Source organism: Trematomus bernacchii, unplaced genomic scaffold, assembly GCF_902827165.1.
Source record: "Trematomus bernacchii unplaced genomic scaffold, fTreBer1.1, whole genome shotgun sequence".
Lineage (NCBI taxonomy): Eukaryota > Metazoa > Chordata > Actinopteri > Perciformes > Nototheniidae > Trematomus > Trematomus bernacchii.
Window position 1 is genome coordinate 12,380,647 of NW_022987828.1, and position 288,358 is coordinate 12,669,004.

Here is a 288,358-nt window from a genome sequence, read left to right on the forward strand (position 1 = left end):
GCTACTTTTTATTAAAAAGGAGAGATTCCTGTAGAGACACCTAGGAGAACGGATTTTCTATTTTCCCATGGTACACTGATGGCCTAATAAAGATCTCATTAATAGGCCTAATTTAGCTGGACGTGAGCTCAGCTACATTAATCTACTTAGCAAAAAATACAGTGAAGCTTGGCTGCTTGGTATTCCAATGTAATGTCACTATCTTAATTGTTATAGCTGAACAGAGTTTGGGTCCGGTAGTGGAGACAATGCGGCTATGTTGATGCAGGTAACTTTTCAATACAATTAAACATTACATCTCATCTTTATAGCATTTCCCGTCGGTCCAGTGTTTTTGTCTCAGTGTAAACAAAGAGTGGCTCAAACGTATTTCTGAAGAAAGATGCAGGAGTAAAAAAAGGTTTTCTAAGAGAGACCTCATACAAATCGTGCCAATTAGAAATAAGCAGCCTGTTGGGACATAAACTATATGAAGATTAATTCCACACTCCTCCACAAAATGTGTGTGTGTGTGTGTGTGTGTGTGTGTGTGTGTGTGGCTATGCACAATCATGCATACCATAATCAACCCAAACTGCTTATTCAAAAAATAAAGAAATTAAGGAGTGTTCAGAGCTAGGTGCTCACAGATGTACTCGTTCTAAGCACTTAATAATGAATTAATGATGGTGTTTCCCACCTGTGCTGCTGTACCTTAATGGAAACCTATCATGCTATATTTAAATGATATATTGTAGGGCCATACCTATATAAGGTATATTTATACGTTTCTGTTTTCAAAATACCAAACAGATCATGCATTTTAGCCATGCCTCATTTCGCTCTATGTGCTGTTTGCTGTCTACGGGTCTGATTCTGCTGACCACGCCCCCCTGCAGGAGAGGGGAGACGTGCTCTGATCAGCTGCTGGGCTGTCAAGAGGGGGAGAAAAAGAGATCTCCGTGTTTTATTATATAGAGTCGTTATTCATTTGTTTTAAAGCTCAATAAATAACAAAGAAGACCTTTGACCGGCACTTTTCTAATTTTGTCCGGAAGATTTAAACTTTAACGGACATCTTGACCGGCGAAACAAACTGAAACTGAAACTCTGCCGCACGGTCCCCTCGTTCCTTGGAAGAGGCGGAGAGGTGGGTGTTTGTCATCTGCTGGTGGACTAACCGGAGAGAATTACAGTGCTTGCCTCGACGGGGAGGGATTGCATTGAATTAAAGCAGCGGGAGCAAACGCTTGCCTCGGGGAGGGAGAAAGAAAGCCACAGCGGAGAATAAACAGAAGGGTAACCATGGTAACCAAGTCTTACAGCGCCACTTACAGGTCTGGCATATGTACTACAGCGTCTCCAGCACTTTCGAACGGCAATGGCCGTGGCTGTCTCCTCCTGATTGGTGGAGTTGGCCCAATAGCCGTAGCGCCACCGTCCTGACGTCAGGACAGTGTTCAAATCTGGATCAGTTTTTATCAGATCCGTTGCAGCCCCTTTTTTAGAGATTTGGGTATGGTGGAAAATAGAGAGGGTTGTGTTTTCTGACACTTGGTGAGTTCCCTGGAACACCGGGGACACATATTCATGTATAAAAGACGTACAAAAGTGCATTTTGCATGATAGGTCCCCTTTAATGCAGCTAAATGGCCCATTTCAGGTTCCACCATACATATACAGCAGCTAGAATCCATCCCACTTTCCCTGAAACCATCAGCTCTGTGTGAATGCTTATCAGACACCAGCACACTGCATAGCGGTTTGCAAATACTATCTGATAGGATTTTAGAGGATTTTACAAATCTGAAAAGATATAACAGCGGTTATCATTGTATCCCTTATCTAGTGGATTGCCATGTGAATACAATGATTCATATTAGAAAACTTGGCAAAATAGCTAGAATATAGCTTTTTTTAAATAAAGTAGAAGGCTTTGTTTTTTAAATGTTGTGTCAGTATTAACATGGCCTACAATTCTTCCTATTAACCGGTACAGTGCAAAGCTATATCTATGTGCATACATATAACAATATTCATTATTTTGTAATAATTAATAACATCACGTACATGGTAAGGAACAACACCACAGTGTACGATAAAAAAATGAAGAAGGAAAAGATCAGTTTGTTAAGGGAAATAAGTGCTCTTGTATTCAAATGGACAGTACAGGAAGGTACAGTATATTGCTCATAGGCACAGTATAACTCATGCGGCCAATATTATAAACAGATGCGTGTGAGATGCAAACACGTTGGCTTAGCAGTAGACTGGGCACATGTTTCGCCTTGGAAACACATTTTCTATTTGTCCTGAAGACTTACAAATGCATATTTTCCTTTCCAGCGGTGTATCTAAAATGCTGAAAATCAGTGACCTTTTCACTGCTCTGAATATCCCCAGAGCAAGCCGCTCAGTGCTGTTACCCGTGACTGAGATTAATTCCTCAAAGTCCAATTAAAACTAAAAGGTATAGCGACCTGCTCTCCATCACAATGAAGAGGATGTGTGCGAGAAATAAATAGTTTAGGGGATATATTTTCCTGTTGATTGTGCCTTTTGGGTGCTCACCAAAAAAATGATTATTTTAAAGATTGTGTGTTTGTTCCCAGTGTGAAAAGATCAAGACATGCACGGATGATTCAGTGGCCTTTTACTAATTCATTAACTATTTTTTCTTTAAAATCAGCAAAAGCAATCTTTAGGAAAACAAATAATCTTCAATGCATCAAAAAGTAATTATATTCTAATAATGTTTGTGTGATGAGGAAATGGTTGTACAGTATATGGGGTTGAAATCCTTCAGCATGCCAGTGTTGCCATTGTATTGTAAAATTAGTGTAGAGCAGTTCCATAGAACAATTTATACCGTTTTTAAGTACCACTTTTGCAAAAATGCAGCTCCGTTTCTGGCATTATTATTATTATACATTCATCAGCACACTAAATGGAGTAATCTTTAAATTAAATGAATAGGGCTTACTTCAACCTCTGGTGTTTCATGTCAGTGCTGCTGATGCTTTTTATTTTTAGGTGCATGTATTATCAATATTAGTTCAGCTTGTCCTGACCACAGTCTATGGAGCAATGTTTATTTTAAGAAAATGTACTGTAGATATCAGACTTATTTCTAAAGAGCTCTACATTATAAAAAAAAGGAACTCGCCTCAAAGCGAAACTTTTCTTAAAATATGTTGTGAAGTGTGTACTTTAGTAATGTGTCTCTTGTTGCAGGAAGGCCTGAGTGTGATTCAGACTCTTTTCAACCTCAGCATAACAGAATACTTTAAGGGAAACTCAATTTTACATATCAAAGTCTGTTTCCAGGTCTTGGGGAGTACTACTCTATGTGAACAAAAAAGCTTTAAACATTTTGTGGCTCTGGAGAGAGCAGTGCAAAATCAGTTTAAAAAGTTTAAAACATGAAAAGTCTGGAGTTAGGAAAGAGTGAGCTTACAAGAGTGAACCTCTGCTTTATGGATTAGACACTGCTAGACTAAAACTAACTTTGTGCAGTTGAGTTGAATTGTTGGTATTTTAGGCACCAGGTTACATCGAGGAATGGCACTAACAAAATTAGTAAATGAACAATATATCTGTTCATCTGCATACATTTGTATCCTCTTTTTAAAATGTCCATTGAAGGCGGACATGTGTATGGGAAGGCAAAGCTTAATACTCTTTTTGTAGATGGTTCACCTGCAAAATGTCACTGCAATTGATGCAAAAGAAGATTTTTCTAAAAGTAGTTTTGTAACTTACTGACACACACACTTTAAAGCCATCTGAATGTCTCCTTTTGAGGTCCCTCCAGCTGTTGGCACCATTGATATATGAACACAATAACACAACCATCTCCTTTAAAGAGCGTTAGCTTTTAGAAAGCTCTTTAGGCTGTTTTGCAGAATGATATAGACTGCCACAGATCCATGCCTCAGACACAGATGAGGTTCGCCTCCCTTGGAGACACCCTTTGACAGTGTACGACAAGTTAGATTTACTTGGCCGATTGGTTAAAGGAAAGGACGATTGGAGCTGCCACCGCTTCGTTGATTGAGAAGAAATCGGTGTTGAGCTTTGATCGGACACTGAAGATAAACATCTCACACGGATCAGAGTCACTTAGAAATCTGCAGAGAGGGAATGTTGTTAGCTTATTTCTTTTTGAGCCCACAAAGTCTCCCACCAGAATCAGAAAGAAACCGGGTTTGCATTTAAAGTGTTGTGGTTAACAAAATTGTAAAAGACTGAAACTTCTTTTTAACTTATTCACAAAAATAAAAAACCTTAATCCAGCATGACTGTATGGCTGCAGCTATTGATTATCTAAGTAATCACGCTTTGATTCAATAAAGAATTAGTTTGCTTCATTAGGAGGCAATAGAAAATACACAAAAGAGAAAATAATCAAATGATCGAACAATTAATTTGCTTTCTTTTATGAAAAATAAAAAATGTTCTTGCTTTTAAAGGCAGATCAATATTATTTTCTGTCAAAAATGTACTTATTTAGTGCACTTAAGAGCCTTTAAAGTAACAAGGCTCCTTAAAAAAACATATTTCAATTGTCCTGAAGTCAGTTTAAACCGTATAATGAAGGTTAAAATGTATTTCCTATTACCTTTTTACATAAAATCACACCATTCAATTTAATCGGAAAATAAATGCTTGTTCTTTTATTTAAATCTTGGCACTCGTAGTTTCAGTTACATATTACAAGCTGCTCTGAGCTATTGTTTATGAAGTTAAATGGGTCATAATGAACTGCTTTTCCTTCCGGGAAAAGATTGTCCCACTCTTGACCTAACAATCAACATCGGCACCTCTATTGTTTCCCCGACTCAGACTGCAAGGAATCTGGGTGTGACCCTAGATAACAAACTGTCCTTCACTGCAAACATCGCTGCTAAGGAGGCGTGTGGCGCAGTGGATAGAGCGTTGGTGTTCTGATCAAGGGAGCACAGGTTCAAACCCCACTGCAGTCAGCATGTCGTTGTGTCCCTGGGCAAGACACTTCACCCCAAATTGCTCCTGTGGGGATTGTCCACAGTACTGAGTATGTAAGTCGCTTTGGATAAAAGCGTCTAACAAGTAACATGTAATGTAATAATGTAATGCTACAACCCGCTGCTGCAGATACACTCTTTACAACATCAGAAGGATACGTCCCCTCCTGACCCAGAAAACTACGCAACTTCTGGCCCAGGCTCTCGCCATCTCACGCCTAGACTACTGCAACTCCCTCCTGGCTGGTCTACCTGCATGTGCCATCCGACCTCTGCAGCTCATCCAGAATGCAGCGGCTCGTCTGGTCTTCAACCTTCCAACATTTTCCCACACCACGCCGCTCCTCCGCTCCCTTCACTGGCTTCCAGTAACTGCTAGAATCCACTTCAAGACAATGGTACTTGCGTACCATGCTGTGAATGGATCTGGCCCTTCCTACATCCAGGACATGGTTAAACCATACACCCCACCACGTGCACTCCGCTCTGCATCGGCCAAACGGCTCTCTGCACCAGCACTGCGAGGGGGACCCAAGTTCCCATCAGCAAAAACACGTCGGTTTGCTATCCTGGCTCCAAAATGGTGGAATGAGCTTCCCATTGAAATCAGGACAGCAGAAAGCTTACACATCTTCCGGCGCAGACTGAAAACTCATCTCTTTCGACTCCACTTCGAGCAATACAATGACTAACAAAGCACTTATATACTAACAAAGGACTGGCTTATCTAAACCCAGTTGAGTAGCACTTGAAATGTTTTGGCTCTATGAAACCTGATGTACTTATATGATTCTGTTTTCTTCAAGTTTGTATCTTCCTGGTCGAATGCACTTATTGTAAGTCGCTTTGGATAAAAGCGTCAGCTAAATGCAATGTAATGTAATGTAATGTAATAATTCCCTCTCTTACATCAATGATAGAAAAAAACGAACAATAAAAACAGTATTTATTCAAGTTTCTCAAGGAATCATTCGGCCATACATGAGTGTCCACGCCCCCGTCACTTATTCCGAGTACTTCCTTTTTCATTTTATCTGCAGTTAGCCATTTAATAATTGTCGATGACTTGACTCGGGGACACTGAAAAACGACATGTTGAGAGCCGTTTCCATGGAAACAATTTCCATGTCTCCGGGGAACCTGTCCAATTGTTTCATGAGTAGAAAGATGACCTGTGCAAAAGCAATTTAATGGAAATCTGAAAGAGAAACTAATCACATTTAAATCCTATTTTGTGTACCCATACCTCACCTCTTGTGCATGTTAAATGTCTGACCTTAAATAAATAAATAATGAACTGTAGGCAACCAAAAGGTTTTGCTTTGTGTCCTTGATGAATGTTTTGTATGCAACTATGAAAACATCACACAGAGATTTAAATGGCTGATGACATGTACAGAGAGAGCTGTTAATTACTGTCTGAATTGGCAAACTGTTTACTCGTCAGTATGAAAGTGTAATTTCATGTGAGTTCATGCACAAAGCTTTGTGCTTTAGACCTTTGTTATTATCATAGATGCTTCTGAGAAGAGCTTAATTTCGTCAGGGAACTGAACTTCTTCACTTAATGCGCTGCCTCGAGTGTCCTGTTTGCTGATTCTCTGCCACTACATTAGCACAAACACTAGTTCAAGCTTATATATTTGGTATTTTAAGCTTGTTTTCATGTTTTTTCTGACAGTGAGTTAATGTGTGCCAAGGTTTAAAGGCTTTTCTTATGAATTGTGTCTTTTGCAGGCTTTTCTTCTCATTATCTCACTAACTGCATTGGGGTAATGGTGTGAAGAATTGATCCTCAAAGTGAAATGTCAGTCTAATCCATTTTAATAATTAAAATAAGTATGGTGGAATACATTAATGACATAAGTATTTTGGTATCCTCTAAATAATGTAAGCAGAAAATGAAATGTCTTTTTATGTTTATCTTTCAACAAAACAATAATAAACAAGCTTTGTCATTTATGGATAATGGAGTGTTGTGCAGGTGCTGAGAAATACAGAGTACATTTATCTTTCACGGTCACATGGATGTTAAAAACAACAATATCTGTTCTGAGCCTATGCTCTACAGATTGTTCACTTCAGCACACGATCAAGGATAAATATAAGAGGCATGAAACTTCTGCTATGTTTCCGCTTTGTAAGACGTAGAGCCAAACGCTGCATGGAGTCAGTTTTACAGAAATGCAAAGAGAGAGCAGCGTGCACATAAGGTAGAAAAAATAAAGACACCTGTCATAATAGGAGAGAGATTTTCCATACAAGCAGAAAGGTCCTGTCGCTTTGATTCAGATTTATGTTGTGTTTTTGTACCTCTTTTTTTCCTACGAAGCGTTAGGACAAAGGTTCCTGAATGAGGGTGAAAGCTGTTGATGGGGAGTGGGAGGAAGAGCCCCAGGCTGCTCCGTGGTGTGGATGCTGATCAACTGATGTAGTCATTTGCTAATGAGATTTTAGCCGTCTCGTCTCTCTGGCTTTGTCCATATGAAGGGACATCTGCCCTGCCGTGGGCAGCGTGACAGGAGCCTCACAGTGAACAAACTGGTCAGTAGGTGTGTGTGTGTTTGTGTGTGTGTGTGGGAGAGAGAATATGAGGAGGATGGCACGGACCTAAACCGTTCTCACCTGACATCTTGTGTTTCTCTGCTTGAGAAGGAGGAAACAGAACTTTAGTGGGAGGTCCAAACTCTCAAAGATGCTGAGGCATTGAAAACTGTTTCAACACATTTATAAATAGCACAGTTTGGCAGGTCGCCCTCTTCAGTGTGCTGTGACAGAACTCTCTGCAGGCTTTTTATGAACTCTGTGCAATTACTTAATTATCGGATTCATTGGATGGAGCACAATGCCAGGCCAAATCAAAAATGTTTGAGCCAAGCAGAAGATCATTTTAAGCGACAGGTTTAAGCTGTTTGGAGTCAACTATCATATTTACTTATCTTGAGCTCAAACCAGGCGTGTGACTTTGTAATTGTGAATATCTAAAATAACCAGAAATAGTTCAGACATCTGCTGGTCCAGAATATTTTAGACGGCAGAGAAAGATGTCCTAGCTGTGAACATTGAACCAAACAAGCTCGGTTTTAGATATGCTACAATGTTTTATGCATAAGAAAATCCATTCAAATATGTCCTATTCACATTCATGATGTGTGTTGTGCTTGGAAACACTGAATGTAAACATAGCCGTGTTTGTTTACATTAAACACCGGTTTGACTTCAAGAATTCAAATGATTTTATAAAGATATTTTTCAGACAAGCACACCTGAAACATTTCTGATAGATCAAATGCAAATTATGTTTTTGTCTTTGAGTGATCACACTAGGTCTAGGAGGTAAGGTAAAAGGCAGTTTCTCTTTGGAAATATGAATTCATAACAGAAATCCTGTTAACATTTGGTTCTCTTTTATGCTAATTTCTAAATGTCATTAAGTAATATGTTTCACCAATAAGCAATTGTAACATTGCTATGTAAAAGGATGCTTTTCAATGAGGAGTATACAGATAATAAAAAATAGAAAGAACAATATTAAATTCACATAACCGGCATTTTATTAAACATTAAACAACACTTTCAGCAAATGAAATCCTTCCTTGGTAGAGTCTGTTAGTTCCTGTTTTGTAGCATCAAAACATCACAAACAATTCCAAAAAGACTTCCCCAACTCTCACACACACAGATACAGGGCAGCTGCCACTTGTTTTTTTTTCATATTTGAGTGGGTTACACAATTAACAAAGAGAATATCATTTCAAATGTTTTTCGACCTTTATTCATTCACGTCTCTGGTGCTTTGAATGAAAAGGGAAACGTGTCAGTGCAGGCAATGGGGTTTCTTTTGTGAATGCAGAACGTTAACAGCAGATCTGAGCTTTAATTATTGATAAGGCATTTATATAAGCAACCTGACTTTGTGCTGGTAATCCCAGTTTGACACTCATAATTCACCTTAAACCCACTTTGAATTCATTTGGCACAGCAGCTACTGAAGCCTGCACACAGTTTAGTTCTGCCCTGCTGGCACAACTTCCGTGCCGCTATGGAACTGAAGCCACTTGGGATTGAAGCACACCCTCTACCCCCTGTCCTCTATATACACACACGCACACGCACATGCACACGCACACGCACACGCACACGCACACGCATACACATCACATACACACGCACACCCAACTCTTCAACTCTTCTCTGCTCTGTAGAGGACAGGCTGAATCACAATGTCAGCACAAACTTGAAATGCAGACAACTTGAACTTGAGACAGTAACAATGAGAGACGTCATTTGAAACTTGTGATGTCTTTCTCATGTGTGAGAGTTTTACAGAGGAAGGGTGTGTCCCTATTTATGTGTTTTGTCATTTGACTCACTCTGGAAATATATTTCTGTTCCGTCCTTCGAACAGAGTGACCACTACTGCCACACTTTTTGAGATTAATATTCAAACGGCGTGGCCGTCTGCCTAACTCATGCTGCATTTTGCACTACAAGGCGAAACAATGTACCAATTATTTATAGAACTTCTGTCTTCTTAACACAAATCGTCAGCTGGGATACACTCTCTAACATACAAACATTTCCTCTGACTTCATGAAATAAATATTTTGATTTGTATCAGGTTTTGAGAAGTCCAAGGTTGGCTGTATTCTCTAGACCCCGGAGCATGGTTGCCATGGTTGCCCTTCTGTTTATTCTCCGCGGTGGACGGCGTGTGCTCCTGCAGATGAAAAATACCCACCTCTCCGCCTCTTCCAAGGGACGAGGGAACCATGCGGCAGAGCTTCCGTTAACATTTTTTTTCGCCGGTAGAAAAGTGCCGGTCAGAGGTCTTCTTTGTTATTTATTGAGCTTTAAAACAAATTGATAACGACTCTATATAAGAATAATAAATGGAGCCTCTCTTTTCCTCCCCCTCTTCTGACAGCCCAGCAGCTGATCTCTGAGCAGGAGACGTGGGGAGAGGGAGACGTGCGGAGAGGGAGGCGGGGCTATTTCATCGTTATCAGAAAATGATCGTATAGGGCAGGGGTATTCAACTAAAATTCAACGAGGTCCAGTTAGAGAAAATCTCCCCATGCAAAGGTCCGGAACATCAAAATGTCTAAGTTGCTTTATGAATTAGTGTGATATATATTGAAGTAACTGTAGCTTTATCAACGTCTGCATGTAATCAACAACTGACTGCCAATCAAATAAAGAAAGTACAATTAAAAAAACAACAATATTTATTGTCAATTAACATTGAACTATACAGATATACAGTAAATACTGTGGATATGTGTAATGTTCCTCTCGGGGCTGCATTTAAAAATAAAATAGAGAAAATAAATAAAATAGCTTTTGAAAAATGTGTGCATCTTAAAAGTGCTTAATTTTAGATAAATAAAAAAAAGTGTAGCAGCAGCTTGCGTTTCCCTTTTTCTTTGTTAACCGTTTCACATCATGACTTAACAGTTTCAGCCGATTATAGAACATATCAGTCTTTACACATCATAACAATTGAACAGTTTTAAAGTTTATCTTTCTTTCCCTCTTATATTGCAGTCCCTCACTCACTTTTTATTAATTCAGTGCGAGAATTGAGCTTGAGCTTGTCCTGCCAGGAGTTTAAATCTGGGCTGAAATGGTGTCAGGGCCATTCTCATACACACATGCAGGTGCTCATTGGTTAGCCTCGGTTAGCCTGCCCTGGAACGATATTTAGTTTGAATTTTTATCCTGGTGGACTGATCATATTGGGCTCTGAGACTGCTTATTTTTTGTGACCTCAGTCCTGACTTGAGAGGGAATGTTTGGTCAAACACTTTGTGTTTTGTCTCATAGTGGCGTTTTGGCACTTTTAATGAGCGCCACGGTCTCTGAACAAATGAGACACACTGGCTCTGTGCTCCCAGTGGGCAGGATGAACATGAATGAGTCCACTCAGGGTTAAAAGCTCTGTTCTCACTTTCCTCTTCTTGGAGAGCGCCATGTGTAATTATTTGTCTCTCCCTGTCTGCCGCTAACACGCCTGTTCACTCTCCTCTCCGTCTTCTCTCCCTGTATCGCTAATTATTCTCTTCACTCACTTTCCTCTCCGCTTCTCTCTGCCGCGCTCTCATCTCTTCTTCTGTGTTTCTCTCCCTGTATCGCTCACTCGTCTCTTTCGCCCCCTGTCGGCGGCGGTTAAAATAGAATTGCCCCGTCAAAATTGAAATCCCCTATTAATGTATTGATTATAGGTCCGGGTCCGTATAGGTCGGCGTCTGGGTCCGGATCCGGACCGCGGTCCGCCTGTTGCCGACCCCTGGTATAGGGCATACACACGGAGCCGTTTGCCCCCCCCCAGAGCGTTCCGTTTGCAGATCTATCCACCTTGGGACCCGTTTTTAACGAAAATAAATCTAACTGAAACTCTCCCGCACGGTCCCCTCGTCCCTTGGAAGAGGCGGAGAGGTGCGTGTTTTTCATCTGCTGGTGGACTACCGGAGAGATTTACAGCAGGAGCAAACGCTTGCCTCAGGGAGGGAGAAAAAGAGCCAGAGCGTCCACAGCAGAGAATAAACAGAAGGGCAACCATGGCAACCATGCGCGGGAAGTCTTCTTCGCTGCTTTTGTGGCAGGAGTACAGCGCCACTTACAGGCCCGGCATATGTACTACAGCGTCTCCAGCGCTTTCGAGCGGTCTCGTGTGAACGGACACGTTTCTGGTACCTATTGCGTGTGGACGGAATACTTTTTTGATATCGATTTCGGTCCGTTTGCGTTATCGTCCTTGTGTGGCTCCAACCTAAGTTCCCCCATGGAACTAAAGAGCAGATCGCGTTCACACCGGAATAAGTCCCTGAGTGAAGATTACGCAAATGAAGCCGCTGACGTCACTTCTTCTTCTTCTGCTTTGGGTTTACTGGCAGGTTGCAAACAACTTCACGGCGTATGCTGCCACCCGAAGTCCCCGGCCGGAAGTCCCCGGAGTTGGGGAAAAGGGGGGAAAAGTTCTCATGAACTAAGTTCTCTTTTTGGTGTGAACGCAAAATCCCAGGAACTATCGGAACTAAAAGGAAAAAGTACGGGGAAAAGTACTCCGGTGTGAAAGAGCCTAATATGTGTGCTGGTGTACTGTGTATAGGTTTTTCTTTTATTTCCATTTTTTTTGTGTATTGTGTTGTGATAATACCTAATGCTGTATATTTTTTAAATGTAAAAACAAAACCATAGACAAGATAATTACAACTACCTATAAACTAAAAAAATGTAATTAAATCCTCGACAGCTGAAGTTGCATTTCCATTAGATGATCACATTGGGCAGCTGTTTTTGCATTGATACGGTGTCTTACATTGTTGAATACTTGACTGATTTATGAGGGGCATAAGTGGTCACTATATCAGGTTCAAAATGTAAGTCTTTAAATGTGTGGTTGAGTTGAGGATCTGTCTTAGGGTTTTTTTCAGGTAAAGGTGATTATGATAATAATACGATAATTATGATTCAGAATAGCCATTTTGAATATCCAACAGCTTGAATTCTTAATAGAAACCAAAGCACCAAAAAACAGGTTCAACAAAAAATCTGTGGGCGCCATGTAACCGTGGTTACATTACGACGTTGTCAGCCTCACTTTAATTGTTTCACTTTTTGTCCAGCTTTTTATTTGATAATTTTGAATACAAGGACACATCAGTATGTGTAATAATTAGGGCTGTCAAGTTAACGCGTTAATAACGCGTTAACGCAAAAAAAAATTAACGCCACTAATTATTTTAACGCGATTAACGCATGTGTATTTTTTGTCCTCGGCCGCCGTAGTTTCAGAGCGCATCGAGTGTAAAATACCATCTACAAGCTGATGCTGACAGCCCCGCTCCTGTCGCCCGCTTGTGGCAGACCACACTTCCACGCTCACCGGCAGGCCCGGACTGGCCATCGGGAGAACCGGGAGGGAGTGTGTATGTGTGGCGCGACTCGCGCGAGCGAGGCACACCTTACGTGTTGTTGTTGTTGTTAGCATCTGGTGCTAGCTAGCTGCGCTAACGGATATAAGGAGCTGTTTCAATGACATTTCGCCGACAACTGCGCCGAGCACTTGACTTTATGCAGGTAGCCAGACAGTGGGACATTGTACGAAAAGTCAGCACACTCAGCACGGATAGTGCGCGCAACATGAATGCAGCGTCCAGGCAGCTCCCATTCGAGCATATATGCCTTGAGCTGCACATAGCTCCAATGATCCATCACAGTGTCTCCACACACACACACACACACACACACACACACACACACACACACACACACACACACACACACACACACACACACACACACACACACACACACACACACACACACACACACACACTGTATTGGATTATTGTATGAGAGAGGTTCCAGGTTGAATTGAGGCGAATATTTGTAATGTTCACAGGTTGTTGTGTTTAATATTCATGAGAATATTTGTCATTGTTCAAATGATAATAAACAAACATATAAAGCATATTTGTCCACTCATATGTTGATAAGAGTATTAAAAACTTGAAAGATATCCCTCTAAGGTACATTTAGAACAGATAAAAAATGTGCGATTAATCGCGATTAACTATGGACAATCATGCGATTAATCGCGATTAAATATTTTAATCGACTGACAGCCCTAGTAATAATACTTCTTTCATCTCGTTGCACAGCTTCCACAGCAATCCTTTCCCAGTGTTTGTCATGCAAAATGTCACTACAAGAAAAATGATTTCTATAGCTGAAAACTAGCTGTTAACCACAATGTACAGTGTTGAAATGTTCTCATTTACATGACACTTAATTAGATGTTTACTGAAGAGAGCTGACAATAACCCGAGAACTGACATGTAAATGTGTGTAAATTCCCTGACTGATGAATATTCATAACACGTAAAAATATATTACTGTCTTGTTAAAGCAGGCAAATGCACAAGATTCATACATTGTGAATATGGGATATCTTTGACAGAAACATTAGTTCATATTATATGACTCCCAGTGTGACAAATGTCTTCTCATACATTTAATTTCACCTCTGAAAAGACAGGGAGACCATCAATCACTTCTCCCTTTGTGTGAATTACTGAGCAAGTTAAAACTCAACATTAGGCTATTCCATTACTTTTATTGTATGGAAATATTTCAGAATCCAGGGCCATTTGTTTGATACAAGTGCAGTTATTTTAATTATTTCCTCACTCAAAAGTCCGATTCCTGTTTTACCACAAGGGAAATGTCTAGTGGAAACCAAATCTGACTGGAGACATGACTCTGACAAGTGCAACATGTTCTCTGGTGCTCTGGAGTTTAGTCGGTGGTTGTATCTCTGTCTCCTTTGAACGGTGGATGTCTGAGGCTGTTTACTCTGTGCCCAGTGTTTTGGCTGCCTCTCAGTAAACAACTTGTTTGTATACCTTTGCAGATGTGGGATTGTTGACCAGGCTCAGAGGTTCTGTCAGAGATGGAGAGCTGAAGGAAAACACACTTATAGCAACGTTTTTATATATCCATGTATGACTTAAGTTTACACATCAGTTTACAGTTGTAATGTTGTTATTAGAGGGGCCCTTTTATGCTCTCTGGGGTTCTCCCCCATCCTGTAGTGTGTTTTAGGTTTTTCTGTATGGTTTACAAAGTGCCTGAGTTTCAGTCCCATTTTTTATTATAATGGTTGCTTGAGCTTGTGAACATTTTTCATTTTGTATTGAGTATCCGTGGCAGTTCAGCATGACGTAACTCTACCTGTCAGAAGTGTGTATACTGGAAAAAGGAAAATTACGGCCTTCTCTTTTTCACACATTTTCAGAGATAAAATCAAGTTTCATAACAAGCATCCTCCGTTTCACTTTGTTGCAATGTGGAAACACCAACTCTGTTCTGAAGAAAAATAATTGGTCCAGAAAGAATCACCATAGGTTGCCAGAATCTCGCTAATTTGCATGGGAATATATTTTTTCTGAAGAGCAAGAGGCGAGACTTTGTGTGGGAAGAACTGTGATCATTATCCTTTTTTGGATTAAACAAGCAAGTGGAACAAATTGGTATCAACAGCATGATACTTTTGGCGATGCATTATTCCTTGAGCAGAGCACCAAATGATACATTGTTATACTTTAGGGGACATGAATGTCTATGAACTGAAACAGTCTCACGGTTTGCAGAATAACTAAATCAACATTTGTATATTCAATTCATGAATTTCTAAAGATAGTCATTTCACAAAGAGGAAACAGAGAGAGCAGAGAAACAGAGAGAGAGAATAAGGGGAGGACAGTAAAACTGATTCTTTTGTCCCTTATTTCTCTTTCTCACTCAGTATGTCATTTTCTCCAGATAGGGGTCTCTTTATCAAATCAATGACACAAGATAAAGTTTAGTGGCATCAAAAAGTAACATGGGGTCATGGGAGTTGTTTTCTTCAGGTCAGAGAAAAAACAACACTGCTTTTTTCTCGTTAGCACAACATTGTTGTGCCTTGGTACATCATTTAGTGTGAGGACAGAGCATATGTTGCTAGAACTACACATCGTAACAAGCTGAAATGGCATTACAACATTTCTGTGTGGACCGTGGTAGTTATTAAAATGACCTTTCGGAATAAGAAAAAAGAGTGCAGAGGATCAGCTATCGTTTTTAGAACTACGTTAAAGTTGAAGATAGAAAAGTTAAGGGAATTTAAGTTATTACAAGTCTTCTCAAGGGGTACATGAATACCTGTACTAAATGTCATGATGAAACATTAATGAGACATCTTCCTCCAAACATGTGCATGTGAATCTCATGGTGGCTTTGGAAGAAAAGGTCAGGACATCACCAACGTCGTTAGGATTACACTTCTGGAGAGCAGGAATAATTGTATGTCTGCTTCCAATAGGTTATTGCCATATTTCAGTCTGGCTCAAGTATTATACAAATGTTTGTCTATAAAACTATAGACAGACAAACATTTCCATCCCAAAGCCGTGCCTCTGTGTGACTTAAAGCAACCCCTCAATAGTCAAGTGATTACAACTCACTCCCTCCGAAAGCTCCAAATCAAAGGAAGCACGGCCGCACAGTATATCCATTGCAATCATCAAAACACATAGATAGACTGCAGTAGAATGCATTTCTGACTTTCAACAATGATAATCTGTAGTAAAATAATCATGGCTATAATTGGCTAAACATGAGGGCTAAATTAGGGCTGCATGATTTGGAAAAATGACTAATTGCAATTAATTTGACACAAACTGCAAAAATGATATATTTCATGATATTGGAGGGATTGATAATTTTTCATCATTATCTTAATATATTTTTTAATGACTTTACTGTGTTTCCTTAAGAGTATCTCTACCAACCAATGATATGTTATTCTGTAGAGTATGATTTGGATGTCTCAATATTGGAATTTTGATATAAATCAGATTAATTATGCAGATAAACTAACGAGATAATAAGATTTAGAGATTGTTACAGTCCAGTATGTTTGTGGAAGGATGTAATGAATTAAATTAAGACAGCAAAGTGATGGATCTCTGAGGTCTGTTTCTTTTATTTTAACCAGATGGTCACACAAATTACTAAACGCACAATAAAATACCCAAATAAAAAACAATTTGTTAACTAGATATCCCCTTAAAAATAGTGTTTTTTTTTTCTTCAGTTTGGACATTTCTCTTCTGCTTCCTGTGCACTTGAGACACACACTCTGAAAATAGCATCTTCATTAACTGGCAGGCTGCAGGGGAAGAATATCGAGACTCTAAGTGTGGGTGCACAACAACCGGTTGGCAATCAGAAAATATTTCTGAAGCATGCAGAGAGAAAAATATGTTTTTAAAATAAACAAACGCAACTAGCAAGAGTGAGACCTAGTGAAGGAAAACAGATTGAAAGAAATCGAGACATATTGGGATTCTGCATGCTTCCCGAGTTATGTCTGGTATTCAGCAGGAGAAAGAGCCTCTACGGCACAGGGCATAAAAGTTTCATAGCTCTGTCTGTGTTTCTCTTGGATTATTTATCAAATAGTTAGGAGTTGTTTATCACACAGCTAATACTGCTTTGCTCAGGTATGGGAGTCCAGCAACTTCACATATATAAATATTAATCTGTTTTCCAGCATCAGGAAGAGAAATGGATGTGCCACGTTCATTTGACCTAAGTGTGGAATGAGGTGGATGTTACACTATAAAGCTCTTCCTGTGATGTTGTCTGGAAAAAAACACGTGACACAAACGATTTAATCAGCATATCAAAAGGGATGGATATAATGCAGAGTGGTGATTCACCCCACGTTAAAAAGACAACAGAGTCTGTAGAAAAATAATAAAATGCCAAGTGAAACAGATCACGCCTGCCAACACAACAGACAGTCCCAGGGAAACAAGAGGCCTCATGTTATCAAAAGCAGTGTCCGTGAGGTAATCATAGGTCATTGCTAATTGACCCTATTGAGATCTGAGGGCATTGTTTTGGCTTCACAACAAAGTCATTATCTCGTCCTGATTAATCCTATTACAAACCATGCACAGGTCACTGATGTCTGTATGTTGTAGGGAGGGTGAGGCATCAGACACTGACCTGCCACGGCTGCTTTGTTTGGCACGCCATTCTGTACGCCACAAAAATGATAAGATATGATCAGGAGGAATGTTGTTGAAAATCTCACAGTTTGAACAAGCTCTTGGCTATTTTCTAATAATAAATCGAGTGAAGGCTGTGGATTCATCCTCCACCATAATGCCAGGCAGAAAATGTGAATGCTATTTTCACTTAAAGATGCTGGAGGAGTTTTCTTTAAACAAACATCCGTGTTATGTTTGCATTCAGAGTTACTCAATAAAACACACTGTGGGCTTCGTAAAAATTGTTTGAGGGTGGATTTGACATTTTCCATTTAAATCATCACTTGCAATATCACAATATAAGACATTTAAGATAATATGTCTAATTTCACAATATCAATATATTATCAACATGTTGTCCAGCTAGACTTCTGTAAAAACAAACATTCAGAAATTCACACTCGGGTGACATTTTGAAGTCATGACCAAATGAGCAGTGGAGTAAGAATGTTGAAGAGGTTGCAATTGAGTTTTAACTGTTGGCTCAGTTAAACTGCAGTTCACTAGATTATAGTTTTGATGAGTTATGATCACAGGCCCAGGCTACTCAACAAGAGTTCTCCAAAGTGTGACAAACCAAAGTGTTGTCAGCATGTCATCTATACAAACAATCTCCATTTTCTTAAAAAACGACTCAAATATCCACTAGTTGAATGTCTGTTCTTCACTTATTTGTTCTCTGTAGTGGGTTTTCTTTATGTCTAATACATGTTGTAAATGCATCTCCCTGCTTGCAAATCATTTGTAAACTTGTAGATCTTGCACAAATTGTTCATATGTATTTTTCCGTCATTAACACAAGTTAATTAAAAAGCAGATGGAATGTGTGAAGAACCTGAACTTGTATAACTGTTAACGAGAACTGGGTATTAATTTAACTACTGCATAAGGAAGGCCTATTATAATGTTATAATGTTATAATTGTCCTATCAGTCTACCTGAGGGTGCATCTTAACAGATGCTATTTTTGGACATGTGAACACCTGCACAGGGAGCTCAAGGTGTCACACTTGTGCTTTCTCTTGCTTTACCACTCCATCTGTCTCCTACTATGAGACAGGTTGTCAGAGGGTGGATACCGTCCCTGTATAACTGATTAAACGATGAGTGGTACTTCAGTTTGTCTATTAGCCAACTCGAACCCTGACACCCATACACCTGAACATAAATTTAATAAAATATACGATATTCTTAAAGGTCTATAAGGTAAAACGTACTAAAATCTGCCATTTACTTCCTCTTCTTTTATGGATATCTATAAATACTTTAAATTGCAGATACAACTGTATTACTGAGACTGCTGCGCTTTGACACTAAACAGAACAGAGCGTACTGACTGCACCATCCAGCAGATTCATATTATTCATGCTTCCTTCTTTGTTTATATTTGATTTGCACAAAGTTACCCATGCCTTTCTAACTTTCTGTTAGTATGGTTATGAACACAGCCATATTGTTGGAATAAACGTTATTGGAATAGTCAATGGAAAGTGGACCGTTGTCACGGGTGTACAAGGACTGGACCCAAAAGCACGAAGGCAGACACAGGATTCAAGTACAAAAAGGGTCTTTACTTGAAAAGCAGTTTCAGTACAAAAATATGACGAATACCAAAATCACATACAATAAATAATCTACACTAATGCTTACCTAACAAAATACTAGACAAATATCGTACTTTACTATAACTATAGATGCGGACAATGACTGTAACGATAACTAGATGCAAATAGGAAAACGCTGGAGAGCTCGGCATAAGACAATCTGGCAACAGACAAGGGGAGACAGGACAATACAAGAGGTAAGTGGGCACAGGTGGAAACAATCAGGGGCGAGGCAGACACTGTGGCCGTTTCTCAATCGCGAGGATGCTGGCTTGGTAGCACATGTCTGCCGAGCATCTTGCTTCAGAAGCGAGTCAAGAATACTTCCTGACATTTGGAAAACAAAGAGTGGAACAGGCTAGCAAGTGTGCAGGTGTGCGTCATATGATAGGCCCCGCCTTACATTTTCCGCCACAGATTTTGGAATTTGGTCCGTGCGCAAAGCATTGTGGGGATTTTAAGGACGCGAAGTCTACCCATGTGCAGCCTCGAAATTTCCCCCAAACCAAGGACGCGGCCTCGGTGGAATTCCAAGTATGCTGGAGATTGGAACAGTCCTTCGGCGGCACTCGATGACGTAGCATCCTTGAAATATTGGCTTGGAAGCCAATATCCTCGCGATTGAGAAACGGCCTGACGATGGCGGTAAAACAACCAAGGCAGGAAGTAAAGGAACCTGGAACGAGACAAGGTGAACACAAAATAAAACAGGAAGTGGAACATGAATAACTAAACTAACAAAAAACATTTAACACAGTTGCAGACGCACAACAACTCTGGGCTCTGCGCCTGTGTTCATTTGAATCAAAATGTGGCCACAGTCTCTGGACTGCTTGTTTATGTTGTCAGCACTGTCAGTCAAATCTGATCCAACCGAACCACACAGTCCTGAGGATGCATTAGCTGAGTGTTAACTGTGATGTTGCATATTAAGTCATTCATATCTGATTAATATCGTTGTTTGTTCTGGTCACTTGAACTGATTTGTTTATAGTAATACAACATTTATAAAAAAAGAAAAATGGAAAATACACTCTGTTATATACAGTACATCACAGACCAACCTTTAACAATGTGCCGTTTGATTTAAGTGTATTCATGGCGACTAGTTAACCTTGTCAGTGTGTACAGTTTACAGCAGTTATTTTTACTCCTCCCATTTGGGGAATATTTTTCTTACTATACTGTGAGATGACTTTTTAACTGGACCTGGAGGCCTTTTTAAAATTCAAACATTATGCAGAAGTCTATGTACTGCATTTGAGGAAAAACTGTTCTCACATTCTTCCCACATCTCCAATGCAAAGAGCTATTTTGCAGTATGTTTGAATATTTTTATGCAGGTAGGCAGTTTAAAAAACGTCTACTGTAGGTGGACCACCAAATAGTTTAAAAAGAAGTGAGAAATACATAATTTAACAGTTTAGCACTTATGCAGGTTTACCAATATGAAATAACACGGTGTATTACCTGTACTCTCACAGCCGAGGCCCTCTGCTTCATGAAAAATTCATTTCTTTTAGCAACATCGTTTGTTATAATGCCGGGAATAAAATGCTGTTTTCTTTTGCCATTGTTTAAGGCAGTAGGTTTAGGCTTTTTAAGTCCCAAAGGTTTAAAGTATAAAGGTGAACAATGGAATTGTATTCTAATTTATTCCATTATTGCCTTGTGGTTTGTTGTTGCCTTATTCAGGAAACAGTTGACTGATGTATTCTACTCCTGAGGGAAGACTGAAATATTTATACAACTATTTAAGGGACTGCCATGACATTTTCTTTAGGTGTTCATGGTCCCCAGAGGAAGAACCCTAAACGGCTTTCATCCCGTCATCTCATTCAGCTCCACCAACAGGTCAACATTTGAAGTTGCCTAACACTTTGGTTTATGACTAAATACCTGCAAAGTATTGACATTCACAACAGACACACTTTTATAATGTTTATTGCTGATGAGCTGACTTCAGCATGCTATTTGGCTAAACTTAGTAAATCTGATTTAAACTGTTCTCTGTTTGTGTTACTGTTTCATAAGATTGGATGACAGTGTGGAAGCCAACCAAACCAACAAGTCCTCCAACTCATACGACCAAATGGGTCGATTGTTCAAGGCAAGGCAAGGCAAGGCAAGGCAAGGCAAGGCAAGTTTATTTATATAGCACCTTTCAACACAAGGTAATTCAAAGTGCTTTACAAAAATGGAAGACATTTTAAAAATGGCATTTAAAATCAGTCATTAAAAAGAAAAGATAATAAAATAAACATTAAAAGAAAAAATACATGGATAAAAGTTAAAAGTTACAGTGCAGTTTAAGATGTGAATAGTTCAATTAAAAGCAGCGGCAAAAAGAAAAGTCTTCAGCCTGGATTTAAAAGTAGTTCAAGCCCTTATTACGACCAAATATGTTGTTTGTTCAAGCGCTTAATACGACCTATAATTACGTTTTAAAGTTTTCGACCTCTAGTGCTCCCGTTGAATGCAAACGTTACAGAGGGTCGTTTATTCACAAATAACCCTCTCTGTAAAATCCTAAATTGTAGGATAGTTTTGCCATTAAAATGCTTTTTGATTAGATTTCTAGCGAGAAGTGTATATTGTACTTTTAGAGTCCACGTCCAGTCGATATGTAGGATCTATAGTTTGATAGATATTACGAAGATGATTTGAGGTATGTGGTATACTTCCATGTAAAGTTACGGGTTGAAAACAGTATTTCCGGTCTCAACGTTTTCATAATAAAACCAATGATCAAATGATTTAACAGTGATATCTGCAGTACTCATCCACTAAAAAACATCAGTTTATCCTTGTTAATTATACGACATTAATTGGTTTAAATTGTGTACAATGCTTTTGTGTTTTTCCCATAGGGTTTTCTCTTTCGATTCTGAGACACATTTCTTTTTTCAGAGGTTTTGATAGGCTAAAACATTGAACTACACCCATAATCCTGGATGTTTTAGCCGCAATGCACGTTGGGATATGGTGTTTATGTGATATGAAATAGGAAAACATTTAAAAAAATAAAATAATACTTTATTCCGAGTGTGCTTGCTTTTCTCATTGGAAGTCATCACATAACGGCATTGTAATACACGGTTCGGCTGCATTAAATATTACACATCTGCTGTAGTTATTTATTTATAGAGCCCTGATGAGAAGACTTCTGGACAAACAGGAAGAAATGCCGCCAAAACTGAATACGTGACGTGGATCATAAATATATCAGCAATTAAACAACATCTTATATTTCTTTTCACACAATACGTCTCTTTGCAGTATCAACACTAATTCGGCTGACTTTTATATTTGATCCAATTGGTAGATAGGCTGTATTTACACCATAACGGTGCACAGCTGAAAGAAAGGGACTTGTAGTTTTTAAAGATATTACTGATTTACTGAACTACCTTTCCAACTCCTCATGCAGTTGACTGTTACAGGTCTATACAGGTTCATGGTACAATGCATAAGCTTCAAATCGAGAGACTGAAACTGTATTTTCCTTTACTGTTCTGTTTTAATTTCACGATAAAGTTAATAGTAATATTATGTTTGATATTATTATGTTTTATTAACTAGACCACTGGTTTTTTAACCCGCACCGCCTAGTGGTTAAAGCACGTTATTGAATTTAGTTGTTGAATAAGTTATATTTGATGAAAACATTTAAATATTAAGAGTAGTCTGCATACAAAATAGGGGTCAATGATAGAAATATAGAATAGAAAATATCAAGAAGATACTGTAGTGATCTCTACAATAAAACAGTTTAGTGCAGGACGTCCAAAGATATTAACAGGAGGATGTGCAAAACAGACAAACTAATAAGGCTGAATTTTACTCAGGTGTAACTAAAGTCTGATTTAAGGGTTGTTTATATTTCACATCATTAATCAGAATCTGCAAAGTAACAAAAATAAATGTAGTGGAGTAAAAATACCAGGTTCACCTCTGAATTATAGTGGAGTAGAACAAAGTAGTACATGCTGCTTTAACAAAAACATTTCCCAACTTGGGATCAATAAAGTATCTTATCTTAAGATGATCGATGGCTACTGCCATATTTGCACAATTTGCCTCTGAACCTATACAAGTGCATGTTTCAGGCTTATCAATTAACAGGAGGGGTCACAGACTTAAGACCAGCTGTTAAATAAAGCTATTCTGACCTTAGCTATCATGTGGGTATATTAATGCTGCCCATTATGAACACAAGCAATTTTCACCCATTTATTAATTATATGTTTTAAATGTGATAACACCACTGTGTTTCGTATCCCCTAAACCTCCAGGGGTGTAAACAGTTTAATACTGGCAACTTCTAATTGTGGGAAATACGAAAAAGTATTTTAAAACTACAATTCCCAGTAGACACGTGCCATAGAACATGTTGCGAAACACACAATAGCCAGCATGTGTAGTTCTGGGGGGGGGAGGGCTGGGCTGGACCCGTCCAAGTCCAGTTTTGGATAGTCTGCCGTGGTTCCATTCCATTTCAAAGAGCTGTTTGACGCTCGGCGTAACCTTGTCGCACTGCCACTCCAACATCCAATCACAGAGCTTGAAGATTAATCACGGGGTTTGTAAAGCAAGGCGGATGTTGTAGTCCCAAACGATAGCTGGGGATTCTGGGTAGTGTAGTGTCTTCGGAAACTCTGTAGTGTCTAAACTCAGAAAAAACAATTTGTTTCTCCGAATTGAAGGTTAAAAACACAAAAGCATTGTACACAATTTAAACCAATCAATATTGTGTGATTAACAAGGATAAACTGATGTTTTTTAGTGGATGAGTAATGCAGATATCACTGTGTAATCATTTGACAGTGAGGGGAATACTTCCGGTTTTATTATGAAAACTTCGAGACCAGAAATACTGTTTTCACCCACGCTAACTTCACATGGAAGCTGCCCCATATACACGTTCTCCTGGCGAGACCTCAAATCATCTTCGTAATATCTATCAAACTAGATCCTACACATCCACTGGACATAGATTATAATTAAGCAATAGCTCACGACAGGCCGTGGTATATGCTCATTATATCACAGCTAAGGGGCTTCGCGTCGGGCCGAACCACGCCCCTTAGCTGTGATATAATGAGCATATATCACGGCCTGAAGTGAGCTATTGCTTTTATAAAACGGTTACCAAGTGTGGCAATATGAAAGAAAAATACACACTCTAATTTAAATAGTTTGTATTAGTAAATAATGATGTTCAAAATAAAATAGTCCCTCCGTTGCCTTCTACACGAAACATAGTGCGAGGTGGTTGCTATGCAACAACACTAACAGCTAGCGAACATATTAGACAGAGAGCGTTGATCCATTATTTGGCTATTTATTTACATTAATGTGTATGTTGCCGTTTATTGTGCACCCACTGAAAAACTGTCCAGCATCAGTAGCATGGCTTACGTGGTTACTTGTAGGTTGAGGTTGTTCTAGGCTGTTGCTTGGCGGCGAGAATATTGCTCCACTTTCTCCGGTCCCCCGGCTTCCAGTAGCTCTGGAGAGAGCTTTCGCACCTGTGGCCACTAACGGTCATAATTTATCTGCTTTGTTTCAAGACCCGCATCAGAAAGCTTTTGAATGGTGGTACCTTTCCAGTTGGTCTACCTGCTCTTCACGTAGCTCTACATGTCGTCGTTTTTAGGTGCTTTTCTTTCTAGTAGGCACTCCTCAATCCACTCCTCCATAGTAAAACCCCCCCGGAGGTCGAAGTTAATCTTAAATGTTTCCATCTTATGCTTTGTAAGTTTGTTTCGTAACAGAAGAAATGTAAATATATTTATAAAACGGACAAGTCAAATCAAGCAATCTGATTGGTCGATAGCGTTTTTGCGGACCTTTTTGATTACAGATTTGAAAACATCGTTGCTTGCTTTAAAAGTAGCACAATTCATTATGTCAAACCTTGGAAAGTATCTAAATATCCCTGCCCTAATGCCAAAGGAACTGCACACTGAATATGTTGTTGCCGTTTGATGTCTATGTCTGGACCGTTGCGTAAAAAGGAGGGTTTCTGCCCCGTTACTTCTCCGCTGCTTTCTTGTTCCAGTTTGAAAAGCAAACTGCAGGCAGTTTGCGTGGTATACGCTCAGTATATCACGGCTAAGAACCAATCAGATTGCTTGATTTGATTTGTCCGTTTTATAAAAGTACAATATACACTTAGAACGCTAGAAATCTAATAAAAAAGCATTTGAATGGCCAAACTATTCCACAATTTAGGATTTTCCAGAGAGGGTTATTTGTGAATAAACGACCCTCCGGAGCGTTTGCAATCAACGGGAGCATGTTGTTTCTTACACGACCACTGCTACACTTTAAAATGTGACTCTGGGTCGTATTTAGCTGCTGAACAATCGACCTATATGGTCGTTTTTTGTAGGAGGACAGGCTGAACCAAACATGTATCAAGGGCAGCAGGATGAAATGGGTCTGAGCAGCAGAGCTTCAGTCTGTGTAAATATACCCACTGTCAGTGTATTTACCAAGTTTGTTTACCCTCTCAACCTCCCCCTGAAACAGCCAGTGTGCTTATTATACGTAATGCATGTTAGCTGAGTGTTAACTGTGATGTTGCATATTAAGTCATTAATATCTGATTAATATCATTGTTTGTTCTGGTCACTTGAACTGATTTGTTTATAGTAATACAACATTTATAAAAAAAAAAAGAAGGAAAATACACTCTGTTATATACAGTACATCACAGACCATGTGCCGTTTGATTTAAGTTTATTCATGGCGACTAGTTAACCTTATCAGTGTGTACAGTTTACAGCAGTTATTTTTACTCTCCTCCCATTTGGGGAATATTTTTCTTACTATACTGTGAGATGACTTTTTAACTGGACCTGGAGGCCTTTTTAAAATTCAAACATTATGCAGAAGTCTATGTACTGCATTTGAGGAAAAACTGTTCTCACGTTCTTCCCACATCTCCAATGCAAAGAGCTATTTTGCAGTATGTTTGAATATTTTTATGCAGGTAGGCAGTTTAAAAAACGTCTACTGTAGGTGGACCACCAAATAGTTTAAAAAGAAGTGAGAAATACATAATTTAACAGTTTAGCACTTATGCAGGTTTACCAATATGAAATAACACGGTGTAACACCTGTACTCTCACAGCCGAGGCCCTCTGCTTCATGAAAAATTCATTTCTTTTAGCAACATCGTTTGTTATAATGCCGGGAATAAAATGCTGTTTTCTTTTGCCATTGTTTAAGGCAGTAGGTTTAGGCTTTTTAAGTCCCAAAGGTTTAAAGTATAAAGGTGAACAATGGAATTGTATTCTAATTTATTCCATTATTGCGTTGTGGTTTGTTGTTGCCTTATTCAGGAAAAAGTTGACAGATGTATTCTACTCCTGAGGGAAGACTGAAATATTTATACAACTATTTAAGGGACTGCCATGACATTTTCTTTAGGTGTTCATGGTCCCCAGAGGAAGAACCCTAAACGGTTTTCATCCCGTCATCTCATTCAGCTCCACCAACAGGTCAACATTTAAAGTTGCCTAACACTTTGGTTTATGACTAAATACCTGCAAACTATTGACATTCACAACAGACACACTTTTATAATGTTTATTGCTGATGAGCTGACTTTAGCATGCTATTTGGCTAAACTTAGTAAATCTGATTTAAACTGTTCCATAAGATTGGATGACAGTGTGGAAGCCAACCAAAAATGTATCAAGGCAGCAGGATGAAATGGGTCTCAGCAGCAGAGCTGTGTAAATATACCCACTGTCAGTGTATTTACCAAGTTTGTTTACCCTCTCAACCTCTCTCTGAAACAGCCAGTGTGCTTATTATAAGTAATGCATGTTAAATTATTGCAGTCTGAGCAGCATGGAGTCTGAACCTCTGACTCTCACACTAACTGTCTCTTTTGCTTTGTGTTTGTTATTTAACTCAATAAACTAATTACATCTGCTGTAATTGAATATTATTTAGAATTTCATTGAATTGTTTACCTTTAGGGCAAACTACTTGCAAACAGAACTTTGCCCAGTGCTACTTTTTTTTGCCAGCCAACGCAATTGAAGGGTTTTTATAATTATATTCTAAATTTCAGTGGCTCAGAGGAGTTAGAACAAGTTAAAGAACACTAAAGTATAACGTTGTATTTACTGCTGTTATTGGCTAGTATGATCTCTCTATTGTATTTTGTTCAAGGATAAATGGCCAAGTATAGTTTTTAGTTTTACATTCCGAAATGTTGTTTTGACACTTTCTGTACGGTAGGCTATTCAGATATGGACATAGTCTCCTTGACATCACCCTGGAGGTTGCTGCATGGAAACAACATGTTCCCAGCCAAACTATATTTCTTTGTTCAAATTCTCAATGCTAAACTAGCCGGCTACTGACTGTAGTTTACAGATGATATTAATCCTCTAATCCACCTCTAGGCTAACGCAGTGACTAAAGCTATCTTCCAAATTGACAAACTGTTCATTTGAAAAGACATGTAGGCTAGTGAGGTCAATTTATGCTTCCTAATTAAAGCTCTCCATCTGCTATTCTTGGACTCTAAATAGTAAACTATGACGTAGTCTATAGATGGCTCTGTAGTTAACAGATGGGCCTTAAAATGTCTTCACATCCAAAAAAGATGGTCTGCCTTTAAGAAATGGTCAGAGGCCACATTCAAAATGGTTCCAATGATATAAAACCTTGACCTGTGTATATTATTTGTTATATCGTCCCATGTTGTCCATTATAGTATAAAGTGAAGCTGAGAGGCTATTCTTATTCCTAGTTCTAAATTTGGAAACTAAATGAATGTCATTCAGATTTAAAGTTTTAGGGGCAAAAAAAGGCAAAGAGGTTCCCTCAGGACAATAAAACAAAAGCCCTGCATGCAGTTTAAGTTATGATGGCCCAATGAATGGATAATAAAGCTGCTAATAAAGCTGCAGCGGCAGTCTGGACAGACGGTCAGTGATCTCCCCGCAGGGAGAATAGAAGTTATTTTACAGCAGATTGCCTCACACTGCCCACACGAGCTAATTATACAGACTATTCATGCGAGTCATGTATGGCAGAATTGTATAATTACAAAGACCCTGTTACTGTGATAATGTGCTATGTGAAAAACTGATGGAGATTTGGGTTTTACAAGTAATAAGAGTTCATCCATGCACAGTACATTTTCTCTAGTTAAGGATTAATATACACTTATATTAATTGTATTTTCACAATGTTTAAAAAGTAAAATTGTCTCATTTTTAAATTACCTCATCAATAATTTGTTTGGATGAAAGTAATCTCAGTAGCTCCTCTGGGGAATTGGATTGGTTCTAAGTGAGGCAGAGTATCTGTGTGAGTAGTTGATGTAGAGGTGAAAAGGCCATGTCAGAAGATGAGGCACAAAGTGGTGGCAGTGGACTCTTTGTGTTAGGCATTAAACAGGAAGTACGTCCCTGACAGGACTCAGCTCAGCTCTCAGATCAAGGTCAGTGAGTGCTGCCATGGAGACCTAACAGCGTCGCTAAGGACCACGTCTAAGACTGGCACACAAGAGGGGTGACGAGGCCAAATCAACACACATAAACGCAGACAGATCTCCTTACTCGAGTATGTTGAAATGCATGCACACAAATACTTGAAGGAAGCAAAAGTACTTCAAAGTTTTCATCTAGAGGCAGAGTGCATTCAAGTTGAAGCACCTTGGTAATTACTTGAAAAAAAAACCTCACCGTTGCGTGAACCCGGCCTTAGCAGTGAACACAGTTGGCAAGGTTTCCCTGTTGCTTCAGTAGTGACTCCTATAGGAACTTTCATTGTTTTTACCAGGAAAAACTTTTGCCTTCAGGTGGAAATGAGCAGATGGTGACTCCAAGTGTGTGAGAGGAGGCAGATGTTGGTCTCCCTCCGAGCCAGCAGATTGGGTCAGTGGCTGCAATGACCGTGTTACACAGAGAATAAATGGACAACAGCAATAGCCCCTAACACAGCGCTCACTAGTTTAAATGCTGCTGACTCATGACAAGCAGTCCTTGTACCGTTGAGGATGATGATGATGATGATGGCAACACCGGTTTTCCTTGCATCAGTAGTGACGATAGCTAATGACGCTTTCGCCAGCCAAAGTTAACTTGGCTAGTCTGAATCAGAAGGGAAATGGATACTCTAGGTTTCTTTTGTTTTTGGTCTGGTTTGGTTTAACAATGCAGAAATGAACAAAATTGCGTTTGTGAAGGAACAGGGCGGGAGATTAACCTATAGAAGTCGTTATCATTATAGTAAGGTTGCGGTGTAAAATGGAAATGGATATATACCAGCAGAGAAAAATCACTAACCAAGCAGCATTGAGCAGATCGCAAGTCCCTTCTTCTCCAGTTTATCTTAAATTAGATTTTCAATTTCAATATTTTCGAGAACTGTATTTTGTATTTTGAAAACAGCATTAGAGATTGAATAAACAAACAACTCAACGTTGCCTTGTCGTAGCGCCCTGTACTTGTTGAAGCCATAATAATCTCTTCTCACCACATCATGCAGCAACATCATTTGTTTAGCAGTCGAATACTTAATTACTTATTACTCACATCTTCTTCATATGAACCAAATCAGTTGTTTTTGTCTTTGAAGTGTAGAATGTGTTTTTAGCATGCATTTTCACATTACAAGAAAACATCTTTCTTAATGGCATGCTGTGCAGCTCTTTGCACAACACCCTATTGTATTCCTCTAAGTGATTATTTGTTGCTGATCTTATCACTCCAGTAGCATTTACAGCTACTTAGTTGTGTTGCTCTTTCTCTAATGGTTGAATAAAATATAGAACTGGACAAAATGTTCCCTCAGGGGGCTTCAGCAGTCACTGTTTCGATCTACTTGCAACTTTTCTCAAACAAGTGTCATCACATGCACACAAGGTAGACTTGAGCCAGGAAAAAGTGGAACTCCTGCACACTGTCAGCACTGAGGTTATTACAGACATGTTTTGGTCAGCAGCTGTGTGTATTCCATGCTGACAGTTGAAGAGAAACCAATTCACTGTGTACATTAACCTAAAAGATAGCCCACAATGCCATTTTCAGATAACTATCCCTTGACATTTTTCCGATTTTCCGTCTGCTTTTCTTGGTCGGGGCTTGAATTTGAACTTGCCAGAAGTTTACTTCATTAGTAACCATTGGTGGCAGCCTGTAGGATTTGAACTGGAGATTTTGTAGTTTATAAACAAACATCAGTAAGCTCTTTGTGCACAACAGGCAGCAGGCCAGGGGAGTCAACAGAGAGTGGAGAGAAATGTTTCGATTACGGTTTGTAAAATCTCACTGGTTAGAGTGACTTCTTGAGCGATATGATGTTCAATTAATCACCATACTGTATACGATCAAATGCTATATACTAACAACAATTAATGCTGGATTATTTTGTTTGTCTCTACAGTATGAATGACATGCTTCCCAGTCTGAGATTGATCAATGGACTGGATTTAAAGCTAAATGGTTGGTTGAATAGCCTGTTGGATGTCATTGGCTGTCATTGCTTAGTTGAATTATATTTGATTTATTTAAGACTAAGATGGGAGCTTGGGATGAGATTCCCCAGCCCAAAGGCCACACATACAGATCAACTAGAGTTAAAGTATCAGTCTAAATCCCAACTAACGACTATTATTGACCAAGTAAATGCCCACACAAACTGTTACACTGATCAGCTACGTGTGGCGAACACGGCTGCATCTGCTTGGCTAACGTTTGCTTTCACAATTGCCATGTGCATGTGGGAACCTCCTGCTACGACTGGCACTGCTGTCCAGTCTGCTCATATATAGACCCCATGTGTTTCTGTGGGTGGTGGTGTGAAGGGGGCTCCAATGTGAACAATTATCTTCAAACCCCCCATGGACCGCTTTTTGTTTCTTTTTACAAAATGTGGGCTGATAGTTGTGCTCGAGTGGGGTGAGGCTTATCAGTTCATTAAACATGGGTTAAACGGACAATGGTAATATTTTAGGGCATTATTCTGCTTTTCCAATCCCAGTTTGTACGTGCTAAACGCATGGCTACTTAGATATATGGACCAAAAAATGAAATCGGAAGAGTTATAAGAATCATAATCTTTGGTATAACAAAAACGACATGCAGTTTTAAACTCATACCCAGAAGGTATTGTTTCCTCTTACAGGAACATTCCTTAATTGACACTAAACCATGTCCTATTAAGCACAGTTCAGAAAGTCTTCCAGCTATATATACGTTTAAAAGGGAAATGGAAAAAATGCAATGAGCTGCAAATCCATTTCTAACCTGGTTTGTTTCCCTTATTTGTACACATTGTGGTGCTGCAAAATGTGTGATATCAAATGCAGACTTTGACTTCCCTTCTATTTTACTAGAGTCACAGAAACACACTGACAGCATGGCACTGCTAGTCTAAACACTGAAGGTTTTCAAGCACACGTCTCAGTGTTTTGTGTTATACTTTTTATTTTTGTCATATGAAACAAATCAGTTCTTTCAATGTCTTTGAAGTGTGAAATGTCTTTTTAGCAGGAATTCTCACAGTACATTCAGTTAATGTTGATCTGAAAGAAAACATCTTTGAACTTGGCACTTAGAAAACAACAACAAAGAATTGTCACCTTTATTGATTTAGAACAAAATTTACAAAGCCATTCAAACAGTCATTTTTTTTAATACTTTCACATTTTTTAAACTCAACTGTTGAGAATATTCAAAATACTCTTTTTAATGTTGCTTCTCTTTCTGTTTGTACTTACAAATATGTACATTAAAGTCTCAGTGTCTTGGCACGTATCGTCCCACTGACTCTCCATAACTGGTAATAAAAACCTTTTTTTTAGTGTTTTATTTATATCTCTCCACAATGTTGGCACTCTGTTTAGCGCTCCTATCTGTGAGAGCTGGAGTGTCTGTCTGTGAATGCTCGCTGTGCTCAGATGGATGTCCCGTGGCTGGGCTCATTGGCTTTTGGGATGGGTCGTCCTGGCACTGGTTGGTAGGACATTGGCATGGGTGTCTTGACTGGGCTCAGCCGGAAGAGCCCCCCATTGGGCGCCCTGTGTTTGCAGCGGATAGAGGGCATGGTGGCACTGCTGAGGGGCAGGGGCAAGGTCCTGCCAGCGGATGCGCCCAGTGTCCTTCCCATCCCACGACCCTCCTGGAGGAAGGTGGTCACAGAGAGACGTGGCGGGCCCCGATGGGCTGGGTAGTCCCGGGCAGACAAGGCCTCCAGGGACTGGCTGGGATGCATGCTGCCAATGTCCAGGGCAGAGATCTCGATAGACTGGCCTGGCAGCTGCTTGTGGGCCAAGTCTTCGTCCAGGAGGCTGCTCAAACGATGGTGGACCTGCTCCAGGTTCACCTCTTTGTCCTATAGATAGATGGAAAGAAAGGCAGAGCCACAGAGTGTGTGTGGAATAAAAGAGATTGTAATGGAAGGGTGGGCATGAATGTAATTAAAGGGAAGTGTGATAAAGAATACAAATGAATGTGCAGTGAAAGGGTGGAGGAGGTTATGAGAAAGAATGGGACGGGGATTGAAAGTGAACAAAGAGAAGGGTACAGATTAAAATGGTTGTTTCATTATCGGCATCATGATCAGTTTACATGCAATGCAGTCTACTGTTCAGTTGTTACTGAAATAACACACTGGCTAATTTCCTCTTTATTCAAGAACACCCAAATATAGCCTATAGATTAATTTATTAGATTAAAGCAGCCAACATCAAGAGAGACATTACCTTTAAAGACTAAATCTTGAATATAGGGTCGTAAAAGGTAATGTCTCTACTTCTGGGATGAACTTAAATGAAGATGTCTCTTCATGCAGAAGTGTTTACATTTTCTCCACAATTAAGTGACCACACATCTGCATGAAGAGCATCTGCTGTTAACAAGACAGGCTCCAATGAGTCAGACTTTGTGAGACACTAACATTTTAATGAAGACAGAGTAGTTAATGTCCCTTGACCGTAGTAATCTAGATCGTATCGAAGAATCTTTTAAATTATTCTTCTCTTTCAAAAACATACATCAATGAAGTAACACAAATATGGGAGAGGGAAGGGAGAAGCCAAATAAAAAAAACTGTTATCAGACATATTTTGGCTGCACCCTGCCCTCCACACTGTATCGATCCTCATGCAAACATTGAAGTCGAGCCACACAGAAGACAGATAAACAGGAGAGACCATGGGGTGGGATGACAGATGAAGCAACTACAATCTACCCCTGCCCGGCCACATGCCCCGCCCCTTTGCCCTGACACAGCCAATGACCATCCAGCACAGTACGTCAGGCCTCTCCTGACCTGTGTCAAGAGCCTCCTCCCAGTCTCTCTCTCTGTCTGTCCATATGTGCCGCCTCCCTTCTGGTGAAGCGCTTGTTATTTCATTATATGTCAATGGACCAGAAACTCTTTCCAGACCGTAATCCTTAGTCACCTGCTGAAGATCATAGACAACGAAACATTACCAAATGGTCCTTTGAATCCGGACATTGACATATAATTGCACTTTATTACTACTAAATAGGAATAAAAGCAATAGTTTGACATTTTGGTAAAAGCTCGTATTTGCTTTTTTTCCTGAAACTTAGATGAGGAGATTCAAACCAATCACACGACTGATTGTTGAGTAGAGCGCTGAAAGGAAAGGAGCGATTTAAGGCACCTCAGATTCTAGTCCCATTATTTCTTTTCAACAGTGCTAGCCAAGAAACTGCTTTCTATTGCCTTAACATCTCCAGCCTCTTATTTAAGGGACAGACATGAGTGGTATCAATCTCCTTATCTAACTCCCAGCAAGAAGCGAAAAATATTTCCCTAGACTGTCAAACTATTTCTTTAAATGGCTGATGTGTACAGGTTAGCAGAAGGTTTGTGTTTGAAATGGCTGTCATAATGTCCACATACTGTATGTTTGTGCTGTCATGGTGCTAGCATGGCTTGGTACAATTACTGTCACACTACTGAAACTTAAATAAATATTTAACACTCATTCCACACAGGTTTGAAATGCAAAAAAGTTTGTAGTTTGAGAAAAACAGCTGCTGTGGTCAGCTTTAATTAAGCACAGATGCCATCCACACTTTACTTGTCTCAGTCCAACCAAACTGTCAAAATGTGTAAGCTATTTAATTAAATACTGAAATAAAACGGAGAAAAGCAACAAAGTATAACATTTTCAGAGTTTTAATCTATATTTTAAGCTATAAATGACATGTATAATTATTGGGTTGTAATGAAAACATTTATTTTGGGTCTACATAATGTAAAAAACTGATTTTCTTTAGTGGAATGCTCAGTTACTTGTAATCTATTTTTTAACATTCTTTGGATTCAACAACAAATGATGACTAATAATGTTGGCATTACTGAGAATGCAGATGGACAGTGAGTGGGGTATTCGGAGGTTTTGGACAAATGTCTTTGTACTTATTTCTGCTATAAAAAAAAAAAAAAAATGTATAAAAACTTTTTATCGTCACATTTCAAGCCGAGAGGATGAGTGTTTGTTCGCTTCAAGACATGTCTACAAACACGTGATTAACATGATTAAACTCTAACAACACATTTAACACTTCCTATGTTCTATAGATAATTACAGTGATGTTTTGAATCTAACATGACAGCAGTATGTGGTAATTATGAGAGCAGCTGCGCACAAAGACTGAAATAGAAATCAACAGAAGTAAGTCTAACTCTCGTATGCATAAAAAAAAAGCATGGGTAGAGTTTGAGTTACTGTGTGTATTTTCAGGACAGGACTGGGTCTTTAACAGGTGTCCTCAGCCAGCGTTTCTTATTGTTGGACTGTCAAGTCAAACAGGCAGGTCAAGGCTCAGATTCTATACTATCTGCGATTGCTCACACTTTAGTTTAGGGATCCATGTCAAGCCTTAGTTGTCTGGACGCCTCATGCAGAGGGGCTGCCCAGTCGACAGCAGTGAGGTGAAGTCAGAGCTCTAAAGCATTAAGACTTGAATGGATTGGCTAAAGAGAGCTATTGTACAACTGAAGCACTTCTTGACTCAGAGGTACAATTTCAGTATGTGGTTTTGAATTTGCAATTCAACATTTAAATTGACTGTAATCACTTCAGCTGCGGTTTTCTCACATGAGCACCAGAGACTGTGATGGTTTCATGTGTCAGTATGAGAGAATCACAGTGAGTGTGTTTGAGAGAGAAGTCCCTAACAAAGCACCCCAACCTCTCTCCCAACATGAGAAGGAATGAGTAGATTGATCACATGATGTCTGGACTATCATCAGGGGCACACCTATTATAACTGGGTATACTGCAGCTCTACTAAATCGGGGCTGGCGTCAGCGCCTGCTGGATCCATAAAGTAGAGTGTGGCAGTGGCATCTCTGGGCAGGACCGGGGGGCCCGGGGGTCTGGGTCTCGACCGGGGCCTTGGTGGGGCAGGGGGACCCGTGGTGGCCACCATGGCCCGGTTCTGGGTTAGCAGGCTTGGGCCTGGGCCCTGGCCCGACGAGGTGTCGGTGGTCACCTCTTTGGGCGTCTCTCTCCGGCAGGGGTTGCTGTTCCACCAGGTCTCCAGCGCCGCCACCAGCAGGGCCAGCAGCAGCCCGGCAGCCAGGATGCAGAAGACGCCGGCAAAGCTTTGGAGACGCAGCGCCCGTCCCTCCGGCTGGGTGTCTGCGTGGCTCATCAGGTCACAGCGGCCTTTCCTCGGCCACCATTTCTGCTTCAGGATGTCAAGGTCACCTTTTTCCTGAAGCTCCAATATCCTGTGTAGAAAAAATACAAAGAAGTTATTTCACACGAGTGGGTGCAGAGGGTCATGTAATTGCAACACAGCGGTCTAATCCTACAATAACATTAGTTCGGACATGTTAAATTCGAATGACTCATATGACAAAGCTATTCGAGTCGAGAAGCCGCTAATTTAATTTAAGTGCAACGAGAAAATCAATATAACTGCTATAGCGCATGACTATAATGACATGATAATACTGTGTAGCCGTTAATGTACTGCATGAGTATTGATTGTTAGCTCACTGAAGACTTGTCCCACGTACTGAAATATTCAACTTTGGGACATAACTGTAGAATAAAGGCATCATTAAAAAAATGCCTTTAATTAAACTGCCACGTATTGCAGCGCTATGCCACTGTCTCAGCCAAGAAGTTCCCACTCAGCCCCTGGCTTAAGTTTTGAAGCCCAAAAAATTGTATTTGGGAAAGCCAGAGGAAAAGCCCCAAAGTTAATATAATGCCATTATCACAAGCTTCAGTTTGCACAGCAACAGATTTTAAGACGTATTAAACTTTATCCAAACACTAACAAGAGCTCAAAAAACTATGTAAATAATAATAATCAAAGCTTTAGAAATATCTGTTTTGACAAGCTGTATACGTGTAGAATCAAAGATGATCAAATACTACAGTCTTCTAGTTATCGTACCAAGAGGAATGGATGGATGTTCTGGAGGAGAAGGATGACAGCTGAGTAAAAAATGGGTCGAAACGCAAAACTGTCCCATCGGAGCGGTTATCTTTCTGCACTGTGATTATTCAACCTCTTCAAAAGTGACTGGCATATGTGTGGTTGTGCGCAAGCCTGTACTTGAATTCAAAACAAAAAGAAACACTCAGACTCAAAGCTTGACGTTTATAAACACACTCGAAAAACCCTTTAAATATTCACCTTTTCTTCCCTGCAAGTCATGTATTTAAGGGTTTCACCGAGCACTGTTTGTTGTTGACAGGGTAATCAATCATCTCATTTCACATGGTCTTTGGCCTGAATTTATATTTTTTGTTTGCGGCCTTGATTTTAAATTCATTCCTATCAATCTTGTAGAACGACACCGAAAATGTTTGAGCAGCATATTTCTGTCTTGTGTCTGGAGGGATAAAACAGATTAACCAAAAACAAAAGGACTAAAAATACGAAATATTTAGGCCAACTTCTCAGTCTGCCTCTCCAAGAGAAACTGCTGCAAAATGTCATTAGTCAACATGAATACGAAAACGACGTTTATTACAGCTTGGATTTAATTTTCATAGCTCTGACCCTCTGTGTTGTCAGTTATAACTCTGTACTCACCAGCAATATTGATCTGGAAAAATGGTGCCACTGCTGAAATTGGCAAAATGTACGAGCATTCATCACACACATTGCAGATAACAACCCTTGAGTATTTCAACTTGTTTAGAGGAGAGGGCTAAGGGTAAACTTATGACCCAAAACTTCTACTGATTGAGCTTTGCTGTAGTTGTGTGTGGTCCCTATGGTTTTCCTGTGGAATAAAGCACTTTCGGTTTCACCTTGTTAAAAATAAATGCCCAGTTGGACCTTATTTTGTATTCCAAATCTCAGAAGTTGTCATAATAGCTGTTCAAACCGATGGCCAGTTCCTCAAAAATTAAACCCAAGTTTTAATATAGTGTATTTTTTCTAAATTATTTTAATAATTTACACTGTAAAAATCGAGAAATTGTCGTTTTCTTGGACCTTGATGTGAAGTTAAGATTTTTGATAAGCTTTGGGTATTGCAATTTCACACATGTACAAAAGTAGCTTAATTCAACTGATGAGTGCGATGTGATGCAAGTAGCTCTTGGCCACTTTCATTTTTTCAAAGTAGCTCTCAGATGAAGAAAGTTTGGAGACCCCTGATTTACAGGATAAAAACATCAGTAAAAAAAAAAGATCAGCTGGTTCCATTGCTGCACCGCTAAAAAACATCATCTTTTAGTCCTTATTGAATACGTACTTCTGAGAGAAGAGGTCTCTGTAAGGACTGCCGTGCTGCAGGGCCATGCCGTAGCCTCGGGTGCTCATGCTGTTTCCTGCTACTGTCAGCGTGCAGTCGTCATCTGTCAGAGCGGCGTACTCCACCACCGCCATGTCCCACAGAAAGGCATACGACTCTTCCTTTGCCTGTCCACAAAGACATAGACAAAGGATAAATACATGACTGATGTGTTAAAAGCAGAGACACACTAGCCGAGCTAAAAAGAAACAGATTTATTTTTCTGATCTGAGACAAATATTGTACCGTAGACAAGAAAAATACAAAAATATAAAGCACACACACACACTAAACTACACAGCCCATGATTCTGTAGACGTCAATATAAACATGAAAATATGTTGTTGTTAAAAATGAATAATGATTTACTTTAGTTTTATGGCTAAATCTGCACATTTGTGAACTCCCACCCAAACATCATGAGTTGTATCACCATAATGTAAACAACGTTATCTACACCAACAATGTTCTTTTTGTCAAGTTAAGTCTTTATTTCCGACTCCTTGAACTTGTGTCCCTGCGTTGGTGGAAGTGTTTTCACATCGAGAATTTTCATGGTGAAAGTAAAAGGAGAGCAACAGTAGAGCTAAATATTTGCACAGAAATTAGCATAAACATTTTGCCCACTCATTAGAGTAATTACTGAATAGCAAAACATTAGATAATTAAAACATATGAAAGCTGAAACCTTATTTATTTTCCAGCTTGGCATTTCTCTGCAAGTAGCATATATTCAGAGACTTGTTCATGTGCTTTAGCCTGAAGCGCACATTGTGGAGAATATGTAGAACCACCCCAGCTGAAAAGCTGTCTGAACTCTTGGACTTTTTTGTACGCACTTCTCTTGCATTCTTCCCTGTTTTGTCCCTACATCCTACGTCTTCCGGATTGAGACTGTGCTCTAAAGAAACACAGCTGAGTAGCCTTTTCACCTCACATCTCATTAGGACTACACAGGCCTCTCAAGTTCACTCGGCTTTAATAAATAAACACGTACTGGAGAAATCACATCACCATCAAACACTGAAGTCAGAAGAATGCACATGCAGTACTTTGCGTGCTTAAAGAAAGCTGTAGTAATTCAGAAACACTAGATAAAATGGCTTTTTCTCATAAAATACGCCTGGAGTTTAAAATTGGGAACATTGTTTACCATTCATATGTCTATCTGTGCAATGCAAGCTGGCTACACTGAATGCAATTAGCTGCTCAAGTAAGACTTTTCTAGACTCTGTTTAATTATAGATTATTCTTCATTCGGTGTTTGTAAGTGTGTGTGTGTTTTCATCTTTTAAAGGAGGATGGAGAGAAGGCAGAATGCATCAAATATGAATTCAGTTGCACACCAAGTTTTTGAGAATAATTGAAAACCCTCACAATTCGATAGATAGAATATATCGCTTTGCTCACATGCCTCCATGAATCAAGAATGGTAATTATTAAAGGGTAAGTATTATCTCAGTGTCTTCATACCTGGCGGTGAGACAGTAAAAAGCTGAATGTAATTATAATCAAGGATGTGCTCATGTCTTGCCGGATTCTTCTCTCTCTGAGCTGGAGATAAATTATATTTTAGATCATTTATTTAGAGGCATTTCAAGTTGATTTAGGGAAAAGCAATTCTTTTAACTATCTTCCTGCTTCATGCCAAGGATATATTTAATGTATGGGTTTCCACAGAAATGATTATTTAAATAGTTAGCACTTCAGGAAAACTGATTTGATTAATGCTGACTTTTCATATTGCATAGTCCCCCTGTGTTAGGTGAATGTTACTGTTCAATTATATAACGTTTGCAAAGAGGCCTTCAGAGCTCCAACATCAGCAACATGCATTAAAGGTGTTCTGACAACATGTCATTCATAAATAATAAAACAGATCATCACCCTCTTGATTCCCTCTGATGGGCTGGAGACAGAGTTCTCGAAGGCGTTGTTCTTGTTGATGGTTTTCCAGAGTTCAGCGAATGTGCTGTCCTGCTCCAGAGGGTTGGTCCCTTTGGCCTGGAAATACTCGTACACCGCAGAGTCCCTCACCGTCCCGTAGACCAGGTCCACCTGCTTGGACAGGTCCTGGAAGGACCTACAGTCAGGGACACATCAGCAGGTTAAGTTTAATCATTGTAAAGTACATGTATTATAAACACAGCATGACTACATCTACAGAGAGGGGTGAAGGGCTAATCAGCCATACTCGGGTACATAAGTATGGAGTGAGTTTTTAATTAATAATTACAATTGTGTTCATTAAAAAGTCATGGGTAAAATATAGCCCGAATATAAACAAATCTTTGAGAGCCCATCATGTTCCAATCCAATTTAATGTTTGGTTATACTTGGATCCCAGACTGTGCCTTTACTTTAACAATATTATAATATGTTGTCGTGATACTGTGTAAATGTCTCATACCATACAAGCTATGCATTTTAGCTGCCAAAAAAGCTGTTTTTGCCTACAATATGTCCGTTTGTAAAATATAAACCTTTTTTTTGTGCACATATGAAGCAAAGAAATCACAGACAAGCATTTGGTTGAATCAGAACATATGCACTTACACAACAATTACTATAAACTGTAAAATCACCATCTCCCTTCTGCTATGAATTACGCTTGTGCGCATTTCACAAACGTTTTAGGCTTATTTAATTCCATACTTCACTCCTCACAACATAGATCCATAAACACAACCTTTCACTGTCAAAGCATAACATACAGCGACAGTCAATGTAATTGAATTACGGTTGAGAAATAGTTAAAAACCAGATGGTATCACTAATCTAGTGGATTCTTAACAGGGTTTGAACATTTCTGATGGTGTCCCACTGATGGCAGACAGACAATTATCAACAGACTCTTGGCTTCGCACATTTTTCCATCAATTAAAAATTCTAGTTTTACCTCTCTCTTGGATCACTCCATCCAATCAGTAAGCTGAACACAACCATCTCCCTCTCTAGTGTACATTTGAGCCAATCACCAATCATCATCGTGCTCCATCACCTAAATGAGCTGCACCTGTAGCGTGCCGCTTGCTGTTCTGATGCCGAAGCTTTCCCCAGCACCACAAACTACAACCATGTCCACAGTAATGATGACCAGGTTAAGGTTAAGATACTGACAATTATGGGGTTCATCCACATGATCAGGCAATATCCTCTAATAGACTCTGCACAAAACTATAATGTCTTATCATGAACAATACTTCATATCTAAAATGCTTATTATGCAGATGCTGTGTGGGCAATAAGAACTGAGGGTCCTTGCAAAGGCTGTATTGTATATGTTGATTTTATTGCCAATTTTGTACAGCATCACATTTGCTAAATGCCAATGTGGTTGCAATTAGAGTTTGCTTCCAACGTCATTTGAGGAGCAATCTACCCAGCAGATTACTTACTTCCTTGACTGGTATTAGGTTGACGTGTTTGACAAGCTGCTCTTTGCATTCACTACATTTCTTGAGAAAATCAATACTAATTATAATATCAGTCGCAGCAGAATGTTAATATAACTAAGATTGTCTTCTTGCCAATCCTCTTTAAAGTAAGAGAATGTAATAGGCTAAGATAATGATGTTCCACTAATTCAACCTTTAATGAGAAGCCTATGGTGTAGCATTGGTTGTTGGTGTTATTGTTGCATGGTCTCCTTTACTGCACAGAGTAACAAATGCTGCTTTCACTTTGTCTAACAGCTTACTTTAATGTTACTTCACAAGCAACTACATATGTTGAACTATAATCTTTAGACAAAGAAACATGATACATATTGAAATCCAAGAGCTGGAGTGAATATAATTCATAAAAGAGATAAAGCTTGTGTAAGAACAATCATGAAAAACAATAATAGGGACATTTAAAAAAAGGCAAAATCAAAGTTCCATAAAATAAAATGATATTTTGCAAAGAACATTTGTCGCCTATTTGTTCTTGTTTGTTTCTCAAAGCAGTGCAGCCAACACTTTGATTCACAATCAATACAGTGAGGTCCAACCTGGCCCTCTGTTCATTAGCTGTAATGGCTGAACAAAGACAGAAAATAAATACACACATGGATTCAACACACACACACACACACACGCACACACACACACAACCCCTATTCTTCTCCCTCTGCAGTGCACAGCAACACAGGGTTTCTAAAGAATAGTCCTCTCTTGTGCATGCCATTAATTTCCTCCGAGGTGTTATTATGTAATCAACGGGGCTAAGTGGCTGGCAACGTTATATTTAGCTTTATAAATGAAGAATTGGCCGTAGCCGCAACGATTAAAGCAACATGAAAAACCAAAAACAAAAGAGATCATCCAAAGAGTTCGCCTAATTATTATTAATCTATTCAATATCCTGGAGGACAAAAATGTTGTGAAAGTAATCCGACGTCTCGGCTAGGCTCATTCTCACACTCACTCAAGAGAGGAACATAAAAAGTTTTATTGCCGAGTGGAAGAAACAAAACAGAGAAAAACGGTTTCACCTCCGTGTCCCGAGGCGTAGGCGTAAAGGCTTATTTACAGAAAGAGCAAACAAAAGGGGAAAAAGCCATGCAGTGTTTAAAGAAAGTTTCTAATATGTAAATGCTGCTCAAGTAAACTATTTTCAGATCAAGTAGTTACATGTTCCAAGTACACCAGCAGGGGCTTAGAGACTACAATAGGCAATCACCCATAAGCACATAGTCAGTGGGAAGCAGGCTCTCAAACATACCATGCAATTGGTTTTAAAGGAGACATGTCATGGCCATTTCCACTGATCATAATTCCATTGTTGAGGTATACTAAAAATCCAAACTCACATTGGTTTCTCATACAGCATCTCTGTAAACTACGTGTATTCACTGAATTTCACTCTCTGCCTTTAACGGCTCGTTGTAGCTCCAATAGCTCCAGCCCCCACCCTCCCTGTGAGCACAGTGTGCTCTGATTGGTCGGGACGTTGTGAATCGCGCTGAGCTCCGTGGAGGTGTTGTTTCCTTGTTTAGCGATACACAGCGAAACACAGCCAAACTCATCCTGAGCACACACAAAGTCACAGCCGAAGTAAAAACAATAAGTGTGGCTTGATATTGAGTAAGAAAAAGGTTGATAAACGCTGTGAGAATGGGTCTGCAGAGAGAATTTCGCCGCGATCCCAACTGTCTGTTATCAGCCTGCAGCCAGGGAGGAGAAATCAGCAGAGCTGCCTGTGTGTGAGGAAGTCCGTGGATTGGTCAATTTGGACCAATCAGCGGGGGCTTAACGTAACGGTTACGCGGATTGGTCCATTTCGTTCCGGGTACGGGGTGACGTAAGAATCAAATGGACAATGACGTATCTCCAACGAGGCGTTTTGGGGAGGTATTTTCTGTGTTAGAGTTTTACTCGCTACAGGGTGTACTTTGAGGGTTTTGACTCTGCACACCGTTTACATGCATAAAAACCTTCATAACACACAAGGGGACGGGTAATAACCGGAAAAGCATGACATGTGTCCTTTAAAGGAGGTTATACAATCTCTGTACATGGTGTATGCAGTGGTTCAGTGTCCGTACAATGAATTACATGTGAAAGAAAGTTGATTTTAATAATTACATTTTTTTTTATTTTTTAGCAATTGGAGCTTGACAGCATCCCCACTCAGTTTTTTTAGATTTAAATCATATCTGTCGGAATCTTTCCAAGGTTTGGACATCGGATTAATGACAAACTGCAGATTCTTTCCTGACAAAGATTTGCAAACTATGGAGTACTTTTCAGAGTTCACCAATGTTGGAGATATCCACCCTCCTCTGTGAGGCAATTCATTGTATCGAAGATTTTTTTTCGCTGCGTATAATTAAAACCTAGATTATCAAATGCATAAAAAGAGACGTTTATAGACGATATTGCCAAGAGGGATACAATGATTGAGCCTAGAAGTGAGCAGTTAGGGAACCCTCCAGGTACTGTGCATCTGGAAAGGAAGATTAAAAACCTGCTTTTTGTAATGGAGAAATTCATATTCTCACTATGTTAAGCTCTCATACTTTAGGATCAGACAGCACAGCCTTTTAACCTCGACCACCATGACTCGGCACCTGTTTTTGCGGGAATTGAGTTAGCATGTCAGCACCTCAGTACCTGTCCTTTTCCAAGCAAACTTAAGTAATCGGCTTTCTCCAGTAAACCAACAAACCCTGGTTTCCGCAATCGGGGATAGGGGATTAGAGAAACCTGATTTCCCCAGGTAGATTTCCTCTGGAGACGGCAGATTTCTCTGCAATGTATACGTGAAACCGGTTTTCTAATCTTCTTTTTACAAGTACACTTGTGCATGACGGGAGACTGCAGACAGCGAGAGTAACAGCTGAGTGGCTAGATGAAAGGAGAAAATATTACAGAGTGATGCGTCCTTGTGTTTAAACTGAGTCCTACTAAAACTGAAACTCATTTGCTGCCTGCAGGACTTTTTATGAGACGTTTCCTTTGATAAACATTTGCCTATTTGTTCAACAGACTTTTTATTTTCTATTAGACAAATAAAATGAGTGACCCATATTTCAAAATAAGGTTAGAGATAATGGAGATCTTCTTACTGTCTTGCTGCATGTATACATAGTTTCACAGTCACAAGGTTACTAAGGTGCATGTAAAACATTTATTAGATGACCATGTTCTCCAAGATAATGGTAAAAGCAGCAATGGCTATACCAAACACTACATTGCCCATTCCTGCATCGGACATCCAGTCATGCTACCATAGGGAACAGTTGCCGCCTTTAATGGAGATAGATTAAGGAAAAGCTCGATTTAACCTGAGCTTTCAGTGTGTCTGTGAAAAGGAAAGGGCTTATTGTTAATTTAGTAGTTAGGGAGCAGGTTTCCTAATCCTATTCACAGACTCGGCCACAAAAGATTGTCAAGAAATTTGTCAGTAAGTTTTACACTCTACATACATTTAGCAGTGTATTTTTCCACAAAGATCATGTTAATGGGAAGTAGGGCAGCAGAGTTAATTTAAATGCACAGCTACTAAGTAAGACCTGATGCTGGGCAATTAAAAAAGTGTCTTATGCATGCTCAGCAAGCAATGGAGTATAAAGAAAGGTCTCTCCTACTTAAGTTTGAAATGCTGTTTGAACAAACCTATTAATACTAAGGCTTCACGCTATGGATGGATACAGATAACCAATAATTAGCTGCTTGTCAAATGTTCATTTATTTTTCCTGGTAAATGTAGTTTAATTAAGTTCAAAAATATACTTCAAAGAGCATTTAGTCAACACATTTAATTAAATGTGTTGACAAACTGAAATCTGTCGAATCCGTTTTTTCTATTTATTGGTATGTCAATGTATTAAAACAGAAAGCCTTCAGCTGCTTGGCTGTTGTAGAAATGCCTATCCAATGTTTTAAATAAAAAAATAATAAATGCAATTGAGATAATTAAACTATAACGCAAGGACTCTGTCTACAGTATGTCTGTATGTCCTTTGCATATCTTGAGAAACACACATCCTATATCCTTCATACTGTAATTTGGTGCGATTTGGACACGCAACCATTTTCAATATGAATACAGTTAGCGTTCTGTGCAGCAGCGTGGGGGGGGGGGGGTGATTCAGGGCTTTGCAGACTGTGTCGAGCACGTCATTCAAATTGGGCTTTTATAGGCCGGGGCTCACTGACTGCAGTTTACTTTAGCTGATGAACGTTGGATGTTCTCAAATTAAGTGGATGCTGGATACTAAATGAACTCTTCTTTACTTCAACACCATTCTAGCATTGCAACTACATTTTCTAAAACGTTTGCCTTCTTCATTCATAATGTTACCACAGGCAAAATACCTCCTCTAATTTAATCCATTCCCTACTTTATAACCTCTTTGGTTATGTCAAAGCCAGTGACTAATATGCCTATTTGGACATAATCAGCTTAGTGTATTTCACTGGTGGTTTTGACTGCGAGGACATAAGCAATTTAGCTTCATTGAATATTGTATTAATTTATGCGAAAATATTGGTCCCTTGACAGTTGATCACTTCCAGGACATTTGACTGGTCATGAAGTACAGTACCTCTCAGGTTTAGATATGCACAATGAATTTAGTAACACCAAGGGGTGAATCCCACACAGGCTACGAGTTCTCTCTTCACAGGTGAGCTGTGTGCTGCTTAGCATGCGTCCCCTCTCCTCACATGTCCACATGTGGCTATTTGTTTAACAGAAGACGGACCCAATGCAATCAAATGCCTCTCTGGCCCTTCTTCGGGGAGCGACAGCACACCAAATTGGATTCACTGACACAAAGCATTTGGACTGAGGACAGACTAGTTGTTAGGCTGCGGGTCAAACATTACAGAAAAAGCAGACACACCAAACACCAACTGCAGCTAATGAGAGATGCACTCAGATAAACCTTCAGACTGAGCAACAACACTTCACCTTGTAGACACATCATTAAACAATGTACTGTATGATACCTCAAGATCATCAAACACCTATGTAATGAAATACCCTTATATAATAAACACATCTGAATATATCCAATCAAACACCACAATCTGTAACTGCACTGTTGGCAGACATGTTACATTTTGGGTAAATAAGCACTAGCTTTAACAAACAAGAAAAACAGAAGGTCAGTTTCTGCTTCATCAATTCAGATTACTTTGTCAAATGGAGAGTTAAAAAAGACACACAATGTAATTGAAAGTGAGCCAAGTGCTAAATTGTTTTCAAAATCTGATAAAATAAAAAGGATAGTGATGGTAAAATACCTGTCTTTGCTTCTTAAATCTCAGTGTACAAATCATTCAGGAAGCAGTTTGTCATTTTAATCTGGCGCTGACAATTGTTTCATGGCCACCAGCTGTAGGTCATATCAGCTGTGCGTAATTAATGTTAATCCCGTCAGTACCTTAATAACATGCAAACTAAAACTGTCTGGCTGTTGTCAGGTTTATGTGCTCCTGTAGCAGGTGTCTGCGCTCAGCCAGAGGTTGTTTACGAGGGAAAATAAAGCATCACTCTGTGACTGTACAGTAGTTCCAACAACTGCAACAGAGTGAGACGTCTTCTCTCTAGTGGATTGCTTTCTGTCAATTTTTAAGGAGTCACATTCTTCCACTTGTGAAAAATGAATCAAGTTTTAAGAGAATAAATTAATTTGAAGGACTTTGATTTGTAACGAGACAGCTTTACAGTATGTACTATTCCCACTGTGACAATAATCTAAACACTACAAGTGTCATTTCTGTGTGTTGGACATTCAAGGTTAAATACCACAGAATGAAAGGACCTTAACTACAACTTACTTAAACATTGCTGTAACACATTTTTCAAGTTAATTCCCAGTAAAAAGCTCCCATTTTGTGGCTTACCGGACAGCGTTGTCCATGCGTGACACGGTGAGGTAGGCCGCCAGGTTAGCTGTGTAGGACGAACACACAATCAGGGTGAAGAGCCACCAGCTGCCCATGACGATACGCAGAGCCACAGATCCCAGGATGGAGTCACTCCCTGTGGAAGACCAAATATAAACACATGGGTATATTAACTAAAAGCAGACACACACATGGTCATAATCATAATCATAATTAGCCTTACTTTGAAATGCAATCCCATTTCAGCAACACATTAGTATAAGTTATGCATCTGATGTCGAAGTGACAAAGTTCTATTGTTGCCAAAACATGTAGGTGTGCGTTATTACTATTATCAAGGTCTTGTGGACTAATTGTATTGTTTGAGTTAATTCCTTTATTACTGTATGAGCGGGCCAAGAAACAGACGGTTTAACATCTTGATTCCTTATGTTTTGAATGACTTTGATTATTCATTTCAAACAACTCACTGAGAAAACACACATTGACAGTTCTGTGTGTGTATTGTAGGTTGTTTCAATCAACCTCTGCTTTTTTTATTAGGTTTAAAAAATATGGCATGCTTTATCAAAAATCCTATTATTACATATATTCTACTTCTGAAACTCACACATTTAAATTCAACATGCCTTTAAAGTACCAGCTATTCTATGTTAAAGCTAATGCAATTTTTCCTCATAATAGTCATATTTGGATATTACACTGGAGCAGTAGAACATATGCAAATGATGATTTTGTGCAATTTCTGTAACTTGTCATCACTTATTTTCCCAAGAGCTTAGTGTAATAAAAAATAATCTAGCCTCAAATGTGTCTTGCCCACTTTTTTGTATTCTATTACACATCCCAAAACAATTTCATGTAATATATTCATTGTTCTCCTTGTCTTTTGAATGTTCTTCCCTTCTTGTCTTTAAGCCTTTCCTTGTTTTCCTTGAGGGAAGAAGACTGGTTCGTCACATTAGCTTACTATCTTCATTTTCTTTCTCTGTCATATTGACTCGTTCTCTCCAAATATCCAACTGCTTATGAGGTGCATGAGAAAAATGTCAGCACATATTCTAATTTTGAAGAGTAAAGCTATAGAAATGTCATCTGAGAGATCCAGGAGTGTGAAATGTAATGAAAACATATTTGTCTGAAAGTGTCATAATCAACACAGCTGCGCCCTAAGGACAGTTTGGGGAAAAACTGAAGGCCTTGTCAGATGCAAAGCACTCCGGCGTCAGTCATTTTTATTACACATGGCTTTGACTGATTTCTTAAGGTCATGGAAATGTGCATCTTGAAACTTTACTTGATCCTACACTACTGCAGATGTGCTCTGTGGTGCGGTCTCTTTCTTCTTCAAAACACTGATTTATCTCTGTGATGAAAATGAAAAAGCATTACTTTCATCAGTTCTCCTAGACGGTTTTAGATTATTTCCTACCTCTCCCTGACCTTCTTATAAAACAAAAGAATGGCAGTCCCAGTTTGAAAAAGCGATGAGAGTGTCTGTGGGTGGACGGTTTAATCTGCGTGAACATGCAACAGAACGCAGCCAAGTGTTGGCATATCATGCTCTCTGACAGTGCCACAATATGCATCAGCAGTCAGATCCATATCAACACCACCTACGTCACACCGAGAACAAAATGCAATCCACTTGATTGAAACCAAAAGTGACGACGTTGGAACGCGAGCCAAAAACAAGGAGAAAAAAATAGGAAGATAGAAGACATGGAATTTAGCTTCTCTTGAAATATAGTGGGTGTTGGGTTAAAAACGGCTCACAGGCAGCATGCCAGACTTTGATAGATGCTGTTCAGGCTTTAACATCACTTGCTGAAGTAGTCATTTATCCAAACCGGACATACATGGATCACCACCAGACCTAAAGATGGGATGTCTCCTTGACAAGGGCACCTTTAGAAAATGCTAGGGTGGGCGTTGTGCCTCAAACTGACTCACTACTGAATCAGCATTTGTTGCATACTGACATCCACATGTGCATTTACATTGATTGGAGTCCTTTTTGTTTTGAATTGTATTTTCTTAATCCCTTGACGTAGTTTAAAAAAGAAATGTTCCTTGTTTTTCAGCCTAAAATTAGATTTGACTATTTAACAACGGCATGGCTAGTTCTTGGTACCATATATAGTACTGATATAGGTCAAGAGCAGGCAGGCTTTCATTCATTCAGAAGTGACACAAATGTTTACTAGTACGAGGTTACGGTAGAATGAAACCCTGCCTAAGCTTGAAGCACCAATATATGACAAATCAACGATTGGTGATTGGCTGTCCGTGGATTTTGTGGAGTCCGTACTAAAGTTATATCACCCACCCTGTTGCACAAAGGCACCGTAGACAATCCAGATGGCGCTCTGTAGTGATGTGGAGACAGAGGGTTGCGGGGGTCCTCCTGCAGTGTTCTGGCAGCGCACCGCCTGGATGCGCCTGAGCAGGAAGATCATGATGCCCACCACAGGGATGGCTGCGGCAATGCACGCCCACACTGCCAAGTCAAATGGAGCCAGCAAAGAGAAAATGTTAATCTTTTCCTCTGACTTGCGCATCAGGATTCCCACTGAATAGTCCAGGTAGCGCTTGCTGAAATCCACGACGCTCTCACGCTCCGGAGTGATGGTTATGGCTGAGATGGCCAAATCAGCTCTCTGTGGAAAGAGAGTCACATGCTTTAATAACTTGACATTTTAAAACGACAACATATATTTAAGACAAAGAGATGTTAGACATTGAAAGAGAGTCTAGCATATTGGACCTCCATGAGATGGTTGGTGTTATCTTATTATTGAGTTTTTAAAATGTGTGGTTGACTTTAATATCTCCCTAGAGAAATAAACGTTGGTGACCCTGTGGCCCCTTCTCTTGTGACTCCATCACGCTTGCTTTTCAGTTTTTAAATGAGCTTCCATTCAACTTGACTCAACAGAAACTAACCTTTATTCTCTGTCTTTTTCACTTAATATTCATCAAGCCACTTTTTCAACTGTCAAATTGAAAGAATATGTTTTTATTTCCAATAAGAAGTAACCTTTGGATTGTTAATACTTTGACTCGAGATTCACTTTCAGTCCACACTTTCAATTTTAAAATGCATTTATCTCTCTCTGTCAGACACAGACAGGCAATGTCTCTGTGCACATTCATGCTCTCAGCAGGAGGAAACCCTTTTGATTTTCTGACACAATGATCCTTCATCATCATTCTGTCATCTGCTCAGTACGTTGTTGACTTTGAACCTAATAACTATGGAGATAATTTGGCCTACGTGAAGGTTTTAATAATGGAGTGCTTTCTTTTCAATCTTGGAATTAGGTGCACATTCCTTTTCTTGATATTTTATGTGGAAAGATATGTGTGGCAGTGTATGTACCTTGACATGTCCTAAATCTTCAACAGAAAAGTTAATTAAATCACCTTTATGAAGATATCACTGTACATTAGATAGAGTTCATAAAACTGAGATTGATATAATTAATTTAGTCGTTATGTCTAAAAAACTTCTAAACTTTTATTTCCATCTTAGGGAGTTCAGTTCCTATTATCATTATGAACTATAACAGCTTTGGTTATGGTCTCAAACTTTTCTCAGTGTCTGAAATGCAGAAATCAGACCCAGATAAATTGATTTGTGATGTCACCCACGGGAGAAAACGGATGTGCAGACAGAGGCAGTTGGCCCCTGCAATGTTTTTCTAATCTTTCCCCTTCCTCTGAGCCTTATAATTTGAAACTATTTCAAAACAATGTGGCCTGACTCCCAGAAAAAAACCGATTTGGACTGAAATCTGGAAATTGATTGACAGAGATATAAAGAAAACACACTGACCTTGCCAATGAGTTCTCCAATCATGCCATTCCAGGATCCATTAGGGAGAGCTGAGCCGTACTTCCCGTCTCCCACTTGGTAGATGTCATACTTGAAGCCCAGGTTCTTTGCCAGGGCGTCCAGCACATCAATGGAGAAGCCCTTGTATCTCTTGGGTTGTCCCAGAATATTCTCTCCCACCATCACAAAAGGCTCTTCCTGTTTGAAGGGAAATGGTGCCTTTTGTAGAAGACATTACTGACAAGGATAATGCTGAGGAATGTGAGTGTGTGAGGATTTTTCTCTAAGCCTGCGATTTATCCTCAAACTTTGGAAAAGAGTAGAGTATGTGCACTTCATCACAGGCACGTCATTTATCACGATGCACCATAATCTCCTCGGGGCCAGTTTGGCGACCGAAGCGAGGACACATTCAGTCATCTTAAGAACTTTAGGGTGACACCTTTATGAACAGCTTCTGAGGTGATCTAAGTTAAACTTCATCTTAATAAAAATAGTTTCCTCAGCAACCGTTGACCTGTAACACATGGCGCCAGGGCAACTGCTATGGTTCATCAGCGTGGAAATTGCCATTTTAAATACATTGCACCCAGCCATGGTTCTTCTTTATGGTTTAAAATGTCAGGGCAGAATTAAAAGGGTGAAGGAGGAGTAAAGAGAGCTGAGGAAGACAGAGGAGAGGGACATAGAAAGAGAGGGGGGGGTGTTAAAGTGGGCAGGGGCAAATGACTTGATTAAGTGACACTGCCAAGGGAGAACCGAGCAGAACGTATGTGAATAAATATGGTGCAGGTAAATCATGTGTGAAGAAGAGGATAAACGAAGAGAGAGCGAGGGAAGTGACTGCCTCTGCTAGAATTGGTAAAGATAGTTCAAGAAAAACTGCTGCTCTATGAGATTGATTTTAACGGCCTTCTGTTCCTCTAGATTCGCAGGACAAGATGGAAAAGGTGACCTAAAACTCCCTCTTCTAAGTGAGAAAAACAGTGTAAAGTATAGATTAGATGTCTGCAATTTCCTGTGTTGTCCTTATTGGTCCTCCACCTTACTTTGGTAACAACTTATACAATCCGGTAGAACTAAGCACATTTTTTTATCACAGTAAATTATCAAATAGAACAACCTGTTTCCAACTCAACTGAGGTAAGAAAGAGGCAGTTCTTTAAGACTATAATAAGATAATTATTTACCGCCATGTTTTGCAAGAATCTCTGCTCTGCTTGCTGCTGTATACTTTTATGAACTCATTATTTATTGTAAAAAATCTGCAGGGAATTGTAAGTGTCATTAACAGTGGCTAAAAGTCAATCATAAAAAAGGCAAAGTACTTTAATATTAACCAAAATGAATTCATCAGTCATTAAAGTACAATTGACAGTATCATGTTTCTTTGAGTGTGTAGTTCACTGAGAAGCTATTGCTTCATCTGTGGGTGTAAAGAACCACCTAATAGATGTGTTGGATGTTTGTACTGGGGTGATTGTTTTCTTGCTTAGATATTTGCCTACTCAGGTCAAGTGTTAAAAGACTCAGTGTACTCCCACAACTTACCAGTAATGTTACAATCTTCAGCGTCACTCCTTGCATGCCGCTCTCGATGCGATTTTCCTTTAGGCTACCATTCATACCACGAGTGTTGTCCCAAGACGCCAGCTAATAGGGAGAAGAAAAAAAAGTCAGATGAGAAAGAATTGACAAAAACGGGGCGGTTCCCTGAGAGACAAAAAGGTGAAAAACACCTTATTATTAAACATTGAATTGCAGTAAAACAGTAAGAGAAATATAAGTAAGGTATCATCATGTCTTGCATTTTGTGTGACAGTCTTTGCTGAGCCACAAATGTCTTTGTTAACATCTGAGCTAGTTACCAAGACAACAAGCACTGGCCACTGGCCATTAGTATGCTATTAGGACCCTCTATTCAAGCTCCTCCACTGAGTGCTGCGATGTATTGTCCCTCTTTGTAGCAAATGATAGTATGATTAACCAGTAATCATAAAGATGGAGGTGGTGATGATGAGTGGAAGGAGCAAAAGTACAATAATGATGATGAGGACTTTAAATAGATCATGCTTATAATACCAATTCAGACTAAAAAACTAATACAAAAAGTAACACAGTGGTTTGAGTTTTCTTTCTTGAACCAGTCCCTTCTTTAAAACTCTCTTTCCGCACTGTCAAGGTTTTGAGCTATGTCTGAAGTCGTGAAGCCAATGTTTGTTAAATTCTTAATCAGTGCTGCAAGCAGGACAAGGATTCGACAAATCATTTGGAGTGGTCAATGAGATTTGAGCTGACAGGACAAGAATGGTGGCTCCGGGCCAAACGACAGACACTCTGGCCCCCACAGCCCTCCCTCAGCCCCCCCCCCCCCCCCCCCCCCCACAGCCTGCAGCACACATGCCTCTTCTACAGGAGCCCCGTACAGGTGATGTTCCCACATATACACGCTCTACTTCATAACAACAGATACATAATGAAATATATAAATGCAAATAGCTTTTTTTAATTTAAATAACTCAATTTGAAGTGAGAAATGTATGTTTTGTTTGTGTTGAGATTAGAATTCTGGATCATTGTGGTCTTCTGAATAAATGGATGTTTTGCAATTACTTGTTGTGACCTGTTACCTGTCATTTCTATTCAGTTAACTAAATATAGCATCATATATTTCAATATAACCATTAAGAAAGTATACACCTGTATAACTATACACTGATTAATGTATTATTTCTGCCAAACTATCAAAGCTTGGGTTCAAATGAGTGATTTCTGCACATGTGTCTCATAATCTGGCAGTTTATATGACTCACTTTCATCAGAGAGGGAAGGCTTATACAAAATGCTTAAAGACCGCTGGCTCCACGAGAAGATTTGACATTCTATTTCATATTAAGTAGAAAAAGGTACCAGAGATCAAAACTGGGAGCCGCAGTAGAGATATTATAAAGTTGTACGATCCCATCACAAGTCTAGCACTTAACTTTGAACTCTTGCTTCTTGAAATGTTAAGGTTACTTTGCTCTCTTGCCGGATTTGGCCTAGGCAGTTTGGTTTGAGCCTGAAGGGGAAATATCAGAGCCAAAAAACTGAGCAGATTGCCTTTTTGTATTTTAAAAGAAGATTTTGTATTCTAGCGATGTTCCATTTGGCTAAGGGGATATTGATGAGAAAACAAAGTGAACAAACATGAATCTCTGTCACCATTTGCAAAGGCAAACAATTATACAATCAAGAGGAAACAACAATTACTATAGACACACAAAGCAGCAACAAATGATTTCAACTGTGAAGGAAATAGAATCATAAGAGGGAAACACCATCTGCAGAGCATGGGGTCCTCCAAACACTCAGTCTCAAGAGTTATTCTGCTATGTATAACCACACTGCAAACTACTACTGAATCATATTTATAACCTTGCAGCTTGTGTGGGTGTCTATACATTTTCCTGTATAAGGATGTCACTCAAGAAATGCATTTTCAAAGGGTCTTTATCTAAGCACTGTGTATGTCAACGATATGAAGATCAGTTAGTCGTGGAGCTGTTCATTGTAAACATAATATAAGGTTAGGCCGTATGTATTCACATCCCTTTGTTTACCTTAAAAGCTGCCCTTCAATTTGCACGGAAAACTATGTTGATATTCTGCAGCAACTAAGGTACGATTTAGTTGTAATAGATTGTCTACTTGTTCATCTGTGTGTGCGGATAAATGAGACTGCGTGTTCGTGTGTGTGCGCGTGGGACAAAATGTCAGTCTCCAGGGGGGGGGGGGGGGGGGGACTATTTTCTCCATGAGCAACTTCGTCCTCAGTGAAAAAACAATCTCCGCTCTGTAAACCGAAGAACACTAAAGAGGAACACTTCTACTTCACAGAGCCTTGCACAGCAGCACGCTACTTGGAAGGTCACAAACACAACATACAGCCGAGGCAAAGCGCATGCATATGAACGAGTAACACTTCACTGGACACACTGTGATCTTTACCTACCAGACTTTCAAGGACATGACTCTAAAACAGGTTTCATACTTCAACTGAGAACGGATGCATTTTATAAAAATATATGCTACAAAGATACATGAAAGAAAAACGCAACTTTCTTTCAAAAAAGGCTTTTCGAGCTTTCTTCCTGGTTCTTTCTTTTTGAAGTGTCAGCTTACTGAGGATTTAGGTTTTAAGATAATCTTTGTATGAATATGTATAGCATCAGTTTCCAAGAGTGTACATAATGTAAGTAAGACCAAAACATTCAGTTGTTTCCTCCTTTCTCATATATGCGTTTTTGTATCCTACAGCACGATAGAGAATATCACACTAATGAGATTTTGTAATATTTCCAGTTTGAAAGTTGCAAAAATATCAGGACTGCCATTAAGTTAATGGTGACAATTCTCAATGCCATAAAATGATCATCTGTAATGGAGCCGAGCACATGCCAATGACCACTTAGAAATGACAAAGGGAGTCAAATGGCCCAGGATTCCTAGTGCCACAATTACAGTATCTCCTAAAGATCGTGCAGACAGAACTCTGTTCCCTTTCATGGAACCATTTAAGCTGCATCATTATGAATACCCATCCACAGTTTTCACACAGCTATTCTGTTTTTGTATTATTCCTCTGCTAGTTCAGTACCTCAGGTGCTTACATATTGACAAGCCCATCATGCGACTGAGCTTCTTATTGACCCACACTCCTTGGTCTGACACGCCAACTGGATTGAAAAGACTGTGCAACCTTGTACTGTATGTGTGAGTGCGTTTTGAACAAGTGTGTATATCAAACTTTAATCGCCTGCCTTATTTACCACCTATTAATAAATGCTTCATCGGCTTCATCTTTATTTCTTCTATCTATCTATCTATCTGTTAAACAATTGAACTGCTGAAACAACTTCAAAACATTCATCTGCTACTCAGTAATATGTATCTAATATCTAATATATATCATTCCAATAACTTGTATATAGACTCGTACTGCACTATTCCACATGCTCACTTTATTTTATAACTATGTTTCTTCTTGTATTGCTCTTGCTATCTGTATTGTTATTATGTTGCATTGTTGGAGAAGCCTGTGACATAAGATTTTCAACAACATAATTACTCTGTAACTATGTCAGTTTGACAATAAAGAACCTTGAACCTTGAACCTTGAATCTATCTATCTATCTATCTATCTATCTATCTATCTATCTATCTATCTATCTATCTATCTATCTATCTATCTAGTTGTCTGTCTATCTAGTTGTCTGTCTATCTAGTTGTCTGTCTATCTAGTTGTCTGTCCTTCAGTCTGTTATGAAACATGAGTCAGGATTCACTTCATACCACTGTCGCATAGTAAGTTAAGAATAAACACCTGAATAAAATCAGAAGATGAGAGAGAAGGAAAGGAAACAAAGTGTTCATCCTTGTTTGAAAATAGAATCACTAAGAAATATGTAACCATGACAATTAAAGTTTTCCCTGATCACATTAAACAGCATTCATTTTGACGTTGATTCAAAAAGACATGAACAAAATAATACAGACAGACAGAAAGAGAGCCGAGCTCTGAGCTTAAAAAGAGCGTTGAACTGAAGTGATCATACATGACTCCGACACATGAGGGCAAACTTGCCAGTTATCATAAATAAGTGAATTATTGATTTTGCTTCCTACTCATCGGATCCACCTTTACACTCGAAATGTCTTTTACTTCCGCTCATAAAGTCAGAGCATCAAAGTGCAAGTACAGTACTGTAGGTGAAGTGCATTTTAGGTGAACTTGATGATGATAGGATGGGTAACATTTGTTCAGCTGTTTTCATGATGGATTGGATCACATGAGAGAGAATTCATCAAGAGGTGGAAAAATACTGTGCACTTTTCATCCTATTACTTGAGACTCACAAGAGGATTAATTTTTAGAAGGAACAACCATAAGTGGCTTCTGTCCCTTAAATGCTTTCCTTTGAATGCGACTGGGAGAAAAGGCAATTCAAACATAATTACAGTTCAACATAATGCAGTTTTACCAGGTTGCAAAATGGTTCTGTCTTTCAATTGTTGTTCTTGGTCGAATGCACTTATTGTAAGTCGCTTTGGATAAAAGCGTCAGCCAAATGAAATGTAATGTAATTGTCTGCAGCGAAAAAAATTGAACAGACATATACTGTTTTCTACATGGCTAAATTGTAAATGGATATATGGCATGTAAAATACTAGCTGTTGCCTCACAGCACTTTTCTTTATCTTCCCGCAGGTGAAAAATCTAAGCAGGCAGGGGAGGTTTAAAAAAACTGTGGGAGCCAGAAAGTTAGTTTTAAAAAAGCTGGCAATCTTAGTGCTGACAAATTAATCATGGATCAACTGCCTTAATAACCCCCTCCAGATCTATTGTTGGCAAGAGAGAAGTGCCCTTTGGAGACTATTTAATGCCATTTCAGCTTCATGAGCCAGTGGAATAGGGCTGAGCAATAGGACGAGTACATCAGCTATGAACAACTGCAGCTCGGTTGACACAACCTTCAATTGGGCACATGGAGCTAATACTGTATGACCTTTACCCATCAACTATCACTGGTTGAAGGGCTGATTATTGGCCATTAAGACAAATGTGTCATATCATCCAAAGTGGCCAATTGCAACCAAGTGTGACTGTAAGGTCTCCTCTGGCATCACAGGTCTAAATATGAGAAGGCTCTGGTCCATTTGTTGTTGCACAATTCAGTTTTAGGGGTATGGACCTGGGATATTTTAGGGTAAGAATCCGCTCCAGCTAGCTTTTGGGGGGGGGGGCTGGTGTAGGCACCCACAACTGAATGTATACTTGCACAGATTCTCATGAGTTATTATTTAAATCTGGCAAGGATCTGGCCACCAGATGTACCAGATTTATGCTGCAGATGATAAAGCCATTATATATGCATGTAAAGAGCAGCACAAATTGTGGACTCCTTTAAATATAAAACATTAAAGTGACAATGGCATCATAGCTAACTGAATAATATATTTTAACTTTTAACTCTAAGGGTGTATTTCACTTTTTCTATTTTGAAGGTTAATGGCACAGTCGCATGTCTCAGACAGCCAGGCTATATATTATTTCCTGCACAGGTGAGGCTATTTAGAAATGCTGTCATATAACATGTGAGGTAATATACCCTCTAAAATGAAAAATGTATTTTTCATGCGGCCACAAAATGGAATGAGGGACATTCGGAGCTTCTCTATTCAAACACTGCACAACATCAGGCTGGCAAACATCATTAGGATGATACTTTTTTGCTCAAGAATAGTGTAAATACAACCAAAAATGTGACTTTAAATATGACTATGAGGCCAGCCCTACTACAGTATGTGGACACATTTCAGAGATAACTACTGCATGATGCATGCACGATGCCAGCCTAGGAAGAACAATTACATTCCAATGAATTACTTTTCTCTATGAAGAGCTTTGTGTTGGCTGGAAGTCATTAGCAATATCTGCTTAGAGATGAGCTGACACATCAATAAGAGCAAACTGGGAAACCAAAACAACAACAACAGCATCGATCACTCTGCTGCAGCCCTGGATGGTGGAGAAAACTCACAGTAGCCATCCAGGAAATAGTATTTCAGTCTTCATTACAGTGTCTAACCAGAAAGACGCCTCATCTAAGAGCCATCAGGCTGGGGAGAAAATGGACTGAATGCAGATAAACGATGATGGAGAGGGAGGGAACCAGGGATACAAAATGGAGAGAAAGGGTTAGGGAAGAAGAGAAGAGGGGAGCAGAGGGGAGAGGATGGGACATGAGATGAGAGGAAAAGATAAAAGAGGGGAGAGAGGAACAAAATGAGGATGGGTCTGAGGGGGGAACGTGGTTCGGGGAGGATGAAGGGCGACATGCAATCACTGTTACCCTTCACTCGAGAAAACACAGACCTGACAACATGACATTTTATATTAGTACATTGCAGAGGACCATGTCATGGTGTGGCTGAATGTATATATAAACGTCCTATTATAGAGAAACAGGGAGGAGAGATACATGCATTTGTGTCTGTTTTCTCACCGTAATGGTTCTGCCAAGTAGTGGGCAGACACACGGATAGACATGCCAGATAATGAACAACAGCACTGAATGCATTTGGCATCCCATTATCTGGCCTTGCTGTCCCCTTCTGCCTCTAATGCTTTTGAGATACAAGCTCTGCATGTTAGTTTGCTCCCTGGCCTCTGCTTTCTGTTTGCCTGGCTGCATGCTCTTAGTGTCTGAGATATAAAACAGTGTGTACAATACATGTTTGTGTGTTAACATGTTGTAAGGCTCAATTGCAGAGTATGTATCTGTTTCTTCCTGTGTGTGTGTAAACACATGGCACTGTGAGTAGTGCGTCGCTTCCTAGTTAATGCTAATGGCCACATTATGATGAATTGGCTTCATGATTTCAGTTAGGCTGAGTGGTGATTAAATCTTCATTACCGCTTCTGGTCAGTCCTGCTCTACATAGATTGCAGAGAAACTCCATTTCTCTTCATTCTGCAAGAAGTCCCTGACTGAATCAGGACATCCACAGCGACAAACAAATTACAGCTAAGAGAAGAGTGCATAAATAATGCTCTCACTCTCTCACTTCAGCTCTGCAACACTCATAGATCAGACACCTCTCTCAGTTAAGACTTCATGGGTCAGCTCATAAGGCCTGCTCATTATTTTAAAAATGTCTTTACTCAACACAAACAGATCAAACATTCTCTGATAATCAAAACCAAAGTTGCAAACGAACACACCAGGTGTGGAAGTAAAGATAAGTCTCAGGTCGTAATGATTCCCTTAATGCAGGATGGTTGGTGTGATGAAAAAGAAGATTAAAGCAGACTGATCTGGTTAATTTAAGCGCTCCAGTAGAGGGCACCCTGATACCTGACACCTCACTGTCAAATGGTAATCCTTGCCACCGTAGTTCTCAGGGATCAGAGAACCGCTGATTCCAATCCTACCAGTACGTTTATTTTTGCATTCACCTGACACCCCAGAAAGTACCAAAATACCAGTGGAGCTCTGTATCCTGAGGATTACGATTCAGAAACAGTGGTCTATAAATAAAACGCAAATGCAAAAACAAAGAGTTAAAATCCTTTCTCCAGTTATTGTTCCTACCAGGCAATACAATGGACTCAAGATTCCTCCTGCAGGTCTGTTTACCTCCCTTGTTATAAATCAGCCTCACTTGGCATGTACTGTGAGTTTCAGATAGGAACTATAACCTGCAGGATAGCAGTTCTTAAGGACAGGAATTGAGTATCTACACTTTGCAAGGGGCCTCTGAGAAAAAAATGACAAATAGTTTTATTTCCCTCTTATTTCTCTCCTTAAACAGTAAGTGGTCACATTGAGACAATGTCTTAGAAAAGCTTTTTCCATCAGTAGTTTCACAGTACCTGCTGTTCCTGAAACACCTACATAATGGACAGTTATGTAAGTCCGTGCAAAATCGCATCTACCAACAAAAGGCTTCTGAGTAATGTTCTGTACAGAGCTCCAATCCAATGGTCTGTGGTCTAATGCATACAGTACATAAGTGTGAGAGGGCACAGTCGCTTAGCTTTTCGAAATGAGAAAGGTGGGGCACCCTGCTGCGGAATACATTACGCTAACAAATAGAACAGCTACATGGTTCTTTCTGACACACTGAAAGAAAACAATGGACCACTGTTACTGAACATCTGAGTTAGTTACTAAGGTAACAGCGAAAAACCATTGGCATATCATTCATCATTTTCATATTATTCTAACTGATCTACCCATATTGTATGTAAAACAAATCTAAATGTAAATAGTCAGTGTCCCCTGAAGTTTCCTTTACAAGTAAACAAAACATATATATATATATACAATTCTGGACTCACCCGTTTGACATCTTTCCCAAATGTCTCACTGTAGCTGGTTCCAAGAATCTCAAACTGCACATGGGGATTAGAGCCTTCAGTTCGGAAGTCCATCATTCCTGTCAGGCCACTGATCCGTCCCTGTAGCAACAGCGAGCAGAAAATAGTTACTACGTGTGGATGTCACAACACAGGAGCAGTAGCAGTGATTATTTTTTTTTTTTTTGCCTTACTTTTCTGAAGGTTTTGGCAAATAAAAATAGCCTGCAAGCATTAATCAGTACATTCATTAAACCCCTTTGTGCTTATCACCTCAGTCTAGTTAAATTAACAGTACAGACTGACATTAAGGGGAAGATAAACATCAATTATACCACATGATATATGCAAATTCTCATTTTTTGGCTGAGATGGGAACAAATCAATAAAATAGATTAGTGTAACATAACAATACGACAAGAGCACTCTTTCTCTGTTTCTTTATTTCTTTATGCTCTGCATGGTCATCTCACTATATGTCACACTTGAGATTAAAGCAGCGTGAGTCACTGTAAGAATACAAAAATCCATAATCTGATTAAAGTGGATGAAATGTAGCCGCTTTATACAATTGGACCTTATGTCAATGATAGGGTTACACAAGCCTTTCGATTAGAAAAGTCTAGAATTAGCCACAAATCTGTCTTTAGGCCAATCCCGGTGATCACATTAAACCAACAGCTTCCTCAGGGTATTTTAAGGACCTCAAAGGATGTTTTCTAAATCACTGTTTGACTTTAAATACCTTTATACTTGCTTCTGATACTTCCTTGGATGGGTATTTTTTTCTAGATTTGATTAATTTAAGCAAAAAGGACATGTTATTTGCAAATACCTTCTGGATGGTGTCCAACATAGACCACCCTCCATTCCATGGCTTGGTGGACTTCCTCATGCAGTTAAGGCTGGCCATACTGTGCCACTTCCTGTCCTCCAGTTTTCTGTAGAAGGCGTTGGCTAGCATCAAAACACTGTCATACAGGTAGAGATTGGACACCTGTCAGAGGACAAAACAAGTCATTTAAAAAATGCATTATTGGACTGTGTTTGAACAGAATACAAACTGTGGATACAACGAACTAAACACATATTTGTTTTTTGGGCTGCAAGAAATATTCCACAGCCCCTTGTGAATGAGGCAGTGACACAAAAGCACTTTTCTTACAGCCTGTTCCTGTGAAGTTTGAATGTGAAATAAAAACATTCTCAGAGGAGAATAAAAACGTGTCTCCCTCCTTGGACAGTTTCTATTGTGTCCGTCAATGTCATGGCTGTCATTTGGTGAAGACCCAGTTTCTTTCTTCATTACAACAATGTTGAAGGATGGCACAGTCACTCTGACTGTCCACATGTTTACACTTGCAGGAAACTTTCTGTTGAAGCACTTGGGTTGATTTGCTGAACAATCATGGGATTGCGCTCCCTGACAATCTGGAGAGTGGCAAAACAAAAATTATTTCTAGGTCAATCATCCTTCCCGAATGAATGAATCAGAGCTGCCATCAGTCCAGCTGTCTATCTCTGACTGCAGTGCACCCTGTCAGGAAACATGTCTATCTCTCCTGTGTTGGCCTGACAGCGGATTTGATAGGTCCTCTGGGTCAAGTCAAGTCAAATTCTCCCACAGCGGAAGATCCATGGGCGCAAGACTGGCTGCCACTCCAGGCAGTCAGTTCATGAAGCCTTCAGACTTCCGTCCACGTGTCTTAGTGGTAAGACATCACACTTGCCTCAAGGTCACTCAGTCAGACGCTAAGTCTAGATGTAATGCAACGTAGGAGCTCTGGACATCTAAGGTTACACTTCATGTGAAAGGGGTTATCACAGTGCAATCTCCACGGTGTTAAACTATTCTGATGAATGCTTAAACTGCCATTACCCGATATTAAACCCTCTTTCATGTGAATTATTTAGAACTGTGGGAGCACACACCACATGCTTTACCATCTGTACAGAGTATGAATAGAAATGAAAAGGACATTGTAATAGAGCTACAGGAAACACATATACCCTTACTTATAGGTTTCAACACAAGAGAAGTCTTAGAGGTGAAAAGAGGCGCTCTTACCTTACTATTGAAAGCAATAAGTGTCACGGTGAGCAAGGTTACTCCGAAGACTTAAAGTAGGCCTGACATTCTTTTACAGATAACAAAGCTGTAATTTTGCTGAAGGATATCTTCCTCTATTGACTCGCATTGTCATACAGAACTTACCATAGGTTGGGTTACTGGTTGACACATCCTTAATACAAATGATAGATAGCGTAATCCCTTTGAGATGATATAGTACTCCCCACTGTGGAAGCCTTTGATAAGCTTGTAATAATAGTTTATCAACAAATATTATATTTTTAAGATTTCCCATTTGAATATTTTCAGTTTTAAGTACATTTGCAAGTTAATGAAAAACAAGCTCTTATTCACTTTAAAACTATATTTGATTCTGTTCTGCCATTATTCCCCAGTTGGAGTGAGCTTCTAGTCATTTATATTCATGGGCATTCACGTCCCTCATAATAGCCTTATCTAGGAAGTTTAATCTATATTCAGTCGCATACATAATCAGTTAATATTTGCATTCATGAGGCACTTGGCAGATGCCTGCCTGTATACTGTCCTACACCATGAGTGCATTCTGTACAGTCTCTACTGAAACTGTGAAAGATGCGTGATCAAACAGGATTCATGCTCACAACCCTTTTACAGCACATGGGCTGCACGCGGAACAAAAGAAAGAGACCAGATTGTGCTTGTTTTATAGCCCTGCTTCTCTGACTGATAACAAGTGTCCCTCCTGTTGGCTGCTAGTAAAAGTGGATGAAACAGGCTGGTTGTTGCTAAGCACAGTGTTGCTGTTCGTTAAGTACTAGCAGCAAAAGGGATACATTACCAATAAAATCAAAACCTTGTAACTGGTCAAATAAGAAATAATGCCTCATCCATCATATTGCTTTCATGCTGTTTCAATCATACTGAGTATTTACATGGATAATGTGGAGTGGTTTGAGAATTTCCTTTGCTCTTCATTCCTAGTGTTCCCCCTCTGGTTGGATGATATAAACAAAATATAAAAAACCTGAGGTGTGTTTTGGGATAGGAACCTTTTTGTAGCATACTTTGCAAACATTTCACCACAACAGATGTATTTTCGGTTTCTCGTCATTCTGTGTGGGCTGAGCACTTGTATTTGCACGACACGATAAATCACTCACAAACCTTTGTCAAGAGGTTGTTTTTTATCCTGTTTGTGTCTGCTTGTTATGTGACGTATATCTAAAAAATGTGTTTACAGTTTCAGTGTAATTTGGTAGAAGGTTAAACCCGAGTTCAAATTGTTGTTGTCTATTCATGTTGAAAGCATTGGGAGAGGGTTTTTTCTACATTTCAGCAGTATTTGTTTTCTTTTGTCACTGCAGTTATTTGAACAAAGAAATGTTGCTACAATTATCCATCACCATTTATATATGAATGCATATCCTTCTGCAGTCCATTTCAAGTCATTATTAAAATGTTCTGTTGAAAAAAGTGTGCAGATATGGGGGAACTTCGTAATGTGACACTAAGTGATGAGCTTCAGCAGTACATATTTCAATTGTTGTTTACCTCTAGGGACTGCAGGTAGCCTTCCTGCGGGTCACAGAGCAGGGAGGAGATGCGATGGTTGTTCCTCATACAGCGAACGTTGGTGTCTTTCCACAATGGGAAGACCTGACGAATGATGGTCATCCGCCCCAGAGAGCTGTGCACCAGCTCCATGATGTCTGCATCACTCACCTCCTGAATATGGAAACAACAGGAGTTAGGTTCAACAAATATACCTATAAATATTCAGTGTATGTTCAACAGAACCTCAGAGGGGGTTTGCAATGGCTGTGTCTAAGCAATTCAACACGATTACACATTGGGTGCTGCAGAGCAGTTAAGATATACAAATATTAGGTATAGTATAGATTGTTCTAAAAAGTATAATGGAAACAACTGATTAGGGTTTAACATATAAACGTGTGCTTTGTTGCTGTTTGAAGGACATAAACCTGGATGATCAATCTTTATTCACACAAAATGTCTGTCCAAGGAATTGGTTTATTCAATAACTTCAACCATCTGAGTCGTTGGTTACCGAAATTGGATATATGGTTGCCATTTAATCCCAACACATTGCAGTTACACATCATCTTAATGTTGAAAGAATAACACATATATTACAGTAACCAAACAATGTATTATCTGATCATTTACATGAAGTATTCTAAATGTTATCTTTTGAAGGCGTCCACCCTCATTTCCAGCTTTACTAAACACCAGCTGTGCAGCTGTGTTCTTGTTCTTCACAGATCACTCAAAATACTCCAGCAAGTCACTGGTTGCTTGTTCATCTGTTCTCCCTTTCACATTTCGGTTTCTGGACCTTTGTGCTGATTCCTACCAGAGATCCGTTGGCCCTTCAGTGTTGGAGTCTTAGTTTGTAAATCCCTCAAGTGACACCGACATCTGCTGTTCATCTTCTCTACTGACCGCCAATCTGTCCTTATCCTGCTTAGACAGCTGAATCCACTCTCACATACTTCAGAAGAGACTTGGGGATCGTGAAGCATCAGAATGTCGGTAATATATATTTTTCTTTAATACATCGGTTTTTTTCCAGCCTGGGAGCCATTACTATCGAACCCTTATACTTTAGTCCTAAGGACACAGGCGGAATGTATTGATCTATTTTCACGTTTTATTTTAAGATAATTCAGCATCTAGGAAACTCAATTATTTTCTATTTAACATAAGACTGACAAATCAATGAACATTTATTGTATATCCTTCACAATAATAGTGCAGGTGACCCTTGGCCCTCTCCTGTGAGCGGGTGTATGTGTGGAGGGTCCGATCAATATTCATGAGACATTGAGATGCCTGGTGGTCTCCAGAGCAGGACAGTGTTCAATGCAGAGGCAGACAGTGAGTCTCCTGGGAAATGTTTGGTGCATATACTATCTGACAATAAAGCTGTAAGGTCACTGACGGGTCAGAACTTAAGCAGCTCTGGTTGATATTATCTTCAACCACACATGCATGAACCCATCTATTTTCCTAATCAGTAGTTTTGATCTCTCCCTTTTGCATCGACCTCTCTGATGTATCTGCTGGTCTCTGTCCGCCCTCACAGTTAATTTCCCCTGTCTTATTTCTGGGTCCTTCTGTGCAGTCTATCTTGCTTTTTTCTCTGTATCTGTCCGAAACAGTTTAACCTGCTTTTAAATTCATTTCATTGTTTTTCTTTTTGTATATTTATATGTAATGCCTTAATGTAGCGCAAACTGTCTTGATCCAAGTTTTTTTTCTTCTCCAGAGCCAGGATTCCCAGATCTTGAATCTGTGTTCTGCGTGAATGAAACACTCCTCAGCTGATTCTAGTTCATTTAGTTTTGTCCTCTGACTCTTTTTCTGACTCAGTCAGGTGAACAATTATGAATATTCATGAGTTGCCGTGACACATTAATCAGATGAATTATGCTGCACGGTTCAGAGAGCCAAACCCTCACGTCCAAGTTAATAACTTCCAGTGTCACCCAGTCCAAGTGTTCTGTCACCATCGTGGGTGACATTTGTGTCAGAACGTGACCCAACAATGAACCTGACCAGGCGGACAAGGATGGTGTGCTTTTTTTATCTGTTTGAGTAAAGAAAATGCAGACGATTTCACCTACATTTCACCTGTACTATATGCAAACAAAACGTAATATGTACATTTTTACAGACACAAAAGACTGTTAAATCTAGGACTCATTACAATGGATTCAGCATTACAGATCTTAATATTGTATAAGCACAAACATAAATGTGTCTTCAGTTCAGGTGTAAAGCAGCTTGGTAGGTAACACACACACATTTCTGAAAGAGTACAAACAGCACGGCCATGTTTCAATGACAACCAACGACCAAGACATTCACAAATCAAGTTGATATGACAGATTATCCTCTTTCTGCTGCTTAGTCAATGTCATTAATCTTTCACTCGAAATAAATAAAAAAGATTACCGGTAATGATGACAGGGATTTAATTAGAAGTTAAGGTGCTTTTAGAAGCTGCAGGCAACTACATTGAGGAGTAATGGGAGTCAGGGAAGAAGAGCAAAGCACAGTGCGTATGACATTAATTTGAGCTGTACTTGGCTATAAAAAGTATTTTTTATGTGCTTTAGTGTATTATTGAGAAAAAACTAATTAGTTAGGCAGAAAATAACAAAACCATTACGTTATTATCCAGTTGATAGAACCGAATAATTGGTGTCTTTTCTCAATGGAGAAAAAATTAAACATAAGGAAAAATGAATTAACACAAGGCACAAGCCTCCAGTGAGTTGTGATACTCTGACCTAAATTATGTTAGTATAAGCTGATATTAAATCATCAAACAATAGACATGATAATTGTAAATTATGCAACATTGAAGTGGTTTGCAATTAAACCAATACCATCCCATTCAGGCAGAGCTGCATTGTTGAAAATCTCTCATTATTAACTATTGTACCTGGAATCAAAAAGAATACTGCATACCACAAAGAGAGCAGAGACTGGATAATTACTTGTTTTTCGCGAGGACAAATACAGCACATCATTCATGTGAAAAACCATGTAGGAGGCACTGCTGTTATATTGAGTATTAAAAACATGACGTACATCCATCACCAATTTGCAATGAGTATTTACCAAATGTACGTTGGCTTGAATAATGACCATCATTGATCATTTCTACTAGAGCTATTACATGTTCAACGACACTGCATACCTAAATACAATTATCTTTTAACTGTACAGCATGCATCAAGTATTTCTTGAAAAGCACGAGGATCTGCAATTAAATGTTAAGTCTACATATATAATGAATGTCAATCTATAGTGCAAGGATAATAACGTTAACATTATCATTAAAGAGACCTGCATTAGCAGCAGCTCTTCAGTCACTTTATGATCGTTTAATCTTCAAACTTGTACATTATGGACAATTATTATTAATATAGGCTTTTACTGGGCTTTATAAATGATACTGTCAAGCACTGCCATTCAAAACTGAATATTAAAGCAAACTAGCTGATTGTGACAGGGGATGGAGTTCCTGTTTGCAATGACATGAGCGAATACAAAGGCAACCAAAGTAGCATGTAGTTTGATGACATTACTGTAGATGTGTTACTATGTTTCCTTAAAACATTGGCATTTAGTGAATTATATGGAAGTTCATCTGTTTAACTCCACTTCTAAATAGAGAACAAAACATAGGATGGCTGCTGACAGGTCATTGTTGCCTCAAATGAATGGACTTTAACATGAAACTGAAAGGAAGGGAAGACCTATTGCATTTGATTTGAGCAGGAGGAAATGGATCTCAATTTTGCATTGTGTGATGCGCATCAACCTAACCATAGTTTTATCGTCGACCATCTCTGTGCAAGGCTGTTTGTTTAGAGGTTCTTAATCCAGTTTTAGTGCAACAACATGGACACTGACGTAAGGTAAGACTGTGACTGCTAACACTTTAGATGATATAGGTTATATAACTAGTGCAGGACATCTCTAATGCAAGTTGAAATTGCATGTACAATAATTGCACTATTTTTAAAGTACAAGTGCAAGTCATCATATTATTCCCATTATTATGAGTATAGTGAGCTATCTATATTTGAATAGGTGTTTAGATGTGCATTGCTATGATGGAGCATGCGTCCTAGAGCAGCAGTGGTCCTTATTCAATGAAACAAGCTGTGTGTGAATTGGATTGCCCACCTCATAACCTCAGTGACATAAAACGACTGTAACTGCTGTAACATTTAGATAAGGGGGTTAGTGCAAAGGAGTAGCCTGTCTGGGGTCCTTTAGATTTATGACCATGAAGCAGGATGTCTCCTGTGGTCACCCTTTGTGGGTTAGTACATCATCTTTTGACATCTGAATTGGATTTCTGCATAGATTCTCATTTTGGTTAATGGTTCAAAAGATCAGAACAGCAAGGCCAAAGGTTTTGATGAATGCAATGTTATACAGTACTTTGAGTAATCAATAAGCTGATTGAAAAATGAAATATTTCTTATTCTCGTAAGTGGCTTCTTCAGTAATCCACCATCCTTTCCCAGAGTCTGGTGTGGCAGAGATTGCGTCAGAACAAAAGGAGTTCCATCTCAGTTACTTGACGGGCAGTTACCCAATACATCAGTCATATCGCGACTGTCCTCCTCAACTCTTTCTGTCAGAGCAGGCACAGCCACCTAATCCATCAAACATTCTGGGGTGTCAGCGTCCCGCCTTTGAAGAGAAAAAAAACAACAAATTCTCCCAATCCATCTGAGTCCACTAGACAGTGTCAGAGGCAGACACCCTTCTGTGTGCCGGCAGCTGCAGCACCCTGGCAGTGGGTGGGGAGGGGGAATGTACCGCTGCCTGTCATCCCTGTGTCCTCCTGCTCACATCAAGCCACACCATACATTTCACAGCTTTTACTCTCTAAATATTATGTTGGTCATTTGTGTGTTGAACAAGTTTCATATCCTGCAGGCTTGTGAACTGTGTGCCATTCAAACCCACTCCTTTGGCTTTAAATTGCATTCGAGTCAAACTAAAATGTTTGCAACTCAAGAAAAAGTTTGTTGAAGAGAAAAGTTGATGGTTTTTGAACTAAGAAATTGTGTTTTCATTACAAAGGCTTTTAAAAAAATGTGCTGGCTCTGGAATAAGACATCACTTGAGACCAGGTGTGGAATCTGATAAATAAATGCTACTGAAATGCATTATTGAAATACTTTTTGATTTGCCCACACTGGGGATTGAAGGTCAAGCTAATTCCTTGTATGTGTAAACCTACTTGGCAATAAACCTGATTCGGTGATGTCAGTTTACTAAACAGCAGTAGTACAGCCATGTGTGATCGACAGCATTTAGTTAGCTTCATCTCAGATATTGAAGTTAGGTAATTTTGTCTACTCTAATGCATGTGTCATCCAGTCCGTCACACCTTATTGTTTCCTGACTTGTGAATATACTCACTTGTCACCATAATCCCTCCTCTCTATCCATTACACTCTGTGCTCTTATCACATTTCTACTTTGACAGCTACATTCATTGTGCCACATGTTGCCGCTGGTGGCAGATTAGCATAGCATTGTGGCGAGAGTTGAATACAATGTGTGGGGTATGAAGGCTGGTGTGAACAGGCAGCAGTGAGGTTCAAGGACACCTGGTTAAAATGACTGTCACGACTCAGTCATGACCACACAGCTGAAAAGAGCCAAATGTGCACAGGGACTCTCGACACATTCAGGGGCAAAAGGTAACATGGAAATCTGTTCTCTCCCTGCAGGGTTCTGTGATACAGCTGGACTGCGTCTGATCAGGCTAACAGGATTTCCCTTGAATGCGTGAAAAACTCTCTGGTATATTTTAGTTGTGTAGTAAGGAAACATAATTCACAGCTGCTCCCAAAGAACAAACATTAATAGCTGTTGCAAGTAAAAAAACAGAACAGAAAAGATTGTAAAATATAAATATCTGAAAGTGTCATTCTGACTATCACTGTGTTAGTCTTTCATCTGACGTTTTGAATTCATTTAAAAGCTTTTTGTACGTTCTTTGTGTGACCAGCCATGTTAGGAGCTTCTCAGAAATCAAATCACAGGTTAATGGAAACAAGTTGGTTTCCTTTAAATCTCCTTCCCTGTGAGAGATCAGCAAGACGGGAATTAATCATTTGCTTTCACACATATGCCCCGATTCAATTTACATGGTGACTGTTGAAAGAAGTATAACAGGCTTGATGAATAAAAAACGATTCAACAAAAGAAAGGAAGTTGCTCAAGTTTTCAGGTTTCTTTTTTCCTCTTTGCTGGAGGCCAACGCCAGCATGAGTAGCAATTTAATTTTCTCGTTAGCTATTTGAACAGCTATGTCTTATTTTCTCCTTTCAAGGCAATTATCAGTGCAGTTTATCTCTGGTGATGGATTGAAAGGAAATGAAACAGAGAAAGGTCGACTACCGCCCAGTAGCACTCACCTCCATCATAATGAAGTGCTTTGAGCGGTTAGTCAAAACCTTCATCACCTCCTCCCTCCCTGACTCTCTGGACCCCCTGCAGTTTGCCTACAGAGCAAACAGGTCCACAGACGACGCCATAGCTCTCACCATCCACACTGCCCTCTCACACCTGGACCAGAGGAACACATATGTGAGAATGCTGTTCATTGATTACAGTTCAGCTTTCAACACCATTGTTCCCTCCAAGCTGGTCATCAAGCTCAGAGACCTTGCGCTCAACAGCGCCCTCTGTGACTGGATCCTGAACTTCCTGACGGGCAGACCCCAGGCAGTGCGGGTGGGAAACATCACATCCTCCACCCTGATCCTCAACACCGGAGCCCCTCAAGGCTGCGTGCTCAGCCCTCTCCTCTACTCCCTGTTCACTCACGACTGCGTGGCCACACACAGCTCCAACACCATCGTGAAGTTTGCTGACGACACGACCGTCATCGACCAGATCACCGACGGCAATGAGGCGGCGTACAGAGAGGAGGTCGAAAACCTGACATCTTGGTGCTAGGATAACAACCTCCATCTCAACGTCAGCAAAACCAAGGAGCTGATTGTGGATTACAGGAAGCAGCAGAGAGAGGGACATGCCCCCATCGCCATCAATGGGACTACGGTAGAGAGAGTCAGCAGCTTCAGGTTCCTCGGTGTCCACATCACTGAGGACCTGACATGGACTCTTCACACTACCACCATCACCAAAAAAGCTCGACAGCGGCTCTTCTTCCTCCGCAGGCTGAGGAGGTTCAACATGGACTCCAGGATACTCTGCAACTTCTACAGGTGCACCATAGAGAGTATCCTGACTGGCTGCATCACGGCCTGGTACGGCAGCTGCACCGCCCTCAATCGCAAGGCTTTACAGAGGGTGGTGAAAAATGCACAGCACATCACCAGGATGGAGCTGCCATCCATGGAGGACCTCTACTCCCAGCTCCTCAGGAAGAAATCCCTCCGGATTATAAAAGACCCCCATTACCCCAGCCACAAACTGTTCTGTCTGCTGCCGTCTGGCAGGCGGTACCGCAGCATCCAGAATAAAACCACCAAATTCAGAGACAGTTTCATCCCACAGGCAATAAGACTGCTAAACACCTGAACTTTGAAACAACATCCACAACATTCATCTGGCTGCTACTTAGAAATGATTTATCTAATATATTGCATATAGACTCTTATTGCACTATTTTAGTTTTTTAAACAATTTTATTTGTTGTATTTCATATTTAGTATTTACTTGCACTATATTGTTCTGTTTATCTGTTTTATTGTGTTGCACTGTTGGAGTGAGCCTGTGACCTAAGATTTTCATCGTCATAACTACACTGTAGCTATGTTCGCATGACAAATAAAAAACCTTGGAAAGGATCATCAAAAATGACAGAAAGAGGAAAAGAAAATGGAGAAAAATATATTTTCACTGTCTTTGGAAAGGGAATGGGTATTTGTTTCATATTTCAAAGATATAACCAGGCAGGCTTATTTATTCCCCTTTAAATGTGTAACCAGGAGAAATAACTCTACAGTAAGCCACATCACACCAACCATTAAGGGAGCGCAAGAGACATTAACATGCCATTAGTTCATATGTTCCCAGAGTCTGAGGCAATTAGAGCTAATGTCTTGCTAGAAGTCTGTTCTAATTGACTGAGAGGCATGCAGGAGTTTGTATGTGAATACTGTTTCAAAGAAAAATAATAACAGTCCCTATCTTATTATCTTGTTTGACACTCCTTTATTTTTAGGAAACGTATCAACAAAATAATATGACTCAAGGTGCCAGACATTAAAGTTTCAAAGAAAGTGAGGTCTCATTAGCTGTTGATTTTCAATACTTTAGTTATGTGTGTGCTGAAATGCAGGGTGAACATGATTTAAAACAAACAAGGAAGTTATTCTATAAAGGCTCATTACGATCGACAATGAGGTCATTTAGGCTTCCAGAAGGTTTTCAACACATTGACACTTTTGAAAATCATTATTGAAACACACTACTACCAAATTACTAAATAAAGAATACAAATAAATGAATTAATTTTTATTTGAAGTCCAATGTGTGTTGTATTTAGTATGTGTTTCAACCTTCTGTATCAAGGGATAGAGAAGCTGCTACTAAGAAATACAAAAGCCAATTAATGAACGTATGTTGCTTATAAGACATGGCTGTCTATATATATATATATACACTGCAGCATATTCTCATTATTCAAAATCCATGCATTACCGATCAATATGTGTCATGTTTCGGATGTTGAACTCAGATGTTTGTATAAGGAGATGACATTTCAATACGTGTGTGTGTGTTTGTGCGTGTTTGTTCGACAGAAAGTGTCTTATATTCCAGGTTAAATAAAGTCTGAGAAACCTTTTATCTAATGTATTTCACCCACTGCTTTTAGTATTGTGAACAATCCTGTGTCTCCGCTCTTACTGTATCTCCAAATCAAATTGAATCAATGAAAATGCAGCGCTGAGGCACTAAAGCTAAAGGCAGAGCCCAATGTTCTGTATTCACAAAGTGCACCTGGATTTTGTGCTGTTACAGCCACTTTAGAAAACCATTTAGGTCAATGTCAGACACACGCGTAAAGGGGAGGGGGCGCACTTACCTTAACGGTATAGGAAGGGCAATTATACAATATCAAATAAAGGCCCAGTCCATCAGTCAGCTAATATAGTATAAAAGCATAAGATGTGCTGTTTATTTATATTAATGTGAATACATGCAAATGTTTTCATGTGTTTGTGTGCGCCTTGGCAGCATGTGAGACCTTGTTGACAGAGACAAAGTGAGGTCTGTATTCACTCAGGTGCATACAAGTGTGTTTGTGTTTGGCCTCACCTCATTGGCATAGACCCAGTGACTGTCCTTGGACGCCAGGTTGGTTTCCACAGCCTGCATTGAAAAAAATAACAAGGGGAAGAGAGGGGAAAGAGAAAAGGACATTTGAGAAAACCTTGAGTGTAATTCATTGAAATCTTACAACATGTTAGTCACTCCAAGTATCTTTAGAGCTGATTCAGAGATGTCTTGAAGCTATATAAAAGCTGATTTTATGTTACATTTGATGGTAGAATGAACCTTGAGCAAAATTGCGGATACTATGCACAATGCTGTAGTAAATAATACTCCATTGGCCGTACTCATTTTCAGAGACTTTGAAAGTGAAATGTGGAACCAAAATAAATTGATGGCAGTGTTGGATAAAACAAATCTGTTACCTGTCAGAATCTGGCAGTAGAGAGTCAACTGCGGAAATGCTGATTACTAATTATTACTATGAGAAAAGGCTCTGTAGTGACACAGCACAGCATTGTTTAACAGTGCGACTATTACGATTCTGAAACTTCAGGAACACCGGTAAGAACAACTTCATTCTCAGACCAATGCATTTTGGCTTGAGACAGGTTATCCAAGGACAACGTCTGACATTGAAGTCGTGTGTTGCTAGACATTTGAGCTCTTCAATTTGAATCTGTCACACTGAAAAGAGAAGCTGTGCATTCCCCACGCATAATAGGGCAGACCTTTTCTAGCACTCTGCTGTCACGGCTAGACTTTCACCACCTAGTCTTTGTCAGTATCAAATAAATCTGATTTTTCAAGGAGAAAACCAGGATTATATAAAACAGTGTTTTGTCATTTACATGACATTTAGATATAAGTTTTCAGGAGAAATTGAATTGCAATTTGGTAACTTAAGTGCATGTAAATGAACTGGGTGACCTGAAACCTCTCAGTGCAGGTGCAAATTACCCTCCATAAACCCTCCATCTCATTATGAAGTTCCTATACCTGTCACGAGACTGCACACATTTGACATCTGTCATGCTTAACATCTTAATGCATGCCCTCTCCAGCAAATTACTACCATTAGTATCTAAATGAATCCCTTCCATGCAAAGCAATGAAGACTGATGTCTCAAATATGACTGGCGTAAACGTGCAGCATTTTTACTCAACAACACTACTCTCATCAATATTAGCTGGTGCAGAGCTATGCACCAAAAGCTGCCAATCAATCCTGTAACCTCGCAAGAACCATGATTTGATTTTAATGCTCCTTTCCTTCCCAGATTGAGCTCGTCAAAGTGCAAGAGAACCAAACCAGTGCAACAGCAATATTTACCTAAACGGTTGAAATACCACGTCTCGTTCTAAAAGAGCAACATTAACTGTTGCACAAAAATGGTTTATTACATGGTGGGCTTGTTTTTTTTACCAGTGAAACCACTCAGCTGAATTAAGTAATATTGAGACCAAAAGGGTCCAGTTTAGCATTCAAATCAGATTGGTTTATTTATACTTCAAGAAACGCGCAATATTTCGAATTAAGCTACTGTATAAAGAGACTACTCACAAGGCTGTAAAGTACACACTGCATATGGGCCTAATCACATTTCAATGTGATAAAGGCAGAGAACAAATGAAGTATTTCAATTTTCAATACTATGTCACACAACAAAGCACTGGAGGGCCTGTGTATGAAATGTGTGTCTTTGTGTCAGTGTGTGCGATTGTTTGCAGGTGTGGAACAAAGCACAAATTCTGAGAAAGATGAAGCGCACAATGCTCAACGAAGAGCCTTAGGGACCACTTTAGGCATAAGGTGAACAAAAAGAAAGCAGAAGCCGAGAGATGAAAGGGAGCTCTGCGTGGGCGGGGGGAACATGTGCGAGTGTTTCTGAAAGTGAACCATGAACAGTGTTATTTTGGTAGAATCTAGATATTTTAAGTATCTTTTCTTCCATGGAATCATAATTGTATTACCATGTTTGATTTGAATCATTTCAGTTAAAGATTTCCAGTTCTCAGTGCCACGTGCAAAATAATATAATCCGTTTACAGATAGCGCAAGGCAGATTTTTTCACACGGATAATTACATTAGCCCTTGAATCATCCTTGAGTAACACGATAGGACGGTTTACTTTGACAAGAGATACATCTCGACACATCTCTTTCAGCAATTCAGGATTACCCTTTTAAATAAAAAAACAAAAGATCCCAAGCAGCTTCCTGTTATTTGATTGATGAGAAAATTCCCGCAAAATACTTTAATTTGTGAGTGACCCATTCATTTCAATATTTATGATTTCTCTCTGGACCTGAACAAAAACCTGACAGTGAGAACCATTGTCTGCCTTGAAGAACAACCTTGACATTCAGGCGAGATGACAGGTCCTTGAACTGTATTAATTGTTCCAGACTAAATCTGTCGGATGCCATAATGGTAAGAAAACAAAGCCAAGTACCATAGTGTGGGTTATTGATGTGTACCAGCTGGGATGCAGTGTTTTGTGGAAGCCCCGGGCACAACAAACCCTCCACTTGAGAGGCTCAGCCCTAGTTCACAGCACAACTGAACACTTGAGACACTCTAGAAATAAAGCCTTAGTTAATCTAAATAATATTGTGCTCCCACGCATGGATGTGACAAAACCATTATTGTTCTGGAATACTGAAGTGTTTGAGAGCTGCTATTGTAGACTCAAATCTGTGCTGGATTTACAGTTTAACACCGTGATGTCACTCATTGTTAGTCACCTTTGCCATTTTCTCCAACATCAATATATGAAGGCAAAAGGTGAGGACAATTACCCTTTTTAGATTCATGGGAATTGAAATATACTGTATGCAACAGAACACTAATTTGAGTCTTAACATTCATGACTGGTTTTATTTCGTCAGTAATTGTGATTGGCCCCAGATTAATTTTCTTCATTCAAAGTGAGACACATCATTTTAATTGAAAAGTGCCTGGGTGCTGAGGTCTCAGAAATATCACAAACACGCCGTGCATACATTACTTCAGCAAGTTGCTAATAAGGATTCAGAACTTGCAGCTCTTAAATACAAAGGCCCCTTATGTCTCAGTACAATTCCTACATTATGTTGCCTAATAAGCCCTTTCCAAATCACATATACAGTAGTCATTTTTCAGCTAAACTAAGAAAGGATTTTCCCCTTTTTCTTAAAAATATATCACACCAAAGCCTTAAAAATCCATTTGAGACCTTAAATGCTATCGACATCCAGGCAGAGTAATTTGGGCTTTGTGTGTTTTCTTCTTTTCCATTCACTTCAGGAGATGATGTAACAGTGAAACTCTGGAGAGCAATGTGGTTTTGGAGACGGCGGCACAGACAAGAGCCTGGAGTGACATGTGAGGAATATTCTATACTGTTGATACAGCTAAAGCCTGGCGACAGTAAGATCTCCAATCAGAGAGGCATAGTACCTCAGGCATGTTCTTATACAGTAGCAATGCAAGAAAGGCAGCCACAGAATGCCAACTCCAATTTAAAACTGTGACAGCCAGAGAGGGATTGAGAGGAATTGCAAAGATGTGAAAATAGGTAGGGGGAGGTAAAGGCAATTCTAAGACGGCTGAGGAGGATTTGCATGCATGTGTGGGTTGACACACAGTATTGTAAACTCATTACATATCATTATTTGTCCAAGTACAAAACCACGTTTTTAAAGGTAAAGCAAGTTTTGATTGTAAGTTTATTTGTCACACCTGTTAAGGAATAATTCTTCTAGATATCTAACCTTTTGCTCTGTGATGTTTTATGATCTACTCTGACGTCTGTTATCTCCTTTAAGGAAAGGCATTGGTGCCATATGTGTTGTTGTTACCAGTTTGTGACCGGTCAACTTGTCTGGCACGAATGGTACTTGTTGTGAGAACGCTGAGGCACTTCTTTATCGGTGTTTGTGGACTCTAAGGTGTGAAATCTTTGAGGCCATGAGTGTCGGACGCAAGTGGTTCAGTGTTCCCAGCTGTTTAGTCTACTCCTTCAGAGATGTTGATTACTCTCTGTGAACCAGTTAAAAGGTCTAGCATAGAGAGAGGCTCTTCAGAATTGACGTGGCAACTCTCCCGTGAAGTCAGACCCTCTGGCTCGTGACTTGTGATGTGAATTCTCCGGCCGAAACTCGTAATAAACCATCAGTGTTTGACATCAAAGCTCCAGCTCTCCTCGTGTCTCCTTCCTGAGTCGGTGACTCCCACTGCATTGCTACACAGAAGTTTTCCCCCACAACACCTATATAGCTAAAAGTTTTCCGTTTAATACAACATTCCTGAATTATAACTACTTTCCCAAAAGTCAAATTGTTCCGTTTCAGTTTACATTGTTTTAAAGAGGCACATTTAATTTGAATTGCTGAATAACTGTTGCAAATTTCCCTTAAGCAACAACGTAAACATACGGTATATGAACATTGTTTACGTAATTAACAACTTTCTAATTTGTTCACATCAGTGTACAGATCTTGCAAGTGAAGCGAATCCCCGCCCTGCAGCTCACAGTTTAGATAATGACCTTAAATCAATGTGTGTCTTCAAAATGGTATAGCACCATGTGGAATGAACAAACACCCTACCTCCTAGCTAGATAAAAAACCTTGTGCATTTGCTGTTCCCTAATGATCTTGCGAATCACAATTTCTGATTTAATTGTAAAACAGGATGTTTTGATTAACTTTAAACCAACAAAGATTTTCTCATTAAAATGTACCATTAGTTTCAGTCTAGCAATCTTTACCACTCATTGTCTCTAAATGTCTTCATTTCTACCTACCTACACGTATGCAGTGCGTAGTGTGAATGTGAATCGACATCTACCAATCTACAATATATATACTTTACTAGTGGTAGATTAATTGATATCTCTAATCACATGCTCAGACTATAATTTAAAAACAATGTCTGAAACCATAACATTACATTTGCAGTCTCGATATGAGCAGTAAACAAGAGTTAAGCTTACGTTTAATGCTTATTCTAAAATGGCCTAACTCTTCCTGGTTGCTGATGCCAAACCGAATAATGGCAAATACTCAGTTCAGAGGTGTGACACAGACCCAGAAAATGAGGTAAACATGGCTCAGTCTGCAGTGTTTGAGAACTAAAACTCCGCGGGCTAGAAGGTTTTCCAGAATAGCTGCCTCATTTACTATTGTTTGTGTGGTTTTCTGATGCAGCATTAGATACGATTGGGGATATCATTATTTGTTGTCACACATTTACCATTGAAACCATTCTACTGAATTATACTAGTATTTCAGTGCAGTGTATTGTATCGTTACAAAGTCATGTTTTACGTTTTTTGGGTTTGTGATTAGTGTATCTAAATGTTGATCTCATATATATATATAGATATAGATACGATATATGCAAATTAAGAGACTAACTGAATTATCTGAGGGAAAGATACAAACCCCTAATAACTATCTGTCCTTCCATCAGTCTTATATACAACAGTGAGGACACTCATGCACTGATTTTCTTGTTAGTGAAACGCTCTCATGATGCAGAGGCTGCTGTGTTTACCCCCCCCCCTAGAAAGTGAAAAGCGCCGGTGTGAAAGCCGCATATTAGTGGGTTCAATGATAACAGACTCGCTCCTATTTGAGGCCATGCAACATACTTTTAAGGTCAGCTCTGGGTGCATAGCAACCAATGGCCATTGTTGGTTTGAAGTGGCGATATTTAAAAGAGTCTTAGTATTGGGCAAGAGGGTTGACAATGAAGGAGGAACTCTTTATCTCATCTTAAATTATTTTGTTAATATGTAATTATAACTCAAGGACAAACAGATAGTCAATGCACTGTGAAAAGCAACACAGTGTTAACCACAAGCTTATTATATACTTGCATAACACCAACATAAATTTGGTCTCACATTTGAACACAGTGTAAAAAGAAAACGGCAATATTACACACTGTTCCAGAGAACAGACAATAATGAGGCCAGCACTTTCACGGAGTCTCAGTATTTGTTCATGATTTAGAAGAGGATGGACAATGAAAAGATTTTAGAAGCTGTCCAACCTTTCCATACTTTTTCTGAGAGGGGATCTCACAAAGGAGCCAGGCCGGAGTAATGAGGTCTGTCATAAAAGATTCACAATAGTCCCTCTGAACCCAGCCTTGCCACTGTTGCTGTGGAAACACACCTTGAGACTCATAATCTGCTCCACCGACACAGCATTGAACAAGAAGGTGCTAACTGCACCTTTAGATAGGTACAGAGATACAAATCAAATTAGCTTTTACACAAGCAATCATGTCAATAGGCCTATTCACACCATACATGTACGGGTTAGATTATAGCCTATGTTCATCACTGCCATGTGACTAATTACTAATGACTGACACTCAAAAGATACAGCAAATGATGAAACCAAGAGAAATGTCAGCTGGGGTACTGATCTGCAGTCCTTAGTGATAATCCAACACCTGATTCCCAGCGCTTCTGACCTTCCACTGTCAGTATTCAAGACCAGGTGGCCTTTCCAATAAGATGGCACACGCGTGTCACATTAAAAACAAATCACGACTCCCATCTGCCGTGGTGCTGAGGCCGCTAGTGCCTCTCTGCATGTAGTTAGCTTCCCACAGGCTTAAGCTACAGCCATGAGTAGAATAGCTAATGTCCCCACTAGAAGACTCACCAGTTGGCACATTAGCTTTGTTATATGGATTAAATTAGAGGAAATGTACCACTCTTCTAAAGCCTGCAATGCAGCATTTTCTGTATGTTTGTAAATGTAAAAAAGTAACATTTGATAAACTATGCAATGCATTCAAACATTTATGAGAAAACATGCTGGATACATTTATTGAATCTGCCAAAATGGTTCACAAAGAGCGGCTGAAGCTCAAGGAGGAGCTTAATATGACATAAGCCCTTATTTCCCTTTCTGAGCATGAACTCTTCTTCTATGATGTCTTTATTGTTGGCATTTTCAGTAAAAAAATATGTGACGGTTACTCTTTAACTGTCCCTGTGAAATATTCCCTCTGTGGACTGCTTCACATTTGTGAGCTGTAATGCTGTGCGGGGGATTGTCCCTGACAGGATTAAAACTAGGTGTGACATTTTATGACTACCATAGCAGGCTGAAGAGCCTCCTGAGTGCAGGCATGCAGTGAGGCAGACCAACATTCAGGCCATGGGGGTGGGAACAGTTGCTACATGACTTTAGCATTGATTTGATCCATCACAACCAAAATAGTTTGAGACAGTCTTGTAATGAGAGGGCATGTTGTATAAAACCTAGGAACATTTTTTTATTCAGAACTATTTTGCTTACATTTCATTAACCTTGCATAATGCACCCAAAATAATACATTCACATAAGTTATAAACACATCAGAATGTACTTTTTTTTTAAAGATCTTGCTCTTCCTTATGCTGTTTAAAAGGGGCTTTGTGTGGCTTGAAAGTAAACAACCAGGTTGATTGATTGATGAGGGTTTAGTCCATACAATGGTTAAACTCTTCTGAAGACAGGAATCTGCAGCTCTGGTATGCCTTTACTGAAATTCAACTGTCTCATAATCAGATATTTAAAGCCAGGTATTTTTTATTTCACAATGAAAAAACTACATCTCTGTGAGTGCTTGACATTGTGAGCAGGCTTTGAATAAAGACAGGAAGGTTCAAACTCAGTTAGCATTTTAACAAGACACCCAAGAACACTCCTTAAACAATACATCTTAGCAGAAGACAAATTACTTTGCATTTCCGCAGGGTGTCCTTGGGGAAGTACTGAACATAAACTAACCCCTTGCACCTAGGGGAAATTTATGTTGTGGATCTGTGATGATATTTGCAATTGGATTTTTATTGCACAGCTGATGAATGTAATAAAGCAGGATAATTAACAGAGAAGAAACTGATTACCTCACCTACAGTTATTTTGTTCATCTGTGACTACAGTTACAACACAAGGACAAGCATATACTCTATACAGTCAATTTGATTTGAAAAGCAACATGCTGTAAGACATGAGAATATTTTACATTTATAAACTCTACATAAATTAAGGGAAATAAATGAACACTGATATTTTAAGCAAAGTGCTAAAAATTGATTTTACACAGAACATTAATGTTTCACAAACCAAAAAAGGATTTCAGGTTGTATCAGGATTGTAGTTATGGAAACCTGCAGATCGTGTATACTCTCTCTAAGCCCTTTGGTGTTATCTGTACCATTTTTGTAAGATGCATAACTCAAAATGAAGTTGACAAGCAAAAGCTATTTAAATAAAAAAAGGTAACTCTTGGGATTGAATCCAAGCAAAGACAATAGATAAGGAAAAGAATACTACTTAAAGGCAACTGAATAATGCATGCCACCATTACCTAACATTAGTCGAGTGATTTAAGGTGAGCGAAATACAATAATTGTTTTCCATAAAAGCACTTTGTACCATTCCAAGACCATTAGCTTCGAATAATGGCTCACAGAACTTTCCTTTCGCACTGAACTTCACACCCCAAATAACACATCTTAAGAAAGAGGTAAGTGATTTGTATTTGGAAACATCTAAATCATTTATCTCTCTTTAGTCAATGTTGCATTCAGAGCAGGACAGGTAGCATCCACACAACTTGCATACAAAGTAATCTGTCCACTCTTTATGTTGTACTTCTTCATCAAGTTTTGTGTAAAGGGTCTTGAGTGAATGGAAGTGGTTTTATTGTACAGAAAAAATGGGGCGAAGCCTGCGAGCTAGTTCAGTCAACTCGAGCACCAATGATACATTAACACGTGACACACCTCGTCCCTCTTACAACCAACCAAACACATTCTTCTAAACATGCCGCTCTATTTAAGTTGCCAGGTCTTCCTGCCTCTGCCTCGCTCATGCTGCTGCTGCCACTGCTCGTGTTCACTTGCTATTGCTACGTTCATGTTCCTGCTGCTGTGTGTCATGTTGCTGCTGCTCGCCTGCCCCACCACCACCCCAGCTTCCACCCCAGCTTCCAACTGTAGGCGCGGGGGATAGTTATCTAATCATCACTCAATGTTTTTTGTAAATCTGTGGAGTGATGAGGCCCGAGCCTAGACGCCAAACTCAAACTATATGCTGCTTATAATAAACATATTAAAGTGGACCTATCATGCTATATTATAATAATATAGTGTAGGACCATACCTATATAAGGCATATTTATACTTTTTTTTTTTTTAAATACCAAACAGATCATGCATTTTAGCCATGCCTCATTTCGCTCAAATTGCACTTTTTTACCCCTGTTTTTGCAAGTGCTGATTCTGTGAGAACAGCACCACCTACAGGCCTGGCATATGTACTACAGCGTCTTCAGCGCTTTCGAACGGCAATGGCCGTGGCTGTCTCCTCCTGATTGGTGGAGTTGGCCCAATAGCCGTAGCGCCACCGTCCTGACGTCAGGACAGTGTTCAAATCTGGATCAGTTTTTATCAGATCCGTTGCAGCCCCTTTTTTAGAGATTTGGGTATGGAGGAAAATAGAGAGGGTTGTGTTTTCTGACACTTGGTGAGTTCCCTGGAACACCGGGGACACATATTCATGTATAAAAGACGTACAAAAGTGCATTTTGCATGATAGGTCCCCTTTAAGTAACACGTGAGTTGTCTGACTGAACTGACATAGTGGGAAACTGAGACCTAATTGCTCCTTTTAGTAAAGCCAACAATAGACCACTTTAAAAAGATGCAAAGACGTTTCATACGACTCCTTGTGGAGTAATACAATAAAGTTATATAGCCCTCTCTCTTAAGACAGCTCACTACAGGGCAGTGTCCTTACATCACAGCCATGTCAGTGTCCTTGAATGTAACCAATGGATTAGGAAGCCTTTTAGGCTTTTTATGTCCTGTGGACTTTTTCCCTTACATGGGCTATAAGAGGGCACTGCCCACCAGGTAAGAACACTCAGACACACATTTGCAGATGACTACAGACACTGCTGTAATCTCTGCTTGAGGGTACACGATAACACTTCCTACTGCTGAAACTGCTTCAAAATCACTACTCATAGGCGGCTTTCAGGGAAGGATAGCGACAATAACAGTGAGGTGAGAAACCTAAAAAAAAAAGTCGTAAAAAGTTGTATTAAGAAAGCTCAGTTTGGGTATTACGGGAGGAACAGTGTCAGTCTTTTAATTTGAGCATTTATGCTTGAAGGTCTGTCCGATAATTGCAGTGACCTACCTTCGGGAAATGTAGCTTTTGTGGGAAATAAGTACTGCCGTTTCTTTAAAAGCACAACTTTTGGGGGGCTGTTCAAATATCTAAGATATACAATGTGGTAAAAATAATGGATGATATAATATATATAATATAATCGAAAAATAAAATTCCATGTCACTAGCCTTTTTCGGTGCTAGAGGTTATTACTGTCTTATCAAATTCTCACACACTGCCTATCTGGAGGCCTGGATTGAACCTTCATTTAGGGGCATAGCTGTAATTGGTATTGATAGATACATTATATTATTCCCTGATGCAAAACAGACCTGATACAACCTCTAATACACAATACAAACACAAGGGGCTTTAACTAAGCTGAGTATTGATATTTATTTGGCTCACTGTAGAGGTTTTGTACCAATAGCAAAAGATTGTGCAGTATGTACTGTAGGCCTTTGTTTTCATGGATCAATGTAGACATAAGTACATGATATGTTTATGTATGTGTACTATATGCTTGTTTATACAGCATATGCTTACTTGAACAGACCTACATTGAATATTTTTAGATAATTATTGTAGTAATAGAAGATGTGTTGTTTGTGTGCCCCCCTTCTACTTCTATCCCCTGTCGCAGAGATCTATTCACTGAGTGCATCCTTTAAAACATGTGGCACATAAGCAGAATCAGATATTATCTCACCACTAAACAAGCCAAATAGGATTTCTCAACTGAAGAGCCAGTTCAGTTTTTAATATTGTCTTCATAATGTTGCAGTTTAAAAAGGCACACATTTTATATTCTTCCTCAACAATGAGTCCCTCCTTGTAAAATTTGACAGACAATACCACAGAAGAAGACGTGCTATCGCCTGCCAAGAGAAAAAGAGTCCGCGATGTGCCAAGTGAGCGACACAGTTTGAAGACATTGCTGCATTTCTGGAACATCAAAACTTGGAAATAAGACAGGTGGTGTCCACATGTGCAGATTTGCTCCTTACTGACTGTTGTGTGGAAAATAACAGGTGTGGCTGTCCAAGATGCCAATGTGTTCCCGATTTTAACACTCCATCAATAACCATTCTTGAAGTAAGTGAGCACTTACAATAGTGCTCAGCGGCTGGTGGTATGAGACTGGAGGTGTGTGTGGCAGCGTGTGGCAGCTCCCTGTTGAGCAGCAGACATGTGTGACTAAGGAGGCAAGGAGCTCTTGAAAAAGAACATTAATGCTTGAACCTACTCTAAGTAAGAAACAGCCATGTCAAAGTGCATTGAAACATTTTGGCTTGTGCAGTGTTTCTTACAATATAATAAAATTCGATCTCCCAATGCCTCTGATTTTCATTGGAGTAAACAGGGTGTTTTAAAGTAAGAAGCCTGAGAGAACAAGCTTAGAAAACAAACTGACAATACATGAGCACAGTCCAGAACAAATTCAAAACAGGCACGTGGGGTACATGTTACAAGACAGATGGGTCTGCATTGATGCTATTTTCCTCTACTTCAACAATCAAGGATTTCTTTGTATCTGTGAAAATTACAGGTCGGGGTACGTAGACAGACTGTGCATCAAACACTCCCTAATTGGACACAAGTAAGCAAAATAAGTGGGCAGGTGAATAAAGAAATAAGAAAACAGGGCGCAAGAAAGGTAATAGTGGGAGGTTAGCTGGGCCAAAGATGAACTTGAATCTCATCCTAATGAATCCAGCCAAAGAGTGAGGCATGTCTTCTGAACACCATGGGAAAGAAGAGCTGTTATGGAGAGTGGGAGTGTGAAAGTTTAAGTTTTGACATAATGCTAATTACAAACAGCATTGACTGCCAGGAAGGCTGCGAGAGAAAAATAGGGGAGGAGGCGGCGGCGGTGATGGCACTTTGCCAACTACATCTCCTAACAATGTCGAGAGATATTGTTAGGAGATGCGTTATTTGTTTTATGTAAGATTTTTCTAGTGTTTGCTTAATCAGCATCCTCACTTGGCTGAGGACACCATGCAAACAGGCATGTATGACACTTGTTCGTGGCAATGAATACTTTTATAGGGGCTTTATAGACAATAATTCCCAGCAAACAACACCGGGGCAATTAAAGCAAAGTCTGAAGAGGTTGCAGTTGAACAGACAATGAATTAGGCAAATGTGCTGTAAATAAAGCACTTTTTGTTTGGATTCTCTTAAGACCACTGTGTTTGTATCAAAGAAACAAATAGCTGTTCTTTGAGCTGTGGTTTATCCCTTGCTTGTGAGGAATCTAATTTGCCAGCATGCTCTGGTAGTGGTCTGCGGGAATGATTTCGTTGCTTTATAGCTTTCAAAAGCTTTTCAATACACCTGAGGAGCACTTTCATTTAATCTGTCTCATCAAGATCAATAAATGTGTCTGAAATGTGATTCTTTGGAACATACTACCCGTTAATAGGCCACAATGATTTTAGGGTGGCCATTTTCTGAAACCTTATCTACGCAGTTTGGTGCTATATGGGAATCAAGCCAGAGAGCTAGCGCTGCCAGAATGGGAAAAAGCAAAGCTCTTATGTATATTAAACAAAAGCCAAAAAGGTATACTATAAAAAAATACATTTCTCAATCACATAGCCGTTTCTATACAATATGTAGGGAAGTGCACAAGGAGGGCTGTGAGGAAAGAGGGACGTGGCGTGGTGGGAGGAGATGGGTTCTCAAAGCTCAGAATAAGGCGCAGTAGCAGGAGAGGAGAGAGGGTACATGATCAAAGCCTATATTTTGAAATCACTTACTTCTCCATTAGTTTGATTAATGGGACCAGCCTCACAGTCAGACAGAGGCAAGGGGCTTGAGAAATGATGCAATTACTGCTTTTTGAATAGAAGGCTGAAAAGGCCTGCTTGAAAGGAGGATCTGGAGGAGATTCGACAGGGCATCCTGGACAGTAGACTGCCTCCTCTCCATCCATCCATCCCCCTGTCACACACCCTGAAGCACCACCATACCCCCCCCCCCCCCAAGGCGTCTCTCTCTCATCAGGCTTAGTGCCACGCTTCACTGGTCCTCTCTAAACTGGGCAAGCATACTATCAATTGTGATTAATATGTATCTGCAGCATCTTCCAGCGTTTCCGTCACATTTTGTTTAATGCTCAGATGATGCTCCACTCTAATGCCTAAATGCAGTCTTCCTTCATTCAACGTTTGCTTTGTCAACATGTATATTGAGCACATTTCTACTGTTACAAACGCTAGCGGCTCAATATAAAAGATTATTTGAAAGATTTGTAAACTTCTTGAGTGATCTGCTGGAATAGAAGAGTCTCAAGTGCCTTTTGTGAATTTATTTTAATAAAACATTAAGACAGTTATCTTATCTCCAAGGATTTCGAATCATGTCCACTTAAATGAGATGCAAATAATTAGACGTTATGCATACAGTATAACAAAGAAAGCTGCTATATCCTCTTTTAATACCTTATCTAAAGTGTTCAGATATGCGTTACATAAGAACAGAAGAGTGGAGTGTTAATTGTAAATTAAATGTGATAAAGGAAACCTTCACATTCGTTGTAAAAGAGACTGTTAAGCAATTAGAAAACACCTGGAAGAATGATTTTTGTTGAATTCTATCTCTTTCTGCGGCAAAATGTGCGTGGGAAGCACTCCACAGGGGACTAAGCAACACATTGTTAATTTAAATTCAGTTCAGTAATCAGCTCAATAATCACACCAACAAGAGAAGGAGAGGAGAAGATAAAGGACGATCAAAAGAAGGGAAGACAGACAAAGGAAGAAGGTGGAAAGAGGAATTCATACTTGTCAAAATCTTAATAATCTAATACTTTCGAGTTTTCAGCTGAATGCAGAAGGTAGGTGGCAAGTCTTCTGGAAAGGACAAAGGGCAGGAAAGCCTTTACTTTTCATTATGCAGTTCTTAAATGCCACAGCGTCTGCGTAGTTTCGGATGAAAAAATAGTTTGACCACCTCTTTGTTGTACCTATGATAACACTTTAGTGCTTTGTGAGTGTATTCCTGACTGATACTGTAATAAGAAAATGTCTATTTCTCCTTCCAAACTGGAACCTGGAACTGTTCATTTTCTGCATCTAGTTTGCTCAAATCACAGACAGTCAAAATGCCCATGGTTGAAAGTAGCGCCTGTCATGTTAAGCTAGTGTGTGTGCCTCAGTGTTGTAGTCAAGTCACCAATTCACGAGTCCAAGTCACTCTCGAGTCACCACTCTTTGAGTCCGAGTCCAAGTCCGAGTCACCCAAGGAGTGTCCGAGTCGAGTCCGAGTCCGAGTCATCATTACCTGTGTTCGAGTCCGAGTCCGAGTCCAAGTCGGAGCGTCAATGTACAAGTCGAGTCCGAGTCATCGTGGGGGGGAAAATTCACGAGTCCGAGTCATCATTACCTGTGTTCGAGTCCGAGTCGGAGCGTCAATATACAAGTCGAGTCCAAGTCACCGTGCGCGAGAATTCACGAGTCCAAGTCCGAGTCATGTCAATCAGTGCGCGAGTCCGAGTCAAGTCACGAGTCCCGAAAATCGGCACTCGAGTCCGAGTCCGGGACTCGAGTACTCCATCTCTGGTGTGCCTGCATGCTTGCTTGTGCATGTGTGTATGCATGCGTGCTAAAAAGATTAATCAGGAGAGGTGAAACATGGGGATAGGAGAAAGGAAGTGAGAGGACTTCAGGATACGTTTTAAGGAGTACTGTTGGACAAAAGTGAACAAAAGTTTAGAAGGGCAGATGGATTGAAGCAAAAGTTTTAAAATACACATTCACAGATTTATGAATTACATTACCACCATGGCCCTAATTTGTATTTGACGTTATGCTTTTTGGCATGACAATGTTAAAATATTTCAGCTTTAAAGTACACTTAAATTAAATATGAGAACACGGGTAAGTGTTGGCACAATATCATCAAGTAAGTTTCTTGGCAGTGTGAAATCGAAGATCAAAATATGTCCCCTGTGCTCATTTACACATTTGCATTTACAGTGATTCTCTCCAAAGTGCTCTTTGGGTTTCTACATCAAATCAGTTAAGGATTTCACTCGACTCTCCCAGTGCAAAGTAAATCCGCTAATGCAATTGCAGAAGCACTCACAGCCGTATGAAACTCCCACAGGCTTGTAGGAAAAACTTTTCTCAGAACAGCAGGTTTCTGCACCGAGGTGTTATTGATGACCTGTTGTGCATAAAATAAGCTCATTCAATGATCGTGCCTCAATCCACAATACCCATAATTGTCTATTTAATTACTTGCTTAAACCTCTCTTAGTGAATGTTGTTCTATAAAAAATAAAGGAATTGCTAATTTCTTCAAAAGTAACAAACCTACGTTCAACTAAAATACCAGAAAAGTGGCAATGTCCTGCTGTTCTGGATATTTTACAAACACATACATTGACTGATACACAATATAGAAACTGTAGCTATGTCAAATAATTAATGCTGCAAAGATATTTAGGAAATTCAACTTTTTTAAACTGCACAAATGATGTTCCTCAGTCAATAATATAACCTGCACATTTAACATACAGTAGTTAAAGGGGACCTATCATGCAAAATGCACTTGTGTACGTCTTTTATACATGAATATGTGTCCCCGGTGTTTCAGGGAACTCACCAAGTGTCAGAAAACACAACCCTCTCTATTTTCCTCCATACCCAAATCTCTAAAAAAAGGGGCTGCAACGGATCTGATAAAAACTGATCCAGATTTGAACACTGTCCTGACGTCAGGACGGTGGCGCTACGGCTATTGGGCCAACTCCACCAATCAGGAGGAGACAGCCACGGCCATTGCCGTTCGAAAGCGCTGGAGACGCTGTAGTACATATGCCAGGCCTGTAGGTGGTGCTGTTCTCACTGAATCTGCCCTTGCAAAAACAGAGCTAAAAAATGTCAAATTGAGCAAAATGAGGCATGGCTAAAATGCATGATCTGTTTGGTATTTTGAAAAAAAAAAAGTATAAATATGCCTTATATACTGTCGTCGGTATGGTCCTACACTATATTGGTCCTACACTATATTATTCAAATATAGCATGGTAGGTCCACTTTAAGTATAAATGGGATAGAGTTAATGGTTATATAGTTCGAATGTGGGTGTTAACACAGAGCTGCGAAAGAGACATCAAAGGCACATATGAATATGCATGAGCACATGTTGAACACTCACTCATCCATATTTGTGCAAGAGCAAAATCAGGAGAGGGAAAAGCAAGTCAGTAAGATAGTTAAGAAGAGAGTAATAGGGCACCTGAACTAAACTTTATATTGATAAACTTTCCACTGGGACTGTACTTTAATTGAACATTTTCTCCAGAGCTTTTGGCCGGTGATAGGCTGTGTGCTGGGTACCAACACAGTTCTTGTTTTCCGAGTAGTTGGCTTTGCAATTACCCTTATAACTCTTACTGTATGTTGAGTCCGCCACTTGGGTATTGGCCAATAATCCTGAGCCTACAGCAACAATTTCCCAGAGACAGAACTTTCCGACAATCTTGTATGTTTTTGGTATAATTGCATTACCCTTCTTATTATGCTGCGAGGAGACAAACATACACAGTGATAAAGCTTTTAACATATACAGACAAAGTAATTTAGTTCTTCAATATTCCAACCCTTTGAAACAAGAATATGAGTTACACAAGTGTTTTTGCAAGAGCAGAAATGTCGCAAACAACACAAAAAATAATCAAATTAACATATAGTTTGCACTTCACACGTTCTAACCAGCTGGTCTTCGTGCTGTGATCCTGCCGCTGGCTGCTTTACTGAAACAAAAAGAGACCAGCCTCCTCTGTTTAAAGGACATCTGCCACTTATGTACAACTCTAGAGGTCACCAGATAAATGAGATAGACTTCAGCAGATACCTTTCACGAGATTAACTGTTTTCCCTTGTGAAGAAATAAAAAAAGCCCAAGAGGTTAACTGTTTCAATAATGCTAAGCATGCCTCATAATCACAAACATCCATCACAGTTTATCACCCTCTGTCAAGACACAGACTTTGTTTAAGGTGCTGCTATTGAAATACGTCAACAGAGAAGGCTTTTTGTTCTAAACAACCGTCTGTTTTAAACATTTCCTTTTATAACAGAAGAATAAAGGACAGGGTTAGAGTGATCACAGAGGCCGGAAGCAGTCAATGTGGGGCAGAGGTGTCAATATTGTTGTTTTCATCACTTCTCTTAGAATAGAATAGAATAGAATAGTATATCTTTATACGGATGGAAATTAGCTCAAAGCTAAAATCCGGCTCATTTACATTTCAAAGCATTATTTTGTTTAAAATGTTCATTAATGTGCATTGTCCCGGTTCAAATAAACGATTACATGAAATAAATGATTGTCATCACACATCAGTGTAACGAAATTCAGTTGGCATCTCTCACTGTTACCAACACCATCCTCAGTAAAACAATGTTCAAGTGTTTACCCTTTAAAGGCCCTCTCCCACATTTCAAAAAGTTCCCCGGCATTGATTAATATGAAAGTATAAGCCATCACCTCTAATACACCGCAGTTTTAATTCTCTAGCATTACTTATGAAAAGGCAAATTATTTATGAAAAGCTCTTTAACTTCATCAGATGATTCATACTTGCGCAAGTAATAACAATCCATCATGTAAAGAGCTTGCCAACTGTCCCGGTTTCAATTTGAATACCAGAGTTTGGAAATACAACAATTTCTCTTGATTATTCCGCCCTCCTGTGAAATATATTCCCGAAGAGGTGGTTTTATTTAGATTTTGTAGTGAAGGTTTGTGTAAAAAAGTGTCGTGCTGTTAGAGGTAACATATTGTGTGCTTAGGCAAACACGTTTTTAGTATTTGAAACTCAAAAACACGGAGTATCGCAGCATTTCTCTCCAGCTCCAAGCATGTATAGCATTAATTCACCATAGTCAGGGAGTTGTGTATTATTGTAGCATGTATTCATCATACAAAGCAATTAAAGTTCCCCTGTTTGCACAACAGTGTCCCCATGCTTCATGGTAATGTCGCTTGGCTTATTATGAAAAGAAATCACTTGGAGTTGCTGAATTTAGTCACAACAAATACATTTGAAGTACCCAAGGGGTGCAAAATTACACTTATACTACAAACACATCTGTTACTGAGATTCAGGTCTATTATAGTCGGTACTCTACATATTGCAGTGCCCCATTGTTACTAAATTACTGCAGGTGAACAAAGACAACAAAAGAACGTAATAATCTATACCATGATGTATTTGTGTCTAAGACAACAAGAGAGATGACAGAACAAATAGAGAGAGAATATTACAGAACAAAACAAGTTTGCAGGTGAGGAGAAATGAACACAGGAAGAGAAATGGAGTCGTAGACTAAAGTATACAGTGTAATAAGAGAGGAGAGAAAAAGATGAGGTTATAGGGGGTAGCAAGGGCAGAAAGATAAAGTGCCAATGTACAGAAAAACGTGGAACCATTAAGTTGGGAAAAACACAGAGAGGGGAAAAAGGGAATGTCCTGTAACAGGGACGGAAGGGGAAATAGATACAAAGAGAGAGAAGAGCAGGGAACAGAGGGCAGAGGAGGATGAGATGCAGGACAATGATAGATCGTTTTCTGGCAGGCTCAATTTGTCACGCTGTTATTGGGAGGAAAATGGAATACAGGAGCAGCAGTGAGGGTCAGAGGGAGAGGACAGGGGTCTAGACGTGGGAGAGTTAAGCCAGGAGGGAGCACCGCCAGCGAGATAAACTCCACACACCTCCTCCCCTCTGGCCTTCAACAGATGATCACTGGGGGTCACAGCGCTCTGATGACTCCATCACAATGAACAGTGCCCCGACATACAGCGGGGCGCCAGTTTCAATTTAAACATGGCTGTGTATTATTATAGGTAGAACTTTATTTGAAGCTCAAACTGCTGGTCGGTGGTGTAGTTGATGGATTACACAAGGTAGAGAATCTTTACCATGGGCCGGGGATTTCAACACTTTTTACAGACAAGCATTGCTAGTGTTCGGCTAAAGCTTTCCTTTACCCACTGTCCTTATTGGTTGGCCTTTGGACAAATTAAACATATTGCAGCTTTACAAAAGTTAGGAATTAGATTCATACATCTACATTATGCATAATAGGACAAGCATGCAAAGTGCAGTAGGTGATAACTTATTGTAATTTATAAATAAGTGCAAAAATGCAGCTTTTTCAAAGTGGCCCATTATATGGCAATTACCATGTTGAAGCTGCAGCATAACTGAAAATGTTTGAATAATAAATAAGGACATCTCCCATCAACTAAAGTGGATTTAGGTCGGACGAATAATGCAATCAGCAAACATGATTAATTCTCAGACTGCCTCCATTGTCAGTTTACACAGTAAAGCTGATCTCAGTAGTATATAATCTCTTCTACGTTGTCCTCTATTTAAAACTCTTGCACTCCTCCGGTAAATACTGGCCATCCCTAATGTGTTACTTTGTTTCTCATCTCTATACACTTCTATTCAAATGATGCCACTCAACTAATAACACACCGTAGGCTTCATTTGTATTCTGCGCCCATCTGATGGTATCTTCTTGGTGGCTGCAAGTTTGTTTTGCGATGGCGTTTAAAAACAATTCAGGCTGGGAAGTACTTTGGGGGCTTTGTAATTATACCTGGTCTAACTCATTAGCACTAAGGGAGGGGGTGTAGACGGAAGTGGCAGTGATGGATCATGGGAAGGAGTTAGGCGTAATGCAGTGAAGGCTTCACGTGTTTGGGCATCCTTCTGTGCGTGTGCATGAAAGCAAAAGATGTTGTTTGTGCCAGTACAACGCTCCCGTGCACCAACACCATGCTCTCTGTGTCAGGTTAATGAGTCATGCTGGGATAAACACTTCCAGGTCATACAGTAGCAGCTTTTGTTCTGTCTGAGGGGAGAAATCCAGGTGCCAAGACACAACGGTGCGGCATGCAGGAATAACCAAGGCTTGGGGTTGCAGACTACAGCCCTTTGCTGCATGTCGTGTCCTCTCTCCACCCATTTCCTATCTATTTTCTGCTGTAAAGGCAAAAAGGCCCAAATATTATATTTAAAAAATAAATTGTATAAAGTAAGCGAAAGAAGGCATATTTGGCACCGGGAGTAAAGGCCATTTGCAGTAAGAGCTAATTTCCCCCACATTTAAAGTCTAGACATAGGGGATATTAGCTATTTTTTCTTAAAAGTTGCTAAGTGGAAACTGTCTATTTTATACAATTTTCTAAGTTTAAAAACTGTAATTGCTGCAGATAGGAAGACATGTTGGATACAAAACACATTTTTGCTTTGGAACATTAAATAGATTAAAAACCGTATCTGGGCATTATGCCTTGATATTAAAGTGTATGCAATGTTTAAAAACTACTTTTTTGTGTAAACTGTGTTTGCAACCTGTGACACTCCGACTTTGACAACATAATTGTAGAGGATACAGAGATGTTTCTAAGAGAGAACTTAGTGTCAAGCTGTGTTTACAGCTTTCATGTTAAAAAGATGTGTGTGAGACTTGCTTGCTTGTACGTGTATGTCTGTGTGTGTTTATGACAGTGTGTGTTGTGAAACCACACACTGTCATTTCAAAGGAACTGACTTCCCTAAGCAAGAAAAGCCATCATCGCTGTCCTTTTTCAAAGCCCCCCATAATAGCATGTCAACTCTGACCGCTTTTAAATCACTATCCACAAGCTTTAGTGACAATAAGAAGGAAGAGTCCTTGGCATCAAAACACAATTCCAAGCAAGGGCAAATGTGTTTATTACATCTCACACTCAAGTGTCACGAGGGTCCATTTTTAATCAGAGATTCATGGTCTCAAGTCTTGACAAGTGAATATGTTTCCAACACAGCAGCCACGTCTGCCATGTGGACAAATTGGTACCGAGACATGTTCTGAAAGCCCTTCAGAAAAGAAATAACGCAAAGCACTGGTGTAAGAAGTACTCACATCTTTGATCAAGGATAAAATATCAATAGCGTTATGTAAAAACACTATTCCACGATTAAAATACTTACTTTTAGGATCTCACTCAAGCTAAAATATTATTATTATACAGTATATCGTTGAATAGTTTATCACACAATCATATTTGATTAATTGATTGTTTTGTTTCATCAGTTAAGTAACTTGAAACTCCACTTAGTAAAAAAGTTCAACAGTTTGATTTGAAATGTTGTGAATTAGAGGTACAATACATAAAAGCAGAACAAGTAGTAGTTAAGAACAGTACTGTTGTATATGCATTTAGTTACTTTAACCACTAAGATATAGTTTCATTGTTAGGTGTGATTTTTAATCCCAATATTCCCCAGACGCCCTTCATACCTTACTGTATGTCTTCGCCCGTTAAAATTAAAACCTTTTGTCATTTGTTTGCTTTGAATAAAACATTGTTATATTCTTTAACAGTGTTTTAAGGGAAGTAATTCCGGGCATATATTTATTTCATTTGTTGTTTTATTAAACGTTTTCAATTTTTTAATTCAACCCCTGTTTTACCCCTGTTACATTAAAGCTAACAGCTGTCTTAATCATCCCTTCTTAAAGAGGTAGCCCACTGTCTTTCAGATATTATACTCCATTTCAGTCTCTCAGCACTCTCCTCTTTTGTCTCTCTTCACTGCCATCTCTTCCATTAGATCTTACCCATTACTGTTTCATACAGGAGTGCTATATTTTGGAAGAGCTTCCCATCCGTTTTTCATCTTTGACCTTTCCTCCCTACATCAATCTCATTTTGTCCTTTATTCCTCTCCCTGCCTTTGTATTCCCTTGCTATTTGTGCTCCGTCTCACTTCCTGTCTCCCTCTCTTTACCCTCATGCCACCCTGTGTAGCATCGCTTTCTCGCTCTCTTGTTCCCTGGCATCAGGCAGCAGTGCTTGTCAGTCTTGTAGCTCGGAGTATCCGCCGCACAGGAGGCAGAGCTCACCCTGCTCTCTGCTCCATCCATCAACCGGCCTGCAGGGCTGGCATGCGAACTGACACCACGCATTTTGTTTCCACTCACATCAACACCTTCAGAGAGCTGCTGTCCCACAAGCACCGAGGGGAGGAAAGCAGTAGTTCCCGAGAATAAGGAAACATATATCACATTATAAAAGTGGGATGCAGACCAAACTCTCAGGTCTATGAGACTGAATTAATAACTGCAACCTGGAAACGCTTGCATGCAGAGTTTCGAATAATTATGCTCACAAATGTTCAATCTAATGGTAACATTTTATAGTCTGACTGTTACCGCACACAACTTTCAGTACATGTATTTCAATTGCTTTAAGCAATTCAATCAATGTTGATGAAAATGAGAGCCAAAAATCTAATTTGGGTGTCATCAAGATATATAGCTTGGAGCTGCATCGTTGACAATTAATTGGAGTATGACTTTGGTAACTCATAAATGTGTCACGATTTTTTACCTAAATGTGCATCGTTTTATGTAAGTGATTTAGCAAATGCTCACTAATATAACCCAAGGACATAGAAATGGCACAATTGAAAGCTTAAAACTCCCTCTAAAAGGCTTACGTGACTCAACTGAAGTCTCCTATCATGAATGGAGCAGAGAAGGGCTGGGTGTCGGGAAGGAGGCGTCATTGAAGCTGACAGAAAACGCTACATCCTCTCATGGCCAGAGTGAACCAGAGATGATATGGCAACTGTCTGGATGGTAGAAAACAAATGCCCATATTCAAGCGTTGGAAACTGCAGAAACTGTCAATGACATAAGCGTCAGGTTTTAAGTATGAAAAATGAATTTGGCCCGAGAGTAGAAATGAGAAGTGACAACTGACATAATTTATTTCTCAGGGAAGTAGAGTATCATCAAGCTGAGTCTGCTAATGCAGTTACAATATGTCCTTAAAAATTGGCAGGTGAACTTAAAATTCAAGAATATGCAAATGTTCAAATATAGGCCAACTACATTAGTCCTTTGCTCAACTGTCAGCCCGACAAAGGTGCCTCTCTCTCATCTGCCTAATGCATATTGGAACATGTTCCCTCACCCCTGCTTGACCTTGAGACGAATAAGTATCCATGGACAGATTATGAGAAAATGGGCCTTTGGCCACCGGCAGACATCCCATACCCCTGCAAAGAAACATGACCAAGCCAAACTAAAAGAGACACAGCTGTGAAATATATAGTTGGGTTGCCTGTCCTAGTAGTTATTTTGTAGTAGTGTTGCGTTATTGGCCGTCTCTTTATGGTCATGTTGCGTCTCTTTTACTTTTCATTTTGTGTCTCTTTGTAGTCGCTTTAGGTCTCCTAAATTCTTTTACAAATTCAGTGAAGAGAGCAAGAAAAACAGAGCAGTTCACTGTGGTAAACAACACTGCTACAGATGATCAACTTCACAGTATAACTAACAATACTTAAGATTGAATGCATTCCTTCCTTAATGCTTTCTGTCACGCCTTGCACCAATCGTCACTACTAATGCCATTAATTCTACTTATTAACCAAAGTTCTTGACATTTACATTGCAATCATGGAACTCAACTTATTGTCACCGTGGCAAATTAACTTTCTTCATTCTCCATTCAGATGTTAGCACATTTACATGTTCTCCCCCAGTATCTCAGGTGGAGAGTGGGTAGGCTCTCTGACAACAGTTACCAACGTATTGATGAAGCTTTATATTAATGAATGTACACATCTCTACCACTTCTAATACATAAAGATATTCATAGGGGGATTTGAGAGCTGTGCTCAACGTGATGCGCTTCTTTCTCAGTTCCCAAGATACCTTTTGTTAATTATATGAGGAAGTATAAGGAATATACTTGGCGTGATTAAAAAAGAAAGATATAATGGTACAGCAGTTTGCCTGAATGTGTGTGTATGTCTGTGTGTGTGGTTGTGTGTATGCTGAAAAATAATTAATTGGAGTACAGGAAAAGATCAAAGCAGTATGTTATTAATCAAAGTCTTGGCTTTTTCATTCACTGATGTATTTGTGTTCGACTGCTATAGTTTTATTTTTTGACTTACTGTGAGCTTTTTTCTACTGTATTTGGACACACAAGATAAAACCGTTACATGAGTCAGCTCAGACATTTTGTGATACTGTATGCAGAGATAAAGTAAAACCTTTTTTGAGACGTACAGTGGGTATTTCTTTGTGGCAGGTGACATTTAAGAGGTATCCACCAAGAGAAATAGCTTTTACAGTGTCCTGGGATCATGACCATTGAATGAAAATAAACAAAAAAATAAACATCAGGCTCAATACATGAGTTCGTTATTCAAGCAGTACTGAATAAGCAAGACGTTTGGAAGAATATAAATATGCATATAAGTGCAAGCTTAAATATTTAATACATATTTAAGTTATTTGAAATAAATGTTGCTTTCTCTGGAGTTTAGTACAAACTACATACTGTATGTTCCCTACCAGATGCATGGACAAGCTAACCAACCAACAATCATAAATGGATTTGTTATGTACTATGAGTTCACCTTCTCCTTTACAAAAATACATACATAGATTGGGGTTAACTTCTATCTACAACTTTACTCTAACCTCCATGTATCTGTTGCCCTGTATTTGAGGTTCATTTGAGTTGAAAATCTTCAATGGTTTATCAGTGTTTTACTTTCCTTGCCAGATGGCCAGAAGATTTAGGTGTCAGACAGTGACATGTTTACTGTGCAAAACAAGCCACTCAGGTCGCTCGAATGTGGCCATGTTTTTCACTGAACACACTGCCAATGCCACGCAAGTGTTTTCTTCAGTCATGCCAAAGCAATAAAGAGCATGGATTAATTAAAAGACAAATCTTCCACTTACTGTACAGTATGTCTGCCCCATGAGCAAGGAGATAGATAAATGTGTTCTTTGTTATCATAAGATCTAACCCAATTACTTTTGGTTTACTGGACTTTAGGTCAGGCATGGACACACACATGATCTCTAATGAAACATACTGAGGAGAGGGCAGCTGATAAACAAATGAGCTTTGAACTCAGCAAGGTAAGAAAAAAAAACAATGTGTACAGAAAAAAGGTCAATGAACTTGTGCACGTTCCTCTGATTCCAACTGCTATTATTAAGACACATGATGTGGCGGCAGCACAGAGAGAAAAGGTTAGCTTCCATGTTAGAATGGTAAGAGCTAAGAACGATGCAAATTACCGAGGCTATGACTTTGACTTTGTTTGAGTCTTGCCGGGGGTTATATGCAGTGCTGCTGAGAGTAAACAAAACTCTCTTCATTGGCAGTGCAGTGAAGGCCACATTTTATGTAGAAAAACTGATTCTGCTGTCCAGAAATATATTTGTACGAGTTGTTGAAGAATATTGGCACCTAAAATGTTTTTCTAGCCAACTCGATACTGAAGTCAAGTACACTAATCTCTAAACTCTGCCATCTGCTTTCAGTCAGAACTCTACATGGTTAGGAAAGGCAGTTGCATCTTGTTTTATCAGATTTAACAGGGTTCACCAGTGTGGTGTTAGTGACCATTTTCCAATAAAAACGATTTATTTCTTCTATAAATCAATTATCTTGTCATGTTTGTTCATTCAAAACAGTTGAAGCAATTCAATGTTTTATCAGTTGTCAATTTGGGGTTTATTGGTCATCATCTTTAAAGTCTAGCTCTTACTATTTCTCTGCCCCTGTTGCTAATCCCTTGATAATGATCAATCTAAAAACAACGGAGCCTACCTGGTGGATGAACACCTGTGCACCTCGAGGGCTCATGAGCAACACGGCTCGCCGAAGAGTGTCCCGGTACCGGTTGAGCTCCTCAGTGCGCATCGTGTTGAAGAGGTCAGTGAAGACTCGGCTGACGTTGCGGTCCACCCTCTGCAGAGAAACATCCAGACCCATCCGAGACGACTGGTCCATAAAGGTTTGCAGTCCACGGATGTCTGAAAGAAGAGAAATGAAGAGAGACGGAGAAAGAATGACTTTTAAGGCATGTGCTATGTTCTACAATGCTTTATTCTGGGAGCATTGTGCTTTCAACAGCTGCACATGCATTGATATGTTTTCATGCTTCGTTCCAAGGGGCTTCAAGGCAGGTTTTGTACTCCTGATCTAAAGCGTTACAAATCACAACAAGCACTACTGTCTGTCTGTTTCCTGGGGTTTACAGAATATGAAACTGCAGGCAGGTGTTGCTGTCCCCATGGAACTAAGTTTGTGTGTGTGTGTGTGTGTGTGTGTGTGTGTGTGTGTGTGTGTGTGTGTGTGTGTGTGTGTGTGTGTGTGTGTGTGTGTGTGTGTGTGTGTGTGTGTGTGTGCTCACAATACAGGAAACCACTTAAAAGAAGCCTGTGCTGCACAGACAAATCAAAAGTGATGTGCAGCAGAGGGCTCACAATAAGCACACCATTCCCAGCAGTCAAAGGGGGAGCAACAGCTTAGCATGTGCCAAGTCATGCCTGTTAAAGAGAGGGGTTAGGGTCCTTTAAGCATCCCTGTGTGTTTGTTTGTCTCTGTGTATGGATGGATGGGTGGGTTTTCCCCTGTTGCATCTCTGGAGGTTTGATGAGTCATCAAGCGCTTTAGTGCCTTACGGCTCAGAGCAGATTGTGTATAGTACAGAGGGATGGAAAGTCAAACTAGCGCAAACACAGATATAGCAGCATTGATGCACAACATACAGACGCAGACTCAGAATGTTATACTGTAGGGGTAGTAGTCGTTATTTGAGATGATATGGCACATCGTTTTAAGATGCTTGAAGCAAAAACTGGGAATTAGGCTAATAAGAAAGCTCTTGGCCTAGTCTGAGCAGTGAAGCAACATATTGGTACATCGCCCCCGTTTCTCTGCCTATACCTTGGGGCTCGTTGAGACAGCGATATGACTTAGCACCATATGAAGCAAATCATAAGAATTAGACACAAAGTTCGATTTTCCCGGCCACTGTTGCCTTGCAATTTATTTTTGGGATAACAAAAATACTCCCAGAATAAAAATGTTCAAAGGGCAGAACAAAACAAGAAATTAAGTCATTCATCATTTTTGAAGCATGGCCAAACTCATACTGCGACACTCTTTGTACTCTTTGCCCACACACACCCACACCCACACACACACACACACACACACACACACACACACACACACACACACACACACACACACACACACACACACACACCTTAGCTTTCTAGATTGAAATTGAAATGACCATTGTTGGTTTTGAGTACAGTGGGCGGAAAGTCATCTCGGAGTAATTCCTCTAGTTGTAAGTGCACAAACACAATTTGTAAGTTAATCATAACTCCTTCCCCTTGTGTTCCACAACTGAACACACACACACCCACCCACCCACCCACCCACCCACCCACCCACCCACACACACACACACACACACACACACACACACACACACACACACACATGCACACACACACACACACACACACACACACACACACACACACACACACACACACACACACACACACACACAACCCTTAGCTTTCTAGATTGAAATTGAAATGACCCTTGTTGGTTTTGAGTACAGTGGGCGGAAAGTCATCTCGGAGTAATTCCTCTAGTTGTAAGTGCACAAACACAATTTGTAAGTTAATCATAGCTCCTTCCCCTTGTGTTCCACAACTGAACCGTTGCAATTAATTTCAACAACAATATTTTCTATATACAGTTTTTAGATTTAGTAGCATATGGTTACATATTGACTGTAGACCAAACATACATATATCTGATTTCATGTTTACTCTATTCTTAATTGTGAATCCTCCTTGTTGTACCGACCCCTGAGGGCTTAAACATGTTCCCCCTTGAACATTAGTGATGAATCAAACAAGCAAGTATCTAACTCATAAACACATATTTGTTGTGGATTTGAAGAAATGTGATTATTTATCCAAGATGCTTCGTCAAAATCCTTGTTCACAGCATGAGTCAACAAGAGTCTTAACATGAATGAATGTTGTCAAACCTGCATAATTAGTTTGAGCTTAGAAAACTTTAGAAAGACTTTCAACACAACAGAAATCATCCTCATCCTAAAAAGGACAATGCGGTTCAGATTGGATCAACAGGAGAAGAGATCTAGATCAAAAGACAACACTACCCTCTGCAGTGACATAATGAATGCCATTGTTGGCTGAAAACCGTGTATATTTCCCAACTGGGAAATAGAAGGAACAAACTGTAGCAAACAAACAGAGTTTTTAATCCCATGAAGGGTCGAGGGAAAGCTGCCATGCGATAACGACTCTAGGACTTCGATAGAAACATCGGACTTCAAAGCCAGCGTTCCGAACCCGAAGCAGGCTTTTCCACTGGGCGTCCCTGTCAGCCACGCTCAGGGCTGCAGGAAAGAGGATTAACGTGGAATTAAAGGTCTGATTTTTGGAAATGTTTACCCGAGCGTCATTTCTGAACACAAATCTGCTTCTGAAACTTTTAGATATCAAAACTTAACCTTTCTCTGCCCCATATATATCAGCATCCAGCTTTGTCACAAAATATGGGAACTCAGTCAGTACTGTTAATATCTCTCCATCCCTTACCTATCTTTCACTCCAACAGTATCAGTTTTGGAAGGACAGGCTAGATACATCTAGGGAGACTGAGATATAACCAATGAGGTTTCTCTATCATCCTTTTCAGCTTAATGTTCCTCGAGGTTGTAACAAAAGCGGGACTCCCTCTTGTATTGGAGCGATGCTGAAATGAGCATCCCATGATCAAAGGCCTCGGAGGTTTTTACAGAGCTGTCGAGCTGAGTTGCAATCCAAGCAGTAAAGCCTGAGCAATGGCTATGCTACCAGCCTGTGTTTACTCAAGATTGTGATGAGTTTGTTTAAGCAATCAGAGTTTTTTCTTGCAACAATAACATCTGTTAATCCTATGCAATGAAGATTTTTTTTTGCAAATCTGAAATAGATAGATGTGTGTTGTGCATTGCCACAAGTGCAATGAGACACACAGAAAATACTGTAAGAGAGAAACTGCTTCGGATTAAATTCACCCTCATTTTACTTACTTTTATTAACTACTGTTTGTGAATATAAGTACAACAAATGGTATCTTATGACATAGATATGCACATCATATCCAAACAACAGTAAAACATATTTTGCGGCCACTTGCATCCAAATGTTTGACCTGTGTGTGTGTGACAGTAATTAATGCATCAACACTAAATGAGAACCTTATTGCATCATGCAGCACTTAGAAAATATTTTACCAAAATAAAACTGACAAGGCAAATGGGGTAAAAACAGATATTAGCTGCTGATTATATACACCACGGGAATGCAAATTAAATTTTGTGATCACAAAATGTCATTTCTAGTTCATGCATTATTGATTCGTTTGTGGCTTTTTATGTTACACTACCAATTTGTAGTAGCCAAAAAAATAAAACACAAATGTTTGATTACAAATCTAATTATTAGCCCGACAGTCACAAAACATAATCGGGAAGCAATCTAGCAGCATTTGGGACTGGATACAAGTTTGTAAGCTAATGTGGAGAGTGCAAATTATCCATTTAAACCAATAATCAGAGTGCATGTAAATGATATAATCACAATTTATCTTCTATCATTTTTTAGATCTTTCTTATCTATCATCAGAGGACAGGGCATTTTTGGTGAAGATAATAGAGAAGAGGGCAAATACAGAGAGTCTTTGTCTGTATGTCTGTCTGCATATTGTACATTATGAGTTATGAACTGGTTGTGGACTAACAATCTGACACCTTGCAGAAGAAGAAAAATGGTGGAGAAATTACAATTATCTTCTCACACAATGCCAAACACCATTGATGGAATGGTCCTTAGAGGTGTGGGACTCCAGTGCTCAGCCAATAAGGTTCAGGTTAAAGAGATAAATGTAAGGCTCAGATGGAGCAGATAAATAAACCCTTGCTAGTGATTTTGCTATAGGCAGAGAATTAGAGGAAAATGTCATACCATAGGAAATTATACAAAATAAATGAAGTTGACCAATCAAATGTGTGTCATATAGGGTGTTGTACATTACTTTTCTTTTTCATTCTGTTGAAATGGTTGTGGTCAAAACATTGGCAAGATCTTCTAAAGAGGACATATTAAGCTCATTTTCAGGTTCCTATTTGTATTTTATTTTAGCCTCTGCAGACCATACATGCACAAAAACCTATATCACACATGACCACAAACCTCCATTAGCATATTAGGGCTTCTTTAATATAACGGAGACAAAACCACCACTACATGACCATAACACAGGATTTGCATTAGATGGATAAATATGTTTTTGGTGAAGTTATGATGTTGATTCATCTCATCAGTTTTTTGTCTTTTTTAGGTGAATCTGCGAAAATAAGTATAATCAGTTTAAACACTGATTTGTGTTTTTCTGCTTCAGTGAAAATAGATATTGGTATTCTAACCATTTACTGTTGTTTCTGTTGAGCAGGCTAAAATAAAAAACGATCACAACTGAGCCTCAGACTTTAATGTAATGCATTGTTTTGACACAGGAGGTCCACATACTAAAGTCTTTTAACTGTGATCCATTCTTCTGGGTCGTTTGAATAAACAGCTGTTTGCTATTATACTTTTGGTCGGCATGAACATATGCCATTGTCATTCAAAGACAATACAAACTGAAGGGAAGCAGCATCAACAAAATGGTTCCAATATTAGTCAAGTCCCAATGTGCAGACCTAATATATATTTCAGTCCAGGCCCAGTCCATAATCTCAAAGATACTGTTGGCTTACACTGCCACTGTGTAGGTTTTGGCAAAAAATACATTTAACTGCCTTACTTTGTTACTAAGTTTGGCTGGCATGCCTTTGGGAAGCCGTGTGCTTTGAAGAGAGACAATCGGACCAGAATGCAACAATTTAAATGATAACAATTATAAATAGAACAATAAATATGACAAATAATGCAGGAATAAATTAAAACTGAAAAATCAGCCCCTGCTCAAAACTGTAGAGTATAATAATGGCAAACAGGCCTTCTTTCGTTATTTAAAAATAGGTCAGGTTAAAGGTTTCAAATAGTTTGCTGAGATGAGGAAAATTGCCTTGACATTTTCTGTCATCAACACAGAAGTATGCAAATAAGGTCTTGCCAGTTATTTTACCCTTTCACAAAAAGCTTAAATGTCTTGCTCTGTGGTCATGCAGGATTGATTTATTCATTTCCAGCGGGTAATCAACATTGTAGTGAGGAGAATAATGGAGCAGTATCTTAAAAATATCCGTACATTTCCTATTTCTTACAATCTCCTATGAATGATTAACCTTTTCTAAATTGTTCCTGGACAACCTTTCAGAATAAGATTTAATACAGAGAGCTATCAGGTAAAATAAAACGTTGTCCCTGACCTGTATGTACCTAAACTGCATAACAAAGCAAACAATATCTCTTCCCAAACACTCTATCTTCTATATTAAACATTTGTTATCCTCTCCTTTCGTTCAACTTTTAAAATAAGCAAATTATTTCAAGCTCACCTGTGCGTTCACTACCTGTGAAATTACATATTAATTACAGTTGTTACAGTTAGTTGGCAGTATCACAGACCTTATGGCCCAAATGTAGCATTACATTGTCATTTTCTGTGAAATAAGTTAATATCAAAAGTGTATAAAATGTCGATGCAGGTCTTCACTGTTCCCAAAATGCTTGGTTTATATTCTCAGATCTGTCGCCAACCCTAACATAACACATTACACAAAGACCACAGTCTCTGCAGGAGGGATCCTTTGTGTTTGTCCTGCCTCAGTTATAAATGCACTTTCCACATTAGGAACCACCCCCTACATGGGTCCAAGAGCATCCTAATCAATCTCACAACTAATCCCAGCCTAATTCTCTCCTCCTCTAACAGAGAGCCAGCCACCACAGGGCGGGCAGAGACCGATATAGCTGCTCCAAAGTCATTACTAAGCACAGGTTAACTCAGTCAGACCTGCCAAGGAGCCTGCCTGATGTTCAAGAAATCGACCTTTCTCTTAAGATTTCCGATAATCGTGCCTCTTGTGCTCTCCTTGTTATGATAAAATGACAGGGCAATTGTACAGACACTTTAGTCTGCAGATAGGCTATCCACTGTGCCTCCTCCCACACAGAATAAATAGCTTCCTTTTACATAAACACAACTGTGAGTACAGCGTAAGCACACGTTAAATGGCCTTTACAAAGGCACACAGATAACATATATCAAACCCTTAGACTGAGCGTGTACAGCCCAGCAAACAGCTCTGTGAGGCTGTACTTAGGCCCAGCAATGCTTTGAGCTAAAGTCGTTAGGCTTCAGCTTCTGGGAAACATTAATGACCCAGGGAGGCATTAATGAATTTCATGGAAATCCATCCAATAGCCGAGATATTTCCGTCTAGACCAAAGTGCTGGATTGGCCTGCTGACCTACAGGCTGACATTGCCATGCTATCATTTAGTTGGATTTGTTTAGGGGTTTATGAAAATAATTCAAGTACATTTTGATATTACTATTTTAACATATTTCTTATACATCTCTGTTCCTATTATTATTAAATGCAGAGTCTATTTCAGCGTGCTATTGTGTGTATATGCCACACGAGGTTTAATAATCCTCCATTTCCTTTCCTAATTTCCTTCCCTGATCGAACAGTGAAGGTGACTCAGCTTGCTCTCAAAGTCTCTTCAGGATATTACGGTTTGAGAGGGCGTGGGCCAGATAGAAAGGCATATTGTGTCTGATTTAACAGCATGGCATGACTGACTTATTCAATCTGCAACCATTCTTCTGAACTGTGTGAATTTAAAGACATGGATGGTTTGATAAACAAGAGAAGAGGAGAGAATGAACACGTTGTGTCAGGTCATGGTAAATGTAAAATGAAATGTAATAAAACCACATCTTTGGATTCACCTCAGGAACTCAACCTACAACTGTGGATTCAATCGCTGTATTTTAAATACAGCCAAAAGACAATAAGACATTCATTTTTTGGGTATAAAAGGTGCACTTTGGTAATTTTCAGAAAAGTCCTTGCAGTGCATGGTCCTTGACTGCAGAGGGAGAGTTTGCCTTGCCTGAAGTTTGTTTTTCAGTCTTTCTGTTGTTCAGAGGAACTTTTGTTGCCTTGACATTCACCAGGTCTATTTTGTCCTTTTCAAATAAAAATACGAGACATTAAACTACCCTTCAGCGCAGTCAGAGAGCAGGGCTGAAATCTGCACCGTAGAACTGTTTGAAGGAAGAAAAATAAATTGGCATAAAAAAAAAAGAAAGACCTTAACAAAAAGGAAAAAGCTGAATCCTAAAAGGCGTGAAAGGTCTTTTGGTTTGCAATGGGCTTTATGGGATTATAATATTATTGAATCATTTCATCGTCGTTTTGGGCACAAAACCAACAAAAGGATGTGTTGCATTCGTATTATGAAATCAGCTTCCTTGAACTAAAGAATAAGGTTATTACTGTTGCTTTTGAAAGCCATTAAGGAAAATGCTCTCTCACAACAGAGAATCAAATTATGTGTTGAAAATGTACGATAACAAATGGAGCCAGAAGAGGTGAAGCCTTAAGAGTTGTTTGTTGTGGCTTTTATGCAACTGATGCATTGGTGGCTAGACTGAATCAGCTTCCCTGACACACTTCATTACACCAAGCTACTTCGCCTCTGAGGTCAAGGAATTCAGCCATTTAAAGTGGACCTATCATGCTATATTTGAATAATATAGTGTAGGACCATACCTATATAAGGCATATTTATACTTTAAAAAAAAAAAAAATACCAAACAGATCATGCATTTTAGCCATGCCTCATTTCGCTCAGTTTACACTTTTTTATCCCTGTTTTTGCAAGGGCTGATTCTGTGAGAACAGCACCACCTACAGGCCTGGCATATGTACTACAGCGTCTTCAGCGCTTTCGAACGGCAATGGCCGTGGGTGTCTCCTCCTGATTGGTGGAGTTGGCCCAATAGCCGTAGCGCCACTGTCCTGGCGTCAGGACAGTGTTCAAATCTGGATCAGTTTTTATCAGATCCGTTGCAGCCCCTTTTTTAGAGATTTGGGTATGGACGAAAATAGATAAATTGTGTTTTCTGACACTTGGTGAGTTCCCTGGAACACCGGGGACACATATTCATGTATAAAAGACATACAAAAGTGCATTTTGCATGATAGGTCCCCTTTAAGTTATAATAACGCACCCTGTGCTCTCCGACTGAAGAGCACGGTGCTGCACACCACCCAAAAACAAAGGAATATGACTGGTTATATTAATCATTTTCAAGATTAGTGTTTTTTAGATAATGAGTTTTCAGATCATTTTTGTATGTAGTGCTACAGTGTTATGCCGGTGGCTCTAAGTTAAACGGTGCTCTATCTTTTATAGCATCTGCCTTTACAGAGTAACGCACCATCAGCAAATTGATGAATCGGCAGCCCAGCAAAAACAAAGCATATTAAAGTACATCGCAAATCCATCAGCTCACTGCTACCTCACATGTTCGATAAAGATGGCCTTGGTATAGCAATCATGCTCGTGATGAATCTGTAAATGAAATGTCCTTTTTCAACATATTCCATCTGACCGTCATTTATTCATATTATTCGTTTTGAATCAGATAAAGAAATAATGGAATGATGATCTTTTCGATCTCTGAAAGAAGAAATTAAAAACGTTCTATAGGAAGAAATGTAAAACAAAGATACAAAGATGGAGCACAGTGATGATGGATCAGCATAGTGCTTTGTCATTGTGACAGTCTTTTAAAACATTTAATTATAGCTAAGAGGGAGAAAGAACACGCCTTGTCAGTGTGGACATCTTTTAATTCCTAAACATTAATGTAACTGCTATTTAATGGTCAAATAATGTCTTGCTGTCTGACACTCAGTGCTTCAGCCGATAAGTCGTTTGCATTATTCCGTGTAATATAACTAGACTTTTATGATAAAAGTACTTGACAAACCATCTCAAAGTTCTTTGCTGATATATTTGTGTTTAAATAAAACATAGTAACGCTGTTTAGATTACAGATTGTTTCACAAATATAATTGCAGTCATGTTTTCAAGCAACACTCTATGAAACGTAGTGTTTTATTTTGTTAGTTATGAAATCTTGAATGTCAATTTGTACCTTTTTTTGTCATGTTATGGAAATGATGTATATAATTAACGGTTAGAGCCCATAATAAAATACAGATGAACCTGTATGTAAGAGTTATACATGTACATGACTAAAACTCTAAGAAAATCTGGGCATTTCTGGCAAACCTACAAGGAATGTTATACTAAAACCGTTGGAGATGTCACAAGAATATATATCACACATATCATAACATGAACTTTCCTAGAGAGGGAGATGTCACAGTGTTGTACTTCCTGCCTTTTCATGCTAAACATAGACAGAAAGCTCAGAAGAGGAGATAGGAAGGCTTTGACAAGATCACACCGAGAGCACAATCTAAGTTCCTGTGCCATGAGTTAGCTTACATCACCTAATTTCCTCTGTTTGAATATAACTGATCCGACAGCATGAGTCGGAAGTGACACGGTGTCGAAACTTATCTGTTAAGGTTAAGCAATGATGGAAACTGTGGCAAAGAAAAAGGAGACAGAGATAAAAATTAGTTTATATAAAGTTAGCAATGCAATATTCCGTCATTGCAGTATTCAGTTACATTTGATTTTTAAATTCACCAATGGATAAAATATAAAGAAAACTTACAAAATAGGAAAAACATCTTGATAATCCAGTCATTAACATAATACAATTCTATAGTTTGTTTATTTAAGCTGTATACATTTTGGCTACCAAAACGTTTCCGCAGGATATTCGCCAAGATAACTAAAAGTGTCAAGATGTCAGAACGACTGACAGCACGAGTGTGGGTGTGCAGTGTCTGTTATTTAGCTCAAAACCTGTTGAATACCAAATGCTGGCATTTAAATGTCAGATTTCTGATCTTGTTTACTTCTTCTTCGATGAGTTCTTCATTTCAATCAAAGTGTTTAAACAACTTCATGTATAACTAATGTACCAGCTTCTTCTGTTGAATGTAAACAGTTTTGAATTCACGTAACGCAAACATAATTGACAAATGTCATATAATACACACAACAGTAAGGGAAGGTAAACATACAACTCAACCTTAAGTTTGACAAAGAAGTCAAACTAAAATGTATCATATGAATCATGTTAAACCACACAGATACATCATCTGAATAAAACTGAGCAGTTCATATTTAAATCCAACACTTAGTATCCCTATATTCAAAGTGCAAACACAGATTTACAGGCAGCACTTTTCTCTATCAGCAGCAGTCTGGGTCACTGTAGTACTGCTTCAAGGCAGGCACCATGGGTATTTTGACTGTTATGTGATGAGGATCCTAATTAGCCGCTACATTCCTTAATTTAACGAGTGCAGAGTTAAACAGTGTTAACACCAGCACAAATGTCAACGGTGCTGACTTTGTAGCATCTAATTTAGCTGGCTTAAAAAAAGGCTATTTTGTTACAGCTAGAATTACTATCCATTATTTCTCACCAACAGTGCCTTGTTAAACCAAGCCTTCATGCATTAGATACAGGTTCCCTCTCAAGGGTTTGCAATTTAAGGCTATGGTGCACTGTTCTGGGGTGAGATGTTCTACACAAAGAGTTTCTGATAGGATATTATGCAATACATGAAAGTGTATTGTACCAGGAGGGACTAATATTTCCTTAAAATGCAGATTGATGGATAGAAAGCAAGACAGATAGCCAGACAACTAGCTATTATAGCAACTCAGACACAGAGAAAGTGAGAAAGGCAGACTGATAGATAAAAAAAACAGCAAGTCGGACAGACAGGCAATAAAGTCAGACAGACATCTAGATAGAAAAGACAGATACTAAGAGACACATTGAGATAGCTAGTCAGTCAGACAGAGAGCTAACAGGTCAGACAGACAGATAGAAAGAAAGATAGACAGATGCTCTTCCACGGAGGGATTTTAATCGATCCAAATTAATGCTGAGAATCCACTTTCTACAAAGAGTGTCTTAAGACAGATCTCTGTAAATGTGAAACAGCATGTCACATACATTAACTGGGAGCTCCGTGACTAGCCGTAGGGTCCAACATGTGTGTGTGTGTGTGTGTGTGTGTGTGTGTGTGTGTGTGTGTGTGTGTGTGTGTGTGTGTGTGTGTGTGTGCTGGGCAGCTTGTGTGTGATAAGTGGAAGGCTGTTTTCCCCTGAGGGCTCGCTTTGATGTACCGTAGCTTCTACTGTACTGAGAAAAATCAAACTGATTTACGCTCTCCTCGTGATTGCACTTTTCCGAGTAGTACAAAGATTAGCCAGCAGTGGCAACGTATCATCAGAGTAATGCCAATGCAGCTATATATTCTCCTCATCTTTCTGCCCTTGTACCATCTTGTCAATCACTCCACGCTCCTTTTCCTTTTACCAAAATGTGGGTCAGGAAAGGTCTGGTCCATGTGGGCGTTGTGTTGAGAATAATGAAAAATAATACAGTATATTAAGTACTGTTGGGACACGCCGTCATCCTCTGGTGCCACAGATGAGCCAATTAGGCGCAGACTTGTCTCTCCATGAAGATGCTACTAATGGTGAACGAAGCAATGAGATTTTGTTTTTCCTGACAATCTCCACTGAACTTTGATGCATTTTGTAGCAAAGTGAATGTACAATGCGTGTCTGTGTGTGTGTGTGTGTGTGTGTGTGTGTGTGTGTGTGTGTGTGTGTGTGTGTGGTGTGTGTGTGTGTGTGTGTGTGTGTGTGTGTGTGTGTGTGTGTGTGTGTGTGTGTGTGTGTGTGTGTGTGTGGTGATGTTCTTTCATCTTAGCTCTTACTCTGAGTGTGTTCTTCAGCATAAGAATTCTTAGTGTTAATATACGGCTTTACGTCAGCCTGATCTCCCGTTGACACCGGAGGGGGTTTTCGGAGCATTAACATTTAAATGAAACAGCTGAAATCATCTCACATACAAACGTCATGTCTATGAGATAAATTTGGCCATCAGCTGCTCTCATTCGTCCCAACTCACCGTAGTCGCTCTCATAAAAGATGATGAACTTCTGCCAGTGTAGTTCTGAGACGAGGGTGAGCAGCACGTCGTTGATTCGAACAGGTGGACGGGCAGCCAACGTGTAGCTCTCTCCTTCTGGGCTGGGGTTGAGCTGGCAGGCGGTGCGGGGCGCGCCATCCCCATTTCTCTGGATGAAGAGGTGGGGAATGTGCATTGCATCTGTCAGAGACTGCAGGGCACTCGCAGCTGCGCAGCCAGTGGATGTGACCAGAGCGAGGATCCCCTGGTTCATCAGCTCACATGCTGCACAGAGGAAAGAATAACAGAGGGAAGATGGGTGAAGAAAAAAGAGTAATGGGGTGCGGACAAGGATTTAAAGAAAGGAAATAGAATATAGGATAAGGTAATAGGAGGGAAAGAATAATGAGAAAAGCAAAATATATGGAGGAAGATGGAGTCGGGTAAGAAGAAGAGGAGAAATAAGGCAAAACATGGTTAGATTTGCAATTCAAAGTCAATTACAGCATGTTTTTCATTGAACAAATATGTCAGGTTGTTAGAGCACTGTAGATGATTCAAGAAAGTGTGCTCAACTGGTTTTAAGAATTCAAGATGGGTCTTTGTGTATCCTCCTTAGGATTACATCTGAGCCTCTGTAGTAGAGAAGAGATCACAGAAAGGAGGGGATTGGTTCTCAAATTGTATTATAATGTGTAGACGAGAGATTCAGTGGGGGGGCATCCTCTAATCCTTTTCCTCAGACAAAAATGAGACAGCTGATTAAAGCCAAAAATGCTAGCTCAAGTCAGCAGTCGCTTGAAAATCAGCAGATGACTCAGAGTGGTACAGGAGTCAGTGTGGTACTCAGCAGAGAACGGAAGTCACAAATTAAAACCAGGAATATGTTAGTATAAACTTAATTCTGTCACATCCACCTCTCTCAATAAACATGGTGAACATCTGTAAGCCAGCACAGACTCAGACTGCAGACTCAAGCTTGTAAAGTCTGTGGTGGGTCTTAAAGTCCCGACATTTTTATTTACACATGTAATTTGGGCTAAATCTGTTTCAGATCCTCTTAGGGCAGGTCAGCATGTCTGCTGGGCAAAATGCCAAATAGCTTACAGTATAAAGATGAAAATGCCATCTTTGACATTATTAATATGTTGACAAGAAAAGCTGTTCTTTCTAAGTGGTGGTAAATATTTAATGAGAGTGGGTAGACTGAAGTTGCAGTGATGTGATCTATAAAGTATTCATTATTTGCTCTTTAAATTATCTGACGGTGGATCAATGACCTAAAAGATGATGTGTTTATTTCATACTAAAGGAAGCGGAGAGATCTTTAAATAAATCTATACAATTAATTTGGAGCAAACCACATTTGTTGTCACGTGTGGTGAAAACGTAAAATGAAGTTATAAGTCTTCACTGGTGTTTCCAATGCTTTTCAAAAAGTTTTCACCAGAATACTGATCATCCTACTTTCTCAATTTTGGGTTCAACACACAGGCTTAAACTAACTGCATCAAATCAGGCAATATCCCAGGATATTCACTCTATTCTAAAGCAAAAGATTACTTTCTAAGTTGAAACCACAGCTTTTATAATTTTATAAGGAACATTACACATTCATATTTTTGACCCTTTGTAGCTTTGACCAACCCTTCTTGTGTTGCGTGTGTATTCACGTCATAAAGCAAATCGTATGTGTCCTCTCTTACAGTAGGTTACAAATATGCAAAACAGTGAAACAGGCAATCAGCATAAAAGAGAAAGTGATGGTGATCCAAATGCAAAACAGTTTTAATGAAGAATATTGAATTTGCATATAATTCTAGACTCTGTTATGAGGTGCATAATAATATACTGCAGGGATTTTCTAATTTAGCAAGTGAAACGGTACAGGGTACTGCTAATGCTGCCTTGAAAATTCAAGCCATCATTTCTCACACAGCAGGCCTGCTATGAGCCTTTTAAGAAGCACGAGTACTGCTCACCATGAACATATCATTAACATTATACAGGTAAGAAACTGTTAAATCCACCATGATACCAGAGGCAGTAAAGGAGGCGGAGGGGAAGAAAGGGGAGGGTGATAAGGGGGGGGGGGGGGGTGTTCTGTCAATGAGGCCGTACTGGGGAAGGGTTGTGTATGTCTGTGCGAATGTATTGCAGAGGGGGAGGACTATTAATGTGACAAATGACGATTTCATCTGCTGACTGCAAGCACAGGAGTACATTAGGGCTCTGTAAATCATGCGTACAGGGGCAACTAAATAACATGCTGAGGAGGAGCGGGAGAGGAGGAATGGCACAGCCGAGGAAGAGGTAGATGCACCGTAGTTAAAGTAGAACTAAATATATATGCAAGATAAAATATAGGGATTATGTGCATCTTTTTACATGAATGCTAAGGAAAGTGCAAGATGTATTGATGCACAGGAAGTGTGATAATGTTTTTGTTTGTGTGCATGTGTTTGTGTGTGTGTGAGAGAGAGCGGGACTAACATGGACGCCAGCATTTGCACCAGGGAACTTGGCAAAGCTAATCCTTTGCGCAACATGAAATTCTAATGCTGTGCTCAGCAGGAAGTCATGTGATTGACAGTAATATAAATCCAGAGCACGATCTAACACTGAGCGAGTGTCAAAACGTGTCAGCTTGTAACAATAAACTGTGTACTGTGCTATGCACTATACTCTGTTCCTGAGAGATGCCAGTGTTATTGCTGCCATTGCAAAGAGGCTGCATGCACCTAGGTATATAGCTGAAACAAGACGATTCATGACATTCAAGAACAGTTTTAAGCTATTTACTTTAATCAATTATCAATTGTAAAATAGCAAACCTTCTCTGGTTCAAGCTATTCAAATCTGAAGACTGCCATGTTGCTGTGTTTCCTAGTACTTTGAATTACATATTTTGGATTTGGATTGGGTTTTTTTTTGTTGACATTCTATAGTTGAAAGAAATTAATAACGCAAATAATTATTCTAACAGATGAGTTGATGATGAATACAATCAGAAAATGCAGAAGTAAAAATATAAAAGGATCAAATGAAATGTTATATTTTGAGACTGTAATGAAATGAGGCTGTGGTCAAGAGGATTGGCAGCCCTTTTTTTGTGTCAGCAGAACTGTTAGTGCTAGTGCTTGCAGGATTACTGCAGTATCACATTTATCATTTATTTCACCAGTTCCACCATCTGCTTATGTGAGAGACTCCAAATTATATACCTTCTTTTTTGCTGAAAGACCATTGGTCAATAAAAAAACATTTTTTTTTGTCTGAGCAGCCCACTGTCCCTCGGCCACTTTAAGCAGACTAAAGTGTGTCCATGGCCATGTTGGCTTGGTAATGGCCCATTATACAGCAGACAGCCCGCTGACAGGAGGCAGGAGCGCTCAACAGTCATTGGCAAGGATGATAATGGTGGAATAATGACTCTTAAATGTTCCCCCTGAAGTGGACAGAGGCCATCACTCATTTTCTGCTAGAATATTTCTGCGATATGACATCTAATGTCAGCAGTCCTATATATACACCTTCAAGAAATAGCTTGGAAAATCCATATAAACCTTCCTATAACCATTTTAATATTTATAATCCTATTGATTCGGAATAATCTGATAAATGAATAGACTGTGTATATGGATGCCAATGGATAGGGGGAAGAATTTATTACATTTTTAAAAGAGTCAACAAGTGGATTGTAATTCAAGGAAAAAACTGAAAACACACTGCAGCTCCAGCGCCGTGGCACAGCACATGATTCATGTCCAGTGGCATTCATTGCACCAATAGGAAGTGTTGCTGCTACAAGTCCAGAGTCTTTTCACACTGTGATATTACAACTTCTCCTGAAGTAAAATATCTGTGTAGTTCTTCCACCTCTGCATTAGCTTTCAATCATGTGTGGACACCCACCACTAAACTTGATTTCTCCCCTGAAAAGCCAATCTCCAGAGCTATGGCTCTTTTTTCCTTTATATTTGTCTTTATAATGACGGGACTGTTTGTCATATAACTGGTGATATTTCCCGACCTCGATCTCTCCTCATCCATTCTTCGACTCACACGAAAGACAGCAAAGGCAAGAGGTGAGCTCAGTCGAGCTGCCACGGGAGCCAAGCAGAGAGCGAGTGGAGGAAAAGCAGTTTTTTTAAGGGCGCTGTATCGGAAAAAATAGAATGTTGCGAAGTGATGCTGTGTGCCTAGCTGCTGCAGGTGTGCAGGTTCTCAATCGGTTTGTTTCAGCACTAATAGGGAGATGAAAAACGCAGCTGCTTTCTTTTAAATAAAAGGTTTTCCAATCTGTGATACCCATACTGGCAAAGCAGTCATTTTGTATCAGTAATATTATAGGAGATTGATGGATGATGATGGACATCTAATCATCATTGCATATATAAAAAAAACCCTGATACAATGACCATCACCATGAGATCATGTACTTTTGCTTAACTGTCAGCAAATGCAGGGACCATAACAGGAAAGGGGCTTGTAGATTGTTATCATAAACATGTTCATAAACTCATAATTGACACTGCTATAAAAGGACATCTGCCATGCGGATTAGGGCTGATCAACAAAAGTACACAGTATTTCTCAGCAGAAGTCCACGCCTCATCAGACCAGTGCAGTTATGCAGAGATTGGTCCAGGGAGATGGAGCATTGGCATCAAGACACCAGGCTGAAAGAAGACATTTCAACTTTGTGCCACACAATCTGTTTCCTACGAAAACAAGCTGTCGACTGTGTCTTGCCCTCATTTTACAAATGTAATATGAAGGCAGGAAACAAACCACCACACCACTGATGTAGTGAATATTGCATAAATTGGGTCTGTCTTAGTGATTTCACAGTCATTTTGTTTGCTCTGACTCAGAGCACAATCCCGGGATACAAAAGAGTCACCACTGAGACAAATGCTGCGATGTTGTCAACACCACCTTACCCTGCTGCAACAATGGTGTAGCTAGCCTAATTGAGACGGCTTATAATGCGTGATTCAGAATAAAATGTCTGTTTTGTTTCCCTAAGAGACTGTTTGAAAAGGCTTTGATTGTATTGTAATACTGTCTGTTTCGTTTAGGATGAGCATCTACTTATTCCCTCAGAATATGAATACATATAATATGATGAGGAAGATGTTGAAGAAAAAAATGGAAATAAGAATGGGATCACAAAAGAGTTTAGGTTTAAACGAAAAACAATCATAGAGAAATTAATGCAACTAGAATATTGTCTACGCTATTTAATTTGGGATTCAATTGTTACAAAGTTCAAGCCAAGCCAAAACTGCAAAGAACATTTTAATCATAAATTTACATACATAGATTTTTGTACTTGAGTCTTTCAACTTTGGACCAGGCTCTGCGTCTTTTCAGCACAGATTACTGATGACAAGATAATGTGCTGAGATGCAGTTCAATTGGTCATTGATGGTTTTTAAGCATTCACTAGAGATAACAAGCACAAAATACAGTTTATTTTATCTTTTCACTGCTGGAAGATTCATAAGAGCCTAAAAGTATCCATATCACCCTCAGCTAAGAGGAGACTGGATGTTGGGTTATTTCCTCATTATCAATGGGTCCTTCCACTTTGCTTTTTGGCAGCTTCCCAAAACATAATAGCTGTTCTCCACACATAAGGGAGGAATGGGAGATATCAGTATTAGATGGCAGCTGGACCACAGCTTAGTTCAAGATTTAAGTGTATAGCAACATTGCACCATCAGGAGGAATGCATTGTTTCTCCATCAGTCTCTCTCATTCACTCACTCAATCTCGACCATGGCCCTTTCCCTAAGCCTGCTCTCCTGCTGTCAGACTAAGATAAGGGTACACATCCCCATCAATACTATTGATGCTAAGACTGCCCATGTATTCTGAACTGTGAAGGAGTGTTTCACCGCTGTAAATTATACCCTATTCCCAGACAACTGACAGCTAGAGCAACATAAATAGACTTACAGTAGATACAGCAGTGGAAATAATAACAACAGGACCTGTATAGTACAACTCAAATCAGTATACACAAATATTTCCTCTGTGAAGCTTGAAGGTTTAAATTATGTTTGTATACAGTGATGGAAAGGAAAACCTAAAAATACAATGAGATTTAATATAACACCACCACAACCTGGAGCCTCTGAAATCAGTTGGATTCGTACCCAGCTGATCCGTGGCTAATCCCCTCTGGGTCCCTGCTCAGTCCTGGCAGTATGCGATCCCCTTCCATGACTTAGTCCATGCAGTGCCGCCTCGTAATGTCGCTAAGCACGATGCATGGAAATCAGTTGCAATGCTTTATCTATCCACCAGGAGGAGCAGTGATTAGCGAAGCTTTAACGGTTTACTGCGATGGAAAAAGGTCTGGCTGCACCCGTTTTCATTCTGCTATTGGTGAAACAAACATCCTGTTTTTCACCCGTTTTCATTCTGCTATTGGCGAAACAAACATACTGGCTTTTTTATATTTCTTTTAAACAATCACAAACATCTTGGGCTAGGCGCTAACTACAGGATGCATCGGCGATGCCCTTGAAAAACAGTAACAAGCAGATAGCGGATAGGGAGGAGAATGACACATCAATAATACAATCTATTTAAGGTGAGTGAAACTCGCTGTAGTGTGACCATTTTAATTCAAGTTTAACCATAGCAACTGGACATTTTCATTGTCCTAGTTCGCAGTACAAATCATTTCAGATTTGTAAGATGGACTGTGCTTCCATCCTCAATTTTGAGGAAATGTGTCTAAAATGATGCACAATACATCCACAATATTTCCATTTAATGGAAGTGTAGTATAGTGTGGGCACACATTGAATAAGCAAGAATGTTAGTTTTTCTAAGTAAATTTGTTTGGATTACAGTAGAAAGTTCCTTTAGAGCAGGGGTTTTCAAAGTGTGGGAAGGTGAGCCTCCCCTCAGAGAACATAAGAACAGCCGCGCCCCCCCCCCCTCCCAATTATTATTGCTATTATTATTATTATCATTGTTGTTGTTGCTATAATGCAGGGGTATTCAATTGCATTTCAAAGAGGTCCAGTAAGATAAAATGAAGACTGTTTCTCTCCTCTTGTCTCGTCTCTGTGTGTGTGTTTGAATCTATCGTGCTGGCTCACTGACTGCACCGATTTGATTGGCTGAGTAGCGTCACCTCCTTAAAACATTAAACAATAACTTTTTTAAACCTTTTTATCTTTATGTTTTAAACATATTGTATACAACTCCCCCACTACTTGGACTATTCCTTGCACCCCTCTAGAATAAGCCCAAATGGTCTCAACCATATTGCATCAGTAATAACGTGCACTTTGTTGTTATCGTTATAACAAGATCGCAAGGACAGTGGTAGCGATCGGACAATTGAGTGTTGTTCAGTTTGTGTGTTGTGGAACATGCGTGTCCGTGCATGAAAATATACCACACACCCAATTACAATAGCATGTTCAATTCACTACCCTGGAAGTTAATAAAGTTGTTAAAGTTGGAACAGCCTGTGGACAGCTGTTCTTCCTTGCATGTCAGTCGCCGACACCTTCTTACAGAGGACAGGCAAATCTAGCTGCAGCACGACCCGTATATTTTCGCACGCCGTGTTCTCAACACATATTTTTAAAACATTTTTAACATTTTCAACATCGTGGATAAATCCTTATATGTTCCCGGCAACACACTGAACGTCAATTTTGCCTCCTTATTACACTCATCCCTACTTTAGTGGGAACAATGAGTCTGCGTCTTTGATGCACACAGGAATAAACGCAGATCATACTCTGCACTTGATTTTGATTAAAGTCCATGCGGAAAACCCGCACTCACACAGGTAGGTGGAGATGAAGGGAATGAGCACTTTTACAGCCTTTTTGGCGAAGTGGGGGAACTCGGTCTCCACAGACAGCCAAAAGTGGGCAAGTGTCACTTTTCTCATCTTTTCTCGTTATTTTTTTTCTCACGCTGCGCCTCCCCTGAAGCTCTCTGGCGCCCCCCAGGGGAGGCGCGCCTCACACTTTGAAAACCGCTGCTTTAGAGCATTCCACTATTTATGGAAGATACAAAAACAGAGACAAACGTGTGCTAGAGCGATACAACACAATACATTTGTACAGTATGCACTTAAAAGCAACCAAAAGTCAACTGCACTTGACTACCATATTGTTTTACTACTGCAAAGCCACTTATTGTTGACTTTATGCATTTCTTGATGCCGAGATGGGTCCACTTATGAACAATTTAGTGTGATGTGGCATTGCTGCAGCACTAATGTGAAACATAGCTTTCGTCTGTGTTTCTATTTATTTAAAAACATGCTAGACTTAATCCTGCTATTATTATACAGCACACTAACTCAACTACATGTGACTGAACACAAATCTTAACCCATTTAAAAGGTTCTCTCTTCCTCTCAATAACACACACTCAATGAAAGAGTTTAACAAGATAATAAAAGACATGTGTTCCTTACACCGATTCATTTTTGTATATTACAGAAGAACTGTCTACTACTTTTCTCTGTTTGAAATATAAGGAACACATGCATGTACCTAATAGTTGACGGTAACAGTAGGCTTTCAAAAGTATTGATACTTTGCTTGAATTCTGCTTTTCGTCTTAGGCTTTGTGATACGGCTGCTCCAGGAGCTACAATCAATAAAGAAATATCATTGTGGGTTGACATTGAGACCCAGTTTGTGTAGTGTGTTCATGTCCCTTTGACCAGGTCCCAATGGGTAATATGCTTTTGAGAGTTGGTTCTTATTATTACTGACATTGGAGCTGACAAAAGAAGATAGCTGCTGTGCCCTGAGAAATTTATTCTGGGGGATGTTTTTCGACTGCTGGCACCCGAGGGATGCAACAGAAAATGGCCTGCAGTCTAAATCTCTGCAGCCTGGGAGAATAGCCTGACCTAATGAAACAGAATCCACTCTGTATACATTCAGTAAACAAAGTTAATAAAAAACAGAAGAATTGTTTTGACTGGGGAGAAACACCCAATGCGTAGATCTCAGGAAGTGCTGAGTCACTGACTGCTATTTCGACACTGAAACTGATGCCACCAGACAATGACATAAACAACACCACCAGAATGTGATACAACTAGCTACCACGTCTTGTGGCATCAGTTTCAAATGTTAAGCAATTTACAGTGACTTATTATGCATCACAAAGCAAATATGGGTGGGCAGTTACAGCCTGTAAGATAAAATATATTATATGTATTCTCACATCATATCGATGTCTCTGTTAAAAAGAAAATACAAACGCCCCTCCGAAATTGCATTTATCTTAAGCCATTTAAATGAATTCCCACATCTCTGTGTCCTTGTTATTTCTCCACTGCGTCTTTCCTTTTACAGAGTGCTTTCGACTCTCAGTCACTTGTTCTCTCATCAGCTTAGCACAACCGCTGTTCCTTCCAGGGCTAATATGGTCAGTCTAATGTGCATAACATAGTCCTTTGCATACACAATGATTGATGTGTGTGTGTGTGTGTTATCGTTTTATGTTTGCTGATTAGCTTCCTTAAAATGAATATGCAGCAATGCCTGTTGACACACACAATTTTGAAACAGGTGAATAGCCCAGTTTTTGTATGGCAAACATGTGTTTGGGTTCTGTGATGATTGATTTGGATGGTGTTATTGAGAAAGATCGGCTAGCATTGTCAGAGGATAATCATGACTCATTCAACGTTGGGACAGGGACAGGCTGGGTGCTTGTCTGCTGGAATTAGAAACATTGGGACACATCTCACGCTCTCTCTTGGTAATGTGTCATTTGCTCAGATATCATCTGATTTCTTTCACTTTCTTTGGCTGTATTTTTCTGGTTGCTTTTTCCCTGTCGACATATCTCACTCAGTCTTTTTTGAATCTGATCCCTCTGTGTTTGCCTCTCACTTGTCCTCCTGATCTCACCCTCCATGCTGATTATTACAATATGCCCTTGTCTTTCTCGGCCCAACTGAATCTCGACCAACACCTCAAACATGACGGATAAATAATGAATTACCATATTGTTATACAGGGATGTTCTATGTATTCATGCTGCAGTAGTCAATTATGAGGACAGAAGGTTGGAGGATAAAACAATCTTTTTATTGTTTTTATAATTCAATGAGAAAAATACAAAAATGCTAATCCAATGCCTCATGCTTTATGAAAGTCAGAGCCACATGAATACAGTAATGTAGAGTCAGTCTGAATTCCTCTGAATCACTGTATTCTTGAATTTCAATGACCATGCTAACATGTGGTTTATGTGATAAAAGTGTAAAGGCGTAGATGAGGGCTCAGGAGTATAACCTCTTAAGGTGTTAAATTGATTTATACTTCTCCCAAAACATGTTTTTAGTGGGACCAATTTATGTTTTTGTGGGAATAATTGAATCTTTGGTCCTTATATCTCAAGAAGAAAAGGCCTCCACTAGCAGAGAAGTACTACAGCTAGTAAGAGGCTCACTGTAGAGGATAACAGATATCCCCTACTGAAAAGTGCCACGTAAAAAAGCACAGGCCAACATTAAATTGTCTTGCAATGGTTTATGATTAGATATTGGCAGCAGTGTGCATTGTTACGGTTGTAAAGGTCCATCTTATCTTACTGTATCTTATCTTACTATAGCAACAAAAGGTCAATTTTGCTTACATTTTCTGTCCACATTTAAAAATATTATTCGGGGGAGGATGAAATGTTCTGTAAAAAAGGAAAGAAAAGCACTATACAGCATAATACATCAGGTAAGGCCATTTACAACACAAAATCCATACACCATAATAAACAATCACCACAAAGATAAAACAAATGTACGCTTAAATGTAGGCTTTAGCCACTGCACTGTAAAGAAATAGTTTGAGCTCCTTAGAAAGCTGAATTGATATCCTCTATGGCAATGACCGTGTATTCACCATTTCAATGGCTTACAGTACATGAGGTTAGAATAAGCAATCCTAGGAGTTGAAGCTACAGTATGTTGGACATAATACTACAAACACCGACCAGTTTCACTGAGGCTCAAGTTGTCACACAAGATCGCAGCCTCCTGTTCCCAGTTTGAACACATCAGGACATGTGCAACTCGTATGGCAGATAGGTATTCTCCTACTTAGGTTACTCATCTAAATCAACCAAATCCATTAATAACAAACACCCGACTCAAAGTAAGAACTAACCTTCTTCTTAAGTGATAATCAGCTTGATGGGCTGATCATTCTGCTGAGCTGAGCAACGCAATGTCAAGCAGTTAAAAGACACAGGATCTGTGTAATGACGCTTTTGGCACAGGTACCGGGGGAAGGAACTTCCTTGAAGTACTACAAATGTGATGGTGTACCCTTTAAGACATGCAGAGGTTGGAAACAGATAGATTAGAATAGATTGAATAGAGTTTTTCTTTATAATCTTGTGTCCTAAAAGTGATTTTTGTACTGCCAATCCATGTGTATAAGTGAATGCTGGACTTGATGTTGGAAAGAAGGATGTAAGGAGATGCGGTGTGTCTGTCTTTACAACATGAAACTGCTTCATTTTCCTACTGAGTTCTGTAAACTCTATAGGCAGTCTCCACATCTTAGAAGAGGTTAACTGTAATGAAATTGCAATTAGCAAGAGCAAGTTCTTTGATGAGTGTAATGGTGTGGATAAAGTAAACACAGAGGTGAAGAGGTGAAAGACTATTAAAAAGTCGGCTTATATAAGTTGTTTGGAAGGATTCAAGTAAATTATGCTTTGACCAATTAATTCATGCAGATGGTGCAACATTTGAACATTTCTCTCTCCTGTCAGGAAGAAACTGCAATAACTTTCTGTTTTGTCAGTATTTCTAATTCGGAGCGCCAGAATTTTCCAGGTTTCAAAAAGGTTTTTTATTATCCAAAATCCACATGCGCTGGCCCTACACAAAATAATCATTTTAATGAGATAATCAGCCAGCAGATCGTCCATTTAAGTTCACACTATAATTAGGAACTTCTTGAAAGTTTCATTCATAAATATGTGTAGCTTTTTAATTTAAATTACAAACATATGATATGCCTTCAGTCAGTTTGTGATGAATATGTTATGGTGGTAAAAGGTTGTTATACTTTTCTATGATCTTGCACATATTACATTGTCCTACTTTATAATGAGCCCTAATAACTGAACACAAATGTGTCTGAAGATTGAAAATGTGTCATTCGGAGCAATTCTCCAGCACATAAAAGGTGATTCTTCTTTCCTTTGAAGAGGAAGAACTGACTTTTCTCTGGCGTACTGCTCTGTGCTTAATGTTAGCACTGTCCTGTTGAAAAACAAATTAGCTCATTATCTTTGGAAGGCTGGGCACATAGGCGCAGCATGCGTGACAAGCCAAGCCTTTGGATGTGACAAGCTTAAAATGTCAACATACTACCTTGAGAGTGCACATTAAACTCAGGCGGTAATGGCTGTCACAAGATAGATCCCCATTATCAAGTCCATTAAGGCACCACACTCCTTCCCAAAAAAATAAAACACCCAACAAGCAGCAGGGTTTTAAAGTTCGGAATGAGCGTCTGTAGATAAATGCCAAGGTGACACACTTTGCATCGTGTTGCCAACAATGCACATTCCTGAGTGTGTTAAATATGGTCTGATGGAGGAATTGGTCAAAACATTATTTGAGATGTGTTCTAGGACTTCCACCCAGAAATAGGAAACATATTTTAACACAATAATAACTCCAACTGTAATAAAAAATTTTAGCTAACTGATGTTATAGCACCTTGTTTAACATTTATATCCTGTACCATCATCATCCTTCAAGGTTAAAATCCTTCATATTATTCTAACCAAAAATGGTTTGGCCTAGGTAAAATATATGCATGAATAAATACTTTTTAGGAACTTATATAGTTGTGTGATAAAATGCAAACTTCATGAGTGTTAATGCATATATTTATTTTGTTAGAAGGAGTGAAGGGAGACAAGGTTAACAAGGACATGCAGTTGGAATTCTGAAGAGATTTTGAGATGATAATCTACACAAAGAGGAAATGCTTTTTGGAGTAACAGAGCAGTTCAAGTGTGGTTAATAAGTTATGTGAATGGACTGTAGGCTGCTGATAGCAATCCCAGCTCGACACAGAAGGTCTGGACCGCTTCCGACCTGGAAACCAGAGTCAACATCCAGATTGCGCTCTGAGCTTTTCCCAAATGCTCCTCCGGCAACGCTGGATAACCACCAAACTCTGTGTTGAGGCTCCCGTGCTGCCATGCTGCTCATGAACATATGTCTATGAACTGGTCAAATGATCTGCATGACTTCAATCTTTAAAAAAAAGTACAAACATGCTTTATTTAGTTTTGAGTTAAGCCTCAACTTTTGTTTGGTTGCACAGTGCCTGCAATTATGTTAATTTTTGAAAATGTTCTGGTTAATTATAAAGGGATAATTGCTTTTTGTTTGTTTTGTGACTCACTAATTTCAGCAACAAAAAAGGAAAATCTACTGGATGGTTTGAAAAGAAAACAGTGTGATGTAAGTTGAGACGGTAAAGGAATGTAAAGTAAAGAAAGACTGGGTATGTTTGTTAACTTATTTCAGTGATTAAAGAATATATAGCCTAAATAATATGTGGAGCATGTATACTGTGCTAAAGGGTAAGTACACTAAACTATTTGCTATGTTGTGCTCCAAATACTTAATAATATCGCAGAGGTTTAGGGTTTCCATAGTGTTCCAAATACCATCAAGTTAATCAGTGACACGAGAGGAGTTGTCGGGAAAAACATACAAGGGCCTCATCTATATTCATATTCACAGGTGATGCAGGATTTCTTCCCCCAAAATACGTATTCTTGCTGGTGGTTGTCCAAAATCTACTTAAATTCTTCAAAAAAACCTTAAGGTTAAGGCCATGAAAACTGTTTATTTAATTTCAGGAGTTTGTATTATCTCAAATTCTAAATAGGAAAACACAAATCATTTCTTGAATTAGGATCCAATTTCCTAATTGTCAGCCCTTCTCTTTGTTCTGTTGTGTTCTGCACTCTAGTTTTTATTAATTTCCTCTCTTGGGAGATGAGTTGTGAACAGAGAAAACAACCAAATGTGGAAGAGAGGCTCCTCATGCATGAAATGAAAGAAGGCTTTGCCCTTCTGTAGGAGCTGACACTGACGTATTCTCTAAAGCAGTGGTTCTCACGTACGCCAGCTCCCGCTAGTGGTACGCGGAGGAATCTGACATATACAAAATATTTCAAAAAAATATATTTAACCTTTACACATAACACAGACATATAAAATACAGAAAACACAACACAGTAAACAAAAGACGAAAAGCAGTCACTACATTGTGCACATTTGGGACAGTTAGGTACACTATTTATTACTGCAAGAGCAGCTGGTGGAAAGGACCTCAGACAACTTCAATTTAAAACAGGCTATGGTGACAAGTGCCATCAGTTTGAGGCTTGATTGAATAACATTCAATAAAAAATAAATCATACTATCAAAATACTACAACGAATGAAAATAAGCTTGAGATAATTGAAACTGTGGTTTAAATAAGTTCTAATAGGCTATTGTTGTTTTTAGATTTAGAAACGAAAAATGGGTTTTTATTTCTTTCTGGCGTTGCTAATGACGACCTTACTACCCGCGAACGATTAGCGAACGTTGCAAGCAAGCTAAAGAAGGAAGAAAGCTGAATGATGTTAAAAACGTGGCTCAAAACGGGAAGTATTCGGAAGAGAGGTACAGAGGAAAATATTACCAGCGAAAGTGAACAAGTGAATGAGGTGGAGGACAGTCATCAACCGAGCACAAGCGCAGGCTCCGCCAGCAACGCAAAAGTGATATGCACAGCCGCTGTGATGGAGGAGAGAAGTGACTCAGGAAGAAGGCATTTGCTCAAAGAATGGAGAGAAGGCTGTGGCCGAGGTCAAAAGCTGAAAAAGCACACACTTGTCCTTAATTGTTATCTTTTCTTTTTTACTTTGCCACCACAAAAATGGCAATAGCCAACATCAGCAGACTGAAGATGAGCTCATCTGCACCTGGAGGCTTCATTATTATGGTGGAACTGAATTCCCAATAGGACATTTTCAGTTACAATGTAGGTGGTTGCAGGAGGCCTACATTCAAACGTTGGTATAGGTCCAGGAAATGACATGTGTGTACAGTTGTGTGAGAATAAGTTATTATTTTGTTCCCTTATATTCTCACTTGTGGTGTGTGAGAGAGAGAGAGAGAGAGAGAGAGAGAGAGAGAGAGAGAGAGAGAGAGAGAGAGAGAGAGAGAGAGAGAGAGAGAGAGAGAGAGAGAGAGAGAGAGAGAGAGATACATGTTGCTGACAATAAATAATGTTATTATGAATACATTTGCCTCCGAGTCCTGCATGAACTGTGCATAGACTGTATTTTAACATTGGTCATAGGGTGGTACTCGGAGAGCCAACTATTTTCTCAGGTGGTACTTGGTGTAAAAAAGTTGAGAACCACTGCTCTAAAGGATAACGGCTACATGCACGTTTTGCATTTTACCTATTTGGGTTGGATGGCCTCTGTATTTGTCCTCTTCAACTCTATATGGCTGTGCATACTGTCAATCTTATGCGAGTGCTCCCTGGCAACAACTTCAAGACTGTTTCCCAGGCAACAGAAATAGTATGTGTGTGAGTGTGAGTGTGAGTGTGAGTGTGTGTGTGTGTGTGGTCTTATTTATGCATTTATGTATGCAATATTATCCCAATGTATAGCCCAGCAGCACTTGATAGAACATAGAACACAGGTAATTCAACCTCTGAGGTATGTTCTTCAAAAATATACTGATTCCTTTGTTATTGATCATCTTTTCCAACAGGTTTCACATGCTCTGCACAAAAGGAAAAACATTCTTTGAGACCTGCTTCATTTCATCCACATAGTCCATATACCAATATCATAACGCAATCCCTTTACTATCATGTTTCTTTGCACATTAATCAATTATGCTCTATCAAAACAACAGCTGAGGTCTGACAACATAAGATATTATTTTTGGTACAAATACTCCACTTACACTGTAGTCAAATGATGAAAGTTGCATTGAGACTGAGTTGGAAAGCCTGATGTTTCTATGAAATAAATTAACAGTAACATATAAATACTACACTACTACTGTATAAGCACATTTTAATACGCCACATGGCATATTGTTTTCATATATATTTAAATATAGTCCCATCTTGTTATGTTGCTGCTACAAAATATTCACCAAGGATAACAACATTTCTCCTAATCGCAAATTAACCAGAATGCACTCCTTGAATCTCCAGATATGTTTTAGTGTGCCAGTTCAACAGGTGGCATGGACGACACGCAGGCCAGGCCATCTGCCTGTAGATCCGAGGTCTACGTGTGCAGACAGAAGCTAGTGGAAATATGATCTACTTTATGTAGTCCCTAAGTAAAATGTCATTCCTCATAATGCATGAGGGGAGCTGGCAAAAGTAGGTCTATTACCATGTTGATAACATCAATTTGAAGTGTCAGTACGGGGTGAGCTAATACCCGGCCCTGCGAGGCTGCTCACTCGTCTCCTCAGCCGAAGGGTTTCTGCTTTGATTAAAATCACAAACCAGCCAGTCTTCCATACACCTTTCACCCCACTACTTCCTCCAGCAATTAGTTTGATATAATACGACACAGGGTGGCTTCACTGGTGCCATGCGGGACAGAGGGTATTTCAACTACTGGCAGAAATGTCACAAAATTATGTTTCCGATGGCTTTTACCCTATTAGACAGACTGACTGGTTAAAGGTGAAGACCCGACTGTAGCCATAACTAATGCTGTGAAAAGAGACATTTGACTTGGTATTTACCTTTTTTCTCCTGGATAAAATCACAGAGTGACCATTGATAGAGCCCAGTGCCATTCTTTGTATTTAATGTCTGTTTGGTAAAGTGACTTGATTGCTCCCATGGTATGTACATATTTGACTGATCCAAATTCAGAATGATCAAAGTTGTTATATGAATAGGGCTTATATTGTGAGAGGTATAAGAAAGATTGGATATAGTACAAGCTGACTGTTTCAAGTTTACAAAGCAGTAATAGAGTTGTCTCTCTTTGTTCGGACTATGGAGGCTGGTGTTGTTGTTTTATAAATCTCATAGGTGCAACTCAATTTGTTCTGCAGAAGATAATTGGTTGATGCCTTTATTTGCGATACAAAAGCTCAGAAAAATCGACCTTGTTTTGAAAACAAATTATGCAGCTTATTGGTTCTGTGTGAAAGTATTCATGCCAACAGTTTGAAAAAATGTATTGACATGCAAATGAATCCGACAAACAACACTCCCTTCAGTCGAATGCTCAGCCTAATATGATAGATATGGTTTGGAATTTCAAGAACTAATACTGTTTATTTCATTATCAGCTCGCCTCTCCCATACTGTTCGAATGTGTTCTTTTCTGGTTTGAGACACAGGTGGCTTGGTGCTGAATCACTGTCTTCTGCACTGTGCTCCAGTGATCACCGCTATGACTGACCCAACAGACCTGAGCTGCCATCTGCTTGAGACCTCCTGCTGCCGTGTCTCTGTCTCTCAGATCCCAACATGTCCTATGTGTGATGTATCTAAACCTTATTCATTCTGTCCGTCTGCCTACTGCCTCACCTTTCTACTCTCTCCTGCGCCTTCCTTTGGCTTTTCATTTCCTGATAGAATTTGATCTCTCTACAGCTGCATGCTGCGTGCATTTCCAGTGCTCATACACAGATTGCAGTGTAGGAGATAAATCATCACTCATTAGCATACGCAAACATACTTATCCTGGAAAACTAATACACCTTTTACAGCTAAATGCTATCCACTGCTACTCTTGCTGTTTCTCATATAGGGGCTGTAACAACTGCTAGTACAATAGTATCATTACAGTTTTAAAGGTATAACGGAGAATAATCAAGGGCCTTAAGTCTGCCTCACGATTCTCTGCATGCATATCATTAACTGATGCAGACAGTACCAGAGAGACTCAATAACTCTACATAGGTAAAGCTACCACGTTGCTGTGAATGAAGAATTCTCTATTTTACATTCCTCAAAGCACAAGTTTAAGACTACTCGGTTAGAAACATCTTCTTTTGATTGAAGACTATAAGTTGCAAGATATTTAACTGTTAGAAATACAGAGATTGTATCGGAAGATATTTTACTTATATATCTTAGTCAATTCAGGTCTTCTACATACTCATGACCTCCACTTAAACTAGACAGCACCTTTTATTCTTTGATCTTTCTTACTGCAACTCCTACGCGTTTGAAAATCTCTACGGGTCAAACCATCTCTCACGTATGCTCTTTCTGGCTAGACTTTACCCTCCAGTCCTTTGCCTCATCTCCAAGTAACGTTTGCTCCTTGGACGCTGCGTTCCCTCTCCCTCTGTATTTTAAATGAGTCCAACAAGCAGGCGAGAACTCGATTTCCCACTGGCTTTGTAGCCCTGAGGTCAAAGTGTGAGCAGTGTGAGCGCAGGGTGGACCGAGCAGCCCACGATCAGCAGCACTCCTCCACTCTCATGGGAGCCAGCAGCTTAAAAGATTATTTTCGATTTTTTTCATGCTCAGCATAGACGTAAAAAAAAGGGGGAAAACATATTTTCAGAAATAGTTTATCAATTTACAGTAAGATGCTGATTTAATTGTTTAACTAGAAGATATAGTTGATAATATTCTCTTGTCTGTATGATAAATATGAAGTTTACAGCCAGTAGCGACATTAACTGTATTACTTATAAACTGACAGACTAGCTTTGGTTAATGTTTAAAATATAAGTTATCATTTTGGGTTTCCCAACTTAATGTAATAGTTTAAACTGAAATTAAGATTTGAGCCACAAACGTTTTATCTCTGTCGGTCTGGCTGCTTTGCCATACCATTCATACTGTATGTCGATGTAAAAGATCATGAGCTTTGATATAAATGACAAATAACGGTTGGCTTTTGAGTAATGTCCACTTAAGAATTCAGATGTTAACAAGGTGTAAATACATCTGGACCATGCCCACAAATATTCCCATTCGTCCCTTCCTATCCAACAGCTAATAAGCAGAAGCCCTCCGCTCGGTCTCCGTCGCCTACTTGTCTGTTCACTTTATTAACTTTACAAGCCTCTAGCACAGACTTTCTATCGGCCCTGTGATAATAATTGGCTAATCCCACACTGCTGCACTGCTAAGCATGTAGAGTGTGGACCTTGACAAAGCCTCTCCTAGTTAACCCTTTTTGACAATAGGCTCAAATCCCTAATGGAACCCTCAACAGTCCTAAGTACAAATCCTAAATACATGCTTCAATTAATTTTGGTACAACATCTCCAGTGTTAACATTTCAGTTTAATAGATTTCTATCAGAGTAGTCTGTATAAAGGTTGATTAAACGTACATTGCATTAGGTCTTGATGCAATGGTGAAGACTGTAGTGGTAGAGTGGGTTAGCGAGCAGCTGACGACACACTGAGAAAGATCGGAGCTCTATCTGAAGCATTACTGGGTGGAGATTGATTGACTCGAATATACCTGTTAGCAATCACAACCGAACTGCCCTCTTCCATCCAGAGCCCTTCTTGCCTAAACCCCTGTAGGTGTACCTCTCAACCCGGACTGATAATTGGAAATGTAAGCTCCCTTTGAGTGTGAGGGACAACGTTCTTATATCCCCACTACAGGCACATCTGTTCTAAAGAATAGTGAAAATCTTCTGTTGAGGACATTAAGAAACAAAAAGTACTTAATTATAGATACAGTAAATCTATCTATCCATTTGTAAAGCGACCTTGAGGTTATGAAAGGCGCTATATCAATTCAAGTTATTATTATTATTATTATTTGAAGTGATAACAGCGAGCCACTTCAGCATCAAGCCTCTCTCTGATAAAGATCAAACCATTATTTTAGATGTGTATACTACAAGATATTACACAATCAGAAGTATATACTGTATTTTCTATACAGTAAAACACGTTGGCGTATGTCCACACATATCTCTAAACTTTTTAAAGTGCAGACAAAACTTTTGTTTTTTTTCCATCCTGTATCTGCTTCTTGTGTTTCTCAACTGTTCAGTCATGTTGCATCTTTTCTTTGTTGCAATGTGGTGGGCTTCTGGGAATTACATTTACAGATATTTCAAATGTTCTCATCCGTTGCCTCGGGTTTCATTTTACATCTTGTTACTCGTACTTTGCTACATGCTTCCAACTCTGATCGCTGCAGGGTTTTTTCTGGTAAGCTCCGAATGAGATGTTTTGTTGGATACCAAGCAGCACGAATACAAAAGTAATGTCTAAATATATGTAAGATCTATTTTTATTTAGCTTTTGATTTGTGCTGTCAAGAAAAAATACCATCCACATGGTCTTATCAATTCCGCTGCTTTTACCGAATGTGTTTCATTCTCTGCTACTTTGGTTCATTCGCTATCAGTGAAGAGATCAGACCTTAAATGTGTACAACTTGGCTATCTTTTCCCATTCAGTCCCCTGTACTGGGCCTATTTGTTAGCTGTCAGTGACTATCTACTTTTATCCCTGCCCCGTTCTGTTTGCTGGCTCATGCTGCCGGAACTGGATCTGTCAAATGGCCGTCCCTGCAGGCTAATAGCAGAGCTCTGCATTTTGCTTTATCGATCCTGGGAGATGCATGAAGAAAGAAAAATAGTAAGGGAGCAAGGAGAGGGAGAACAATTACACCACACCAAGAAGATAGTTTGAGGATAATGCTTAGGGGCAAGCAGAAAGGGGTAGACACAGTAAAAAGATAAAACAATAAGATGATGGATTGTGGAAATGAGACTGAAGTAGCAAGAGATTTATTTCTTACGACAGATGGCTTGTGGGTAAAAGGAAAAGATAAAATAACGAGATGTATTAGGCTGAAGGATAAGAATGATAGGGAATAAGTATGAATCTTTTCTTTTCTGAGCAGTGCAATAGTTATGCAAACAGCAGCAGCCAGCCTATAAATATGTAGCAAGCATGTTTTACCTTTGACCGACCCCTGACACCTTTTCAACCAACATGTACAGACTACCAAGGAATATGCTAACAATGGGAGACCCACTCGTGTCTCTGTCTGTGCCAAGCCAGGCTGGAAGAAACAAAGATTACAACTCAGTAGAGGAAGGAAAATACAGAAAAGCCCTAGAGGAGAATAAAGAGAGACTCAGTAGTGGAGTGGAGGATGGAATGAGGGATTCAAATAGAAAGAGGGAGAACTGTGAGGGAAATTATATGCATTTCTGCAGAAGAGCAGCCGGATGGCGGTGTGCACAGAGAGCCATACATTCTCATTAGGGAACCCTGCTGCTGCTGCCCCAAAGTTACATCAGCCGAACCTCACATAGACACACTAAATGTCGGGGGGAGTCTCATGTACAATGGCAGCCAGTTCGCTGGAAGTGAAATGTGCGAAAAAAAGGAATACATATAAAAACAACACAGTGTCAGCCATAAAATATATTGGAACTAAAAGACTATAGAAGTCCTTTTTCCAGAATCTCGTCCACCAATATGGCTACAGGAATAAGAGTTATTCCTGTAGCCAAGCACTGACTCCCCTTACAGTGATTAAAAAGAACATGTGGTTGGGTCTTGTCCTTCGTTTTCCAGGCTTGGTTGAAAATTGGAATTATACGACAGTCATTGGAAATGCACGGCTTCTTTTTGGTCATATAAAAGGATTTTCCATCATAATCATCGTCCTCTCTCGTCTTTAACTCTTACACACACACATAAACACGCACACGGGTGCACATCCTGGGAAAACACACAGAGGGCAAAGTGCTCTTTTGTCTGACAGCAGGTTTGTGGTTACCGGAGTGATGGGAGGCAGAGCAGCAACCTGACAAGGACAGACAGAGACATCTCTGTCTCCCTCCCTTTAGCCCCGAGGGCATTGATAAGAGCAGACATTTTAATTTGCTAGATCAAAACAAATGCTCCAAGACTCTGCTGGTAGGCCCGGGAAACCTAATGGCCTCTTGAATACTGCAGTGGCATGAAGGAACATCGATCTGCTGTAGTTTCTTTTTGCCATCATTTTCTAATGGGTCCTGGGCCAAAAAAACTTTAATGAACTCAAAAAGGAGAATGAACCATATAATGACTGTATCAGTAATGATGTACTGTGTAGCAGATGCCATTAACTTGGGTCAGATGTATTGAACTCAATGTAGATAAAGGGTGAAAGTAAAGAAGTCATTATTGGTTCATATCTAGGTGCTGGGGAATGAGGTTACATCGAAAATAAAACACATTACAAGCTCTTTTAAAAAGGCATTCAATCACAATAGGCTAACAAACCGTAAATGATCTCTTTGAAATTGTAAATATAAAATACATCGATAATAAAAATATATATATGTTTAAATATTTATGTTTGTTCATCCAATCATATATCATATCGGTGATTGTCATGTGTTAGTGATTCCCATCAAATGTGTCTAGGATGTTTGAGATGAAATCAATAGCACTCTCATATCTGTCCATCAAATGCATACAGCCAGAACACAGTGTGATTATTTGTATCATAGAGGTTGAAAGGGGGTTAAGGAGCACTTCTTATCTCTAATTCCAAATAATGATACCTTGTTTGTTTATTAAGTACAAACAGTGAATTATTCAAATGGCCATTCATTGATAAATGAGCAGTTATTTCTTGGTCAAGTGCAGTGACTCCCATAGGTCTTCAATATGACCTATTGACTGTACCAACATATTCATGTCTCACAAAATACTCGTCACAATCCTATGCCCCCAACATTTCAAACAACATAGTGCAGTCCAACAAATTAAAAGTGCCAATAAACACTTACAATTGTTTTATCAAAGTGCTGATGGTAAAACTCCAGAAACAATGTCACCTTAAGTCATATCTGTGTCCTGGTGCATCTGAATAATCATGTTCCTAATGTTGGAGATAAGCAATGTTTCTCTTGTGTAAGAAATTCAGAAAGCTCTACCACAATGACCCTGTAGCATCTGGCCTTGTTTTTTTCTTGTTACTGAAGGACAGATGCAAGTATTACAAATCAAATAAATGTTTTTTTTACTTTTCTTCAACAACCATCCCACCCAGACCTTACCTTGAATGTCTATGAAAATACAAGTTCAATACATTACATTACATGTCACTTGTTAGACGCTTTTATCCAAAGCGACTTACATACTCAATACTGTGGACAATCCCCACAGGAGCAATTTGGGGTGAAGTGTCTTTCCCAGGGACACAACGACATGCTGACTGCAGAGGGGTTTGAACCTGTGACCCCCTGATCCGAACACCAACGCACAATGCACTGCACCACACGCCTCCTCAATACACTATGGCATTCAGTCCATATATGATACAAAATAATAAAGAACAGAAGATAATACAGATACAGATAGAACACAAAATGGTTGAAGTGGATAAGGAAGAAAACAACTATTATATTTGAAATGATAACCTTCTCCTATTCAGGGGGGATCGTTCGAAGGCTGTCAAAATAATCGATCAAGCATGGTTTAAAGAAACGGCCTATGGCATTGTTCTATTTGAACACATACGCTTTGGACCAATGACAGCGTGTTGTCGTTGGTACAACATTCTCAAACATTTGTTCGTCTCCGTGTGACTCTCCTGTATGGTGACTTTTTTTATATATAAATAAACGAAAACCTTGAATTTGCACACTGATATGCTAAAAATAACGTGCATACCGCAGCTTAGAAATATATCAATAAACAGCAGTATATTTTAATGTACTTTGTACCAAACGATAGGCTGTGATGCTATGTTGTCATCCCGGTTACAAGTTCAGTTATTTTAGGACTCCTCTAAGACTATGCATGCTGTGAATAGCTTTCCAGTTGATCAAAAAGGCTCCAACTTCCGAAAGAACATAACTACAGTGGTTTTCTGAATAAAGCTCTCGGCAAGCCTCTCTCTCTCTCTCTCTCTCTCTCTCTCTCTCTCTCTCTCTCTCTCTCTCTCTCTCACTCTATGCCAGGTGAAAATATTGCTCTGTGAACACTTTTTCCAGGGGTTATTACCCTTGAGTTGCTTCAACATGCACAGAATCCACGTTGTGCATATCATAATTGAGTAGGCAGCATGTAAAGGAAGTGAGCTTGTGTGGATATAAATGCTATGGCATAGATTTAATGAGGAAGCAAATATGAAAACAGTCAAGAGAATCGATGAGGTGTTGTTATAAAACCTCCTTGCTGTTAGCTAATAATACAAACGACCACGAAGAAAAGGGTTTATGAGCAGGGGAAAGTATCTTACTATTAAGGTACGCTTGAACTGGGACAGATTATTTGCATCTTGGCAAAAAAGACAATCTCTGGACAGTAGATATAAATCAGGTTGATTTTAGTCATCACTCTGCAATTATGTTTAAATCATGAAGCGATACAAATGCAAGCTTGAAGGACCAGACTGTAACTTCTAAAAGAAAATATGAAAATAAACACAATTTCCGACAAGTACAATAGGAATTATTGTGAATATGCAAATAAAAATACCACCAGCGAGACATCTGATCTGGGAGTTCTAGTTAATTCCAAGGTGAAGTAAATAGTTTGCTGAACCGAAGTAGGGCAGCAAGAGGTGCTGGTGTAGATTTAGAGGTATTAAGGAGGCAATTTGGAGCATTCTTTGATGCCATGCGCTGGATGGTGAGATTCTTCAGTAATGAGCAAGTTCAAGGTTTTTCTTTCTCTCATCAGAGAGCTTTTAAAACCTTGCTCGGCTCAAGTCTAAGAGGCGCAGAGGAAGGTAAGCTGTCGGTGTGTCCTTTTCAGAAAATAAAAGGCGAAAGGCAGGAGAAAAAACAACTGTCTTTTAGGGCAAGGATTAAAACTGTAAAAGCCAAAATTGATAACACCCAAACACAGCCTCATCAAAGGATCAGTGCAGATACAATACTGTACTGGCTTTTAATCTTAATGTTTTCTATCATTTTTACACCGCTCTGCATTTCCTACAGATGACAGATGTCAGCACTCTGCGGGCGAATTAAATATAAAGCGCCTAATTCGTTTATTTTTGCAAATTGATCCTCATCAAACCCATAAACAGCTAACAACCATTGATCTCTGTCTAATCATTTTTCAATCCAATAAGTGATCCATTTAATGTAGTTTTAATTGACAAAGGAGTTATTGGAAGAGCTGTTGACTGTCACGCTACATTATCACATTATACATTACCTCCTGTTTTCTTTGATACAGTCGTTTTAGCCTGAGACAAATGCTCAGTACATTGCTTTAAGCTGTGTGTGATCAAATATGAGCATTTTAGCTTTTATGTGTGTCTAAATATATTGAGTTGATTTTGCAAATCCTACAGCAGATTCATTAGTCATGTCCATCCTTTTTGGCAACTGTCATTTAACTTAATTATAAGCATCTACTGTTTCTGAGTAAAATGCATGATTTCATAAAATGTAGGGATTAGATTTATTTTGGCAGTGAATAACGTTTTCAGCAAAGATTTATGTCAACTGTTTAAGTTGGAAAGCTTTTCCTCCGTGGTGATGGATCTTAGCCGTGGCAAAACAAGCTCCGCCTGCTGCACCCATCCATCCATCCACACACAGGGAGGCGGACAGACAGGCAACAGGATAAAAAATGTTCACTTTCACCTGATGGATTGGCAGCGGCAGACCTACACAACTGTAATTCAACCCATGGTTACCGGATTGGACTGATAGCTGGATGAATGGATTGATAAAATGAGCCCTTCTCTGAAAAGAAAAAGAGTGAAATGGAGGAGAGGCACAGGAAAACCCTTTAATCACAGTGTGTGACTTCATGTTGACAATCAAAATCTATGCTATTGATTAAAAGCTAATTGACATTTTGTACTTCACATGATAATCAAATCAAATCAAATCAAGGTTTATTTATAAAGCACATTTAAAAGCGATTTTTGGTCGGGCCAAAGTGCTGTACATGTAATCACTACAATCACATAAAAACACATTTCTATAATCACAATAAAAGACAATAAATTACAACAGATATTTAAAAAAAACAAAAAACAGGGAAAAGTCAGGAGTCGTGCTCCGCTCTGACTAAATAATAATAACTAAATAATGGTTTATTTTTATTTTATTGTAAGCCAACACATTGTCATATTCAGACTTTTGTGTTTGATTATGTGTGAAAGGGACCAAGAAGAACAAAATGTTACATTCCTGCGTGACAAGGTAAATGCAACTTTCTGAACTACAATTAATCTTTATAGGTTGAGAAAAGTTACCACACATATAGGACAAAATAATGAGGCTTTTATTAGGATGGCAAGTGAAGAGTAGAGAGTCAGTGAATATTCAGTTAATTAAGAGAGCACATTCCCACATTGCACATTATTTGATGGCAGCTCAATTTATCATTGATTTAAATAGGTTAAAATAGCCTGGTATTTTTACTGTGTAAAACAGATAGTCCTCTCCAGCCTCATGTCTATGCTCAGTTTTCATTTGTTCAGGCTAATTATTATCTTAAAAAAATGCACTGTTTCAGAAACATATGTAACAAATGCATATTTAAAAAATGCATAGCAACACCCTTATGTTAAACAGTATCCTGTTTTGCTTAATTATGTCTGCTTTATTATAATGGCATCATGAATCCCCAAACACCATTCCCTGGCCTACAGTACTTCAATGTCAAATATAGAGGTAACACTGACATTGGCAAGACATGTAGGCATGTATTCCAACAACAGAAGACAACAGCATACACATACTGAAACACATTAACACACAAATGCCTCCTTGTCCTGGAGTTTGGGAGAAGAACTAACCCAACATTGGCATTGACCACAGGCCGGGTTAACAATGCCCAAACAAAATGCTGCACTAATCCCAATTAGGCTTCTATGAGTGGAGCATGCACACAGAGAGCGGAAATGCCAGGCTGCCGCTGCTCCCCAAAACTCAATTACACAGCCATCCAGGCAAGGAAAGCGGTGAATGAGGCCAGTAATGTGTGTGTTTATGTAAATGTGTACGTGTGTGTGCATGCGTGCAAGTGCAGGGATATGGCTCTATGAAGAAACATTGGTAGACACAGAGTGGGGAGGCAGAGGGATTGTGTGGATGTAGAAGAGGTTTTTACTCCAAAAGACAGACACAGAGCGAGGCTTAATTCAAAGTCACTGCTGTTGTTTAAGGGAACTTGAAGTTCACATAGAAGTGCAGAGAAGACCTTTGCAAACAACAAACAAGTAAAAACTAAGTTTGTCAAGGAACTGACATGAGGTTATTTGGCAAATGGGAATCTAATAAATGGTCACAAACCATTTTTTAAGTTTAAAAGTTGTTCTATTGATGTTAAGAAGTGTCCACTTGCATCCGTTAAAATGACCAGTCGTGACTCGTGTGTGGAGCTTTGGTGAACATACGACACGATTTGTACAACCCTCCAGCCGACACTGTTCTAACTCAGGCATGTAGGAATTACATCATTGGGGCGCAGAACTTGCTCTCATTGTGCTGCATAATAATACAAATCTCTAAGTTATTAGGGTAGAGTTAATTAAAGCATTAAGGGAAATGTAACCCCAGTCGAGCATGTCCAACGTTTGGTAATGTACAGGGGACAGGAAACATAATAGGCCAGTCACCTTTTCTAAAGCAGAATTATGGACACTCAGTTATGAGTGAATGCGGAAAGACTAGACTCGAAGGCCATTCAGTCTTTCATAAGGAGATTCTACTCTCGGACCAAGATATTGTGAATAGTCTCTCAGGTGTAAAAACCCCAGTCAGGTAGAAGGAGGTTGGGGGGGATTTCATTTCTGAAAAATTACAGTCTGATCAGATCACACATTAAACACACCCTGCACATTCAGATGACCTGGAGGCAGGAGATGCATTCATAACCTAATACTCATTTAGTTAAAGATTCAAATAGATTTCTTAACTTTTTTCACAAAGTTTGTGATTCTCTAAAGTTTTATGAATCCACTCTTGCCGTGGGTTTGTGTCGGTAGATGAATGATGTATAGGATTATGCTGTATTCATCATGCTTTAGAGGTTTTGTTCTGATAAAAGGTAACATGTTTCATTAAAACAATGTCTCTGTAATGGAATATTTGTGCCACATTACCTGTCAATTTCACTTTCAAATGGTACGGCATATGGCCTGGTGATCGAATGCTAACACAGGATTAATACTCCTTGACTGATGGATATGTGTGTGTGTGGCTGGTTGTGTATAGGGCAGGAGGGGAAGGAGGTAGGGTGTCTCCTGTAAAGGTCACCCAGTCCCCGATTACACACATCAGCAGGCTATTAGCTACAATGGAACTGCCAGCGCATTTATCCAATCAATGAAAAGGATGCCATGTTAAAAGGACAGCTGCCATTCTATCAGCCTTTGCTGTACCTTTAAATTCCCACTCACAAATTAGTGTGAGCAGTGAGGAAAAAGCACTCATAATACATACAGAAATGTACCGCAAACCTTTTATCAGTGTATTACACAGCTGCAATAGAATTGACGGACAAAGAAAATGAATTAAAAATGAACAAGATGTCTGGAGGTTGAATTGGATAATGGTTTACAATGCTATTGCAGGGCCTTTACAATGTGGTGTTTGGAGCCAGATTCATAGTATGTGAACGTTCATGAATTTGTGAATATGTGCTATTTCCTTTTAATTCTCTTATCATTTAATGTTTCAGGCAAACTTAGCCCTGGATTTTTAAGCCCACTGCCACCATGGAAACACCTTTAGAAAGCCTCAGCTTCAAATCCTTTCACACATAAATGCACATCCATAATTGAATTCCTCCTATTTTTCAGAGTAATCTGCAAGAAGCCCTCACCTCTGGCTATTTTTATGTGCATGCTGCTGCAATTCAAAGTTTGAATGACAGTAGCATTCTGATGAGTTGCTTTTATGACAACCCCCCACCAACACAGACACACTAACACACAACCTTGCATACATACAAATGTTTTTATCTGTCACCCGTTTCTTTCATCTCTTGATGACTTCATTTGTATAATGCCCTTGAGGAGAGATCGTATCAAGAACATTAAGGAATGTCCAATCCAATGTAAGAATGTCGCCTCCAGGAGATTTTGCATGATTAAGCCTTCATCTTTTGTCAAAAACATAGATGAGACAGATGCTTAGATATCTTGGGGATCAGTTATAATAAATTAATGACAAAAGAAATACTTGCAGAATGAGAAATATCCTTGGTTTTGAATGGAGAAAACAGAAATGCACAGTAAAAGTCTACAACGTTTTTTGACATTCTTATCCTTGAATGCGAGCTGTCCAGGAAATATTTGAGTAGCACAACAAAATAGACTCGGCGATTGGAATAGTGCACTCAATGGGGATTATTCTGAGAAGGACTCAACAGAGATGGCATGTTTTTGTTATCTGGTTGTAACCCGAGTACCTCAGACATTTCAATAGTCATCATTACACAATGAAAGTAAACCTACAGATGGCAGACATTCTATCACCCCAAGCTAGTCCTTCACCAGGAGGATTACAGTCATTGAAAATATAAAAAGTATAGTTCATTTTTGTATGAATAGAAAGGATTAGTGTTGCAGTATTTCAACTATATTCCAACAACTACTATTATGATTAGAAAATGTGATGTGGCTTGTTCAGTGAACAGGTTAAGTGGGGGTACTGAACTAACATTAGGGGTAGCAATAATACCCCTCTTGTATCCATCTCCAGCATTTAGATCTGTATTATTTTCTTATAATCTCGAAAGAGTCTAGTGTGAGCCTTTTTCCCTCACTGTGGGTCCACCAACCTCTTTTCTTTGCGGCCATAATTTCATCGGCAGTGGAAGGAGGAACACAAGGGCTCCCTTTCATCGTAAAGATGCGAGATCTTAGGACAACAGGCAATTAATCTCCCCTTTTCCCTTTTTAATCTCCTCTCTCTCTCTGCTCTTTACTTCTTTCTCTCGTCCCTTTTCACCCTTCTACACCCAGTTATCCAGGCCAATAAGGAACCAGGAGCCTGGTGGTTATCTGTAATTCCAATTACAAAGACACAATAATTATACGAGAATCAGAGGTGTAGCAATTACAAAAAACATCAGCTCCTTCCAATGACTCTTATAATTCGCCTCCAGTGCTTGGAAAGAAGGGATGCACAATTCACATACCTTTTTTTAATTGAGAGAAATAATGGTTTGCCTTGTTCTGCTGCATAAATATGCTGACGGACTTATTACATTGATACGATTCCTCTGCAACTGCAACTACCCTCACAGAGACATTAGGTAAATTCATTGGTTCTGCTGCTGGGCTGCCAGGAAAACAAACCCTTCATTCATCCACAGCTAAATAGCTCATTAAAACAAATGTTGAATACAGTGTCTCTTATGAGAAATAAACAACATATTATGCTACAGTACATACAGTATATGGTGAAATGTTTCCAATTGTTGAAACATGAAGTAGACAACATGATGAGCAAATGTATAATCTTTAGAGTCGTGGTTTGTTCTCAATAAAAGCATGTATTATCAATACTTTCACAGTACAATGACGTTAGCCCTGGAGCTTATTTTATGTTCTGTAGCAAACTGAATGACTAGTCATTTATGTGACAATAGACTACTGATACTTTCAAGATTAATATCTTCAAAATCTACAGCTGACATTAATGTGCTACCAAATCAGCCAACAAGCTTTGCCACAGTCATATGCTTTATAAATGTTTACCGAACACTAAATGAAGATGTACAGTACGGTGTGACTGTGAGCTCATTTCCTGGTATTGTTGTGTAATGTTTTGATTCAAACAATGTTTCATTCAGTTACTACATAACTTATCTGATAAAGACATCTGTAGTCATGACTATGAATAAATTATTCTACGGGTGAGCAGGGAATTGCTGCATCGTGCATCAGCAATTGTTTGCAGGAGGCAGACTTTAAATCTTCTTAATAATTAAACATTTAAAAGGCTGTACTCGGCGGTAAGCTATGAGTCACCGGCAGGAGTTTGACATACACCTTTTTAACAGACATTTAACATTTAGCCTGCCTCAGCAGTAGAAACCAAACAACAAGGAGGCCGGAAACTGAAATAACCCTCTGTTTCCCCTTCAGTCTGAACACACATTTTCCAATTTCTCCAGATAACTCCATCCTTGCATGGAAATCTGATTTATCTTGGCTTGTTCTATTTTGTGTGTCAAGGCTGGGAGCTGAAATCCAAGCAGAGGATTTAGGTGGAAAGAATAGTGGATGTGTGAACTATGGATGCTCAGAAAGATGCCATTTTTAGTTTGGCCAAGCTGGCTTAGTGCTTTCAAATGGTGATCACATTTCCGTTCGTTCCATGGGAGACCTCAGAATTTGAAAGTGCTGACTCACCACAGACGAGACTGGTGCTAGGACAGCTTATTGAATTCAAAAGAAAGGTACAGGGTGTTGTATACATTGAAGGAATTCAAAATCAATGACTCAACGGATAATCGAAACAGAAATGCTGCTTCAGAAGTGACCACGAGAGGACACCATCCATCCTTGCTGTTCTGTAAGGGCAAAGGTCAGAGTTAATTGGAAGGAGGACCGCAACAAACTACATCAATAACACATTCAGCAGACTACTCTGAATTCCTCATGAAACCCTGTAGGGCAGGCAAATCTCCTGAAACCCATTATAGAGGGTACACTACAGTAGGGCAATCAAAGTCACTTAACACTTTATAGTGAACCTCGCCCACTTAAGCTGGAGCAAATGATCGTTGTGCACTCAGCAATCTTAATTAGTAAAATATTAAAAGCCTCTAATAGGTACTTTAGATTTGATGGATGGTACAGACATGTCCCACCTATTGTGATGCCACAACAGTGACCCGCCCTGCAGACCCAATGAGAGGAGACGTAAGAGAGGGAGTGGAAATATCAGACAGCTTGTGGTCAGATATGATTAATGATGTAACATTAGTTAGGGTCCATTTGCTATCAGTCCATGACCTGGTATCATTCTGATCCCACTTTAAAAAGGTACGAAGGAGGCCAAGTGACATCAGAGTCTGACCTTGTGCCATTGTCTTGTCATTTCATTGCAATACCTTGTCGTTTATAATATTACTTTGTGACTCCATTACACTCTCATACATTGGTACACATTGTTTTGTTGCCTAAGCTTTGATATGTTTTCTTAGTTCTCTTTCAGTCTCTCTACACTGACCTTGAGCTGATTGGGCGAGATTGATCACCACTCATATGGACGGAAAGGACAAGACATAAAAATAATAGCCTTACAGAGTATAAAGAATAAAAGTAGGATGACAGTTGAGGTCAAGTATGCCCTCCGTCTGTGACTCTGAATTATGTTTAAATGTGCACTGTTGGACAGAAGTATGTAAAATGTCCCCTTTGAAACTCAACGTAGTTTACATTTTTTATTATTATATCTCTCTCCCCCTACAGTGCATACATTTTACCAACAATTTAACTTCTTCTGGCAACCTCTCATTTGAACATTTCAATCGTGCTGTACACAATTAATCATATCATAACAGTAACAGAAATATGTACTAAGTTGAAATACAGTGTATAGTATCACACATAACTGATAGCTGCTTTGGTAAAACACGAAATAAATCCTCATGTGGAAGCTTGTTTGAAGTAAGCCCCATTCCTGTGCATGTTTGACGTTTCTTTCAAAGACAAAAAGAGCAATTCTGCACTCAAAAGGAAGCTTCGACTGTAGACAGGTATTCTCTTTGCAGGATGTTTCACTATCTGTCTCTACATCAGTTAACTCACTATTATTTATTTAAGTTCATTCATGAAGGGAATCCAGGTAGTTATAATTACTTTCAAATGATCACTAATTACAGAGAAATTAGTGGAGAGTGAGAGGAGTGGAGTTACGGAAATATTTTTTTAAACTGGGTATTAATTATGCAAAAATTAGCTGCAACTGAAATTACATTCAACGAAGTCATCTAGTGGAACGATCCTAGAAACATTTAATATGACATGTTATAAATGAGGAAAAAAAAAAATCTTAATCCAATTATCATCGTATCCAAAAATAGGTGGCAAGAAATAAATAAGATGATTAATAAAAAGTGTGTGTGTGTGAGCCTATGTCATATGCATGTATAAAGTATAAAAGAGAAACCTATTCATTTAAGCTAACATGATATCCTGAAAAATGTGATGGAAAGCACTAAAATATGTGTCCCCATACTGTTGTAAATCAAACTCCTCTTAAGAAAGGGAAATTAAGTGTGTTGCAACAATTAATAATATGATCATAAACGTCATGCCGAACAGCTAGTAGATAAAGGCACAAACAGTATGGCCAACCAGGAGACACTCTGGGAAAAAACATTCATCATGTGTCTCTCCACCCGCCCCCCCCGTTTCATGGTCTTTCTGTGTGATTGATAGTCAGCATAACTGTGACTAACGTGTTGTCCGACTTAATTAGCAAAGATGAATGGCGGGGTGTTGAGGCAGTGTCAGCCTTGTTTGCGGAAAAAACCTGTATGTGTGGAGGGGTGCCGACCAGAAGCAGTGAAGAGTGAAACCATCGCACCTTGCCAACACAGGTTAGTGTCCATTTAATGGTGAGAAAGGCATGGCAAAGTTAAACTATTCAGTGCATTTAGACACAGACAAGAATTCTAGAGCGGGTTCATAGTCAGAATCCCTACCTGTGGAAAAGTCTCACAGTCAGTCACCTCACCTTACACTCGCCTTGATGTCTCTCAGCCCTCGGAGTATAGTTCCCCTCTAATCATTTGATTACACATGCATACAGTGACCTCTCAGGGGTTTGACCAACAGTACCACCTGCTGCTCTACATTCCCAGCTCTACAATGCTCTAAAAAAACTCAAAGCATTACATAACTGTTAAAAAGCCAAAGAGTCACCCAGAATATACAAGGCTAATCATTTCTCCACTGAAGCATAGCTTTTTGTTTTTGACTTTTACAGAAATAACAAGTGTTTTCAGAACTAAGAGGCAACAAAGTGGAATCACTTTTCAAGCTGACCTCTGCTAAGCAACCCACTTCAGTTAAGGATAGAAAACAACAACAACAAGAGAGAGAAAGAGAGAGCAGCTCTACGCCAGTAAATCATGCCCACATATAGAACAAAGTGCACAATGTCCAAGTAGTTCTCTTTTCTGCCCAATGCATTTTGGGATAGGCCCTATTTACCCCCATGTGAATGCCCCATTCTCTGCTTTATCCTCCCCAAATCAAACTCTTAAGCTCCTCTTAGAGTGGGTTTATATCTCTATGGGTGGTGGCTGGAAGTGGAGTCCTGCAGAATCACCCTCAGTGACAATACACTAAGAATAGAGAGCTAACCTGGGCATGTGAAAAATGTGGAAACTGTGGATTTCGTGTTGCTGCTGTGACCGATAAATGACACCAGTGCCATTGGATAGCCCGACAGGAGCTGTGTATTGAGGTTTTAACACACAATCCAGCCTCCCTAAAAGGTGCTGAAAAGAAGACTACTGATGATTGTCACCGAGTGTAGAAAAATAAGAACAAAGTGAAAAGGACTATCCAACCTGAAGAAAAGATAACATTTTGTTCCCAGTCATAAACAAAAACATGTCAGTAGCCGTAGATGGTGCCACTCAGTTATATATTTAGGAACAAGTGGCAAAGAACAATGTAAACCATTTGAGTAGAAAGAGGAACATGAATATTCTTGAAGTTTGAAACATTTGAGTCCCTTTTTCCATCAATGATAACATTGAATTGTTCTTCCTTTTGTTATTATTAGTGTGTTAGGATAATGAGTACATATAGGTATTATTTTGCAGCCATTTTTGTTGCCAATGTTCTGCCTCAAAAACAACATTCACTCTCTGCAAAAATGGATTGTTTCATGCTGATAGTTTTACAAATGATATATTTTCCCCCACCAGCATTTGTGAATGCTATTTTCATTACACAAAAGAAGAAAAGGTCTCTGGGGGGATGGAAAACACAATTGAACTCATCTAAATAACTGTGGATTAAAAAGGTCAAGCAAAGCAAGCTGTGTGTAGTGAGAGAAAAGTGATTCAGAAGTTCTTTTAAAAGCTTCCATTAGAGAAACTTGATACACATTGAATTGCCGGAAGAAACCTGAAGATGTGATGAAGACATTAATTTAGTCACATATGTAATATATATCATCACCCTGTCGTCTAGCATCTTAACTTTGCTTTGCTTTGACAACATGTATTGTTAATGTGATGATTTAAGTCGGGTACAGAAAAGAGCACTTGGATGCACTGTCAAAATGATAACAACCCAAACAGCAATTACCGAAATATGTCTGCTTGAAACCACTGATTTACAGTCATGATAGACAGCAGAGAGACATAAGATCCAAAACAAAATGTACTTCCCAAGCCTCTGCCAACATGAATTGGTTTTCATTCAAAGCCAGGAGGAAGTGAGCCACAAGGCGGACAACTTGCATCCGTCAAAATGTTGGCAGCCTGGTCGAGCAATGAGGACTCCCATTATAAGCAAACTGTATAGCACCATCAACAATACATCCAGCCAATCAGAGAGGATAACAAGCTCCATGGGAGAAGAATGGCCACATCTTGAGTGGGCCCGGGTGAAAAGACCCCGACTTGCGAGGGTCAACAGCCATTTCTGAATTAAAGCAAAAAGTTGTAACATGAGCCAGTTAAGTATTTTATTGCACCGCAAGAATAATGAGTAGCCACTAAAAAAGTGTGGTCCCCCTCTTGTTTGTACACACGCTGCAACATCAACATCCACACACTGAGCTGTCAGTTGTGTCCAGCTACAGCCTGCCAGTGACAGGCCACGTCCCGCTGCGCTAATGGACCCTCATGCTTTTTAGAAGAGATCATAGCTTCCTGCAAATGAGCCGCGTAGAGAGGGGGCATTGGTCAGCGGTTTCAGAAAAAATCTCCTTGGACTACTCAGCGCCTTGGGTAAACAAGAAAATAAACACACACACACACACAAACGCAGGGACAGCTTGCTGCCAGACCCTCATTAAGCTCATCCTGTGGGTGAGGTGGCAGCAAGCTAACAGCACCCCCTTTTTCCGTGCCTCATTTACCCAGGACGGTTAATAGCACCCTGAATATTTATATGCAAGCTACTGCAGCAGGTAGGAATGCAGCTTGCATGTTCAGTATAGTTGCATGAATGTATTGACTTTTTCTAAGTCAATGTACAGAACATTCTACATTTTGTAGGATAATAAGTAATGAGGGAGACAAGGTCAGAATAACATCTTGAAAGAAACTCTAAGCAAATGATAAGAGATAACAGGTAAACAGGAAATGATAAATGCCCTATTCTCTGACTTATTAGCAACCTACACTCGACCAGATAATGCACTTCTCAAATACCAATGACTATTTTATTCTTTATCCACTTCTATTTTTCACTTTATTTGTGTTGTCCATAAAAAGAAGGAGGCTATTTAGTGATAAAGCAGGAATCCATTACTGGCTTTCACTCTCTCCTCTGACCTGTGAAAGCAGTTTGGCTTTGTCTCATGAGGGGAGGGCTCTGAGTGAAAAATGAATCATTAAAGGATGTGACAGCCTCTGCCACGGTGGCTGTCACAGCGAGGAACTGCAGTTAGACTTGGCCCGGGCCCATGGCGGGGCAGAATAAGTGGACAGACCTATGACCGAAGCAACGCAATAAGGCCACCAGAGGCTCCAGGCTGAGCAATCACACACTATGTCCTCAACAACAGACCACAGAAAACTCTCCTGGAAATACTGTCTCCACCCTGTACCCTGGCAAGAGGTGATACCTTGTGCCCTCTCCTGAGTGATAATGAAATCAGGAACATGGCATGTACAAAGTAGAAATATAATTTGTTTTTAAATAATGGTTATGCAGTGGAACTATTAGGTGAAAATGATATTGAAGAGAAATTCAATAAGACCAACTTAAAGGGGACCTATCATGCAAAATGCACCTTTGTACATCTTTTATACATGAATATGTGTCCCCGGTGTTCCAGGGAACTCACCAAGTGTCAGAAAACACAACCCTCTCTATTTTCCTCCATACCCAAATCTCTAAAAAAGGGGCTGCAACGGATCTGATAAAAACTGATCCAGATTTGAACACTGTCCTGACATCAGGACGGTGGCGCTACGGCTATTGGGCCAACTCCACCAATCAGGAGGAGACAGCCACGGCCATTGCCGTTCGAAAGCGCTGGAGATGCTGTAGTACATATGCCAGGCCTGTAGATGGTGCTGTTGCTCACAGAATCAACCCTTGCAAAAACAGGGGTAACATTTTTCAAATTGAGCGAAATGAGGCATGGCTAAAATGCATGATCTGTTTGGTATTTTGAAAAAAAAAAAGTATAAATATGCCTTATATAGGTATGGTCCTACACTATATTATTCAAATATAGCATGATAGGTCCACTTTAACTAACTTGAATATGCAAAAAAAATATTACATTGAGGTTTACTAAGTGGAGTTTTATTATAAGGAGGGAGAGAGAGGTAAAAAGAGAGTGGTCGATAATAAGCATGCAGATTCAAAGGAGCTCTCTAAATGCTTTTCTTCTGCTCGATTCCCCCTTTAGATCTGCTTGGATTGACCATAATTGTATAGGTCATTGACTTAACAACCTGATTTGATTAAAACAACCACATTTGTCATAGTTACAAATTGTAATCAGGTACAATGATCCACATTATAATCATAAACAGGATCAAAACCTGATAAAGAAAGTAGCGTGTAATTATAACATGTTATATGATTTAAGCTTGTTAGGTTTCATGTTAGAAGCACTTTAGCGTTTCAAATGAACCTACTTATTACCTAATGAAGAGTAGCAGCAGATGTGAGCTGGATGAGCCTTCTTGTACCATGTTGGTATTTAAAAGAAAGAACATAAACACCATATGCAGAGAAGCATCACAGGTGTTGGCATACTTTAATAATGTCTGGTTTAAAGAGTGCAAGTCAAGGCCTTTCCCAACAAGCCTGCTATTTTGTTTGGATACATTTTAATTACCTTGTAGGGGGAGTGTGAGGCAATGTGCAGAAATGCATCATTTAGCTTTAGGATCAGGATTTACATTTGACTGTATGTTTAGTTTTTGTTGTGGGTGGATGGACAACAAGTGAATTATGCATTTTGTATTTCTTCATTTATATTATATTATGGCTTTCAGCCCTGTTTTCATCCGTAAAGAATGAGCTCCAAGGTAGCTCCTACTGCGCAATTTCTGGACATTTCTTAGCAACAGTAGAACATTTGTGACATGATTTCCATTTATGATCATTGGGTATTCCGAAAAGCTAGGATATTGTGTGCAGCCAAATGGTGCCTTGCATAATAACCTACATATAACACAAAAACACATTTCCATAATACTCCATGAGGCCCAAACAGCAAGCACTATGTCTTCATCCATGAGATTATTTATGATTCTAGCGAGCAGCCTTGCTTTGGCATGATCATAAAACGTGGCATTTTACCACCGTGCAGCTCTTCGGAAAAGACAATTGTTCCAGCAGTTCTTAAATGTTGCTCTGGGAGTTTTAAAGAAAAAAAAAAAGATACAAAAGTAGAAAGTGTGTATTAAGCTTCTGAGTGTGTGTGTGTGTGTGCCAAGAGCATTGTTTGTGTGCATACTTATGTGGACTTGTGTATGCACATGCTAAGAGGGATTGAGTCTGAGAACATGGCTGCTTGAAGGCCCTGTAGCTCAGTCACAGAGACAGAATACTGATAGAGAAATCCACACTCGTCACACTCCACTAGCCCCTATCTCTCTATCTACCCTCGAGCCTCCCTCCACCTCACTGTCTCGCTCTGCGCAGCCCTGATCTATCCCTTCCTATTTCCGGCTTTCTCGAACATTTTTATATTTCATTCATGCACACTCCAAATGCTCAGCTCACACAATCTATGCGACCCTCCCTGGTCAATATCCCCCCCGGAAAATACGTTTTTATCTAATCCTCGTCCGATTCTTCCACCCTCTATATTACCACGTCTCACTGCCCATCTCTCCACTGCTCACCTCATTTCCTTCCGTCCCACTCCCTCTAAATACTTGTTAGCTTAAGCAAGACTCAGGAGTCCCTCTAGCTTTGCGATCTCAATTAAGAGACCACAGCTCATTCAATGAGCCTTTAATCCATAGTGAGGAGTAACATGAATGCCTTTGCCCCTGAATATGTCCCTCTTAATACGGGCTCAAACTATGTCCCCAGTGGGCCGCTGCTGTGTGTGCTCAAGTGAAAACTTCTTGCCAAACTACTGCAAATAGTCTACATGAATTAGATCAGATCTCCCAAGGAGCCTTTTTTGCTTGCTAATTTTGTTCTTACTGAACCACATAACCAAAACCGAAAACAGATAGGCAGCTGCTTGCTTTACCACAGGGAGTAAACCCAAGGCAGACAGCCAATATTCACTCATGATGGGGAGTTTCAAACCTCTATAATGTAAAGAGGCATCTGTTTTCCAATGCCCTCCTTCTCCCCAGGCTGTGCATCTCATTATAAACAGAAAGACAACCAACACTTTGCTTTTTAGGCATTCAAAAAATGTAATTATGTGCACATACGGGCAGAGTTTTGAGTGCCCCCCCCTGTGATGTGGCTTAGTGTGGGATTATGACAAAGTGGGCCAATGTGATTCCATTCAGTGTTCAAAGCCATATTAGCAGGGAAGACACCAGAGCCGGCTTGAAGACTTTGTGGATTGGTTCAGGCCAGCTGGAGGCAGAAAGTCCAACAGTGAATACAGTACAGTGACGTATTCTGCTGCAGTAGTACTGGCACACTGGTGATGTTTCTTTTACACCAGATGCACTGTAGTTATGTATTGAGTGAGTGTGTGTGTGTGTGTGTGTGTGTGTGTGTGTGTGTGTGTGTGTGTGTGTGTGTGTGTGTGTGTAGAAACATTAAAAAACGTACCTGGTGTAGAGGATTGGCAGCATCAAGTCGGAGCAAGAATGAGGCAGAGAGGAGAAAGAGAGAGAAAGATGGTGAAAGGGAAACAGGGAGAGAAAAGGGAGACACACAGTTAGTCATGCGCTGTACCCAATGCAGTTAGGACTGACTTTAAAGCGTCATTCGCAAAGTGACATCCATCAATGTCATTGTTCCCACGTCCATATTTGAACAGTCATTAATCATGGAGTCTTGACTGATGTGGGCCATAATGGCACATGCTAGTCCCATCCCTTGATTATAATTGGCCTGAATAGAGTGAATTTATAAAAAAACCTTTGCCTAATCTCATACTGCCGGAAAATGTTACAATTACTTCAGTGCCAGGGCTTTCCAACGCGATTGCTTGGATTTTCATTTGCGTTTTGAGCTGAAAAAATAAAAGGCTAAGTCTCCTTGTATAATCTTTGTTGCCCTCACCACTCACCTTACTAATGCAGAGAGGCCAGATTAATATTTCAAGAGCATAATTCTCCATTTGCCATGCAAAAAATCCATGTTAGCTATTGCATATTTGGCTGTGAAAGGCCAAGAAACATAGACCTTTGCTAAGTGGTGTCTGCCCACAAAGAAACATCTACCATTGATCACACAGTTTGACGGACAGGGAAGATAGGCATTTGAATCCTTGGCACTCCAGAGAAGGCTGTCAAAATTATTTTTAAAGAATGATGAAGCCAGAAGATGTGTATTTCTTTTACTGACTTTACGCAGCCTTGCTATCGTTTCCCCCTTCCCAGCGAAAGAGCGGTGTTTTCAAAACATAAGATGCTTTGTACCATTTTTGTTTCTCTCACATTCTCACAAAATGTCATCCATCATATACATACAATAATTGAATGAGAATTGTCTCTCCCTTCATCTACATTTTCCACTCTCTTCTTTTATTACCAGAATAAAAAAAAGGTTTTGTGAATGCTTTTGCAAGAAACATTAAAAAGAACGTTGATTTTGTGATAAGGTATGCTGAATTGATCCAGCACGATGACTGCACGTTTTTCAAGATACAAAGGTAAATGGCATTTCCATTACAGTGGACATGTTTAAAACATGACAGATAGGTCTATGTCTTCAGGCACATAACCCATTTGGAATGAGGCACGCATTATAATAAATCTGGGAGCCTTGACTCGTACTGTATGACCCCGGATTAATGCATTAATGCTTTACCTTACTCAAGAGGATACCAGTGAAAACAAGGTTGTCCTCTAATTCAAAGTGCAGTTGAATTGCTTTAATTTACACCATATTGAAATGTTGCCTCATCTTCAATTAAATCTTTTTCAAAAAGCTGTGAACCAGAGCAAACATCAGGAGAAGGAAGAACAGTGTGTTGTGTTGTTAAATCTGCATTCACTCTTTTATGTTAGCTCCTCAGGTAACATACAGCAGGTGAGTGTGAGCTGCACAGTGGGGAACTGGTGCTGGATCAATGTTCTTCATAGTCCTTTATGTTCATATTCGGGGATATAAGATAATATTTTTAGAGTTACATTATTTATGGGTTTACTATATATTTAGTGTTGGGTGGTTCTATTCTAGATACCGATGTAAACCCAAACTCGCTTTTGTGGATAATTCAAATCTGTCTTTAACAAAATGATTTCCCGTCTCGCTGTCGCCCTCCGTCCCTCACAGTAGTGATAAGATGCTCTGCGTATTCTGTTTGCTCTTATCAGCACGTCTGATCACACCCATTTAAAATGTGTGGCCTGAGAGTAAACGCTGCTTGCTCTGTTCTCCCCTCACTCGCCCTGTCATTGCAGTGTTCAATTAGGCCCTGTGGGCCCTGATCCCCTTTAGCCTTCCCTTCAGGCCCTTCCAAACACCTTGACTGCAGCCTTCCCCATTGGCTGTCTAGCCTAAAGCAGTGAGGCAACACACACACAAACAGGTGTACGTGCACACACTTCTTAATGGATACCTGATTAATCACAGTGCGCAATTATGCGCTAATATCGTGTGAGCATCTGTGTGAAGTGTGCAAGTGTGAAGTGTTGGCATCTGGCTAGTTGTGTGTAGTTCCTATTGTCTGTCAGCATTTAAGTCTGTTTGTGTTCTGTGACTGCTCCAACCTCAGAAACTTTCTCAACAACCTCTCTCAGTGTGATCATTACTGCCTGATCCTTTATCCCTTTACACTGGTTTGTACAAGTGGAAACACTTCTGAACAGTTTCAAAAAGAGCAAAGAACATGTCAAAGAACATGAATTGAGTGATTTGTTTGAAATACAGGTTACATATATATGTAAGGCACCCCATGGCATGATTAAATAGTGACAATACAGAAAATGGTACATATTTTAAAAGCTTCAGTAAAGTCTAACAATGTTAGAAAACCTTGTGAAACATGTCCAATAGAAATATTTGGAATGATAAGATAACATTGGCATTGTTTATGGACAGTGTTTTTTGGATAAAGCGAGTGATCACAGTCAGAATCAATCAATGCTATGTGCTCATTGAAATGGATAGCAGGAGAACGAAACATCAAGGACAGCTATTATTAGATGGTTATTACAGGGGGCTGTCTGTTAATTTGAAGTGCGTCTTTCATCTTAATCAAAGTGACACGAACCAAACAAACCATCACAGGAAACAAAATGGCCACCTCAGCCTTTTTACCTATAACAACAAAGCCACTTTACAATCATTTCTGCACTGAATGGAACCACACTGAAATAAAAGTATAGTACCATAGGTAGGGATGTTAAATGTACGTTTATCAGATAGAAATTCAAAAGTATGCTTCAAAAAGCTAAGTCCACTTTAAGTAAGCCTGATCTCGAGTAGTTGCTAACTCTTTGGGGGAAAGCAGGTCTAGCTCGGGTCTTGAAGGGTTGTAGCATTTATTCACCTGCAAATACTCTTACACTTTGCACACAATGCACTGCTAGGTTCACTGATATATCTTCAATGCTAACCTCCTTGTCAAACACTGGATCATTTATTCAGCTTTGATGATTTATAAAGGGACACGCTTTGTTGGAAGAAGATAGAGTAAATAATAACTATGGCAGACTGATAATAATAATACAGTGCAGCCTGTAAGTATCAGACTCTATTTATTGAATGTGTACTCAATATTAGTTTTTTTTATTACCTACTGGATGTGAATACATTTGTTGTATTTAATTGAAATGCAACAATGAGTATGAGATTTAAGTGCTGATTTCCAACTGGAATTATTCAGAGATTTTCCCAAGGCGCCCATTGTAGTTATGGGTCGCTTTACTCTGATGTGGCAAGGTCAAAATAATCCCAAGGGTCTGGATTGTAAGGTTACTGTTATTTGTGAGACTTTATGGAGGCCATTTACCAATGGATGTATAGAATTCTGTAAGTGGTGGCCAGGCTGTTTGCCTTTCTCACCTGGCTTGCAGTTTAGTGGTTAATTGTGTTCATTCCGTTCCCCTCAGTGTGATTCAACACCACACCAGATAGTAGACTTGGTATTGCAGAGAAACAATCATCAAGTGGAGACATTCAGAAGGCAAATCCAATCACAATGTTGCAGATAATTACTTCACACCACTCCCTGCCAGATAAGCCTTGCTGCAAAATGCTTCTTCTTCTGTTATGTGCAATTATCTGAAAAGGTTTCAAGATAATTGCAACTTGGAAAAATGTAAATTGATCACAAAGGAGCTCAAGTGTGTTACACCTGGTTGATTGAAGCTTAGAGATACATGGATATAGATAGCAGATTTGTCGAGCAGGTCCTTTTCTGCCTCATTGCCACTGTGCCAAGGAGAATGTTTGATAAATCTCCATGAGAATATAACATCATTTGTATATTTTAAAAAGCAGATATGGGCGCTGGATAATAGATATTAACAATAAATGAATTTACATTATAAGAACAAAAACGTTTTTTTCTTCTCATGAATAGATTTTCTGATGACATTCATACAGGGGTGGCTGTGGCTCAGTAGATAGAGTGCTGGACTTCGAATCAGGGGGTACCAAGTTCGAGTCCCACTAAAGTCAGCATGTCGTTGTGTCCCTGGGCAAGACACTTCACCCCAAATTGCTCCTGAGGGGATTGTCCACAGTACTGAATGTATGTAAGTCGCTTTGGATAAAAGCGTCTAACAAATGACATGTAATGTAAAATTCATCTAGCCATGTACCATCCCATTAGAGGGGAAAGGTGCTTACTCATTAAGTAGAAATTGCTCTGGGATTACTAAATGTCACTTAAAATTGTATGTCACATAATTATGCTTATCTAAAATCTATAAATGGCAGTAAATACTAAAAACCACTTCTATTTAGAATTAATACAGACACATTTAAAGATCATCTGTACTCCTCTAAATGGTGCAACGAAGAGTTTTCTTTGTTCTCTTTAGCTCCGTAAAGCGTCATATTTGAAAATGTGTTGACATCACCAAACAGTTTACAGACGTGTCAGTGGGAGCTTCAGTATCAGATCATCACTCTTTTCCTCACCAGCATGCTAAATGTTATCAGAGTTGAAAATCTATACATTCTATGTTTGGGAGAAAAACATCTGAGTAAGATGCTACGTAAACCCAACAAAACGTTTATGGTAAAGTATCATGAAACACTTTCCTTGAACATAAATGATTAATGATTGGCTCTGATCTCTACAGGGGTTACCCAATATAAACTAAATGTATGGTAAAGATTAATCTGGAAGCAATTACCCCCTGGAGAAGTCTTAGATGACTGGAAAGACATTTCTTCTCATCTTTCTCACATGTAAAATGATTTTCTTCCTATCTTTGGTTTGATACTAGTTTGTAAGATATTCTTGAGATATACTATTTAAAAAAAGGTGTTAACATGGTTAAAAAGAGCGGTTTAAAGTTGTGGTTCATGAAGATGTATCCCACTGTCTATACTGATTAGGTGGTTTGATTTTTAAGAGCCTGTGAATAATGTTGGAATCACAGTATATTTGTTCAACAATGTAAAGGTAGCTCTTTGGATTAGGCTTTTTATAAAGTCTTTGATCAGTCTCTTGGACTGTAAGATGGGTGTTCAAGGACACCAGTGACACGAAGGGCTCTTTAAGAACTCAGATGCTCGATTCCTTTGCTTTGGTAATAGTCTTTATTTATAAAGATCACAAAGCTTTTCAATAGTCTTCTAGGATCTACTAGGACATTTCCAAAGAATCCTTAGGTTCAACTAGGTATTTACAAAGTCTCTGGTAACAGCATGGATATCATGAAGAGACAAGACGAAATACAGGGAGGGGTAATCACAAGACGAGACACAGCTGGGGTAAGGGAGGCAGAAACACAAGGGCAACAGGTGAACACAATCAAACAATCAGACACACCAGGGAAACTAAGACAGGAAGGCAAACACAGGAAGAAGGAACAGAGAAGACACAAGGAGGAAAACATTTCAAAACAAAACAGGAACCAGAGACAGAAAAAGACAAGACAAAACACAACACAGACAGATCGTGACATAACCCCCCCCTCAAGGGACGGATCCCAGACGTCCCAAAAAACATAGTCTAATACTTCCAAAAGGGTGGGTGGAGGGGGTCCGGAGGACGGGCCCGAAAGGGGTCCCGGGCGGACGGCCCGGGGGCAAGGCAGAGTCCAAAAAGGGGCGACGGCCACAGCGGGCGAACTCAGGGGGCCGGGCATGAGAGCAAAGGCAGCGGCTCTCAGGGGACCGGGCTCGAGGGCGAAGGCAGCGGCTGGAAGAATCAGGAGGCCGAGCCCGAGGGCGAAGACCGCGGCTGGAGAACTCAGGAGGCCGGGCTCGAGGGCGAAGACTGCGGCACTCAGGGGGCCGGGCTCGAGGGCGAACCAGAAGGCGGCGACGAGACAGCTCCGGAGGACGGGCAGGAAGGCGCCGACGGGACAACTCCGGAGGACGGGCAGGAAGGCGCCGACGGGACAGCTCCGGAGGACGGGCAGGAAGACGCCGACGGGACAGCTCCGGAGGCCGGGCAGGAAGGCGCCGACGGGACAGCTCCGGAGGCCGGGCAGGAAGGCGCCGACGGGACAGCTCCGGAGGAGGGGCAGGAAGGCGCCGACGGGACAACTCCGGAGGACGGGCAGGAAGGCGCCGACGGGACAGCTCCGGAGGCCGGGCAGGAAGGCGCCGACGGGACAACTCCGGAGGACGGGCAGGAAGGCGCCGACGGGACAGCTCCGGAGGACGGGCAGGAAGACGCCGACGGGACAGCTCCGGAGGCCGGGCAGGAAGGCGCCGACGGGACAGCTCCGGAGGCCGGGCAGGAAGGCGCCGACGGGACAGCTCCGGAGGACGGGCAGGAAGGCGCCGACGGGACAACTCCGGAGGACGGGCAGGAAGGCGCCGACGGGACAGCTCCGGAGGCCGGGCAGGAAGGCGCCGACAGGACAGCTCCGGAGGACGAGCAGGAACCAGTATCGGCCGGACAGGAACCGGAGCCGACCGGACAGGCGCAGACGGGACCCCAAACAAGACATGGGCTGGTGTCAATGGGACCCCGGATGTAGCAAGGGCTGGTGTCGACTGGACCCCCAACGGAACAGGACACAGAGTTGGCAGGACCCCCGGCGGGATAGGTGTCGGCGGGACCCCCAACAGAACAGGACATGGGGTTGGCAGGACCCACAGCGGAACAGGTGTCGGCAGGACCTCCAACGATACTGGACGTGGAGTTGGCAAGACCCTCGGCAGGAGAGTAGTCGGCGGGACCTCCAACAGCACTGGACATAGGGTTGGCAGGACCCCCGGCAGAAGAGTAGTCGGCGGGACCTCCAACGGCACAGGACATAGGGTTGGTTCGTTCTGACACGAAGGGCTCTTTAAGAACTCAGATGCTCGATTCCTTTGCTTTGGTAATAGTCTTTATTTATAAAGATCACAAAGCTTTTCAATAGTCTTCTAGGATCTACTAGGACATTTCCAAAGAATCCTTAGGTTCAACTAGGTATTTACAAAGTCTCTGGTAACAGCATGGATATCATGAAGAGACAAGACGAAATACAGGGAGGGGTAATCACAAGACGAGACACAGCTGGGGTAAGGGAGGCAGAAACACAAGGGCAACAGGTGAACACAATCAAACAATCAGACACACCAGGGAAACTAAGACAGGAAGGCAAACACAGGAAGAAGGAACAGAGAAGACACAAGGAGGAAAACATTTCAAAACAAAACAGGAACCAGAGACAGAAAAAGACAAGACAAAACACAACACAGACAGATCGTGACAACCAGAAAGGATGAGATTCTCTTTTGGGCTTCTTGTTTGAATGTCTGATATGGATTATTTCATGGTTTTGTTTGACTGCAGCATAAATCTGAATTATGTTGATTTTGCCAATTACCAAACAGGCTTAGTTTTGTTTTAATGAATTCTAAAAAAGTGTATATAAGCTTGTAGTGCATTGAACAGGCTTGAAATCCGAACTTCATGACATATTAGAGCCATCCTTAGCATAACCCCCGCATAGCATCATTAATTATCTGGCAACAATTTGGTATACAAAAAATGGCGGGCCGCCTCGTTCGTCGGCCGTGGGACTTTCGAAAAAGCCTAAACAATTTTCAACAGCCGAACATAGCAGCAGTTGTCAAACAGTGCACTCACTTCTATTGTCAGGGTTAAGGCACAAAATAGGTATGCATTAACCTTTTCAATTATTTGACAAAATGCAGTTTCAAGAGAACTCACTCTCTTAAAGTGATCGATCGCTGAGAAAAGCTCCTTTTAAAAAGGGCATGATACCAGAGTAACAAGCTGTTTTCCTCCTGCCAGCACACACTGGGGAACATAATGTCAACCCCATCATTATGTCAACTTTTAAAGTGAACAATGTTGTCTGAATAACTATTAACAAAGAAACATGGAGGGCTCTTTAATGCGCTTGAGGATGCCTTGAAGATAGTACTGTTTTTACCTCACTTTACAGTATATAATTTGTCACCCACTCAATCTCCCTCTCTGGTCTACTGGTCATGACAGGAGGAAATTGTATTGAACCAAACAACATGGATCCATGCAGCCAAAAGCTAGAGGGAATAAATGTGACGGAACATATAGTCAACAATTTACATTTTCCCACAGCAAATTTTATTTAAGCTGCCTTACCTCGTTGCCAAAGTACTAATACCGCTGCTGTTTGCCAACAGGCGTTGAGATGCCAATAAACGTTAAACACTACCACTGACAAACTAGAGACCTCTGACTTTCAAACAGCTGGTCCATGTTCCAGGAAAATTCCCATTTCTCAAATACCCTACTCCTCACTGCTCTATAACAGCTGTAGTCACTATAATAGAAAGTTCTTCCAGTCCATTTATATATTAGTTTTTTGTTCAAAACCTTTATAACACACTAAATTACTGTATTGGATAATGCATTGGTGATTTATTTCACCATTTGTTCCAAGCATCCTACATGCTCTGATCCATCTGCATTCTTTTTTATTGACATTATTAAAACAGCCACATTTAAAAATATTACTATACTTTTCAATTATGTTATGTTACCTTTATTTAACCAGGATAGGTCTAATTGAGATTAAAAATCACCTTTTCAAGAGAGTCCTGGCCCAAGAATGGTAACAGCACAGTTACAGACAATTTTAAAACACACAATCACAACACAGTCATACAACAGTTAGCCAAATGTTATCTTATGAGTAACTAAACTGTAACCAACACCATGACATTTGGAACCTATGAACATGTATAGGTGAGAGAAAGAAAAGCTTTAAGATGTGCCAACGTGTGATGGGAAGGATTCAGCCTGCAGGCAGCCGTCTGTGCAGGTTGGGTTGAGGCTGTTTGAGTCACACTTTCTCTGAGTGTTTCCGAAGAGATGTAGACAACAGCATGACAGCTTTCACCACTTTTTTTAACCTGAGGAGCAACCTCAGCTGAAGCACTCGGACAGCAGCCAACACTCACTGCAATCACTGTGCTGACTCAGCCCATACGAGCACATGTTCACTGTTGTCTGCTCTGTAGGGATTACGGCTGTGTTACAATGTGTTGTTTAATGAAGCCCTTAGTCAGGTCATTAGGCATAGCAGGCATGTTCGGAAAATGATGTGAGAATAACAGCTTTTAGGAAGTTCTTTGATTACATTTCTCAACTTTAGTTAAAGCCGACAATTTAATAGTTGTAGATTTTGAACAGTAGTTATAGTTAAATTAGAGCTGGGCAATATTGCCACAATCTTCTATCCTGATTTAGGACATATATATTCATTTAGAGAAAACAATATTTATCACAATAAACATATTTGTGAATTAAAAACTTTTAATTTAACGTTTATTAAACACACAACAATGTCAAATTGAGTGGACAATAATCTTTAAACGATATTCCCTCAAAGCATTTCACATCAGATGTATGGGGAAATTGTTGCTTGCTTTATCTTATCATGATTTTATCAAGATTTGATTGCATAAATTATTATATTGAATAATCGTCCAGTAACCATATGAAAAATGTGTTGAACTGGTCTTATCTGACTTAATATTGTGATCGTACTATACAGTTCAGTGTATTTTTAACTACATTTACAAATAGACAAATGCATCCACATATTCGGGTGTTTATAGAGACTTCTGTTCATGGACATAGAAAAAAAGAAAAGGAAGAAAAAATCGAATGAATCCAAACCTAAGCAGAACACGTTTACCTTGGACACATTTGACCAACGGTAGAAACCAAGGATGTCCTTGCTGTGCGCGCTACAGAGCCACCTGGTCCTAAAAAACAAGCAAGTCTTTATAGGAAACAGACCTACAAACAAACCGTCACCTACACATTTCTCTACTTATGATTTGCATCTTAGATGTTGCTCCTGGTTATCATTATCTTATAATATTGGTTGGATTTTTCTATTTAACAAAGACGTTTGTTGACAACAATGGCATTGTTTATCAGCTATTTGAACAGCACCTCCTTTTATTTTTATTTTTTACCAGTAAATGGCTTCCAAACAGCAGGAGGTGCAGTGTGAGGGAACAGTCTGAGAGCGGTGTGACAGAGAGGGCTGTTTTGAAGTTTGTTTTCCTGCTCTCATAATCCACCTACTCAAACCCCCTGGAAGGAGCTAGAGATCTTTGCAGAAAAAAAGATTTGAAGCTTGACAGCCAAAGAAAGACAACACAGTGAAAAGAGGGAGATTTTGGAATCCTTTAAACAACATTTAAAAATGGTTATTCTAGTGCCTCAAGCCATTCGCAATAACAAGTAAGTGCACAGGTAAATAGTAGGACACTTCAATAGTTTTAAGTAATCCAAGTTACTCCAATGATGCTCCATGTAAAGTCCCCTCACCGTGTTGATCATGAAAAGATTCCCATTGGTTTACTGTATTATTGCTTTATAAATGCAGCTCTTCGTACAGCAATGGCTGATGAGCAGAGTTAATTAGCAAGCGGCACGACGGCTCTAGGGTTTATGTAATGTTACACCCACTCTGTCAGGCCAGATTAGCCCAGCACAGAGGGGAAAAGGGCATGAACAAGCAAATGAACAAGGGAAATAAAGGAACAGCTTCCTTCCAGCCTGGCTGACTGCCAGGCTGTGACATAGCCTACGTTGAAATCCTTCAATTATGTTGGGATAAAGCTGGCCACAAATCGAGAGTAATTCAGCAAAGTAGTGCGAAGTCTGAGCATGTGTTAAAAAAAGGAATATTCTAATGAATGATAATACTCCATGCCTCTCTCTCCTCCATGTGAATAAGTTGCGGTTATCTTCCAGAAAAGGCAATTTACACAATGCTGAAATGCAATAGCTGACAATTACTTTGACTATGGCAATACTGCATCACTCTACAAGCTTTTTTGTCCAGGTTTAGGTACATTTACTGCCTGCAAAGTTGTATATGACAACAAGTAAAACAATGAGCGCTCCTTAAAGGTAGGGTAGGTACGTTTGAGAAACCGGCTCGAGATCGCTAGAATTTGAAAATACACAACCGGAGAAAATCTGCCACTTCCTTATAGAGCCCCTCCTCCAACACACACGAATGTGCACATGACCAATGAGGGCACGAGATAAGTTTGTGCCCCGATGGAAGGCTGACAGGCAGGTAGGCCATACAGTTATTTTAGACGGGCCGGCTAAAATGATTGGTCGTGCTTTTTACAGTACTACGGCTTCCACAGATGACATTTTGTTATGGATTTGTTGTCAAAGCACTTAAGATATTCATTGCTATCGGGATGTTAAGAGCATTCCATGGAATATAACAAAAAGTGTATCTCGAGCCGGTTTCTCAAACTTACCTACCCAACTTTTAAAGTCTAGTTTTGGCTGCAAAAATGTTGGCCTTATCCGTCTTTTCATGACACAAGGAAGAAAGAGTGTATGATTTAAATTCACACGGAGCTGAAGAAGCTGCATGTTGCAAATGTTACAGAGGCTTTCACACAGAGATATGTGTGAGTGCATGTGGCAACCAGCAGCAGGATTCCTGGGAATGTGCCATGAAATCTCAAGAATAACAGCTCTATGGGCCAGCGGTTGACATCTATCGGTGGCTATGAATCCCCCCAGCACCCAGAAAGATTGTACTCATGCAGCATGCTCTTGCAGGGTCCTTTTAAAAATATCCCCAATATCAACCTAGCTAAGCTGTCATGCCAATTAAAAGTGAAAACAATAAAGATTGATAATGAATTAGCATGCACTATTTGTTCATTTCAGGACAATTGCACTGCTTAAAAGTGTGTGCATTCCATAAATGTAAACACACAGAGCAGCGATGTTGGTTAAATATCAATTATAATCCCAATCAAGGCTACGTACAAAAAAAATGCAGTTTTATTGTTCACTAGCGTATCTCATTAAAAGTGTTAGGAAGCGCTTCTTTTTTTACTACAGTTGCTTGTAATGTAATTGCTGCCACTGCTGCTGCTGTTAATTCTAAATGTATTGAAGAGGCCTGCCTAGCTTCCATCTAACAATAAATTATGGCATTGTCTTCTCAGGCAGCAAGGAGTTCAGGAGAATCTCTTCTATTCAGTTCTCTGTTCAGTTTTTTTTATCTTGAATGAAAATGATGCAGTTGTTTTTTATAATTGAGGTGGAATGAAGCCACCCTGGTACATTGTAACAAATATTTTAGGGGAGATGGAGTAAACACAATCTGTGCCACCATTAATAACACCATTGGGATTTCTGAATAATAGAAGAATAGCTTTCTGTCTCAGGGAAATATCAGCTTATGTGAATTTGAAATGAACATTAAGTAATGCTCAGCTAGTATAATTTATGGTAAACATCAATCTATACACAGAGCCTGAAGAAAAATCCCTTAAAGTTAACTGCTGCTGTTTCCAATTGATTCGCCGAATAAATACATTGAACAGCTAATGTCAAAACATCTGCAGGATATTTAGCAATCACAATTGGAGTCATGACTTAAGACCTTGGGTGCGAGTGCCACCAGCTGTGATGGGGCATTACAGAGAAACTGACCCCACTGCACACTCAGACTGACCTTGACATGCATATAAAATCAAAGGCACACACACGCATGCAATGCAGAGTTTAGTGGTTCCATTCCAGTGAGCATGGCTCAGGAATGACATTCAGCCTTTATCCTTGAAAGACGGACAGCAGAGGAAGATAGGAGGAAATGATGCAGCACTTTGTTGCTTTGACCTTCAATGCCCACTTATCCAAGTCATTTAAAAAAGACAACATTTTCTAGAGAGAAAATATTTTCGCTTGTGTCTGGATGAGGACTGCAAATGCTGAACTAACCTCAGAGTGGCTTTTCACTAAAAGGACAGTCAGAGGTCATCCCACTTCACTGTAATCAGCAGGTTCCAAGCAAGACACTGGAACATGGCTTCCTGATCTCGAGGGAAATAAACTTTCATAAGTAGAGTTTTAGTGCTCTCGCATAATTGTAATGTGAAACCAAAACTAACTAGGTAAAATAAACAAAACAAACAAAAACCTTTGTTCAGACTCTCTGGTCTGAAAGAACCCTGAATCTCAGCCACAGGCTATATGTTCAAAAGATGCAAATACACGAAAAAAACAAATATATTCAAATGGGACATTTAACAAAGTCCTAAAACTATTTCAGCCAAAACAGAAATATTACAACCTTCATGAAGTCATAATTTAAGGCAGTGCGGTTATATAGAAGGATGTTTGTTGTATTAAATTGCAACTAAGATAATATTACATAACACCACGTCTACTTTATAATACTGAACAATTGAAATGCCTATTAAAGAGTGAGAAAATGCCAGTGTAAATGTCATTTATATTGCGTCTCTGCATCAATATGTGACTATCTGCACCACCAGTTTCCGCTTCCATCTGGCTAATGATGGCTGTGCGACAATCCCGTCTTTTCTTCCTTCGCTTGGAGATCCTCGATCAAACAGTTTATTTATCAAAGCATAGCCCCGACTGATAATCAACGCATAATGTCTCACCTGGGAGGAAGCGTAGTTCCTCGGGTAGACAGGTAGAGACTTTGTGAGCCGTCCAGAACAAACAGAACACACTATGACCAAGCTGTGCAGTCCTTTCATTCGTCCATCAAAAAACAGTTGGAGAGCAAAACAACACTGCCTAATTGTACAAGGCAATTTCAATTCTTCAGATGATCCTGGCAAGTTTGTATGGCAAAACCTGCCAGAAATCCATCACAGCAAGCAAAGACGGGGGTTAAGCATTGATGATAAGGGGTCAAAGAACAGTAAAAGGAATCCTAATGACTCAATTGCTAGCTACTCCCCATCATCGTTGTCTTTCTCAGTTTTCTGCTCAGGTGTTTCTTGCCAAGAGTTCACCGCCTTTTAAAAGAAGAAAGAGGCGATGGGTACAGGGACATAAATGGGACCCAGGTGCTATACTCACCGTTGCATAGAGCCTCCTTTCACCTCTTTCCTTTTTCACCACTCACTTGTCCTTGTTGTCCACAGATTGATTGACAGTATATAGGAGAATGCTGCGATACTGCCTGCTAGATAGCTTCATGATCCCCACACTGTTGAATTCAATTAATTTTCTCCTAAACTTGTACAATAGCTTAGACAAAAGTATCAGGGTCTTAAACCACCTCATTTGAATAATCCTATAGCAGAGGAAGGATACATTTACATAACTACACGTTGGATTTCCCCCGAGGCACTGGATGCTTTGACTGCATCTTTGGATTTCATTCAATCTCCTAAAATTGGCTGGGAAGTAACACTATTTTCTGGAAGATACAGTAAGTACCAAAGTGACTCTTTAAAATGGTTTCATTTAGAAAGGCAAGAACGTAATGAAAGAATGATTTAAAAGCATGGTGAACGAACATACAATGCTATCAAAATCTCATTTTTGTATATTTATTTATTTAACTGTCTGATATGCCTTCTTAATGTGTATCTTTCGTTACTAATAGCAACACCCATTTGCAAAGGCTTTTGACTTATGCCGCCTTCATGTGCAGAGCCCTCAGTATCTCAGCCTGATCAAAGCCGTGTCCACAGTTCAAGAGACAAGGCCGGAAGATCTCCAGATAGATGAATAGCATCATTAATGGCAGTGACACAGGGATTTAATTGTGGCTCTTGTATTCCGGCTAGCATGGCCCCCGGCGGGCTATCTCTCAGCGGTGAGGCCGATTCCAGCAGCCACAGAAAGGCAGCGCTGACTGATTGGCTGAGATGGTAATTTCATTGAGCTATATCCATGGCTACACTTCCATTTCATTCGGAGAGAGACGCTAGTTCATTTAGTTGCATCCACTTGACAAGCGAGCTAATTATGAGTGGCTGCAACTTGCCCAAAGATTGCCAGATTAGTCAAGCAAGAATAAACTGAAGGAGCGTTTTGTGTATCTAAGAAAGCAAAACAAACAAACTAAGCTAGGAGGTAAAGGGCTGGGAAGCAGAGTGATGAATGATAATGACTAAACTGGTATTTGGTACTGATGCTTAAAACTGTAAGCCTGTGAAACATGTCCTCAGTAATGAATAATAGTTGTGCTTACGTAGCAAGTTAAATCTTAAAACAATAAGTTAACAATGTAGGCGGGACATTTATAAAAGATGTTCCTTTTACATTTTTTAATTTGCATTGTTGCATGAGCCTTTAGCACGTTCAATTTGAATGAACATAGATAGAGAAATTGCACTCTATTACATTCAATTTGGTAACAAAGTTTTATAGAAAATGTAAACACAAGCATATTTTCAAAATGCAGTGCTCTTAATCACAAGCTAGGTGCCATAACGGAGCCCTTTTCAAAAGGAGGTGTTAAGCATGAGATCTATATGCATGAACAAAAATGCATACTTTTTTTGCAGTTTACATTTACTAAAATGATTGCAGTGTCCTTAAGTACTTCTACTTCACTACATTCAGAGATAACTATTGTAGATGTAACTATACTACAATTATTTATTCACTTTAGTCACGGGGCAGATTTCACATCCAAAAGGACCTTTAAGATTATTCACTTTTTGAAGAGTAAATCACGATTTACGAGTAAAATACAGTAACAGAATGTGACGTTGAGCTCCTCACAACATTTCAATGGACTTCTAATTTATGCAAACTTGTCATGTGAAGAAAAAACGGAAAAACTGAAATAATATTTTCGGCAAAACAGAAAATCCAGATTAGGGTTATTAGACTGACGTACCCACCATAATTCTGCTGTAGACCAACATGAAAGCTTCAAGAGATCAACATAATGTTCTACTCTTTAAAATGGGGCTACAAAATCTTTTTGAAAAACGATAGATTTCGGACTCTCTACAACACTACCCCAGTAAGTGAGTATCTTTGTTTCATCATCATGAAGAGCAGGTTTTGTTTCAGACTCGGAAAGACATTTAAATTTAGATTGCATGCTTTAATTTGGCAAAAATAACTGTGGCTCTGAACTGTGAGCAAATAAATGGAATGAAACAAGCCAATACTTCTTTATCAATTTGTCTCACCAGTGATATATCTTTGTTCAAAATGGAGCACATCACAGGCGGGCAGGGATTGGATATCATGCGTGGAGATGGTTCTGTTGGTTGAGTGAGTTCTATTATTCCAAGCAAACTTGGCAGAGATGTATTAAGGAGAATATAAAGGTTTATTCAATAACACTCACTGCTATAAAATACAATCTTCAACCGAGCTTCATGAAGAGCGTAGAGTGAGGAACGAAGAGCGTGGCTCTCGTGATTGCCTCTACATTAACCCTTTTCTTTTTCGTCACTGGGCTATCCGTTTCCAACAGATGGGAGAGCAGAAGATGAAGCAAAAGAAAGCACCGGAGATAAAAGGGAGAAAAGGCCGCATGGCAGCACAGGGGAGGCCCATTTAATTTGCCAGGACCAAAGCATGACCAAAGCTGCGGAACATTATGAATAAATGACATGCATTATTTCACACGGATCTGCTTTGACTTTCACTGTTTTTGTTAACTTTCTCATTTTCCTGCTCTCCCCACTCACACAAATGGGAGCTCTGAAACAAGTCCAGAGTGCCAGCCTGTTCCCCCTCCCCTTTGTCTGTGCAGTAAAGAATGTTCCCTCATCACTGCTGCTGTGTAAATGTCCCCTGCTTCGCTGATGGATCTTCACAGGACTGATTCAACAGCAGGGTCTGATTGAATTCCCCTCCCTCAGATTCATCTTGAGCAGACACATGGTGCTGCACATGTGAATGAAAATGCACATACATGTGAATGTATAACACATTCACATGAACACCGAATGAATGACTGCATGCAAAGATATTGATGCACAGAGGGAGAAAATGTGCAGCGGAACTAAGTGTTCCAGACTACACTGTGTGGTCCCTTTGTATTGTACAGTTTAAAATGGTACCATGTAGAGTAGGGTCCAACTAAACAGTCACTTGCCCCTACACACACATTTGGTGAATACCCTGCACAAAGGAAGCTCAGCATCCAAAACAGCAACATTTTATAATGATAGATCAAATACTAAACCTTTTCATATTCCAAAAATCCACTCTTCAAACCCAATTAGCTGATTGAGACCAACATGTGACAATAACACAGATGACAGCTATACTAAAATATTTCTTCTGATGTGATTGTACTATGCAGCTTATCACTTATTGTTCTGTAAACATGTCCACCTTTTCTGATAGAATACACTGTTAGTTCTCTGGTTGCAGTCGAGCTGCTAAACTAAATTTGGTAGGCACAATTATCTCCTCATAATCAATTCCATTATAGTGGATTTAATTATGTTATAACTGCAAGCCTGAACATCTCATTTGAAATGTTGTGTTTGGGTTAGTCAATGCAACAGACTGCCTCTGCAAACCGTTTAGGATGGATGTTATTTAAACAATGGCAGCCCATAATCACAGGTTGAATAAAGCCAACCTTCAGAGGCAAATGTAAGGTGTGGGAAAACATCAGAGAGTTTATGATTAACACGGTTTAATAATCAGCTTCTTAGCATAGCAGAAGTCTTGTTGTGCAAATATTAACGAATCTGCAAATAACTGTTTAACTGTGTTAAGTCAAAGGAAAACATGTTTTCACAGCTGATAGAAATGACTGGTGGAAAATGTATCACTAATGCATCTGTGTGAAACCTTTTTACACAACTATTCAATCAGGAATCCGTCTTGAATCCCCTTTAAACTGATAGGAAACAGACCTAAACTATCCTTCACAGATGCTTATAGTTTAGTTCCTGCTCCTATATTTGCAGTGGTTGTCATGCTTCTGAATGTATGGTTAACTAAGCCATTATGCCAACTTAAAGCTGGGTATACATTGGAAAAGCAGGCAAGAGTGACAGATTTCTTAAATTACCCATTATAAAACCCATCTAAATGTTGTGAAGAATAAATTATTGAACAGATTAATCCAGTCCAGTGACAGCCACCCACGTTGTATTTTATCTTATTTTTGTCAGGTCATTTTGATGATGGTTGTTGGGATGTATTTCAACAAAAGCTTTTTTATCAAATGAATTATGAACCCTAGATTACAACTGTAAATTAAAACTGATAAACTAACATTTTGAGTCAGTGTCACAGAAGGACGGCGTAAGCTCCGTAAACCTCGATTATTCACAACTTTAAGGTTTTTTTAAGCAGAAGTATAAAGTACTGTGTGAATTGTTCGCCCTTGTTGTAGTTCAACATGTTCTGTGTAAGAAAATTGGATTGAATAGCTTCGTCTGGTGCCACTTCTTCTGCTGGACAGCTGTTTGTAGATAGGATAAAGATATTGAGAAGGACCTTCTTTGTTCCTCGTGCAGATGTTTTGTTCAGAGGAAGGAGTTGGAATGAATCTCGACGCATCTGTTTGTGCTCAAACCAGGGTGTGCCTCTCTTAACAAACTTACTGTCTGTCAAAGCACGCTATGCAGTCCTAATTTAAACAATGTTGAAGTTGAACTAAGAGTTTGAGTCTGTAATTAAGATAACCTGCTACAGTTGAAATAGTGAATTCACCAAAAAAAGATTATGTCGAGATTCATTATTTATCAAAATGTATAAAAGAAATGTTACATTTTGTATAGTGTAGGATATTCGCAAAATATTTGGGGGGGGCATCTTTTACCACATTGTCTTAAAAGGCGGGGCATTAAACATTATATTGGGCATCAGCTGCATAACATTATCACCTTCAGATGTTCTATCTTTTATAGCCCACAAGTGTTTGGATCACTGTAATTTAAGTATAACCATTCCTACAGTTGAAATGATCCACCACTGCCAGGCTAGGTTGCCGTGGAGAAGAAAGGATTGGTGTGATTTGACTCATAGGTTTAGGCGAAGTGTGCTTGCCAGGAATCCCGGCATGTCTAATTGCACAAACCCACTATCTCTCCTCCTCTCTGGGTTTTGCTCTGAGACAGGATTTGGCTAACAGTGAGGTGGAACCTGATCCGTCGCTGGCAGGCAGAGGAAGGCAGCTTTGTTGTGCCCCCAGGTGGGCGTTCCCGTAGGGCTTTGACGTCAGGTGAAAACAAGGAATTGTGTAGTGAATACGACCAAATGTCCCCCTAAGGATCCAACTGTGATCATTCAATTACAGTTGAATTCTCAAAGAAGCAAGTGTTAAATCATTTGACTCATACTTCCTATCTTTTGGAATGATTTTCTGAATCTGAGACAGCCCTGTGTTTAATGCCTCGAGCAATATTTGTGATATTGTGTTCGAATGCAACAAGCGCAAAAGGGTAAAGCTTATTGTTATCATACTGACTGCTCTATAAGAGATAAATCAAACATTTAGAAAACTGACAATAACAGTAACATTATTTGGGGAAACATATGGTCTTCTATGCTAACCAACATGTTGTATTATGGCACTCAAAGTGTACCGTTTGTTCTGGCACCACTACGATTCATAACATTAGGATTTGAACATTGATCATTAGTCACTGCACACTATTGAATAAATACAATTTATAAATAAAATATGGTATATTATTCCAGAAAAACATACAGTGACTGATCATCTTTTGTATTAGACTGATTATGACAAATACACAGATTGTATGTTCTGAACCAACTTTAAAGAAGATTGAGGGAGAAGCCCGCTATAGGAAACCAACTTTATGTCTTAGCATATGGTTACCTTAGCCTGGAGCAGCTTGAACATTATAGAGGAATTACTCTTTCAGGACACATCATTACGTGCCAAGCATCGACATTAGGGTAATTTATTCAGCTATAGTGCAGGTGACGCAGCATTTTGGACAAATAGGTGGGTGCAGACACTGAGGTCATCGTCGTGCTGCTGCTCTCTGCCTTCGTGCCAGATGGCAAGCCCTTTCTACCTCTTTCTTCTCTTTCCTACGCTAATTCTTCTCAGTTTTAACATAGATGGCAGTAAATGCTATTCTTGCTGAGAGAGATATCGCCTCCTGCCAAAGATGGCACCACGAGGCCCGCTGTCAAGTCAAACGAATGCAGAACCATTTATGAGATGTCAGCTTCTGTTTACGGCAATCATTTCTCTCAGTGGGGGTTATCACTGCGAAGGATCCTGCTTATAGATCATCTGTTAAACACATCTCATCTCTCATGCTCTCTCTCTTCCAACCTCCCTTAGCAAAACAGTGGCTAATTAGTTCTACTCAGTTTTGTACTAATTCACTGCAGTGCTCTGGCGTCCTCCTTAAATCTCACACTGTGATTCAAGATAAATCACTCTGTGTACCTTTGTTGTCCATTTGTTTGTGTTGAGTGTGTTTGATGTAGACACATCTTGCATGGATGATGTATGCATGGTAAGTGACATTGAATCAAGCTCTCAGCCGAATCACAGCGTTTGAGAGAACATGAGAGAGACAGAGAGGGTGCAAGGGGAGGAACAGTGAGAAACTGAAAAGGGAGAGCGCGCCATTGAGCCTCTGGGCCGGGTAATTGTAATGGTGTCTAATGAATAAGGTCATTACGGTTAATGTCTTTCAGGGCATTACAGTCTATGTGTTACCTCCTTTATACACCCAGGCAATGGCTGGATTATGACACAGAGGCTAAAGTATCATTTGCATCACTTGAATATATAAAAAAACAGATGTATTATCTTTTATTTTATTGCCTTTCTTTTATATTTCACAGTAATGACTGTGTATGAAATAATGAAGCCCCTCTTGGCTGTGGATTACCTCAAGTGTCTACTAAAAGGAATCAAGAGGAGTTCTTCTGCAGTCTCTTCTTGTTATATAAAAAAAGATCAGAAACCTTTTCCCATATAAACCACCCAATTGTACAATATCTCAGCTCAAACAAATCAAAGCACTCAGTTTTGAATACAAAGATTCAAAAAAAATAACCTTGGCCAACAGAAAAGGAAGTAATACATTTGAGAAATATTGAAAACATTGGTACCCGACTGATCATTTCAATCACAAATACCACAAATTACCTAGTTCCAGCTCGCTATTTGATTGGCTGCTTTACCAAACTAAATATGCATATGTTGAACTAATCTAGCGATTTGATGACATCACAATTGGCTTCGGAAAATCTTGATTTGTGCTGGTCAGTTTTCGCTCCGTTACACACACAATGTTTTTTGGAGAAAATAAACTGGCAGATATTCATGTTGGTGTGAGTCTGAACGTAGGAGTAGTGAATGAGCCATCTGTGTGTGTGGGCCATTTGTTGGAGATAAATGCAGCTATTGTAGCTACACAAAGAAGTGCAAACAAAATGACTGCTGTCGCGTGCACCTATGTGCTGCTGCTGATGACCTTTGACCTTGTTGGATGCCCCCAGGGCCCTGGACAGCGCCATTTGTCTACTCGATGTTTGTGACAGTCTGTCTACCCAGCAGGTCCTCTCAGGCCTTACGTTCAGCCACTGACCCGCACCAATGAGAATCCAGACCGTATGTTAGCTTCCTCCAGCCAGAACTGTTGGCACATGGTGCAACCCACTGCCACCCACAAACACACACTCACCACTACACTTAGACTGTACACAAAATATCAAATTAAAGCATTTAAGCTGAATGATTGGTGCATGCGTGCAAATAGTAGACAACGGCCAGAGAATTGAACACACACTTGTACAGTTGCCATGTTGACATGTCTCAGCTGGCTTGGAGTGGCTGCACTAACACCATGACTCCGGCCATATGGACAGTGACATACTGCTCTTCATTAGGGCCCAAAGCGACAGCCCACTGGGGCTAAGCTGTAACTCACGGACACATCATGGGCGAGTAGGATTGCTAAATGGATTTTACTCCATGAACATGCATTGTAGCGCTAATAGTACAAATATATCTTTGCTTGTTTACTAATTGACAAAAGCCGTTGCTCTCAATATTATAGTTTAGTTATTTATGTAGTAGCAAAGGGCAGATATAAATAGAATGAGGGGTGTTACCAATTAATGTTCATTTTTGTGAAAGGTTACAAAGACGTTTTTTGTCACAGCATTGATTTAGAGTCAAATTGTAGAACGACAGAGTTGCAAAAGGCAGACACAGAAAAGACTATTGTACAACATAATGCAATCCAATGCAATAAAGAGTACTATATTTGTTACTTCTTCCTATGCACTTTAACTATAATCATTTCTTTAAACTCAAGTCAGCAATGGCCATATCCTTCATCTTTGATTCATCTTTATAATATTTATTTTGTCATATGATCTGTTTGTATGATCAGATGCTTTTTTTTTTTACTTCAATGGAGAAAAAGACATGAAAATATGACAGAAGATATCTTTACGGTTATACTCTCTCTCCTATGTATTTCTCTCCTGCGTGTTTCATCCAGAATTCATATATTATTTTCCTGCATGATATGTTTATAGTTCATTTCCAATAATATGCTCATCGAGACAGCAGATGTACTGTTTATAGTTCTGTTTTTTAAACAACCGTGCGCAGGATACATCCATCCATCAGCTTTACCTGCTTATCTTTGAGGGGAGCAGGAAGCCAATTCCAGCTGACGATGAGCAACCATTCACACTCACAATACATGACCTACAAACATTTAGGATATTTTTAACAGTTAGAATACTTTAAGCTTCATTTAGATTTAGAGTTTTTTTAAGGATTACATACATTTTTGTTTGTGTGTCCTTATCTTCATGATATGTGGGTGTCTATAAATCATATTGGTGTGAGTCTGTTCAGCAGGTGGTACTCAGGGAATGAGCAATCTGTGTGTGGGTTCATAGCTTTCAGGTTGTTATGTTTGAGGTATTTGTGGGAGAGATTCCCTTTCGTGGGTGTCATTTGTCTTTGATATTTGAACGTGTGTTTTAAAATGTATTTGTTTTAAGAGGGGTGTGGTTGTTACCCATGAAGGGATATACATTACACAAGTTGTGTTGTAGCAATGTTCCTATTAATTTCTTTAATTGGCGCTCAGTATAATTATTCTCCTGTTTTTAAAATGATTTGCCAAAAAGCTCATATGTTATGTACCTAAACTAAATTATTTGGTAAAAGACAATAGTAGTTGATGTGTCATATTGAACTGCAACACTCTCCTGTCTGTCGTCGTAGCCAGGCTACAGCAGATAAATATATATCTATATATATATATATATAATATGAGGTGGGTGCAGCAAACGAAAGAGAAAACGGGCAAAAAGAGGAACGTGTCACTTTCAATGAAAGAAATGATGTACAGGCTAATCTTGACGCTACTGTTAGCGTTCGCGGCAACCCACCACAACCTGGGGCTCTTACAACTCACAATCGCAGAGGATTTACGAGTCATCTGAGCCGGCGTTGTGTGGGGAAAGAAACGAGGTGGAGAGGAGGAGAGGAGGAGACATATAGTCATATAGAAAGGCAAAGAGAAGCAGCTACAGATGTGTGTAAGAGTGAGAGAGGACAGCGTTCATTATACATCACATTATGAGAATTATGGTGGCTTAGGTTTCCATTTAATATTAGATACTTAAGTGCTTTTAATCAAGTTGTATTGTAAAGGTTACTTTTCATTTCCCAACTAAGTACTTTGTTCTCCATGATGAATATTAACTATTGCATAGATGCCCTGTATGTAATGTCTGATTTATCAAAGAAAGACATGAAGGTTGATCACCAAAGTTGGCTAAGGGTAAATCAGATATTTGTGCCTAGGGTTTCTAACTTGATCATGGCCTGGCTGTAACATCTCAAAGCTCTACACACCAAAAACATATTAGTCAAGGTTAGAAAGTCTGCAAAGATTTGATTTAATTGGTTAATTCGTTGATGTCACATTGTCAGATTGTGCCATTTCAAAACATAGACGTGAAATAGTTTCCACTGAGTGCACCATCAGATTGCTTTGACAGAGACTATTACTCATGCTTCAACAGACAGTTCAGAATCACAGGGCATTAAAGTGCTTTCAAAAGGTTCTCATTTACATTTTCCCTTGTGTTCCCTGCACTCACTTCTACTGAAGTTCGTCGGGGTTGTGACTTTCAATGACTGTAATTGGTTAAAGTCAAACTGGTTTTAAGAAATTGTTCATTTTGCATATATTACCAAATATCTGTAAAGATGAGATTTTGGCCCTTAAAATACCTATCCTGAGCCAGTGTGGCTGCACCTAACCAATATTTTCATTCACTTAACTTCTCGACCAATTATTATCTCACTTAATTGTATGGTCAATAATATATCTGAAAATAGTAGAAATAAATACACGTTTGAGAGCCCATGGTAAGATCTTCAGAAGCCTTAAAATAAAGAAAACAATACATTTGAAAAACATTAACATGGCTTACAATTGGCATTAAATCCAACAGTAACAACAGCTTTGCCTTTTAAAACCTAACAAAATAAAAGGCAATCGACGCTAAATATCATTTCTTATAAAGGTATTTCTTAAATGAGTTGTAAAACAGGTATGCTTTATCTGACATCAATATAGGGAAAAGGGATATCATATGTTTTTTAACACAAAAACTGCAGCGTGAGAAAGGAAGGAACTGCATAATTGTACTCCGTATAATAGCTCACACGTTCCATTTGATCAAGATCAAATGTATTGGAAACCTTATTAACCCCATTCAAATGAGCCAGTCAGTTAATGGATACAGGTTGGGACCCTCTCAGATTTCCATTATGATGTTGCTAAGACAGTCAGTTCATAGACTGTAGCAAAATCAGTCAATGTATGTTTCAAATGTGTTGTGAATATAAATGTGTTCATTTATGCTGCGGGCCTTTGTATTCTGTTGAAATGTGACACACCTACAAACAAACAGATGCATGTACATGACAACCTTTTGCACATCTCTTCCTGTGTCAAAACAGCTTGTCAGATGAATAGTTTAAATGTGTTCTGCCAACTATACAGCTTTTCTCCATTTGTCCCCAGTGCACATGTTCAACATGTAATATGGCTTGCAATGCAGTTGAATACAAAATGCTCTACAAAAATGCAGAGACAGGTGGGTTTGGGAGGGCCTAGTTTCCAGAGAGATAAGAAAGAAGAATGCATCGGAGGTGGATCGAGGGGGGGGGGGGGGGGGGGGTCAGGGAGGAGACAGGAGCTACCTGTGGGATTATCTAACATCCCATCTGCCCTGCAAGCTGGCGCAGATAAAAACAAGGCAAGGGACCACTACACCAACACCCCCGTCAGCGCAGCAGCAAGAACAAACCCCACTGCAGTGAGATATAAAAAACACAATGAAATATATCACGCTGTCCTCGTGGGCTCTGTGTTTTTTTAATCTAGGATGTTTTGTTGTTGGCCCATAGCAACCCTATAATCAACAGTTAGTATAGAGCATAATTTGTTTAATAATCATTGACTCCCACTGTAATTATGATGACTGTCCAGAGTGTTGAATGGAAAACCGAGCCACAGATTTATTGTATTACATTGTTCACTGTTGGATTGTATTATTTGTATTATTGGATTGTTTCGGTCTTAGCGCATAATCATAACAGAGCTGCTTCTAGACGAGGTGTTTAATTATATGGTAAAGCCGACCACAATAATAGACTTGAAGAAAAGGCTCTAATAAAAAGCTCCGCTAATTCTATGGTAAAGACAGTTCAATATTAAAACCTTCTCATTCAGCACAATAGCCACCCTTTATTTAAAGGGGACCTATCATGCAAAATGCACTTTTGTACATCTTTTATACATGAATATGTGTCCCCGGTGTTCCAGGGAACTCACCAAGTGTCAGAAAACACAACCCTCTCTATTTTCCTCCATACCCAAATCTCTAAAAAAGGGGCTCCAACAGATCTGATAAAAACTGATCCAGATTTGAACACTGTCCTGACGTCAGGACGGTGGCGCTACGGCTATTGGGCCAACTCCACCAATCAGGAGGAGACAGCCACGGACATTGCCGTTCGAAAGCGCTGGAGACGCTGTAGTACATATGCCAGGACTCTAGATGGTGCTGTTCTCACAGAATCAGCCCTTGCAAAAACAGAGCTAACATTTTTCAAATTGAGCAAAATGAGGCATGGCTAAAATGCATGATCTGTTTGGTATTTTGAAAAAAAAAAAGTATAAATATGCCTTATATAGGTATGGTCCTACACTATATTATTCAAATATAGCATGATAGGTCCACTTTAACTTAACAAGACTGCTCTACACCTGAAAGAAACTATAAAAGGTCAAATAATGCAGATATCATTTTAGAAACAGGAGAGAAACTAATCTCCACAGAGATTCAGTTAAAAGCTACAAAGATCAGAGACTTTTAAAAACATCTTCCTTGCTGGTTTCCTGCAGAGATGTGAGTTAATCGTCCCCCTACTTTGAGAGGGAGAAGGGATTCACTACAGGCTGGTTAGGGTCTGTAGATGCCCAGCACAGGAGAGAAAAAGGAGAGGAGAGAAACTAGCGTGACAATAATGACAGCAAAGACTCTCACACTGAGTTGAAATGAAAGAAGTGAACAATAAATAGGTTAAATTAAATCTCTCTTCTCTCAAGGGGGGCAAGAGTATGGGAAACATACTTGCAGATGCACGCATGAAATGAGAAATAGTAATCCAACATGAAACATTACAAATTATTCTCAAAGGTATTGTGCTTTTTGATGTGTGTCGAGGTTTATCTTCCACTCTTGAATATGTTAAGCTGAAGCTTCTAAGCCCGAAATATATTGTCGGGATGGCTCTTATGCATAAACTAATGATAGTGGACAAATATTTGTTGTGCCTTTCAGTAGATTGGCCTAACTGGCCAATGGAGTGTGCAAATTATAGCTCTAGCAGCCGTTCCCATGGAGTAACAGAAAGCAATATTGCCTGGATCCATCGAGTCATAGGCTGTAATTGTGTTTTAGATTAAACGCTTAGTAGGCTGATTATTGGTGCTTGCTTAGTCAATAAGCAGGCTGGGTGAGAGGAGTGCACACTGGACCTGCCGAGGTGATTAACTACATGTTCCTGAATTTTATTTGTGATCAAGCATAAAGATTAAGAGCAGCGGTGGTCAGGGAGGAAACTGCATTAAAGTGCACTGAGTGCCAAAGGGTCTTTAAGTTCACTTAAGCCTTGCCAGTGGATATATCTGCGAACACAGAGTCCTCATGTGGCTGTTTTCTCTAGCAGTGCCTGGAGGTTCTAAGCAAAACTTGCATAACAATGTATTCCCATTCAATTAACCACTATCATGACTTTGACATCTAAGGGGACTTAGACTCGTATGGATATCACGACTAGGCTAGGTTTCTTATGAAATGAGATAGCCACGTCACACCTATGCGTCACACTGAGCAATCACACTAAGCTGTTGACATTTTGAGAAATCCCTACTGTGTCATCCCGGGTGAAAAAATGATCTTCAGCTCAATAACAATCTATTATGGATAAGGTTTTGTGGAGACATTGAGTCCTCACAATGGGTTGTCATCCTAAGGAGGAACATTTACTGGGTCTCACAAGGTCTCTGATATGTAATTATTTACAGAAATAGTATCTAACTCATGTCACAACAGCGGATGAAGATGAATCAATGTTTGCTGAAAAACATAAATCAACAAAGATAATCGCATCCAAGTTATTCCTGGACAGGCCAAATGAGTTGATTTGATCTATGTACAAAAAACAATGATGGAGGAGCAAGAGGTGTTTTTCACCATTTCACATCATCTTTGCAGCAATAAAACATTCTTCTATTTGTCCATCCATCTTTCACACTTGCTTCTTCACATTCATTTACACTTCAGCCAAACTTAACTGAAGTGTATAAGCGACAACAAAGCAAGGCATGTTAGTGGTATGCACTCTTACACACCAGCCAAAGCCTTTTAATTAATTGAGCACACAATGTTAACACTGGTCAGCAAAGCTTTACTGCAGTGGGTGTGTCAACACTTGATTTGTGCAGCACTGACCTGTCAATCAACTGTAAGTCTAACTACTGTGCTGTGCAGACGGCTTGAATTAAATGTGTTTGCATGTGTTTTGTAGGGCTGTCTATTTCTATTGAGGAAAAAATACCAAAATGTTCTGACCTGGTTAAATCAAAACATTCCAATCCATTAGTGCAACAGGTAGCTTTGTGATCCAGCAAAAATAGTTCTTCAAATTAGGGCTGTGCAATTAATCGTATTTTAATCTCGATTACGATTTTGGCTTGCAACGATTACGAAAACAATGTAATCGAAATAAAACGATTATTATTTTTATTAAAAAAAAAAAGAAAAATGTAATTTTTTTTTTTTTTTATTGGTTTTTCTGTTGAATTATACTATATATATATAATATAAGTTCAGGGTAATCAACTGTTAAAAACATACTGTTCAAATATTTTTTTTCCATATATGGATGTTTTCAAAGTAAATGGATAATCGTTTTTAATAATCGTGATATCAATTATTGACCAAAATAATCGTGATTATGATTTTTGCCATAATCGCACAGCCCTACTTCAAATAGTCATCACCTTTACGTATTGCAGGCCCAACTGACCTATCAGCATTCTAAGCTAATAGATAAAGAAGCTGACATGCAAAGCTGTGCTGATAGAATAATCAAAACATCACAAAGGAGCAACGTCAACTCTCCAAAAACCTCTACTGTCGGCCTCCTCAGGAGACACAGCGAAGTCCTATGACACCACAAGAGAGAATCACAAGGGTTTAAAAGACATCAAAAATAAAGGAATTAAATGTTAATAATTGGTGCTGTTCTGACTGATCAGGCTCAGTCTCAGCTCTCTCTTTTGGGAGCGCTGCAGCTCTGGAGGGACTCTTCCTCACAGTTTACTCAGAATTCAGAAGAGCTAGTTAAAAGGTTCATAAACGTATAAAAAAAACATTGGCTGGCCCCTCTTGAGCTCTGCCTGAGGCTATATGTGTTCAGTAATACAGAAATGACATCTCCCTGTGAGGCCATGGACCACTATAAAGCCCAAGTGATTTTATTTATGTTTTAAGTTGTATAAATGTTTTACAGATTTAGTAACAGCAGTGTTTCCCACAGAATATCCACCGCAACACCCTCCCCCCCCCCCCCCCCCAGCCCTTAACCTATTCGGGTGGCCCACGCATCCACCCCCCCCCCCCCCTCAAATAAGAAAATACATGCGAGTTCATGGCTACTGTAGACAACGTTCTTGTTGCAATGTGTTGCGTTGTTAATGAGTGAGACACATTGAGGATCTGTGGGGTTTATTCTCCCAAAAATATAATTTACAATTTAGGCATTTAGCAGACGCCTTATTCCAAAGCGACTTACAATGACCAATTACAGGGACATTCTCCCTGGAGTAACCGAGGGCTAAGTGCGTAACTCAAGGGCACACTAGTAGTGGTGTTCCAGGCGGGATTTGAACTCGCAACCTTCCGATCACCGGCCCACCTCACTATCCATTAGACCACCAAAATTAAAATTATACAAATAAATAAATGTATCGGAAACACTGAACAGTAGAATCATATGAGAATTGTTTTAGATTATAAAAGAAAGGACTGAAAAAATGTGGGGAATGTAGTTTGAATACTTTCTTAATGTGGTCAGATAATAAAATAAAGCATACCCCTATACATAAAATTCAAATGCATAGCATATTTACACACTCTTTGCACTTGTGTGTCCTAAAGCTCATGTGTTGCTTGTAAATTAGATTGATGTGCAGATTATTGTAGGACTATACATTAGATTTTTTGTTTTATTATTTTTATTATAAAAAACCAAAATGTAACAATATTGAAGAAAAATGTCAATAAAATACACACAAATACTATACTGTATTGCATATACTCGCACATAATTCTTTAACACCAACAATTTATTTGCATTACTGTTATTTTCCTTTTTGTTTTAAAGCAACAGCTCTAGTGTTTTGTGCTGAAAAATGTATCTTAACAGGCAAACACTCGCTGTAGAAAGGAGTATAAATATTTTTCTTTGGTCTTGGAAATAAGCTCCTGAAGCCACCGTGGTGGGAAGCAGTCACACAGCTACGGTACAATACAACATTCTACATTTAGATTACGGCATTTCTGTATTTCTTTAGTTAGGGTTCACACTGCTGAGTTTCAAGCATGAGCAACCAGCAGGTTTCTGATGTCAATCACATTGAGAGTGCACAACTGTGATCAAATGCATTTTGAAGTCATTTCCAGGACTCTGGAAGACAAACAAGACAGATATTTCACGCATCTCAGGGGCAGATATTTGTTGTGACCATGATGTGTAGACACATCCATGTGACAACAAAAAGCTGTCTATTTCCTATTTTTGGTGATTATTAAGCTGTCTTATATAGAGAGTTGTTATACACACGCATGCCGGACCGACTGCGTAATTAACGTTTTATGTAAGTTGAACATGTTCGTCACTTTACGTGCTCGCCGGGCGGAGCATTTCATTGGGTACAGTTATTGTTTTACACGTATATCTTAATTGTAGTGCAGAAGTTATGTCAGGGTTCTTGTATTTAAACATTCCTCCAACATACCAGTATTCCTATCTTTGTACCTTTACACACTAGCTTGTTAAGTAGGCCTAACAGTTCATTCTCCAACCAATGAATATACTGTGTACGATATAACAAGAATCCTAAAAATACTAAACAATTATAAATGCTATTTTAACATTCTGCTTATAATTTACAGAATAGGCTTTATTATATGCAACGTATTCATTACATTATAGGGGACACACTTCGATTTACAATTAATTACTCGGCTAAATGTTCAATCATAATTATGTTGTTGAAATACAATTATGAATAATTAATATAATAATCAATTGCAGCTTTTCTCTGGATTTATTCATTATTTGTCCCTAAGGGTTTGGGTTCATTAACAATACTTGTTTGAGTGAAAGGTGTGTGGAAAAACTACTGGTGTGTTCCTTGCCATACACGAGTGTGTAAAGAAGCATGTGTGTGTATTTCAGCAACTCATTTCTATCTTTTGTATACATGAATGCAAGTCTATATGAGTATTTCCATTGTGATTGGTGGGGGACTGTAGCATTGTGAAAGCCCATCATTGTAGTTTCATTTTCTCCACCTGTCACATTTTCATATAAAGAGCTGCGAGCTTATTGGACATCATTACAGCTGCTTTGTGTGCCTTTTGGCGCTGTAATGAATACCTGAAAAGTAAACAATACCAGCTGCTCCTTTACACCTGTCACACACACACACATTGACACTGTTCTGACACAAGATATTTCAAGAAAATGCTTATTTTTTTCTCTCTCATGACCCCCCACACACACAAACGTACACATAAGGATTGTGTTTGGTGCGTTTGAGGGTGAGGGGAGCTGGCGGGTGAGAGTATGGCCTGCATTTGCATCCATGCTGCAGTAATGGAATCAACGACTGATGAGTGTGCATACCAGACTATTTACTCTGCCTGGCTTCAAAACAAAAAGCCACCGTCCCCACTATCTTTCTTCCAGTGGCCCTTCCACCCCATCTCACAACATATGTCCCTCTGCCCCCCCCCCCTCCCTCCCTCTGAACTCTGAGTTAATCATTTAGAAATAATTAAATTCAATAAAGCGGAACAGATTAAATAAGAAACAACGATTGGGCGTTAAGGGGCAGGGTGTGTAGCAGTAGCTTCCTCCCCCGCTGGAGGAAGGAGCGTCTGATGTGCTGAGACAGAGAGACAGGCAGGGGGAGATAAAGACAGAGAGGAAGGAACGACTTACAAGAGTTCCAGAGAGGAGACAGAGACAGACAAATGTGTGCAGCAGCGACAAAAAGGTATGACAGAGGATAAGAAAAAAAGCCAGGGGAGAAAAGAGGAAGCATGAAAGGAGAGCAGAGGAGAGCGGAGGATTGGTTAAATATTCCTAAAGGCTGCGTGGTGATGGGTAGTGACGTACGGCAAGGAGGAGAGAGAAGAATAATGAACATAGAGAGAGACCCCCATCCTGGCACAGCTGGCAGCTCGCAGGCACAGACACTAGCTCACAAATACAATGCAATTAAAGAACGACAAACAAACGTGCACCAAAACCCGCACATACTCTGCTGGCAAACGTTGGATTACACACAACACATTCTCAGTTTACTAGGACATGTGCACGTTTTGTCGTGAGTCAATTGTTGTTGATTAGAGGCCTGCTTTCAACAGTATAAATTACTTAAAATGCCCCATCCTAGTATCACTTTTAAAACTGCTCAGTCATTTCCTAAAACACCTTTAGACCGTAAATGTTATTTAAACAAGGGTAAATGACATTTATTGGGTACTTTTTTCAGTACTAAATGGATTGGTTTAGTAACCTATAAAGTATTTACAGACGGTGGATTGACTCAAAATAAACAACAGGGTCCTTATACTAAATTGTCATGAAGGAACAGTGAATCAACGTGAGTCATTTGAATATTGGAATTGTAATGGTTTCCTGACAACAATAACGGTTTAATGGCGCATAGGAAGCCCAGCTTTGGCTACACACAGGACGTACAGTAGTAAACGGGGTTAGTGTTGGTTTTCTGCTAATTGGATTCCTATTTGCCGCGGCCTCTAGAGAGAAAGCACAACGATATTGACCTTGATAAAACAGATTCCACCTTGCTTTGGTTTACACTGCAACAACAAACCACTGCTTGATATTTTTATTAGACATGCAAATCCCTCCGCACCTTGTTTTCCATGAGTAGAGGGTTTGTTATGGACTGTACTTACAGCTGACATCTAGGCCTTTTCAATCAAGTATCATTTTTGGAAGTTGGCTCCGTACCCAGTATACTCCCTGTTGGCCTTGCACTGCAGAAGAAGCTATTGACCGAGCTGCACTGGATTGGACATAAACACTGTATTAGTGTGATTGGTTGAGCTGATCCATGCTGGGGGCAGCCTGTCTGCCTGCCTGCTGCTGCTAACCAATCTCAGAGGGAGAATTGGAATTCAATTAGTCTGGCCAGAGGAGCTATCTCGCTCTCTCTTTCTCTCTTTTATGTTTGTTATCCAATCTCTTGGCCATTCTCTAACTTGCTCTCTGCTCTATGCTCTTTTCTCTCCGTCTTTCTCCCCAACTCACTCAGAATGTCCTTATGACTGCTGCAGCTAACCCGACTCAGAGTGGAGAGTGGATTTCAATTAGTCCTGCCCTAGGAGCTCTCTCTGGTTTACTATTCATTCCCACATTCTTGCACTCCATCTGATGGTCACTCAGACTTCTCCTCTCTCTCGCAGGTATCCCCTCTGTCCTTTTTCTAACTGCTCTAAACAGTAGTATAAATCCTTAAAGATGGAAGGATAGGACATGGGCGGAGAACAAAAGATAAAGAAATAAGGAAGCTAGAGGGAGGAATGGAGAACGATTGCCGTAAGAGGCAATTGACATCCAGGGGGCTATTAAAAAGAGAAAGAGGAGATAAAAGAGGCGGGAAAGGGAGAGATGGACCTGTAAAGAGGAATGATGGGGTAATGGAGTGAAAAAGTAAGAGGTATAAATAACTGGTTATGATGGCAGCAAGGGCAACAAACACACACACAAATGGGGGATGGAGGGCGGTAGAGAAATATAAGACGTAGAAAGTGATGGACGGAGAAAATAGAATAAGGTGCACATTAATATGAGCAATAGAAGCCTGAGAAACATAGAAAAGGGATACATTAATACACAGAGGAAGAGAGAAAATGTGGAATGCAGGTATGATATATTCATCATGAATATCTGACTCTGAGTGCGACAGATGTTCTGAAACCCAGTCAGCGCATCCCTCCACTTGCCTCTCCCTTCATCGCTCCCATTATCAGTCTTTCTGCCTGTAAACCCACACAAAGCCTGCATTATCACAAACTCATACAACACTACATGCTGCTCTTGTGAAAGTGAAGATGCGGGCTACTTTCAAATCCTTTCACACAGCGGTATATGCAAGTCGCACAGTTGTTAGATGTCTCTTTCCACAAAGCTGGTGTTATCCACCACCACCGCACACCCACCTGTGGACATTTTTATTGCGCTGAGTCTTCAGTGGAGGGAAATGGGGAGAGTTGCCTGAAAGAACTTCAGATTTGATTAATACTGCTGTAGTTTGAGGTGCACGCCGCTCTAGCACCGCCAACGGCCTGCGCTATGCTCCTCCACAAATCCCAGGAGCATCATGAGTAGTCAGCTTCCCTTTGACGAGCATCTACTCTCAGTACTTTGCAGGATTTCAAAGTTTTAGAGGGTGTAAAGTTTTTCTATTACAGTCTAGTCAGGAGGGAAGTATCGCTTTATCAAAAAGATGGCAGTGCTGCTGTTCCAGGCATGATGTCAAAAGAAAGTCAGCATATACAGATCAAAACAGATATAAAGTGGAACAATATTTATTTGGTTTAACAATGTGTTTGCCAGCAGTAGCTACAGTACTTTGGGATTCAAGACAAATGTTACCTACAGTACTTTGTACTCTTACCAGTAGAGCCTTGCTAACTTCTATAAATCAGACTCATTTTCTGTATCATAAAGCGGGTTAAACCAAATTGTGATACCCCCAAAAAACGTAACCCTCATGAAAACTAAGACTATAAGCTGTACTCTTACATATTATAGTTGATCCGTACTGCTGTACTGTGAACACAAGTCCATTTTCGTATTGGCTGCAATTGTTGTCTTTATTGAACTTTTTTTTTTAACCACATTCTACTGCATGTGGATTTACAGAAGCTGTGTGAATTGATTTTTTCTCTAAGCTACTGAAACTAAAGTAGTAAACAACATGTACTGAAAGACTTAAAATGTTTATAAAATTAGTATATTTTTAGCATATTGTATTATACTGAAAGAGAATGTCCAGGGCTCCCATTTGATGACTACTTTTCATCTACACATGTTCATTTTCGTATTCAGCACTTATATAAAGACATTTCAAAATTAATTAAATCTTTAATATGTACTGCTCACTATCTGATAACAAAGCATTTTTCTTAACATTGCAATGTTCTTCATTTTTAATTGAAATGATGTGTGAGGTTTCAGGGTTTGCGTTTCACATGTTAAACTCATGAATGTGCATGTTTTAAACCTGACTAATTGAGACAGATAACAGTAGCTGTGAAATAGCTTTATAAAACAGCTCCCGGTTCAGATTGTTGAGATAAATCAAGACAGACTTTTCACACTATAGGCCCTGCTTTTTTTTGTTAGCCTTCTTAATGAAATGTGTAGAAGAAGCTTATAAAATGTTATTTTGATTAAAATGCATTCAAATATTTCCAACGTTGTTAATGGAGATAAAAGCTGGAGAGAAAGCTGCCTGTTTAGCATAAAAGTCACAATTTCAACGTCTTGAAAATAACTTAGTTTCTTCTACTTTGTTGGCATTTCCATTTATCTTTTGATGTGTGTTACATAGGAAAGTGAACACAACACCTATCCTAATTTAAAAGGTGTTTTTAAAGACATTCATGGCAAGGGCTTAGACAAAGCTCCTGATCCCATCGAGAGATAGCGGGGCGCAACCGCTTTTGATTAGCATGCTGTATAGGTAAGATAAGATGGCATGCAGGAGTGGACGAATTGGGAGTTAAAGGGTTTTCACAACCAATCGTCCTCAACATCTCTTCCTCTTTTGAAGGGAATTGCCTTGGCAGAAAATACTATTTGCTGTGTTTTCTTTTTGGGTGTGTGTGTCCATGTACACCGGCCCGACAGAAGGCACAAGAAAGAAGGGGAAGGACGTAAACAGAAAGGTTGCGCGGTGTGCATGTATTTGTGTCTATGTGAGAGGGAACTTTTCAAATCCCCAGAGAAAAAGGGTGTTTCTTATCAGTCCTTGTGTTTCAAGGGGGGATGAAAGCAATCTTCAAATGGCATCTGCAGTCGAGGAGCACTTGAACCCAATCAGCACCCGTCAGACCCAAATGGACCACAGGAGAGTTTGTGTGGCGAAGGAGGCTTAATGCCAATCACACCAAACACTCACATTCAAACGCATCAATCAAGCATTCTCATACGGTCTGGGGAAATAACGGCACTAAAATCAGACACCGGTTGCACCTCTGGAGTGATGACAAACACACACTCAGAGGGGGGAACAGCACAGCTTTGAGGCAGCAACAGATGCAGGAAACCTGTGGTTATAAGGCAGATCACAGGGGTGACATCCCCAGCCATGTAACGGGCTGTTCAATTGTTTCACTGCCAAAAAAAATGCATGTCTCTTCTCCTCCCATGACACCTGGTGGCTTTTCCGGCAGGACACACAATTATTTCCCTCCATCGCCAACTAGGTTTTCCAAGCTCTAATTTCACTGAACTTCAAAGCCCATGTTTCCCAAATATTCAGGCGTCTTGGGTAGGTATCACAACATGTTGCTGGCAATACAAATGCACGCTAAAAACACACACAGACTCAGTGGTTCTGGTTAATAGTTGGGGATAAAGTGGACTAATTAAAAATAACGAGCTCTGGGGTGTTCATGTGCCAGCCATAAGGTAGTAATATCATTCACTTTAAGAGAGACATATTGTTAATTTAGATGAGTAAGCTCTAGTTGATCTTTCCGATCCATTGGGGCGCTTATTTATCCCCAGTAAGCGTCTTACAGTAAAGGGTGTTTTTATGTTGGAGGGATTGTAAAGCCACTTGAAGTACATTTTATTATAAACAAATGACTTGTTTTACCTGAGCACAACCCTCCAGGGTCCCATAATAAAGCTTGGCTGTATCTTCGAAAGGGGCTCATTTGCTCATTCAGTGAATTCCACTTCCCCATGGCAAACAAATCAAAGTGTGAAATGTGTTGACATTTATATTTTTCTAAATAAATAGTAAAGGCAGCAGCAGGTGCATTCTATTTAAAAAGAAAAATCAATTTACTCACCATTAGTAACCCAAAAAACTCCTTGATATTTGGATCACATTCTCCATTCAGCTATTTAAAAAAGCTTTCACAGAAAAAAAAGAGGCTACTCATTTTAGTCAAGAGGTTCAGTGTTTTTGAGTTTCATGAATAATTGAAGATAATCATTGTCCGGCTACATTTGGCTAAGAAAAGGGGATTATTGTGACCTCTTATATTCATTCTGTTTATCAGGTGAGACTGGGCTGCATGCCAAAGTCTGTGCATGTTGTAATGACAAACCCCACCTGTGCCCACTTACACTCGGCTTGGGTGGACATGGAGTGGTTTGTATAATTTGGAGAGCCTATCCCACTGAAAGCGAAAAAAGGGCAATGCCACGGCCAAATGACACTTTGTCACACTGCCAACCCTCAGTAGGCGGCTTAAAAACCTTGAGGAGGTATGGAAACTGCTTCTCTTTTGTCATATTGCTACTTGAGGGATAAGTGTACAAAAGGTGGCACTCAAGCAAAACAACATTTGGACTGCGTAAGTGGAAGGCTCCCTGCGTTGTAACCAAGGCAACATCAAATGTGGTGACTGCACGTTGTTTTGCTGTACGTTTCCTCTGATTCTGCCGCTGAGCTTCATGCTTTATTGCTGAAACACATTTAGCACACTTACTTATGCTAGGCTAATATATGCAAATAATGTACTCAAGTATTCAAGCTTAAATGGAAATGGTAACATAACAAAAAGTTAAATTACTGCTTTGTATAATTGTTTTTTTTGATTCAGTTAAACTGTTATTTGTTCGGAGTAAATAGGAGACCTTGGTTGTTTTATCATCACTAATGAGAACAATGTAAACTAGCGAATAAAGAAAAAGGGAGAGAAAAAGAGGAAAACTAATTAATGTAACAGCATCGACACAAAATCAATGAGGAAAAAAAGGCTGGTGTGCTTCAAATGGAAAATAACTGTCTTTATGCCAAACATAGAATTAACTTTGGCAGTGAGTTTCCAAGATGAAAAGAGCTCAAAGATAAGAAAAGCCTGATGAGTGATGCAGATGTGGCTCTGAAATGCTGCTCCTTTCTCTCCAGTTGGCTCTGTTCAACTTCTTCATTTCACCATTGTTTGCTGCAGCTGAGAAGCTTGTTTATCTTTGAATTGTGATGGTGTCTACCCAGTATGACTCTAACTTTAATGGTAAAGGCGCTATGCTTTGACATCATTGATTTTCATTTGTTTGTAATGTAGCTTATGTGTTACAAAGGACTGGAAGTCTTTTATATTGCTGTGCTTAGACCAAATTGTGCTTGGTCTTAGCACAGAAGCCTATACTTCATAAAATGTAATAAGAGGTCTAGTGATTTCCCAAAAATGCATTTCTGGGAAATGTAATGTACAAGAACAAAATCTATGAAACTTATCAACAAAATGGATCTCTACTGAGACAGAAAGCAGCTAATGGATGATCAATTTTCCTGTCTTTTTTTAGATAATGAGTTTTGCGCCCAACAGACAAGACAACAGAAATAGAGGATATGGTTAGTGCTGCGAGCAAGTGAGGTGGCCTTTAACAATTGATCACCTTTGCAGAACAGCAGAGGGGGAACCGGACAAAGCAATGAACATGTCACAGTCCCTCACCAAGAAGGTTTAAATGATGAACTACAGCATCAGCGTGGAAATGTTCAAATTAAGTCAGTGGTTGTAAAAAAAAACGTCAATGATCAAAATACCAATCACTGGGGAGGGTGGACTACACATGGAAAGGGAAAATGATCAATCAATCAATGTTTATTTATATAGCCCAATATCACAAATGTTACATTTGTCACAGTGGACTTCACAGTTTGTACAGAATATCAGTATGACAATACGACACCCTCTGTCCTTAGACCCTCACATCGTACAAGGAAAAACTTCCAAAGAAAAACCCCACAGTTTAAAGGGGAACATGGGAGAAACCTCAGGGAGAGCAACAGAGGAGGGATCCCTCTCCCAGGACGGACAGACGTGCAATAGATGCCGTGTGTAAATTGAAAAGATAATACATTTACAACATAGGTAGTCCAACTGTTTGGAAATGCATCTGTCTATAATAGGAAGATGAATCCACGAGGATGTCTACAATCCTGTGGAAGCCATCAGAGAAGTAGTATGATGAGAGTCAGGCAGGACCGCAGAGACCGGTTCAGCCACGACTCGAAATCCAAGAAATGATCCTCCTCGAGCAAAATAAGGTCACATGAAACTCAGGAAAGTTATTGACAGCATCCACCAACACTGATACCACAATAATGCCATAGAATATATAAATGCAAATAGAGGCAGTGTTGACACCACTCGTGACCTTTGACCTTTCTGGAGAATCAGCACAATATGACTGTCATTCTTAGAAAGCAGCTGAGATGAGGAGGAAATGAAAAGGATTTAAATGCCTAAAGCTGGAGGCTGCGACACACTGGGAGTCACTGTTTATGCTAGTGTGTGTGTGTGTGTGTGTGTGTGTGTGTGTGTGTGTGTGTGTGTGTGTGTGTGTGTGTGTGTGTGTGTGTGTGTTATGGTAATGCCCTCATGTGTCTATGAGGGCATGCTATCAATAGAGAAACGAGAGGCGGAGTAGGAAGTGAAGATGAGCTTGTGTGTGGTCCCTTGAGATCTTAGCATCTGTGTCACAGTAATTAATAACAGATTAGCCCAGAGAAAGTCACCAGAGATAGACAACCGATCCACGTAGTTGGATTACAGCGGCCTCTACTTCTTTTGTCTTTCCGCTTCTTGCTTTTCTTTCCAACATAACTGTGCATAAACACTCCTCCGAACACACACAAATTCAAACAATAATGTAACAACTGGATATATATCATTTGTGGTTATGCAGGAGTGACACAAAGAGTGTCAGCTCCGATCAAGAACTATTTCTCTTTTGTAATGTCTTTCCCCAGTGCAGTGCTTATCTCTATTGCTTCAGAGTTGCACGGGCTCATCTGAACTGACTGCGATGTGAGCAGCGCACCTCGGAGTTCGGCGCTTCACACGGCTAACAAAAGCCTAAAAGCACAAAAAGGACGGCTAATTAAATATGAATGGGGCTAAACTTATGGTTTAGGACATCTTGCCAGCGGTACCAATGAGAGCATGGAACAACTTCTTTTGGTTGTCACTATATCTATTTAATGGTCTCTACGCAGTAGTGGAAACAAACTGAAACTATTTTTATATAACATTCAAAAGCATTTGGTAGGCTTGGGAAATACAATGCAATATTAAAGAATCAAACAACAGTCCCCAACTTTACAAAAAATAAATGTATCTACAAGTAGTTGGCAATTCTTCAAATCACACGTTTCTCTGCAAAATATCTGACTTCTCAGATATTTGAACCGAATGATTTTTAAAACACACGGGGAGAAAAAAAGAATTCAATATTTAGTAAAAAGGCAAATATTAGGATGGTCAATCATTTTGATCGACCTTGTGCGGCAACTCTTAGTTTTGAGAAAAAATTGTCAAGGTTGTTCCTGAGCCAATAACCACCAAGCACAGTACATTGCTACTTGTACACTAATACAGGGGTATTCCACCTTTAAAGCCCAGGAAAATCTTAGCTAAAAGAGGGCCAGAGCAGAGACCCTGAGCAGAGACCCTCTTCTACATTTATTCAATTGAGATGCATATGAAACTGGGCCTGATGCAGCTCAAAGTGCCATGTTTCAACACAGCTGTTCATGGGGCATACAATACTAGAAAATCCATCTGTGACAATCTAATACAATATTATACTGTATATGGGTCAAACGCTATCTGTATTATACTTTGGATGTTTAAAGTAAATGTTATCATTAATGTGAGTGAACTTAGATAGGATAGATAGGATTTAACATGCAGAAATGTAATTGCAATAAAGTATTTGTACATTTTAGAAGTAATTATTTTACTGCATCAGAGGTTTGGTGACTTTTTCAACCCTGGTCTTTTTGGCTTATTATGTATTAGTATATTTAGCTTTTCTCTAGGAGCTACATGAAGTGTTAAATGTATGTACAGATTGGCCCGAACAGACTCCAATGCTTTTGACTTGTCAAGTTATCAAATACATGCTGCATATTTTATTACAGAAGCATATAGGCCTTCACACACCATCACTAAGGGCCAAGCAGAGCGCCTGGCCCCCGCTCTATATCATGTGGGAAACTATAACGAGCAGATGGCAGTCATGATGTGTGGTATGGCCGAGTGCACTTGACTTACAATGCCGGATCAGCCACAGTGTTAAGAGACAATTTCGCATTAAACTCGAAGCGGAATTGATGGTTTAATTAGTGCTTCATTTTAGTGACGGAGAGGAACGGCTTATTCAATATATTGGAAGACATTTGCTGCTTACAGAAAAAGGTCAAAGAGAAAAAATAAAATCAGGGAACAGCCTTCCCCCGATTTAATAGTTCTCTGACAAAGCCTTAGCTCCCGCAGGGGGAGAGTGAAATCAGAAATGAGGGGAGGAATATTGAGTAAAAGGCGCCATGTGCTAATATCAGGCTGTAAGGAGAAATTAGATGGAAGACTATCTATTATCTGACCTCAGAAGAATGTGATGAGAATGACAAGCACAGGGACACTTAGGTGAAAATGGGTGAAAAGAGACATTTGAATGTTGTTGCATGGTGTCTTTGTTATCTTCATGTTACAAAAGCCTTGCAGTGAAGCCAGTTTTCTGTCTGGTATTTGCAAAAGCATTTGCCTTTGTATAGCCAACACTAGCATATTCCCAGTTGCCTTTATTGTTTCACCCTCAGCTTTCTACGCTCCATGCAGATCACTTTAAACAACCTACACACATTACCACACACTCAAACTGTGTTATAGAAACACACGCACACAGACACTCGTTCACATTCACGTTGGGCACGGCTCATAAGGAACATCCATCAGCACTGAATACACACTTGTGAATCCAACGCTCAATAAAGCAAATATAAACCTTTAGTTTCCGTTATCTGTCTTCTGCAGGAGCCAACGCTGTGACAGAAAGCAGAGAGAAGAGAAAGGAAAACAAAAAGAAAAGAGAAAATAATGACAAAAGATGAGAATCGGCCAGAGTTGTGCATTTCCTCATTAGATTTCTTCAAGTAAGTGTATATAAATGTACAAAGAAGCATTGGAACCAAATATCTCCATTTTAAGACAAAGGCCCAACCTCCATCTTCTTCTAAAAGACAATACAGAGGAGAGAGGTGCTTCAGCAAACATTTAGCAGAGGCTTATGCTTGCTGTGGGAGAAATCAATTCAATATGTCTCATGTCTCACTGGTCCACCGTTCTCATCGTTTTTTTGTATCTAGCTCTCATCATCTCCTTTTACATAACATCACCAAGCTTTTCCTCCGCAGCGAATATCCTACATATAATACTCTTGTAGTAGTTCCACTGAGGCCTTATACAATATGCATGCACAGCTGACTGTCTGAAAGAGTGTCTGTGTATTTGCACTCATATTTGTATGCAAATGTGTTATGCATATAAGCTTGTGAATGTACAAGACATGCACTCAATACTGCTTATGAATAAACCTGTACTCATAACTCATGGAAAAGTGTCTGTGTGTGTGTGTGTGTGTGTGTGTGTGTGTGTGTGTGTGTGTGTGTGTGTGTGTGTGTGTGTGTGTGTGTGTGTGTGTGTGTGTGTGTGTGTGTGTGTGTGCTTGAGTGTGTGTGCTTGAGTGTGTGCGAGTGAGTGTGTGCGAGTCAGTGTGTGCCAGTGAGTGTGTGCGAGTGAGTGTGTGCGAGTGAGTGTGTGCGAGTGAGAGTGCGCGAGTGTGCGAGTGTGTGTGTGTGTGTGTGTGTGTGTGTGTGTGTGTGTGTGTGTGTGTGTGTAAGCCTACCGTACTTCTTCAAGTAACAATTGCACTAATCATTTAGATGACACGTATTTGCACGACATGGCAACATCAGAAGGCGTGCGGTGTTATCACTTCCAAAGGTGTAAAGCTATGTTAGACTTGTAAATGTCTTAGAGGATGTGAATCCATATAATATCAATGCAAAGAGAGCTGCAAATTCCGCCCCGGCAGCACAAATTGATGCGTAGACACATCTGCGTGAGTGGTAAATATTGACCTTGAGCGGAACGAATGAGAACAAACGGGACTTCTTGTACTCGTTGTTTTGTGAGAGGCTGAGCTTACACACAGGGAGATTCTGCACACACACTGCTGATGCGTTCACAGACAGATATCTTACAGCTAAAGTCTGTGCAGTAAACTCATTGTTTTGGGTGAATGATCACGCACTGCACCAATAATCCAGTAAATGTGTTAAACAAGAGAAAACGGCTCTGACACATATTATAACAAAGTCCTTTTCCATGCAGTGTTACCCACCAAAAGGCATTTTGTGTATTTTGAGGTCTAACAAAGTGCTATTCTTCCTCATTTCTTTACATTGTTAACATCCAGCTAACAGTGTTCTTCTTCCCTGCCTTTGTGTGTTCACATTAGCATTTGGTAATCAGCGGAAAGGGATGCAACCAACAGCAGAAGGTGAACTGCTCCATCTGTGTTTTTGTTCATGTGCATTCCCTTGTGTATGCACGATACAAACAAACAGGGAGCGACTAGCAAAGATGGTGACACTAGAAGCCAAAACTCCACAGGGTGCTTTTAAATGGGACATGGTATGCAATACTCAGTTTTCTTGTCTGCCTAGGTCATAACACATGGGATTTAACAAGGACTTGGATTTGGCTGCAATTCTATAGTTTGTCACATGCAGGCTCATTAGAATATACCAACCCCCTTTCTAAAAATCACCACCAATGGCCTGAGAACTACCCTGTCAATGTATTCAAAAAGGCAATTGCAGCAGAGTGTTTTTTGAGATGAAGGTTTACAGAGACAGGTGTTAAAGTTTAAGGTTAAGAACAGAGAGTGAATGCAGGTACATCTAGACAGACAAATATGTTTTCTTTTGTGGTTTTCATTAATCATGTAAACACTTCTAGTAGTAACCCGATATACATGCAAAACCCTTAAAAAAAAGTGCATACAATGTCCCCTTTAAGGCAGGAAGCTGGGGTGAGTGACTGTAAAAATTGTGCATCTCAAAAGTGACTGCTTTGCACACCGTAAAACTGCCAGTGAACAAAGGCTTCTTTTAACCACGAAGGAAGATCTTACAACCGTAAAAAAGCAAAACCTTGCAGTCTTAAACATTAAATGGACTCTCAAATTAGTTTTTTGATGACTGGCATATGGAACGGTTTGGAGAGCATGACCAAAAAAAACAATTTTATCGCCAAGGAATGAGGAATTGTTAGTGCCACCATTTGCACAGATTGAAATTTGACTGAGGCAGATAAATCTGGAATTGGCACCAGGATAAACTGACTGTCTACTGCGGCCAAAACGTATCTAAAAAATGGATGAAATGCATAAGATTTGGATTGTGTGCAAGCATACACAGAGACACAGGGTTTGAAGGCAGCAGATGTATCTGGGAGTCACACAGATGTGCCTGAGTCTACCCAGCATGAAACTGCTTTTATGTTCTGGTTTTTCTCCTTCTCGGGGTGTGTTTGTGTATCATGGGGTTTAGCCATGTAAGCTGGATAAAAGACACCGCCCCTGCTCCCTCATGAGAAAGGTCAAGCTTGAGTGAAATTAGCCAATAAGACCTTTACTGAACCCTGTGGCTGTCGACACACACAGCTGCATTTTCCCTAGCTAACTGCTTGACCATTACTGATGTCCCTCCACACTCTGCAGCCATTTATGAGTATGTCTCGTGTTATCATAGCCCCCAGGTGGGGCCATGCTTCCCTGGAAAGAGAGAGGGAGGGAGAGACTGATAAGAGAGTGATGGAGGGAGAGAAAGGAAGAGAGGGGGATAAAAGATGAACAGATAATAGAAGGGAGGTTTGTGTGAGGAGATTTGAAAGGTGATTCAGTGGCACCTGATGTCATTGATGTGTTTCCCCTCCGACACGCATTTCTGATCACAGAATAAATAGCTGATATTAACAACATTCATGCAGAGTATAATTGACATGCTATTTTTTGCTGAAACGTAAACACACAACAGGTTACGACACTAAAAATAGATCGATAAATGATAACGTGTTGGAGGGAATTCAATGTTCAAGATGCCGTGGAGCTGGTTAGAGGAATTAATTGGGTGTTTCTGTGGGAGCCAGTGAAGCATGATGGGAAATTATCAATAAGCCAACCGCTGTCTGACGGATGAAGATTTCCATCCAACATTGAGCGTGGTTACAGCTGTAACTAATGCTTCTGTATTTAAGTGAATCAGATGTCTCCTGTACATCGGCTGATATTTTTCTCATTTCACATTCAGCACCTTCCTCCCTGTGTGCATCAGATGTGCTGTAGTTATATTAGTGGAAGCATTTCAACATATTCAGCAGGATCGTCGAGGGATGAAGGGTGCTTTTTGAGATAGTGGAATGTGTGATTTCCTTGTTGGAGAGATTTATTGTGTGCTTTGATTCCTACGCCTCGCCATGTCAGCTCACAACAAAGATAAGTCGGAACTCACTTACAAAAACTCACACAGAAAGGACCACATGGGAATTTGGACCTCTAGCTATTCCACGATAAAGCCTGCATGCTCTTTGCGCAGGGATGCACACTAAGATAGGTGACATTTGTAAAGGCGTATTCAAACAATGACTGACGCTCTCATTGATCCATCGATAGCTATCAAAAACATCAGTGGAGAAACCAAGAAAACACGGAAAAGGAAGACCGCCAAGAAATACTAACCATCAGGGTGGAGTTTACAAATTCAAAAGTATAATAATTTCTGTGTGGTCTTGCTGCAGCTTGTAAAAATGACATCAAACTAAATGATGGTCAACCCACAATACATATCGTCTTGCTTTTGGACCTGACAGCAAATGGCGATGAGAATATTGAGTTACTGTACATCATGTAGGTGGTGAATGTTGCAAGGCATACATAACTGTTCACCCTTATATCTATTTACAGCGGCATGAACCTCATTGGAAGATATTCATATAGTCTTCACATACAAAAGAGCGTTGGCTGAACCTTGGCTCTGTGTTAAATCAAAGCCTTTTACAACTGAAGGCTTGTTTGCTCTGTGCTGATTTACGGACTGTCAAATGTCAAGAAACCCAGGCCTTTATTGCTGTTGTTAGGATGGCTCTGATTGAGATGAAACATTGGATCATAATCCTGCAAATGTGCTAAGAAAAGGTCGTGTAGTAATACAGAATGTATTTACTATATCTTTTTCATTTCAGAGAGGATGCCAATGAAAAAGACCTCAATAGGAGACATGCTGGAAATCTCTATAAATGTAAATGTTGACATTCTATGTATTACATTGAGCTTTCCTTTCAATGTTGGCATGCAATTTGTGTTCCACATCTAACTTTGAGAGCTTGGTAAACATCTTGCTGCATGGAGGCCTTTTATTTAGACATATTCATCACTGTAGCTGCCATTTTAGAAATATGTGCAGAAGCTTCTACATTTCTGTGTAAAGTGACATCTTAATGCTAGCTTCACACTAGCTGTAACGGACCGTCCACACAGCAGCGTTAAAAAATCTTGAAACGCTTCTGCCCATTCACTTTGAATGGGGTGACGTCACTTTCCCTCAATTTTCGCCGAACTGCATTGTGGGCAGGCGAGCGGAGATTTTCAGGATTTTCAGGATTCAAAGTTGAACAATGTTCAACTTTTGAAGCTGAGGTGGAAGCGTCAGCCAATCAAATCCCGTGTACGCAAATCTGACCGTTCAAGCTCTAGCCAATCAAACGGCGTGTATGCTGGGAGAGACATACCGCAGGTCATTTCCTCATATTCCAAAAAATGGAGGAGAAATTAGCGGTAGGGAATCACCCGGTGCTTTATGACCAGTCCCTAATTACCTACCGGGATATAAACCGGAGGAGCCAGGCATGGAGGGAGGTGGCAGAGACAGTGGTAGGTTTTCGCCTGTTTGGGGAGTTTATATCCAGTTTACTTCAAACTTTTTTGCTTCGTATGTCGGGGGCGGGAGATTCATGTGATTGGTTGTTGGTGCCTTGCTCGAAAAAATCCCCAAGCTTCAGATACGCCCACCTCCAAGATTTTTTTAACGCTGCTGTGTGGACGGTCCGTAAGTGTAGGGATGACATGGTATTCTTTAGCAAGTCCAATCCACAGAAAGTGTTTTGTATCTTTCCTTAGTTTGCAAGGATTAAATAAATGCATATATTCTCCACCCAGCCTATAATTCCCATCAGTTTTCATAACCTCTGTGTCAGATCAGGCAAGGGCTTCTGTTTCGATTAAACTTTGCTCACTGCAGGACGACATTTACGTGAGAGGACATCTGATATTTTCACACTGTGATTACAGGCATAGGTCAATGAAACACAGAGGCAGCACACCCTATTCTTACTGCCCAGCAAATCAGTGCTGACCAAACCAACCGGGCTGAGACCACCTTCAACTGAGCTGCACTTATTCAGCTGAGTGAAACAATGTTTGAATAATAATAATTAATCTGAAATTGCATTCCTTTCCCCAGAGAACTTTTTGATTGCCATATTTTTTTATCAAAACATTTTATTAAAATTTGATTGATTCCTGACTTGCCATATTGTATTAGTAATTGTTCCGAAAAATATAAATCTGGTATCAATCTCAGGCTACAAGAAAAATAGATGAAGACAGATTGGCTTAAACCATTTGCAAAATGTTCAGTTTAAAATACTTAAAGGGGACCTATCATGCAAAATGCACTTTTGTACGTCTTTTATACATGAATATGTGTCCCCGGTGTTCCAGGGAACTCACCAAGTGTCAGAAAACACAACCCTCTCTATTTTCCTCCATACCAAAATCTCTAAAAAAAGGGGCTGCAACGGATCTGATAAAAACTGATCCAGATTTGAACACTGTCCTGACGCTACGGCTATTGGGCCAACTCCACCAATCAGGAGGAGACAGCCACGGCCATTGCCGTTCGAAAGCGCTGGAGACGCTGTAGTACATATGCCAGGCCTGTAGGTAGTGCTGTTCTCACAGAATCAGCCCTTGCAAAAACGGAGCTACATTTTTTCAAATTGAGCGAAATGAGGCATGGCTAAAATGCATGATCTGTTTGGTATTTTGAAAAAAAAAAAAGTATAAATATGCCTTATATAGGTATGGTCCTACACTATATTATTCAAATATAGCATGATAGGTCCACTTAAATTATTGAATCATTCAGATCCAGGTGTAGTTACAACCAATATCTATCTTAGCTGTTCCGGGATCATTTTAAACAATATTAAAACAAGTCTATTTTTATACAGATTTTGTCCACCTCCTAATGTAGATGTGACTCAGGCAGTATGCCAACCTACCTCCCACACCAGTCATATACTGGGGTGAATAAAAGAGAAGAGATGTTTGAGAAGGTGCTTAATTCTCTTTTTGATTCCTGTCTCCGTCTCAGTCTGACTGAGGGAGTTTAGCTGGGTCTGGCAGAGCAGCCTTTTCATCACGAAAGCTGATACAGGGAGAAGCCATGTTGGGCTAAGGGTGGATAACGAGGCACGGCGCTGAATTCAAAGATGAAACGAGTCTAGACGAACGCTCTGTCAAAGTACTGGTAACCAATTTCTTATTCAAAGCCACTTCAAGACAGAATGTGTGTGCAGATGAGACTCAACTTGCTAAACAAACTTTACACAAGCGTGCAAAAACACTCCAGTAAACATGTTGATGATGAATCCTCAACCTTTACTAAATGCCACAAGTGCTAAATTGAGCGCTCAAAAATGAGGAATGCTAAGCTGTTGGTGATGATGTCATGGTTTCATGAATCCCAGTTGGGTATCGAGAAAGATGTTGATTTTCATTTTAGCTAAAGAAGTGTAATTAACAGCTTATTTTGTGGTTTTATAGCTAGTTGTGGTATGACATTTCATATTTCTAAATCCATATACAAATACAAATGCCTTTAAATAATGAATGAGTAAATAAGTATGCTTATCTCATCCTTATCAGACTTTAGTTGCACAAAGTCAAACAATGATACTTCATTTCAATGGCAGTGATTCATTGAATTAATGAAGAATACATTTTAAAATGATCAGGTGACTGCACTCATAAAAGGTGCTTTTTTTAGGAAATGTTTGAGATTTTTTTTAAATTTCAAAATGGAATTGAGAGCTCAGGGATGCTCGTGCTTATGGTCGGTGAAAATAATCCGGATGCCCTGCATTTCACCTTCTCCATAACTGCATATTTGCAAACACTTAGGGTTATCAGCACACATGCAGCACACACATGCAGTCAACCAATGGGCCAGTGCACATATGTTAGTCTTATGTTAGTAATAAAGACATATCTTCTCGTAACACAAGCTACTTTGTAGATGCCTGCAGAGCGTGACAAGGTTGAGGCTGTAGATGGAGGTGATGCTTACAGGGCAGCTGATATAAATGGTTTGTTAGCTGAAGTGTGGGGGGAGGGAAGGGGGGGGGGGGGGTGGTGGTGGCTGCAGCTTTCTAATTAGTATTCCTTTGGCTGGAGAGGACACCAGTACACAACCTAGTTCTCTTATAGACACACAACTAGAATTAAGTAAAAAAACGGTGGATAGTGCATTCTTCATTGACAGTCTTTGTAGCTTACAATTGTGTGTGCAATGCATGCAGGGGGATTGCATGCTGGTGTTAAATGATATCCGACTGTTAGCATCCATGGTCTAGAGTTGGTTTCCAAGTAACTGCTTGGTGTGATCAATCCCAGCTCCACACAGCAGCAGGAAATCTATTGAGAATAGACAGGCTTCTCTCCAACCCTGTGTAAACTTGGCAGGTTAGAAGTTTATCCTTTCAGAGAGGCTTATACAGTATGTGAACCAGGCATATATATAAGATGTGAACACCAAAGATACTACTCTCAATTCTATCCTGAGAGAAAACAGCGGAAAGGCAAGATAACGTCTTTCCACAGACGAGAGAAACAGCATTCATTACTCCTGGTTAGACTGTTCTATTACTCGGGATTCACTGAGGAAAAGTGACATGTACCATTCACTTTCTTTGACAGTCTCCTACGTTGGAAACACAGGGGCGTTGAGGAGGATGACAATTTCATTCTGGGCTATTCATTTATCAGCCTAGAGGAGCGAGAGATTTGAGGTGTAATGATCTGATTCAACGGCAATCTAGAGAAAGGTCAAAAGTAAGATAAATGTCATCTGCGGTGAATCCAGGGGAGCTGCTAAGACCTCCGAAATAAACACAAGACAGGTATTGACTTAGGACGTTTTCTCAGGACCACCGGCTTCTGCTTCAGAGCCACAGGCCGCTGACAGATAATCATAAAGAGGGTGAAAGGCTGACTTTCATTTTGCTGGCTGAGTTGAGTGCATAATGTCTGATAAAAATAATACCATACTGGCCATGAAAGAAATCAGAAGAGATAGGTAACATGAAATAACAGCAGAGTGAGAATGCCAGCTCCAGTTTCCTTCGGTATAAATAGTGCATCACATGATTTCCCTGTGGACCATATCAACCTCAAAGCACTCTTTGTATGCTAAAGCACTGCATTAGAAGCCCAGTGATTGATCTCAGCCCCCCACCCACACTGACAGTGGATGATGCAGTACCTAGAGGCTTGACTCCATGCCAGGAAGGAGGAGACGGCTCAGAAGAAGTTGGTCAAACGAGGAGATGGAAAGGACGAAATGGAAAGACAGGGGGGTAGAAGTGATTCAGAAAGGAAAAGAAAAAGGAATTAGGTGGGAAGAAGGTAGAGAAATTAAGGAAGGAAGGAAAAGAAGGAATTGAGGAAAGAAGGAAGGGGCTAAGGAAGGAAAATAGTAAGTAGGTAAGGATGGACGAGATATGGAAGTAATGAAGGCAAGATGGAGGAAATAAGGAAGAAAATTAGATGGTTAAAAAGAGAAGAAAGCAGGAAGGAAGGTAATGAGGACACACATGAACCGTTAAGAGAGTGAGCGAAGAAGGAAATAGGTGAAGAAGGAATAAGGTAACGAAGTAATAAATGAGACAAGAAAGGAACACAGGAAGGAAGAAAGCAGGGAACTAACCAAGTAATAAGAAGGAAGGACGGGGGTAAAATATAATAAGTTCCAAGTCAAACATAACACAAAGGAAGGAGACATTACAGTAAGGATTAAGGAAGCAACGAGGTAGGGAAATAATAATGGATGGACAGAGGGAAGAGGGGAATATGGAAAGGCTGGATGCTTTAACACAAAGATGACTCATTATTCTTTCTCTCGGTAACCATAGTTTTGTGGTAACACACAATATATGTGAACAAGGACCCGATTGATGGATCATTCGTTCACTGGAGTGGCCAATAACATTTATGCTGGAGCACATTTTAAGTGTTAAAAGGAGTGTTTCAGCTCCATTTGTCCCTGGCATTTTATTTAGAGAACAAGTGCACGAGAGGGATGCAGAGTGATAGGCATTAGCAATATAATACAAAACACTAAACTTACACCACAACTATTTGCAGTAAAGCCATGCTCTACCTCACAGTTTATAAATATCTCCCTGGATCATAAACTTCAAGCTATGATATTCAATAACAGGAAATGGATAAAAGCAATGAAACGAAGAGGTGCAAACATGAACATGCATACTCTATCATGAGCATCCAATCTCTGAGCAAATGTGTTATGCATATAAGCTTGTGAATGTACAAGACATGCACTCAATACTGCTTATGAATAAGCCTGTACTCATAACTCATGGAAAAGTGTCTGTGTATGTCTGTGCGTGCGTGTGTGTGCGTGCGTGTGTGTGCCACTATTATCGTCAGATTTGCATAAACGGGATTTGATTGGCTGACGCTTCCACCTCAGCTTCAAAAGTTGAACATTGCTCAACTTTTGAAGCCTGAGATGCCTGGAAATCTCCGCTTTGCTTCCCACAATGCAGTTTGGCGAAAAGTGAGGCAAAGTGACGTCACCCCATTCAAAGTGAATGGGCAGAAGCGTTGGAAGATTATTTTTTTTTTAAAAGAAGCGTCAGCCAATCAAATCCCGTTTATGCAAATCTGACAGTACAAGCGCTAGCCAATCAAACCGCGTGTATGCTGGGAGAGACATACCGCAGGTCATTTCCTCATATTCCAAAAAATGGAGGAGAAATTAATTATAGTGGTAGGGAATCACCCGGTGCTTTATGACCAGTCCCTATTTACCTACCGGGATACAAACCGGAGGAGCCAGGCATGGAGGGAGGTGGCAGAGACAGTGGTAGGTTTTCGCCTGTTTGGGGAGTTTATATCCAGTTTACTTCGGGCTTTTTTGCTTTGTATGTCGGGAGCGGGAGATTCATGTGATTGGTTGTTGGTCGCGTTGGTCGCAAAAAAATCCCCAAGCTTCAGATACGCCCACCTCCAAGAGTTTTTTAACGCTGCTGTGTGGACGCTCCGTTATGGCTCTCCATCATTTAACTATTACATAAGACCTATGAAAAGCTTCAATAGAGTTCAAATAAATACCGTAAATATCAGTCACTTGCAAAGAAAATGGAGTGGATCCATTTCTCTCATGTTGTTTAAGAATAACAGCAGAAGACTTATATCTAAATAATGTGTTGATCCTCTTCTGAGGACTGGGGGAGTGGGAACCGACTGTGATTGATTGACATGTCTTTCACGCTCCTGTCAGCTCAGTTGCAACTGTCAGGGTTGGAAAATGTATATTTAAAATGTATATTAATACTCGGTCTAGTGAACTTATCTGATTCTGTTTATCATGTGTGTTAAGGCAGAAAATCATGTTTGTTTTTATCGTTCTGCATTATAAATAAATTACGTTTACATGCCCCAGTGTTATATTGCGCAGCGTATCGTTTTATCATGCTTAACATTAATAAATAATGTAGCCAATTGAGCTCATATTCAGTACACTTTATCACGTCCATTGTATCACGACCCACCTTACCACAAACATAGCCTATATATATTTTGATCCAACTATAACTTATACACCTATAACAGCTAAGACTAACCTCTTGAACATTTAACATAACTTATACTAGCTGTGCTTATGTGGTTTTTTTTCCTTCTACAGTGTGACATATCAAAATGCTAAAGTAGTACCATAATTGCTTGCCTTCTCTATTTGGGTCGGGCTAAAAAGCTAATGTGAGTGAGTCATGTTTCTCCATCACTCACAGTATTGCTGTCCATAATCCCTTTATCAAAGTAAATATCTACATTAAAGTCCCATTGCAGCCGTATATTTCTGTGTGGACATACATACATCTTCTTTATGCTGTACTTGCATGCTAACAGCATGTGTGTCTATGTGTGCACTGGAACATGCATGTGTTTGCAAGACTGTTGTTATTCCTGCCTGTGTACCTCTGTGATGGGCTATCAACAGGTTAATCCCAATAAATCCAGCCATCTAAATGATTGTGGGTCTTCTGCAGCAGAATGATCAATACAGAGATAGAGAGAGGGATGAGCCGGCTCTCCAGAACTCCGATGCTTTCAGCGACGTCAGAGCGGACTCCAGTGTGTGTGGGCGAAGGGCACTGCAGCGGTTTTTAATTTCTGAAGAGCAAACAGGCTGCCTTATCAATGTGTCAGGGCCAGGGGAGAGACATTTTCTGATTCCCAGACGCACGCTGTGATGTGGTCAGACCCTCATTTGAGAACACACACATGAGGGTATACAGAGGGTTGAATCAGATGTGCATCAAAGACACATACAAAAATATATGCACAAATCTGAAGTGAAATCTGGCACGCACACACACGCTAACAGTATACAATCTCTCATTATCGTTTCAGTTCAGGACCGCAGCGTATGCACAAGGGGCCAGATGCGTATACATGGACAGATTTAATCATATCTTCTCACTTTTACTCAAAATCTCCCTGTTGAGTAATACATTATGTTCTTTTTATCTTTTGAGGATGTTTATAAGAGACACATTATTAGCCGGTATTTACTGCTAACAAAATTACTAACATATTTCCGTAAATACAATAATGAAATATCTGTAGACTGATGAGTGCATGACCTCCGGTGCAGATTGATCCTAAGCCTGACAATTAGCTACCAGAAGAATGTCTCCTATTTCACCTGCTTGTGTTCTTCTCCCTATGAAATTCACCTAACTGCCCCCAGCGGATACGGATCATATAAACAGTAAACATATTATTGATGCAAAGGTAAGCCGATTATATGTACATGGATAATGTGTACATGTATTCATGCATAATGTATGTGTGCGCATGAGAGAGGAAGAGCAAATGCCAAGGCGTACCTCTGGTTTGTACATGCTGTATGGAAGTCACCACAAAGAGAGAGTCAGGCTTCTGTATGACGGGTAGTTATTAAGCAAGTAAGCAAGTTAGCAAGAAGGCAAGTAAGTAATGAATTAAGTGAGGACACTCTACTTTTTATAGCACTATTCAAAAACAGCCGTTCCTGAGTGCTTCACAGTTCATATTAGAAATGCATAACATTAATCTACCCAGCATGACACAAATAAGCTGCATTTTTCAAAACATAAACAGATAACAGTACAAGCATTGTAACAAACTAACCAAAATGGGAATGCAAAAAAAGACAAGGGCAATTGCAAGCAACACACATTTAAAATGCCAGCCTATATAAGTGGATTAAAAAAGAATGTGGTTGTAAAAATCACATTCCCCCATTGTTTTGAGCTTTGGACAAAATATGCCAAGACATATTGGGATACAGACTGCAGAACACATATATCCTCACTCTCTAACAAGCATCAGTCATATCACCTCCAGCCTACATCTACCAGCAAGTCCTTGAGTCACTTTTTCCGACCCAATGGTGTCCAAACAACTCCCACTGTCTAACCAGCATGTTTTATAACCCTACTATTAGACCACTCTCAGAGAGAAGGAGAGACATGTACAGAGCAGGGCTTGAAGTGTTTTTGAAGGTCTTCAGAAGAGGTGATGGAAGATCAACTGGGCTAATCACAGGAGCGCAGAGGCGACAAGCTGGCTAATGGCTCTGACGTCCATCGCCACATAGCTGTTGACCCTGTGGTAGAAACTCTAATGTCTTCAGTATCTATAATCAACCTGTCACAAAGGCATACATCTCTTCAGTTTTTGTGAAATCACATTTAAACCACAGTACTACATCAGAACTATGTTGTGAAATAGCAGTGCCGATAGTTCACTCATCCTGGTGCCTTCATGGTTTCAATCATGTGACATGAATGATTTTACTCCCCGTATCTACATGACCAGACTTCGTCAGTGAATGTGAAAAAATGTTCAATATACTGCAGTGAGCGAAGGTCTTAAATTGAATCTGTAAAAATATTGGGTGGATAAGAGATGTATATAATAAAATCATTAGATATTTATATTAACTGTCACATATTGTACACATATTGTACTGGAGCCCATTTTAGTTTTATGAATTATTATGATAGACAGCCAAGGTATTCCCAGTTCATCAGCATTTCTAATATTTGTCCTGAGTCACAGTAGCAGAGACTTGTGCAAATCATCACCTCCAGTGCAATTGGATTATTTGATAAATTGTTGGGGTGCCAACTAAATCCAGATTTACTCCCCCATCAAGAAAATAGGTTTTTAAAATATCATTATAGTTGCAATTTTATAAAATGCTGATGGTATGAGGCATGTTACTGGCAGCAGCGTACTGATGATGAGCAGACTCAGAGCTACATTTAGCACTAAAAGGCTTTTTGAATTGCAATTACACCAGAGTCTTCAAATTAGGACAGACATGAGATTTATTTTTAGAAGTTTCTGTTAACTGTGCCAGTTAGGTGCTACTTGTAGCTTTATGATGTATTGTGAAAACACTCCCTGATGTCAGGTAAGTGTTCACTGTCTAGCAGCAGCCCATTGCCACAGAGGTAATGAGGGTCTACGGAGGCTCTAGGAGGGAGGAAACACTACTCCGAGGGGCAATGAACTATGTTTATTTCTGTGTAGGGAGTACATTTACTGTGAAATGTGCAAACGAACATGGTTCGCTGTTATGTGAACAACAAACCCTCGATCACAAACAGAAGCGCCCATCGTTTGAATAGGAAGTGAGCTTCTGGAGTTAGGAACAATTGGCTCACGAGCAGAATTAATACTGGAAAGGAGAACACCGACTACGAGGCAAACGTGGGGATTGAAATTAAAACAGTGAAGAGGAATGAGGACATAAATGATTAGAAGGTTTTTCTCTCCTGAGGTCACCCAACTCTCGTACTACCTAACACCAGCAAAGCATGCTGAAACTCGCCCAGAGTACCCATCACACCAGGGATCAAAGTCACGGCTCTGCCTTCCTCACTGCTGGAAACACGGCGAGAATTATGTTCCTTGATCTCCCCACTCTTCACCGTACTCATCATTTTGTTCAGCTTCCCTCTGAGATCATGCCCTCATGTGATAAAACCTTCATCTCTGCATTTATTCACTTCTTAGATGTTGCCTTTTATCATTTTAGGCACTATAGGTTGCAATGCCAATATCAGTCTAATGATAAATGTCAAGAAAAGTGAAAATAAACACCACTGGTGGAATAAGTAGTCAGATTCCTAAGAAGTAAATCAACCATAGAATAACAACTTATTTATGTCTGTAGATACAAATTGTAGTTCAAAGCGTATGAGATAGGGCAGACATTTTGAGTCTAATATTTTAATTACACAAGCTCCATCACTGCAACATACTGTATATCCAACACACCCTTTGCTAAAGGGCAGTCTATTTAAACCCCCAGTGTTCATTCTTTATCTCTGCCCCGGCCTGCTGCTGCTCCTCTGAAAGCAGCTGGAGATGCTGCATACAGAGTTTCATAAGCTCCTACATCCACCCCAGCATTGACCTGTATCCTCGGAGTCCAAGGTTCCCTGGGGGAAGTTATTATCATCACTCCCCATTCTCTGCAGAGGGCGATGAAAAGTTACAGGGGGTGAGGAGGTCATAGACAAATAACCACTCTGTAGAAAGGGCCGCAAATTATTATTATTTTTATTATCGACGAATAAAGGGTCCAAGGACAGAGTGTGTCGTATGATTGATAAGATTGTAAAACCCCTCGAGGCAATTTTGTTATATTTGGAGAAATAAATTGAAATTGACTTGATCCATACCTCTATAGTTTTTAATTGAATAATTGTTTAGTCCTATGCTATCACTTTTATGAAAAACCAAGACCTCATCTTTAAATATATTGTTAAAATGAGTCTCAAATCAAAAGCTTTAGCCTCTTTTCCACAGATATCTCATGTTACATCAAGATGCACGAGTAACTTTTTATTTGAACAGGATCTTCGAACGAGAAACTACAGCATGATACTTCAAGTTAGAGTGTCACTACAGTCTTGCGACGGCACAAGGATGCTTCAGCGAACGAGATGCACACGTTTTCTAACATGAGGGCATAAACCAGGGACCTCTAGATGAAGGAGAGTGGCTTCCTCGCTCACTATGCTACTCCTCAGTCTCCAGTGAGCCACTTTGTAGAGGAGAATGGGAAGATTGAGGACTCTACTACCGGTTTGATGCTGGAGAAAGGCGAGGCGTAATTAGTGAGGCTGATCATGGGATTGCTCCTGGGAGAAGACGTAAATGACCCCTTCAAACATGTTATATTTCATGGATTCTACAAGCGCCTGGCCCCCGGGGGAAAAGAAGACAGAGATGTCTTATTATGTAACATGCGACCTGGTAATTTGTGCGGTTTTACGTGGCCATCCTGCTCACATTCTTCAAGGTGAACTACTCTGAAAACACACACAGACATATAAACATCAGCAGTGAGTCATAGACTGTCAGATTACCACGCATCCATTATAAAACAAAGGAAATCTACAGGGCCGTGTTCCTACAAGATATTACATAAAAGTCTATGCAAGAAACAATAATTGAATTATTTCACAACACGGCATCTAAGAAAGAGAGAATGAATAATATTTGGGTTGACAAATCTCTACTATTCATAAATAAGTGACTAAGACGTTTCCTTATGTCATTTGTTTCCGCGCCTATTGTTTTCAATTTTGATGCCTGACACCAACTGTTGTGTTTATTGTTTAACTTTCAGTCTGCTTCCTCGAGAGCATTTATACAAAAGAAAGTCTTATTCATCTCAAAATGAATAGCTTAGGACAGGTAATGGTGGCAAAGTCATACTGATTGTACAAAAGCAAAGCTGCATATTGCAATAACAGGTTGTGTGTTCTTCTTCGATGGTGTGCAAATATAGCCTCAAGTGGGTGGGAGATTTGTAGTGTTGCCTGCTTAAATATGAAAATAAACAGTGGTGGTGTGCGTATCAGGGCTCCTCTGTGTCTCTGTGCCCTTGAAGAGCTCCTGTAGGAGCAGAGAAGTGCCTGGGAAAGGCCTAATCAGCCTGTGACAAATCAGCCTCTTCTCCAGCTTGTTTTTCATTTGGGTAATGCTAGCCTCCTCTCCTAAGTGATAAAACAACCTTTGTGGAGTGGTCTTTACACAGCTAGATTAAATGTGATCACCTTGCCAACATACCCTGGAAGATTGCCATGATTAACAGGCAAGAGAGAATAATGATAATCATATGCAGGATAATAGCCCATACCAAATGGCTGCATGATCTGTACATAAATCACAGCCCATTTCCCACCCTAAAGGACACGGGTTTACCCTTTGGCGGGATTTAGACGAGAACAATCGGATTTTTTTAACCCCAATGTGACCTAAATCTGATTATCTCACTACCAATTTAGAATATATAAAAACACTCGCAGTAAATCTGGATGATAGAGTGTTAAAACCTTGTTTTTTCTTTCTTTCTTTCTATGCAAATGATTTCTTTTTCTTTGGTTTGGTTTGGTATGATTATACGCCTTCAAAGACAGCAAAGGGCTTCAAACTGGGACACACAGCAAGGTGGAGACCTCATGAATGTTACAATGAGGTTAATAACGCTCAGCTTCAAACAAGACATGACTCTACACAATCTGGGCTGAGTTGGGGGGAGGGGGGACATTGTAAAACCGCTTTACGACATCCTGTAACCTGCCATGTAGAGCACAAAAAGGCATGAAAAAATGTGTAAAATCATGTGTATTTAATCAAAGGTGTTTATGCTCTTGTTTCTGAGCTTTTACACAGAAGCACGGAGTGGTAAAGTTAATAGATTTGTTGGACACAAACCGTGCAATTGTGGGTGTTTATATCACTTACAGAAAGCCAAATCCCATCAGAAAAGCTTAGCAGTATTTTATTCTCCCACTTAAGCAGAGAGGTTTTTAGGTATTTACGCAGTCTGTATATCCGCACTAGACAGAGTGAAAGCTGCCAGCATCCCATGAACCAAATTCATGCACAAAGTTGGAATTAATTAGCATCAACTCAATTTTGTGATCTATGTGATACGGGCAAAGCTTGCATTCATATAAGATCCCTGACAGGCTTTAGCATTACCCACAACCCTTAGGGAAATCCCCCCCAGAACTAATCCATATGAGTAGGGAGGTACACCATGAGACAAAATGCAAAACGAAGCACACCATTAGACAGAGAAATGGGGAGAGCTCCAACAAAGTAATGAGAAATCAAGTGATACTGGATCTTAAAATGTAGTCTATGATGAGATCTCCTTTTAGACTAGATCTGGGCACAGGAGAGGGCACATGCTTCAATGAGAATCTTCTATTTTTTTGGCAGGTGTCCTGTAATGGAGAACTGTGAAAAGGCAACAACATCAATAGGCTACTTTTACAAACTTGATATGCTGTACATGTGAAAAAGTAAAAGTCGCTGCCAGGCAACTAATCCCGTTTCCCTTTGATGAATTTAAAAGTCATCCTTTTCTTGGCACAATTACCACAAGTAGCACGTGATGAAAAGGTCAAACTCGTCAGGTTATATCTTGTCGTTTGTAATAAAGCGTGTGAGGTGAATACCAAAAATGTTTTATCTCCTCTGCCTCCGTGTGATGATTAGACGCGCCATGTAATCTGACTCACTGTGGGTGAAGGAACATTCTTTACACAAGAATCAACTTTATTTCCCAAAGGCGTTGACACATAGAAATTAATTAAATTCTTAGCTCTATGTGCTTTCACACATGGGGCCGAGAAAAAGCATAAAGGGAGAAAAAATCGACAGGAGAGAACCGAGCTAATGAGAGACACATTGACAGATATAAGCAGGACAGAGGCTATACAAATATATATATTTTGCATATTCTATAGGCCTGAGTTATGAATAGAAAAGTGTTTGTCTTGGTAAAGCAACAAGATGCATTACTCATTACTTTGGTATAAAGAATGATTGTAACTCCAGCCATTTTTTATTTTTACATAAATTTGTCCTACTTTGTAAAAAACCTTTGTTAGATATAAAAATTCTATTTAAGGATGAGATAAGCGTGACCACAGCTTTCTTCTTTATTACATAAATGGTATCATCATATCAATGTGTTGCAGCACAGTGCTGTCCAATCTGCATGTATTGTTCATTGGCTATACTTTCATCTTAAAATATCTCATATGCATAAAAGGGAACTTCAAACGTTCTTTATTAATTGTGTGGCCTGAACTCCGGAGTCCAGTGATTTCTGCTGAGTGGCTAGAAAGACAGCTTTCCTTTGATCATTACAGCGGTTCAGGGAGGGAGGTGAGGTCATTTAGAAGCTGGAGCCCTACAGGGAATTAGACGAGGGGGAAATCATCAATTCAGACAGCACGGTCACATCCTGTTGCTTAAACACTGCTGATTGGACTCGATCTCAGAATCGTTACCCAGTGAGCCGGTGATGACTTCAGGAATGAGCCCAGCATTGACACCAGATATACTTATATGGATGAGGCAGCCCCAGGGAAAGATGATAGGCTCTATCTGGCCTTCTGTGAATTGAGTCCTAACTTTACTCTCTTTCTATAAAGAGCAAATGCACAAATAATTAGACAGTGGGAAGCCTCAAGGTTTGAGTAAGTGAGCTCATGAGATAAAATCATCAGGCAGAAGAAGTCATGTACATCACTTTCTCTCTGCAACCATCTAGCATGCGCATTCTGTAAATCAGTAATGTAAGGTAACTTTGTACTATACAGTATAGGCTTATTTATATATATATATATATGCTATTTAATCATCTGGATACCACTATATATAATAACAGTACGTGTGCATACAGTATAGGAAATTGTTTATTTGTGTATTGTATGTTTGTATGGCAAAGTTCAATACTGTGTATTACAGGAACTATAATTAGAAAAGTGGGTTGTTTTTTATCATCCACTATATTTTCTACACCATGATACCGTGTGAGAATTATTGGAAAAACTCTTGGTCCATTGCTTTAACTGATTGGACTATTAGCTGTTGCTTTTGGGGGAAATAACTGATTTGGGAAAGCAACCAGTCACACTTTAAACGACATAATGTGCTCATACCTCTCCCTACTACAGAAGAAATGGCCTCAGACAGTAGAAACAAACTCACTTAGCTTAGATTGCAGCTGCACAATCGAGCTATACTTAATGTGTGGATTTAACAAGGGTGTGACAAACATAGACCAAAAACTGTTTCCTGTTTCCAAAAATCCAAATCCAAATGAATTAATATGCAACAGGAAAAGATTATACATACAATACAATCTTAATGAGCATGATGAGATTCTGCTAAACTAAATGAATGAATCACAATGACTATCGCTCAGCCCTGATGGAATGGATTGGGCTCCAAAATTAAATAAACAAAGCACCATAATGTTGAAGTCTATATATAATTGTGGCCTGCATCCAAAGTAAACCTTGCTTATTCCAAATTGTTTATGGGGATTTATTACTCCAAGCACCACATTTATAGAGGTAGCTTTATAATAAAACACCTAATAACACCCCTGTTAAATGTAAGGCTCGGGGGTAATAATAATCAACCGGCCTTGATCAATAATGCACACCGCCCAGGTTGTCCGGGGTCAGAAAGCACCACAGGAAACAAAAAACAGAGTTTTTGTTCTCATTGATCCTAGCCAAAATCTGTGCCAGGTGTAATCCATTTCTGCTGAGAGCGGAAACTTTTAAAGCCTCCTCCTCTTTAAGCAACACAGCAGTGGGATAACCCCTATTCATACTGCACACAGTCAGACATACTGCAAAAGGGGGACATTAAGAGGCAATAAAAGAAGCTGAGATAGGCTGTGTTGGATTAGAAAGGCTATAGTATCGGTTAGTTTAATCGGGTAGCAAAAGCTAAAATGGCATTGACAGCACTGAGAATTGAGGATTGAAAGGCATTACAGGACTACTGAGATTATTGATGACACATTCCCCCGAGCCTTTCCTATTCAGAGCTCGCGCTCCGACAGAGGAGCACGTAATCATAGATTTGCGATGTTAAAGGCACAATCCTCAAAGCTGTCCGTCTGTTCCTTACAGAGGGGGGATGATACTGAGCCTCTGCAAAAGCATATGTGACACACAGAGCCAAACACATGCATTCATATTTGCAAATATTAATGAACACCAATAGGGCTGATCTGGCTCACAACAAAAGCTGCTATTAGCCCTTAAACAAATGGACCCGATGCCAAATAAAAATCCTTCCCAATGCTCTTAAACCAGCGGGAGCAGATTCTCCTAATGCCTTCTGAAGGTAAGGCAAACACAGAGAAACAATTAACCATCACAATCTGCCTTGAAAACTATAAAACATGGGTTATTTATTGAATTTGAGGCCAGGGTCGATCCCTGTTAAATCCTATGAATATTGTTCAGATCCAATTAAGAGAAAAACCCAGTAGCATTCAAAACATATTTAGGTCAAATTCCACTTAACTAACTAACAAGGAAAACAGATGTGTGGTCTCAGGAGATATTTCATGCAAATTAAACTAAATTAATGACAAATAAAAATAGCAGCCAGCCCTTGAAATATTGACTCATAAACACTGCAACTATTCCATCACCAGCAAAGAAATCCCAGCAGCCACAAACAGGCGAGTTTGACTTTCAGGCTGATGTATTTTCTCTCCTCTGGGCCTAGAAGCGAGAGAGGGTCATTACTGCTCGCTCGCTTCCTTTCTCACGTCACAGAACGAAGCTGAAATTCCTGTCGCTAATCTCTGCTACCATCTCTGTTTTTTTATACACTACACAAGATCTCATTATATCAAGCATTTGTGAAACGAGCATGGCTAATTTGAAGGAAAAGAGGGCACCGCTCAGTACGAAGTCATTATGACAAATAGAATATGAATTTCCACGTGAGATGGCATTTGTAAAAAAAAAGAAAAAAAGAAAAATGAAATAGCTCCAGCATCCCCCTGAAGTACCTGATTGTGTCTTGCTGTTATCGAGAGGGAGAGAATCATCGCGCATATGACGGATGTTTTAAATGATATCCCGCATGTGCTTTGATTTTATCTCATCATTTCAATTCATATGTCTCCCGGCCTGTTTCTCCCGCATCAACAGGTGGACGAAGAAAATGTGTTCCTGAGTAGGGAGCAGTTGCCATATCAACGATGCAGCGGATTGAGGCATTACATTGCTCATCCCAAGTGCAGCCAGATATAAGAAACATGGTTCATTAAGTCAACGGTCCGTGGCATCATGAGCATACAGCGCCGTGTTATCTTGACATCTTGTTATGTGGTTTTTGAAGAATTGCAATTCATTAACACGCTGCCAATGCAGGACTAACAAACAAGCTAGTTTGTTGTGCATTCACATCCGAATCACACACACACAAACCCACACAGTGTACCCTCACTAACCACATGCCGGTTACAAAAGCACACACACTGTTTGTGCCGGAATGAATGCGACTGTGTCCGAGAGTTTCCATTTTTGTGCAGTTAAAAGGAGACTTTGTTATGGCAGTGAGTGGGCATGCGGTGAGTCAGTGAGGGACAACTATTCAATGGGGAAAGGCCTCATTTTTCTAGCCTCTCTTCCTGGTTGCATGGCCTGCCAGGGCGTTGCTAGGAGGACGCTGGCACTAACAGAAATGATGAGTTGCCCTGATAGACATCCTCATGCTGTCCAAGAAAAAAGGGAAAGATAAAGACATGAACTGAAATGCCGCCACCGCTTCCTCCACCGTTGTTCGCCTCCTTCTCCCCTCGAGGCGATCTGCTTCTCTTCTCTTCCTACTCATTTCTTTAGTATATTTTCCCAGTGCCTATAAGGCATCTTTTTTCTGATTGTGATACCGTTGTTGTGCAGGAGAGATAAGGCTATACATACTGAAACTTTTTGTTGTGTTCAATATTCGGTTATGTTGTCTTTCTGTTTTGGCCCAAGACACAGTCTTAACTACTGGAAGAAGTGAAGGCGCTGAAAACTAGGTGCAAAACTCACTAAAGCCAATCTTAGCTTAGCCTGAGGGGGTTGGTTGTTCTGCTGTGTGTGTGTGTGTGTGTGTGTGTGTGTGTGTGTGTGTGTGTGTGTGTGTGCGTGTGCGTGTGCGTGTGTGTGTGCGTGTGCGTGTGCGTGTGCGTGCCTGCGTGCGTGTGTTAGTTGCAAGGTGTTGCTTCTTTCGGTGTGAAAATGTTCTTGAGCTTATTATTGTGATATCCCTGCAGTGCCCTCAATGACTGTATGGGAATAACTACATCGGACACAATCTGCTTTTTGAACAGAAGATATGATTCCATCTGGTCTTATAAAGGCTAGTTTTTATTTAGTTTGAATAAAATGAAGCTAAATCCTCCTTTTAATGCCATTTCATTGATCTCTTGTTGAAAGACTGATGATCCTGAGGCATGGTACTTGGTTATTTGTTACTCTTTTATAAGAGCCATACAGAGAATTGGGACACTGTGTCCAATATATATATATGGAAGGAATATAATGGATGAGAACATGTATTATGTAATCCCCACATGTGGGAGACTACGCATATGCCTGTAATATGTGAAGCCACTTGTCATATGCCTTCACATCCTGGTCTCACATTAAATGCAATTATCTTACCAGCTCTGACCAGACGCCTACGGCAATTTAACCATTTCTGATAACTGACCCTCTTTAGTCTAAATGCTTTTTTTTTAGGCCTGAATAGGGTCAGTTATGTACAGTATAAGTCTCATGGGAACACTTCTAGGAGGACAGCAGCCAGTTTCAGGATAAATGTAGAATGGGTTGGAACAAGAAAATGATTAGCGAAGCTTGCCCTAAAATGCTTTTTGGGGGTTTTCCCTTTCCGTGTTATTTGGATCCCAGCAATAATATGGGCTATTGTATCCTTGTGAGCTCTACAACATGTAGAAAGCTTTGGTTTACATGAGTTTATAATATATCAGAGGGTGAGGTGATCAATAAATACACTCTCAGACGGTCACATCGCTGGTGTTTTTGCTCTAAAAACTGTTCAATCAAAGTGACGCCTGACGACAATAGCTCAAAAAGTATAGAATTATTTGTTTTCACTTTTTCTGTACCTTTACAAACCTGCACAACAACTAAACAATTACAAACACAGGAAATGCTATGACAAGTATACGCTGTAATTGTTAACAAAGCTACCCAGAGTGCTTTTCATTCCTTTGAGGAAAAATTAGATATGGAGTCATTTAAGTGACAGCAGGAAGCTGTTTGATGCAAAATGCTTTGGAAAGGTTTAGTCAGAGGCAACGAAAATGACTGCATGCCTCAGAGTGACATGATAATGCCTGATGATTAACCTGCTGTCTCGTTCAAGTGAAATAATGAATTGTTCACATTGCTGTCGATTTGAAAAGGCTTGCTCTCTCCATCACCTCTTTCTCTGTAATGTGATCGTCCTCAGCATTAAACACTTTCATCCAGCTGAGTTAAAAAAAAAGTAATTGGCTCAGTCAGAAGCCTCAGTTAAAACCATTTTTTCTTTGCCGAGACCACGGCTCAACTTTAAGAAAATGTTCAGCGGGTGAGACCTTTACTCTCAGTGTGAGATTACTTTCCTTTTCACAGGAAAAACTCAAATGAAACGCTCAAAAATGTAGTAGCAACTGTGCAGAAATGTGCTATTTGTAAATGACTGTATCTGGATTGACACTTGTGTTCAAGGGTGACATATTGTATGCAGCTTTTTTTGATTTATTTCTTATCCTATGCAGTTTTAGTCAAACTCGCGCTGTGGCTCTTGTGATAGCAATGATGGTCAACCACTTTGTTCCACACTGACATATTTCAATAACTACCAGATGGATGACCTTGACATTTGACTGATATTCAAAGTGCTCAAAGGGTATCTCATCTATGTGAAGGATTGGTGAAAAAAAAGTCATTCATGTTTCACAAACTATTCCCTCCCATTCCCTCTTGTGCCACCATAAGGTGAATATTTGTGTTTTCTTTGGTGAACATTTCTTAACAAATTGTGGATTTCCAAAAGAAAAATACAAATTCTGGGTAGTGCTAGTGCTTGAATATCCTTACACCATGGAGTGGTCAGACATCAGGGGTGAACATCACGTTGGACCACACACCAAGGTATACTTTTCAAATCAAAATCAAGCACACGTCTTTCATAGTGTGCAAACCTGGTTGTGAAGGGGTATGAGAAAACGGATTGTCATCAGTTGGAAGAACACACATTTCAGCCCCTTGTTTTATAAATAAAACTGCTCTCATTCCTAGTTTTGGTTATAATTAGCTGGTCACGTTGATCTGCTGAATAAGGACAAGATAAAGGAAGGATTCATTGAATTATGAGGCGTGGATTACCAAAGCTTGTTGCAGTGATGATTGAAACCCAACATGACACCTTGCTTTTCTACAACATGGCGAGAACTCACATGCTTGTGATGGGTTGGAAGAGCAGTAATCAGGCCTCTGAGGGATGATTTGTCTTGAAGTGGTAATGAGACGGATTAGATAACATGACAATCATGGCCTATATGCTGTTAGACTGAAATATGTACTTGGCTCATGTTCTAAACCAAAACAAATGAATTATTTATCTGAGACTTATCTCTTTATCTTAGGCTGACTGATCTGAGACAATCTGTGAGTAAGACAGAAGATCTTCAGGGCTCTGGTGTGTTTTTTCTCATCATTGCTGAAAACTGAAGAAGTATGTTTCCCCATTTACATTTTAAACATCCTGTGTGAAAGAGAGTAACAGCTGTGATGTGTTGGATCGAGCACTGTTAGAGTAAATAGTCCATGAATGAGCAAAGAAACGAGTGAGTCTTAGGATGGATCCGCTTATCATTCAAGTTCAGAAAAGCAGAGTAATGGCTAGTGATGATTTTCACTGTAGAATTCAATAAAATACTTCTTCATTAGGCAAAGAGTTGGAAGAGTATCTTAGGACACGCATGCGACCCAGTTTTCGGTGCATGTTTCGCCCTCTACACTCTTTTAGGCTTTCACTCATGAGGTTTAAGCTTGGTTTTGATTTCACTCAGAGAGGGCTTACACACTAGCTTAGCCCCATCTTTGGATAAAATCCATGTTGCCTGTGCAGGGCAGTGAGAGAGAGACACAGTCAGAGGCTCAGCGAGGAAGACTGAGGAGGGATTCTTGTGACAGATGGTCCCACTCGGTAGCCGTTTCTCTGGGCAGTAATGCAAACAATGGTTCCCAAATACACGTTGGCATCTCTTCATCAATGAGGCAAGTGAGCCGAGTCTGCAGTTTTGAATGACTTTGCCCCTCTTGTCTCCCATACGGCCTGAAATTTCACAGCCTCTGCTCCTTTTTCCCCCTAATTCCCTATGCCTTCTGCCATCTTCATCATCCCAATTCTCCCATCGTCATCAGGCTTGCACACCAGTTTACTCTCTCACTAAGACTCCTGTTCCTCCCGCAGTCCTCACCCCCTGCATCCCCCTCCTCCGTCTGTCTGAACGGAGTGTGAAGCCGGAGATAGCCGCGCAGCATTTCTTTGGCTGACTCCTGTTTAGCCTCTAATAGGATTTACTCGGGGGATGATTTTCTGCCCCTTGTCCTCCTTCCTGGAATGAAGTCTTCGTGCCGCCAATGGTGCAGGTGGTGGGTAGTAAATTATACACACTTCCCTTTCAGCTAGTCAGCATCCTAGTGAGTGGAGGGGGGTTTTAACAACCTACAGTACCAAACTATTATCACCACACACACTACATCCCACCAAAACATTACGATTTTGCGTAAACATCAACAAAAACAACCCTGTGTCTATAAAACCACCTCGAACAACACAGCAGACATACATAAAAAAGGCATGTTTTCATACCACGATGCCCAAACAAGAAAACCTCTCCAACCATTTATATGCTCTCTCTATCTTTGCCACCCTCCCGGTCGCTGTCATCTCAGCGGCTCAATAAAAGTCGAAGCATAACAGTGTGTACAAAGAGAAATGATGCTAGTAACATATGGGACTTAAATGTATTACAACCGAAGGTGTCCTGGGGCCTCATCAGCATCAATCTGATTGGACAGGATGTCTCCTTTGGGCTACCTCTGTCTCCCTCTCTCCCCCTGTCTCAGTTTCACTCAGTCTCTCTCATTCCAACAGGTAGAGTAGTATTGATGGCCAATCCCCAGCGGTGGTGGGGGGCTGTTCGGGGTCGTGGCAAAGCACTAACATCTGTCAGTGTTCCCTACACCTCGTTATAAATCTGTCAAACCAGGGAGGACAGGAACATGAATAAGACATGGAGCCGAGAGACCTATGAATGGGAAAGCATATGTTGATGTTTTCATGTATGTATAACAGGCTGGCTTTTGAGTTATGTATTTCACGTGTGCAGGTGTTTTAATATATTCCCGCGCTCTTTGGTCCATTCATCAAATGCTGCTGTCATCGGAAAATCAATACTGCTGCTAAATGTCTTTCAAACCACTATTACAGGAACAGGCCAGGTTGAATTAGGTCTCCTGCTAGTTTCATGTCACTGTCTGACAGTGCTAAATGACCCAAATGTTGTTTTCTGATGCCAAATTTAGGGATCCGTCGTGCACCAAGGGAGGGATAAACAGTAGAACATCAATCAAGATTTGTATTCAAAATGTGTCCGCTTTTCAAATGTGTTTTTCCTGCATTTGTCCTTCAGAGACAGACAGCTATCATACCACCCAGAAGCCATTAGTCAGCCTTATACACAATGACCCCCCAGAACATCCTCAATCAAATATGCCAGTGTGAACAGCGATGAGAATACTTTGAGCTGTCTGCCAGTGAGGCAGCATGGGGAGTGTGATGAATTCATAAATGCACAAAGGCCCAAATTGACTGCCACTCTCTCTAATTAGCCCAATACAGTAAAACTGTTTCCATCAAACACCAACAAATATACTTCCCTATTATATAAAGAAACGTCAAAACATCTGTTGAAATCCAACCAAAAGCAAAGCATCACATGGCTCTCACTCCCTTCATGTATGTATTTGTTGGACTGTCGCCACGCTTCACAACAACACTGGCACTGTTTATTCAAATTAAAAGATGACTAAAAATCCCTGCTCATGGTGACATTTAGCTCGCTGCCGATGATTCCTTTGAATACAGATCAGACGTGGCATTTAAGTGAATTGACTCTTTCCTTGAAGTTAATCAGCCAACCAAGCCTTCCAACTCAAAAACCAAAATCACTTTTCAAGTCTTCACACATTTGTATGTATTTATTTGTTATAATTGGATACTTAGAAATGTCTATGTACCTTCAATAGCAGTCTGAGAAGTGCTAAATGAGACATCTATTATACATGTCAAAACTGTGTGACACAGAGGTTTTTCCACTGCGGGAGAGGAATACTGACTCGCTGTTTCTGTGCACCACAGAGGACAACGCCTGTAGGCCTATAGGCAGATCCAGCATTTAACAGCCTTGACCTCCCCCTGCCTCTCACCCTCTGTACTCGGCACTATTGCTCTGCAGCAGTTGGCAGACATTGCTGACTCTGGTTATTCTAAAGAAAAGCAGAAGGAAAAACGTATTCTATACTGTGGCTGTCAGTCGGTGGAATACAGGTCTCATAGGGACTCCCCTGTGTCATCCACACTGTATGGTGTGAATGGCACAGGTAGAGGGACAAGTAGTGTTGTGTAATCCATAGAGCTGCACAGCCAGTAGCATGTACAGACTGACAAAGAAAAGATACCATGCGTGACAAAGGAAGTAGGATTTCAAAATGTCTACCAGGAGATGAAATGAGTTGCTTGGAAGCAGACAGAGTAGAGAATGAGAACAATAGTAGCGTACAGTCAGCAGGGAACCAAACCTATTGCAACACTTAATATATACAGCACTGCAATAACATGCATAATACACAAAAACATTGCACTTTGCACTAATACAATAGCAACACATCGAAGCCCCGTGATATACTGTAAATAACACGTTTTTTGTTTCCCTGTTTCACAACAAATGCATTTCTCACTGCGTTATCAGAAGTTCAACGGAAGCAAGGTGGCACAAATTCAAGATGCGACTTTTCCGATCATTAGCAGGCAGCACATTTATTGTAAGTGTGTGTGTGTGTGAGTGTGAGTGTGAGTGTGAGTGTGAGTGTGAGTGTGAGTGTGAGTGTGTGTGTGTGTGTGTGTGTGTGTGTGTGTGTGTGTGTGTGTGTGTCTCAATGTTCATTCACCCTATCCGAAAGCCAAAGAAAATCATATCCGCTGTAGTATTGATAGGGCAGATAAGATTTGATTCAAAGGGTAACGGCTCTGTGTGTGTGTGTGTGTGTGTGTGTGTGTGTGTGTGTGTGTGTGTGTGTGTGTGTGTGTGTGTGTGTGTGTGTGTGTGTGTGTGTGTGTGTGCGTATAGTTTTAAAAAGTGGGCACTCCATCCACTGTATTGTAGGTATTGATTACTACAGTCCTTCCCAACCTTTTATGTTTGACAGTCCTGCATAGCCCTATTAGATGATATAGTTACAGTTTTCTGTACCCGTCATATCTTGTTCAAAATGTCTCCATTTGAATCGATATAACGGTTATTTAACTATTTATTATATAGATATGAATATTGTACTAGTCTTCTGCCCTGTGCATGTTGGTTCATAGCTATGCAGCGCGTTAAACACACTTACAATAAAAAGGTGATGACAGATGATTACCCTCGAGTTGATAATGGAAACAATCCTAAAACTGGGAAAACAGTAATAACTGCAATGAGTAGTTTTCCGCCTTTCTAATAGTGGCTCCTATAAACAGAAAATAAAAAATGTCTTTACCGCAAAGTGGACCACCAGTGTGCAACCACCTAAAGGTTAACCCTACACGGATGCTGAGTAGTGTGAAGGGATTACATGGTGATACCTCTGCCACAACATCACTTAGCTGATTAAGCCACCAGCAGGCCTTTCTACAGCCCATTGAGAAGCTTATGACGGATTTAAATAACCACTGGGTAATTAACAGGGGTTGGTAAAATGGCCTGATCATCCCCCCCTCTGTGTTGAGCTGGTAAAAAGACATAAAAAAAACAAACAAACCCATTACCAAGATTTATGTGGCAATATTAAATTCACCGGGACAATAATAGTGAAAGGGCAGCATTCCATCACGTTTAGAGCAAGCCGAGTAATGAGTTGTCATAAGCAGAGAATCAGATGGAGGATATTATATTACCCATGCCAACTCTTTCAAAGGAACCATTATTTCAACTTTTGTCATTGTAGATTGAGCAAAAAAGAAGAATAAAAATGGACTGCCAGCTCCCTTCAAAGTATATTGCCTTACAGGGACAGTAGGAGTAAAGAATGAAATGCTCCTTGACATTACCTTGGCTGGGGTTAAATGAAAAGGGAGGGTCACTAGTGGTGTGGTGTGTGAAGAGGACTCTGTGAGACAGAACACTCAACAAATTACTGCACATCAGAGAGGCAGGAAACTACTTCCACTAACCGTCGCCAGATGGCTATGTTTTCTACCTGCTTCACTCTAAATGTATATTTAAAAATGAATCAGGAACCTGCAGGGCTAAGGGTTGAAGAAGGTGTGTGGTGCAGCGGGTTGAGTGTTGGTGTTTGGATCAGGGGGTCACAGGTTCAAACCCCACTGCAGTCAGCATGTCCCTGGGCAAGACACTTCACCCCAAATTGCTCCTGTGGGGATTGTCCACAGTATTGAGTATGTAAGTCGCTTTGGATAAAAGCGTCTAACAAGTGACATGTAATGTAAAAGAAGGATTTTGAAAACAATGCTGAAAAAGGTGCACCAAAATGGATTGAATGTCAAAATGCAGAAACTGTAAACCCTATATTTAATGCAGGTCAAACAAATCCATGTTGGTAAGTTTCAACTTGGGAAAGATCTTTTTTTCTGTAATATAGCAGTTTTCATTATGTTTGCCTCTCCAGTGAATTGGTCAGACTGAAATGTCTCAATAACTTCTGGATGCAATGTAGTTTAGGCATTCCTAATACGTAGAGAATGAATCCTATTGATTTGGTGATCCCTTAACTGTTCATCTGGTGCCACGAGCAGGTTGACCTCTTTGGTTTCTGATTCAAATAGATAAAGATTTAAGATAGTCCAAAGCCTTAATGATCAGATAATGAAATGGCCCTCAGTCTTTGCTGTACTGCTATTCTTAGTGCTTATTCGTAAATGCTAGCGTGCTAACAAGCTAGACTAACAGAGGTGCAAACATGGCTTTATGGACTAAACATGCACCCGCAGCAGGAATGGTGATTTGAGTGTGTGCCTCTCTGTAAGCTGTCCTATTGTGGGTTACAATGTATTTTTATAAAGGTATTTTCTTTTTTTGTAAATCCTCTAAATGCTTTGATGCGTGGAAAATCCCAAATGCTGCACAAACATGTGCCATCACAATCCTTTTTCCCACCTTGCTCTGAGAGATGAAATAAATCAGTGCTGGTGGGGGAATCCTTTCACTTCCAAACGCATGTGAAAATGGAGATCTCACATCCTCAAAGCAACTATGCCAAAAAAAGACATTTTAAAAATCCACCTCACGAACTAAACTTTTCTTGGAATATGCATAATTTCAGATTTACATAATCACACAACAAGGTTGGGGGCTTTGCTGTCCCCTTTCTGCCACTTCATTTGAATAAAACTCAAGACAAAAAGGTTATTAAAGCTATGTTTCTTGTGAATGCTTAATTCGCCTACAGGACAAACCTTTTTTTTTTTTTAATCAAGGTGGGAAGAAAACCTGGGTTGACAAATTTGAAGATGTGTGAGAAACCAGTAAACATTTATAAGTCTTCCATCTAGCTTTTGTCACAGAAAGGACTATCCTCAGACGTTATATTCTTAAGACATTCAGCTTTGTGGGATGTAAAGTTGATGCCCTAATAGGCTGTGGGTATGCCATGAAACTACATTTGTCTCAGGATGTTAATGAATAACGTTAACAGACCCAGAGTGAGCTTTCCAGAGTGATGACTGGCTGTTACTAGATAAGAGGCATTAATGTTAAATTGATCAGAATGGCAGTACATGCAATTATATCGTGCATATCCACTTTATGGGAGTCTTCACAATTTGCCCTTCCAGGCAAATGTGTGTAATTTCAAATCACGATTTTTGTCATCCCATTGCATTATCTTGATCTCTATAAAATAACAAGAACTGAAGGGGGAATGTATAGGGAACTGTTGTACCAGCCACATGTTGGTTTTTCTACAAGATGATGGGATCTATACACAGTCATTTGTCAGATAAGCTACAACAAAAAACCAAGATATTCTTCGGAGTTGGCGCTTGCGGTGTTGAAATCGCCCTATTCATCCTCTCCAGTTGCTCCAGCTTATAAATAGGACAGCTTCTGCCAGTTGTGTGGTCAAGCAGTATGTCCAGTCCGCCTTGAGCTGTCATCTTTGAATGATAAGAGTGTCGGAGGACTGAATAGCTGGCTGTATCTGTGTGAATGGTGTCCCGTTAATATATGGTCCTCTAGTGCAAGGACACAAGAGGCCGAATGAGGACAAACTAAAATGACGCTGCAACTATTCCATTCAGTGTGCTTGCAAATTTTCCTCATCACCTCACCCCTATCTTAGCTCTTCTTTTGTCCACTCATGTTTATTCAGGTCTTGATCATAATTCCCTTCTCCCTTTTTTTGTTTCACCGCCCTTGCTGGTACTCATGGGTATTTTTTATCTTCATTGCTCTTCTCACCCATAATCTCCCTCCCTTTCTACTGCCACTATATTTTCCAACTCTATCATCTCATCATTATTCTCAGCCTCACTCAGCTCCCCCCCCCCCCCCTGTTTATGCCCACCCTCCCCTCCTTGTTCTCCATGCGATGGCAAGGTCCTGACTGCCACTCACAGTGGGATGGCAGCGAACAAAAGAGCAAAGCAAAAGGTCAACTTATCCAAGTTGTCACTCAACACTCACCACCCTGTGTGTGTCTAGTGCAAGAGTCCGGGGCCACCTATTGATCCTCACGTCAGCAACTTCACCTTACTCCAGAAAGTGAATGCCACGTAATCACCTACTTATGTGAATATTTGATTATCCGGAGCCTAACCGTAAACAGTAATTAAGCATGGTAAAGGATACCCTATCACCAACAAAAGGCAATTTGAGCAGAGGAAATAAGCTCTGAATAATTTTCACTGAGCATTAACAAGCTCTGCAGTTACGAATTTCATTAATGTGTTTAGTGGTTTTTTGTTTCCTTACAGCATCATCCACAACCTGTTTGTCCTTAGGCTTTTGTACAAGTTCAACACTGTGCTAAAATATTATCTAGAGGATTGTCAACGGAAAATAACTTTAAGATAGATAGAGTTCAGTGTGTACGTTCTCCACCAAGAGCAGTTTTGTTTTAAACACTCCATCTTAGACTGCACTACTAAAATAATCAGAGCAATGAACAAATGATTTGCTGGCAAGTGTGTCATATTCTTAAAGGGACCCTATTATACTTGTTGGGGGTTTCTCTTTCCTGTAGTGTGTTATACAGGTTTTTGTGCATGGAAATGGTCTGTTAAGGTTAAAATACCAAAGCTCCCTCCAGAGCGAGTTTCTCTCCCATAAACTCCCCCCCCCCCCCCCTAAAACGCCTTGATCGTAGTTCTTTGTTTACTTCAGTAAAATCACTATGTAACACTTGTGGATCTATTGGCTAGTGCTCCAACACATTGTACGTTATGCGGTTGACCAATCACTACAGAGACCTGGCCAGCTAACCAATCAGAGCAGACTGGGCTCTGGTTTCAGACAGAGGGGGGAAAGAGGTGCTGCAGCACAGGCAGTATGAGAAAAACAGTAAAGCATGTAAACATGTCACAGTAGATGCTCACAATACACATATGAACCTGAAAATGGGCAGAATATGGCCCCTTTAATCATTATCTGAAGCAGCAACCTGGAATATCTCCTCTGTATACTTAAAGGAGAGGTGTCATGCTTTTCCGGTTATTACCCGTCCCCTTGTGTGTTATGAAGGTTTTTATGCATGTAAACGGTGTGCAGAGTCAAACCCCTCAAAGTACACCCTATAGCGAGTAAAACTCTAACACAGAAAATACCTCCCAAAACGCCACGTTGGAGATACGTCATTGTCCATTTGATTCTTCCGGGTACGGCATGATGTCAACCCGTACCCGGAACGAAATGGACCAATCCGTGGAGCCGTTACGTTACGTCCGCGGAGCCGTTACGTTAAGCCCCCGCTGATTGGTCCAAATTGACCAATCCACGGACTTCCTCACACACACATCTGTGTGCAGGGAGCAGGCAGCTCTGCTGATTTCTCCTCCCTGGCTGCAGGCTGATAACAGACAGTTGGGATCGCGGCGAAATTCTCTCTGCAGACCCATTCTCTCTGCAGACCCATTCTCACAGCGTTTATCAACCTTTTTCTTACTCAATATCAAGCCACACTTATTGTTTTTACTTCGGCTGTGACTTTGTGTGTGCTCAGGATGAGTTTGGCTGTGTTTGGCTATGTATCCTAAACAAGGAAACAACACCTCCACGGAGCTCAGCGCGATTCACAACGTCCCGACCAATCAGAGCACACTGTGCTCACAGGGAGGGTGGGGGCTGGAGCTTTTGGAGCTACAACGAGCCGTTAAAGGCAGAGAGTGAAATTCAGTGAATACACGTAGTTTACAGAGATGCTGTATGAGAAACCAATGTGAGTTTGGATTTTTAGTATACCTCAACAATGGAATTATGATCAGTGGAAATGGCCATGACACCTCTCCTTTAAGGTTTATACCACTCTGTTCCATGTGGACCTCATCAAGGTTTAAGTCATGTGAATTTGAAGATTACAAATGTGTGATGTTTCTCTGGATAACTGTTAAATGGCATGGGATAATTTAAGCAAAAGGCAGGACATATTATCATGCTTCTCTGCCTGTCAGGGGCACTATGAATAGCAATGACTCATCAAGGCCTTTGTGCAACTAGGGACAAAAGTACAGGCTGGTTACTAAGTGCAGCGGACATACACAGCATTTGAAGGTCCCATCGAATCTATTAAAGTCGTAATGATTCATTTTACTGGAAGAATTTGTAATCACTGTTGCAGTCAACTATTGGACCACCTTTCAATGACAGAGAGATAACCTTGATCAAAATCATTTCATTGCTAATCCTGTCTGATTTGTGGAGGTGTGTTTCTTGGCTGCTTACGGGGAATCCAAATGATGCAGACAAACATTTTGAGTATAAACAGCTGAAGGGGTGATAAATGTGCATGGACGGGATTGCAGACTCATCCTTCAAAGGGATATAAAAGCAAGAAATATTTGTTTTGTCTTGTGTGATTACTCAAGTGGATTATTGGTGTTGGAATGACATTTTATCAACTTCAAATGATTTTCATTTCACACAACATATTATTCTAAGCTTCTGTGCTCTAACTCAATGCTTCCACCTAGCTTTCGACCACAGAAGACACCTTGCGTTAGTATAGTGGCACAGCATTTTGCAGATGGCCACACACACACACACACACACGTTTTTTCATCCATGACTGCTTCCCAAGGGACCACAATGCCTGATAAACACGTGTAATGAAAAACATAAACTCATGGCTTTAAAAAAAACCCTGCAAGATCAAGGCAGTCAAGACTTTGATACAAGGGAATTCTTTCCTGATCGTAACTAGAAGTGACGAGAGACCGCCTTCCTGACGTGCCCTGCGGCCCCCAAGTAATCAAATCAAATAGCAAGGGCAATTTATAGCAGAAATGATCAGTGGGGGAATCGCGCTTACCTTCCTGCACGGCCTCGAAGGGGTTGTTTGGCTCGATAAGTTTCACAGAGTGGGTGATTTTCTCGCTCTGCAGAATGTCATCGTTCAGACTCAGGTCTGAGATGGCAAGTTGGAAAATCTCCTCATCTCTCGCAGAGTTTTCCTCGAATATGGCACCTGTGGAATAAAATAATCCCATGTTATTTGGAGAGTAATCTCGAGGGGATGAAGTTAGATTGCACGGTAAAGTTGAAGGTGAAAGCAGTTGATTTATGGACCTTCCCAGCTAAAAATAATGTATAATCTGTTGGTGGACAAACACATGTAAACATGATGCCTGATTTCATTATAGTTAGTGGATTTATCTCAGTGAGCCAGTACATGATTTCAGCACCATGGAGAGCAACACGGCCACATCACACAGACTCTCATTATTTGATGCCTAAAGTAGTCAGATTTTGAAAAGAATGCCTGTCATGTCTACTAGATCGATGGCACTTTACCCAATAAGCATTATAGGCCTAGTGTGGGAGGCTCAACTGTCTCCCTCCCTCCCGTCTTTTTTCCTCTGTTTATGGCATCAGCTGCTATTGGGAGATGCATATATATCAGGGAAAAAGGTTTCAGGAAATGAGAAGTATAATTGGGGTACCCGAACGCTATGTGGGGCATCTGCCAATATTATCTGGATGGAGTCCCACCTCTGTATTAAGCCAGTGACTGAGCACCTGCTGCTTGCCAGACTGTTGCAGTAAACTGTGAACATCAGCAGCAGCGGAGGAGCACCGCGACAAAATGTGCTCACAGTGACATTGACATTTGTATCTGTGACTACAACGCCAGTCATTATAAGTGGACACAGAAGTGAAAAGGGGACACAAATATAATTTACACAGTGTGTGTGTGTGTGTGTGTGTGTGTGTGTGTGTGTGTGTGTGTGTGTGTGTGTGTGTGTGTGTGTGTGTGTGTGTGTGTGTGTGTGTGTGTGTGTGTGTGTGTGTGTGTGTGTGTGTGTGTGTGTGTGTGTGTGTGTGTGTGGAAGAGATCATGTATGCATTTTGAAACTGTAATGCAATGCGATGTGTAGGGATACACAGATCAGAATTATTTCAACATCATGATGAGATTAAAGCATCCCCCATCTCTGGAAAAGGCAGCTCTGGTTTGAAGTTGAGAACAAAGAGGCTCTATGCGTTTTGCATTTCTAAAACGAAACTCCACTGACATTCGCTCGGTCTTGTAATTGACATTGCAGTCACGTTCCGGTGAAAGTTGAGGCTTCTCGGATACAGACAAGAGGTAGCTTGGTCTAAAAAAGCCTCAACCATTTGGCTATTGGACATTGATTTCCTCAAAGCTTATAGGCCCTCTTGCTGTAGTCCGTTTAAAAAAAAACTGAATTTCAATTTACAGGCCGATAAGAGTGAGGATACGATCTTAAGCCTGCATTAATGCATTGATTTGCGGTAGATAAGTGAAACAAATATATGCAGAAAAAGGCTGATACATAAATAACTTAGATTAAAGAAAATGTAAAAAATAGCCATAGTAAAGGTCAGAGGCATGGCCATCTAAAAAACGCCAACTTTTCAACTCGCTTGAGAGTCAAAGTGTTACTTAAACACAGGATGCAAGCTGAATAGACTATTTATCCCGCCCTCTGACCAAAATCCTTTGATCAACGCAGTATGCGCTGGCTGAGCTTTATCCCCGCACGCTTTGCCTTTACACCTGTCAAACCCAAACAGCATGGTTTTTTTTCCTGACGCTTACCGATATGTATGATGGAGTCCGCTCCGGCCGAATTGCATTGGAATATCCACAGGGAAAGGCAGATCAGCAGCAACTCCATCTCGGGATTTCAGCGAAGCGGATCATCCAAGCTCTGCTCGGCTGTCCTATACTGTCCAAATGGAGCACCCAAAGAAAAAAGGGAAAAAAAGATGATCAAAACCCAGCGCAAAACAGAACTGCGGTCCTCCTACTGGCAGATCAGACCCGCATGAAACCCTACAGAAATGATCAGTTTGTCTCTCTTTTTTTTGACCAACAAAAACAACCCGACTGCAGGAAGCAAGGCTCCAAAAGACGAGGGAGAACCAACGGGAACGCGAGGTAAGACTGAAAAAAAAACAGGTAGCCCGGTGAGAGAGACCGGCGTTACCTCTCTCACTCTCGCCTCTCTCCCTGCGTTTCGGCGACTAAAGCATGGCAAGCAACAAAAAATGCGGAGGAGGGACACCCCTCTAACTACACACGGAAAGAGGCTCACATACACACTCCGAGAGAAAAAAAACCTGCACACACTCACTCTTCAGTCCTATCTCGATCACGTGACTGCAGAGACTTCACGACTCCGCTGCTGTCCCGACAAGCCGGGTAGAAATGATTTGGACTAGCCGGAGAAAGACGCACGGAGAGCCGATATCTCAACTCATGACTTGAGGTTATAAAAAAAAGTCAATCAGCCTTTTTATGCTTTGCAGAAAAAGAAAAACAAGTGCGTGACAAAAGCTCAATCGCAAACGCAAACATATAGACTGGAGAGATGGGAAGTGAACGGCGGTGTAAACAGTTTACTTTGGAGAAGTTGACGTCTTTTTCAAGAAGGATGTGAGGGCGCAGCGCGGCAGAGACACATTTCAGCGTTTACTTCAGTGGCGACGGAGCGCAGCTGATGTGGCAGAGGAAAGGATTTACACACGGTGCTCCTCGGCGAGGGCTGATGGATGAGGGACAGACGTGACAGAAGCCACACCGCCTGACTGAACCGGGAACAGCTGGACTGAGTTACCGGAGGAACATTTTGAAGAGAAGCAAACACACAATAGCTAAATGTTTTGTGACAGCTGCATGACTTATTCGATTCATTGACTGTTGCTTCAGCAAAATTGACGCCCTCTTTGTTTTCACACCGGATTCTGGCATTGGGGGTTCATTTTAAGGACAGTTTTTTGTTTTTGTTTGGGGAATCATATTACAGGGTTCCAGTAATTATTGTTGGGTATACGAGACACTCCTCATAATATCTGAACAATGCCAGGCGTGTGCAGAGCTGTGAAGAAGAGGAAGAAGTCGTGCCAGAGACGGAGTTTCTAGATAGGCATAATCTTACAATTAAGGATATTTCTCGTGACTGCAATAAAAACGGAAATATCTCTTAATTGTTTGGTTACGTCTGTCAGAGGCACAGAGCAGAAACTTTCAGCACCATCGGCAGCGGGCAGCTCCACTACGCTGCACAAGTCAAAGAAAAAGGCACCTGTAGAGCAAATAGTCAGCGATAGCACAGTGTACTAGATAATTCAATGTTTTAATACCTTGTTTCCTTCCCATGTATTGGAATATATCAGAAACCATAAATGGAAAATTGTTGCAACCATTCTTCCTTTACTTCAGAGACAAACTTGATGAATCCACATCACTCTAATGTCAAAGTCTTCCATGTTCTGAATCATGGTTATAATATGGTTTTCATTGCAGCAGAGGAATAAACACCCATGCCTCCAAAGTTGTTGTAAAATCACACACTACCCCTACTGGCCATCTGTGTATACTGCAGCTGTGTTTACGCAAAATGTTTCCATCAATTCAGAACGATTCATGACATTTCTGTGTGATTTAGATATAACGGTAAATATGAAGTTGACAAGGCCAATTTAAAACCTTTATAGCACAAGCTGTCTGTGCCCATAACAATAGCTTAAAAGTGAAACACAACAGTAGATATTTATGTTTTGATATAATGCTAACTCATAAATCAGAGTTTAGAGCAATAGCGTTGACAATAAAAGGAAAGGAACACATGATATGATTAAATTATTGTCATGATCCCAATTACAGTTCCCATGAAACAGTAGGTCAATCTAGACTCATTACAAGGGATCAAAACAGAAAGATTTAACTAGAGATTTGGGTTGTAATCTGACAGGCTCTTCAACAATACCATAAACAATTCATCACACCCAGCAGGAGAATACATTTAGTTATTTCATTGAAGCAGTGTGTTGTTGAGATTTCATCATCAAAATATTGTGTAATGCAAGTCTGCCATTTCTCTATGTCTCAGGTCTTCTGGGTAATGTTGTGAATCTTGTGCAACATCTATAAGAATAAAAAACGTGTTTTATCTGACTTAAAACTGCAATGAATCTGTCCAATAACATTAATGAGTTATGTATATAGGATGTTGAATAATAAAAAAAGATAGAATACATGTGATTGTGTTTTTTAACTGTATAGATACAATGTGTGAGTATTTCATATGGTGAACTTCAGCATATGAAATGCATAATGTCTCAAATATCTGCGTTACAGGTGAGCTGTGATCGACCAAGCCAAGGCTTTTTTTTCTCCGTAAGTGTAAGTCTTGCTGTCTTAGTCATTACCATATATCAGAGAGGCATGTTGAAAATAATGTGTGTCCTCGAATATTTATTCTCTGCATATAGAAAGGTATTCATGAGGCATTTGAATGAGTAGCACTGTGTGTTTTGTGGCGTGAGTTGGCGAGTCCTATGCATTAGTAAGTACTGTAGATTGGAAATAATAGAGGCAATACCTTTCCATAGAAAGTAGGCCAATGTATAATCACCCATTTTTTGGGTTCATTATGCTTTTTTTTTCATACCGGCTTTTTTTTTTTTTAAATCCAAAAACATCCTTTGACTAATTGAATAAATAGTTTTACATCTGTCAGAGTTCTGTTCCTTTAGCTTCAACTGTGGAGAGCAACTCATACATACACCTCCATGGGTGTCAACATGAGTTAACCTCAAAAGTGCCACAAACAGTCACCGAGACATTGGTGGGTCGGTCACGCCTGCGCTTTGTGACGAAGGTGGAATTTCATTATCGCACAAGCCTGAGTCATTAATGTTTATGGCCATGAGCAATGAAGTGCAACAGAAAGACAGGAGTTCTTCTCCTCCTTTTCTTGAACAAGGCCAAAAAGTGAATTTAAATGTTGAGGAGCTGTCACATGCAGAAGAGTCAAAGCTCCCAAAAACGTAGTCGTGAAGAGTTAAGTACCAATGTGACCTTATGGCCTATTCTGTGATAAACATTTGATTCCTTTCTCCCTAATAAAACCTCTCTATAATCGAAAGCCTACAGCACAGGTCACGGCATGATTCATTGTTTCTAAAGAATAACATCTTATCGTTCTGGGTCCTGGGTTTCTTCTGATGAGACCAATCTCTCAGTTTCATCTTAAATTATTTTCTCACGCATGGTTGGGGGCTGTGATTGCTGTGCACAGTGAAATACACATCCATTGCTCATGAGTAGCTGGTCTCTGTCCTCATTGATTAGTATTACTATTAGTGCTACGATATACGTGGGATCTGCTTTTGACTCCAACAGGACGAATCATTTTAATGGTCTTACACATTAAAGGGCAATTACTTACTGTGTTTATTGTGTTTGGTCTTATCTCTGCACATTTGATACCTTGTGATGTGCTGAAGAATAAGTGAGTTTATTCGCTTCATTAGGCTTTAATCTAACATATATGCGGTCAATGAAAATAAGTGGACAGAGCCAGCAGCATACAGACAAATGTACTGTAAGTCAACATAATTAGACTGGTTACTGCAGCAGTTGTCTGGCATGCACACAGTGTGTTAATGTCTTTTAGTATTACCAATAAATAAAAAGCACAGAGCAGCACCAGTGCACCGCAGCAGTTGAAGTAAGTTTCATAAAGTAGTTGGTTTGCCAGTAGAATAGCAAGAGATGGCACTAATATCATGAGTTGACCGAAGAGTTTGTCACCGTGAAGTTCGCCCTGTCCGTGCCATTGTGGCGCTGGATGTTAAAATATGAAGCCCCCTGCACAAATTTGGAAGAGGCTAAATCTCAGACAAGTAGAAAATCCATTCATGTCAAGCTGATCTGTGCAGGGAATAGCAATAAGTTGCAGCACCAGAGGTGAATAAGCAAGACTTTCCCTTCCAAATACACAGCCTGAGGTAACATTATAGATTAATCATGTTATGGGAGAATAAGCACAACCTTCATCACAGAGCCTGAATATCAATGAGTGAATTGTTAACTACCCGCATCATTATATATTTCAACATTACACCAAGCTGAACCGTAGTGAAATATGTACCAGGTAATAAATATATAAATGGTGGTCTATCTGTGTCAGCCTGGAGCCCAGCAGGTTGACAGCTGCCAGAGCAGAGGCTTTGTATGTTTTCCAGCCAGGGACATGACTAAGGATTCTAGTCTAATTCAAGTTTGCAACCTTCAAGCATTCTTGCTCATGTTTCTCAGGCTTATAATAATATGACACACGATCAAGACCTGTGGGATGTAACCTTAAGTTTGTTGTTCAAGATTTTCTAATAGCAGACCCACATCTAACTTTAGAGGGATACTCATTCTTTGCCTGTGTGTTATGATCACCAATATCAAGTATACAATAACTACTGTGTTTGCGTGGACATGAAAAACATTATGTCCCTGTTATGTTCCTGCAAATAACTAATGAGTAGAAAAGTAATTTTGCAGAACATATTCTCTAAAAAGCCTAGAGAGAAGACTGAACAGGTTGTATGATGAGCCGCTGTTCTGGAAAATAAAAAGAGGTTGTTTTAACTTGATTCATTGTATGAGCATTACTAAAGAAAAGCTGGAAATGGCATGTGGAAAATAAACTAAGAGCTCCTCTGCTGTTGTCCAACTGGGAGGGGATTGTTGTTTCTCCGATTAAATATAAACTAGTCAGTGTTTTCAGTTTTTGGCATTCACAATTCATTGAGCACACTGATATGTGTTTACAGAAAACCCACAGTATCTTTATCTTTCTGTCTCTTTGTTTCTGTGCCGAAATATCTCAGCACATCAACTTACAAAACACCAGCAGGTCTAAGATTCTGGAAGCTTCTGTTTGTTACAATAACAACAAATTGCATTCATGTGGAACATCCGCCAATGCAATCCGTTGTTTTTATGAATAAAATCAGAATGTATTATTCAGCATTAGCTAAATCAGCAAAGCCCTAATTCTTCCTGCAGAGATGTTTACAATGTGTTCGCCTAATAGCGACTGTTGAGCCATTTGTTGATGGTGCCCTGAGCGGTGCTATTGAACCCAAAGCCTGTGTCAGCTACATTTTCACTCAAGCTGTGCCTGCAAGACACTCATTAGTGGATGAGGTTGTTTAAAGGGGAGCCACTTACCAGAAGCACACTTAGAAATCTACCTGCGTAGAGGTACTCTTCTCAAATGTGCACAACAACAAATTGCTTCGAATTTTGATAGTCTTCAAGAGCAGGTCAATCTGATTCATTATTAAATTCAGCATAAAAGGAAAACTAACAAGGTAACCAGAGAACACACAGTGGCGAGACAAAGAGAGGCCCCGTCTCAAATGAAAATAAAGCACTGCTACTTACTGGCGCACATTTATTATTCAAATGATCCACATGTTGTAGCTGCAGAGCACAGAAAGAAGAATCTCAAAATGATGTTAGCTGACAAACACTTATGGAAGTTCTCCATTTCTTCTGCCATTATGCAAAACTAAATAATCTAAAATGTGCTTTTAAAAAAATAGTAGAAAAGGTGAAAAGCAGCAGGCTGTTGTCTAGAAGTCAAATACAAGATAACACCAAGCAAATCCATCATTCATTCCTTTTGAAAAACCTTGACAGGTAATGCCCAGTGCCTAGGGGTCATGAACACCGTGTACAAAACCTGAATTGTTACACAAAACATAAATGATTTCACAGATATTATAGTGCAATAGGAGGCAGAGAAGCCAGTCAGACGGCAACAAGCTTGCCGTTTCAATCTATTCGTAAAAAAGTCAAGGTTCGGCTGCAGCGCTCTGAAAAGTTGGCCTTGCGTTCTGAACCAACAAAGGAGTCTGACTTTCTTTACCATTTTCATATCTTTCTTTCCTTCGCTCCCAAACTCACTATTTTCTCTTTTGTCCGGCCACCTTGTGCTTCTCTCTCTCTCTCTCTCTCTCTCTCTCTCTCTCTCTCTCTTTCAAACTGCGTCTAAGAGGTAGAGATGACATGAGCCTTAGTATTCAGCTCACTTCCTGGTCTTCTTTTAACTCAATAGGGTTCCTGCCTTCCTTTGGCCCCAAGGCCTACTTTTAAGAAGTAGAAAGCCTTGGGATTAATGACGAATCTAACACAATAAGCATTACTGATATAAAACCAAATTGGATCTCTGTGTAGTACCTCCAAATGTACCCAAATGTATTCTCCCTCTGCTACTAAGATCATCCTAGTTACCAGGGTTCCTATGCAGAGTTGTTCCCCTGCAGCCGGTTCCCACACACAGCCAAGATTTATTATCACCCTTGAAATGTTGTCACTTCCATACTGAAAATATGCAGAAATACGCCTCATTTCCTTATTTAAAAGCACATATTATTTAAAACATCTCTGCAGTTATATTACTGGCTTCCATTTGGGTAATTATCCTTCAAATGTGGGATAAGTGACAGAGTATCCTGGTGGCATCTGATTAATTAGAATGGGATTGAATAGGCCTAGCCAGGCTCTATTGGATTAATTAATTGGCAGATGATATAGTCTTGTGTTGCGGGCATATTACATTAACTGTCACACTGCATTTGATGACAAGGTTTCAAGCAATCCATTCAGTGACACAAACATGATTGGAGTAGGACATTATCCAGCTGAGGGAAGCCTTAGATCATTTTAAATACACTCTGCTAAGACTTACGAGTGATGACAAAGTCATGAATTGTCCGATTAACGTACATTATTGGTTCCAAATGAAAGGGGCTCCCCTGCAGATCGCTGCGGTACACTAGTATTTCTTCTCATTTGCATAGAGTAATTTGGGAAATTATAGATTTACGGGGCATGATAGCAATTAAATGTTGCACTTCAAATGTTCACATATCAATAGTCAAAACAGCAGGTAATGAGGCATCTTGACCCCAAAAAGTTCTCCTCAGGAAGCCCTATTGGCAGGACAACATCATTTTTTGTTTGTTAAAATGTTGTGAGGTCTAGATACAATCGAGACTGGGTTATGACATGATTTGGGTTAAAAGACAGCATTGTGTTTAGGATTTAAAATGCTACTTCCTAAAGCATTGAGATCACGGTTAAAAGAAGCAAATGGTGGAAAGGAAATGAGAAACTGAAAGGCACTCCTCCTGTGCTAATGTCCAACAATTTGGTGTCCAATTTACTACAACCTCCTCCTTCTAGGGACTATATACACTATAACAATGAAACAGTTCCTCCTTTGTTCCCCACAGAGAAGACCACTGCTAGCACAAACAAAGGAATATATGTTGTTTACATTGTTGATGGCATTTGCCAAAGGAAAGCTGTTCCTATCCGATAAATGCCCATTTAAACTTCTAGCCTCTGCTTGAAAAACAAGATTTCAGTAACAAATGTGTCATCTTTAAGAGGAAATTGAAAAAAGTTGATATTATGACAAAGGTCATATTGGACAAGACTGAACTGTCAGCTGTTGACACAAAAGTCAATGATGTAGACTGGACACTATCTTCTTTGTGTTTTCTTTGACATATGTGTTCATGATAAATGAATAATGGCAATTAAATGGTGCGCATGTTTTGATGAGGATGGCAAGAATAGCATATATGCCTGTATCTTTATTAAAGTGATTAAAGGTAGGGTAGGTAAGTTTGAGAAACCAGCTCGAGTGCGCTAGAATTTGAAAATACACAACCGGAGAAAATCTGCCACTTCCTTACAGAGCCCCTCCTCCAACACACACGAACGCGCACATGACCAATGAGGGCACGATATAAGTTTGTGCACAGATGGAAAGCTGACAGGCAGGTAGGCCATCCAGTTACTTTAGCCAGGCCGGCTCAGATGATTGGTCGTGCTTTTTACAGTACTACGGCTTCCACAGATGACATTTTTTTATGGATTTTTTGTCAAAGCACTTAAGATATTCATTGCTATCGGGATGTTAAGAGCATTCCATGGAATATAACAAAAAGTGTATCTCGAGCCAGTTTCTCAAACTTACCTACCCCACCTTTAAGTAATGAATCATTAGCATACATGAATCACACATCAAAACATTGAAAAGGCATGGCCAAAATAGCATAAATGCGATGTGCTATAGACCCCCCAACATTCATAAATCACGCTTTAAGGGAAGTTCATGTCTTATTAAGGGGAGCAAGGCCCCACTGGCTCCCTATGGTTCGCACCCTGCTGCTGCCCACCTGGTGTTCAACACAAGGTTTTCCACACCACTCCTTCTCTCCGGCCACAACACTGGCTCCCTGTTGCTGCATTCAGTTAAATACTTTGCAGCTGGCCTCAAGCCTCAAGCCATTGTCAAACTTACTTTGGCACAACCAATGTGCTCCTTTGCCTCTGGACATCTGACTGCACCTTCACCTTCAGAAGAATCCATGATGAAAATAATCTGTACTGCTACGGCCAAGACTCTAATGTGCTTCTACCCTGAAGTGGTGGAATGCCCTTATTCAGACAATAACCTCTCGCTAACACTTGCATACTCTCTCATTCTTATTGAAAAGAAAACAAATAAACAGACAATGCAAACCCCTACACACCTGAACTGCAGCACTTCATTTGTTTGTGAATGTGCTTGTACATTTTCAGCTTCAATCCCATTTCAAAGCTACAGAGACGCAAAAGATATGCAACAAGTGCTTTCAAAGGCTAGTACTTTTCACAAATAGTAAACGGTCTTTGGTGTGTAATTTGGTGCAGTTCCCCTTAAACTTTGGCTGAAAAGTGAGTTCTAAATTCCAAGATGCCTGAGGAAAAAATACATATATTAAAGAAAGGAAAAATGATAACTTTAAGGTATTCAAAAAGAAGAAAATATATAGGCCTCTACATATATATATTTCTATATATATATGTTTGCATTATTGGCCAACACATGTACCTTATTGGCTTATGCTTAGAATTTCTTAAGGAGACACCTTGTTTATTGGACAAGCGTCTGGATGCAAGCAGAGATGTGGGCATGAATGTCAATGTGTTGCCGTTAATAAAACAAATTTAAACATTGTGTGTGAGCATGGGTGTCTTGTGTTTTTGGCCTGCCCCGGGCTTTTTGTGGGAGGATATTTTATTGTGTCTCCATGTCTACTTTAGCTGCAGGCAACTTGCCTCTTGCTGACAGATGATAACAGCATTTATTCACAATGACTGTGACAGGGAAATCGCGTGAGTATGGTTAAGGATGTCTGTGTGTGTGTGTGCGTGTGCGTGTGTGTGTGTGTGCGTGCATTTTTCATTTATGCTCTTGCTTGGGGGAATATTTGATTCTAAAAGGCTTCTGTGTTGTCGATGAAATTAGTTTAAAGCGTGGTTTAACTGAAAAGCTGTGACGACTGCTTCAACGCCATTCTGAATAAACACTTTGCAAGATCTGAGCTCTCCACTTGGCACAATATCAATAGTATAAATGAGTTTCCAATTTGCTTTAAAATACCCAAATTAGCCTAAGCCCAACCTTAAGGCCCCTGGATAGAACAAAGACGTGTTCAATGTCACAAAGATACTGTAAGGCTATAGATTACAACCTGTATGAAACGAACATATAGAAGGAGAACCAAACACCCTTTGTGTGCAACATATTTCAGTGAGCAGCATTATTTCATAATTTAGTAGTTTGAAGACAGTGTGTATGTGCGGATGTTGCTAAGCAGCAAGAGAAATGGTCCAAAGGGTCTACCTTTCCTAACGCCTTGAAGAGTTATAACCCTTACTCTTCACTGGGACTGATGCTCCTTCTGCATTTCTGTTTTGTATCGACAGCTCTGTATTGTGTGTGTTTGCTTTAGTGCCCAAACACTTTTGAGTATATTGACGTATATTCTCTTAAAAAGATGGACCCCAGCTGTCTTCTCTTTTGTTTGTGTGTGTGTATGTGTGTTTAAAAACGCTCCAGTCTGAGCCCTGGCAGTTTCACACGCTGACACACACACACTCCCTCTCTAGACTGCAATCGTCTCCCGTCGGCTGAATCAGAACTACAGTCTGCTGAGGCTAATAATACAAACAGGTGAATCGCTGGCAGAATCTTGAACATGCAGATACGCACACCTTGTTCGGTTTAATTGGTACACCGAGGGATAAAGGTGGTTCGATGGCAGCTGCATCAAGATAAGTTGCTTATTACTGGAGCACGTGGAGACCTTCTGACTCCAATTTCATATTTCATGTTGGAGTAAAAAAATTATAACTACCATATCTTCCCAGTGGGGGGAAGGGTATCAAAGAATGAAATCTGAGCAGCACATGAAATGAAAAAGTCTTTCAGATCCCAATAAATAGACTCACTAATGCGACAACTGCAAAGTCATTTTTCCTTGTTCCTGAAAAGGTCATATTTACATTCAAGGTTTCTACAACTATTCAGAAAAAAAAACTGATCTTGACATGTGGGTAATTGTTGCATAAACAGAGACATTTTGGGGAATTTATTTTTGTGTTAATATAATATATAGTCTGTAATAATGTATGTGAAGGCTGTTTACTTGGAGAAGTCTTAGGATCGTGCCCTGGGGTTTCTTGTGGAGATTGCAGAGGACAATTGGAGCTGTTGCTGCTACGCCCCACCTGGTCCTTATAAACCAAAATAAGAGCTTTGTGTGTATCCTTAGAAAGTCAGACATGTTTTCAGAGGATGTTGGGCTCTGCCAGGGTCGTCCTTTGTTACCGATGGGTGTAATTCCTAGAAAAGGTCTCAAGGCAAAACTTGTTAGAGGAGAATGTGTGGTTTGGGGACTTCAGTATAATTTCTCTCTATGGTTCAAGGCTTTTATTGGTCATACGAACATAGCTACTGTGTAGTTATGACGATGAAAATCTTAGGTCACAGGCTCCTCCAACAGTGCAAAACAATAAAACTGAAAAACTGAAAATGCTCTTGCAGGTGACGTACCCCTATTGGCTTCAGTGACCTTCAGCATGCACTAGGGCAATTTGCAGTCATGTGAAGAGGTCTGGTTGTGAATCAGCACTTCTGATGATGAAGCCATGGCTCTCGGCTAATAAATGATGGATTTCGATCTTGGGAGTGAGTTGCCCCAAGTGCAGGAGTTCAAGTAACACAGGGTCTTGTTCACAAGTGAGGGTAAGATGAAGTCTGAGATCAAGATGGATGGTGCTGCATCGGCAGTAATGCAGCCATTTGATGGGACTGTTGAAGTGAAGAGGGAACCAGGTCTGAACTTAAGGCAAAGCTTTCAATTTACCAATCCATCTACGTTCCCACCCAAGCTTTGGGAAGTAATGAAAAGAACAAGATCGCAGATTCAAGCAGATTCAATAAGATTCCTCGTTAGGATGTCAGTGTTTACTCTTAGAGATAGGTTAACATCTCTACCATCTGTCTGAAGAACTGCGGATCCTTCCCACCAGCTGAGGGGGTTTGGGCACCTGATAAGGAGAGACTGGAATAACTTACTGAGCCTGCTGCAAATGCTACCCTACCCATCATTATTGTGTTTTGCATGGTTATTTGCCTTCAACACTTTATATGGATACCATTTTAAATATTCATAGGGTGCGCTATTTAAATAAAAAAGGAAAAATCAGTCAATGCCCTGCCACAAGTGGAGTTGTTACCGGAAAATAAGCTAGTTTGAATAGGTCAAACATTGCAGATTGCTGTTGCTGCTATGACAACTGAACTTGCCTTAATTGATCAATTCACATTTTTCTTATAGGAATTTATCTTATCTCGATGGCCGGCTTATTTTCTGCAAACTGTAAATGTGGCATCTGGTGGTGTGTGTGTGTGTGTGTGGGAGGCAGTGTGTCTGATAAACTATTTTTTTTTTTTTATTGAAATCCCCCTGAGATATTGCATTTACATCATATTTCAAAAGACATCATGTCCTGTTTTTAGACAGCTAACAGCCACACGGCTGAGCTATTTTAAGCTGGTCGAGGCGAGTTTACAGATTGAATGGCTTTAAAGCAATTAGCTTGTCCACTGCCTTCTGATATTCTGTACATCAGGACCACATGAGAGTCTGGAGAATGTATAATGAGGAGAAAATGGCTTAAAGTGGACCTATTATGCTATATTGGAAACATATATTGTAGGGCCATACCTATACAAAACATGTCTGTGAAGTTTTTTGCTTAAAATACCAAACAGTTCACCCATTGTAGCCATGCCTCATACTGCTCATACCCCTCTTTTGCAGCCCTGTTAGGGAAACGCGGATTTTGGGTCCTTAGCTTGAAAAAAAAGAAAAGAGGAGGCGGAGCTAATGCCTGATCAGAATTCTACCGTTGTTAAATTCTGCTGTGATAAAACGCCATCCTGTTCTAAACCACATCAAGGATTATTTCTGAACCAGTATGGAGCTCAAAATGCTTTTTCTCTTGCGGGTTTATCACAAGGTGTGTTCCCTTTTTTTTTCCTGCTTTTTAAACACATGTGCTCTTCAGTACAGAGGCCTGTACTACAAGCCGCATTTTCGCTTAGCGAGCTAACTTCAGGGAAAACTCTGGGTTTCCGGTCCTACAATTCAATTCAATTCAAAACCTTTATTTATCCAGGTGAAATCCCATTGAGATCAATGATCTCTTTTTCAAGGGAGACCTGCAGGCGCTGGTTCACTTCTTAGTGGGCTAGATCTCCATGGTAACTTATGCTGAACGGCTAGCCTGGTCCGGAGCAGGTTAGGTTCCAGGATAAGAGATCAACTCCGTGAAAGCACCGCCTGCTGACCAATCAGAGCTTCGTGTGCGGAGTTTAAAGCGATCAAGTCATATTACAGGAGAAAGGAAATACTGTTTAGACTGCCATTGAAGGAAAGACGGCCGGCAAAATCACCGACTGTGTGAACGTGAACATTTATAGAATATCACCTCCCATCTTCAGAGCAATCTGACTATTATAACATTAGCGTTAAGAAAGCTTACTTAAAGTGGACCTATCATGCTATATTTGAATAATATAGTGTAGGACCATACCTATATAAGGCATATTTATACTTTTTTTTTTTCAAAATACCAAACAGATCATTCATTTTAACCATGCCTCATTTAGCTCAATTTGACATTTTTTAGCTCTGTTTTTGCAAGGGCAGATTCTGTGAGAACAGCACTATCTACAGGCCTGGCATATGTACTACAGCGTCTCCAGCGCTTTCGAACGGCAATGGCAGTGGCTGTCTCCTCCTGATTGGTGGAGTTGGCCCAATAGCCGTAGCGCCACCGTCCTGACGTCAGGACAGTGTTCAAATCTGGATCAGTTTTTATCAGATCCGTTGCAGCCCCTTTTTTTAGAGATTTGGGTATGGAGGAAAATAGAGAGGGTTGTGTTTTCTGACACTTGGTGAGTTCCCTGGAACACCGGGGACACATATTCATGTATAAAAGAGGTACAAAAGTGCATTTTGCATGATAGGTCCCCTTTAAATATCTGCCACAACACAAGTAACCGGATCAAAGTAACATTATGTACAGTCCGCGGCACTGTGAGTGCAGACGTCGATGTGTGTCCCATTATCATTCATATCACATCATATCACATCATAATGTATCATATATTTCCTTATCTGAGTCAGCTTCTTGAGCCGTATCTGGCCGTGCAACACCGATCATCTCGTGTCTTGGACGGGGCAGTGATATCATAAACCTGTTAATGTACGCATTCAAACACCTTTTCTTTTACCAGCTGTATTCACCTTGCAGGTGCAGCTATGTGGCTTTTATCCTGGATAAAGTGTTTAAGTCATGGATGTTTAAAGTTTAACATCTTCATATTTGTCTAATATTATAGTTGACTTTTCATTCAGGAAGTATGACGCGCTGCGCTGTCAGTACACTTCTCCATGTTTGTGATTGGTCGAATGCTCCAAATACCACCCCTTTCATGTGAACGCGCACCTAACTAGATAGGGCAAAGCTGGCTTGAGTTAACGAGTTGATAACCAGCGTCTCAGGACAGTTTAGCGAGAGCGCGTTTGTTTGGGATTAGGTAAGCCGGGCAACTCAAACATATCCAGGTTAGGTTGAACTGGCTTCGTAGTACAGGCCTCAGGTTAGCACTGAGTGTTAGCGAGGCTTGCTAATGTAAACAAAGATGAGATTACGTCCAAAACACGTCAGGCATTGTTTCTGATGGCAACTCTCTGTGGGTCCGCCGCCGATTTAACGTCATATCGGCAGCAAATCTGTATCCGCTCGTCGTACCCCAGTTTTTAAAAGATTTGGGTACGGAGGAAAAGAGAAAGGGTTTTATTTTCTGACGCTGCGTGAGTTCCCCGACACTCAAAAAGTGCATTTTGCATGCTAGGTCCCCTTTAATGCAGCTGTATGAAGTAAGCTAAAATACATCTAACAAAACCTCCCCCTAGATTTTAAGTGTGTAAGAGATAATAGCAGTTTCAGCACCTCAATGTGAAAAGAAAATCTTATCTTTATAAAAGAAATGTGTGACATGTCAAGCATTGATTGATAAACTAGTGAACTGTGCAATGAGTGCAACAGTAGAATAACATTTCCTCCATGACTAAAATAGAAAGCAAATATTGAGAATATACAAACGACTAGATGCAAAAGATGTTTCTAAGAGTTCCTCTTAAAAAGGAAACAGCACTCTGATGATCACCACGTATAAGTGATGTTCTGTAAAATAGTGGCCAAAAATCATGTCATCCAGTAGCCCATTAGAAAGAAGATCAAGAGGATACAGAGAGAAAGGAGTTTCTCTTTCAGCGATGAGGGAGAGAGCCAGAGATTGACTGTGGAGGTGTTTGATAAACCAGTGGTGAAATTACTTTCACTGTTCCACTCTCGCCTTCAGCAGAAGTACAGCTCCCATCGCCAACCCCAGGCCTGGCAATTGAGAAGAAAAAGCTGATCAGTCATGAAACAGTTGTGTGTATGTGAGTGTGAGTGTGAGTGTGAGTGTGAGTGTGAGTGTGTGTGTGTCTTTCTGGTAGCTTGTACGCAGGCAGGCAACGTGTGCTTGTCTGCAGGAGAGTTTCATTATCCAGTAGCTGATCCCCTACAGTAGCCAGATAGCATGATCTCTGCATCAGTCTCTCAGACTCTGAGGGCCACAGCTAAGAGATTCCATATATGGCAGTGAGCTCAGGCAATCAGAACTGGGATATCCATCAAAGAGCTGGCCACGCTGCCCTCTGCAGCTCACTGAGCCGATTTCCAGCCTCATAATACTTTCCAAATCATCACTCCATTAGTCTGGAGAGAGAGGTAAATAGGGAGGGGGAGAAGGATGAGGTGGTGAGGGTTTGGGAGGAGGGAGAAGAAGTGACAAACGAGACAAAGCTCATTGATTTTTCCTTTAAAAGAGATCATTCAGTGCAGTCAAGCGAGTTTTGTGTTTTTAGAGCTCTTGGATGGCGGGACAATGGAAGACTCTTACAGACCAGCTCTGAACAGAAAAGTCAATTCTGCTCATGCTAATTTCCTGCAACATGTGTAAGGAAAACGGGCAAGACCATTTAGAGAGGTCTTTAAATGTGGCATTTTCAGAATACAGCCATCCCTATTAATTACAAGCATCACTACTTTAGAACAACACCAAGATGCCAAGTTGCAACATATTAACCGTGACAGATGCTTTCTTTACAACGCCCCCATTGCTGGCCAATAACCATTTACAAGGTAGTTTGGCATTTTATTATCTCTTTTTATTTAGATACATTAAACCATTACATGCAATACTTCATACTTCATAAACCCTAAGAAATCACAGTGTCGAGAAGGTCATGCTGGAGACATTAACCCCAGGATCATTCTCCACTGAGGTTTTATGTTGCTCGATGATTGGACAGAGCTCGCCAAGCAGATTATACCATTTTACACCATTCAATGTTACGTTTTACAAACATTTACAACCCACGGTTTCAGCATTTTCCAGACATTCCCATATTATGATAAGCCTTATCACAGCTGACAGATACAATGTATGTTGCATTTAAACATTTCCAGTGGGAGATTTTGTTCTGCGTTGCTAATTAGAAAATAAACCCTAAAGAATTGCTGTCGGACCATATGATTAACACTTCCTTCTTTGAGAGCCAACTTCCCTTGCCGAGGCCATCCTGGCAGTTACAAATTGGCCACCAGTTGTCTTGTGGGCAGGAGACAGAACGTGGAGGAGATAAGCAGAACCTCACCTTCTTGCCAAATAACACGACAGATTACAAAAAAATTACTCGTGCATATTCTGCAAAACCCATTGCTTCCTCTATCATACGAGGAGACAGCTACTACACACTGACGTCCTATAGATGACTCCAGACCACAAACCCTCCACCCCCAACACCAACCCCTCATAAAATAGGATTTCATGGCTTCAGGGGTTACGCACAGGGATAGTAATTGTTGTGCTAGTGTCCACCCCATGTGGAAATGCCCACACTCACACACATTTAAATGTCCATGTTCTAATTAGCATGCCTGTCTGCACTCATATGTGCACACACACGCTTCTAATGCATAAGGGCAGCAACACTGCTAGTACTTTACTTGCTGTAATCCTTGTATGATTACACTTGCAGACCCTTAAGCAAGCAAACTTCACCTCATAAATAACCTTAATGCTAAACTGTTGCACGTGCCACTGTCACAACTATTTTATACATTATTTCTTAAACCTGTATAGTCAATACTATAAAATGTACTTATTCCATACATGTATGTGTAAAAAAATTGTTTTTATGCGAATTAATGGATTCAAAAAGAGTGTGCAGAAATCGATTAACATAGATAATAATGATGATTATGACAGCTTCTGTAACATTTTATTTTGGCTATTTTGCTGATTTTTAAAATGCTAACCATCTTAATTTAGCACGTTAGCATGCTAACATAAAACACTGCAGAGGCTGATGGTAATGTCATTAGTGTTGCTGGAAGTACTGACAAATGAATGGATACATAAAGGCAACCTCACAACACAAACAACCAAACACACACACCCACAGACACACACAGAACATCCACCATCTGCCAAAGGCTCATATGATAAGATTTTCTCAGAATAATTCAATATTTATGTAGTTAACCTTTTCATCCTAAGTGAGTTAGAAAGGCTTAAATAAGCAACTTTCTCCTGTTGTTTCAATAAGTGCTGCTTCATGACCTGTCTAATGGAGCAAACTATCTGCTGTGCATGCCTCGATTCGCCCAAAAGCAATTTAGTTTAATGTATGCATGAGCAGAAGCAAAACAATCGATACACATGAATCTATTATCTATGGTGTCAAATATAATACAGAGCAATCTGCTGCAAAGAACCCTGCTTGAGTTTGTATAGCTTTACCTCCTCTTCCTCTGGGCTGAGAGCAGACAGGCGCTAAAGTGACAAACCATCGCCTCTAAAGAAACGTGGTACTATTGGACAGGACAGGTTGAGGCTATCCAATAATATGTTCATATCAGATATCTCTGCAACACAATATATAAACATCTTTGACAAAACATCATCACCAACATCTTCATGTTATGGAACCTTTAGAGAATATATTACTCCTAGAATATGCTTTTGAAGACTGCACTTAAAATATATTCACTGATTTCATTATGCAAAATCGAGAGATATGAAGATTTGAATAAATATTATTTTATCCGAAATGTCACATGTTCTGTGTCTCTGTTGATCTGCTTTACATCGGTAGAGAGATATATGTGGAATAAATACAGTAAATTAGAAAATGTGCAAATGTTTGGGTTTAATCTTTTAAACCCTGCTTATCAGTCACAGCTGTATTATTAAAATGTAATGAATTAACACCAGGTGGGAAAGAAGGTGGAAGATGACTGTGTATAGTTAATAGAAATGTGTCTTAACCACAGTATATTAGCGTACAGCTATTTTAATAAGGTGTATTCATATTTGTATTTAATGTTGATATCTATTTTTAAAAAGACACAGGCCTAAACCAACGCTACACAACACAATTATTTATATTATTCAAGTAAGTTGACCCCATGCAAATGCTGAGAGCAAATGTCTACCAGAACACATAGACAAATATGAACTTGGACATTAGCATATTATGGCCCCTTTAAACAGTTCTCAAAATGCGCTTCTGATATCACCTAAATCAGCATCAGTTTCTCCGTGTAGAAGTGTTCGCTACACACTGATGAATTGCTGAGGGCCTTAAAAATAAACATGAGGCTAGGGAATTAAAATCAATAGAGTAAAGGCACATAGCAGATCGAGGTTAATGTAACATGACTCGCTGAGGTGAGAGAAAGTGGGATGAGGCTCACCTCAGAGGCAACGGCTGCGCATCAATCGCTCATTCACATTTTGACCGGAGCCACAACTCCAGAGGGCACGGCGCACTGAGGCATCGAGAACCGAGAGGTCAGTGGATTCTATAGAGGAGAAGAGAAGAGAATTCACGCAAGAGTAAAGATGAGAGCAGTCGCTAATGGGGACATGTTAAATGAAAAACATCTCCTTAAGAATGACTTAACTCACTCAGCATTCTAAACGCATGTTCATAAACTCAGATTCTGCTTGCTTAAAGGTCTCCTATTATACTGTTTTTCATCAATATATTATAGGTATCAGATATATACAAAACATGTCTCTGAAGTCTTTGGCTCCAAACACCAAACAGATCATTGCAGCATCCCATAATCCCCTCTGTTTCAGCCCTGTTTCAAAAGTGCTGATTCTCTGTCTGTTACTTTAGGTGAAAAGAAGGAGCCACTCCCCACGCCCCTCTGAGAGATATTTGGTTACAAAGAACTAGGGATGTCCCGATCAGCTTTTTTTGCTCCCGATCCGATTCCGATCATTTGATTTTGACAATCTGCCGATACCGATTTTTCCCGATCCGATCTTTATGCAATGCATTAAGAGGAAAAAAAAGGTAACAGATAACGGCTGGTCATTCAACGCGATGAATTCAGCTATCTTGGCTGTTATGTTTTTGGCCTTTTCACTGTTCTGGGGCAGTTTCTCTTTCCTTTTAAAAGTCTCTGAAAGTGTCGGTTGTTTCAGTGCCGTTACCTGAGTGGCCGCTGTGTACTCGTCGTGTTGTTGTTGGTGTTTGTTTCTCAGGTGGCGTATTAGATTGGTCGTGTTGAACGTAGCTCTGTTCTTTCCACCACGCGGAACCTCTGCCTTGCAAACATTGCATCTGGCTGTTACACTGCCTTCGCTTTCAATTTTATAATACTTCCAAACTCCTGACATTTTCTCTGTCCCGACTCCCGAGGCACCAGCTGAACGTAGCCTCTTTTTAGCTTACTGCTACTATTAGACACTGCGCCCACTCTGTTGCCAGATTTGAGAGAAATAAGCAACCAGGTCTATGAAAACAAGCCCAAAAGAAGCAACACATACATGATGTTGTGTAATTTTAAACCAAAACTAAGGCCTCAGGATGACTTTAAGACGTGAACATGGTCATTTTTATTTTGTAACATTAAATAAAATAATAAAAATATTTGATAAAAAAATAAAAAAATAAAAAGATAATTCCCGATCCCCGATTTTTTTCTACCGATTCCGATCTTTTGAAAATCACGTGATCGGCTCCGATCCCCGATCACGTGATCGGATCGGGACATCTCTACAAAGAACCCAATGGTGCTCTAGGAGGAGATGCAGGTGATAAGGTGGGGGGGTGATTGGCTAATGGTTACACAAGCCAAAACATCGTTCTGACATCACAAAGTGGCCAAAATCTGATCAGCTCATTTTCAGACAGGTTTTTATATAAATGGATCAGGACAAAAAGTGAGCGAATCTTTTTTCCTGAAACTTTCAGAGTCTCTTTACACAGAGGGGATACATGTTGATGTATAAAAGACATGAAAAAGTGATTTTTGCATAATAGGTCACCTTTAAGAGATGGAAAACAACCTTTGAACATGCTGCAAGTACAGTTTAGGATTCACATTGGGAAAGCTGAATTAACAGAAGTTGTAAGGACAGTCAAGCGAGCCCCTCAGAGCCTCCATTTCCAAAATGTCTCTGCAGACAACAGGGATTCTACAGATCCTGTGCAGTTCATGCAATGCTTGCTTGAATGTCAGATGAACTACATTTATTGAAATGAAATGCGTGGTGTTTTCATTTGGAATTTACCATCTGCGTTTTGATATGTGTCTTGGGAGAGGAGATTAAAGACCATTAACCGAGTGAATCAGGACACCTGTCATTGAGTCATTGGGAGTAATAAGATCCCAATTTCACTGGGGGGACATTTTCACAGATGAGCTAAGCTTTAAATCACTATAAATAGGGCTATGTTTAAAGAATAAAGATTGTTAATATGTAAAAGCAATACAAGTTGATCCCTGCAGTGGGTTAATGACGAGCTCTTTGCAGTCATCAGTGGTTCTGCACTCAAAGCAACATCACAAAAAACAAATCCCACAGAAATTATTTCCAGATGACCCCGCAGTGATTTCAATTTGCTTTTAGATTTATTTCACTGTTAGGGGCACAAATATAGGCTGAACTGTCCTAACTTGTAGCACCTGGGGGAAGGAAACTCACTGTCATCTCAGTCCAGGGAAACACAGCTTTGGTATTTACTTCTGAGTGCCATCAAATATGCCTCCCCTCACCAATGTTTTAACCTAATTCAAGTTCAGTCAGAGACCCAACCAGGGTCAACTATGCAGTGGGATCTGTGTGTGTGAGTGTGAGTGTGAGTGTGAGTGTGAGTGTGTGTGTGTGTGTGTGTGTGTGTGTGTGTGTGTGTGTGTGTGTGTGTGTGTGTGTGTGTGTGTGTGTGTGTGTGTGTGTGTGTGTGTGTGTGTGTGTGTGTGTGTGTGTGTGTGTGTGTGTGTGTGTGTGTGTGTGTGTGTGTGTGTGTATTCCCCGTGTTTGAGCCATGCTATCTCCACTGTGCAGCCCTGCACCCTGGGCTCTGCCTGAATTGACAGACTTGCACTGCAACCCCCCAAGTGCCACCAACACAGAACCTCTCTTGGCTCCGGTGGTTGTGCATGTGTGTGCAGAATGTGTGTGGACATGTATGTGATAAAAGTTTAATCCTATACAAATGAGGTGTGTCCTACTTGTCCAGTGTAGTACACATGTTGCATTGGTTAACATGACATGGAAGCTATTAATAAATCATCTCAATACAAATACGTTCATAAGGGTATGCATATAAAATAAAAGTTGGAATAAAATACAATACCTAGATGTGTGTGCTACTGATACAGTGTGGTATTACGAGTCAGCATTGATTAGGTGGCATTTGGTCACATCACATGGAAACTATTGAAATGAAATGTGACTTTGCAATAAAGAAACTGCTTAATTTTCACAGTATTCATATATAATAGAAAACGCACTGAAATCCAATAAAAATATGTCTCCCACTAGTCCAATGTAGTAATACAATTTGCATTGATTTTGAGTCATAAGGCCACATCATCCATCCATATTCTATTTAAACACTGATTTAAAGTTGCTGGTTCAGGTACTGTAGGGGCTGTACGTACATGTGTAGGTGCAGTCCATATCGATGGATAGAATTGAATTAAAAATACAAATATAAGTTGTGAATAACATTGTTATGCTCCTCTGACATAGATCATAAAATACAGCGGTGTAACTAAACAATGGACAGTTGATGTTCTAAAATTACCACTCCAAATAAATAGAATAGAATTCCTTTATTGTCATCGCACCAGGTACAACGACATTTAAAAAAGCAATCCTCGCAGTGCATTCCCACATAACACGAAAAAATATGTATCTATATAAACACATACACACACACACACACACACACATATATGCTCACACATCCATACCAACATGCATACATGCCCGCACATAATTTAAATACAGTTTACAATATAAAATACACAGGGATGATATTTGGCATCTCTGATGTCGATCAGTTAAAGGTGGGGTAGGTAATTTTGGAGAAACCAGCTCGAGATCGCTAGAATTTGAAAATACACAGCCGGAAAAAATCTGCCACTTCCTTACAGAGCCCCTCCTCCAACACACACAAACGCGCACATGACCAATGAGGGCACGAGATAAGTTTGTGCACAGATGGAAGGCTGACAGGCAGGTAGGCCATCCAGTTATTTTAGCCGGGCCGGCTAAAATGATTGGTCGTGCTTTTTACAGTATTACGGCTTCCACAGAGGACATTTCTTTATGGATTTTTTGTCAAAGCACTTAAGATATTCATTGCTATCGGGATGTGAAGAGCATTCCATGGAATATAACAAAAAGTGTATCTCGAGCCGGTTTCTCAAACTTACCTACCCCACCTTTAATAAATTAATAAAACTATTAAATCGTAGTGCAGTTGCAAATTGTTACTGTGTGTGTGCTAGTTCAGCGTTTGACGGTGTTCAGTTCTCGTATGGCTCTGGGGTAGAAACTGTTTTTCAGTCGGTTTGTCCTTGATTTAATTGACCTGTTTTTGATGATGATGTCTCATTTGATTAAATGACTGTTGCCTTACCTTCTCCAATAGCGTCTATCGTGGGATAGAGTTAAGGAAAGGAGTCGAGGAGAAAAGAGGAGGATGTTCAAACTGTTCAAATAAAGACATTGAGACTCCATCCTATTATCCTTTAGCCTATAACAGGGGTATTCAACTCAAATTCAACGAGGTCCAGTTAGAGAAAATCTCCCCATGTAAAGGTCCGGAATATCAAAATGTCTAAGTTGCTTTATGAATTAGTGTGATATATATTGAAGTAACTGTAGCTTTATCAACGTCTGCATGTAATCAACAACTGACTGCCAATCAAATAAAGAAAGTACAATTAAAAAAACAACAATATTTATTGTCAATTAACATTGAACTATACAGATATACAGTAAATACTGTGGATATGTGTAATGTTCCTCTCGGGGCTGCATTTAAAAATAAAATAGAGAAAATAAATAAAATAGCTTTTGAAAATGTGTGCATCTTAAAAGTGCTTAATTTTAGATAAATAAAATAAAGTGTAGCAGCAGCTTGCGTTTCCCTTTTTCTTTGTTAACCGTTTCACATCATGACTTAACAGTTTCAGCCGATTATAGAACATATCAGTCTTTACACATCATAACAATTGAAAAGTTTTAAAGTTTCTCTTTCTTTCCCTCTTATATTGCAGTCCCTCACTCACTTTTTATTAATTCAGTGCGAGAATTGAGCTCGAGCTTGTCCTGCCAGGAGTTTAAATCTGGGCTGAAATGGTGTCAGGGCCATTCTCATACACACATGCAGGTGCTCATTGGTTAGCCTCGGTTAGCCTGCCCTGGAACGATATTTAGTTTTAATTTTTATCCTGGTGGACTGATCATATTGGGCTCTGAGACTGCTTATTTTTTGTGACCTCAGTTCTGACTTGAGAGGGAATGTTTGGTCAAACACTTTGTGTTTTGTCTCATAGTGGCGTTTTGGCACTTGTAATGAGCGCCACGGTCTGAACAAATGAGACACACTGGCTCTGTGCTCCCAGTGGGCAGGATGAACATGAATGAGTCCACTCAGGGTTAAAAGCTCTGTTCTCACTTTCCTCTTCTTGGAGAGCGCCATGTGTAATTATTTGTCTCTCCCTGTCTGCCGCTAACACGCCTGTTCACTCTCCTCTCCGTCTTCTCTCCCTGTATCGCTAATTATTCTCTTTACTCACTTTCCTCTCCGCTTCTATCTGCCGCGCTCTCATCTCTTCTTCTGTGTTTCTCTCCCTGTATCGCTCACTCGTCTCTTTCGCCCCCTGTCGGCGGCGGTTAAAATAGAATTGCCCCGTCAAAATTGAAATCCCCTATTAATGTATTGATTATAGGTCCGGGCCCGTATAGGTCGGCGTCTGGGTCCGGATCCGGACCGCGGTCCGCCTGTTGCCGACCCCTGGCCTATAACATATAGACATCAATTCCCCTTTCTTTTACACCTAAAGGTTTGAAACTGGAGAACCTGGAAGAAATATATGCATAAACAAAGGGTTAACCAGGATTCAAACCCAGGACCTAGTTGATGTACTTTACAGATATAGAGCCAAACAGTGTTAGCTGACAGGTCAAGGACATTAACACCATACAAGCTTCCAACACACAGCTTACAAGGACACTGAAACCAATACACCTTAAAAGAGATAAGTATTGATACCAAAGATCGTAGGACTATAAATGAACATCGCTGTGGCCTTGTCAAAATGCAAAGCTCCACAGATGGACAGCGATGTTGGCGTGAGGTTGCTGTTTCAGTCAGACACACATCAAGGAAGCGACTATTTATAGCAAATAGTTTCACAGTGAGTAACAGAAATGACTCTGCTCTTTGAAGCACTCTCAAAGAATCTGAGAAGCAGCGAGGGTTTGGCTGGGAAAACTCATCTTAAAAGAAAAAAACTCTGAGACAAAATGGATTAAGGATTAAACTTGTCAGACTCACAATGTACACTTTTTAGAAATGGTATCAATGCAAAAGAATCAAAGATATCTGATAAGCTCAATTCTGTCTGACTCCACCACCACAGATTTATTTCCTTTAAAAGATTTTCATTTAGGGTTGCATTCAACCATTACAATTCCAAAAGGGACTATCATAGATTCGGACCGACTTTACGCAACAATGGTCGGATACAATGTCGTACTTTCTAAGCATTACACGTACCTTCAGTTTTGTCACAGATCTGCAATAATCTTAAAGTGGCCTTATAATGCTTTTTAGGGTTTCCCCTTTCCTGTAGTGTGATATGTTATTGCGCATGTAAATGGTCTGCAAAGGCTACATCCCAAAGTTCCCGCAGAGGGAGTTTCTCTCCCACACACTCCCCTCCCTGCCTGAAACGCCTTGATTGGACTCCTCTGTTAACTTCCGTAACATAGTGACATCTCTATGTAACACTAGCTTTCCTATTGGCTAGCGCTCCAACAGAATTGAACATGAAGGGAGCAGAAATCTCTAAGCAGTTGACCAATCACACCAGAGTTTGCCAGCTAACCAATCAGAAGAGACTGGGCTCCATTAAGGTGTGGAAGCCATTTTTGACATTGCTGAGGATAATTAATAATTTAAAGGGGACCTATCATGCAAAATGCACTTTTGTACGTCTTTTATACATGAATATGTGTCCCCGGTGTTCCAGGGAACTCACCAAGTGTCCGAAAACACAACCCTCTCTATTTTCCTCCATACCCAAATCTCTAAAAAAGGGGCTGCAACGGATCTGATAAAAACTGATCCAGATTTGAACACTGTCCTGACGTCAGGACGGTGGCGCTACGGCTATTGGGCCAACTCCACCAATCAGGAGGAGACAGCCACGGCCATTGCCATTCGAAAGCGCTGGAGACGCTGTAGTACATATGCCAGGCCTGTAAGTGGCGCTGTAGTCTGCCACAAAAGCAGTGAAGAAGACTTCCCGCCCATAGTTACCATGGTTACCCTTCTGTTTATTCTCCGCTGTGGCTTTTTTTCTCCCTCCCCGAGGCAAGCGTTTGCTCCCGCTGCAATGCAATCCCTCCCCGTCGAGGCAAGCACTGTAATTCTCTCCGGTTAGTCCACCAGCAGATGACAAACACCCACCTCTCCGCCTCTTCCAAGGAACGAGGGGACCGTGCGGCAGAGTTTCAGTTTCAGTTTGTTTCGCCGGTCAAGATGTCCGTTAAAGTTTAAATCTTCCGGACAAAATTTGAAAAGTGCCGGTCAAAGGTCTTCTTTGTTATTTATTGAGCTTTAAAACAAATGAATAACGACTCTATATAATAAAACACGGAGATCTCTTTTTCTCCCCCTCTTCTGACAGCCCAGCAGCTGATCAGAGCACGTCTCCCCTCTCCTGCAGGGGGGCGTGGTCAGCAGAATCAGACCCGTAGACAGCAAACAGCACATAGAGCGAAATGAGGCATGGCTAAAATGCATGATCTGTTTGGTATTTTGAAAACAGAAACGTATAAATATACCTTACACCGGTATGGCCCTACAATATATCATTTAAATATAGCATGATAGGTCCACTTTAATTAAAGAGCTCTGCTGCTGCTCGTATTTGACTTACTCTGTAAAGACTGCGTAATTCTTAATTGTGTCTGATGTTTGGCAATCCAAAACCCCAGTTACTTTTCTTTTTTTGTGTTCTCTTTTCCTCCTTTCTGTAGTTTTTTGTTGTTATTGTTGTTGGTAGTTGGTTACCCTTGGCCTTTTTGTTTATGTCTACGATGCTGTCGACTGGCAGCTTTAGACTATTCTCAGGATTTCTCTTTGCTTTATTGTAACTAAAAGAAAAAATCCAAATAAAGTATAAAAAAAAGAAGAGACTGGGCTCTGGTTTCAGACTTACCCCCAATCTGCCTTGCATACATATTGTAGCAGAACAAGAAAATAAGTTTGTTTATTTACAGAATCATAATGACATTCCTATCAAACAATGGGTTTAATTTCAATAAATGAATAATGGGTGCTCCATTATTAACGCTGATCGGTGTTACTATAAAGGTTGCTGTACCTGTGAAGTTTACTGTATGTATGAAAGGTGATATGCATGTGGATGTGGATGTTCTTCATTGTGTTTACAGGCAGAGGAGATTGAACCTGCTGCAGGGAGAGGCTTCAGTGAAGGAAGGTGTTGGCCTCGAATCATTTTTTCATCGTCCTTTAAGGACTAAAATGCACTAAATGCATATTAGCTACCGTATGGGTGAGTTGGTTATCCAGTTTTAATAATTGCATTAACCCTTATACGACTGCACATGAATTATAGAAAGTGTATGAATTAACAATGGCCGAGTGTGAAGAATCCTCCCCCTACCAACGCAGTCAGGAGATTCACCCTCTGTTCAATTATATATTGGCTTTACCGATCAATTCAGTGAAGAGACATTCTCCGGCTTGAAATTACACACAAAATCATTGTGTGTGTGTTAGGTCTACATTGAGCATCTTGAATTGCCTTGTGTTGAAAGCTGCTATATAAATAAACTTGCCTTGCCTTACATCAACCTGGCAATCATTCCCAAGACGCTGGACTGACATGACAGGTTCAGGTGTTTATTACAAAGATCTTTCTAGATGGAGATTCATTAGTGCAGAGGGAAACAATAACCTGTCGATTCAAAACTCCTGGGGACGTCACCGGATTAGAGGTTAGAGGTCATTTTAGGACAATTTGCCTTAGGACAAAAATGATTATAACACGAAAAATTATGCAATGCCTGTTGATGTTACATTTTAAACAAGTGACTAGGCTGACAAAATGTTACAGACTTAGACCCCAATGAATATATAGGCTCTGATAAGAATCCTTGGAAGAAGTATAAAATAAACATTTCTTTTGAGTTGTTTTCTGCAATCAGAGCAAATGAAGTGGAATTTCTGTGTTCCTTCATCTCATTTTCGTCAGGGAGATCAAAATGGGATCAAACACTGCCTGCAATAAACTTTAAACCTTTGAAGAAAGGTCCTTCATGGGAAAAGAAGAATACACTGTATATATAGACAAACGTATGTGTGTGTGTGCGTGTGTGTGTGTGTCAGACAGATATAGAAAGAAAGAGAGCGAGAGAGCGGTTGCCCGAGGCGTTTTAAGATACAAAGCTTATCCTAAGATCAGAAACGCGATGTGTTAGGTCTTCATCATTCAGAGAAATTGCACACACACAACACTCCCACAAGAGAACATAAGCTATTTCAGGGCAAGTATTTTTGGCATTCATTAAAGCTGCTTTGAACATAAATGATGTATTACTATTTACACATTTGATAAAGGGAACACACCAAGGGGTTAAGACCTTAACACATTGCTATAAAGATCCACATTAAGCTGATATGATATACTAAAATCTAATATCTTTCCAAAATGCATTTTGAAGACATCAGTCCTTAAACAATTTTTGAGAATCATGACTTGCAGGTAGTTTATTTTCTCCAGATCTGCCCTCTCAATGACGAAAGAAAGCTCTATTCTTGTCTCTACCACGTTCTGTCTATCTTTAGGAAAAGTGTTTCACTACCACCAACACTTTGCACAGCATGTCATCACTCTTTCACGTAAAGATTATTGATTTGTTAAGTTATTTTGGTCTCAATGTGGTTGACAAGATTTACAGGAGATTATATTTTGTTCAGCATGAGCCAGAAAGTGTAGTCTCAGGAGCTAAAAGAGGCTCTGCAGGAATGGAAAGCACAGGGATGTGAATCAGCTGCGACACACATGGAGGACATCAAAGGCCACTACATCTCTCATAAAAATGGATAGCTGTTTTTCAATCTCTTTAACATAAAGAAAACAAGTTTCCAGGGCTACGGAACAATTGAAATTCTATAAAGGGAGCTCAAAAGAGACCAAAACATGAAGTGGGAAAGAACTGAGAACAAATTGCAGGTGAGGGATATGAGAGGTTGGCCAAAACGTAATTCATAAAAGATTACAATGTCTGTGTAGCCAAAGCTAGAAATGACGCATATTCCTCTGTGCTGTTAACATGCTTGGTTGTTGAAACATTAAAAACACATCAGTGAGTCACAGGGTGACAGTTGTTCCTCCATTTCTGTAAAACATGGGCAGTGGTTGTTATTAATCCAACAGCATTTTACTGCAGTACAAATCACTAGTGCAACATATCCAATCTCCACTATTTACTCTTGTTTCCAACATATTTGCTACAAACTCAAATGTATGGGTCCTTTACAGTCCGTTTCAGCTTATTTGTAATCTGTATGGCACTTTTAGTTTCATGTAACTGCTCTTACTGCCTTGTTTTTGGCCACAAAGTGCTATAAAACACAATACCAGCCCATTACCAATTGAGAGATTGGGAACCTTTGTGAGCATTAAGCAAAAGAAAAAAGACTAATTTAATGCCGATTTGTGTCGTATGTTTACTTTACCTGTGCAGTATACTGTATGTATTAAGAATCATATAGATAAACAGCTAAAGAGAACCATATTTCAACAGGAGACCAAAAATTGAGCTGAAAGAGGAAATGGTGAGACAAGAAAATCCTTACAAACTTAGTCTGTAACTGCTAGAAGTGTAAATAAACAACTGTTTCCTAACAATATGGAATATAGTGTCAAATATATATGTCATATGTAGTCATTTGATCCACTCTTTATAAACCCCCATACACATAACGACATATTGATATTTGCTGCTAACTCTAGACCAGCACCCACCCACCACTCTGGCCCTCACCCATATGTTTATTCCATCTTGTGCAGAGCTCATTGCATGGTTGGAATAAGGTTTGAACAAAATATATTAAATGCAACTCATCAAAACCAATCCAAGGCTAACTGTAGGATGAAAATACCTTCATGTCACATGGATATATGTATTAAGATGACTCATTTTCTGTCGTTTCATCTTCTGCATTTGACATTTTTACCTGTGTATCAGCCAGATATGATGACATTTAGTCAATCCCCAGCAGAACATTGTTTTTTTACCAATGCACAATAAGTCTGCTTTTGATCAAATATGAACATTTAATTTCTAACACTGGGAAAACAACAGTTCTGCCATGTGCAGGTCGATGCGCCCAGACTGTTTTGACCTCCAATTGTTCGTTTTAATGGGAGACTATTGGGTGGTTGAACTAGCAAACAGTCTCCACGACAACAGTGATGGAGAAAAGAGAGTGCCCCAAATTAGTGACGCATGTAGTGTAATCTGGGAACATTGGAATTAATTACAGCAATAAATGCTAACTGTTGGTCACCGGACCTAATGTTATTCAAACCAGACAGACACAGTGTGTTTTAAGGTGGCTAGCTGTTGTTTACTTGATCGATGCCCATGTGATGGGAGGAAGAAGAAAAAACATTAGGAGCCTGCAAGCTCATTAAATATCATGTTATAAGCCCTGCTACAGGTCAGCGTTACAGTCAAATCAGGTAAAGATTATATTGAGTGAGCTACACGCTGTAGACTGTCACACAATAGTATAAATGCAGCTAAATATTTTAGATTATTACCCATCTGCACCACATAAGGTCTAATATCCTATTGATTTTACTGCCAGGCTTGAAATGTAGCCTCCAATAAAAAGCATTTCATCGTGCGGTAACATGGGGCCGTTATCTCAGTGACATGTCCATTCTTTCAAATATAAAAATGCAAAATAAATGAGTTTTCTCAACAACTAAATTGAAAAGTACATTAGTGTTAGTTGGAAACACATGTGTGTGACCAGGGAACAGATCAAGCAGCAAGTTTATTGATTTTACATTGATGTAATCTGTGTTGTAAAAATGCTCATACTATTTCTACGAGATGTAAGTCCTGAGGGTGGGAGCAGTTAGGTAAGACGAGAGTGTGTGTGTGTTGTTTGTGCGTGTGTGTGTGTGTGTGTGTGTGTGTGTGTGTGTGTGTGTGTGTGTGTGTGTGTGTGTGTGTGTGTGTGTGTGTGTGTGTGTGTGAGAGAGAGAGAAAGAAAAGAGGGATGTTCTTTAATCCAGAGCTATTTTCAATTTGAACTGTCACACATCTAAGTAGACCAAATATCATCTCTGCTCCACTTTCTGGATAAAAGTCAGATTTAAAAAAAACGAACAAGCACCTGATGACACTGCCATCACTTTGCTATTGATAGATCACCGAGAATCATCTATTAATATAACACGACTGCAATACCATGCAAATCGAGTCCCTTGTACTTTTTGTAGAAAATGATCCAATGTTCTATGACAAAAGTCAACCAACACAGTTAAACTAAAAAAGTGTTTATCACTCTTCCCTGAAACAGTGTGCCTTCTTACCTGTATATCAGACGGTCTATCAGTGAAGGAAAAACATTTGTAATTTTTCGTGAGCTGCCGTCCAGCGACCACATCTATTATGCAACATCTACTGGTTTCTGTAGAGACACAGATGGAGGAAATTCATGTTGAAGACTCTCTACGAACACAAAGCAACAACATGTTTTTCCTTCCAACCTATAACATATATAATGTATTGGTCAACAGTGCCTTTCAATCAGATTCAACACAATATTTATTTTCTTTCTGGCAACTAGTTAGCAAACAGATGCTTCTTTACAGATCCAACAGTTCCCATAGTAGCATTTCTGCCCAGAAAATTATACAATTTGGAATATTTGTACTGTATATTATTGTACAGTTTGAGAAGATTAAAAGAAAAAATATGCTCCAAAAAATGTATCCATCATTTCTCAAATTGAAACTGCCATAAAAAAAACCTATTAAGAGTTATTTTATTTTACTATAACGGGAAAATTACCTTTGATTTATTTTACCACAGAAAATGTCCTCTTTTTGCTCACATTTAGTATTTCCCTTAAGAGGTTTGCTGTAATTTTAAGGGCAATCCTGTTCAGGATCATGACCCTGAATATGACAATGTGAAAGCTGAAGTAATTTGACTATGTAACTCAACACTAAATTGAAAAGTTGGCAGCCTTGAAAACCGCTGGCTGCTGCATCCAAAATTGACACTATAAGAGCAGCGAGAAGGAACCAAAACAGTAAAGCTATGTGCCAGACAGCTAAATAATGATCTGAAACTCACCGAAAGGCAGAGGGGAGGGGAAGATTTGGGTAACCCACGACAACAAGCAACACCTTTTACATTGTAATATGGTTTTCACTTGTCACTTGATACATTTTAATTATTCAAATTAAGATTTAAGCCTTTTTAAAGATCGGGAAATATTGTGGTTTTGCTGAATAGTTGATACAAAAAATAGGTCTCAGGCTTCAAGTCCCTGTTGAGTTGTATTTCTAAACACTACCAAGATCTTCTTAAATGAGTGTTGTGATCGCCTAAACATGAGAATAAAGGGGTTGTAATTATTTAGGTGCAAGATATTGTAGGAAGATTGTAATGACATTATGTTCATTACATTGTAATGAACATATCTGCTGAATTTGAATACATTTTTTATCAACATTTGTTTTGTTTTTCAATAAAAAAATGAAATCTTAATCGCATTAATTTTCTCTGCTGTTGTAATTTAATTTTTAGCACTGTGAAATATCCGTTTCTACCACTAAAGTCCAGTTTTGGTTTTACCAGTATTCACTGAATGGCGAGTTAAAAATCCATTTCAGCAGGGTACCCAGCTGGCAACAAAACACTTGAGCCTGAAAAAGGAATGTGCTTATTTACTAAATTGCAATGTTTTGATGAGACAACACTGTTTATTGGAGTAATTGATGCCTGATCTGAGCACTATTTTCCAGAAACCACTATCCATCGCTGCCAGACGGACACTGCCACAGGGAAGCAATGTAGGGATTGTAATGACAGGTGCCAGACTTTACATACGTTTCCCCTTCCCCATGCCTGATATCAAGCCTAAAGCAGGACCTGGCTAAGACAATGCCTCCCCAGGGACACGGCAGAGTTATTGAGCTACTCTTGCTCATGTGATATATCTGCTTAGAGGATATTTATTACTGCTATAACTAAAAGAAAAGAGCTAGAGACAATAACCTTCATTTCCCCCCCTTTTGTCCAACAAAGAGGACCCATTAGCTCTGACATTCTATGCTGTGCTTACAATATATGTTGCTGGACCGGACAAAGTTCTTCAATCGGCAGTAGGTTCATTTGGTCGCATTAATGTGAAAAGAGGAGTAATATAAGTTGCCACTAGCTCAATATCTATTAGTCTTTCAGGGCAAAATAAAAGAGCTTATTGGAAAGTGTGGCTTGCGGTAAAGAAAAACTGCTCTCCTCTGTGGGGGAATCTTTCATTTAATATTTAAAGCCACTATGTGTAGGACTTAAAATGTGTCACTTTGGTTACTAGTGGCTCATCACAATCAGTCACACATAAATGGCCTGAAAACTACTAATAAAGCATTTGTATCCTATTTAAAAAAAAAAGTTTAATGATTGAACATTTGAATGACATTCTGATAAGTAGAGTTAGTCCAGGATTTTTGTGAGAGTGTACGAATGATGTTACAGACAGGGGCGGACTGGGACTAAAAATCAGCCCGGGTAACTCGACCGGCCGACCGGCCCAACTCGGTACCGCTAGTCAATTGTCAACGGGGGGGGGGGAAGCTAGTGAATTGTCCGATCGGCCCACTTTGGTATTCCCAATGGCCAGTCCGACCCTGGTTACAGACATGTGATCTATGATGATTTTACTTGCAATACAGCCACAGTATAGATGATAAACTATTTGGATTTAGGTAACAATTTTCTCTTTTGCCCCCTTTTTACTCATTACCAGCCCAGCACCAAAGCACTAGCTGGTGAACATAGTGGAGCATTTAGATGCTACAGAGCAAGATTTTTCTATCAGGACACCAACAATAGAGCTATTTATATGCTGGATGTGTAAGTAAGCAGCTGTTGGCTAACAAGTTATGCAAGTAAAAAAGGTGATAATATGATAAAGTTGTGTTCACAGCGTGATACTGATGCCCCCAATGGCAAAAAAAACTGTTATTGCAGCTGTAAATGGAGCTTAAAGTGCAGGTTCAAAACATAAAATGTTGTAATTTCATCCACTCATCATAAATGTATTACGCTTGCAACACCCCTATTAACATACAGCCATATTTTTATCTGACTATCAATGCAGCTAACACTAGACCAGAGTCCATCTATGCCTCCAGACTTCACCCACTTCATTCCATCTAGTGCAGCACTAATTGAAGAGGTGGAATAATGTTTACAAATTATATGTATGCAATTCAGTGACAAATATAATCTGGAGCACACTGTAGGGTTTGTCGAAACATAATAATGCTTTTAAATTACATGGCAATATATTGCGATCAATGTTGCGATCAAGTAGTCTTTCCATCTTTTTTTACATTCAACATTTGTTTTTGTTGTGTATTTTTTAAATCACTGCTTCGGGGAGCTTCATCCTGATATTCTAAACAACTTTTAATTCAATGGTCAACATGTTCTAGCTGTGGCTCGATGTAGCCGCCTCCTGAGGTGAAGTCGCTTCTTCCACCATTTCTTTTTCGGCTTTTTGGGAAGCATCTGGAAAAAAAAGTATGTATTATATTTTTGCTTTCTGATTTAAATGAATTGAATAGCAATCTGAATATAGCTAGCCAGTGAAAGTGTGGTCCAACATTTTGGTTTGTCATCAAACTCACAGAGCACTGTCGGCTGTGCTTTTAAAAACTGTAAAGTGGAAAGACAGATGTCATCTTAAGGAAGATATCAGGGTGTTTAAACCCTAACCGAGGTGTTGGAAAAAAAATGTTGAAGGCAGGAAAACAATTGTGTGCTCCTGCTTATAATAACATCAGATAAGAACACCACTTATTTTCTTCTACTCCAAGAGTTAGATCATGTCTGTGTTTGACAGAGCTAGAACTGCAAGACTATCTAAGTTTAGGATACATTCTGGAAGTAGGTGGAACCAGCCACAACCTCAAAAACCTATACAGTATCAGTACATTTAAAAATCACAAATCAAAACTTCTCACACCCAAGTCATCGCTGCTGTTTCCGAAGAAATTGTTCCTGTAATGCTTATAATGTCTTTAGATAAAAAAGCCCTGGTTTTCAAAAGGGGGTAAGTAGGATAAAACCGCGAGCCTAGCTTTTAACAGCTCTTTTTAAAGAGGGAATTTGTTTGACATCTTAGGAGATACTCTTATTTGCATTTTCCCCAAGACTTCAATACTTATGCCTGTTTTTGACGGAGCTAAAACTGCAACATTAGCTTAGCATAAAGTCTGTAGCTGTTTACACCTACTCATGTTCAAACTAATATAATGTCCTAAAATGTGAATTGAAAGTAGAGCAGTCATACCTGCAGCTGCCTTTTCTCTCTGATTAGCCGCTGGATCTCCTCCTCCAGTGCGCTGGTCCTACGCATGCCCTCTGCTTCTTTTTGGAGCAGCAACCTCTCCAGTTCGTTCCTGCTCACCATCTCTGCCACTCTTCTTTGACAGCTGTTCTCCTTCTCCGTCAGCTCCGTCTGGTAGGTTTCTTTCAGGGCATCAACGCTCTTCTGGCTCTCGCAAAGCTCTGACCGGTTTCGGCTCAGCAGGTTCAAGGTTTGCCTGTGACTGTATGCGGATGCTCTCATTTTATCAATCAAGCTGGAGATGAGACCTCCTTTTGATTCAATATTCTTCTCCAGCTGTTTAAATCTCCCCTGCCACGCTTCCTTCGATTCCCTTATTGTTGTGGCAGCTTCCTCCTCTGTGCCCCGGATCACCTCTCTCCAGTGATCCACAGTGGCAGAAATCCTTGCAGAACTCTCCTGTATCTGAATGCTGAAACTTTCTTGAAGAGATGTGATTTCTCTCTCTGCTTGTCTTCTGCTATCCAAGAGCTCCTCCTTCAGATGGTCGATGTTTGAATGAGCATCCGACAGCTCCATCTTTAAGCTTGTCTTATCTTTTTCAAAGTCCTCCTCTATCTCATTTATCTTGGCCGCCATCTCCTCCTTCTCCATCTTGGCCTGGGTTTGAAGGCCCATTAGATCCTTGAAGGCTTCAGAAGTGCTGTCATCCTTCATATTCAGCTTAGCATTTTCTTCCTTCTGGTGGTCGATGTGTGACTGAGCATCCGACAGCTCCGTCCCTAAGCTACTGATTTCTCCAAGCCGTTGGCAGCTCAGCTCTGACCATGTTGTCTTCTCTTTATTAAAGTCCTCCTCCACCATATTTAACTTTGCCACCATCTCCTCCTTCTCCATCTTGGCCTGGGTCTGAAGGTCCATCAGTTCCTCGAAGGCTTCAGAGGTGCTGTCATCCTTGATCGTCAGCTTGGCATTTTCTTCCCTCAGGTGGTCAATGTGTGACTGAGCAACCGACAGCTCCGTCCCTAAGCTACTAATTTCTTCCAGCCGTTGGCAGCTCAGATCCGACCATGTTGTCTTCTCTTTATTAAAGTCCTCCTCCATCTGATTTATCTTGGCCTCCATCTCCTCCTTCTCCATCTTGGCCTGGGTCTGAAGGCCCATTAGCTCCTTGAGGTCTTCAGAGGTGCTGTCATCCTTGATCGTCAGCTTGGCATTTTCTTCCTTCAGGTGGTCGATGTGTGACTGAACATCCGACAGCTCCATCCTTAAGCTTGTCTTCTCCTTTTTAAAGTCCTCCTCAATATCATTTATCTTGGCCTCCATCTCTTCTTTCTCCATCTTGGCCTGGGTCTGAAGGCCCTTTAGCTCCTTGAAGGCTTCAGAGGTGCTGTCATCCTTGATCGTCAGCTTGACATTTTCTTCCTTCAGGTGGTCAATGTGTGACTGAGCATCCGACAGCTCCGTCCCTAAGCTACTAATTTCTTCCAGCCGTTGGCAGCTCAGATCTGACCATGTTGTCTTCTCTTTCTTAAAGTCCTCCTCCATCTCATTTATCTTGGCCTCCATCTCCTCCTTCTCCTGGGTCTGAAGGTCCATCAGTTCCTCGAAGGCTTCAGAGGTGCTGTCATCCTTGATCGTCAGCTTGACATTTTCTTCCTTCAGGTGGTCAATGTGTGACTGAGCATCCGACAGCTCCGTCCCTAAGCTACTAATTTCTTCCAGCCGTTGGCAGCTCAGATCTGACCATGTTGTCTTCTCTTTCTTAAAGTCCTCCTCCATCTCATTTATCTTGGCCTCCATCTCCTCCTTCTCCTGGGTCTGAAGGTCCATCAGTTCCTCGAAGGCTTCAGAGGTGCTGTCATCCTTGATCGTCAGCTTGACATTTTCTTCCTTCAGGTGGTCAATGTGTGACTGAGCAACCGACAGCTCCGTCCTTAAGCTACTAATTTCTTCCAGCCGTTGGCAGCTCAGATCTGACCATGTTGTCTTCTCTTTCTTAAAGTCCTCCTCCATCTCATTTATCTTGGCCTCCATCTCCTCCTTCTCCTGGGTCTGAAGGTCCATCAGTTCCTCGAAGGCTTCAGAGGTGCTGTCATCCTTGATCGTCAGCTTGGCATTTTCTTCCTTCAGGTGGTCAATGTGTGACTGAGCAACCGACAGCTCCGTCCCTAAGCTACTAATTTCTTCAAGCCGTTGGCAGCTCAGATCCGACCATGTTGTCTTCTCTTTATTAAAGTCCTCCTCCATCTGATTTATCTTGGCCTCCATCTCCTCCTTCTCCGTCTTGGCTTGTGACTGAAGGCCCATTAGCTCCTCGAGGTCTTCAGAGGTGCTGTCATCCTTCCTCGTAAGCTTGGCATTTTCCTCCTTCGGGTGGTCGATGTGTGACTGAGCATCCGACAGCTCCGTCCTCAAGCTTGTCTTCTCTTTGTTAAAGTCTTCCTCTATCTCATTTACCTTGGCCACCATCTCCTCCTTCTCCATCTTGGCCTGGGTCTGAAGGCCCTTTAGCTCCTCGAAGGCTTCAGAGGTGCTGTCATCCTTGATCGTCAGCTTGGCATTTTCTTCCTTCAGGTGGTCGATGTGTGACTGAGCATCCGACAGCTCCGTCCCTAAGCTACTAATTTCTTCAAGCCGTTGGCAGCTCAGATCCGACCAAGTTTTCTTCTCTTTATTAAAGTCCTCCTCCATCTGATTTATCTTGGCATCCATCTCCTCCTTCTCCATCTTGGCCTGGGTTTGAAGGCCCATTAGCTCCTCGAAGGCTTCAGAGGTGCTGACTTGCTTCTGTGTCACCCTGGCATTTTCCTCTTTCAAGTGTTGGTTGTGTGACTGAAAAACCGACAGCTCTGTCCTTAAGCTATTGATTTCTTCCAGCCATTGGCAGCTCAGATCCCACGATCTTGTCTTTTCTTTTTTTAAGTCCTCCTCCATCTCATGTATCTTTGCCTCCATCTTCTCCTTCTCCAACCTGGCCTGGGTCTGAAAGCCCATTAGCTCTTCGAGGGCTTTAGAGGTGCTGACTTGCTTCAGTGCCAAGCTCCGCTTCTTGAGCTTCTCCTCAGCGGAGAGAAGAACTTGATCCAGAGGCTGCAGCAAGGATTTAGGAGACATGGCAAGATGTTTTCCATTGTTGTGACCCTGCACAACATCTGTATGTGCAGATGCAAACATCGGCGCACGCCACGAGCCAAAAAAGGGCTGAGAGCCTTGCTGTTTGGGAAAATTAACAATATGATCAGCAATACATTTACATAATTTAAGCCAAGAAACATGTGCGCAGACTTTTAACATAATATTATATAACATTCACTTATAATATGTTCAAGACCCTTTAACGAGCACTTTATCTGGGATTCACTTCATTGTTCAGAACATGGTAGGAGAAAAACCAAAAGACCAAAAGAAAATTATAATTCTATGTTGTGTCCTTTTACAGATGTGTTAATTTGCTCTTTAAAAGATAGCGGATGGTCTACCTTACACTGAAGTATTTATATGAAATAACCTGCTTGAGATTTTCTTTTTTGATAACAATAAGGACTTACTGTAATGAGTCAGATGGGGAGCCAAAAACAATGTCCTTTGTTTTCTTTGTGTTAATCTTAAAACCATATTATCATTCAACCACTTTGTTAACACCATGTTAGTGCAGCCCAGCGTTGTCTGTATGTATTGGAGATATCAACACTATATTATCAGATTATTCAAGAAATTATTACTTTGGTGTGTCTGTAAAACAGTCGTCCGTTTGTCCGTGTGTGTTAGTTTACAGCTAATTTCCATCTGCAGTCCTTAATAACATAAGTGTATTGATTTACAGCTAAAAAGGTTACTGTAGATTACGTTTTTTCAACAACAACAGTAGCAGTGGTAGTATGAATTGTAGTTGAAATATAGCCAGTGATGCATGATGTCAAATTTTGTGGACAGAAGATTAATCGTAATTTCCTCCCAATATAAAACAATACTTTGACAACTTCCTCCTTCCTTCCTTAGTTGTTAATTGATGTCACATTTTCTTACCTGCAAGAGTCGCTCTCCATAGAAGGATTGGAAAGATATGAAAGAGTGACTGTGTCTGACTGGCGTTCTGTCGGCCATCTCGGTTTTGAGATATTTATCCGTGAAAGGGTCAATATTAGAAGAGAATAAATATCGTATTCAGTAACCCAATGGGTTCCCAATTTTCCAGAAATTGGAGATAACAACTATGAGAGCAGGAATTTCAATATTTGTTTCTGTAAATAAACTCAAATGCTGAAACAATTCAGCTCTCAACACAGACAGCGAGTAGACGCTTAAGGCTGACTAAAAAACTAAAAATCGTTCCTAGAATCTCACTTTTCACCTTGTCTGTCAAAAGATATCTTAACAACTGTTGCTTCCTATGTCTCCCAGTGTTCCTATGCCTTCTGAGACCAAAGCCAGGTGCCCTCTGTGACACTCTATGTTCTAGAACAGGTTCTAGAATCCCTGTCACTGAATTATGCAAATGAGGGAATGCCTGTGTTCCGTTAAACACTAGACAGCTGATAGTGATCAAGAGTTCCAAATCACTGACTACAATCTCTGATATTCAAAAAACTCAAAGCTAGCATTGCATTTATCGATTCATTCAAGTTCTGATTGAAAAAGCAACAAGGAAATCAAGAAACTGTGATCACTACTGTGTGAACTCTGATTCAACCATAATTCACTAATCCGATAGTCTTCACACTGTACCTTGAACATTTATATTTAATTGAAAATGCTATTTCTTGCACACTTGATGTGAATTATATTCTACGATTAAATGTTAGACGGATAGTCTACAGATATATATATCTTTCACTGTCAATATGCATATATTTTACTTTGAGTTACATTTTATGTTGTATTTTGAAAAGTGTATTATTTACTGTTTATGTTTGTTTATTTTATACTCTTTTCATTTACACATTATGTGCAATACCTGTGTTGTTAGCCAAGAGGCAATTGTTCATCTGTAGTCCCTGGACAGATGTTTTAAGTCACGCTAAATACAAATTAAATGTAAAGGTCCAATGTCATGCTTTTCCGGTTATTACCCGTCCCCTTGTGTGTTATGAAGGTTTTTCTGCATGTAAACGGTCTGCAAAGTCACAAACCCTCAAAGTACACCCTGTAGCGAGTAAAACTCTAACACAGAAAAGACCTGTCTATGCTGCCCCAGAACGCCTCTTTGGAGATTTCTCTTTTTCCATTGTTTTCTTACTGGGTACAGTGACGTGCCCATACCCAAATGGACCAATCCGTGGAGCCGTTACGTTACTTCCGCGGAGCCGTTACGTTAAGTCCGTGGATTGGTCCTAATTGACCAATCCGCGGACTTCCTCACACTCACACACTCAATCTTTTCTCAGCTGCAGCTCCGCCAATTTCTCCTCCCTGAGACGGCGGGACGCGGCAAGGCTGTGAGTCGGTGTGTGAGCACACACACAAACTCCCAGCCAGGCTGCGGGTGTGTGTGTGTTCGGGCTGGATTTCGCTGTGTCTCGCTGTCTCGCAGACGGCCACTGGGCTCATAGGGAGGGGGGGCAGGAGCTCCAACAAGCCGTTTAGGACAGAGAGTGAATACACATCTATACAGAGATGCTGTATGAGAAACCAATGCGATTTTGGAAAATTGCACAATATAAATCTATTTTAGTATACCTCAATGGAATTATGATCAGTAGAAATGGCCATGACATGGGACCTTTAAAATAACAAGTAAATACAATCAGTAAAAACATGCAACATACACAGTAAAAACAAACATATTACATAGCAAGAAGATAGCAGCAAGTTAAGGCACAGGCATTATAGACAGTGTGTTGTAAAGTGCAGTAGATTATTGCCAGTTAAACAGGACTGTAATTTGTAACGAAGTATTTTTACAGTGGTATTGTACTTCTATAGTTAATAAAGTATCTTTAATACTTCACCCACCACTGATAGTGCACACTGCATAATCACTCCAAGCATAGGAGGACATTACAATTAAAGACTACAGTTAAAACATATTTGTGTTTTTCTTAAACATAATAATAAATGAACTGATGCTTTGGCACTGGTACCCCTCCTTCAACACTGTGATTAAATATCATTGTTGGACATTACACAAACACTCCATGAAACTGCACATCAGACTGAAGCAGCTGAGAAAAGCAATATTATTTATTCCATGTATGTATTATTCCAGTAAAATAGTAGATGTACTGTATCATCTTTATTATTCATCTGTGTATTCTTGGCAATAAAAACATATTGTTAAATCAAAAGAAAGTCCCTCCTGATTGAAGTAATGTTGATCAATATCTCCTGATGTGTCAGTAATATGCAGTTATTGTCAGGACCTCGACACAAACTGATGAACCCAAATGCACGACCCAGAGACAAAGTCTTGAATGTAAAAAAATTAAATTTAAATTTCACAGATCAGGTAATCCCTCTTAACAGAGTAGGTACTGGAAATAACAAAAGGCGCTCACAAAGAGGAAAAAACTAGGCATAACAAAAAGAGAAAAAACATAAGTCTACAAAATTAACAAAAGAAACAAAACCTGACATGAGTGAAAGCGATCCTTTCTGAGCTGAGGCTTGGCACGACCATTCGGAGAAACAAACAAGACGAACTGACACAGGACAGGGGAGAGACAGGACTATTTAAACATGAGGTGAGTGGGAACAGGTGGAAATAATCAGGGGCGGTGCAGACACTGATGATGGCGGGAAAAACACACAAGGGGAGGAAGAAACAGGGCCTGAAATGAAAGACAAGAGGTAGGTACAAAATAAAACAGGAAATGACACAAACATAACTAACACATTTGACGATACACAACAGTTATTCCCTGTTCTGGTGGGATAAAATAATACATGTCTTCCTCAATTTAAAGCAGCATTGTTCAGGAGACCTGTGATCATGTGTTGTGGCTAAAGTGTTTGCAATTGGTAACATATTGACACATCTAAAAAATACGACAGCAGTCATTTTGATTCTGGTTTGTGAAGGCCGGATTTATGTTAGTACAATATTAATTAAGATTTTTAGTCGCCACCTACTCTTGAGGAAAGATCCTGTCGTCCACTTTGTTATCATTTGACAGTCTTTTCATACTGCAGTGTCTACAGTCATTTAATCAGATGTTTTCACTGAGACCACCTGCTTGCTAGTGAAGTTATTTCCACAAGGTTTGTGAGGCTGCAAAAACAAAACAAAAACTTTATTGACACTCGAACGCAGGTGTGGGGAGTAACAGATTACATAATCAGGAAACTCAGAGTTTATTTCTGCTTTTTTAAACTCTACTTCGTGCTCATGTCTGTCATTGTTTGTGTTTAAGTTACTTCCTGAATAAGCTTAAAGAAACGCAGGTTTTCCTATAAATAAAATCTTAGAGGACACATTTTTTATACTAAATATGTTGGTGCTTCTTCATATGTAATGTTTATTAAATGGAAGATGTACGGATTGATGATTTTATATGTTGAAGAAATACTCCTACATTATTCAAATTGGACTGTATCGCTGAAGAAGGAAAACAATATAATGAGCAACCTTGGACACTATGCTGTTTGAAGCAAAGTATTCCTCAGTATTATCCACTTTTTTTGTTTAAATGCAATTTCGCAATGCAAAAACGTATTAAAACAAATGTTTTCTTATGTGTGGGTGGGTGTGTGTGTGTGTGTGTGTTGCGGTAGTGGTTGGGGGGGGGGGGGGGGGGGGGTGGTCCACAGGATGGGAAGGAGCTTCAAAGCCCGGGGAAGAGGTCCCTTGCCCCCCACTGCATCCTTGTTCACATGAGAATCAATCTGGTGCCAGCGTTTGATGTGAACCGCAGATAAAAGAAACGACACAAAGAATGACAGCGGGGAGATATGGAAAGATGGGGCACAAACAGAGAAGGAGATTAATGGGTAAGGAAGATAAGAAAATGTTTGAGGTGTGAAGATGTGCCAGTGGGCCACATTTAGGATCCGGTATATGAACAACACCAGAAGTGTACAAAAAGACGATATATACAGACGAAACATAATTACGAGAGAGGCAGACAAAAAAACCCAACCAACTGATTGACAGGAACATGTAAGTAGGAGGACAAAGTCAAAGACAGACAGACAAGATCTGTCAGTCAGTCAGACATCCAAGGGCAAAATAAGTTTCAAAGCCAGCGTGGTAACACCAGTGCTGTGTCTCCTCGCACAGTCTCCCCGTGACGCCAGGAACTCGCATTTGCATCACAACACAAACGGCATTATCATCATCACCATCCACCATTATCATGAAAAATCATATTGAGTCCGAGGCAAAGCCAGCTTACGATAAAGGGTTCACCCTTCTGGTATGTGGAGGTTATCTCTCTGTGTCTTCAAAGAGTTGTAAAAAACAAATGTTGACATTAACATATTGACACTCCAATGTTTACATACTGTGTCAAAGTTAGCATAAAAGCACAGTAATAAATCAGAAACGCCCTTTTTAAAACCACATAATCAGAGTCGAGAATTCCCCCCTTTTGCTGGTCCATCAGCCGGTCGTCATGCTCCTCATGGGACAGTGTAGGAATGTTGTTTTATTTGTATTTAGTTGAACAGGAAAGTCAGAGCTCTCTTATCTCAGGCTGCATGGGAACAATAGGTGCGTTCACACCGGAGTACTTTGGTGTACTTTTCCCACAATAGTTCATCAGAACTACGATATATTTGCGTTCACACCAAAAAGCCCCAGGAACTAAAGTAGCTCAACTTAGGCCCCGCTCACACGGGACCGTTTGCGTTTATGCACAGTATGCGTATTCAAAAAAGTCTTCCGTTCACATGCATTTGTTTCATTTAACGTGTCTGTTTAAACGAGGCCGCTGGAAACGCTGTAGTACATATGCTGGGACTGTAAGTGGCGCTGTAACTTCCGCCAAAATACACCAAAAGCCGCGAAGAAGAGCAGCCTGGAGCAGCCCCGCAGCAATGTTGCCATGGCTACCCTTCTGTTTAAGCCCTGAAACTGAAACTGAAACTGAAACTGAAAGAAACTGAAAGAAACCGAATCTGTTGTTGCTGATGGTTGTGGTAGAGGAGCTGTATATTTTTGCACTAATATCTGTAGCATGGTCAGTAGCAGTAGCACTAGCAGTAGCTACTGACAGGAGGAAGTCAGTGTGTGTGGCGATTGCTGGTATTCAGCGGGATATAGTCATTTCCTCAGCATATGGATAAATGCAACGGGGAAGTTAACTGAAAGAAACCAAGAAGCACGTCTCTGTGGATATTGCATCGAGAGGACGGCTCAGAAAGAGAGATATTCTCTACAAACACCGGGTGAGATGCACCTTTGTCAATATAATGGATCAATGCATGAAATCTGACTCTGTTTATTTTGTTTAAGGAGTATATTGGGCGTTAACAATTCTGGTTTGCCTTTTATAATATTATTTCATTCAAGAACCCCTTGTGCGTTTACAGTGGCGTTTTTATATGTACAAAAGTGGTGGGGCACAAAAAACGTAGATGTCTATATATAAGCTTCTGCAGTGACGTGCAGTGAGGTTCATGGCTGGTGAGGCACTGGCACTGACTCTTCAGGTTTACAAATATTATATTTTGACCTAAACCAAAATATAATATTATTTTCAAAAGCTTTTTTTGTCTGATGCTTCGATTAATTTTAAACAGACAGTTCAACAAAAGGATACCCAAAAAATGTAATTTTATCATTTAAATATTGAATTGTTCTCTCTTAGTAAGATCCCATTTTCAATCAAATTGCGGTCTTACCTTGACTTGAAGATGAAGTCCATTTGCCTATCCTTCTGGACAAAAATGTCTATAACTTTTTTGTAAAAGTCCTCCTTATGTTCTTGTAGTTTCAAAAGTCTATCATAAATCTAATCCATAGATTTATGATAAAAAAATTATAAAAGTAGGGTAGACATGTGGATGTTATCCGGCTGATCAAAACGTGCATTTATCTAACAGGTACGTTTCCCACAGATCTTATTTCCAGCTATTTTCTAAAATCCTCTGGAGAAATCTCATTGCTTTTTTGTCGAGGGAAGCCATGCGCAGCTTACTTCCTGGTTTTAGGACGCGTCACTGCAGCTCTCTCGTCTCCTCTTCACACACCACACTTTTCGCGGCACACGTACTTACAGCCAATCAGCTCTGAATGATTTGAGATGACGTATGGTGGGGATGGTAGCTCCATGCCCCTCTGGTCATTATTTTTTTGCCACACACATTTCATTACAAAATACTCTGAGCATGCCAGTGTAGTTTTTACAGTCACCGTTGACTTCACAGCGAGAGGGAGGGGCATAATCAGGTTTTGTCCCACATGGCTCTAAACAGCTCAATAGGCACACACTGTGACTGTAGACACACTAATTAGAAGAACACAGACTAAAACAGCAATGTACAGACGAATCAGATGATTAAACATGATCTTAAAATATATTTTATATATTTTTTTATTTATTTTTTTGCATTTTTGTAATCATTATTTGTAATACTTTCTGCTGACACTAGGTGGGGCTGTGCCCCACCTGCCCCTAATGACCAGTCGCCACTGTGCGTTTAATTAACACAGCTATTTTTGATGGTTGCTACAGCAGTGAGCAGGAGAGGTGCTATTTTTTTTTTTTTTTTCGCTATTTTTTCAGGAAATATTCGTATAGAGGTGATTACACGGACTCGGTTGACCCCCCAGAGCGTTTCGTTTGCAAATCTATCCACCTTGGGACCCGTTATCGTTTGTGGGGTCAGTTTCTATCGGCCTCGTGTAAATAATAGGGCTATACGCACGCGAAACTATGCAGATACAAGCAGTTTTCTCCTCGTGTAAACGGCGCCTTAGTTCGCGAGACTCGCTTTTCAGTCCCTGCTACAGAGCAGGGTCTATCGTGGGAGAAAGTAGTTCGTACGTCTGATTGGCTGTGCGGAATGCAAACCACGCCCGTTTGACTCAGAATTTTTTGTTGTAAGCGGCCATTGTATTTCCTCGCTTCGCAGCACACACGAAGAGATTCCTTTTGTGAAAGCAGTTATTATAGCAACACTAAATAAATCAATTGGAGCGGTGGAGTGATGAGGATGAGGATGTGTCTGCGCTTCTGGCGATTGACTCGGAGGACGCGAAGCTTCTACTGAATGCAGTTTCTGTGGCTCTGCAAAGTTAGCAGACCTGGCAAAGTCATGTCGGGACGACTACCAAGGTAAAATAAAATACATGCACTGCACTGTTTTAATCTGCACAATACTGGTCTTAGATGTACTTTTATTTGCTCAGTAGATCGAGCTAGCCATGGTAGAACTTGATAACGTTAGGTCCAAGCTGGCTGAATAAGTGTGCAATGTTCTGTAATTTGCTTCACTAACTCATGGCACTAATCGTCTGTTTCAGGCGAGGTGTTTCTCTCAGGATTAGAAACTAGTTTTCCCCTCCGGGATAAAACGAGAATATAACGTTAGCAATTAGCATGCTAGCTGGACATAATGCTACCTCTGTGGCTAATGCATAGAGGTAAACAATAGATTGTAGTTGAAGTAATTTCAAGTAATTTGCAACATTCATTCTACATGTTAATGGTAAAAGCTTAAACAGTTGATTACCTGCATGCCACAAAGACTGATGTTCTAATATTTTTGCACATTTAAGTAGAAATGTAATTGAAATTCTATTTACTGCCTAAACATTGTTCCTTGTATTATCCTAAATAGTTTGACCTTGTTTCCTCAGAAGGCTTCTCAGACTACATGGAGGATCCCTCAGAGAAACACAGTTTCCACGTTCAGTTCCCCCCCGCTGAGAGTAGGCAGCTCCACACCCTGTGCCCGGTCAGCGGACTACCATCCTGACCGCTGCTGCCATACTGCAGCAAACAGGAGGGAACGGAGGTGAAAACACACTTTATACATTTAGATATGTGGAGCACAAAGAAAAGCATTGCTAAAAAACATTTAGCAGCTAAACTGTGGATAACAAGTAAACCACATTGGTTTGTTATTCAATATTCAAAAGCTTTTTGAATCATTACATGTCACTTGTTAGACGCTTTTATCCAAAGCTTACATACTCAATACTGTGGGCAATCCCCACAGGAGCACTTTGGGGTGAAGTGTCTCAGGGACACAACGACATGCTGACTGCAGTGGGGTTTGAACCTGTGCTCCCCTGATCCGAACACCAATGCACTTATCCACTGCGCCACACACCTCCATCCTTTACTCAAGTAGAAGTACAGATACTCGTGTTTGAAATACTCTGGTAAAACTTCTTAAGTAAAAGTAAAGAGGGCTTTGAAATGTACCGGTACTTAAGTAAAAAGTACCCATAACTAGCAGCTGTTTTAAAGAGTACCTGACCTCCCTCTATATTAATAGAACAATAATGTCATTGTTAGCTAATGAATGTTTCCATGCTGAACAACGGCAACATGACAACGTTTTCATTGGTCCCTCTTCTTTAGAGAAGACCAAGAAATGATGGATACACGGATCGTGTTCAAATCAATAGGCACGCAATGACTCTAAATAATAATGATCACGCCACCAAACACACATTCAAACTAAAGGAACCAGCCTGTTTGGAAAATGTGAGAAGTAGAAAGTACAGGTATTTGTGTTCAAAATGTAAGAAGTAGAAAGTACAGGTATTTGTGTTCAAAATGTAAGAAGTAGAAAGTACAGGTATTTGTGTTCAACATGTAAGAAGTAGAAAGTACAGGTATTTGTGTTCAAAATGTAAGAAGTAGAAAGTACAGGTATTTGTGTTCAAAATGTAAGAAGTAGAAAGTACAGGTATTTGTGTTCAAAATGTAAGAAGTAGAAGTAAAAAGTGATCAGAAAAATAAGTAGTGGAATGTACTTAAGTACAGTAACGAGGTATTTGTACTCCGCTACTTCCTACCTCTGACCAACGTGTATCTCTATATTCAGAGCACCCAGTATAAGACGGTGGAGCGGGTGGTGCAGACTCTGAAGAACCTGTGCTGTGCTCTGGACGAGACGGAGACCCAGGCCATCACTGAGGCCGTCAAAAGGCTGAAACACTCCGTCAACTTACCCCAGACACGCTCCCCCAAGGTGGGCTAACACTCTGCTTCACACGTTCATACAGAGCGTTGTTTACATGTTAGGAAGTGTTTGTAAGATCAACTTGTTTTGCTTTGCAGTCTACCTCATCCCATTGTCTTTAACACACATTTAACATAATATACTCATTAATATACAAATATACAGTATGATACTGACATTTAATCTTTGCACTAAGGTGTGTCTGCACTATTGTAATTGTGTCTGTTGACTGGTAAATAAAAGAGAACCAAATGCACTGTACAAAATATCAGCTTTATTGTCAATTTACAATTTCCATGCTGTTCAGATGCCTCTCCACAACGTTGCTTCCAGGCGAATACAGAGGAGTTGAAAAGAGCCCTTGGACATTCGGAAATCTTCGATCCACTGCACATGTTGGCACCACCTCCCACCAGGCCGACGTTCTATTGTTCACCCAGAGTTCCGTAGTATTCGCATATCTGGAACACATACAAAGACACAAATTAGCCCTCCATAACTCCATAAATCCTACATTAGATAGTATTAATGTGATTTAATGAACGTACCATTGCTGTTCTTTAGGCGTGATAACGGCCATCATCCTCGGCTGTACAACGGCGAAACATGTCCATCGCGTGTGATTTCGTCGTCTAATCCTTTTGTTAAGGCTTCTTAACCGTATAACACGACCATCAAAACGTCAACTCCATACCGTGTCTGAGGTCGGAAGGTAAACAGAAGCATCCAGCGGAAGCGGAAGTTTTTTTTCTTCTTCTCTCGGTTTTTTGGCGGATTGCAACTTTAAGGTGCATACCGCCACCTACTGTACTCGCCGTGAAGTTGTTTGCAGCCTGCCAGGAAAAGCTAAGCAGAAGAAGAATAAGTGACGTCAGCGGCTCATTTGCCTAATCCACCCCCAGGAACTCATTTTGGTGTGAACGCGATCTGCTTTAGTTCGTCAGAACTAAAAGAACTCTCATGAACTAAAGTTCTCAGGAACTACTGTGGGAAAAGTACTTGGTGTGAACGCGCCTTATGACGACTACTAATTTAATACTGTAAGTAGAAATGTTGGTAAATTCCGCCTGTTGCACCCAGCTCGTCTTCATTTTTCATTCAGAAATGACGATTACTACTTTGACTGTCCGCAAAAAGCCCAGGGGCCTCATTTATAAACGGTGCGTACGCTCAAAAGATGGCGTACGCCAGTTTCTACGCATTGTTTGCCATTTATAAAAAACAATCTTGACGGGAAAATGTGCGGTCCTCCACGCAAACTCTAACCCATGCGTACGCACTAAGTACAAAAACGGGAGAGACGAGAAACTGCGACACCGTTGGCAGAAGGAAGAATGGAGAGAAATATGTGGAAATAATACCATAAATAAAATGTTACCTCTCATTTATCAAATATGAAGAATTCATTTTCACAAATTGATTAAAGCCAATCTTAAAATGATTTAACAAGCACCTGTTTGAGACTCCTCAGTGCACACAAAAACATAACTTTGAGAAATAAATAAATACGGATATGTTATTGATCACCCCTCGATTATGTTCTCTTGTTAAGAAATGTATTCTCATAAATGATGCGGTGAACAGAAGGACAGAATTACTTTAAACTGACGCCGTTTGGCATTTCTATAGGTTGTATAGATACGAGCATGGTTTTATATACTATTGTGGTGGAACATTACGGGACATAATTCACTGTGTTATAGAGAGTGTGTTGCGCCACGGACCTGTTAGGGAGCGCACCTGTGGTTTGTTATCATTCTAGCTTGAGTAGCATGTAATGAAGTTGTTCCTTCCTTTCTGTAAACCAGTTGTTCTCAAACTTTTTCTGTCAGGGCCCCCCCCAACACAAATAGTCACGTAATGGGCCAAGTTAACATTTATTAAAATACATCAATATGAACGTGAGCATTCCTTTCAAAAAAATCTAAAAATCACTTTGCTAGAACATAATAAAACAATGCTCCATAAGTCTGTGTGCTAAAAAAAAAAAATACATCATACAATTGTGCAATCCCTTTGCTAGAACAATAAGTTATAATACTTTGCCACTTTGCAAAAAAATGAAAAGAAAGAAAATGCTGATATTTGGCAAAAAAGTGTGTCTTATCAGCATTAGTGGCTGCAATGAGCCTGTTTTGCACTGCACATTTCTTCAGAACGGGGTTGCAGGCTCAGTGGCGGTGCCAAAGATTTTCTTTTGGGGGTGCTGTGGGGTAGCTTGACGTTTCATAGAGGGTGCTCAAACATGTAGGGTTTCCCATTAATGTACCTGTCGCTACAGTTGCATTTTCTACAGCAACAATCCACACGCAAATACACAGTGTACCCGTGACTGTTACAATGAAGGCTCGATCAGCTCACGGCATATAGGTGTAAGCAGGGGTAAAGTGCTATTTCTATGTCATGCCTCTGCGCCCCCCAGGGGGGGCGCGCCCCCCACTTAGAGAAACACTGCTGTAAACTAATGGAAAATAAAGTGTGGAGTTCCATACTCAACACGGCGCCTCCGACTCCCATTCATCAGCTCTACACGGGTGACCCTGACGTTTTCGAGATAGATTCCGAAGACTTAGTGAACATGGCTGATCGCGATGTTTATGTTAAACTGCCAGAGTTTTGGGAACATGCCGCTACGGCGTGGTTGGCACACGTGGAGGCGCACTTTGCCTGCCGCCAGGTCCGTGACAAGGACCTGAAGTATTTTCACGTGGTGGCGGCGCTGGGGAGCTCCACGTCATCCAGGTTGGTTCGATTTATCGCAGATCCCCCACGCCATGGCAAATATGAGGCGATTAAAGCCCTTCTCCTTAAGACATTTAGCTTATCTGCTAAGGAGAGGGCTCGCCAGATTTTTGAGATTCCGGGTCTGGGGGACAGCAAGCCGTCCCAGCTCATGGAGAAGATGCTGAATCTGCTGGGGGGGGGGGGGGAAGATCCCCGGATTTAGTTTGTGGAACTATTTTCTTCCCGCTGTCAAAAACATAGAATACTCAACCATAGTGATATCCGACCACGCCCCATTGCTACTTGACCTCTCATTCACACCGTTACAAAAGACACGTCCCCCCTGGAGACTGAACTGCACAATGTTAAACGATGATCGATTCTGTGAAACAATCTCTAAAGCTATTGATGATTTCCTTACAACCAATATGTCTGATTTCATATCACCATCTCTTCTGTGGGAGACGTTAAAAGCTGTGATCCGAGGAGAGATTATCTCTTACTCTGCAAGGCAAAACAAATTGAAAAAGCAAAAACAGTTAGAACTTTTGGGCAGTATAGCAAAACTAGATAGCAAACTCTCAACATGTCCATCCCCTGAACTAGATAAAGAAAGGCAAAATCTTCAGATGGACTACAATTTACTTTCTACGCAAGAGACTGAGAAATTGCTTTTAAGATCGTGTGGATTTCAGTATGAACATGGGGAGAAGGCGGGTCGTCTCCTAGCGCACCAAATTAAGAGCCAGTCGGCCTCCCAACAAATTAAACAAATACGGACCCCTACTCGTGAACTCACAGCAATCCCATCTGTTATCAATGAGACCTTTAAAACCTTTTACTCAGGACTATATGCCTCACAAGCCCCTGTCGATAATGCGGACAGAACAAAATTATTGGATGATCTGGAATTTCCGTCCATAACACCTGCTCAGGAGGGTGAGTTGGATCAACCTCTAAAGCCCAGTGAAATAGCTGATTCGATCAGGCTGATCCAGAGTGGCAAGGCCCCCGGCCCTGACGGCTATCCAATTGAGTTGATAAATTGAGCCCCCTCCTTTTGAGAATGTTCGAGGACTCTCTGGACCGGGGAGCTTTGCCTCAAACTCTCACTGAGGCGGTAGTAGTCGTATTATTAAAACCAGGCAAGGAAAATTCTGAATGTAGCTCCTATCGCCCCATCTCCCTTTTGAATGCGGTCGGACAATTTACTAGCACTAGCACCCCCCCCCCCCTCCCTCCGCCCCTGGATGCAGACAAAGCGTTCGACAGGGTGGAGTGGGGCTTTCTATTTGAGGTCCTTAAGAGGTTCAGCCTCGGATCCAAATGTGTGTCCTGGACCGCATTGTTATACTCTTCACCCAAGGCTTCAGTGAGTACTAACGGGATGAATTCTCAATATTTTACACTAGGTAGAGGAACTCGCCAGGGTTGCCCTTTAAGCCCGTTACTATTCGCCATGGCGATCGAACCCTTATCAATTGCGCTTAAATCTTCCAGCTTTAAACAAGGAATTATCAGATATGGTTCAGAAGTAATTTTAAGTAATTAGGTGTGAATATATGTGGAAAACTCTCAGACCTTTACAAAAACAACGTCCCACCACTAATTGACAAACTCAAATCTGATTTGGAAAGGTGGAATAATTTACATTTAACTATCGCTGGGAGGGTAAACTGTATCAAAATGAACGTGCTTCCTCGCTTCCTGTACCTCTTTCAATGTCTGCCAGTCTTCCTACCCAAATCACTTTTTTGTAAAATAGACACACTAATCTCCTCTTTTTTATGGCAAGGGAAGACTCCTAGAATTAGGAGAGAGCTTTTACAAAGGCACAGACCTACAGGAGGATTGGCGCTTCCAAACATAAGACACTACTATTGGGCAGCCAATATCCACAAAATAATTGTATGGATTAAGGAACCAACATTGAGTTGGTGTGAGCTTGACGCCAAAACCTGTCCTAATACCTCACTTTTGGCTTTGCTTACATCTACATTATCCAGCCGGCCGACTCAATATTCGAATAACCCGATAGTTGTTTCCACCCTAAGAATATGGTCCAAATTTAGAAGTGCTCATGGACTTCATGGATCCTCTATTCATAGTCCCATTCGCAACCACCATCCCTTTCTCCCCCCTTACACTGATGGGCCTTCTCTATGTGGCAGAGATTAGGCCTTATCAGAGTAAGGGACCTTTACATCAACAATGTTTTCGGTAGCTTTAGCCAACTCTCTGACAAATGTAGCCTCCCAGACACTCATCTATTTCGCTACTTCCAGGTCCGTAACTGGGTTAAACTAAATAACCATTCATTTCCCAATATCCCTCCGGATTCAATAATTGACTCAATTCTGGAGACTCTAACAACCGAAAAAGGTCTGGTTTCAAGAATTTACAATTCCATCTCCCGTCTCACAGAAACATCTCTTGGTAAAATCAAACAAGATTGGGAAGAGGAACTAGTCCAAGCAATAGACGATGATGTCTGGGATGGCGCATTAGCGAGAGTGAACAATAGTACGTCCTGTTCCAGGCTCAATCTTATACAACTAAAAGTTGTCCACCGTATCTATTACACCAACTCCAAACTCTCCAAAATATACCCTAATGTCACGGATACCTGTAACAGATGTCACATGTCACCAGCAAACATGACTCGTATGTCTTGGTCTTGCCCTCGCCTACAAGGATACTGGACAAGCATTTTCAAACACCTCGCTGAGGCCTTGGACGTGGTATTGACACCATGTGCAGAAACTGCCATTTTTGGAGTACTACCTGACCACCGAATGATGAGGAAAACTAAGGACAGTATAGCCTTTGCATCTCTATTAGCACGTAGAAGAATACTCCTTGAATGGAAAGCCTCAATAGCACCCAGGGGCGGACTGGCCGGTACTGAAGTGGGCCGGTCGGATGATGTGGGCCGGTCGGATAAGTCACTAGCACCACCCCCCCCCCCCCCCCGTCGACAATTGTCTCGCGGTATTTACTTGAGGCACCGAGGTGGGCCGCTCGGATAACTCATTAGCACCCCCCCCCCCCGTTGATATTTTACCGAGGTGGGCCGGCGGTACCGAAGTGGGCCGGTCGAGAGACCCGGGCTGATTTGTAGTCCCAGTCCGCCCCTGATAGCACCTAAAGCATCTCCATGGCTTAAAGATCTAAAATATAGACCGTATAAATGTAACTCATTGTGCCTGACTCAATAAAAAATAAAATAATAATAAATGTTGGTTATTTATGGGTTAAATATGTGTGTAAGGGAATTTAAAGTGCAGGTAGATGGAAGTGTGAGAAGAATAAGTGTGTGTGTCTGCTCTGTTCCTCCCTGTCACTGCTCACTGCAAACTGCTGCCTTTGGCCTTTTAGGCAGATGCTTTGAATCCAGAGCCCTATTGTCACAGCGTATCTACACTTCAAGATGCGTTTGTTTGCACAAGCACATGTGTGCAGATGTGACACTGCGTGCATGCATTAGTGAGTGAATGTGCATAAAGCATGGTGTGTGGATTTGAGCTGTCTTCCTGTCTGAATGCATGTATGTACATAACTGATGCATTCACCCGATGTACTCCCACATTTATTTATTCATATTTATTCAGACATAAATGTGTGAGTATATCACCTGCTTGCATGCTCTTCATTTACTGTATGTAGTTAGTGTGTGTGTGTGTGTGTGTGTATAGTTTTAAAAAGTGGGCACTCCATCCACTGTATTGTAGGTATTGATTACTACAGTCCTTCCCAACCTTTTATGTTTGACAGTCCTGCATAGCCCTATTAGATGATATAGTTAGTTTTCTGTACCCTTCATATCTTGTTCAAAATGTCTCCATTTGTGTATGTGTGTAAACAAATCAATTACAGGTCAATGTGAAATGTACTATTAAGCCATTCAGCCTCCTCACCTTTTGCACCTGGAGTTTCATCCTGAGCTTAACTATGATAGTATAGAGAAATAGTAGTAAGGGCTTCCCTTTATGTTTGCACAGCAAATAACTCATCTCATCTAGATTTCCCAAATGGGTTGGAAGGAGCAAGAGCAGATTAATAGCAAAAGAAAACAGATTTGTCTTGATTTAGGTGCCCTAATTTAGATGTGCACTTGTGAAGCGTGTGTGAATGTGCGTGCATATGTGCGTTAGTTTGTTTCTTCAACTTCTATCTTATTGTGTGGACATGTTGTCCACACAATAAGAGGATTCAAATGTGTTTTAGGATTAATGTTAGGTGTTAGTTTTGGAATTAATTTGGTTCATCTTTTCATTATTTAAACTTTTAAGTTAGGGATTATGCCAAGATTTACTGTTAGTGTTGGCTGCAATGTTTCTGGTCAGAAAAATAGGATTTAAGTGAAAAATAAAAATGTTGGTCCCCATAAAGATAGAAAATGTTAAAGGGGGTGGGGATATCTGAGTGGGTAAGTACATGTTTGATGTCTTAAAACATCATGAATCCATATGTTCGGATCTATGTATGTGTCAGCCTCAATGTATTTATCTGAGGTTTATGCCGAGTTTATGCATAATGCAGCATGTGGGGGGGATTCATAAAGTACATTGCATATGGTTATGAGAGGAATACAAACAGGAATGAAACAGAATGAGTAGTTTATCAAAAAGGCCCTGATGGTGCCGAGTAACACATCAGGGTGTTGTGGGTGTGTTTCCAATGAGTGCCGTTTTTCATACAATAATCAAATTAGTAAAGTGGTGGATGACAATTATTTCCGTTTCACCATCTGTATCAAGATGCTCCTCTTATCTCAATTAAGCCATATTGTCTCTGTTTGTTCTCCATGGGAAAGCGTTACATGTGACTAAAGTTCTTTTGCAACCTTTACATTTTAGTTAGTCTCAGGTCACCTTCTTGCCCTCAGATGTGGCCTTGTTGTTGATGAGGTTAAAACTGCCTAACAGTTTCAGTGCTTTTTGTCTCCGTTTCCTCCCTCAGGCCAGTCATTGTGTCCATTTTGTCGCCTGTCTTCTCTAGTGTGCTGCCTTGCCCTGTAGCAAATTGCTTAAAAAACACAGAAGAAATTGGACAGGAGGAGAGGGAGTCTGTGGCCCCAAGTATTCCATTCAGGGTTATAATAACTCTACACGGCATTATTATTAACATCATCATCATCACTCGTGGTCAGAATAGAGATCTTCAAAAGCAAAAGCACGACTACAGGATTCAAGAAATAGGTGCCAGGGGACAGAGATCTGTACTGAATAAAGCAGGAAAGACTTTAGTATATGTGAAGTTAGTGTGTACACGTGTGTGTGTGTGTGTGTGTGTGTGTACACGTGTGTGTAGGGGAGGCTGAGGGGATCTATATCACGCTCAGCAGGGTGCAATACAACGACCCTTGAGGCAACTCAACGAGAGTGCGTCACAGTAACTGCTCAGGGATCAGTGGTAGTGTTGATGCATGGTCGGGTCAGTTGAGTCAACATGTTTGACCCAGGCATTGCTGTGACCCTAAAGAGCGACCACTGCTGGATCCACACATATGTTAAAAAAGTTATGTAAACCTGTAACAAGACCTGGGTTTTGCTCAAATAGTCAAAAATATGTCTTTAAAAAAACACTCTTCCTTGATGGAAGACAGCAATCTGACAACGCCAATGCTATGGTCGACGTTGTTTCTTTTTCTGCAACATATATATATATATATATATATATATATATAAATAATCGTAGGAAAATACGTAGTCAGTGAAGTAAGGAGTCCTTTCGGAAACAGAAGGATATCTTTAATGAATCCATTATTAAATTCAACAGTCATGATGAATGGTATTGATGGCTGAATTGTGGGTCCCTTTACATTTTGCAGCCGCAAGGAATTGTGGGATGGCCTATAGTCTTTTTCTTTAGTAAGTTTGCAATCCATTGTAACCTATACTAAAGGAGATAAGGAGGCATTGTCACACCTTTCTTCAGCATTGGAGAATTTAAGAGAACAGTAAAATGTTTAATAAACTATATTTGATTACAGTGTCCTTAAAGATTTCTTGTTTTATATTTTATGTATGCACCATGACATCAAGTCAAATTCCTTGTATGTGTGAACCTACCTGGCGATAAACCTGTTTCTGATTCTGAATGCTGTACTGTTATTGTTCTGTATGACAATGATGCACCAAAACATTAAACAGCATATCTCTCTTAAATGTATAAAGCTTTATGCTTCTTTTATTTCATTTTTCACCGAGATGTTCTTCTCCTACTTATATGTTGTTTAGCTTTGTATAGTAGTTTCATATTTTTGCTTATATTCAACCTGCGTCCTCTCATTAGTTTCTATCTTCTGACATTTCAAAAGATTGCAAAAAGCAGCAGCATTTACAAGCAGCCGTTTGCTGCATAACTCAGACAAATTAAAGTGTTCGACAACGTTTTACATTATTTGTGCCCTTGTATATAGTATGCGACTTGTCTACTCAAATTAAATTGTGAGTAGCACTAATTAAACTGTGAATAGCACTAATTAATTCAATCATGTGAATATTTAACAAACGCTTGTGTTTATTCAATTCCAAAAAGGTCCATGAAAAATGTTACGGCTTGTAAAAAAAACAGCCCAAAAGGCACCAGGTAAAAATTGACAAGAGATGTTCTTTGTACACATTTCATTTGGACTCTAATTAATGTAGTTGCTCTTCTTTGGGAAATATGTGAACATCTAATAGATACAATATTGTAATGAGTGTCTAAATGTAATAGTTTCTAATTAATTTACCCATCATGTATTTCCGGTGCAGACACTTGTGTAATTGAATAAGCACAGGCAAATTCTCATATTAAAATGCACCACCACGCTGTTCTTATTTACATAATTAGAAAATGCAAGCAAAGCCTTCATCTGATCTTTCTGTAAATACATTAGTCAGTAGTTTCAAACAGAAATGGATGAAGAAGTTTATTAGGGGCTCAGCGGGAAAGTTGTATACTGATTTAACGAAAAGGTCAAATTAGTGCAGAAATATTTTTAATTGCACATCTGCAAACAAAAATGGAAGATGGGGTTGCAGGGTGATGGAATGCAGTGATTCCCAATCAGAGGCATTTGTAA

At 40.1% G+C, this 288,358-nt stretch overlaps 2 protein-coding genes across 3 annotated transcripts; both read right to left on the reverse strand.

Moving 5' to 3' along the window:
* Positions 1-31,732: 31,732 nt before the first annotated feature.
* Positions 31,733-230,978, reverse strand: grid1a (glutamate receptor, ionotropic, delta 1a). 2 transcript variants are annotated; one of them, XM_034151931.1, is made up of 17 exons: positions 230,579-230,978; positions 228,827-228,982; positions 112,100-112,384; positions 99,780-99,985; positions 73,980-74,033; positions 64,674-64,847; positions 61,905-62,066; positions 61,052-61,171; positions 52,717-52,818; positions 51,166-51,363; positions 49,657-49,987; positions 47,325-47,463; positions 39,871-40,066; positions 37,945-38,111; positions 35,712-35,952; positions 33,508-33,640; positions 31,733-32,568 (listed from the first exon to the last, which is right to left on the reverse strand). In XM_034151931.1, exons 1-17 carry the CDS (start codon positions 230,655-230,657, stop codon positions 32,156-32,158), a joined length of 3,156 nt encoding a protein of 1,051 aa, XP_034007822.1. In that variant the 5' UTR covers positions 230,658-230,978; the 3' UTR covers positions 31,733-32,155. The 2 variants fall into 2 exon arrangements, with proteins under 2 accessions (XP_034007822.1, XP_034007823.1); XM_034151932.1 differs by lacking the exon at positions 33,508-33,640.
* A 34,501-nt stretch (positions 230,979-265,479) lies between these two features.
* On the reverse strand, positions 265,480-268,599 carry LOC117499741 (myosin-10-like). Its single transcript, XM_034152335.1, has one exon. It carries the CDS (start codon positions 268,597-268,599, stop codon positions 265,480-265,482), a length of 3,120 nt encoding a protein of 1,039 aa, XP_034008226.1.
* Between the last annotated feature and the right edge of the window lie 19,759 nt (positions 268,600-288,358).

Bases quoted from the DNA above. Each gene is read 5' to 3' on its own strand.
- grid1a (XM_034151931.1), bottom strand. From the start codon at position 230,657: ATGGAGTTGCTGCTGATCTGCCTTTCCCTGTGGATATTCCAATGCAAT. The intron at 51,364-52,716 runs GTAAGTTGTGGG...CCCTTCAAACAG, and splicing joins TGAAGATTGTAACATTACTG to GAAGAGCCTTTTGTGATGGT. The intron at 49,988-51,165 runs GTCAGTGTGTTT...CTCTTTCCACAG, and splicing joins TTGGAGAACTCATTGGCAAG to AGAGCTGATTTGGCCATCTC.
- LOC117499741 (XM_034152335.1), bottom strand. From the start codon at position 268,599: ATGTCTCCTAAATCCTTGCTGCAGCCTCTGGATCAAGTTCTTCTCTCC.